Source organism: Lissotriton vulgaris, unplaced genomic scaffold, assembly GCF_964263255.1.
Source record: "Lissotriton vulgaris unplaced genomic scaffold, aLisVul1.2 SCAFFOLD_1376, whole genome shotgun sequence".
NCBI lineage: Eukaryota > Metazoa > Chordata > Amphibia > Caudata > Salamandridae > Lissotriton > Lissotriton vulgaris.
The window spans coordinates 60,712-349,069 of record NW_028254681.1 but is presented as its reverse complement, the minus strand read 5'-3'; the positions used below and the strand labels follow the sequence as shown (position 1 = coordinate 349,069).

At 48.0% G+C, this 288,358-nt stretch overlaps 3 protein-coding genes and 1 pseudogene across 6 annotated transcripts in view; 3 read left to right on the top strand and 1 right to left on the bottom strand.

The window, feature by feature from the left end:
• Positions 1–63,968: 63,968 nt before the first annotated feature.
• On the bottom strand, positions 63,969–96,427 carry LOC147659464 (peroxisomal membrane protein 11C-like). The gene is made up of 5 exons (XM_086951733.1): positions 96,177–96,427; positions 80,047–80,235; positions 76,988–77,166; positions 73,961–74,017; positions 63,969–68,475 (listed from the first exon to the last, which is right to left on the bottom strand). The coding sequence occupies exons 1-5, from the start codon at positions 96,231–96,233 to the stop codon at positions 68,250–68,252; spliced, it is 708 nt and encodes a 235-aa protein (XP_086807859.1). The 5' UTR covers positions 96,234–96,427; the 3' UTR covers positions 63,969–68,249.
• A 57,775-nt stretch (positions 96,428–154,202) lies between these two features.
• LOC147659463 (arrestin domain-containing protein 2-like) lies at positions 154,203–253,702 on the top strand. Of its 2 annotated transcripts, none has more exons than XM_086951735.1 (8): positions 154,203–154,589; positions 247,129–247,195; positions 247,823–247,970; positions 248,478–248,580; positions 249,120–249,376; positions 249,913–250,075; positions 250,642–250,793; positions 251,934–253,702. In XM_086951735.1, exons 1-8 carry the CDS (start codon positions 154,331–154,333, stop codon positions 251,982–251,984), a joined length of 1,200 nt encoding a protein of 399 aa, XP_086807861.1. In that variant the 5' UTR covers positions 154,203–154,330; the 3' UTR covers positions 251,985–253,702. The 2 variants fall into 2 exon arrangements, with proteins under 2 accessions (XP_086807861.1, XP_086807860.1); XM_086951734.1 differs by lacking the exon at positions 154,203–154,589 and adding an exon at positions 237,277–237,716.
• Positions 253,703–269,048: 15,346 nt separating this feature from the next.
• LOC147659462 (arrestin domain-containing protein 2-like) lies at positions 269,049–277,708 on the top strand. 2 transcript variants are annotated; one of them, XM_086951738.1, is made up of 8 exons: positions 269,049–269,696; positions 271,172–271,238; positions 272,570–272,717; positions 273,120–273,222; positions 273,639–273,895; positions 274,602–274,764; positions 275,391–275,542; positions 276,269–277,708. In XM_086951738.1, the coding sequence occupies exons 1-8, from the start codon at positions 269,258–269,260 to the stop codon at positions 276,317–276,319; spliced, it is 1,380 nt and encodes a 459-aa protein (XP_086807864.1). In that variant the 5' UTR covers positions 269,049–269,257; the 3' UTR covers positions 276,320–277,708. The 2 variants fall into 2 exon arrangements, with proteins under 2 accessions (XP_086807864.1, XP_086807863.1); XM_086951737.1 differs by lacking the exon at positions 269,049–269,696 and adding an exon at positions 270,308–270,748.
• A 7,435-nt stretch (positions 277,709–285,143) lies between these two features.
• LOC147659461 (arrestin domain-containing protein 2-like) overlaps positions 285,144–288,358 on the top strand; it is a 57,196-nt pseudogene continuing 53,981 nt past the window's right edge. Inside the window, exon 1 of the transcript XR_015307239.1 lies at positions 285,144–285,496. The product of XR_015307239.1 is annotated as an arrestin domain-containing protein 2-like (transcript). The remainder of the gene's footprint in view (positions 285,497–288,358) is intronic.

The following is a 288,358-nucleotide window of genomic DNA, read 5'->3' as shown; positions in this document are numbered from 1 at the left end:
ATGAATAAAAACAGGCACTATTCGCAAAATATCAATATTGTTAAATAGACAGATTTTAAATATTTTAAATTTTGAAAAAACTACAATCCCCTTCCTGAAGCTGTCAGCCAAGCCCCAGTTTGGATTCCCGATCAAAACATCTAGCCCCAGGTGGTCTGACTGACTCCATTTGAACATGGGTTAGTGTTTGAGAAACAAGCATTGGCAAAGTCAATAGGCCTCACTGATACAAGAGCTATTAAAGCAGAGCCAGTAACTTATGATGTTATGAGATTATCAGCCTCAATCTTCCCTCTTTCAGAAAAAAACAGTCTCTGTCATTCGAAAGAAAATAGAAATATTAACTTTCTATAAATAGATGAATGAACTACAGCAGTGAATGATTGCTGTATTAATATGTGAAGTCTCTTATTTAGACATCTATTAACTAGGAAGTCATCTTCATTCGACTTTCGTTTTACTTGGGTGGATGCTTGGAGCAAGCCATTCAGTTCCGGATGGCGCTGTGGCCAATGGCCATCAGGAATTACTTCTGGGTCGCAAGTCGGAGGCAAAAATTGATGTTTATTGTCGCTCGGTATAATAATAATAAAGAAATTTGTAAAGTGCCTGGTTACTCCATTCGGGTGTCTCTGCGCTCGGATTTCACAAACCATAGTAGCCCAGCGAGCAACAGAAGCCTGGTTGGGATTGTCTAAACAGCCAGGACTTGAGGTTTTTGGAAAGATTATTTCAGAGCGTTCCTGTCTCAAATCAACAGGGAGGGAGTGCCACAGTTTGGCGGCCAAGAAACTGAACGAGCGGACTCCTGTGCGCGCTCTTTCCACCTTAGGTACCACAGTGAGCGCCCTTCGATAGGGCTTGATCAAAGGGTTAGGAGAGTTGGGGCCTTTCAAATTGAAGGTTTTGTGGAAAAGCATAAAGCTTTAACGCCTTAACTGCGGCGGCAATTCCACTGCGGTGCAGGCGTTCCATTGAGTGGGCGGGCCGCGTTGGCCAACGGACGTGCGCAGCACTACGGAGGTAGTGCTCACGGCGGCCATTGGCCGATGGGCGCATCGAAGGGGTTAAAGGATACTCTTTTTCTGATTGGGAGCCAGTGACGATTGGCAAGGGCCGGGCTCAAAGAAGAGAATCTAGCGATGTTCAGCAGTACCGTGCTGCCGCATACTGCACTCTTAGGAGCATCCTTAAACGGCCTCGAGTGCCCCAATGGATAGCACATTACGGTAATCCAGTTTAGAGACCAATAGGGCCTGCATTACCGTTTTCCTGGCAGCTTCAAGGAAAAGGAAAAAACCCAAGATCTTACGTAGTATTTTTAGGATGTCAAAGCGGTCGGCCCTATCAGGGTTAAAATATAATGCTTCGAAGTTGTAGATCATGGTAATAGGGCATCGCAGCCTAGTAACCGACCAAGATACAAGCCCTAACTGTCTCAAGGTTTTGGAAGAGAATCTTATTTTCCTTCCAAGTCTAAGTATCCGGGTCTGGTGGCTTACTGGACTAATGCATCCACTGTAGGGGCCTGTCTTCGACCTCATGGTCACAGGTTCAAATCCCAGAGGGTCCACTCAGCCTTTCATCCTTCTGAGGTCGATAGAATGAGTACCTTTGAGTTGGCTAACAATAAACATCTGTTATTCAGCGCCAAGATTCCCTTCTGGGTGAATGTGCGCTTTACAAATACACGTTATGTTACTTTTGAGTTGCAGGATATCGTGTGTTCAGTACAATGGTGTCGAAATCTTGATAATCTCACATCGAGTGTCCACGGACTCCTGGTGTGATCTGGAAATGTCAGTCTGGCGGGCTTTACTTGACTTAACACGTCACCAGACTGCCAGGGTTCTCTTTAGACATGTGTGACTGGACGACTATGGTCAGAGCGACCATTCGACCCTCTATGAGGTCACCATTGGCCGCGCGGCGTGCTCCGTTCCACAACGATATACTGTCACGAGTCTGATGTGCTCTATGATGTCAGCGGAAATCCCACGTGCGGCATAACGTCACCTTAAGTCGCCCATAAGATGGGGGGGGGGGTGGGGGGGAGATCGTTTTTCCACAAATGCCCCCGCTTACATTTATGTGGCAGAAGCGCTTTCTGCAAAACTGACATTTCTGGCCGCCTACCATATTTGGGCAGGACATGAGGATTTTTTATTTTTAACCGAAACACATTTGTGTAGGCCAAAGGGCTATAGAGCAAGAAATACGTACATAATGTGATCTTATAAGACAGGTAGAAACTATTCAGCATTCAAATGTAAACATGCTCTGAGCAGCCTTAGAACGGTGTTGCCCCACAACTTATCATCATGTGCGCGGCATCACTAGCAACACTTTTTCTTATTTATTTTTATATCCCTTATCCACTTATTTACCTACAAAGCACAAACGTAAGACTTCTCCGGGTTCCTTTCAAGTAATGCGTAACAGAGACATAAGCTCCCCACAGGATCTGTAAATCTTATAGGGGCCAGACCGCCCTTCCCAGACTCACAGCTTTGGATACGAGTAGGGACTGCACAAAGTAGCAAAGTGTGTACTCTGCAATTTTTGTTACAAAATAGTGAAAGCTTTGCAAACTTTGAGGAGGATGCAAGAAAAATAAATCCTAGAAATGTAGTTTTCGCAGAAGGGAATCCCAGCAAAAAGATACTTTTTTTGAACAAATTCTCTCCCCAAATAGTTTGGTGACGAATCTTCAGAAAACATTTTATTTTTTGCAAGCAAAATGTTGTGCATTTTACAAGATCGTGCTAAACTTTGTTGTGTGAGATTTGTAAACTTTGCAGAAATCTGCAGTTTTGAAATGTAAACCCCAGCTCTAGCTATTTGACGTCAGCGAGGGTGGGTACAGGGAGGTAAGAAAGGGAGGGGGGGGAGGCGCTCAGCCCCTCTGGCTGGGGAGGCTGAAATGCAACAATAAACCTTTACTGCTACAAAACATGGCTTCTGTCCCTGATGGATGACCCGCTGACCTTGAACCTTCGAGACGGGGGGCCTGGGGCAGTACCACCTCCTGTACAGGTGTGGGACAAAGCTCCTTACCCCAGGCCGTGTCCCCCACCCCGCCCCATTAATCTTCTACGAGTGGGGGCTGCCCTGGCCTGCATTACTCATTCATCTAGGGATCTACAGGTGTTTCACGCCTCGGGTGGGCGGGGCCTACAGTGCACGGCTGACCTGCTCTGCATTTCACTGTTCATCAGTATCCAGGGGTCGCTGCCGGGTTACTGTGCGCGTGAGTGACCCTGCAGGCCGTTGAGGTCTGAGGCGCCGATGCCAAAACCCACTCAGCTGCATAATGAGTGATCCAAGTGTAGTAACTAACTGACATATCTAAAGGTAGCTTAAGTGAGCCAGCTGGAGCGCTGCACACCCCCTGCTCCTGGGAGTGAATGCACCACAGTTCCTTACTCAAGGCCGCCTGGACTATTCACGTTACACATGTGCACAGTACTTGTGAGAAAGGCGTGAAGACCCGTGCACCCTTCGCAAAGGATGCACTGTTTCAATTGTGACACAATATTCTGCAAAAAGAGATTTTAAGAAACAAAATCCCAGCGCATTTTTAGGTTTTGCCTCATCGAGAGCTGCGCACTGCGCAGCTTTTCGGCGTAGGCGAAATCTAATGTTAGAAACAGTGTGGCTTGGAATCCGCCCCTCTGTTCCATTGGCTAGCTCCATAAATGGAGGCTAGCCATTGGAACAGAGATCTGTCCGTCATGGCCGGACCAGATTCGTGGGCGTTCCCGCGATTTCTTCCCTCTCCACCCCTCTGTGCGCGTCATCTCGGCAGTGGGCGGTTGTTTATTTTTTTTTCTTCAAGCTTTGTTTTCGGCATTTTTCTAAGTGTCGTTTTCAGGGGTGGGTTGCGCGATGTCCCGCTCTCCGTTCCCGCCCCCCTCCCACTGTCCGTGTGCCTGTTCCTGCCCGCCCTCCCGCTGTCCGTGTCCCCGTTCCCCTCCCGCTGTCCGATCCCGCCCCCCCCTCCCGCTGTCCGATGTGCCCGTAGGTGCTTGTTCTTCCACGTGAGCACTGTTGGTGATGTTTATGTGAGGTGTAGAATGTGTGTTAGAAAGACACTACGAGATCACATGATGACAGACGTGGTGCAAGAGAAGTCGCAGATTACAATCGGAATGAACAGCAAACAGCCTCGGTATGCACACAATATCTGCTGTTTTGATCGTCAGGTTGGCGCTGACATCATGAATCTAGAGGCAATGCCGTGTCTTTCCTCACCCCGGCGCATATTGTATGTAGCCAGAAGGGGAGAACACCACCAATGCGACCAGGGAAACTCCGGCTCTCACAGGAGTTACCGAAAGAAGTACAGCCGTTGCGAAAGCACCCCACGTACTGAGGGATTCCCGGCGCACCGTGCAGGCCTGGAATGCAGTCAGTCCAGCTTTCCGACATGAGAGAGGCGGTCCGTCGTGTCTTAAGAAATGAGTGTTGGGGTGTGGAGGGAGTTGGAGGTTTGTTTCCTGTGTTGCCACTCAGCAATGGCAGCGATTCCACAGTTGCGGGGTGGGGGTCCAAACGGGAACAAAGGCAAATGCGCGCTGGGACACCGACCCCATATGGGTCCCCTCGTCCCGCCCCCCCTCCCGCTGTCCGTGTGCCCGCCCCCCCCCCTCCCGCTGTCCGTGTCACACTGTACAACACCACTAGGGAAGCATGTCTCCTCCACACTGCCAAGAGGCCTGCGAATGGATGTGCGTCCGTGTGAACTGGCCTCCTGCAGGCAGACAGTCAGGGTGCAGATGACTCCTGGACGGACACTCTTGTCACGTAAGATCGTGCACCAAGAAGACATTCTGTTTCACAGCATGGTGCACTCTGGATGGAAAGATAGCTCAGCAGCCTGTGTGCCTGCTGCAGAGAGCTGTGCGGACCCTCATAGTGTCACGGTAAAGTACCAGCGGCAGACTCACCACTACAAATCCCAAAGGACAGTTTTGTGACCAGGATTAGCCCCTCCCAGAGTCACAAGTATGGAATCATTTCAGTTTATGAGGACACTGTGATCAAATGATTGCAAATTACAGAAAGCCTCGATGATCCGCAGGTGTTGACTCAGCAATGTGTGACGTAGAGCAGTGCCCTCCTGACCACAGGGTATTTAAACTCCTTGTAGCAGTGGAAGCCGGAAGAAGTGTTAGCTTCACGCCCGTTAACCCTCCCGCTGTCCGCCCCCCTCCCGCTGTCTGTGAGCCCGTTCATCCGCCCCCTCCCGCTGTCCGTGAGCCCGTTCATACGCCCCCCTCCCGCTGTCCGTGAGCCCGTTCATCCGCCCCCTCCCGCTGTCCATGAGCCCGTTCATCCGCCCCCCCCTCCCGCTGTCCGTGAGCCCGTTCATCCGCCCCCCCCTCCCGCTGTCCGTGAGCCCGTTCATCCGCCCCCCTCCCGCTGTCCGTGAGCCCGTTCATCCGCCCCCCCCTCCCGCTGTCCGTGAGCCCGTTCATCCGGCCCCCCACTCCCGCTGTCCGTGTGCCCGCCCCTCCCTCCCGCTGTCCGTGTCACACATGTACAACACCACTAGGGAAGCATGTCTCCTCCACACTGCCAAGAGGTCTGCGAATGGATGTGCGTCCGTGTGAACTAGCCTCCTGCAGGCAGACAGTCAGGGTCCAGATGACTCCTGGACGGACACTCTTGTCACGTAAGATCGTGCAAAAGAAGACATTCTGTTTCATAGCGTGGTGCACTCTGGACGGAAAGATAGCTCAGCAGCCTGCGTGCCTGCTGCAGAGAGCTCTGCGGACCCTCATAGTGTCACGGTAAAGTACCAGCGGCAGACTCACCACTACAAATCCCAAAGGACAGTTTTGTGACCAGGATTAGCCCCTCCCAGAGTCACAAGTATGAATCATTTCAGTTTATGAGGACACTGTGATCAAATGATTGCAAATTACAGAAAGCCTCGATGATCCGCAGGTGTTGACTCAGCAATGTGTGACGTAGAGCAGTGCCCTCCTGACCCCAGGGTATTTAAACTCCTTGTAGCAGTGGAAGCCGGAAGAAGTGTTAGCTTCACAGATAAAAAACAATGGCACACATTTCCAGCGAAGTTAAGATGATTCGTTTTTTGATTCAGGGACATGAGAAAAGTGTTTCCCTTTCTTCCTTGAAAGGTGAGAGGGTGCAGGAAAGTCAGCATATAAATAGAGTATTACAGCGCCTAACTTCCGTATCCGACAGCTCACATGTAGCCCGGGAGGGGAAATAACTTCAAAAGGCCTTTGTTGAAAGGAGTCGTAATTAAGGATGCAGTTTTACAAAATTGCATGCGTAGCGGCCGCGGCGTGTAGCGCCCTCCCAAGGGAGTATCAGCATGTGTATATTTATAGAGGAGCTATGGGGGTTCATAAAAGCAGAATCTGAGGGACATGAAGCGAGCTCCTGTATCCGCCGCGAGGCAGTGGCTCCGGAACCTGAGGGGGCCCTCTGCAAAGTACCTAGAGGGGCCGGCCCCCGGGGACCCAGTCAGCCCGTCAACAGTGCTGGAGGGTGGGCCCTGGACTCCCCCGCCCCTCTTACAGGAGCTAATGTGAGACCATTGTCACGAGGAAGTCACCAAGGCATTGGCACGTGCATTTTACCCAGCGGGCAGCCCAGAACGCCACACCCAATGGTTCCTGCTAGATCGAATCTGTACTTATTAGAGTTTAGACGCTCGGCGCTGACATCAGCTGTGCAATGGCTCCCCTCTTATTTAGCAACGGCAGAGGTGCGGTATGAAGCGCTATATAACAAGTTAAATTATTACGCAATATCACAATGGAGCTTAGAAAGGGCATTGCAAAAACAATTTCAATATCTATGAAAACTAGTTTGACAGGACACCCTCCTAAGATTAGAAACCTGTCCCGGGGCTCAACTCTGTGCTCGTCCCATCTGTCCGGGCACTCACCTCATTACTTCTAACCATCACTGCCCCCCAAGACTCTTATCGTACCTTGTTGTTTATGCCATCAGCGCTATCAAGTAAATTCCCTAACCTATCAAAAGGGAATCGGTCATGGTGGCCATTTGGGGCTGGGAAACTGGCTAATTTCTGTGGAGGAAACAAACGAGAAACCGATCCCTGGCCTCACCTCACACGCCCGTGGCCCTTTCTTGTGCAACCCTCCTACAGTGATCTCATATGCAGTAAACTCATCTCACCCGACCAACCTAAAAGTGCTGTACATACACTTACCATCTTAGGCGGGGACTCTGGGAACGCTATACTGGCTACTGTCCCATTTACATAATCGGCCTCGCTCAGAGCTGCCTTACAATTAGCAGCCAGACCATGTGTCAAAAATACAACTCTATTGTTCTAGACCTTCACAGATGCACTATACAAATGCTGCAATAAATAAAAGAATATGCAATCTGATGTTCAGAGGTAGATGAATGTGGGAGGTCATCACATCCAACGCTATCAGAGACTGTGATGTTTGGCTCAGATGGAGGTTTTTGTGTAATGAGGACATCCTCTCCAGACTAAGCAATATTCTAGTTTCTTTGCGTCTACAATAACTCCTAAAAGTATTTTTATGTCTTTCTATTCAGTGAGAAACCCGGATGATGCAATGAAGAAAAATGTATAACTTGTAGTCCTATTTCTTCTTCCTGGTTGTTTTCTTTACGTTCATAGATACTGAAAAATCGTTGTTTACGTGTGGGATGCTTCCTATTTCATCTTGACATCCTAAGCTTAAAGGAGGTTGGTCCTTGCCTCTGTTGCCTGCTTGTGACCCGGTTTTGTGTGTGCCTCTGTTTCCTGCTTGTGACCCGGTTTTGTGTGTGTGTGTGGGTGCAAATGCAATAGGTGTCGCATTTGCGAGAGATTAGGCTATTGGCTTTGTAAATGACAATGCCATTTATTTATGTTGTCAAAGCCAACACATAAATAAAAATGTTGTCATTTACAATGCCAATAGCTCTAACTTTTCCAAAGGCGAAACCGTTGCATTGTAAATGCTTGTTATAGGGAGAGGTCTCTGGCGCCCACAAGAAAATTATTCTGTAAATGGAATCTCGACATTTAAAAGAACGTGTTACCCCTGCGTGGTGCAACATTTTTAGGCTCCGCGTCACAAGTGGAAAATGACATGCCTGCTACTCCTTCTCATGAGTGAGCACCGCCCCCCCACCCACCTTCATCACACTTAACCCCTTCTCTGCGGTAGCTATTCCGCCGCAGTGCTAAGGGGGGGGGGGTCGCGCGGCGGTCCCATGCTTCTGACGGAACCGCTCCGTCACGGCTAGCGGGTGAGCTGTGCTTGTGACGGAACAGTTCCGTCACGAACCCGCCCGCCCATTAATTCGTCAGCGCAGGCGCGGAATTCGCGCCGCGCAGCCGCGGCGAGCGGGCCGTGACGGAACCGTTCCGTCACAAGCACAGCTCACCCGTGGCTTGTGACAGAGCGGGTCCGTCACAAGCATGCAACGGGTTAAAGAACTGGCTAGCTCACTACACCATTCATTCAGACAACAATAACCAAACATCAAGCAAAAAGCTTCCTAGAACAGTCTAGTGGCTTCCTGGCGCTACAAATAACATTGTTTATGATTATCCAGACCACGGAAAGTGGTTTTATGAACCAACCGTGGCATGACTGAAGTAGGGGTAAGACCAAGGAGCCAACAGCAAGGCCGTCTGTGTCCGGCCGCGACAGGGACCCTGGATCTCCGACCACCCACCACTACGATTCAGCGGCCCTCCTCGCACTCAAACCAGGAAGGTGCACCACCTGGCAGCAGTCCACGCCGAGCACCACCCGCGGACAGTTCTCCTGCCGCCACTCCTTCACTAGGCATGGGTGATAAATCCCACTCCGCTCGCGGAATTTGGGTAATTTTGCATTTGGCAAAAATTCTGTGATCCGCAGCCTCGCAGAATTTTTTGCTTGTTTGTGGTCGCAAAATGCGTGTTCGCAAGATATTTCTCCCCGAGCACGCAAACAGTGTTTGCAAGCAGGATAAAAAGCATCACGAACGGGCGGAACAAGCAATTCCGCGGGTCTACGGAACTTTTGAGTGCTCGCTGAGATTTTTTACCATTTCTCAGAGCTTTGCGTAGTGCGACTAGGCAAATTCCACCCACCCCTAACCTTCACCACCGTCCGCACCGCCACAGCATGCAGCACTCTAACGCAGGACGCCAGCACCAACGAACGCCAGAAACACGAAGCCCTGAAGTGCATCCTCCTTAACGTGCGCTCTCTGCACAGACATGCCGAAGAGATCTGGGACCTTCTCGACACCCTCTCACCAGACGTCGCCTTCTTCACAGAAACCTAGACCAACTCCATCTCCACCCCTGACATCGCCGCCAACATCCTGGAGGGATACAAGATCCAGAGGAAGGATCTCCCCAACAGCCTAAGAGGAGGACTCACCATCGCACACAAGAGATCCCGCCGACTCACCACCTCCCACACGAGCAACATACCGCCCACCACCGAACACCTCCATTTCCAGATCCAGACCGGCCCCAGAATGACCCCGAGAGGCACCCTGGCCTGCAGATAGTTCTGAAAGGAAGAGGGATGGGGGAGATTTCTAGAACAGAGGGGGGGGGGGGGGGGGCGTTGAGGTCACTGAGGAGTGGGTGGTGGAGGGCAGCGAGAGTGTCCGGGTAGAGAAGGGTAGTAAAGAAATGAGAGAGGATGGAGAGAATGTTTGGTAACTTAGTGAGAGATCAGCTTTAGGGACAACTTAGGGAGAGCACAGAAGAGGGTTAAGAAGGGAGGAAAGTGGCTGGAGAGACCCAGAAAACAGGAGGGTTAAGATTCAGAGCGCCCCCTGAGTGATGGTAGTAAGAATGTGGGTGGTGAAAGAGATGAAAAGGCAGGCTAGTGAGTCAGTGAGAGTGAAGTGGAGAGAAAAGGAAAACTTAGGAGCTCGAGAAAGAGGCATTGATAGTGACAGAGAAAGTGGCAGAAAAGGGACGTACGAAGAGACAATGAAAGAGATCGACAAAGGAGAGGTAAAGATTCATTAATTGAAAGGAAAAGCGGAGAAAAAGCCACTTAGCTTGTGAAAAAGTGTGCTAAAGAGAGTAGCGAGGGAGAGGTATGCGTTGGCACAAACAGAATTTCTACCAGAACCCAGTACTTGGCACTGAACTAAGGGCCGTGGGGACACTATCAGACCCGGCTAGTGTAGGGAGTGAGAGGGTGCAGGGTTTATGGGGGCCAAGGGAGTAAATTTGCGTGCCCGGGGATTTCAGGCAGTTCCACAGGGTGGGGGCTCCAGAGGAGAATCCCCAGCGAGCTGCAAGACTGAAGGCAAGAGTGAGTGGAGGCCTGGAATCAATCAATCAGGCGTTTGTTAGGTGCGACTACTCACCCGTGAGCATCTCAATGAGCTGGGGTTAGCAGGCTCCAGTCCATCAAGGGGTGGAGTCTGTCGAAGAGCCAGGTTTTGAGGTTTCTTGTGAAGATGGGGAGCGATGTTGTCTGTCTGAGGTGGAGCGGAAGGGCGTTCCAGGCTCGGGCCGCGAGGAAGGTGAAGGAGCGGCCTCCCGATCTGTTCTTTCTGGTAAGGGGGACCTCGGCCTCCCGATCTGTTCTTTCTGGTAAGGGGGACCTCGGCGTAGGAGAGCTGGGCAGATCGTAGGGTCCTCTTGGGTGCATGGAATTTGAGTCGGCTGTTCAGGTATGCTGGTCAGTTGCCGTGGAGGGCCTTGTGAGCCAGTGGAGTGTGCGCAGGTGCTGGAAGTGAGGACCAAGGGGATTCTGTCTGTACCAGTGGAGATTTGAGTGGGGACGTGCAAGGCCATGGTTTGGGAAGGCTGGTCATTGGCCAGTGCATGGTCGGTCACTCAGTCACCTGTACCAGGAGTATGTGCAAAGCCCGCCTTCTACCTGTGAGCCTTGGACTTGGTGATTAAAGGACTGGGCAGAGTAGGTCCCCGCACGGATGACCAGGGTTGTTGTAGCGGAGGAGTACAGAGCACTTCGGTCCAACGAGCCGATATCCAAGACACTAAACCCGCTGAGCACGAGCGCAGCAACCAGAGCTTTTGCTGAAGGAAAATCTATGTTTTTGGGGATCCTGGTACAGGGGGAGAACGCACAAGTTTTAGCTGAGAGTGATACATACAGATTCAGCGGGTCGGGTAGTGAGGTTGAAGCAGAGAAGGCCGTTGAGGATAATGCTGGTTCATCCCGGGAGAGAACAGATCCATCCATTGCCGGGTTGTAAGATCCCTGCAATTGAGTTACAGAGTGAAGGCCGGGACAACATTCATATTTTGGGGTTCCCTGCTTATACTTGATAGATGATGTCATCAAGAGAGGAAAGTGAATCGGGTGTGCCGTGGTACTAGGCAGGGGTGCTCACTTTCACCTCTGTTGTTTGCATTGGCGATAGAGCCCTTTGCGGCGGAAGCCAGGACGGGACATTATTACAAGGGCCTAGTCTACAGGGGAAGCCCACAGTTTATCTCGCTGTACGCGGATGACCTCCTGTTATTTCTAGAAGACGCAGGTGATGCGCTGGAGGGCGCAGAGAGACTTCTTGCGCTCTTTGGGAGGCTGTCTGGTCTAAAAGTCAACTGGTCTAAATCCTGTTTATTTCCACTGCGACAGGGAGAGATGCGACCTACCACCTGCCCAATTGGGAGCCTAGTTGCCTGAAATACTTGGGGGTGCATGTGTAGCACAAGGCTGCGGATATGCTAGAGGGCAATGTGGACCGCTGTATCCGGGCACTGAAGGGCTGCATATCCTTTTGGACCACCCTCCCGCTTTCGGTAACGGGGCGAATTTCATTAGTGGAAATGATAGCTTTGCCACGCCTTCTTTACTACTTTCGCACACTGCCTGTGTGGATACCCGGTTCTGTCTTTCAACAGCTGAGGTCAATACTAATATCGTTTCTCTGGGGCACAGGTAGGCGTAGAATAGCGTTAGCTACGCTGCTCCGACTGAAGGATGAGTGAGGCCTAGCGGTCCCGGACTTTGAGCTCTATTATCTGGCGGCTCAATTGCAGATTTTCACGCAGGAAGTGGCAAGGGTGTACCGAGGTCCGGAGCACGAGAGGGACGGGGGCACCCCCCGCCATGTTCTGGCGTACATCACCTTACAGCGGAGGCTCGCCCTCAGAGATTTGTCTCTAGAAGAGCAGACGTTCAGGCTCTGCTGGAATCGATCGCAACGACGAGCGGGGGTGCGGCGAATATACGCACCTGAGATACCACGGGGATGGTGACGGCGCTCCCCCACGGCGGCGATTGGTCGCGATTACAGATGTGGGAGGACGCGGGGCTGCAAATGCTAAGTGACCTATACAAAGATGGGGCGTTAATCCCATACCAAACCCTGCAAGAACGATTTGACCTTCCAAGGGGGGACTCTTTGATGCACGCTGCTGTGACCAGAGCTATGCAGGCGCACTGGGGGGAAGGGATTCTGGAGCCCGCTACATCCATGGCTTGCCAATATACTATGATGGCAGCTGGTACTTATAAAGCGGTAACGTGCCTTTACTCTGGAATGCTGCGTGAAACTTTGCAACCCTTAACGGCACTGAAAGCTAAATGGGAATTAGATCTCCAGATAGAGATCCCTGACACCACTTGGGCGCAATTAGTGAGACGAGCAAGGAAGAGCATGAGGAACGCTCGCTTCCAATTGATACACTTTTATATCCTCCATAGAGCCTACCTCACACCAGGGAAAATCGGGAAGTATTTTGGAGTGGAGAACGCGGCATGCCCCAGATGTACTACGGCAGGGGCGGACCTGGGCCATATGCTATGGGACTGCCCTCACCTACGGGACTACTGGCGGGAGATTGGCGAGACATTAAACGAAGTAACGGACAAGGATTTACAATACAACAAGGCTATCAGCGTATTGCATTGGTTTCCGCACACACCCAAGAATAGGATCATAAGTACATTTATAGATATGGGTCTGATCCTGGCCAAAAGAGAAATAACAAGGAATTGGAAATCGAAGAAGGGTCCTACGCACCGGCGGTGGGTTAATGAGTTTCTCAAATGGGCGGCGAGCGAAAGCACACTCAGATATCAGTTGGCTCGCCGCAAGTCCAAAGACAGGGCATTGGAGGCGGCAGCGGCGTGGGAGACGTTGGTGCAGGCCTTGCGAGACAGCACGTTAGAGGAGGAGGAGGGACCTTCCGACTTAAGTGATGAAGCTCCCATAAACACACCAGGTACACTTTCCCTATAGTTAATCAGTCACTCCTGATAGTACTCACACACACACACACTAACAGCGAGCTCAGGCGTAGGAGGGGGCACTCGTGGGTGGGCAGGGGAGGGGGTTAGGGAGTTAAGAAGTTGGGAGGGAGGTGGGGTTCGGGGTGGAAGTTAAAAAAGTAAAAGCAGACTGCAGAAATCCTTGCATGAAGAATACTAATGTTTAAAGGTTGCTGAGAATGGTGATCCATCGCTTGACGCCGCCCGACCTCCGGGTTGTGGGTTTACAGGCCGTGTAAGGAGTTCATTTGAACAAGAAATACGCACTAGCTTTGGCAGTGCAGGGTCTTTATAAAAGTATGCTGTATATCTTGGTTCTGCAATGAAAACGGTTTAAAAAAAAAAAAATCAAGAGAGGAAAGTGAAATGGTCCCACTGCCCTGGAAAGGGCTGGCAAGTGTGGTGAAACATTTAACTAGCTTTTGGTCCTGGGGCGCCTCTCCTCGGAAGCTCACAAGTCAAGCCAAGGAAACATCTTCTCTGACCTCTTCGAAGAATTAGTGACTTTTGGTGTGTCCGCAGGGATCTCTACCTTCTAACCGCTTTTGACTTTCTCCCAGAGATGAACAAGCTTCTCAATTCTCGCTTTCTGCAGCTTACTCACAGTAGATACGGAAACCTGAAGGGGTGGTGCCTTTTTGAGCAGAATATCTGCTCTCCTGCATGCGAGCTGCCAAAACACTTGGGTGTGGACACTGGTTCCTAACTAGACTTTATATTAACCCTGGGCAGAGTTTGCGGAGTTGCGCTACGCAAAACTACGTGAAGTGAAAAAAAACCTCCGCCGTGCTACATGGAGCTCCGCAAGCGGCAGAGTGCGATAGAAATATGCCATTCGTGGTGATTTTTTTGTGCCCGATGCTTGTCCGCACTGTGCAATCATCGCGAATGGCACCATGCACAGCACAAGCGGGCGCTGCTTTCCTTTCCGACTCTCGAGTAGATTTTTACTTGAGCTGCAGCTTTCTCAACACGAACGAGCAGTTTCTCAACGTGAGCGGTCGCGAGCATGCGCGACCACTCATCATGAGAAACCTGACCCCACCCCCGTATTGAGAAATCTCGCAGGGAGGTTTATTTTCCACGCTTGCCAACTTGATGTTGACGATCACAAATGAGGAAAAATCTCGCCGGGAGGTGGCTATTCCTCGCTCCAGCTCGCCAACGTGACGTCGACAAACGCGAGCGTAGTGGAGCGGAGTTTTATCGGAACTCCACGAGCTCTGCGTAACACGGAGTGTGGAAAACTAAGCAGACTCCGTGAACGGAGCAGAGTTCACTGCCCAGGCTTACTTTTATTAAGTCAGGGGACGGCATCGGACACGCCGAATTTATGGCAGTCGTGCCGGTCCCCTGCAGAGGCACCAGGGAGGCAGGAGTGCGCCGTGCACATGAGTGACGCGGAGTCTCGCCTCCTTTCCTTATTGGCAGTTCAGCACGCGACTCGGAGGTGATTATAAAAAGGCTGGGGGAGCAGCAAGGACGTCCTCTTTTCTCGCCTTCCCCACAGCCGACTGCAAGTTGGGACGTGGACCTCACGAAGAGGTCGCTTCGACAATTTCAGGGATTTGATGGTAGACCTGCTGGACCGGGAAGGGACTCACCCTAGAGTTTTTATTCTGCATGTGGGGGGAGGGGGGAGAAGGACCTAGTACACCTGTGTAGAAGGGGTTTGGTGGAAACATTGATCACTGAAGTTGGTTGGCTGGCAAAACAATGCCCTGGGTCTATCCAAGTATGGCCACATATGATCCCAAGATTTCAGTGGAGGGGGGGAGTGTGTGCAGGCCTTGAACCACTCGGTGAAAAGAATCAATAACAAAATGGATAGACTGTTCAGATCTCCAAAATTGCAGATGACAACGCACAGGTGCATCAGGGGGTGCCGTTCTTCCTACAAGACCTCGGCCACTTGTCCAAGCTGGGTAATGAGCTATTCATGGAGAACCTTCTTGCCTGGTTAGTAGGGTCACGGAACAGGACATGACCTTCGGTGGGGCAGAGGGAGGAGGCCTGTGGCGGTAAGGTCATGATTGGTGAACTTAAATTTAAAGTCCTTAGTGGGCGGCATCATTGTAAAATGGTGACACCCGAGGGGGAGGGACAGGTGGTCTCTCATAGAACTCCAGGGGCAGTTACAGCCGGTAGGCTGGAAGGGTGCGGGGGAAGGGAGTTATGCTATCCGGTAGGCTGGTTTGCCACCCCGCACTCGCACAATGGCGCAAGTAAGCTGTTCATAACAGCATGGGCCCCTTTTGGAGATAATCTTCTGGGCGTAGGGGGTGCATGGGCGGGAGGTATCCTCCTGGTGAACGGGCCCCTTTGCGCATGGGCAATCCGGTAGGAGTGCGGGCATAGCTTGATCAGAATACGGGGCAAGTCATTGACCTTGCCGTAGGCTCAAACAGGGATACACAGAAAGATAATGTTATTTGTTGTTGAATATTTAGCTTAGGATAGGAATGACCTGAGTTCTTCAGAGGCGGTCGCTCCCCACGCTGCTCCCTGATCCTACCTGCGGTATCGTAGCGCTACATTGCTGTACGCTGCTGAAGTATTTGTGCCTGCCTAAACTACCATAGTAGCGCTATACTGCCTGACCGCCTATCTATTTGTGCCTGCCTGTAGAGTTTTTGTGGCGCTGGAGTATTAGATATTTATTTAGAGTGTTATTTAATTTATTGCGCATTGTGTATTGCTCGCTTGCCTGATAGCGCTTTTGGTGCCTGATTGTGCCAGTACTGCATTAGTTCACGTTTGCGGAGGCTGTGCCCCAAACTCGCCCTGCTTCGCTTTTTGGATTGCTGCCATTTTGTTGTTGTTGTTGTTGTGCCTCCCAGCCCGGCTCCCGCCTCCCAGCTGCTCCTCCCTCCGCCCCACCCCCCTACACTATCCACTTATGACAGATGCTTTTGCGCGCAGCGGTCGCGCCCCATGCGCGCCGAAGGTGCGCCAAAGGTAAGCCCGTCTACGCCCGTCCGCGCCTGGACCGCGCCCAGCGCCAGACCCCCTGGCCCCCGCAAAACCTATTCCACCCGCATTACATACGACGCCTCAACCCTCTCAGCCCTTAACCCCGGCCGCACACCACAATGCTACCAAGCTGCCCCAGGACACACCCATGGACCTTTCGCCTGCCACTCCTGCAAGTTCGACTGCATCAGGACCCACACCAAATCCACAAACTCCAAACACAGCTCCGACTCTAACCACCTGAAGTGCATCCTGCTGAACACCCGCTCGGTCCGCAGACACGCCACTGAACTCTGGGACCTACTCGACACTGCATCGCCGGACGTCGCCTTCCTTACAGAAACTTGGATGAACGCCTTATCAGCGTCCGACATCGCCACAGCCATCCCGGACGCCTACAAGATCATCCGAAAAGACCGCACCAACCAAACAGGAGGAGGTATCGCCATCGTCCATAAGAACACCATTCGCATCACGACCAGCTCCGACGATAACCTCGCTACCGCCGAACACCTTCACTTCCAGATCCACACCGACCCCAGGACCACACTTAGAGGCACCCTCATCTACAGACCACCAGGAACCCGCACACAATTCAGCAAAGACATCACTGACTTCATCAGCCCACATGCCCTCACCTCCGAGAACTACATTCTACTGGGAGATCTCAACTTCCACCTGGAAAAGAAAAACGACAGCAACCCTTCTGGACAACCTGGCCAATCTCGGACTCAAACAACTTGTTGACACCCCCGCCCACTTTGCCGGACACACGCTCAACCCTATCTTCACCTCCAGCAAACACATCTCCTTCGATCACACCACAGCTCTCCATTGGACGGACCACAGCTGCGTTCACTTCAGCTACAAAAAGACCACGACCCACAACCCCCTTGAAGAAATTGGAACAAAATCCCCACCGACCAACTCTTCACATTGCTTCACCAAAACCCTCCTGCCATATCATCGGACCCAAACCAAGCTGCCACCAAACTCACACAATGGATCACCCACAGCGCTGACGAATTAGCACCCTTGAAAAAACATCAAATCAAGCAAGGTAGCAAAAAGCCCCCCTGGTTCAACGATGACCTTAAGAAATCCAAGAAGTTATGTTGTACTCTCGAGAAAGCCTGGAGAAAAAACCCAACCACTGACAACCTGGCCACCTTCAAGAACGCCACCCGCAAACACCACCAATTGATCCGATCCACCAAGAAATCAGCATTCAAGGATCGACTCGACAACAACGCCCACAACAGCAAGGAACTATTCAACATCGTCAAAGAATTTACCAACCCCACCGCCGGCACCAACGACATCACTCCCTCCCAAGACCTCTGCGACTCTCTATCCTCATTCTTCCACAACAAAATCGCCGACATACATAACAGCTTTGAAAACGAGTCCGAAGACCAGTCCACTCCACCCACCCCCGAACGAAAACCGCACTCTAACAACCTTTGCGCCTGGAACCCAATCACCATTGAAGACACCATCCGCCTGATGAACTCCATCCACTCAGGTTCACCAACCGACCCATGTTCCCACCACATTTTCAACAAAGCAGACTCCATCATCGCACCCCATCTCCGCGATGTCATCAACTGTTCCTTCAACTCCGCTACCTTCCCAGAAAGCTGGAAACATGCCTAACTCAGCGCCCTTCTGAAGAAACCCACAGCAGACCCCACCGAACTTAAGAACTACCGCCCCATCTCGCTGCTCCCATTCCCAGCCAAAGTCATTGAGAAAGCCGTCAATAGTCAGCTCGCCGCCTTCCTCGAATCCAACAAATCCCTCGACCCCTCACAGTCCGGCTACCGAGCCAAACACAGCACCGAAACCGCCCTCATCGCAGCTACAGATGACATTCGAACTCTACTGGACGACGGAGAAACAGCTGCCCTCATCTTACTTGACCTCTCCGCAGCCTTCGACACAGTCTGTCATAGCACCCTCATACAACGCCTCAGCAACATCGGAATACAAGGGAAAGCATTGGACTGGATCATCTCGCTCCTCACTGGAAGAACCCAAAGAGTCCGCCTCCCACCTTTAGATCAGAGGCCACTGAAGTCATCTGCGGCGTACCACAAGGATCATCACTCAGTCCCACCCTCTTCAACGTATACATGAGCCCCCTCGCATCCATCGTGCGCCAACACAACCTTAACATCATCTCATACGCAGACGACACCCAGCTGAACCTCTCCCTCACCAAAGACCCAAACACTGCCAAAACCAACTTACACGAAGGAATGAAAGAAGTAGCCAATTGGATGAAGAACAGCCGTTTAAAACTAAACTCGGACAAAACGGAAGTACTCATCTTAGGGTCATCCCCCTCTGCCTGGGACGACTCATGGTGGCCACCGGCCCTGGGAACCGCTCCCATACCTACGGATCACGCACGTAACCTGGGCTTCATCCTGGACTCCTCCCTCTCGATGACCAGACAAGCCAACGCCATCTCATCATCATGCTTCAACATACTTCGCATGCTCAAAAAAATCTTCCGTTGGATCCCCACCGAAACAAGAAAGACGGTCACCCACGCACTGGTCACCAGCCGACTGGATTACGGAAACACCCTCTACACCGGAACCACAGCCAAACTACAGAAAAAACTCCAACGCATCCAAAACGCCTCAGCCAGACTCATCCTAGACATCCCCCGACAAGCTCACATTTCCGGTCACCTGAAAGACCTCCACTGGATCCCCGTCAACAAGAGAATAACATTCCGTCTCCTCACCCACACACACAAAGCCCTCTACGACCTAGGACCCGAATGCCTCAACACGCGACTGTCCTTCTACACCCCCTCCCGCCATCTACGATCGTCCAATCAAGCCCTCGCCGCTATTCCGCGCATCCATAAATCCACCATGGGGGGAAGATCCTTCTCCTACTTAGCGGCCAAAACCTGGAGTTCTCTCCCCACCCACCTCCGCCTTATACAGAACCACCTCTCCTTCAGAAAGCAACTAAAAACCTGGATATTCGATAAGTAAAGCACCCCCCTCCCCCAAGCGCCTTGAGACCCTCTGGGTGAGTAGTGCGCTATACAAATTTTGAACTTGAACTCTATCTATTAGAAACATGTTCAGGTTAGGCAACAAGACATACTGTACCGATCAATGTAACGGACTGGACTCTCTGTGTATTGTGTATATAATGTAGATATAGTAATGCTTGCGTATCGATTTATAATAAATACGGCCGGGGTATTCAGCCCCCTAATCCAAATTTTCGTTTTAATGGAGTTGTTTACCTTGGGGGAAGTTGGGCGGTGAGCAACTTGGGCATCGGGGAAGGGGGCCATCACCCAAGGGTGGGAGTCAAGGGAAGAGGGGGGGCTCGGCTGTACCTAGCCATAATATCAACAGCTTTAGACTTCCTGATGTCCTATAGTGCATAATGTTGAAATAGAAGGCACAACTTCTGATCTCAGCTTTCACACTGAAATTGTGTGATCCTGATGATGTTATTAATTTCAGAATTGGCTACGGTTTGATGAAATTAACCTTTCCACTAGCACTGTTGTTTGAAAGGACTGAAGCACATTCTACAAGACCCTTTTTGGCGCAAAACAAATCCTGTATTTCTGTGTCACCGGGTGGGTGATGGGTCCCAAGACAGCTGCAATGAATACATTATCCAGGAAGCAATATATGCAGCAAAGAGCACAATTACCAGAACTGGTGACTTCAGGGGTCTGCTTTTCAGGGCTTCAGAAGGCCGCAAATTCAACCCGAGGTTTGAGCGGTGGGACTTTCATTTAGAGTGAGGGGATCCCGTGGGATGAAGGACCCAGCAGGAAACACCCAAAGTGGCCGAAACGTGTCAGGAAATACCTGGAAACCATCCAGGTAACAATTCAAAACCAGGTCAACACGAATGTTCTTCCGCCACGATTCCTGGAAGAGAAAGAACTCTTAATGTTCCAAAAGGATTCGGTTTTATCTGAACCCCTCCCTGTAGGCGCCCGGACCGTTCTCGAGAACCTTGTTTTCTCACAAATCGCTCTACAGCTGTCACAAGGAAACCTATTTGGTGCCCTATGACATGAATAAAATGAATAAATTATGCAAATAGCAAGATCCCAGAGACAGTTGGTGGTGACAGGCCATTGATCAGGTCCTGTGACCACCATAACCAAGGAACATTCCATCAAATCGAGGCCGCGGTAGTCTATCGACACACCTGTCTGCCATGAGACAGATCACTGCGTATCACCAGGATAGGAATAAAGAGAATGGGGGAAGGGTTCACATAGAGGGCAAAAATTCTTCTTGGAGGAAGCAGAAACCTCTCCTGTACATACACATCCATGTTGAAAGCACATACATGGGCCCCTGATCTGTTGTCCTGGATGAAGCTCAAATGTTATGTTGGGTTGGTCTGCCCTCGTGTAGCACACACCTGTCGCTAGTGTGGCATCATGGCGCTTTGACTGGACGTAGAAGTTATGGAGGACCGGAATGTGTGTGGTTGAAGAGATGTGTGGGTATTGCATGTCCAAGATGGGGAAAGTGGTGTAGGGAGTGTGAGGCTTGGTTGTGTCATGACAAACGTGACACTGCTGGTAGGCATGCAAATGTTTATTGAGATGGCAGAGGAACAGAGCACCCTTCATACATGTCACATTCTAAGTACCTGATCATATAGCGTGCATTGTACCACTAGCACAGCTTCTCAGCACTATACCTATACTGAGAACATACAATGATTATAAGCTGATTCTATCTGCCTACTTTCCGTCTTGTCCCGTGCTCTCCATGCCACTGGAGTCAAGCTATCCTGGCTGATGAGGGCTGAATGCGCGAAACCGATCCTAGGATGCTTGTTTCCAGTCCAGGGAGGGCCTGGCCTGGCAGTTCGGGTTGGACTGTTCCCTTTAGGTCGAGACTGATTTGCATATGGCTAGGTCCAAACTGGAATGACATGGTGAGCAGAAAAACGATGGATTTTGGCCCAGATCTTTGTACTGGGGTGAATGTATGACATTGTTCTGCATTCTGTCCATCAATTATTCTTTTTGCATTTGTCACCCCCAGTGGGGCGAGTATGCCCTGATGTGGGACTCATGCTCTCCGTGTCACTGGAGTCAAGCTATCCCGGCTGATGAGGGCTGAAAGCCTGAAACCGGTCCTAGGATGCTTGTTTCCAGTCCAGGGAGGACCTGGCTTGGCAGTTCGGGCTGGACTGTTCCCATTGGGCGCAGGGTCAAGACTGATTTGCATATGGCTGGGTCCAAACTGGAATGGCACGGTGAGCAGAAAAACAATGGATTTTGTCTCAGATCTCTGTACTGGGGTGATTGTATCACATTGTTCTGCATTCTAGCCATCAATTGTTCTTTTTTACTTTGGTTCTCGTAGCATGTGCCAGACTTTCATTTATCTGAATATTGTCTTCGCTCTCACACTGTGATGGCATGTCGATTTGTAGAGCGGAGCTAATCAGCCGTGAGAGTATCTGGGCGCTTGAGCGGGTGAGTGGGTCAATCAATCAATCAATCATACCACTTGTATAGCGCGCTACTCACCCGGGAGGGTCTCAAGGCGCTTGGGGGAGGGTGTCCGCTACTGCTCGAACAGCTAGGTCTTGAGTTGTCTCCTGAAGGCGAGGTGGTCCTGGGTCAGCCGAAGGTGGATGGGGAGGGAGTTCCATGTCTTGGCCGCCAAGTAGGAGAAGGATCTGCCTCCGGCGGTGGCTCTTCGGATGCGTGGTACGGCGGCGAGGGCGAGGCTAGTAGACCGTAGCTGGCGGGTGGGCGTGTAGAAGGTCAGGCGGTCGTTGAGGTACTTCGGGCCCAGGTCGTGGAGAGACTTGTGTGCATGGGTGAGGAGCCTGAACGTGATCCTCTTGTCAACGGGGAGCCAGTGCAGGTCCCTCAGGTGGCCAGAGATGTGGCTGCGTCGGGTCTGTGGTCCCCATGGAAATACTAGAAGAGCCAGGCCTTCAGCTTCTTGCAGAACTCAAGACGGAGGAAGATGCTCTGATGTGTTGCGGGAGATCGTTCCATGTTTTGGGTGCGATGTAGGAGAACGAGCAACCTCCTGTTCCGTTTCTGCGAACGAGAGGGCGTGTGCGAGCGAGAGTGCGTGAGGCAGAGCGTAGGTGTCTGGTCGGCTGGTGAAATTCTAAGACATCCTTTTTCTCGCTGCCACAGTAAGTTTAAAATCAAACAGAAATGGCGTTTACGCCGTGTTTTAAATCACGGATGCTGCGTAAATTGCTCTTGGTCCCTTGTTTTCTGCTCACTGACACCCCTCCAGGTTTCTGCACAGGTGAAATAACGCGCACAGGGAGCTACCGCGCGGTATCACCGCCTGCAAATACCAATACCGCAGGCTACTCAGAGTTACATAGAGGCAAACTCATCATTGCAAGTCAAAAAAATCCAGGACGGCGAGGTAACTTCTGCTGGGCAGTTTTTGGGCCAGATTTTGCCCACCAGAGGCTGTAATAGGAAGTGTAACTTTGCTTGCCCCAGATAGCTCAGTGGGTCTGTAAAAGTGCGAGGAAGATCTGAGGACCACAGACCAAGGGAGTCGATTGGATTCCCCTGTTTAATCAAAGTTTTAGGATTAAAGACAATATGTATTTCACCGATTATTGTGCTTTTTAGGCATAAAGAGGCCACTTGAGTCCATGAGTTTGAGGAAAAATAATGAACTCCCGTCAGCATCGAAGGGTTAACGAGGACATGACCCACCCGGGGCTAAAGTTCTATTAAAATGCTAATGTAATTCTCTTCCCAGATAAATGCTTCCCAAAAGGATGATTTTCAGGAGAATGAAATGTTCATCTGCGCCTGGACTGTCTGGGCGAGTGGGATCTGAAGTGAGGGGTCATATTTATGGGGCACCTACTGACCTCAAATTCACGTGACCCCAGGTGTGGCCTGGTCTGTGTGGCGGGAGTATCAAGTCTTGAATATCGACTGGACTGAATGCCATTACAATATGGAGGGAGAATATATCGAAAGGTAGGTTTCGTGGGCTGCGGGTTCCAAGGCTCAGACCCTCCCTGTGTAACTGAGGCCTTTCCCACTTTAGGCGGATTCGGTCCTGGCAGCAGCTCGAGCCGCTAGGCCACACCCTTTCCTTGTAATGTGTGTGCGTAGTCTCTCACAACAGCAAGCACAAGGGTCCGTTTCTTAACAGAAACACCCCTAATACTGTATCTAGAGGTGCACCTGCTGCAAAACAGAGAGCACAATAGGAGTTAGTAATTGTGTTGCAGCGCCATCTTGTGGTGGCTTACAGTAGTGCACGGAGCTGGAGAGTGGGGTGGTATTATATTTCCAAAATAAATGTGGCTGTGAATTATGGCGCTTCCATTGTGAGCTCGAGGTGTCCCGGACCCGGTACTCATTTACCTGCAGAGCTGGGGACAGAAGTAAGAGTGGAGGATCCCGGGACGACAGGGGTCAGGCTGCCAAGGGCGCAGGCAGCTCCACGGGTAAAGCTTCAGATTCGGAGCCGCTCCGTCTCCGCTTTCCATCCTTCCAGGGCCCTTACACTGCGTGCCATTAAAATTGGCACAAGTAACATCTGTTATGTGTTGTGCATAGAAACGACAACAGAGCTACATAAGGTAACACGCTTTTGTATTAGAGACAGAAGAAGGACAATCAATGCAATGAAGGACGTGGCTATCTTTGTACCCCACAGTAATAAAGGGAGGGGGTCGACTTCTGCACGAGACCGTCTGCCACTAAACTCACCCCGGGACTTACTCCAAATGGTACACAGCCGCTCTATTCCTTCTGTCTCCCCCACACCACTTCCGGCCCAACAGCTCTGCGACAACCTAGCCACTCTCTTCAGAAGTAAAGTTGAGGGGGTCTCCACCTAATTCTCACCAACGGGACCGACTATCCAACCAGGCCCGGCTCCAGGAATATTTATTTGGGTGGGCCAAAGGTACATTTGGGTGGGCCACTGCTGCCCCGATTTATCGCTTATATATCTAGCCAGGCCTGCTTCTGGGCCCTCCTTTCTCTCCGTAGTCTTACAAGGCACAGTAAAACGCACTCTTTTCAAAGTCTCTTTCTAAATGTTATCGCTCTCAAAAGTGCTTTTCTTCCATGTAATGTCCCTTTGATGGGAAGAGGAGGTTTCTAAGGTGGGAGTATCAGGCAAGTGACACTACTCCGGTCCCTCTGTGCGAGCCTTCAGGAATAACCCCTCTCCAATACTACCTCCACCTGACCCCTGGCTCTGCAGCAAGCTCCCTTACAGGCCTGATTATCCCCTTTTCTACCTCCCCTCTCCATAACACCTTCTCTCACAGCTGACCCTGTTCCCCAGCCCCATATCAGCCACCATACAGTTCCACTTTCATTATTTCCAGTAAAAAACAATAGTAAAATCACCTTCAACATTGAATATAGCAGTAAATGTAATTCGCATGCGTGTTAAAGCATGCTCCACAGCTGTTCTAATCGGCCAGCTTTAGTGCCGGTGCAAAAGTCTTTTTGACCTCTTTTTTTTACCTCTTTCTCTGTAGATACCCCAACTACCACCCTCCAACAGTGCCCTTTATCTCTCCGTAGCCACTCCCCCGCATGGTCTCCGCCTCCGACTCCCCAACTACCACCCTCCACCAGTGCCCCTCATCTCTCCGTAGCCCCCAACCCCGTGACCTCCTCCTCGGATTCCCTCACTGCCACCCTCTACCAGCGCCCCTCATCTCTCCGTAGCCCCCAACCCCGTGACCTCCTCCTCGGATTCCCTCACTGCCACCCTCTACCAGCGCCCCTCATCTCTCCGTAGCCCCCAACCCCGTGACCCCCTCCTCGGATTCCCTCACTGCCACACTCTACCAGCGCCCCTCATCTCTCCGTAGCCCCCAACCCCGTGACCTCCTCCTCGGATTCCCTCACTGCCACCCTCTAACAGCGCCCCTCATCTCTCCGTAGCCCCCAACCCCGTGACCTCCTCCTCGGATTTCCTCACTGCCACCCTCTACCAGCGCCCCTCAACTCGCCATTGCCCCCAACCCCGTGACCTCCTCCTCGGATTCCCTCACTGCCACCCTCTACCAGCGCCCCTCATCTCTCCGTAGCCCCCAACCCCGTGACCCCCTCCTCGGATTCCCTCACTGCCACACTCTACCAGCGCCCCTCATCTCTCCGTAGCCCCCAACCCCGTGACCTCCTCCTCGGATTCCCTCACTGCCACCCTCTAACAGCGCCCCTCATCTCTCCGTAGCCCCCACACCCCATGACCTCCTCCTCGGATTCCCTCACTGCCACCCTCTACCAGCGCCCCTCATCTCTCCGTAGCCCCCAACCCCGTGACCTCCTCCTCGGATTCCCTCACTGCCACCCTCTACCAGCGCCCCTCATCTCTCCGTAGCCCCCAACCCCGTGACCTCCTCCTCGGATTCCCTCACTGCCACCCTCTACCAGCGCCCCTCATCTCTCCGTAGCCCCCAACCCCGTGACCTCTTCCTCGGATTCCCTCACTGCCACCCTCTACCAGCGCCCCTCATCTCTCCGTAGCCCCCAACCCCGTGACCTCCTCCTCGGATTCCCTCACTGCCACCCTCTACCAGCGCCCCTCATCTCTCCGTAGCCCCCAACCCCGTGAACTCCTCCTCGGATTCCCTCACTGCCACCCTCTACCAGCGCCCCTCATCTCTCCGTAGCCCCCAACCCCGTGACCTCCTCCTCGGATTCCCTCACTGCCACCCTCTACCAGCGCCCCTCATCTCTCCGTAGCCCCCAACCCCGTGACCTCCTCCTCGGATTCCCTCACTGCCACCCTCTACCAGCGCCCCTCATCTCTCCGTAGCCCCCAACCCCGTGACCTCCTCCTCGGATTCCCTCACTGCCACCCTCTACCAGCGCCCCTCATCTCTCCGTAGCCCCCAACCCCGTGACCTCCTCCTCGGATTCCCTCACTGCCACCCTCTACCAGCGCCCCTCATCTCTCTGTAGCCCCCAACCCCGTGACCTCCTCCTCGGATTCCCTCACTGCCACCCTCTACCAGCGCCCCTCATCTCTCCGTAGCCCCCAACCCCGTGACCTCCTCCTCGGATTCCCTCACTGCCACCCTCTACCAGCGCCCCTCATCTCTCCGTAGCCCCCAACCCCGTGACCTCCTCCTCGGATTCCCTCACTGCCACCCTCTACCAGCGCCCCTCATCTCTCCGTAGCCCCCAACCCCGTGACCTCCTCCTCGGATTCCCTCACTGCCACCCTCTACCAGCGCCCCTCATCTCTCCGTAGCCCCCAACCCCGTGACCTCCTCCTCGGATTCCCTCACTGCCACCCTCTACCAGCGCCCCTCATCTCTCCGTAGCCCCCAACCCCGTGACCTCCTCCTCGGATTCCCTCACTGCCACACTCTACCAGCGCCCCTCATCTCTCCGTAGCCCCCAACCCCGTGACCTCCTCCTCGGATTCCCTCACTGCCACCCTCTAACAGCGCCTCTCATCTCTCCGTAGCCCCCAACCCCGTGACCTCCTCCTCGGATTCCCTCACTGCCACACTCTACCAGCGCCCCTCATCTCTCCGTAGCCCCCAACCCCGTGACCTCCTCCTCGGATTCCCTCACTGCCACACTCTACCAGCGCCCCTCCTCTCTCCGTAGCCCCCAACCCCGTGACCTCCTCCTCGGATTCCCTCACTGCCACCCTCTACCAGCGCCCCTCATCTCTCCGTAGCCCCCAACCCCGTGACCTCCTCCTCGGATTCCCTCACTGCCACCCTCTACCAGCGCCCCTCATCTCTCCGTAGCCCCCAACCCCGTGACCTCCTCCTCGGATTCCCTCACTGCCACCCTCTACCAGCGCCCCTCATCTCTCCGTAGCCCCCAACCCCGTGACCTCCTCCTCGGATTCCCTCACTGCCACCCTCTACCAGCGCCCCTCATCTCTCCGTAGCCCCCAACCCCGTGACCTCCTCCTCGGATTCCCTCACTGCCACCCTCTACCAGCGCCCCTCATCTCTCCGTAGCCCCCAACCCCGTGACCTCCTCCTCGGATTCCCTCACTGCCACACTCTACCAGCGCCCCTCATCTCTCCGTAGCCCCCAACCCCGTGACCTCCTCCTCGGATTCCCTCACTGCCACCCTCTACCAGCGCCCCTCATCTCTCCGTAGCCCCCAACCCCGTGACCTCCTCCTCGGATTCCCTCACTGCCACCCTCTACCAGCGCCCCTCATCTCTCCGTAGCCCCCAACTCTGTGACCTCCTCCTCGGATTCCCTCACTGCCACCCTCTACCAGCGCCCCTCATCTCTCCGTAGCCCCCAACCCCGTGACCTCCTCCTCGGATTCCCTCACTGCCACCCTCTACCAGCGGCCCTCATCTCTCCGTAGCCCCCAACCCCGTGACCTCCTCCTCGGATTCCCTCACTGCCACCCTCTACCAGCGCCCCTCATCTCTCCGTAGCCCCCAACCCCGTGACCCCCTCCTCGGATTCCCTCACTGCCACCCTCTACCAGCGCCCCTCATCTCTCCGTAGCCCCCAACCCCGTGACCCCCTCCTCGGATTCCCTCACTGCCACCCTCTACCAGCGCCCCTCATCTCTCCGTAGCCCCCAACCCCGTGACCTCCTCCTCGGATTCCCTCACTGCCACCCTCTACCAGCGCCCCTCATCTCTCCGTAGCCCCCAACCCCGTGACCCCCTCCTCGGATTCCCTCACTGCCACCCTCTACCAGCGCCCCTCATCTCTCCGTAGCCCCCAACCCCGTGACCTCCTCCTCGGATTCCCTCACTGCCACCCTCTACCAGCGCCCCTCAACTCTCCGTTGCCCCCAACCCCGTGACCTCCTCCTCGGATTCCCTCACTGCCACCCTCTAACAGCGCCCCTCATCTCTCCGTAGCCCCCAACCCCGTGACCTCCTCCTCGGATTCCCTCACTGCCACCCTCTACCAGCGCCCCTCATCTCTCCGTAGCCCCCAACCCCGTGACCTCCTCCTCGGATTCCCTCACTGCCACCCTCTACCAGCGCCCCTCATCTCTCCGTAGCCCCCAACCCCGTGACCTCCTCCTCGGATTCCCTCACTGCCACCCTCTACCAGCGCCCCTCATCTCTCCGTAGCCCCCAACCCCGTGACCTCCTCCTCGGATTCCCTCACTGCCACACTCTACCAGCGCCCCTCAACTCGCCATTGCCCCCAACCCCGTGACCTCCTCCTCGGATTCCCTCACTGCCACCCTCTACCAGCGCCCCTCATCTCTCCGTAGCCCCCAACCCCGTGACCTCCTCCTCGGATTCCCTCACTGCCACCCTCTACCAGCGCCCCTCATCTCTCCGTAGCCCCCAACCCCGTGACCTCCTCCTCGGATTCCCTCACTGCCACCCTCTACCAGCGCCCCTCATCTCTCCGTAGCCCCCAACCCCGTGACCACCTCCTCGGATTCCCTCACTGCCACCCTCTACCAGCGCCCCTCATCTCTCCGTAGCCCCCAACCCCGTGACCTCCTCCTCGGATTCCCTCACTGCCACCCTCTACCAGCGCCCCTCATCTCTCCGTAGCCCCCAACCCTGTGACCTCCTCCTCGGATTCCCTCACTGCCACCCTCTACCAGCGCCCCTCATCTCTCCGTAGCCCCCAACCCTGTGACCTCCTCCTCGGATTCCCTCACTGCCACCCTCTACCAGCGCCCCTCATCTCTCCGTAGCCCCCAACCCCGTGACCCCCTACTCGGATTCACTCACTGCCACCCTCTACCAGCGCCCCTCATCTCTCCGTAGCCCCCAACCCCGTGACCTCCTCCTCGGATTCCCTCACTGCCACCCTCTACCAGCGCCCCTCATCTCTCCGTAGCCCCCAACCCCGTGACCTCCTCCTCGGATTCCCTCACTGCCACACTCTACCAGCGCCCCTCATCTCTCCGTAGCCCCCAACCCCGTGACCTCCTCCTCGGATTCCCTCACTGCCACCCTCTACCAGCGCCCCTCATCTCTCCGTAGCCCCCAACCCCGTGACCTCCTCCTCGGATTCCCTCACTGCCACCCTCTACCAGCGCCCCTCATCTCTCCGTAGCCCCCAACCCTGTGACCTCCTCCTCGGATTCCCTCACTGCCACCCTCTACCAGCGCCCCTCATCTCTCCGTAGCCCCCAACTCTGTGACCTCCTCCTCGGATTCCCTCACTGCCACCCTCTAACAGCGCCCCTCATCTCTCCGTAGCCCCCAACCCCGTGACCTCCTCCTCGGATTCCCTCACTGCCACCCTCTACCAGCGGCCCTCATCTCTCCGTAGCCCCCAACCCCGTGACCTCCTCCTCGGATTCCCTCACTGCCACCCTCTACCAGCGCCCCTCATCTCTCCGTAGCCCCCAACCCCGTGACCCCCTACTCGGATTCCCTCACTGCCACCCTCTACCAGCGCCCCTCATCTCTCCGTAGCCCCCAACCCCGTGACCCCCTCCTCGGATTCCCTCACTGCCACCCTCTACCAGCGCCCCTCATCTCTCCGTAGCCCCCAACCCCGTGACCCCCTCCTCGGATTCCCTCACTGCCACCCTCTACCAGCGCCCCTCATCTCTCCGTAGCCCCCAACCCCGTGACCCCCTCCTCGGATTCCCTCACTGCCACCCTCTACCAGCGCCCCTCATCTCTCCGTAGCCCCCAACCCCGTGACCCCCTCCTCGGATTCCCTCACTGCCACCCTCTACCAGCGCCCCTCATCTCTCCGTAGCCCCCAACCCCGTGACCCCCTACTCGGATTCACTCACTGCCACCCTCTACCAGCGCCCCTCATCTCTCCGTAGCCCCCAACCCCGTGACCTCCTCCTCGGATTCCCTCACTGCCACCCTCTACCAGCGCCCCTCATCTCTCCGTTGCCCCCAACCCCGTGACCCCCTCCTCGGATTCCCTCACTGCCACCCTCTACCAGCGCCCCTCATCTCTCCGTAGCCCCCAACCCCGTGACCCCCTCCTCGGATTCCCTCACTGCCACCCTCTACCAGCGCCCCTCATCTCTCCGTAGCCCCCAACCCCGTGACCTCCTCCTCGGATTCCCTCACTGCCACCCTCTACCAGCGCCCCTCATCTCTCCGTAGCCCCCAACCCCGTGACCTCCTCCTCGGATTCCCTCACTGCCACCCTCTACCAGCGCCCCTCATCTCTCCGTAGCCCCCAACCCCGTGACCTCCTCCTCGGATTCCCTCACTGCCACCCTCTACCAGCGCCCCTCATCTCTCCGTAGCCCCCAACCCCGTGACCCCCTACTCGGATTCACTCACTGCCACCCTCTACCAGCGCCCCTCATCTCTCCGTAGCCCCCAACCCCGTGACCTCCTCCTCGGATTCCCTCACTGCCACACTCTACCAGCGCCCCTCAACTCGCCGTTGCCCCCAACCCCGTGACCTCCTCCTCGGATTCCCTCACTGCCACCCTCTACCAGCGCCCCTCATCTCTCCGTAGCCCCCAACCCCGTGACCTCCTCCTCGGATTCCCTCACTGCCACCCTCTACCAGCGCCCCTCATCTCTCCGTAGCCCCCAACCCCGTGACCACCTCCTCGGATTCCCTCACTGCCACCCTCTACCAGCGCCCCTCATCTCTCCGTAGCCCCCAACCCCGTGACCTCCTCCTCGGATTCCCTCACTGCCACCCTCTACCAGCGCCCCTCATCTCTCCGTAGCCCCCAACCCCGTGACCTCCTCCTCGGATTCCCTCACTGCCACCCTCTACCAGCGCCCCTCATCTCTCCGTAGCCCCCAACCCCGTGACCCCCTACTCGGATTCACTCACTGCCACCCTCTACCAGCGCCCCTCATCTCTCCGTAGCCTCCAACCCCGTGACCTCCTCCTCGGATTCCCTCACTGCCACCCTCTACCAGCGCCCCTCAACTCGCCATTGCCCCCAACCCCGTGACCTCCTCCTCGGATTCCCTCACTGCCACCCTCTACCAGCGCCCCTCATCTCTCCGTAGCCCCCAACCCCGTGACCTCCTCCTCGGATTCCCTCACTGCCACCCTCTACCAGCGCCCCTCATCTCTCCGTAGCCCCCAACCCCGTGACCTCCTCCTCGGATTCCCTCACTGCCACCCTCTACCAGCGCCCCTCAACTCGCCATTGCCCCCAACCCCGTGACCTCCTCCTCGGATTCCCTCACTGCCACCCTCTACCAGCGCCCCTCATCTCTCCGTAGCCCCCAACCCCGTGACCTCCTCCTCGGATTCCCTCACTGCCACCCTCTACCAGCGCCCCTCATCTCTCCGTAGCCCCCAACCCCGTGACCTCCTCCTCGGATTCCCTCACTGCCACCCTCTACCAGCGCCCCTCATCTCTCCGTAGCCCCCAACCCCGTGACCACCTCCTCGGATTCCCTCACTGCCACCCTCTACCAGCGCCCCTCATCTCTCCGTAGCCCCCAACCCCGTGACCACCTCCTCGGATTCCCTCACTGCCACCCTCTACCAGCGCCCCTCATCTCTCCGTAGCCCCCAACCCCGTGACCTCCTCCTCGGATTCCCTCACTGCCACCCTCTACCAGCGCCCCTCATCTCTCCGTAGCCCCCAACCCTGTGACCTCCTCCTCGGATTCCCTCACTGCCACCCTCTACCAGCGCCCTCATCTCTCCGTAGCCCCCAACCCCGTGACCTCCTCCTCGGATTCCCTCACTGCCACCCTCTACCAGCGCCCCTCATCTCTCCGTAGCCCCCAACCCGTGACCTCCTCCTCGGATTCCCTCACTGCCACCCTCTAACAGCGCCCCTCATCTCTCCGTAGCCCCCAACCCCGTGACCCCCTACTCGGATTCCCTCACTGCCACCCTCTACCAGCGCCCCTCATCTCTCCGTAGCCCCCAACCCCGTGACCTCCTCCTCGGATTCCCTCACTGCCACCCTCTACCAGCGCCCCTCATCTCTCCGTAGCCCCCAACCCCGTGACCTCCTCCTCGGATTCCCTCACTGCCACCCTCTACCAGCGCCCCTCATCTCTCCGTAGCCCCCAACCCCGTGACCTCCTCCTCGGATTCCCTCACTGCCACCCTCTACCAGCGCCCCTCATCTCTCCGTAGCCCCCAACCCCGTGACCTCCTCCTCGGATTCCCTCACTGCCACCCTCTACCAGCGCCCCTCATCTCTCCGTAGCCCCCAACCCCGTGACCTCCTCCTCGGATTCCCTCACTGCCACCCTCTACCAGCGGCCCTCATCTCTCCGTAGCCCCCAACCCCGTGACCTCCTCCTCGGATTCCCTCACTGCCACCCTCTACCAGCGCCCCTCATCTCTCCGTAGCCCCCAACCCTGTGACCCCCTACTCGGATTCCCTCACTGCCACCCTCTACCAGCGCCCCTCATCTCTCCGTAGCCCCCAACCCCGTGACCCCCTCCTCGGATTCCCTCACTGCCACCCTCTACCAGCGCCCCTCATCTCTCCGTAGCCCCCAACCCCGTGACCCCCTACTCGGATTCACTCACTGCCACCCTCTACCAGCGCCCCTCATCTCTCCGTAGCCCCCAACCCCGTGACCTCCTCCTCGGATTCCCTCACTGCCACCCTCTACCAGCGCCCCTCATCTCTCCGTAGCCCCCAACCCCGTGACCCCCTCCTCGGATTCCCTCACTGCCACCCTCTACCAGCGCCCCTCAACTCTCCGTTGCCCCCAACCCCGTGACCCCCTCCTCGGATTCCCTCACTGCCACCCTCTACCAGCGCCCCTCATCTCTCCGTAGCCCCCAACCCCGTGACCTCCTCCTCGGATTCCCTCACTGCCACCCTCTACCAGCGCCCCTCATCTCTCCGTAGCCCCCAACCCCGTGACCTCCTCCTCGGATTCCCTCACTGCCACCCTCTACCAGCGCCCCTCATCTCTCCGTAGCCCCCAACCCCGTGACCTCCTCCTCGGATTCCCTCACTGCCACCCTCTACCAGCGCCCCTCATCTCTCCGTAGCCCCCAACCCCGTGACCTCCTCCTCGGATTCCCTCACTGCCACCCTCTACCAGCGCCCCTCATCTCTCCGTAGCCCCCAACCCCGTGACCTCCTCCTCGGATTCCCTCACTGCCACCCTCTACCAGCGCCCCTCATCTCTCCGTAGCCCCCAACCCCGTGACCCCCTACTCGGATTCACTCACTGCCACCCTCTACCAGCGCCCCTCATCTCTCCGTAGCCCCCAACCCCGTGACCTCCTCCTCGGATTTCCCTCACTGCCACCCTCTACCAGCGCCCCTCAACTCGCCATTGCCCCCAACCCCGTGACCTCCTCCTCGGATTCCCTCACTGCCACCCTCTACCAGCGCCCCTCATCTCTCCGTAGCCCCCAACCCCGTGACCTCCTCCTCGGATTCCCTCACTGCCACCCTCTACCAGCGCCCCTCATCTCTCCGTAGCCCCCAACCCCGTGACCTCCTCCTCGGATTCCCTCACTGCCACCCTCTACCAGCGCCCCTCATCTCTCCGTAGCCCCCAACCCCGTGACCACCTCCTCGGATTCCCTCACTGCCACCCTCTACCAGCGCCCCTCATCTCTCCGTAGCCCCCAACCCCGTGACCTCCTCCTCGGATTCCCTCACTGCCACCCTCTACCAGCGCCCCTCATCTCTCCGTAGCCCCCAACCCTGTGACCTCCTCCTCGGATTCCCTCACTGCCACCCTCTACCAGCGCCCCTCATCTCTCCGTAGCCCCCAACCCCGTGACCTCCTCCTCGGATTCCCTCACTGCCACCCTCTAACAGCGCCCCTCATCTCTCCGTAGCCCCCAACCCCGTGACCCCCTACTCGGATTCACTCACTGCCACCCTCTACCAGCGCCCCTCATCTCTCCGTAGCCCCCAACCCCGTGACCTCCTCCTCGGATTCCCTCACTGCCACCCTCTACCAGCGCCCCTCAACTCGCCATTGCCCCCAACCCCGTGACCTCCTCCTCGGATTCCCTCACTGCCACCCTCTACCAGCGCCCCTCATCTCTCCGTAGCCCCCAACCCCGTGACCTCCTCCTCGGATTCCCTCACTGCCACCCTCTACCAGCGCCCCTCATCTCTCCGTAGCCCCCAACCCCGTGACCTCCTCCTCGGATTCCCTCACTGCCACACTCTACCAGCGCCCCTCATCTCTCCGTAGCCCCCAACCCCGTGACCTCCTCCTCGGATTCCCTCACTGCCACACTCTACCAGCGCCCCTCATCTCTCCGTAGCCCCCAACCCCGTGACCTCCTCCTCGGATTCCCTCACTGCCACCCTCTAACAGCGCCCCTCATCTCTCCGTAGCCCCCAACCCCGTGACCTCCTCCTCGGATTCCCTCACTGCCACCCTCTAACAGCGCCCCTCATCTCTCCGTAGCCCCCAACCCCGTGACCTCCTCCTCGGATTCCCTCACTGCCACACTCTACCAGCGCCCCTCATCTCTCCGTAGCCCCCAACCCCGTGACCTCCTCCTCGGATTCCCTCACTGCCACCCTCTACCAGCGCCCCTCAACTCGCCATTGCCCCCAACCCCGTGACCTCCTCCTCGGATTCCCTCACTGCCACCCTCTACCAGCGCCCCTCAACTCGCCATTGCCCCCAACCCCGTGACCTCCTCCTCGGATTCCCTCACTGCCACCCTCTACCAGCGCCCCTCATCTCTCCGTAGCCCCCAACCCCGTGACCTCCTCCTCGGATTCCCTCACTGCCACCCTCTACCAGCGCCCCTCATCTCTCCGTAGCCCCCAACCCTGTGACCTCCTCCTCGGATTCCCTCACTGCCACCCTCTACCAGCGCCCCTCATCTCTCCGTAGCCCCCAACCCTGTGACCTCCTCCTCGGATTCCCTCACTGCCACACTCTACCAGCGCCCCTCATCTCTCCGTAGCCCCCAACCCTGTGACCTCCTCCTCGGATTCCCTCACTGCCACCCTCTACCAGCGCCCCTCATCTCTCCGTAGCCCCCAACCCCGTGACCTCCTTCTCGGATTCCCTCACTGCCACCCTCTACCAGCGCCCCTCATCTCTCCGTAGCCCCCAACCCCGTGACCTCCTTCTCGGATTCCCTCACTGCCACCCTCTACCAGCGCCCCTCATCTCTCCGTAGCCCCCAACCCCGTGACCTCCTCCTCGGATTCCCTCACTGCCACCCTCTACCAGCGCCCCTCATCTCTCCGTAGCCCCCAACCCCGTGACCTCCTCCTCGGATTCCCTCACTGCCACCCTCTACCAGCGCCCCTCATCTCTCCGTAGCCCCCAACCCTGTGACCTCCTCCTCGGATTCCCTCACTGCCACCCTCTACCAGCGCCCCTCATCTCTCCGTAGCCCCCAACCCCGTGACCTCCTCCTCGGATTCCCTCACTGCCACCCTCTACCAGCGCCCCTCATCTCTCCGTAGCCCCCAACCCCGTGACCACCTCCTCGGATTCCCTCACTGCCACCCTCTACCAGCGCCCCTCATCTCTCCGTAGCCCCCAACCCCATGACCTCCTCCTCGGATTCACTCACTGCCACTCTCTAACAGCGCCCCTCATCTCTCCGTAGCCCCCAACCCCGTGACCCCCTACTCGGATTCACTCACTGCCACCCTCTACCAGCGCCCCTCATCTCTCCGTAGCCCCCAACCCCGTGACCTCCTCCTCGGATTCCCTCACTGCCACCCTCTACCAGCGCCCCTCATCTCTCCGTAGCCCCCAACCCCGTGACCTCCTCCTCGGATTCCCTCACTGCCACCCTCTACCAGCGCCCCTCATCTCTCCGTAGCCCCCAACCCTGTGACCTCCTCCTCGGATTCCCTCACTGCCACCCTCTACCAGCGCCTCTCATCTCTCCGTAGCCCCCAACCCCGTGACCTCCTCCTCGGATTCCCTCACTGCCACCCTCTACCAGCGCCCCTCATCTCTCCGTAGCCCCCAACCCCGTGACCTCCTCCTCGGATTCCCTCACTGCCACCCTCTACCAGTGCCCCTCATCTCTCCGTAGCCCCCAACCCCGTGACCTCCTCCTCGGATTCCCTCAGTGCCACCCTCTACCAGCGCCCCTCATCTCTCCGTAGCCCCCAACCCTGTGACCTCCTCCTCGGATTCCCTCACTGCCACCCTCTACAAGCGCCCCTCATCTCTCCGTAGCCCCCAACCCCGTGACCTCCTCCTCGGATTCCCTCACTGCCACCCTCTACCAGCGCCCCTCAACTCGCCATTGCCCCCAACCCCGTGACCTCCTCCTCGGATTCCCTCACTGCCACCCTCTACCAGCGCCCCTCATCTCTCCGTAGCCCCCAACCCCGTGACCTCCTCCTCGGATTCCCTCACTGCCACCCTCTACCAGCGCCCCTCATCTCTCCGTAGCCCCCAACCCCGTGACCCCCTCCTCGGATTCCCTCACTGCCACCCTCCACTAGTGCCCCTCATCTTGCTGTTGCCCCTCTCTCATATCCATTCCTTTTGTTGTACAGCGCTACTCAGATCAGTGTGGGGTGTCACAGTACTTTACATAACCGCACACATTATACAGAGACAATAAATTCAGTCAACGGGGAATGTCACATAAGACCATGAGGATTACAAGGTGTAGAAAGCACATGTCATCCATACTGGTAGGCAATTTATTTTACAAGGGTTTGGTCTGCGGAAGCACAAACTCAAGATGTAAAGAGTACTCCAGTGGTTGGGGGTTGGCTTTACTGATAAAAAGGTACAACTGCCCAAAAAAATTATTTTTAGTAACATTAGAAAGTTGAAAGAATGTAGAAGCTCTAACCATATCACAACACAAAAAAAGCGAAGTTTGTATTCAGCTCCTTGATGACATTTCATAGGTCACTGTCCTATGTTAGGTTAGTAACTTCTGGACTGCAAGTAACACAAGGATATCTGTGACAGAGGTAGTAACCCACTGAGCTATTCCCATAAAATTCAGTTTATCTGCATTTAAAAACTACCAAAAGACAAATGGTTGCTCTGCAGCAGTATTGTAAATCGCCAGTTATCTGAACAGCTGTTATTGTCGTTGTACGTCAGTGGCAGGTTCACTGCGAGGGCCAAGTCTCATGTTTGGGTGGGCCAGGCTCATGAACCGGGCCTGTATCCAACCCCAGCTGTCACCCTCTCAGATCAAAACCATCCGGCTCCGTGCAGGTTTCCCGCCATTTCCTCCGCATGTAGGATCGAACTTATAAAAATAACCAATCCTGGAGCTTGTTCAGACCCTTGTCAGACCAGAGTGTTGCACGACATGGCCGACTTTATCTCACCCCCACTGTCCTTGCTGCTAAGCAACATTTTAAAAACCGGTTATTTCCCTACTGGATGGAAAAAGGCCTCCATTTTGACACTTCTAGAAAAGCCAACTCTTGACCCAGCGGAAGAAAAGAATTACAGCCCGAAATCGAGACTTCAATTTCCAGCGAAAGTACTAGAAAGACACCTTAACACCTCCCTCTACTCCTTTGGGCCACAATGTTATTCTGGATAATTCCTAATTTGGCTCTAGGAAACCCCAGAGCACCGAAACAGTGTTGGTTGCAGTATCAGAGGAGGTCAGGTTAATTATTGACCATGGAGATGAGGCTGTGGTGGTTCTTTTGGACCTGTCCGCAGCCTTTGACACAGTAAGCCATGAGATCCTGAAACAGCGATTGCTGGAGATCGGTGTCCGAAGCGCGGCTTTCAAGTTACCCCGCTCCTTTCCGGACGAAAGGGTGCAGTCAGAATGGGAGATTTCATTTTCAAGCCATTCTCTCTGCCTTGCAGTGTTCCACAGGGCTCTTCGTTAAGCCCCACATTACTTAATAAATATGTTGCTTGCCTAATAGGACTGTTTTTTAATTTTTTTATTTAAAGTTTTATATAGCGCGAACTAGACCCTAGACATTGTGTATCAGAGCGCTTTACATGGCACCAGTTTGGTTACAGAAGGACACATTCATTTTTTGTTAGGCACGGGGAGATTAAGTGATTTGCCCAGAATCATAGGATGTTGAGCGTCATGGCAGAGACTCGAATCCGGTTCTCCAGCTTTGAGGTCGACCGATCTAGCCGTAAGGCTATACATCCTCTCCCCAGGTTGTGATAAGGTTGTTCGGTTTTTCTACAGTGTCTTACGCGGATGACACCCAAATAATTGTCTCCATAAATAACGATACAGAAGAGGCGGCTTCTCGATTCAACAAATGCATATGTGCAATTTTCAACTGGACAAATTCCCAATGTCTTAAATTAGATTCCAAAACAAGAGATTTTTTATCTTCGATCGAGATACCTCTTTCTGGAACAATCCCTTCGCTCTCTTTCAATCGCAGTGACTAAAACGAGAAACCTTGGAATAACTTTCAACACTAATCTCTCTTTTAGGGATTAAACCAACCATTTGACTTCCTTGTGTTTCCACATTTTGAAATTTGAGGGAAATTCTCTCTTTTTTACCATTTGACCTGCAGAAGACAGCGGATACTTCTCTGGCATTATCAAAGTTAGACTACTGCAATCCCCTTTATGTTGGAGCCCAGCAGTGTGTTTTGGGAAGCCTCCAGAGACTGCAAAACGCAACTGTCGTGTTCTGAAAAAGATCAAAAAGTTTCACACTATCTCCAAAGCTAGGGAAGAACTTCATTGGCTACCCATTAAAAAGAGAGTTGTCTTTGTCTCTCAGCTTCACCAATTGTGTCTCGGGAGCGGAATTTAGCCTTTGTATGGGAACGCACATGAGAGGATCTCAGGGCGTGGTCTCGCATGCCCCTGACTATTTACGGTAGATCAGCTATTTTTAAAATGGTGGCGCTCCCTCGTATTTTATATCAATTACAGAATCACCCCTATTTGCTTTCACCACGATGGATCCAACTGGTCAATTCGGCTTTGGGTGGTTTTCTTTGGGAGGGGGGGGGGGGGGGGCAGTCCGGGTAGCCCTCCGCACGTGTTTCCTTTCCACATACACCGGGGGGCTTCCGACGTCAGATGCCCTTTCCTATTGTCAGGCGGCACACTTGCTGGTGCTTAACGAGTGGTGGTACGGAGATAGAGGAGATCCGGCATATGCGGTAGAGCGACACTTGATGGGCACTAGGTAATTACACACGCTGCTGTACTCCGCGTCATTGCGACAGTGCCTTCCCTCGGCCATGCAGGTGGTATTTCATGTCTGGCGACGGACTCTGCATAGGATGGGGTAGTGGAATGTTTTGACCCGGGAGACGCCTCTTTGGGGTAACGGGCGGTTGCCTCAGCTGGAGGCGCTGCAGGGTTTCCAGGGTCGGGACTCTATAGGAATATCGTCCCTAGGAGACGTAATGGCAGACCTGACACTTAAATCCTTTCAAGAGCTAAGAGATGAGTATGGGATGCCGTGGTCCCAATTCTTCAAGTACTTGCAGTTTAGACACGCACTGACCCCTCATCTGGTGGGTCTGGAGTCCCTTCCCGAATTTAGTCCAATAGAGGAGAAGGTGTTTATGGGTGCACTGCCAGACCGCAAGATCTCTCGCATATACCAGATGCTGGTCCATCATTGCTCCATTGATCTAAAGCGGCTCCGGACGGCATGTGGGCGATCTGGAGGAAGAGGATTGGGCAGAGGCTCTGGCAAGTCCGCGTGGGGCAGCCATATCCACACGCTTACGGCTAGTACAATTTAAATACCTATATTGTGTGTATTTTACCAGAGTGCGACTGTGGAGGGCAGGAATGATAGGCTCCCCCGAGTGTCTCCGGTGTGGGCACACTTTTACACACAGTCTGGGACTGTCTTGCGCTGCATACATTTTGGAGGGGGGTGTTCTCCTGTCTGTCGGAGGTGTTGGCTTGGGAGCTTCCGTATACACCGAGACTGGCATTGCTGCATGTACTGGAGGGTATCAGGGGCAATATATACAAACGCCATTTGTTACTGCTGGGTCTTACGCTGGCGAAGAGGGCTGTAGCCAGGGCATGGGAGGCGACTCGGGCACCGCCGCTGGCTGCGTGGCGATCTGGGGTGGACTTTTGTATGGGGCTTGAGATGCCGATTTTTGTTGCCAGGGGATGCCCCCGTAAGCATTTTAAGATCTGGAAAAGGTGGGCGGACTATCGGGGTCTGGAGCTTGACCCGCCGGCGGAGGAGGCCTCTCTTGTACCTGTCTGAATTGGAATGGAGATGGTGATTTGCAGGGTGCTGGACGGACTCAGTGTACCACATTGGTCATGTAATCCTTTAGTTGGCATATAAGCAATCGGGGGGTGGCGGGTTGTTTTTTGGTATAAAAGTCAACGGCCCTACTGTCACTGCATTGATGTGTGCAGCAGTCTCCGGCTCACGGAGCTATGCAATGTATGAGACCTGTGACAAATAAAATCTGTTTAAAAAAAAAAAGGAGTTGTCTTTAAGGTGCTCTGAATAGCGCATAAATCACCTTATCATCATGGCCGATTTCCTCAAAAACATATTTTCGTGGTGCATTCAAATAGATCTCTGGGCTCAGCCACAGCCAGGGAAACGTCTGTCCCTTTCATTCACAAAACCTCCTGGAGAGGCAGAAACCCCTCCCATGCCGCCTCCCGCCTCTGGAATCAAACGCCATAACATCTATGGAATATATCAGACTTCCTGGCTTTTAGAAAGTCACTAAAACTTGGTTGTTTACTTCACCCTCCTGTAGACTTCTTATATGCTGGCTCCTCCTTTACACAATAAGCAGTGCGCCAAGACGCCTTAGGGCAAAGTGCTTTATAAAATTAAAATCAAATCGAAATCAAATCAGAGAGTTCATTCATACATGTGTTCTATAGCCTGGGGTTCAGAGGGCACCCAGCCTGTGCCCTCCCCTGTCTCACCGAGTCTGTTTCATGCTCATCACTTTCACCTGCACTTGGAGTGTTTGTAAGCACACCCTCCAAAAAACAACACACATTTAGGAGTACAGAGGTCACTGAGGGTAACAGGGCACCTGAAGAGATTCTGCTTTTTGGGATTGAGGCATCAGAGGATATGTCTAGAAAACCATTGCATGGGCCCCATGGATTCCATGGGACACACCCACGAGTGCAGGCCCATCGCGTGACCCCAGTGCACCGCCAGCGCATGACCTCAGCGCGACGCCATCGCGTGACCCCAGCGTGATGCCAGCACATGACCCCGGCGTGATGCCAGCACATGACCCCGGCGTGATGCCAGCACATGACCCCAGCGTGATGCCAGCACATGACCCCAGCGTAACGCCATCTCATGACCCCAGCGCGCCACCAGCACATGACCCCAGCGCGACGCCAGCGCATGACCCCAGCCAGCACATGACCCCAGCGTAATGCAAGCACATGACCCCGGCGCGACGCCAGCGTGTGACCCAGGCAAACATGGACGAAAGGATGCTCGAGGGAGGCTTGGATTTCAGCCGGGGACATGTCACCACCCAGTCAAGGATCTTCATTCTTTACAGTGTCACTTGTGATGGGGGTTCTTGGACATAGCCCAGTTGCTGCCCCCTATGCTGGGGTTAATGATGAGCCCTAGGGGGGTGGGGTTGTGGTGGGCGGGGGGAGTGGCTCTAGGTTTAGGCCAGTAGGTAGCCCTGAAAGGTGACATGAATCCATCCTCAGCGGGTGCCAGACAAGACACCTCCATTCAGACCACAGTCTGGAGAAAGCCCCAATAAGAGGCCGGGCAGCGACCCCCAGGTTCTAGGACTTGTAAGAGGAATAGAGCCCATAACATTCCTCCAAACCTCGACCAGTTTCACCAGTGGCTGAAAATATATCTTAAAAAAGATGGCTCTAAGGACCGAGCCTTGAGGCACTCTGCACTCTATCGTTTTTGAGGCAGAGGTATAAGGTGGGAGGTAAGCTGCCTGGGAGCGGTCGCTAATGAAGGATTTCAACCAGAACAAGACTTGCTCTAATACCAATCTTTTCTAGTCTCTCAAGCAGCATAGCATGAGAGCCTGAATCCAATGCCGAGGAACGGTCCCAGTAGCATTACCATAAGCGGGTATGTAAATCCAGATTTTCTTTAATGTACTAAGAGACTTCAAGCAGGGCTGACTCAATGCTGTCGCCAGCATAGAAGCCCGACTGGGAGTCGTGCAGCAGGTGACTAGATTCATGAAAATGTGATATCTGCCAGTCAACATTTTTGTCGAGTAATTTTGAAACCGTGGGAAGAAGTGAGATAGGCCTAAAGTTACTCAGAACGTTAAGGTCAGCTGATGGTTTCTTGAGCAGGGGGAGCAGCAAAGCTAGCTTCCCACTGGAAGGAACCAGCACCAGTGCAGGGAGTCATGTTGGCCCCCGCTCACTCAGTCCTGGAAAGAAAAATGGAAGATGCCCTGGCCCGAATACAAACGCTGGAGAAGAGAGCTGAGGACGCCGAAAACAGGAGCAGGCGAAATAATATCCGTTTGGTCGGCCTACCGGAAAAATCGAAGGGGGAGAAATGATCGGCTACCTGGACTCTTGGCTCAAGTCAACAGTGGCCCCAGAGGGCCTGTCACCTTTCTTCACACTGGAACGAGCGCACCGGGTCCCTGCCAGACCTCCTAAACCAGGCCAACCACCTAGGCCTGTTATCGCAAGGCTGCTCCACTACAAAGATAGAGACTTGCTGCTTCAAAAAGCCCGAGTAGCGGGCCCATACCAAGTGGACAATAGTAAAGTGACCTTGTTCCCGGATTACACCTACGAAATGCAACAGTTGCGGGCCTCTTTCCTCTCTGTTAAGCGAGCCCTCAGAGACGAGAGTATACAATATTCCCTGCTCTTCCCGGCCAAACTGCGCGTTGAGCTGGACGGCAAGACTCATTTCTTCCACACACCAGAGGAGGTCTGGTCCTGGATCGAAACTTATCGATCGACGCAGGTGCGGAAATCACAGAGACTCCGCAGGGAGCGGCGGGACACCCGGACGCCGGCAGCGTCGCAAACAGTAAAAGAGCGCAGGGCGCCGCTACAAGCAGTGGTGGAGCTATCGGGAGCTATCCCGTCTTTGTCGAAACACAGCACAGACTCTGAGGGAAATCATACAGGCTCGGAGACGGACATATCAGAGAAGCAAGGCGCCAAGGGACCGAATGTGACACCAAACTCAGCGGACGAAGTCCTGGATGCCGGACACGTGAGATTTCGGAACTCTATTATTATGTTGACTACTTGAACTTGATGAGAACAGTACAAGCGGCTGCCTGTTGGTCTAGAGCCAACCCCGACAAGCCCTTAAGGCTCCTGCAGTGACTACTGCAGGCTAGACGGGAGTTAAAGTTGAATGAGGGCAGTTTGGATGGGGTCTGATGGGGTGCTGTTAGGTCCTGTTCTGGGGGGGGGAGGGGGGATAAATGTTGGGGAGACTCTTCTGGAGCAGATGTTAGAATTTAATGTTGGGAGGTTGGGAGGGGAAGGGCGGACGGGGAATTGTTGGGAGGGTCCCACCACAGAAGCAAAGATGGCGGCCGGTTTGGCCAGCTATGAGAGGGAGTGGGACAATGGTTGAAATTGATAATTTGAAATGTGTGACCTGGAACGTGAGGGGGCTCCGTACAATGGCAAGGAGGCACAGGGTTCACTCTTATTTGACTCGCAGAGGGGTCCAGATTGCGTTTCTCCAGGAAACGCACTTGACAGCCACAGAGGGCCTAGCATTGCAGCGCAGATGGCGAGGCTAAGTGTTTGGCACCGCCTACTCCGCATACGCTAGAGGGACATTGATCTGGGTTAGGGCTGGAGTGCCATTCCAGGTGACCAGACAGGTAATTGACCCGGAAGTTAGATATGTGGCAATAGCGGGCAGACTACGGGGCCGCGACATCACCTTGTGTAGCATATATGCACCCAACACGGAACAACTGGTTTTCTTGGGGAAACTGTCGGGGACACTAGCACATTTGCTGACAGGTCCGATTGTGGTTGGAGGAGATTTTAATTCAGTGACGGATGTCTAATTGGACAGATCCCATCCGCCGCTAAATGACTCCCCGGTTCACAGGTTAGCTAAGGGCAGGCTAGAATGGCAGGAACGTTGGAATCTGATAGACGCCTGGCGTATACGACACCCGGTTGATTGGGACTACTCCTACTTCTCTAGGGTACATGAGCTACATGTCCGGCTGGATGCATTGTTGTGCTCTCCACTAGTGATGCCATCAGTGATAAGAGCTCAGTATCTTGCCAGGACAATATCGGACCATAATCTACTATTGGTTACCTTAGACTGGATGTCCGAGACACCGTGTATTCCCACATGGAAATTACGCCCAGACACCTTGGACGACCCGCTCTTTCGAGCGACGCTGGATGGGGGAATTACTCAGTACTTTGCAGACAATGTTGGTACCACCAAGACCAGGGAAACAGAATGGGATGTCTTCAAGGTCGTCATTAGGGGGTTCTGTATTGGAAAGCAAGCTGGAGTACGTAAGGTCCTCCTTTGGAGACCTAGTTAAAGCGGAAAACAACCTCCGAGAATTAGAGATAGTGAGGCCTGGGCACCCTGTGCTCCAAGAGCGAGTCGGCGCAGTTCGGAAGCAGTGGCCGTCGAAGTAGAAAGACTCTGTAGCTTTGACTACAAGACCTACTCGTCGAGGGCACATGCGGAAGGGGATAAAGCGAGCACGCTAATAGCATGGCTGGCCAACCCCACAAGGCGGCACTCCCCCTTCCTGGCTTTGGAGGATGACGACGGAACTACGGTGCACACACAGGCCGAAATACTATAGAGCTTTACACGGTATTACGAGAAGCTTTACAAAAGTATGGTAGCAAATGGGGACCCAGCTCTAGATGCCTTTTTAGATGGGCTGGAACTCCCGCAAGTAGACCAGGATCAAGCAGAGGACCTAGGAAACGACATAGAGCTGTCCGAAATTCGAGGAGCTATCAAACGCATGGCTCGCAATAAAACACCGGGTCTGGATGGACTGCCGGTAGAATTTTATAGCCAATATGTCGACCTGACAGCACCAAGGCTATTGGAGGTATATAAGGAAGCCAAGGAAGAGGGCTGCCTGCCCCAATCAATGAGGGAGGCGCTGGTGATCCCATTGCTGAAGCCGGGGAGGGAGAGTAGCGACAGGGCTTCATATAGACCATTATCCATGTTAACAACGGATTATAAAATTCTCAGTAGTATATTAGTGGCTTGATTGCTGCCCTGCATGACCTCGCTGGTCCACGATGACCAATCGGGTTTCATCCCTAAGCGCAACACCACCTCGAATATTCGGAGACTCATACGCCTCATAAGCGCTGACAACTCCGTGCCATTGATCCTCTCTGTAGACATAGAGAAAGCCTTTGATAGCCTGGAGTGGGACTACTTATATAATGTATTGAAACGTTTTCGGCTGGGCGAAGAATATATAAAATGGACGAAGGTATTATATACCTCGGCGATGGCAAGGGTACGAGTGGGAAGATTGATATCGCCCCAATACCAGGTAACGCGCGGGACAAGACAGGGTTGCTCGCTGTTTCCCCTCTTGTTTGCACTCGCGATTGAACCTTTATCCAGTGAGATCAGGACGGGTAGATATTACAGAGGATTAGACGGCAGAGATGGGAGACACCTGGTGTCCCTCTAAGCGGATGACGTATTGCTATTTCTTGAAAATGCGGAAGAGGCCCTGACTGGGGCTGAAAGACTGTTGCAACGCTTTGGGGAGCTTTCAGGCCTAAAAGTCAATTGGTCCAAGACGTGTATGTTTCCTGTTCGGCAGGGAGAGTCCAGACCGGATGGACACCCGTTGATAAAATGGGACCCCACCTGCTTGAAGTACCTCGGGGTGTACATATACCACACACCGGCGGACATGCTGGAGGGTAATGTGGGTCGCTGTATACGGGCACTGAAGAGCAGTATGGCCTTCTGGGCAACCCTGACTCTATCATTGATGGGCCGGATCTCCCTATTGAAAATGGTAGCCCTGACGAGACTCTTGTACTACTTCCGCACGCTACCTGTGTGAATACCCAGCTCCATTTTCAAAGCGCTGAAATCGCAGATCTCTTCATATCTTTGAGGCACAGGGAGGTGCAGAGTCGCCCAGAATACACTCCTTAGGCCGAAGGATGAGGGGGGACTTGCAGTACCGAACTTTGAACTCTATTATCTAGCGGCACAGTTGCAGTTATTTACGCAAGAGGTGGCAAGAGTGTTCAGAGGCCCAGAACAGGAGAGAGAGGGAGGCATACAGCGGCACGTCCTAGCTTATATAACGTTACAACAGAAACTGAGCTTGCGAGACCTAACCAAAGAGGAACGGACGTTCAGACTTTGTTGGAACAGGTCCCAACGCCTGGCAGGAGTACGCCACCCATACGCGCCGGAAATTCCGATTGGAATGGTGACGGCGCTGCCGCATGGAGAGGACTGGTCACAACTGCAGGTTTGGGAAGAGGCGGGACTGCAAGTTGTAGGAGATTTGTATGAGGATGGATCGCTACTGCCTTACCAGACGCTCCAGGAAAGATTTGACCTACCAAGACGAGATTTCTTATTGCATGCCGCGATCACCAGGGCTGTGCAGGCACATTGGCAGGAAGGATTGATGGAGCCCACAACAACTATGGCCTGCCAGTATACCATGATAAAATGACTGGGTAGGAAAAATTCATATCATTAGTAACAGCAACGCAGTCAATATGTACTACGTAGCCACAGTCTTATGTACCAAAACAAATTTATTTTCTTTTTATCTGGTTTTTCAAAAATTTCAAGAACATAAAGGCAAACCAAAGACTGTCACGACAGTGAATTCATAGATACAATATCTACACATATACAAAAATACAAATATACAGTATTTACAAAATGAATAAAGCACAACGAATAGGAACAAATGGAACTGACACCCCAAGAACAGTGAAATAATTCAATATTCACAAATCGATTGCATGTTATATACAGTGAAGAAATTCGTGCAAAAAGCTGGGGCAAAACCAGTCCTTGTAAATGTGAAACCAAGGGACAGGCGGAAGCAGATGGAATGGGACGCCTGCCTGCCTGACGGAGCTGTGGTTCAATATTTATATTGGGTTGCACAACTAGGATCCCAAATGGTGGACAGTTTCTTTTCCTAGATGCACCCCTTTGAGTAACCACAGGGTGGAAGTGTCGACGCGTTTCGAACCGGGCTATTGGAGGTTCTCTTCAGGACGGGGACTGGGAACAGTGGGTCTGAAACAATGTACAGAATAGGTGTCAGGGTTGTGTATCATGGAATTGTAACAAAAAACATTAAATAATGACTCCACATAATTGAGTGGGCTTTTTACCTGCACGTGGCAAGCAGTATGCCGTGGTGTCGGTAATTCGCAAAGGAATAGTGGTTTCTGGAAAGACATATACAACAGGTGCTTAGCACAATGGTCCATTGCGGAATGTTAAAAGATCTAGGCTAGTGCATGTCACCTTAAACCATAACAGACAGAAGCTCGTACCTGTGGTTAGCCAGGAATAATTCTTGGAGATATGCTGTCCGCCGCGCGGTACAAGCTCAGGGAGAAAGGCTCACATTCTGACTGTATTGTTTTCAAAAGGCTGGAGAGGGCACATAATTGGAAACGTAAGGTTAGCCGGACTGTTTTATGTATAAGCTGGATGTGGCAATAACGGGACAGGGTGGCAGTTCCTACCTTAGTAAGTAGCTTTCTCAGATTGGAGCGTCCGATAGCTGAAGGCAATATTAAGCCGGCGGGCGGCGTCTCAATCAGCCGGGACCTGCATGAGAGCAAAACGAGTGTGTTTTTAGGAAACGTTCCCGTTAGGCGGGAGTCACAGCGGTAGCGCTAAACGCCGGTAACAGAAACCTGCGTTGTACTTACTTGTTTCCAAAGATTCAATCTCTCACAGCCAGGTACACGCACAGTCTATCAGTGTGTCCCGGGGCTCGGCCTGAGTACTTGAAAACTCCCGGGTCGCGAGGCTGGTGAGAGTGTCTGGGGGCGGGGTTGGTAGGGCATCATGGTACATGTAGTTTGGGCAATGGTTTTGACAAGGGCGTCTGTCGGACTCCGAATTTGAGTGTGGCATTAAACTTAATTGGCGCTTGAAAATCACTCAGGGCTGACGAGTTGGCCATACACCCAAGCTCAGTCCTACTCAAGCACATTTCCTCGCTTACAACGTTCGAGCTACTGTCATATGTATCACAAAATTACAAAGTGTTATACATCAACACAATCATGGCATGATAAAAATGCAATGGATCCTTCCTAATGGAAGCAGAGTGCCAAGAAAGATTAGAAAGCAACGGAAGTTTGTTAAGTGTATCAGAAGTAGAAAAAAGAAAATTATATGCAGCAGCACAGCCAAGCTCGACCGGGAAATTAAAGTGTGATTCATAGGCTGGAGATTTCAGACAGTTCATTCAAGCCTGTGTTGGACGTATCAAACTTCAAAATGAGGTACGCCTCTTTCTGCGACAGACGGAGATCGGGGTCTCCACTACCACCCCTGATGACTGCCAGGACTGTCCACCTGATGTCTTGACTGGAATGTTTCTTTTGTAGGAAGTGTGATACAAGTGGAGCTGTCATGGTTTTATTGTTGATTCTCGAGCGATGTTGGATAATGCGCTGACGGACCTCCTGCGTAGTTTTGCCAATGTACAGCATGTTGCATGGGCATTGGATGGCATAAACGGCATATTTGGTTTTACAGTTTGTATGTTCATTGTGGCGCCAGAACTTTTTCCCATCTGTGAAAAGTGACCCCTCTATTGTCAGTTCGCAGACGGAGCATGTCCCACATTTGCGGTGCCCCGTGACTGGGTTAGCTCCAAAGATGGTATTTTGAAGATCCCTTTTCGGTGGAGGTCTGGTGGATGTTATCATTTGCCCGATGCTCCTGTTCTTTTTCAGGGCAAAGAGAGGGGCGCCTATGTCAGGGAGGATTTCTTTGACCAGATGCCAACTTCTCCTGATAATTTTTTGCAATTGATTGGTGTGGGGGCCAAAGGTAGAAACACAGACCATCCTATCTGTCGCAGGTTTAGATCTTTTTTCAAGGAGGTGTTCCCTAGGCGTCCATCTCGCTCTCTTCATAGAGTGTTTCAAGAGTTTCTGGGGATAGCCGCGTTCCTGTAGTTTTGAAGTCAGGCCTTGACCATGTAGTTCAAACTGCTCGATGGTGGTGCAATAGCGTCTCACGCGGAGGTATTGGCCATAAGGGAGATTGTCCCTAGGCTTCGCGGGTGGTAGCTCTTATAATGAAGAGCATTGTTCTTGTCCGTCTTTTTTTGGTACAGAGAACAAGACAGCGCATTGTCTTTGGCTGAAATTTGAACATCCAAAAAGGGGAGAGTTTTTTCATGGTAACTCAAGCTGAATTTGATATCCGGGCTTCTGTTGTTCAGCCACACGTGGAATTCTTCCAATTGTATAGATGTCCCATTCCACACGCACCACACATCATCTATAAATCGGAGCCATTGTCCAATGCAGTCTCTATAAGGGTTGTTGTTCAGAACAAATTTCTCTTCGAACTGGCCCATGAACAGAATGGCCATTTCGGGGGCAAAGGGACAGCCCATCGCCGAGCCTTTAATTTGTAAGAACATTTCATCCTCGAAAGTGAAGAAATTTTTCTTGAGGGCCACTGTTGCCAGAGAGATTATAAATTCTGTGGGCACCCTATGTGGACGGGGTCGACCGTCCAGGTAAAGTTCCATGACATCCAATCCGTCTTGTTGAGGAATTTGTGTATATAGAGAAGACACGTCCATGGTAGCTAGTAGTTGGCTGGAGGGATCGAATGGTAAACCCTCGACCTTGTTGATGAAGTCCATGGTGTCCCTCAGGTAGGATGGCACCTGTACAACGAGGGGTTTCAAGAATACATCCACGAATTTGGAGATGGGCTCAAGAACAGAGTCGCACCCAGAAACTATTGGGCGACCAGGTGGTACTTTTGGGTCTTTATGCACCTTGGGTAGGAAGTACAGATGCGGAGTCCGGGGGTGTTGTTTTATTAGATATTGCGATTCTTTGGGTCCAAGAAAACCTGCTTCTTTGGCTGCATTCACAAGTCCCCTTATTTGATCCTGGATTTGGGCCGTTGGATCCTGACCGATCTTGCGATACCACTCGTGATTATATACGTGGTTGCGTCCCTCTGTCCTGCATAGCTCTTTCGACCAAAGGACTACCGCTCCCCCTTTGTCTGCTTGTCTGATCACTGCTTCCTTCTGAGTCTTGAGTTCTTGGATGGCTTCTCTATGTTTCTTGGAACGAAAGGACGTTGATTCTCTAACGCGTTGAGTGATGACATGACAGAGCGTTCGAAGGCTAAAATGTTTTTGGAAACGTTGTGATTAGGAGGACAAAAGGAGGATTTGTTCCTCAAGCCTGAAGCTTCTGTATTCGCTTGTTCAGTTGCATCCTTGAAGAACCATCTCAACCGGATCTTCCGAAAAAATTCCATAACTTCCAATTTTATTTTGGTGAAATCCATCGCAACCCCGGGTACAAAAGAAAGACCCATTTCCAGAACCTCTTGTTCAGCTTTAGACAGGATCTTCTCCGAGATGTTGATTATGGCAGATGATTTTACGAGTTGTAGTGCTTCTTGCGCGTGGTCATCTCCCATTGGGGCTTGAATCTTGTCCTCTTCGGCTGTTGGCCTTGGCCTAAAAAAGGCCTCTTTGGAGTATTCCTGTTCTGCTGGTTTCTATTCGATGTGCCCTCTCCAGCATCAGAGTCCTCCATCGATTCAGAAGAAGATGTTTCCGAGAAGGTGGTGAATCTTCTCTTAGACCTCCCTTGGTTGGAATTCAGGTATCTAATTGAGTCCGATCTACTGTAGAATTCATCTTTTAAGTAGGGGTACACATTGTCAATATTGAAGTTTTTTTGATCTTTTTCAAACTTTGTTGTCTTAAAGTTGATGGTGTTGTCTCTAAACGTGACCAGTTCCTTTTCAATTTTTTCCAGAAGAGCTTTAGCCTCTATTTCCGTATGATTGTCTCTGATGGCTTTGAGTTGTTCCTCGATTTCCTCCTCTTCTTTTTTAAGGATTCGCTGGGCAGTTTCTACCGTGTGTACCATTAAGTCCCTACTGCATTTAGTGCTGATAAAGCTGAACCCTTTCCGGTAAACTGGGTCATCGGTGAAGATGACAGGGCCGTCAGGCAGGCAGGCGTCCCATTCCATCTGCTTCCGCCTGTCCCTTGGTTTCACATTTACAAGGACTGGTTTTGCCCCAGCTTTTTGCACGAATTTCTTCACTGTATATAACATGCAATCGATTTGTGAATATTGAATTATTTCACTGTTCTTGGGGTGTCAGTTCCATTTGTTCCTATTCGTTGTGCTTTATTCATTTTGTAAATACTGTATATTTGTATTTTTGTATATGTGTAGATATTGTATCCATGAATTCACTGTCGTGACAGTCTTTGGTTTGCCTTTATGTTCTTGAAATTTTTGAAAAACCAGATAAAAAGAAAATAAATTTGTTTTGGTACATAAGACTGTGGCTACATAGTACATATTGACTGCGTTGCTGTTACTAATGATATGAATTTTTCCTACCCAGTCATTTTGTTCTGTTTACTTTGTTGTTGAGATCCGGGCTGGGTGGATGTAGGATCCAAAACCTTTTCTGTTTCACAGTATACCATGATGGCAGCGGGCACCTACAAAGCGGTCACGTGCCTCTACGGCCGAATGCTCCGTGAAAACCTACCACCTTTGACTGTATTGAAAAACAAATGGGAAGCAGACATAGGTAAAGAGATACCGGAGGCAGCCTGTGCGCAGATAATGCGACGAGCCCGCAAGAGCACTAGGAACGCGCGCTTCCAACTAGTACACTTTTTTATATTGCATAGGGCGTACTTAACACCGTAAATATTTTGGATTGCATGAAGCAGTATGCCCGAGATGTACTAGGGAAGCAGTAGAATTAGACCATATGCTATGGACTTGTCCAATGCTGGAAGATTATTGGAAGACGATAGGGGATGTGTTAAACGAGGTGACGGGGAGGCAGCTGCAGTTTGACATGGCTATCGGAGTCATGCACTAGTTCCCTCACACCCCCAAGCACAGGAACACTAGCAAATTCATTGACATGGGTCTTATATTAGCCAAACGCGAAATCACTTGACATTGGAAGGCAAGAGCTGGTCCCTCGTATAGACGATGGATGAGTGAATTCCTGAAATGGGCTACTTGCGAAAGCTCCCTCAGATATCAAATGGCACAGAGGCGACAGGATGATAGAGCATTAGCTGCAGCGACGGCGTGGGAGGTGTTAGTGCAGGCCCCAAGAGATCTGGAGACACAAGACGAGGAAGAGGAGCAAGATATTGAAAGGGAGCTCCAGCAACGCACCCAGGATACACTACACCCCGAAACACTTGACACTCCTGGGGGTGGGAGACCACATCAAGAACACAAAGGGCTCTAGATAGCACATCAGCGACCCTAGGATACGTTATAGGTGAACCCTCCACGACATAATATACAACACCACTAGATTAGTGAGGAACCCCTGGAGAACAATAAAGAAGTAGAGACACTGGACACCGAATGGGGGGTTCCTATTAGGCATAAATACCCGATAAGAGCTCCAAAAGATGATAGAGAGAATGGGTATTACGAGCTATACTAAGGAGTATTTAGTATGTCACGATCGTTCCTTAAGTCAACGCCGAGATGTTGGTTGTGGGGGGGGGGGGGGGAGGCCTTTATGTTGGAAGGGTTGTTCATGAAAGGAAAAGCAGGCACGAGTACCTCCTGCTAGATGGCTACGATGGACTATTACTTTACGCCCTTTAATTTATCCTGAAACACGCCGCCCGGCCTCCGGGATGTGGGATGTGGGCTAATGGGCTGTGTAAAGAACTGTCGGAAGATTGACACGTTGTGACCACTAGACATAGAACTGTGTCAACGATGTGATAACATGTGATTTATATATTACCTGCAATAAAAACATATTTTTAAAAAAAATAGTGCAGGAAGTCATTTGGCAGTCGGTTCAAGATAGGGTTCACCACGGAGGTAGTGATGCTGCTCCTTATATAGTAGGACTGTGTGTTGGAAACTGATCATACATGTTGTGGATTTTCTTGAAAACGAAAGTAGAGAGGTCCTTGTGGAAAATTAACACAAACTTGGTGAACATTATCGGCGTCATCTTGCCCCTTTTCAAGCCCATTCGTGCGCGTAAGCGGCAGCCATTTTGAACACCATGGCCTCCCTGCCCCTCGCTGATAGCCAGCGCGTCTCTCTCTCTCCCTTAACCTCGCAAGCATCCCCCCGCACACTGACAACCCCCGCTCTCTCATGCCTTGGGTCATAAACCCCACTTCAGCGCAGCTTCACCACAGAATCCCATCCTGTTCCCAGCGCGACACCTCCCCTCATTCCTTTCATGGCCTCAGATCCTTTTGATGCAAACCCCCTTTTCCTGTGTCCCCGTTTGTCTTCCTTGTTCCCAGGCCGCCACCTGGCCCTGCGGATACTGTTTATTACCCCGTACAGTAGGAAGCTTCCCCTCCCCATCAAAAGACCGTCGAACCGATCAAAGCCCCCACCCTATGAGATCCGATCAAACCCATGCATTCCGTGAATCGGCGGAATGCCCTGCTGTGCGGCAACCATCACCTGTTGTGACCGGGGTGGGGGAATCCAACTGTAAATGTATGTGGGAACGGGCCTGATGGGGAGATTCCGAGGATGTTCTTTCAACTATCGACGCGTTGCGAGAATGTGTTATGTACAATAAAGGTCATAAACCCTAGTATAAGAGGCCAGGCCTCAGAGATGTGGCTAGAGCACCTCGTGACGATACTTGCTGTCTGAATTGATGTGTTCTCCTCCGGAGAGAATAAAATCCTCGTTTCCTGCCTTCCAGTCTCCAGCGCCTGCTTCTTCATTGATTAACATTGGTGGGTCATAGAGGCGATACCGCCGGGCAACATAAAAAGGGTCTTTGGTTACTGGTTGTCTTTGGAACCCTTTTTTACAATTGGCGTCCCAAACGTGGGGCCCATCAGCGACTCGTGGATCCAGTGGGAGAGGTCCTGACGACAGAGTGAACGACTGCAACGATCGGAAGGTACCCTGTCCGATAGACCCTCGTCTGACAGCCGATCATCCGAACTTCACTGGTTCCGAACAGACCTCTCTCGAGTGATCTGCGGTCCTGACTGGGAACCATCAGGAGTGCCACGAGAAGTACGAAGAGAAGAGGACGATCGGGCGCTGGATTCGGAAGACAAGAAACTGTCCATGCGGTCCGGGTAAGGTCGTGTAAACACGACGAATTGCGAAAGTGATAGATAATTGAAAGTGATTGATAATTGTTGAGAAAATACTAGTATTACTTTTTGTTAATTTATTGGAGATTCACTGTCTACAAACGGAGAAACAACAGGCTCTCCCTTTATAAACAGCGAAGGATAGGTACACACCCGTCGGACCTATCTTTCTCCCCCACTGAACAATTGCCCCTTCCCCCCATTGATTAACTGTTATAGATTGTTTTCTGGAGATTCTCTGTCTGCAAACAGGGAAAAATAGGTCCCCTCTTTACAGATAGTGAAAGGGTAGGTGACGCGAACTTTTGCGAGCTTACTTATTCTCCCCATTGACCATATTGATTTTTTATTTTTGACCTAACATTGATTGCTCAAGATTGATTCATGAGGTATTCACTACGTGCAAACAACGTAGAATAGAAATATTCTGTCTAGTCTTTGCACGCAGTGATAAGATAGGTAGTGCTGACTATTATCCCATTGTGATCCGTCATGCCTGTCTTCTCCCCACTGGTTAGTAGCCTGTTTAGCCCGGACCGCTTATTAGAGATGAACCATCCGGCTCCGCTGGAAGGCACCCCTAATAAGGACATGTTCATGAAGCATGGATTGATCGCTATAGCCTATAGTGAGCTGTGGCATAAATATACGAAAAAGGATCGAGAAAGTCAGTGGCCACTGAGAGGATCCTTTGATCTTGACAAAATAGAAACGGTAGAAATAGCCCTTCGTAGGAATGAAACAACACCTATTATGCTCGATAGTCTCGGTATGTGGCGCAAAGAAGCCACACGACGAAGGGAAGGCGACGAATTTAGAAAAGGTGAAGGGACACGACGGACAACCCTCCAAACGTCTAGTAGGCAAAGGGAAGGGCCAGCGATGGCACAGTCCCGAGGAGTAGATATGAAAAGAGAACGGTGTAAAGGGGTGTGCCGACAAGTCAACCTCGGAACACAACGACCCGAAGGTAATCCCCCGACACTGCGCACAGGACGAATAGATTTAAAACAGAACCAATGTGCTTTCTGTAAATGCCTCGGGCACTGGAAAGCCCAATGCCCGACTTTGCAGAGCATAGGTAAGAATGGAGGGTCGACAGAAAGGACAGGCCGACAGAAAGGGAAAAGGCGCGAAATAAAAACCAATCAGACTAGTGCGGACAGGACAGATAGAATCACCCCGTTTGATTATGCTCGATGGCACAGATTTCGTCAGACCAATTTTAACGACATGTTAGAGTTTTGGGACTGATTGCTCTCTGTTGCTCCCCCACTCTGAAAACCAAACACAATTGCAGATCAGTGTAAACAACCCCCGTTAGAGAAAGGACTCAAGGAAGCCAAGCGTCTATTATATAACTTAGGATTTAATTACGGTAAAGAAAAACACACAACCAACAGTAAATAGAATAACTAGTAGAACTCTCTAAAAAGCAAACTTGACTAATAGGAAAAATACAAAACATGTTATGCTCACTCCGGAAGTCCTCGAAATGTAACAGTTCGATGGTCCCGCCCATCCGAAACACATAGCACGTGTGGGGCGGGGCCTGCCAGCAACCATGGGCCAAAAAGGAGATCGCTGGCGAGAAGGTCCTGGAGGCTCCACCAAGCAGGCAATGAAATGGTCTTCCCATACTACCCTTCCAGGGATGGCGTCCCCCGGGCCGCGAGTAGGGAGGGGGCGGCTGCAAATGACCCCCTCCCTCGTATCTCCTGGTCCGGCCATCACGAATTCCTCCATCGAACGGATGCAGGGTGGGCAGGGAGGAAGAGGCGACGCGGACGAGCCTCTTCCACCTCCACAGGTAGGAGGCTTCCCTGCCCTGGTCCGGCGCCGATGTCCTCCAGCCGGGCGACGGCTATATACCTACGCTGCACAGGACACATAATGCCCGACTGGTATATTTCCTTAGCACGGGACATACAAGACCCAACTGGTATACTTGCATAGCACAGGACACACAATGTCCGACGGGCATATTTACGGAGCACCGGACGTACAGTGGTCCCCCAAGAGTCGGAATCAGGGGTGTAGGGTGGTCATCATGTGCGCCCCTGATTCAAAGGGACGGCGTAGGATGCGCCGGGAGAGGAAGGCGGCACGGACGAGCCTCTCTCACCTCCCCAGACGAAGGCTCCACTGCTACACTCTGGCGCCCCGAACCAAAATGTCCTGCTCCAGCAGCATGATGCTCTGTCCTTCGCCATCACAAGAAGTTTCTTCCACTCCCGATGGATACGACAAAGGTGGCTGCCACAGGGTCTCAAAATGGCGTCTGGGCCCACGAAAGGCGAGTCTAGGCCGCTGGAGTAACTTTGTCCGAAATTGCAACTCGGGCACTTGCCCACCTGGGCGCAAGCCCCCACCATCGACAAACATCCCCTCGACTTTGAAGATTCTACCAAAGTCCCAAGAGCCCTCAGCCCCTTCAGGCTTCCGGTGAGGAACAGCTGCATTGATCTCAAATGAAATAACCACGGCACAGCAACAAGATGGCGGTTCTCTCGTGTCTGCATCAGCTTCCGTCTGAACCACCCAGGAACATTATGGGCTAACGAACTCGAGTAAGTTCCGGCTGAGCATCAACATGACCCGGTAAGAAAGACTCTACCCCCTCCCTCTCTTGATTGACGGTCCACACCACCAGCCCCTCTGTTAGCACAGTTTTCTTTTGAACTGCCGAAAGGGACCCTGGTCCAACCGCCAATCGTCGGGGATATTTTTTCCTCTGGTGCTACTTCCGGACTAAACCGGCCTCGCCCAAAATGGCGCCGGTATCAATGGAAACTAACGGACGCCTCGTGGTGTTCCTTAACTAATGAAACTTGATGTACTAAGATATATATACGAACCATTGTGCACTCGAGGGGAAAGGGAGGAGGGTTCACTTGGCGAACGTTTGAGAGGGGTTCCGTGAAAATGTTGATTTCAATGAACGATTTATTTTTTTTGATATTTATTGTAACTGGTACATAACGTCGCTTATGATGCACACCCACGGTTTACATCTAGGAAATGCGATTCCGATGAGCTTGACTGTGTTTCCATTTATGAACTAAAATGCCCCTGATTCCCTCGTCACGCAATGAAATGTTTTTAGTTACTTGCAAATAATAAATTAGGCCTTTTTACATGTTCTTGTGTTATAAAATAACCCCCTACTGTATGTGCTTCCATCGACGACATGTCAGGCCAAATTATGATTGTTCTCTCACATTTTACGTACTGAATGATTATACAAATAAAGGTCTCAAAAACTATGAATAGGCATCGCATACTTTTGTAAATGCGGGTATCGGTGGGAGGGTTTTTTCTGTGCGCAACTGTTCTGCTCCTTTTTTTAGGTTATCTGAAGAAATGGTTGTTCGGCCCTGGATTAATGATCGAATCAAAGGTATGATACGCTGCCTCCAAAATATGCGACTAAGCTCAGGAACTAACGTATGAAGAAGGACCTCGACTTCTGAGAATGGGTAAAATAAAAGCGGTGTGATTGACAAAATGTTATAAAGATATGGTGGTTGAAGGTACATAGGTACAGGGTGGAACGAAAAACTGATACGCCTTAAGAACATCACAGCTTTGGGAATGATTTAAGGATCCCGATGGCCGGATACATCTATAAAACCGGGTACCTCACGCTAGGCACCTCTGATTCCTTTTTAAGCGTTTCTCTACACACGATCCTTAATGCCATCCTCGAACCTCCCCATGAACCACCTATCACATTACCCGCTCCCTTGACTTTCGGAAACCAAAACCCTAAGGGATTATATCCCGAAGAGATGAGTACGAGTATGCGGTAAGTAAAGGACTTTCGTGCCCGTACATTTGATGTGTTCGAATGTTGTCCCCCACCTTCCCCTTTCCCTCCTTTTTCCCTCTGCAGGTTACATTAGAATCCCGATTAGAGTATCGTAAGGGATCTGGAACCACGTCACGCCTGATGCATGAAAACGGACTAACGCTGCAAGACGGCACGAAAAGGACGCCCTACCCAATGCACGACCTTTTTGTACCTGATCTAATGCTCTTCTGTCCCAAAACTGCATGCTCTCTACATCCTAACACAGACCCGAAACGTCTAACGTTGGGTAACGCACTGAATAGCCCAGACAATACACGGTCATTCTCCATGTCCCACGTGTACTGTTTGGCCTATTGTCTCTCTCTCTCTCTCTCTCTCTCTCTCTCTCTCTCTCTCTCTCACTCTTTCACCCCTCCACGCTTTCCCTCTTCCCAGCGACTGGCACCTAATTGACGAACCTGGTGCACCTCCTGATTGGCCCCAAATACCATAAGTATTTGCACAAATTTGTCCAAAATAAAATTGTATCGGTACCACGTTACTACCTCTCCTTTTCTGCTAAATATGGATGAAATTTAAATTGGCCAATAGGAAAGGGACAGGTAAGACGACTAAGGTTCCCTAAATTGGACCCACAGTCAGGGAACTATTTGTCAGTGGCTTCTATGATAAAATACGTCTGTGGTAATGCGACCATCCCCATTCCAAATTGTCTCTACACCCCAAACAGTAAGAAATGATCGAGACACCTCCGTCTTCCCAAAATGCCCCCAGTTTGGGGTCAGCTGCCCTGAACAAGAGCCTGAAAAACGCCCCCCTGCTCTAATTCACTGTGTCCCCAATTGTTTTCCATAAGATCCCTCCTTCCCCGAGGATAAGTTTAATAATTACCGCAAACCACCCCCCGAGTTTTTGTAGTAACCAGGTTGCGAGGATTTATATAGAAAGTTAGAAAGATGTGTGCAAAGTTGAAAATTAGATCGAAAATCGAAAGAACTTGTTGCAGTAAGCCTTGTTGAAAATAAGATGTTTTTTATGTAATGAAGACTTGTTTAGCCTATGTTCCCCCCTCAGAAGGATGCCCATCAGACTGTGGTGAATAGCACATTGCACTTTTTGTAAAATACAAGGCCCTGAAGACCAGCCTAGCCTTGCAAGACTCGTACTAGGGAAATGGGTCTCTACCAGAAGAACTGACATCTACTATAATAGACGTATGCAATAAATGAGCACCAGACCTCGTACCTATTACAAATGAACGTAATAACCATCAAAGCGCCAAAGAATTAGCCAGCAAAAGGAAGTTGTAAGGAATCCAGCAAACCCATCATCAATTGTTTATACGTTAGCCGCAAGAATCTCCAATGTAGCGAGTGCTTACCCCAGTTGCTTGGTGTTGGGAGAAAAATAGATTTATGTAATTACCTTCTTCTGCAATATCTCTAAAGACTGTCTTTTCAAAACTCATTTAAGGGTATCACTGTCGGAGGAGAAAGAGACCGGATGTGGGAGCACGCGGCCTGACTGCGGATTGTGGAACATCAGCGACGGAGGCCGAGGCGAGACCACAGCAGTAAGAAGACGCAGGACGGGGCACTGTTTCAGACAAAGCTAAGGAAAGGGCTGACCTGAAGCCCCTGCTCTATGATCAACGTGTGCCAAAAAGTCCCCGCTCTCTGAACATGGTTACGGACTCGCCTGTCACAAACTCTCCGCCCCCCTGATCTGTTCCCGACTTGGCCTTGCTCCATCCCCTCCTCCTCCGACCTACCATAAGGACTGTTCACACCCGCACCTTTCCACCCGAACTCCCAAGTTCCTCCAAATCCTACTGAGCTACCCAGAGAAGAGTACTCCCTGCGTCAGAAGGGAGGGAGCTCCGACTAAGTAGACCACGAACTATGTTAATCTTAGAACGGTGACCTAGAACTCCACCAAGGGTTGCCTCTAAAGAAAAGATGAACGAAGTATGTGGTTCTACCCGCTGCTGAACGCCTCGAAGATGATGGAAGCAACAGGAAATGCCCACCACAGAGACTCGAGAAACAAACAGATCTCACAATTCAGGAACAATCGCATTTTTTATTTGCAAATCTATGCTCTGCGTTACAAAAGAAAGTGCACCTGCTCCAAAACCGTAACGCATTGCTCCTATGGGGTCTGGCGAAACAAAACAAAATGTACCCCTGCCCGCAGACCTCCAACGACTCAATCCACATGAACATTTCTGTTGATAGGTAATCCAGGTGCTCAACAGTGCCAACAGAAGACGGCATAGACACTGAGAACTCTGATTTTTATTTTTATTATATCTCATTTCTCTCCTAATCATCATTGGACTGACTATGCACCCGCCGAATGCAAAAAGGACTTACTTATATGATAACTTACCAGCTCCTATTTCGAATGACTATAAGTACCTATGATCTGTACCCAACGCCCTCGCTACGTAATTCTAGTCTGATATTGCATTACGATGACTTTTTCTGCAACCAACTTAACGATGAACCCGCCTACTAGATGATGAGATTTTTCAATATGATGTTTATAATGTGATGTTTATGTACAGTTCTTTTGCCTAAGTCCCCTCTCCCTTACTTATGATCGCTGCATATAGGTATAGATAGGAAATAGGCCAGCAAGATGTCTTGGAAATGTTAAAGGGAGGACTGTGGAAAATTAACACAAACTTGGTGAACATTATCGGCGTCATCTTGCCCCTTTTCAAGCCCATTCGTGCGCGTAAGCGGCAGCCATTTTGAACACCATGGCCTCCCTGCCCCTCGCTGATAGCCAGCGCGTCTCTCTCTCTCCCTTAACCTCGCAAGCATCCCCCCGCACACTGACAACCCCCGCTCTCTCATGCCTTGGGTCATAAACCCCACTTCAGCGCAGCTTCACCACAGAATCCCATCCTGTTCCCAGCGCGACACCTCCCCTCATTCCTTTCATGGCCTCAGATCCTTTTGATGCAAACCCCCTTTTCCTGTGTCCCCGTTTGTCTTCCTTGTTCCCAGGCCGCCACCTGGCCCTGCGGATACTGTTTATTACCCCGTACAGTAGGAAGCTTCCCCTCCCCATCAAAAGACCCTCGAACCGATCAAAGCCCCCACCCTATGAGATCCGATCAAACCCATGCATTCCGTGAATCGGCGGAATGCCCTGCTGTGCGGCAACCATCACCTGTTGTGACCGGGGTGGGGGAATCCAACTGTAAATGTATGTGGGAACGGGCCTGATGGGGAGATTCCGAGGATGTTCTTTCAACTATCGACGCGTTGCGAGAATGTGTTATGTACAATAAAGGTCATAAACCCTAGTATAAGAGGCCAGGCCTCAGAGATGTGGCTAGAGCACCTCGTGACGATACTTGCTGTCTGAATTGATGTGTTCTCCTCCGGAGAGAATAAAATCCTCGTTTCCTGCCTTCCAGTCTCCAGCGCCTGCTTCTTCATTGATTAACATTGGTGGGTCATAGAGGCGATACCGCCGGGCAACATAAAAGGGTCTTTGGTTACTGGTTGTCTTTGGAACCCTTTTTTACAGTCCTCACATAGCTCCATTGAAGGGGAGAGGGCGTTTCTTTTTGCATTGGTCACGAGAATGGTGTTGAGAATTTTAAACAACTCTCGGGGACACGGCACTAAAGGTTTTTTGGGCAGTCCAAATAGCAGCATGGTATTTTTTTTAGAGCGCCCTTGTACATTGCTGAAGCGCCATTACCAAACTTGGTTCTCCTAAGCTTTTCTTGCTTTTTGCAAACTGATTTCTCTGCCTTGAGGGCGTCGGAGAAGCAGGGCCCAGAGGGTTTTAACCTCTTGGAGGGGTGGGATTTCAGAGGGGCAACAATATCAATGGCAGCGGACTGCTGATTATGAAAGCCCACCACATCCTGTTCTAAGCCCCCTGGCCAAAGACAGGGCGTGGATTGAAGCGACTACATATGTTGGGAGTCCGAGACTTCATGCCAAGGTCTGGACAAAGACTTAGTTATATTGCACACCTCAGGGGTCTGTGGAGACCACATTAAAAGGGAGCAAACCTTGGTCACACCAGGTTAGTTTGAGAATAGGTTTTACCAGGACAATCGCAGGATTTGCTAAAAGCAGGTAGTTGTGAGTACATTAAGTAGTTGTTCTTAGTAGAAATCTTCCATAGAACATAAACATTGCTGTGTATGTATGTTAGGAACGTCCACATGGAAGTTAATCTTGTCCAGCACCAGGTAATTGGCATGGAGGGGGGTAATTGACCTAGTGCACCAATGAGAAGCTGTAAGGAGGCGGCCGGGGCATCGGGTGGGCGGTAGATAAGAGCACCAGATACTACGAAAGTTGGACTAAGATAATGGTGAATAAAAACCCTTCAATATTGTTAAGGGTAGTCAATTCTGATGCAGAGCAAGAGTAGGTGGATCGATGCATAATGACCAACCCACCCCCGTTTTCATCGGCTCCGTCAATATGCTTAATTGAAAAATCTGGGGGAACGGCCAGTGCGATATCGGCGGCCGAGCAGTCTTTTAGACAAGTTTCGGTAAGAAACATTAAGACCCAGAGGTTCTCAGCTAACATGATAAATGTCCATGGCATGTCTGGGTAGGGAGAAACTTGACAAGGGATACGTATCTCTGTCTACGCAGGGGTTGTTTTCTGCTGGTTTTGTTTCCCTGAGCTGTTTCGCACCGAACATAAAAGTGCCGCACCACCGCCTACATACTGGGAACTTGCTGAGCGCCAATCTTCCTGACACTCTTCAAAACCATTCTCCCACTTTCAAACCATGTCTGGGTAGGGAACGACAATTTATAAGGCAAGCCGAAAAGGAAAAACCTGGTGTGGGGATAGGTACAACACCAGACTCCCCGTGTGGCAACAATCCGTAGTCTTTATCTCGGGAGGTACTGCACGTTTTAGGGACTTCGAAAGAGAAACCACATCCAGGGTATTTCATACCCACTGCAGGGTTATCATCAGTAAACTTGCATGCATGCCGCAGGAAGTAGTACATAAGACTAGTAATTCGACCATATTATGAGTACAAGGGTGCGTGTTATGGCAGGACTTACCGGCAGTATGGTAGGCGCTGAACGCGATTCGGGCGCGGACGGGCTTGCCTTTGAAATGCCCGCTGCACACATCCGCTGTGCATCCGTAGCATCAAGCCATAAATATAGTAATCGGGCCCTACAAAGACTAGAGCAAGCCGCAATAAAGTGGTGGCTCAGCATGGCTCTGAATTGAACGAGGAAGAGAAGTAAAAAATAAGGTGCAATGTCTCCAACAGCGTTTCACGAGAAGCAAAATGCACATATTTAGCAGCTGATATTACTGATATATCTGAATCACAGAAGTTCTTCTCCCAACTGTGCAAAATCAGCAAATTTCCTAAAAGAAATGGGAACGATCGGTATTTGTAAGAAAGTTATACCCCCAAATGCTATTATTGATCTCTTTCAGCAAGGTAGCCCCCCTGCTCCCCCAAGTCAAGTGCAAATTCAGATTAAAACACAACACATAACTTGAATTAAAAGCAAATTCAAAAGAGGAACTTATGGCCGAACTAACCGCGCCTAAGTCCTGTGGATAACAGGTGTTACTATTACCCAATTTAATGCTACTCTGATTACTGACATCGGAAAACTGGGCTCTCAAGTTAGTTCTGAAAGGATTCAAATATCTTATGCAGGTTACAGGAGGTATTAGAAAGGAACATTTAGCTCACTCCGCTACCTTGCCAGAATTCTAGCATATCCTAATGACGCAATGATACACAAGTCAGAAGTAAGAACCATTCAAGAGTCACTCAAAATTAAAGATTACCACCTTTTATTCAAGAATAATGAAAGCATGGTATTAAACAGAGTACAATTTGTCCAAACCTTTGCTGCACCCAACCATTGACTGCAGCCACTGACCGGTTAAACTGAGCATAGGATTGCAGTGCACAAGGCAAGACTACAGCTACCTGAGCAGTGTTTCATTATGTTTGTGTGTAGAAAAGGGGATGAAATGATACATTCTATACATGAATGAATGAATGAATGAATGGTGATTTGTAATGCGCAAGAACTTAGCCCCAAGGGGCATCAAGGCGTAGATAACAGACAAGAAAGCAGAAAAAGAATAAGGTCAGATTAATAGGCATTGGAGAAGAGCCATGTCTTTAAGAGTTTACGAAAGACCGGCAAAGAGGATTGATCAGACAGTTCAGGCGGAAGCGAATTCCAAAGTCTGGGAGCTAAGAGGGAGAAGGCTCTTCCTCCCCATCTTGCCCTGTTAAATCTAGGGACAGTAAGCAGGTTTCTGGAGGAGGAGCGAAGGGATCTGCTGGGGATATAGGGGCTAACTAAAGATTTGATCCCTTCCGGACCTGACCCAAATATCGCCATATGGGCCATGCATAGAAGTTTAAAAGAAATCCTGGCTTGGATAGGTAGCCAGTGGAGATCTTTTCTGGCCCTAGTGGCAGATGAGCGCCTAGGCAGGTTGAGAACCAGCCTAGCAGCGGCATTCTGGGCCACCTGAAGGTGTTAAATCGATTTTTTATTAATGCCCCCATAAAGCGCATTACAATAGTCAAGCCTGGAACATATCAAGGCTACCGTTGACTGTTTACGTGCCTCCAAGGACAGATAAGGGGCGATCTTTTTTAGAGTCCGAATGATGGTACAGCATGTGGCCACTGTTTTGTTGACCTGTAGGTCAAATGAAAGTGCCGGATCCATTAATACGCCCAGGTTCCTGGCAGATTGTGCCGGCTGGGGGCAATCCCCAAGGGAGTCAGGCCACCAATTTTTGTTTGTTCCACAGCCCATGACTCCCTCCAAAGACCAAGACTTCGGTCTTCTCTCCGTTCAATTTGAGATGTTACGTATCATCCATATTGCTACTGCTTCCATACATGCTCTAAATCTGGGGGCGGAGTCTTGTATAGACTGGGAGGTGGAGGAGACGATCTGGGTATCGTCGGCATAAGAAAGTACTTGATATCCAAAAGATCTTACAATTTTCGCAAGGGGGGCCACATATATATTGAACAATACAGGGCTCAAAGATGAGCCCTGTGGGACCCCACATTGTACCGCCTGAGAGGGAGACAAGAAATTGCCCAGTTTTACTCTTTGTTGTCTCTGATGCAGGAAGGAGGAAAGGAGATTCAGAGCACTGCCCTCGACACCTATCTCCCTCAGTCTGTCGACCAGGATTGAGGGGGACAGGGTGTCGAAGGCCGCCGTGAGGTCCAACAGAACCAGCAAAGCGGTTTGGCCTCTGTCTACCACTGACCTGATGTTATTAGCAACTACAGTGAGAGCCATCTCTGTACTATGGGCTGCACGGAACCCATGTTGGGAGACGTCCAAAAGTTTATTTGTCTCCAGGAATGAAGTCAGGTGACCGTTGATGTATGATTCAAGAATTTTGGCCGGGGCAGGAAGTAAGGAAATCGGCCTAAAATTTTTGAGGACTTCAAGATTCAAGGAGGCCTTTTTTAACAGGGGTTTAACCACTGCGGTTTTCCAGACTATGGGGAAGATCCCTTCAGTAATGACCATATTCATAATCTCCAGTAGCGGAGGAAGAACAACGTCTCTACAAGCTTTGAGAGTTTTTAAGGGACAGGGGTCTGAAGGGGAACTGGACTTGGCAGTATCGAGGAGACTGTTAGGTTCTTCCAATGACATCTTAGGGAAGATAGACAGACGGGAGCAGAAGCTTGCTTCCGAGACCACAGGCACAACCGGGCAATGGGGCGAGGGTAGAGTGGAAGGTTGCCCGGTGTTCAGGTCCAAGTTTAGTTTTTCTAGGGCAGTGTGTATGTCCGCTATTTTAGTATGAAAGAAATTAGCGATGTTATCACATAGCGCCGTGTCTCAACCACTGAGTTAACGGCCCTAGGTGAGGATAAGGAGTTAATGATTTTAAAAAGCTCTCTCGAAGATTTAAGTGCAACAGTGGTGTTGCTAAAGTAGCTCCTTTTTTCTTCTATTATCGCCCTTTTATATTCCTTTAAGGCCAGTTTGTGCTGGCTTTTCTCGGGAGCATAGGGATGGGCAATCCAGGATCTTTCTTTTTGCCTACATTTCTGCCGTAACAATCTCAGTCTTTCAGAGTACCAAGGGGCAGAGGGGCTCTCGTTGGCAGAGTAATGTATCTTAGGTGGTGCTAGAGTGTCCATAGCCCTGCTCAAGGCCCTGGACAGACTACAAGCAGCGACATTAGGGTCCGACCCATGTGAAGGGATAACCTCAGTCAAAAAAGGAGCTAAGGATATGTTGTTAACCTCTCTAAAATTCCTTATGGTTTCCCATGATTTGGCATTTTTAGGTATAGGGGAAGGTGTGGTTAGATGGAAGGGAACTGCCCATTGGTCTGACCAGGATAGCGGGATCGGCGGTTCAGTCCCTAACCTGTTGTCATTAGAAAAAATACCATCTAACGTATGTCCCGCAAGGTGTGTGGGACCATCTACCTGTTGGCTGAGGCCACAGGCATTCAGACCCTCCACCAATGCTATAGTGTCAGGGTCATCAGACTTTTCAAGATGAAAATTGAAGTCACCCAAGAGGGTAAACTGAGGCCTGTTAATAAAAGGCTCTAAAATCTCAAGTATATCATGAGCAAATAGGGCCCGGGGGCCCGGGGCCTATAGCAGAGAATGAAGCAAAAGAAGATGTAGGGGCAAACTGTAAAGAGAAGTATAGAGCTTCAAATTCATCCGAGGGGGAGGAGAGGGGGCCAATACGACATTTAGGTAGCAAATGTGTATACCTTCATAGACAGAGTTAATTTCAAGCATAGGACTTCTGCTGCATGGGGAAAGGGCAGGAAAATCATTTTTAAACAACAGAAAGAACAGGAAAGAAATGTGAAAGTTTTAGGAAATGAGACACACATAGACAAAATAAAACATAAATATGAATCGCTTTAGCACAGGGTGCCCTTGAGAGATACTCAACAAACCACAGGGCTTAAAGTCCAAATAAGTTGTATGTAATGAACCACTGGAGCGTAGGGAGCGGTGTTATCAGGACACCATGTTTTTAGACATGTGCTTTCAATTTATATTTCATCACCTACTATGAAAGTAGATTGGTTTAATTGAGACACACACATACTGCAACTCCCAGAATACACTCCTTGAACATGGCAACCAAATGATATTGGGTAAGTCTACACCTCCACAGTTTTTTTTGTTTTTGGCTCCACAAAGGAGACACAAAGTTTAAAAAGCTTGGACCACACACCTAAAGTGCGTGTGTGTTTTGGGGCAGACATGTTCTGACAGCATGGAGCTCCTGTTACCTTTGGCACATGGGAATTATTCATACACTCTCTGTGTCCAATTAGCATTTTCAGATCAGTAAATCCTCAGACAAGAAAGGGTAAAAATACAGCCAAAAAGAGAAAAATCCTCACACACCTGACATGGAGATCTTTCTAAGGTGTGTGGGATATACAGAACATTGTGACAAGGTAACCCATCTGACAAACTCTAAACCAGGCCCTTAGTTTGGAAATTAAACATGAAATGAAAGCTTTGACAATTTGTATGACTTAGCGTAGGTGCCCAAATCAGCGAGGAATGGAATTGGAATGGTAAATCTGCCCAGTTGGAAATGGTAAACAAGCTAGGGGTAAAGGTTTAAATTATGACCTCCTGCTGAGATTGTGAAATAGCTTTTTGAAAAAAAAAATCAAACTATTTCTAACCCAAATGTTTTAAAACTAAAAGTAAAATAGATTGACAGTAAACGATTCCAATCTAGTTTAAAAGCATTCACCCAAATCCTTCATGCAAAGATGTCAAACCTGAAATAATCTGAAGATGTTAATTCCTCAAGTTACCATGGAGATTACGTTTGGAAGATGGTCGCTTGAATGAGGGGATCAGGCAAACTTGCCTCTGAGTGCCTAATCCATTGAGATGTTAGATGAAGAAGTGTGTGGAAAAAATGGAAAATTAAAGAACTCTGTATTGGGTTATTTTCATTAATGTAGGTATAATTAGTTCACAATTTGGCAAAAACAAATCTCTGGATCATGAAAGTTGTGTTTAAACTTGGATCCAAATGGACCAATACCGTTCTGGTCAGAGGCTTCCAGAATTAGATCCCAACGTGGTCTTGTAAAGTCCAATAACAGATGAAATGGTGCCCAAAAGACCCACGAGCCATGGTGGGAAGCGTCCGGCCCACAGAAATCCCGGAGGCATCCAGTGGATAGCATTGAAGAGATCGGCCACGTTGCTGATTACAGACAAGACCTCGTTTGTCTCCACCATGTTCAACTCCTTTAGGCTCAACTGGGAGTATTCTCTACGAGAGAGAAGAAAATAAATACATTTATCAGTTTGCAGACTTTTAAAGCTCTGCTATCAGAAATTTATGCCAACGATAGCTCAACTTCTAGATGAGATCTGTGATCTACAAGAGATGGCTTCAAGTTGTGGGTTTTGGATTATTCCCTTGTTTAATATTCCTCATCTAGATTCACTTTTCATAAATGTAATGTCTTGTGGATATCTGGGAAATCTGGCATGGCTGTGATTGAAGTACTCGTTTGAGAAAATGGGATCACATTTTTGAGGCAGCAGCAAACGTTTAACATTTTTATATTGTTAGCAATTGGAACCAAACTTTTCAGAATCGTATTGTTATCGATTGCATCCATGCAGGAAGTGAGTGGTATCAATGTATTTAAAACAGAAAGTAACTGGAGTATCATTTATTCTTTAGAAATAAGTGATCGCCACGCATGCTGTCTACTGGAGCAAAAACTGAATAGAATTCCACCAATCTTGGCGTGACCATGGGATTTTACTCAAAATAGGCTGTTATTAGTTTCACATAAATCTGTCAATTAGTTTGAGATATTTTTCTGAGAACATTTTTTGGAGTGAGTTTTGCTGGGTTCAGATTTGGTGATGGTTATGACGCAAAATTATTATGACCGAGCGTGAAAAAAAGTTGAAATCTAATGTAATGTAGGAGTATTTTAGCACAAAGGCCAGTTCACTGTTCATAGCTCAGGATGGTGCTGTGGAATCAAGCAATCTGATTGACTGATCATGTCAAAACTTTTGTTAAAGATGTTACAACCCAATCAGTAACTTTTTGCACATCCTATGATGCAGGAAAATTATGTAGGTGTGTATAAAGAAACAGGGTGCGCATCCACTGATCCTCGGGTATGTGTATGGACCTTCTGAGCGCTTCCGAAGACTTTGCAGAGCGGGTTCTGGGTCGATGGAGTGGTGGGGCAGGATATAGCCAAATAGTATCCCTACCTCAGAGAGCCCCACGGATGGCAAAAAGAGGTCTGGCCTCAAGGGGCGGGGACACTGAGTGGAGGACATGGCTAAAGGCCAAGGAGTGTCACCTCGGTTCAGTGGTGTAGCATGGGCAGGGCCACAGGGGCGGTTACCCCAGGTGTAAAATTCTTAGGGGTGCAAAAGTGTGGGCACAAAGTGCGCCACGCAATACTTGCCTTGCCCCAGGCTCCGGCAACCCACGGTTCGCCACTGCCTGGGTCCATTTCACACAGCCAAAGGATTTCCAACGCAGGTTCTGGTGCCCCATAGCTATGGGTAGCAGTGTTGGCTTTTGCCAGGGGGTGTGTGACCTGCACCAAAGCCTTCTTTCCATGGCCAAATGCAATGTGCATCAGCTCAGGAGCTGTGGATTCGTTGTCGGGCGTGGCCTTTTACCATGTCCCTGGAGTGGCTGCCCATAGCAAACTGATGCGCGCAGGGGGTCCTGAGAGCACAAGGTGTGGTCCAATATCACAATAGGACTTTGGTTGGGAAACACCCAAGGCCCGATCACCTGCCACTACTGCGGCCACACTTTCACCCACCTCCGCACCCCGGCAGCAACCCCCAGTCCACTGAATGCCAGCACACACAAACCACTGAGCTGCATCCTTCTCAACTAAAGCTCCCTAAACAGACACGCCATTGAAATCTGGGACCTGCTCAACACTCCCACGCCTAACGTCGCCTTCCTCATAGAGACCTGGACCAACGGCAGCTCCGCACCTGACATCGCTACAGCCATACCCGACGGATACACGGTCCTGAGAAAAGACCGCCCCAACCACCCAGAAGGAGGACTTAGCAACGTCCACAAAAGCTCCCTCCAATTCACAACCACAGACTCGGACAACGTCTCACCCCCCATGGAACAAATACACTTCCAGATCGGCCTCAACCCCAGAACGACGCTCCGCGAAACACTCGCCTACAGACCACCTGGCCCGCACCCCTTTCACTAATGACATCGCTGACCTCATCACACCCCACGCCCTCGCCTCCACAGACTACATACTGCTCGGAGACCTGAACTTCCACCTGGACAACCAAAGTGACCCCAACACCACTGCCCGCCAACACAGGGCTGAAGCAACTCGTCTCTGCCCCCACTCACACATCAGGACACACACTCAACCCCATCTTCGCAGGAGGAAACTGCATCTTCTTCAGCCACACCATGGAACTGCTCTGGGCTGACCACCACTGCATCCATGTCTTCTTCACTGAACCAACCGCACACAAGCATGCACGCCGCCTCCCACTGAGAATCTGGAGCAAAGACTCAGAAGAACACCTCACCTCCGCACTCATCTGCACTATACCCCAAGTGCGCCAACACACTCGCACCCCCCCCCCCTCCAAAATACCACAAGACGACACAAGAAAGCTAACTGGTTCACCCAACACCTCTGCAACCTCCACTGACTCCCTGTCGAATGATTAATAACTGTCAAGCTGCTCACGTATGCATACAAGGCCCTCCACAACATCGGACCCCAATACCTCAACGACTGCATCTCCTTCATACCCCAAAAAGAAACCTATGCTCAGCTGACCTCTCCCTAACCACCGTCCCACACTTCATCAGGACCAGAGCAGGTGGAAGGTGCTTCTCCTACCTCGCAGCCAAGACCTGGAACGATCACCCCCTTCTCCTCCGACAAATGCCGACACAGCAGCACTACAGGAAGGACCTCAAGACCCGACTCTTCGAATGACCCCAACTGAGTTGCTCACACCCACCCCCCAGCGCCTCGAGACCCTAACATGAGTTGTGAGCTTTACAAAACCCTGCTTGATTGATTGATTGGTTGTGAGGAGAACTTTTAATGTGATAGCATTATGGCTCGATTGGAGATGATCGTGAAATGAGAATCAAGACTGAGGAATACATTAAAACCGGAATAAATAAATTACAAAGACAACATTTACTTAAGCAGTAGAGCGCTTGGGCTCTTTGCGGATGTTTGTTTTTTATTCATCCTGTTCCCGCATCGTAATGAACTTCACCTCTTCCTTTGCTGATTTTACCAAGGCAGAGTTCCTGCATTCTGTCTGCGTCCTGTGCATCCCTCGGAGGAGCAGGGGCCATGCCTTTGTACAATAATCACATTTAAGAATGATTGCAGTGAATCATAGCTGGGGTGAGAAGTTAATGTGTAAATATTAAGTAGACAGATAAAAGCATGAGGAGTAGGAAGGACCACAGGTGGAGGGGAGCAGTTCCACCAGGTGACGGGTGCAGGCCTTTGTGTGGTTTAAGGTTACAAACTGTCCAGGAGTGAACCAGCCTCCAAGTAACTCACTATCGACTTGAAGTCGGAGCAGGATATCCGTTGTGTGAGGAGCCCCCGCCACACCGCCTCGAACTAGTGTCAAGTTTAATGCGCTAAGTTGGCCCATTTCTGTTAACAATGAGAAAATAAACTCTCAAAGAGGGCGTTTGTGAGTTTGATTTCACAATAGTTAAAATAAAAGGGTCCAATGAGAAAGGGTTTTCTCTATACAAGTGCGGGACATTCTACAGGTTCCCTGCCTGTGTCTGTTTTGCACTGAGTGGCAGACAAGGGTAGGAAAAAACGAGAGACACAAATATAAAAAGTACAAGGCCAGGCATGCAGGGAGTTTTTCCTTGTGAACGGGGGGAATTCTCTTTTTCCCTGCCCATGTTGCCGTGCACACGGGCAGGGAACATGAGCGGTGGTTCCACCAGCTCAATAGGGTGAGATGTCTGTGTCACCGGGATCAGGAATCCCTTCAGTAGACAGACAACCCTAGTAAGCGCGATATAAATACAATTACAGCAGGCGGTGGGAGGCGACTTCGTCCTGCGGATTAGCAGTACTGAAAGGGGTGTGCACGAGGGACAGTCATTGTTCACGGACATGTATGGGGTGGAGGGGTCCCAATCCAATGGCTGCAGAAGGATACATTTAAGTATCCAATGGCTGCAGAAGGGTACATTTAAGTATCCAATGGCTGCAGAAGGGTACATTTAAGTATCCAATGGCTGCAGAAGGGTGCATTTAAGTATCCAATGGCTGCAGAAGGGTACATTTAAGTATCCAATGGCTGCAGAAGGGTACATTTAAGTATCCAATGGCTGCAGAAGGGTACATTTAAGTATCCAATGGCTGCAGAAGGGTATATTTAAGTATCCAATGGCTGCAGAAGGGTACATTTAAGTATCCAATGGCTGCAGAAGGGTACATTTAAGTATCCAATGGCTGCAAAAGGGTACATTCAAGTAAGAGTAGGCGAAGTTGGCGGAGGTTCCGCCCCATCCCAATTAATTAACCAGAAACCTCACACACCTTTGGTAAAAAAACAAGTAACTATCTTTACATGCTAAAATGCATATAGTCATCTCGCAAAAGTGATAATGAAACTAGCGAAAGCAGTGAGAGAGGTGATGAAATTGGGCTCCTCCCTAACTTAGGGAGAGAACCAAGCAGATGCCTTGAACACAAAGAGCACAGCAATCTGAACGATTCAGTGGTGGACCACCCCAAGCACAGTTATGGGCAAAAATACAATCCCAACCAAAGGCCTGCAAAGCATTATGGGACGAGATTCTAGAGTGCAGTGAATATTATAGTATCTAATATCAAAACATTCCTCAAGCCGCAGCGGCTCTCCGGCTCAACTGAGAGTTAATACTATATTATTCATTGCAGTAGCTAACTCCGCTACGTGGCGGAGTCGGAGTAGTTAACAAATCCTTGCAACCTCCACTAGTTAGCCCACGGTTACATTTAAGGAGATCCGTGGCTCTTTTGGCGGTATAGGGGTACGTGGAAGTGGGTGCATGGTCCCTATAGCTCCAAAAGGGTATGTGGAAGTGGGTGTACATGGTCCCCATAGCTCCAAAAGGGTGCATGGAAGTGGATGCACGGTCCCTATAACTCCAAAAGGGTGCATTGAAGTGGGTGCATGGTCCCTATGACTCTAAAAGGCAGATGGAAGTGGGTGAACGGTCTGTACCCAAAAGGGCACATGGAAGTGGGCACATGGACTCTATAGTTCCATAAGGGTACGTGGAGGTGGGTGCATGGTCCATATGGCTCCGAAAGGGTACGTGGAAGTGAGTGTATGGTCCCAATAGCTCCAAAAGGGTACATGGAAGTGGGTGCATGGTCCTTATGGCTCCAAAAGGGTACAAGGAAGTGGGTGCATGGTCCCTATGGCTCCAAAAGGGTACATATAAGTGGGTGCATGGTCCTTATAGCTCCAAAAGGGTACACGGAAGTGGGTGCATGGTCCCTATAGCTCCAAAAGGGTACACAGAAGTGGGTGCATGGTCCCTATGGCTTCAAAAGGGTGCATGGAAGATGGTGCATGGTCCCTATGGCTGCAAAGGGTTATTACAAGTCACCTCTCAAGAAAGACTCAACAGATCTGCATATTTTGGTTGCAGGCCCGCTGAGGCCCACTGCAGCTGCAGGGACAGAGCTGCTGGCTTTCGAGAGAGAGAAGGGAGCTCTTCTTACCTGGTCTCCTGTTTTCGCTTGCTTTTTCTCCGCAGCACGTACAACACCCACAGTGACCTGGAGGCAATACAAGAATGAAGAGCATTTATAAAGATCTGAACATTTGCAGAACCAGCGCAAGGAAGCGCCAGAAGCTGGGGTTCCGGGAGGCAAGTAGGGGTGTCTCCTGACCACAGAGCAGAGGGACTCTGGTGACTGGAGGCATCTGAAGGGCAGTAAATAAATAAGGGTACGATGAAAGTTAGTGGTTGTAACTCGGGCGAGCCCTAGAGTAGTCTCCTTTGAATCAGACTCCATCCCCGCCCCTGGTCTGGCTTGGGACGGTGAGTGCCGCCATGTCTTGGTGACACGTGTTTACAGATCCAGGCCAGAGTTTAGAGCAGCCTTGCTCCTGCTTTACATCCCAGCCGTCCCCTCCACCATCCCCCCTAACCCCATCATGAAGCACCTACAGGCAGGCCCCCTCCGCCTGCAGTTGCCCAAACTGAAACTCTTCAATCCCATGCCAACCAGTGCTTTAAATAGGCCGGTACTGTTCGGTACGGAGTACCAGCACTTTTTTATTTTGAGGAGGAGAGTACCGGCACTTCTCAAGAGAACTGCAATACCTTTAATTAGAGAGTACCGGCACTTCTCAAAAACAAGCAGGTACTCTGGTACAGAGTAGCTGCACTTTTATTTTTCCATTTCAAGCACTGATGTCACTGAAACTCAATCCTCCTCATCACCGTCCCTGCATCACGGTGAGCCCTACACCTCACACTTCATCTGCTGTGGTCTGGCCTACATCCCTAGAAATGTACCAGAGGTTCCACTGCTCTAGCAGCAGGTTTCATGCACCTTCATGAATGCACCTTGGTTGTTATCTCAGCTCCCTGCCTTATTTTGTGTTACAATCCTCTCCTAATGGGCCTCAATCCTGGCCCGCTCTGAGTCTGCCATCTATCTGCCACCACAACTCTACACACAAGCCTCAATCGTGGCCCGCCCTGAGTCTGCCATTTATCTGCCACCACAACTCTACAGACAAGCCTCAATCCTGGCCCGTCCTGAGTCTGCCATTTATCTGCCACCACAACTCTACAGACAAGCCTCAATCCTGGCCCGTCCTGAGTCTGCCATCTATCTGCCACCACAACTCTACGGACAAGCCTCAATCCTGGCCCGTCCTGAGTCTGCCATCTATCTGCCACCACAACTCTGCAGACAAGCCTCAATCCTGGCCCGTCCTGTGTCTGCCATTTATCTGCCACCACAACTCTACAGACAAGCCTCAATCTTGGCCCGCCCTGAGTCTGCCATTTATCTGCCACCACAACTCTACAGACAAGCCTCAATCTTGGCCCGCCCTGAGTCTGCCATTTATCTGCCACCACAACTCTACAGACAAGCCTCAATCCTGGCCCGTCCTGAGTCTGTCATCTATCTGCCACCACAACTCTCCCGACAAGCCTCAATCACTGCTTGTTCTGTTCCTGTCTACGGACAAGCCTCAATCCTGGCCCGCCCTGAGTCTGCCATCTATCTGCCACCACAACTCTCCCGACAAGCCTCAATCCTGGCCCGTCCTGAGTCTGCCATTTATATGCCACCACAACTCTACAGACAAGCCTCAATCTTGGCCCGCCCTGAGTCTGCCATTTATCTGCCACCACAACTCTACGGACAAGCCTCAATCTTGGCCCGCCCTGAGTCTGCCATCTATCTGCCACCACAACTCTCCCGACAAGCCTCAATCCTGGCCCGTCCTGAGTCTGCCATTTATATGCCACCACAACTCTACAGACAAGCCTCAATCTTGGCCCGCCCTGAGTCTGCCATTTTTCTGCCACCACAACTCTCCCGACAAGCCTCAATCACTGCTTGTTCTGTTCCTGTCTACGGACAAGCCTCAATCCTGGCCCGCCCTGAGTCTGCCATTTATCTGCCACCACAACTCTACGGACAAGCCTCAATCTTGGCCCGCCCTGAGTCTGCCATCTATCTACCACCACAACTCTCCCGACAAGCCTCAATCACTGCTTGTTCTGTTTCTGCCCCCCTATTACTGGTGACTTGCACTAAGACAAGCCACCTCAGTTCTTACTAAGCGCTGTTCTGAGCTATCAGGCAGTCCCTTACACTTCTACCAAGGAAGGAAGTGTGGGCCTTATAGTTCTGGGGGCCAACTTAGAGGCAGAGAGACTCACAGACAGACACTGGTTACCTCTTTCTCCTAAAAGAAAGGTACCTCAGTTCTTGCCCACTTGACATGAATATATGAAGTTACAACGCAAACAATCACATCACATGTTTTTACAACGTGGTTTTTACATCGCATCTAACATTATATTGCATGATTTTACAACACATGCCATTACAACGCATTTCTAAAAACTACCATTACAATGCATACCTTTACAACGCATAATACGTTTAGGGCAACAGTAGGGTAAGTGTTGGATAGTGAAGGGGTAAATTACTATTCCCACTCCAGTGAGTGCAACAGTAGGGTAAGGGTTGGATAGCGTAAGGGTAAAAATTACTATTCCCATCTACCCCAAAACCCATTCCCAGCCTAAAACTACAAAATCTCCATAAGCTTACCTTAGAATGCGTTGTAATAGCATACGTTGTAATGGTATGCGTTGTAATGGCATGTGTTGTACTGGCATGCGATATAAAGGCAGTTGCATTGTAAAAGCAGTGCGATGTAATGACTGCGTTGTAATGGATGTTTTCCACTTGACATATCTGGAAACCCCTCAACTATAAACTATGCAGTCTACAGGACAGCAGCTTTCTCTCTCAACTATACTTTCCCTTCTACTCTTACACACCCCTGCCTGGGGTGAGTAAGAGTAGGAACACACATTTACCTGCTCTGGGCCTACTTGCTCTCGTTGTACAACTACCTCATCTATCGTCTTTCCTCTTGCTGGACTAGACATTGTGGCTTTCCAAAAACTCACCCCTCCAGAGCCTCGGCTACCACCGTCCCCACACAAATACGCCACCCAATGATGGAATCGACTCATCAAGGCTCACCTCAGAACCCCCAGGAGCAGGGAGAGACCCCAGAACACCGTGCTGAACGTCCACCAGTTGTCAGACTTTGTGCGGATGACGTTGGCGTCTGCGGCCCAGGCCATGTGCTCGCACGGGTAGTACAGCTGATCCACCATATTGGAGAGGACAGACAGCCACCGCACCACGGAATCCCGCTCCTGTCGTGGGAGAAAAAGAGGGAAATTGAGACATCTAAAGTTACGTCTGTGCCTTCACCGTCCGAGCAGAAGAACCAACAGCAACCTACAGGTCACACTTGGAAGACATTGAGAGGCAAACACACAGCAGAGCCTTTTACTGTGAAGTGTATGTTTCAGATACAAACCGTATTGTTTACAGAGTTGGTGACATCAACTCTATACTTGTGGTTCAACTGTTTACTTATTAGAAAACTCACTTTTTGTAATGTTCGTAGCTTTGTGGAGTGGCATGGAAAACGTTTGGATTTCGGATACCCGTCCACCTTCGTCAGGTGTACTACAAGCCGGGGGGACTGGGAGATACCAGCACCGTTCCCTCGACATCGAAAGCAGCGGCAGTCTGGCTGAGATCAATCCCTTGAAAGCCTTTGAGCAGAAAATGTGTCTGGACACAAGATGAACCTTGCTCACTAGATAGGAGTAATTCCTTCCATTTAATCAGGAAAATGTGATTCCTATTGCTGGGTCTGGTGGCTCAGTTGAATAATGCGCCCATTACAGGGGCCTGTGCTCAACCTCATGGTCACAGGTTCAAATCTCGGCGGGTCCACTCAGCCTTTCATGCATCTGAGGTTGTTTAAATGAGTACCACTGAGTTGGGTAACAATAAACATCTGTTATTCAGTGCCAAGGTGCCTACGGGTGAATGTGCGCTTTACAAATACAGATGTTATGTTAAGGCAACATAAGAGTGGAAGGAAGGTGGGGGGTTAGGAGAAAGCCCCGATGCGCTCCCAATGTTCATCAATTCTTTCATTAAAGATCAACCAGGAAAGACTGAAATCCATGGATGATCTATAATAAAAAAATATAAGGGACCTCCTGTAACTAACACACGTTCCTAGGAGAGGGAAAATGCGGATAGCAGAACTGAATCGTTAGGCAACATAGTAGGTCAAACACATTTGATAACAGACCTTCAAATGAGTATCAATAAAAAGGAACAACTTAATGTACCAGAAACTTAGCAAAAATATTATTTTATCCTTTAAAAAGTGGCTAAAGACTACAACAGACAATACAAATAATGAATACCATTTCAATATCTACATTCCTTTATACAGAGATAAAATTGCTGATAAACCTCATTTGGCTCTCTGTCTAGTCTAGTAATATCAATCTGTATATACTGTATAAGTGAAAATTGGTGTTTATAAAAAACATATAACAGACATACAAGACTTGATACAATTGCTGAAACAGATTCAGAAGCCACTCAACTAATATTGAACACACATCACATTAAACAGATACAAATGTGGTACTGGTTCTTCAAAGTATCATGGATGAGCTACACATTCAAACTAAATACAGAAGCGCTCGCTCGAGATGTTTTGACCATTGGAGATGCGTGTGTGGAACACGGTTTGTTTGCCTATAGCTGTGGCAGTGAATTACGCCTCTTCCCCTATCCAGCGGTCGTTCTCTTTCTCAGCTGTATTTCCAAACCAATACCTCAATGTTTTATTGAAAGCAGGTTGTCACTTTACCATTTGTTATTGAAAGTTTTGGTAGATTTGGTGTCACGTGGTTTCAGACAGCCACCAGCTCAATGGCTGGATATGCCCGGAAGAGGACAATGGTACAAAAGTGATTCAGATTCCTGTCCCAAGTGGAGGCAGTCTTGAGTTGAGGAGTGGTGTTTGATGCCACATACATTTTTGGATGCTGAGGTTGAATAGGATATGGCCATACTCAACATGTGTCGATGGGCTGAAACCAGGGGCCACGGTGTCTGGGAGTATTGGAAATCAGGGTTGTGACCGGCCCCACGGTTTACTTCTTTAATACTCGACTAACACCAAGTTCGTCCCTATTGTTCAAAATCCCTTGAGCTTATCCATTTGAAGGTTGGTCTGCTAAATATTCAGATCTTAAAGGGGCGGGGAGGCCACTCACAAATGCTGGTCTTCCTCCTGAAAGTAAATGGACAAGGAAGCATCCCTCCCTTTGTCTTGCCTGCACGTACTGAGCATATAAATGTGGAGGCTGCGACTAAAAAGCATTATACAAATAGGTACACATGGTGCTCATGGAAGGGGGTTCTTAGTTCTTTACTTTAAGAGAAATCCCCTGATTCACACCTACTTAATTCTGAGAAGGACATTGTACTCATCTGATGGAACTTCTGAAAGGCCACTGATGAGGAAAGTAGTTGTGTAGTTCAAGAGGTATTCAGATGGGTGGAGAGGTGCCGATACTGTTTCAAGGGGTGAGGAAGGCGAACGTCGGATGGGTGGAGAGGCGCAGGTGCTGTTTCAAGGGGTGAGGAAGGCGAACGTCAGATGGGTGGAGAGGCGCAGGCGCTGTTTCAAGGGTTGAGGGAGGTAAATGTTCAACTGATGTGTTGGATGCTGCTGTGGGGATAATTGGCGGGAACCAGAGATCCGCCAGGCTTTCTTTGGTAGTACTGCCCCTCCCCTGCAGATTGCAATTTCCATTCTAGGTAAAAGGGAAGCAGTGATGTATGCAAAGGACTCTTGGCCAACATAAGTTTCACAGATGGTGCTGATCGAGCACACAGTGTTCTGGAGCACCGTGGCAGGTGGATAGTAGCCCAGAAATGGACGCCTGCAGGCAAAACCCAGACAAACCCACTCCCAAGTAGGACAATAATCCAATTATTTTAGGGTAAGTAGCTGTTGTTGGGTGAGTGGCGTGTATTACTGCTTTTCCACAATCCAGTGGTCGTGTATTTGAGTGGCTATTTTGAGTGACTAGAAACGGACAGGGATAAACAAAATCTAAGAGAGACACCTTAAGGTACTTCAATAAACCAATGGAATTAAAAACAATCGAATAACAGAATGATTTAAATAGGTCAATGTCACTTCTTACCATTTTTCCCAGGCCATACTGTTTGGAATAAGCGAACATCGACAGGTCATCGAAGAGACGGAGTACGACGCGGCAGTGACTCAGCTGCGAGGACACGGCCAGGAAACTGTTGCCAAACTCCAGCCTCCTGTCAGTTGTCTGCACCAGGACACCGCCAACCAGCTGACAGCCATAACAGAGTGTCCTGATCTAGGGGCACAAGGCACAGGAGGGCAGATTAACAATCAGTGCTTCCAACAGGAATCATTCCGGTCACGGGCTGACATCGAAGACCTTTGAGAGTGTAATGGTGCCATCCAAAAACCTAACTAAGTAACCTAGCCCAAGCTTCGAAAAACTATAAAAATGTTACCAGACCTGAAGGTCTAGTGACTACATTTAATACAAGACCCAAATGTAATGTACTTTATTCATAATCTGGTCTTAAATTGTGTGATCCTAGGAAAATATATTGTTTCACAGAGCCTTCGTGTTCTTTAATATCACGTATGAGAGCACCTTCAAATATGTGAGTTCAGCATGTCTGCTGTATTGAAAACTCTTTTCTTTGATTGATAAACTAAACTTTTTCCTTGAATTGGCCACAAGCTTTCCCACTGACATACAGTTTTACTGATAAAACTACATAGCCTACATAGCCTACAAAAGATTATGTGTTGAATCTGGGTTTCATCAAATGTCTATCATTTGCGCATCACCAAGTAAAGTGTTCCGATTGGTTAGATTATATTTAAATCTTCGTTTCCATCACGATTCAGATTTAAAAAACAAATGTGCTTTCCTAACTTCTGGTATATTTTGAAATATTTGCACTGTTCTTTTACAAGCTGCTTAAATGTTGTGTGTTAGGAAAACATACTCCCTGTACTCCAGCATAACTGTCGGACAGTTTATTTTACAAATCTTCTAACTTTGCAGTCAGAGAAAGAAAAGCAAACACCAGTCTCCGGGTTAAAATAAACATTAGTTTGTATGAAGACATAAGGTGACATTTGACCTCTGCATTTGAAGGAAGAAGCAAATGTGACAAAAGATAAAAAATAGATTTAAAGGCGTATTTATTGTTCCTTCACATTCTGAATTAACAGAACACCCGTTCTTTGTCAGCTTGAGCTCCCCCATCAGAAAAAGGACAGGACACAAACAGAGCTCGCCATGATAAAATGGTTGACCATAGCGAATGGGTGAGTAGATGTTTCGAGGCCTCTACAGACACCTCTAGCACCACAGGGCTATAAGTGAACTTTGGTGTACCCCAAGCACCCATGGCCTCCATCTTGAACTTCAGTCTAAACATGGAACATCTTGGGAGTCGTTGTTGACATTGAAGGAGTCAAGTTCAGGCACATGGAGAGGATACCCAACTCTATCTGAAAGTCTCCTCTCAAAAGGCCACTGAGAGTCGAAAGCCGACACGTATCCAAGTTTGTATGTTGAGTGCTAACCACACAGTCTAAATGAATGTTCATCATGAACAATAACAACAAAATAAACAGACCCCGGATCGTCGTTCCGAAATGAATACGAGCGTGTTCATAAAATGCCACAAATGCAACAATTCTACAAACCACAATCAACAGCAAATTCAGACTATCCAACATTAGCATCCTATCAGCAAAGACTAAAAGAGCACCTTGATGAAGCCAACTTAAGAACCATCGATGGAACACTGGTCTATTCTGAGCTAGATGGTGGTACCATGATACTCACAGATCCCGGGTGCTCAAGTGATCCCAATGAAGATCGTTCTGCATGTTGCCTTGGCACTCAAAGGACAAAAGAAGTGCAACTATTGATGGACCTGCCTACTGGCTACCCCGGGAAGTCCGGATCCCATTTACGAACTCCTACATCAAATACATAGAAAGTCTAACCAACAAACCAACATCCATGCATCAAAGTCTCAGGCCCTCAGAAGGTCAATGCAGCACACTAATCCATGGTCCACAAAACTCTAAGCTGAGCAAAACTGAAAATAAAGGCTTGGTAGATTTTGAGCAAGGCACCCAGGATATGATGCACTGTCAAGCCAGGCACTGGGCCCAGACCATTGCTGCCACCGTTCAGAAAGAAGCAACACCTCCATTCCAGCAAGCAGCCCTCCACTCAGAATTGATAAGGAACTGACCACTGCCTACTGACCACTGGATGCAGCTGCCCCACCTTCCCAGCTTGTGTTTGGTCATGACTTGTTCTCTCCCTTACTACTACATACTATGCTTACTTGCTTCCCTGTAAGTTTTCGCTACAGATTCCTACTAAAGGCTTCGACTTGGCTCACAGATCTCTGCATTACCCAGCAGCGCCATCCTATACCTTTAAGAGGAGATGTAGGTTTCCCTGTAGGACTTTCGGGTTTACTCATGCAGTCCTGAAGAAGAAACCACACAAACAAAGAGTAGGAATATGCAACATGAGTTATGCAAAGTCTGAACATGGAAAGGAAGAGCGGGAATAGGTTGAGTAATTGCTTTATGCTCCTCCTGTCTGTACATCTAATTTTCAGTCCTTGGACAACTCACAGAGCATTAAACTGAACAGAAAAGCAAGTGCTGGAATTACACCACCGGTATAAATGTTATTTAAAAAGTATAAAATGACATAAAATTAGGCGCATGAGTCTGCACGGCGCACCATGCGTCCACTGGTTTCTTTAGTGAGATGTGCAGACAGCTCCAAGTACTGTGGGAAAACAGCAGGTTTCACCAGGCAGTGGATGTTTGATGGACTGGTTAGGACATCTTTAGTGCCTGGTAAGAAGTGCCTGGAGCCAGTGCGTGATTGACCTGGTGGGTGTCAGCATATCTGAAATCTGCCAGTGCCTGGCTGTTTAAAAGAGCGAGTAAGTGTTGGCATGCATGGGCACTTCTTAGGAGACCGAGGACCCTAGGAGACTCCCCAGGATAGACAGAGGGGCAGCCCCTGGGTTTCATAGGTGGGCAGAGACAGCTTGAGCTGCTCACGGGTTGCTTGCTTATAGGGATCTTGAAAGAGCAAAGAAGCATATAACTTGACGGTTAGCATAGAGGTAATGCTGATAGCCATCAGTGATGAATTTCCATGGTATTTACCTTTTATGTCACTTCCCTAAAACCCATTCACATTCATTTCTCAGTGTAAATATACACCCCCTTTTTATGTCGAGCCTAGAGCCAGCGCGCATGTGCTGCTCTGAGGAGACTTATTGTAAAGGAGCAGGGAATGGAAGCCCAGCACACTCTCCACCCATATTTGCCACTGGCTTGTGTCATTTTCCGTCCTAAATGATGACTTCTATTTCGTCAGTAGGCATGTTAGTCCATCCTTAGTACCACCTCCTCTTTCTTTGTCACCTCCCAGGGCGACTGGCCCCTTTACTCCGGTTGTTACACGGTACGTCTTATTTAGATTGTGAGCACTATTTTCTTTAATGAGGTTCTCCTACTGCAGGAATAACATGCTTTGGTGTCTTCTTTACTCCCCCTCTCCTTTCCGTCCTCCCGTTGTGACTTCTCTTCTGACCGCCCACCCTCCTGTTGTCCGTGCCTTCTCCCCCCATCCCCCCGTTGTCCGTGCCGTCTCGCCCCCACTGCTCTCCCTCCTGTTGTCCGTGCCATCTCCTCATCCGCACTCCCTCCCATTGTCCGTGATGCCTATAATTTTTTCTTTTGCAATGATGGGCATGGGTCGAAGCCAAACAGGTTGATGAGCCTAGATTGCAGTTAGACTGTACTTCGAACTAGCCCTGGAAGGTCTCTGATGAGACTGTAGATGAGCTCTTCTTCAGTCCAGGGAGACATCCTATTCCAACACAGGTGTTGGCAGATCAGCCTGGTTATTCAATAGTTCTCCAAACATTGTCAAAGTTTTTCTCAGCATTAATTTTGCTGCTTGGGAACAACAGTAAAACTACTTACATCAACTTAAATCTTAAAACTACACTTTTGTAACTCAGCCATGTGGGCGCCGATGGAGGGAAACACCAACAAACTGCACGGATGGATCTAAATATTATCTTACCTCAGCTGAGGGTCAGGGTTCTTGGCCTTAGGAACCTACTGCATGCTTTTTGCGCCTCTGTCTCCAGGACCCCAGACTTACCAAGCCGCACTGGGATACCAAAACATACTAAGGGCTTGCTTCTCTGGACCTTAACAATAGAAGTGAAGATGGAACAGCTTCCCGGATAACTTTATTGCTTCTATCTAAAAAGTCATCATGTCACAGATTGTTGCTTAGGGGCAAGATTACAGCATTCCCTAGCAGTCCAGGACTAGTAATTCCTAGGAAATTGGGGGGATAGGTATAGGAATACTTTTTTCAAGTATATTTGTAAAAACAAATTCTATATCCCTATTCACAGGTTAGTAGACTGGAGTGCATCATACGGGCCTGATTTCAGCAGTGCGGCGTGTGCAGATCTGAAAGGTGTGTTTATTTACAGAGACCCAAGAGGACAGAGTACAACGGGAGGCCTCGGTCCACAGTGCAAGCCACCAATGAAGGGACACATTTGAGGTTCATGTCAGGACAGGCCCAATTTTTACAGCTAACCAATAAGACAACAGCAGCTACTGTCTTGCATTCCCAGAAATACACACTGAATGACACATCACAACTTCGAAAATGGGCTGCTTCCCACTTGCAGAAGTGCCAATGTAGTTACAAAGTAGGGCTGAGGAACTTGTCCTTCCAGGAACACAGAGATATGGGTGGCAATAATTCCAAGTATGAATACACCGCACTGGCGACAGACGCCAGCAGGCGATGCACTTACGGCTGATCTGTGGGCAGCATGGAACACTCAGGTACACAACATCCCTCCCCAGAAGACCACAAAACCAATGTGCTTTAACTTATCTGATCTGGACAGGGTTCTGCCTCCTCCGGATACTCCTCTACGAGTGAGGTTCTGCACAACTTACCATAATCACCAATCTCTGACTGCCCTTGGACCATAACAAGTATTCTAGGCAATATGCTTCACTTAAGGCAGCATTATGTTATACTAGCCAAAACATTTCGATTTAAACACCATATACAGATGATATGCAGCTCAATGTCCATCTCACCGAGAGAACATCAGCAATCCAACATCACTGACTGTCTCTGTGCCAATATGGCTGTGAGAGCCTGAACTTCGCTCTAATTTTAGACAAGCCATATTACAAACTATGAGCTGGGACCCCTAAGCCATTGAAATAGTGAAGGCCGCTGCACTCCCTTGTAATGATAGTCTAGAAGAATTGTAATCAGTTTTCAAATCTTATAGGTACTACAGGTGTTCACCTCCTGGGTCCCGAGGTGCTAGCAATAGAATAATAAAGAAAATCTTACTACGAGTAAGAATGACCTGTAGTACTCTTGAGCATGAAAAAATGCTAAATGTTTGTTCACAAATGTATTCCAAATAAAAGGATGGATTTACTCCAGGATATTTGTCATAGTTTCAACTGTTTATTCGTTGAACATCATATTTACTTCATATGATTGAATAGTCACGACGTAATTTTCCAAAGTCAATCATACATAAACAACATGTATAAGATCCACATGGTTTTAGAATCCCCAATGCATTTCGCACATCAGTGCGCTTCCTCAGGGGGTCTGTGAAATAAAGAAAAATGAAACTACTAAGTATTCAAAAAGTATGTGGAGCGCGGAAGTACAAGGTAATGAATAATGTTACTGAAAAAGTAATTACCACAAAAATAAACGTAAATTGCACCCCCATGCAAGTGTGGTAAGATATGTAGATCAAATGAAATATAGAAAAGATGAGAGCATCCACAGTATACATATTAGTAGAAAAGGGCAAGCCTTAAAGGGTGCCAAACTTAGAAGAATGAAAAGTGCTCGAAAATGCCAAAGCCACATCCCATGTAAATACGCACAGTGATAAACTGAATGGGACAAGAACACGCAAGTGTTAGAGAACCAAGAAATCCCAACATTGTGCCTGAAGAATAAAATCACTGCTACGATGTTCGAAAAAAAATCTTACCGCGTATGCAAGGAAATGGCAGAACACCGTGTGTGGGCGAAAGCCAGGTTCCAATGACAGGAAGAACCCGGAAGACGCCACGCATGCGCGCGTGAGTGTTAAAAAGCTAGTGAGAGTAGACATAAAAGACGGGCGTGCTAGCGCCTAACGTAAATAAAACATAGATAAAGGACAGTATTCTAGATAAACAAAAATAGGTAAAAGCGAAGCAGCCAGAAATAATCGGAGCCTGTAGATAATAATAAGTGTAAAAGAGGAAAATGAAGAAAGTAAGTTAAAGTAAGACACGAAGTGTATGCTTGTATATAAATGTGGCTACCAGTAAAAACACGGGGGGTACACTTGGAAAATAAAGCCAACATACAAAGGTATAGCTCAGCATACAAGAGTCTGAGAACACATATTAAATTGAAGACAACCATATCACAGCTTAATAGAAAGACCGATCTGTACTACATAACGAGTAATATCAAACAGCACATTAATGCATCATAAATGGCAACTAAATTCTAAACGTTCATTGAGTCCTTTCGGTTGGACCGCCCGAAGGCGGTAAATCCAATACAGCTCACGTTGTAGTAAGTTTTTATTGTTGTCTTGATGTGGTAGTTTGTCAATAGTTTCCAAAATTAGAAATCTTATTTGGCTTGGATTGTGTGACTGTTGGATGAAGTGTGAAGCAATACATGATTTAAGGTTTCTGGTGCGAATGTTACTCCGATGTTCATTTAACCTAGTTTTGATTTTACGTTCAGTTTTGCCCACGTATGGGAGGCCACAAGGGCATTTGATCATGTATATCACATTTTGTGTATCGCATGTGCGTTCACACGAAGGTTGATGGTGGTACCCTGGGTAGGGTGAGTCATAGTAGATCCAAGAATTATACTGTTGCAGTGACTGCAGTTGTGGCATGGAATAGTTCCTTTGTAGATAATGTCACGGGTAATTGATGGTTGTTTGATCAGTTGTTGTATTGTTTTAGTGCGTTTGTATGCAAAAATAGGTAGTTGGTCAAAAATTTGATTGAAATCTGTTTCTGATTGTAGGAGTGGCCAGTGTTTGCGAATTACCTCTTTGATTTGACAAGAGTGAGTAGAATATTTAGATGTAAACACAAGTCGGGTGTCCTGTTGTTGAACCTTAGGTTTAGGTTTGAGTAGTTCTTCTCGAATCTTGAGATTGACCCTGTGTTCAGCACAAACTGTGGTGTTTTTAGGATATCCACGCTGGTGGAATATTTCCACTATTTTAGAACTGTTGGTTCTGAATGCTTCCTCTGTGGAAGCAATCCGTTTGGCTCTCAATAGCTGAGAGTATGGTAGGTGCCGCTTGAGACTTGGTTGGTGGAAACTTTATAGTGTAAGTAGTTATTGCAATCCGTGGCTTTGGTGTAAACAGAGGTTCTGAATTTGGTGTCATGTAGTTGAACAAGTACATCCAGAAATGGAATTTCAGTCTTGTTGAGGGTATGAGTGAATTGAATCCGTTCATTAACAGTGTTGAGGTGATTAATTGCAGCAAAAAGTTGAGTCTCCGTACCTAGCCAAACAAGGAAAATATCATCAATATATCTGTAGTACGCACATATAAAAGGTTGCCAGAGTGCGTTGTGGAGTATGTGTTGGAGTTCAAATGTATACATGAACAGATTGGCATATGCCGGAGCAGCACAGTTGCCCATTGCTACTCCAGACAGTTGTAAGTAGTACTGATGATCGGGAGTCTTGAAGTAACTGTGTTGTAGAATGAATTGCATGAGTTCTATTATAAACACCTGAAGTTCCAATGGTTTGTCAGTTTGTACTAGAGCTGTCTCTAGTGCTTCCAATCCCAGATTGTGCGGGATGGAGGTGTAAAAGGCGTTTACATCAATTGTACATAAAATGATGGGTTGGTCACTAGGAATCACAATTTGTTCTAATTTATTAAGGAAATCCGTAGTATCCTGAATGTATGTGGTCATACCTTTGACACTTGATTGTAGGTGTTTGTCAATGTAAGCTCCAGTGGGAGCGTGTATAGAATTGGTGGTACTTACAATTGGTCTGAAAGGCGGTTGTCTCAAATTCTTGTGAATTTTTGGTACTAGGTAGATGTATGGTACCTGAGGATAATCCTTGATAAGGTATCTTTTGTCTCTGTCAGAAATGGTGTTGGAAGATACAGCTTTGTTGACGATCTTAAGTAGTATCTCTTTGAAAGCGAAGGTGGGATCAGAATTCAACAACATATATAAATCGGTATTGTGTAAATGTTCTTTGAGGCCTTCAAAGTAAAACGTAGACTCCATAACAACAATGGCACCACCCTTGTCAGCTTTACATATGGTCAATATCTGATTGTTAGCAAGTTGTTGTATAGCTTGTCTTTCAGGGATCGTGAGATTACTCCGATGACTCTTTTGAGTGTCAAACATTACGTGTAAGTCTTGTTGTACTGCTTTTTCAAAAACATCCAGAACCTTGTGGCTGGTAGGGGCCATAAAATTACTGGGAGGACGTAAACCCATGAGGGTGTCTTTATCTTGAGTATTGGAAGGTACACAAATGTTCTCGAAGAAATGTCTTAACCGTAGTGTTCTCATTAATTTGTAAAATGAGATGGAAATTTCAAGTTCATTGGTTTGATACGTAAGGACAAAGTTTAACCCTTTTTGTAGGACTTGTTGTTGAGTGTGGTTGAGTGGACTTTGAGAGATATTAACCACTAGATTCTGTGGCTTCTGGTCGATTTCGCTGGTGGAAGTAGGTTGTCTCTGATGTTTGAACCTCCTCGATCGTCGATTGGTTCGGGGCCTACATCTAAAAAAGGATCCGCAGTAGTAGTGCTAGTTGAATCTGTGGCATTTTTAGAGGTGGTTGGTTGTTCAGTTCTTGTACTCTCAGTTGAGGGTTGTTGTCTAGGTTTACCTCGTGGGGGCATCCTGCGTGTGGAATCATCAGAAGATGATGTCTCTCCGTCTGTAGATCGGTTCGTGGGATTACGGTTTTGTCTAATTACTTTTTCAGTAACATTATTCATTACCTTGTACTTCCGCGCTCCACATACTTTTTGAATACTTAGTAGTTTCATTTTTCTTTATTTCACAGACCCCCTGAGGAAGCGCACTGATGTGCGAAATGCATTGGGGATTCTAAAACCATGTGGATCTTATACATGTTGTTTATGTATGATTGACTTTGGAAAATTACGTCGTGACTATTCAATCATATGAAGTAAATATGATGTTCAACGAATAAACAGTTGAAACTATGACAAATATCCTGGAGTAAATCCATCCTTTTATTTGGAATACATTTGTGAACAAATATTTAGCATTTTTTCATGCTCAAGAGTACTACAGGTCATTCTTACTCATAGCAAGATTTTCTTTATTATTCTATTGCTAGCACCTCGGGACCCAGGAGGTGAACACCTGTAGTACCTATAAGATTTGAAAACTGATTACAATTCTTCTAGACTATCATTACAAGGGAGTGCAGCGGCCTTCACTATTTCATTATTTCCCTACTGGCTCAATCCGCGACTGCACCCAAAACCATGTCGTATGCAGACATAGCTGGCTTAACCAGCAATAAAGCTGATACTTTTGAATTCAACACCAATGATACCGATAGGATCTACTCATTGATTCAGGAGCCGGAATACATTGCATCAAGTACAGGGTCAATTCAAGCCAATGTGCGTCAACTACTATTCACAGCCAAACGAGAGATCAACCAAAGGCTTCATGCCTCAACACTCATCAGATATCACCGCGTCCAACGCATCCCCAGAGGTCTGCGAATACCTCTTAAGTCAACATTGTGTAAAAACAATCCGCGTTTCACGGTAAAGTGGTTTGGCATACTTAATAAATGCTCACTAGACCTGATACTTCTGATTGTTGAAGAACTTTCTAAACTATTAGAGGAACTCGAAAACGAGGTCAAGAAACTCAAACAGGAACTCAGACAAAAAATTACAACAGAGGAGTTCTCTACCATCTTAGAGGACATCAACAGCAAACTTGATACATATATTAAAGAAATTAATGAAAGAAAACTGCGCAAGTTCAAACGTGATACGGTTGATTATAAACTGGGGGAGGTATACAATTGGGCCGAGATCTATGCGGCCAGGAGACAAAACCGTAATCCCACCAACCGATCTACAGACGGAAAGACATCATCTTCTGATGATTCCACACGCAGGATGCCCCCACGAGGTAAACCTAGACAACAACCCTCAACTGAGAGTACAAGAACTGAACAACCAACCACCTCTAAAAATGCCACAGATTCAACTACCACTACTACTGCGGATCCTTTTTTAGATGTAGGCCCCGAACCAATCGACGATCGAGGAGGTTCAAACATCAGAGACAACCTACTTCCACCAACGAAATCGACCAGAAGCCACAGAATCTAGTGGTTAATATCTCTCAAAGTCCACTCAACCACACTCAACAACAAGTCCTACAAAAAGGGTTAAACTTTGTCCTTACGTATCAAACCAATGAACTTGAAATTTCCATCTCATTTTACAAATTCATGAGAACACTACGGTTAAGACATTTCTTCGAGAACATTTGTGTACCTTCCAATACTCAAGATAAAGACACCCTCATGGGTTTACGTCCTCCCAGTAATTTTATGGCCCCTACCAGCCACAAGGTTCTGGATGTTTTTGAAAAAGCAGTACAACAAGACTTACACATAATGTTTGACACTCAAAAGAGTCATCGGAGTAATCTCACGATCCCTGAAAGACAAGCTATCCAACAACTTGCTAACAATCAGACATTGACCATATGTAAAGCTGACAAGGGTGGTGCCATTGTTGTTATGGAGTCTACGTTTTACTTTGAAGGCCTCAAAGAACATTTACACAATACCGATTTATATATGTTGTTGAATTCTGATCCCACCTTCGCTTTCAAAGAGATACTACTTAAGATCGTCAACAAAGCTGTATCTTCCAACACCATTTCTGACAGAGACAAAAGATACCTTATCAAGGATTATCCTCAGGTACCATACATCTACCTAGTACCAAAAATTCACAAGAATTTGAGACAACCGCCTTTCAGACCAATTGTAAGTACCACCAATTCTATACACGCTCCCACTGGAGCTTACATTGACAAACACCTACAATCAAGTGTCAAAGGTATGACCACATACATTCAGGATACTACGGATTTCCCCTAATAAATTAGAACAAATTGTGATTCCTAGTGACCAACCCATCATTTTATCTACAATTGATCTAAACGCCTTGTACACCTCCATCCCGCACAATCTGGGATTGGAAGCACTAGAGACAGCTCTAGTACAAACTGACAAACCATTGGAACTTCAGGTGTTTATAATAGAACTCATGCAATTCATTCTACAACACAGTTACTTCAAGACTCCCGATCATCAGTACTACTAACAACGGTCTGGAGTAGCAATGGGCAACTGTGCTGCTCCGGCATATGCCAATCTGTTCATGTATACATTTGAACTCCAACACATACTCCACAACGCACTCTGGCAACCTTTTATATGTGCGTACTACAGATATATTGATGATATTTTCCTTGTTTGGCAAGGTACGGAGACTCAACTTTTTGCTGCAATTAATCACCTCAACACTGTTAATGAACGGATTCAATTCACTCATACCCTCAACAAGACTGAAATTCCATTTCTGGATGTACTTGTTCAACTACATGACACCAAATTCAGAACCTCTGTTTACACCAAAGCCACGGATCGCAATAACTACTTACACCATAAAAGTTTCCACCAACCAAGTCTCAAGCGGCACCTACCATACTCTCAGCTATTGAGAGCCAAACGGATTGCTTCCACAGAGGAAGCATTCAGAACCAACAGTTCTAAAATAGTGGAAAAATTCCACCAGCGTGGATATCCTAAAAACACCACAGTTTGTGCTGAACACAGGGTCAATCTCAAGATTCGAGAAGAACTACTCAAACCTAAACCTAAGGTTCAACAACAGGACACCCGACTTGTGTTTACATCTAAATATTCTACTCACTCTTGTCAAATCAAAGAGGTAATTCGCAAACACTGGCCACTCCTACAATCAGAAACAGATTTCAATCAAATTTTTGACCAACTACATATTTTTGCATACAAACTCACTAAAACAATACAACAACTGATCAAACAACCATCAATTACCAGTGACATTATCTACAAAGGAACTATTCCATGCCACAACTGCAGTCACTGCAACAGTATAATTCCTGGATCTACTATGACTCACCCTACCCAGGGTACCACCATCAACCTTCGTGTGAACGCGACATGCGATACACAAAATGTGATATACATGATCAAATGCCCTTGTGGCCTCCCATACGTGGGCAAAACTGAACGTAAAATCAAAACTAGGTTAAATGAACATCGGAGTAACATTCGCACCAGAAACCTTAAATCATGTATTGCTTCACACTTCATCCAACAGTCACACAATCCAAGCCAAATAAGATTTCTAATTTTGGAAACTATTGACAAACTACCACATCAAGACAACAATAAAAACTTACTACAACGTGAGCTGTATTGGATTTACCGCCTTCGGGCGGTCCAACCGAAAAGACTCAACGAACGTTTAGAATTTAGTTGCCATTTATGATGCATTAATGTGCTGTTTGATATTACTCGTTATGTAGTACAGATCGGTCTTTCTATTAAGCTGTGATATGGTTGTCTTCAATTTAATATGTGTTCTCAGACTCTTGTATGCTGAGCTATACCTTTGTATGTTGCCTTTATTTTCCAAGTGTACCCCCTGTGTTTTTACTGGTAGCCACATTTATATACAAGCCTACACTTCGTGTCTTACTTTAACTTACTTTCTTCGTTTTCCTCTTTTACACTTATTATTATCTACAGGCTCCGATTATTTCTGGCTGCTTCGCTTTTACCTATTTTTGTTTATCTAGAATACTGTCCTTTATCTATGTTTTATTTACGTTAGGCGCTAGCACGCCCGTCTTTTATGTCTACTCTCACTAGCTTTTTAACACTCACGCGCGCATGCGTGGCGTCTTCCGGGTTCCTCCTGTCATTGGAACCTGGCTTTCGCCCACACACGGTGTTCTGCCATTTCCTTGCATACGCGGTAAGATTTTTTTCGAACATCGTAGCGGTGATTTTATTCTTCAGGCACAATGTTGGGATTTCTTGGTTCTCTAACACTTGCGTGTTCTTGTCCCATTCAGTTTATCACTGTGCGTATTTACATGGGATGTGGCTTTGGCATTTTCGAGCACTTTTCATTCTTCTAAGTTTGGCACCCTTTAAGGCTTGCCCTTTTCTACTAATATGTATACTGTGGATGCTCTCATCTTTTCTATATTTCATTTGATCTACATATCTTACCACACTTGCATGGGGGTGCAATTTACGTTTATTTTTGTGGTAATTACTTTTTCAGTAACATTATTCATTACCTTGTACTTCCGCGCTCCACATACTTTTTGAATACTTAGTAGTTCCATTTTTCTTTATTTCGCAGACCCCCTGAGGAAGCGCACTGATGTGCGAAATGCATTGGGGATTCTAAAACCATGTGGATCTTATACATGTTGTTTATGTATGATTGACTTTGGAAAATTACGTTGTGACTATTCAATCATATGAAGTAAATATGATGTTCAACGAATAAACAGTTGAAACTATGACAAATATCCTGGAGTAAATCCATCCTTTTATTTGGAATACATTTGTGAACAAACATTTAGCATTTTTTCATGCTCAAGAGTACTACAGGTCATTCTTACTCGTAGTAAGATTTTCTTTATTACCCCTAAGCCATTGCCATACCATGTCACTCCCACAAAAAGACCCCCAATGCCATTTTGACAACTAAATGACCTGTCCAAATACATTACGAAAAAACACACATGCGCAAATACAATTTGCGCTGGAAGTACTCTGCCGTTCCCAACACATCACTCGGCCGTGCTGCTGATCACGCCTCCAACAAACGTAAAACCAAGCTGCCATTCAAGTCCATGACATCCGAAAGATGTCACTACTGCTAGATCAAGTCCACATTAGGTTAAAAGATGCGTGTTTTTAAATAAATACTTTCACGAGAGACCTTCTAGTTATGTGTAGTGGAGGGCATAAATTGCATAATTTGCTGCAGCATAATGACCAGAAAATTATGTGAAACCCAGAGTAATTATGCGAGAAGAGTAATTTCGCATTTATTGCTTTTTTCTTAGCGCAAAAATGCCCCCTTGAGTCAAAAATGGCCGAGGAGATGCATTTGGCGCTAAAAAATAGCGCTAAATGCATCAGAACATGAGTAGCAGCCAATTTCTCCCAACGTAACCCTGGCGCTTAGTGCTATTTTCTTAACACAAGATGCACTGTTGTGCCCAAAATGGTTGCGAGGAAGCATTTTGTGCAAAGACACTAGGGTTATATGCAAACAACATGAACAGCAGCACGGCTGCTCACACTCGCTACATTTGTTGTTTATGTACTTCTTATCCCCCAAAAAATTTTCTTGACTAAGCGAGAGAGCATAGTTGCGTAACTATTGGAAATTCCGTGTCAAAGAGTAACGTAGAATCACCAAGACTATTCCAATTACTACAGCATAATTAAAATTACTCCAGGCCCTACTTCAATGTGGAAAGGTGCCACCACAAAACTCTACCCATTTATGCATTGAAGGAGTCTCTCCGAAAAGGCTTGAAAAACCCCACTTATACTGCACCCACATTAAATTCCCAGATGCATCAAGTTGGCATGCTCATGGGAGGACATGTTGTGTGGTGGATGAATTGTTCTACTAATACCTGGTTCTAATCTCGGCTTTGACACTTGACAATAAATGTGTGATAAGGGACATATCACTTTACCTGCCTGTATCTCAAAGCATAGCAGGATACAGTGCTAGTAACAATGTGTATATACCAACTGCTCATAGGGTTCTCTAACACTACAGAGACTCCCAACAGTAATATCACTACTACAACATATGATGGACATATTTCATGACTGTGGATAATCAGATTACTTACCGATTCCTGTTGCAAGAATTATCACTTCTCTGAACAGTATGTCTTTCTTTAAAAAGCACTTAATACATGCAAATGTAATAACCGTACATCAGTAAGAGGTTCTCACACCTCAAGTATAAATTAATATGCTTTATGCAGTGCTTTATATTCAATATTATCCTGTTCCTGTATGTTTTCAGGTTTATCGGGTAAGGGAACTGAGAGGACAATTTTGTCCAGACGTACATAAAGAGAACTTGAAGGGAAAGCAAATGTGGGCAGGGTCTGTACTTTGTGTTCACCAACACAAAGTTATCTGATAGGTCACAAAGCCCGGGATCCATTTGATATTGGGTCCTGACAGTCTATGCCACATGTCTAGTCACAAATCTCCTCTAGCATTGCCTTTTTCCCATCCCATCTGATCTCTGTGTTGCTTGGATCTAGAATCATGCGATTTGAAATACTAAAAGAAATAAGTGAAAAAATAAATACGTGATGTAAACCCGAGCACGGGTCCCCTGGGGTTACACATTCAGATGTATTACAAAAGAAACCTCAGTGCGTTAATGAACCAGTGGACGCAAGTACCCCTTGTAGGTCAAAGGTGAAAACACTAAAGCGCCTTCTTTCTTCCACAGTGGAAATGAAAAAGTTGATGTTAATCTTCCCTGAACTCAGCTCAGCATATTTCCTGCAGATTGTGAACCTCGAGCACATAAAACCACCATTAAACCTTTCAGAAACAAAACATAGAATTTAAAATAAGAAAATTCGATTTGGGTGAATGCCTAATAATTCTCTGGTTATTAAGAGCACCCAAAATGAGTACTTCAAAATTGCATTTTCAGCCTCGGTAAAACAAACATGTGACTTTTTTTTCCAACTGTGGGATTTACACACAATTAAAGAAACTAATTTTTCAGTTAAAAGGGTAAGTAAAATACAATTTATTCCGAATCACCAAATTTGCTTGTACAGCCCCAAGAGATACAGTGGAGCAGGTCTGCCACAAAGTACAATGACAATAAAGAAATTATATGGGAAAGGAGGACATGTCCTAAATACTACATGATTGACAGACACACACTCCTTACATGCAGGCAGGGGGCTGTCTGAACTCACCAGCCTGTCTCTACCCCTGTAGGACTCCAGCAGCTCCACCAGGTACTCTGTCCCCATGGCAGGTGCTCTGCGCCAGCCCCAGACAGGAGCCTCCCCCCAGGCACCAGCAGTGATGGGGTGACAGAGGCGCAGCCTGGACTGAGCACTTCAGACTGTGCACCTTTGCACCAGTGACAGCACCGAGGGGAGGAGGAGGGCACAGCCGGGCAGGGGACGGGATTATGGCGGCCATCTTGGAATGGTGAAGTAGTCAGTGAAAAATAGGCGCTAATAAAGGAACAGAATAAAACATTTCTCATTTACCTATCGTTTTAAAAAAATATGCCCAATTTATTTCCGAAAATCATTGAAGGTATATTCTCTGAAAATAGCGCGGGTACTCATAAAACACATATTGAGTGCATTGTAAAATAATGCATTTTTCGAAAACAAATAACAAACGGAAATAAAATATTACATTATTTCAGGAAAATGTGATGGTATTTTCCAATTTGAAATTGCCAGATTCCATAAATAGTAAACATGGTTCCTTCAAAATGGCGGCTATTTTCATAACTGGGGAGAGATGGGTCAAGATTATCATTATGATGCGTTTGTTAGTTGAATGAGATCACAATGGATCTGTTTTGGGTCCTCGTTTGGCGGCCATTTTGAAAAGGGCATTTTACAGTAAACAGTTATGATTTTCTCACGTGAGATAAAGCATCACATCTTTCCTTTTATTATCGATTATGTAACCTCATTTTTAAACCTGTTCGACGCCATCTAAATCATTCTACCAAGTAGTTCTTTTAAGGGAGGTGCTCACGTTTTTAATCAACTTTTGTTGGCTTTTTTAAAATATAGTCCTAATTTCCTTTTTTAAAGTTACATTATCTAAATGCATTTTTATGGGGTCTCAAAAACTGTCCCGGAGTAAAATAGACATGTCAAGTGCAACATCTTGTTGTTAGTCATAAAAATGTTTGTAAAGCACATATTTAAGTACGGTAAGTGGTTTCAGTGACCAAAAAGCCAAATTGTTATATAGGCGGAGACAATAAAAATTAAGCGCCTATAGTTTTGGAAGTCGATCCCCTTTTTGGTAGTTTAAGTACGTTATCACCTAAATGTTTGGGAGTAATTTTGTAAGTCAACAAGAAGGTGAGGTGGCAGGTGTATTCTGCAGATTTACATTTTGAAATTTTGTAAGAAAAATGGAAGGCGGGGCTGTCAACGGCGTTTATAAACTCTGTTTTGGCACTGACAGACTAGAGCGTGGAACTTTGAGAGATAGAAGAAGAGAAAACATATTTGCCAATACAAGGATAGTTCAAACTTCCAATCTGTAAGTCATAATTTAAATGCTACACAACCTATGGAGATCTTCTTGTGTCATGTTTTTGGACATATTTCATTTATTCCTGCACAATAAAAACGTTCTTAACGAGTTTATTTTAAAAATAGTTGGTAGCATATCTACTATTTCACTCTGTTCCATAGTTTATGGCATATTCTGGCTTTGTAAAGTTCTGTGAATACTATAAGGCCTCATGTTGTTAATTGCTGAGCTGCACAAGAAGGGCAAATACGTCACTACTAATAATTTAGGTGGAAAGTTGCAGATTTTTCAAAACCAATATTCTTGCCCTTATAGCTTTTTGCAGTTCCTCAAACATTGTAATCCTTCATCCTACCTGAAGGCCAAAAGAACACAGTTTAAGAACTGTTTATGTCTTACCTGGACATCCGAAATGCTATACTAGCGGCTTTCCCAATTCAGCAATTACCGATCCCATAGAGATATATCCCACATGCAGCCACCCATCTTGTGAAAGAAGCCAGGAACACACATGATATCTACCTCATCATAAGAGAACTAAACTTGCTAATACCATGTGTCCAAATTAACTTCAAGACAAAGTGTACCACTAATAAGTCTAAATGTTGGATTACCCCTATACTCATGATAAGAGGACAGAAACAATGCACCAGAAACAAATCTTGTCTGATCTCAGAAATACCAAATGTCAGAGAAGTCAAAATGCTAAACCAGGCCTTTCAATGACTGGTCCCACGATTTTAAAGCAGTCTACCCACAGAGGTAAAACTCAGTGTCAACCTGCTCTCATTTAGGAACACTAAGACTAATCTCTTCAGAACCTATACCTAGGACTATTCATCTACGATGTACCTCTGACGGTAACTTGCACTCTGTTGTTAACACTATTGCTTATCATTTGATTTTATTACATTTACTGTTACTTTTGAAGCACTCTGATGCCCTTGTGTCTATGTCCACACTATATAATTCTGTTTAATACATCAATACATAATTTAGCTGAAAAATTAAATTTCCCTTGTTTGTTTGTCTAAAGCTCCCCCTTTTCTGTTCCCAAATGTTGGCATGTATGGATGCAGAAGCCAAGAGTAGACTTCCATCACCAGATAAAGGGGAGTGTCTTAAGCCTTTAGGAAAAGCAAGGAGGTATGTCACCATGCCAGCGATTATGCTCCCAATAATGTTACTCTGCATCAAACGTTTTCCAGACACAAAATGCAAACTGACTGGTCTTCAGCTATTTCCCATGTCTACATCGCTCCTACCTTGTGAAAGCTGTAGTGCATTCCCTCTGATCTGGGAAAGCCAGTCCAGTGTCATTGATTTAAAGGAGTTGGAATGGAGGACTATTCTGGCAAGGCAAGACAGTAATATTTTTAAATTAAACTTAGGAGAGGAAGGATGATGTCTTCAAGACCTATAGCTTTATTGTCCCCAACGAATATCGTTGTTAATTAGGAAACGTGCCTGAAAAATTGGATACATTGGATTTTGTTCGTTGGAAATAATAGATTGCTCTGCTTTTTCAGCTAAACATAGTAAACAGTGGAAAACAACACATACACTTTGAGCCAATCTACGTCACTTGCCCCAGTTGCTTTGAAGATGCAATACAGTTTTTGAGTGAAGCGGGGTCCCTGGTCATTAGAGAGGTTCAGTATGAAAAATGCTGCAGGCTTACTCTACTCTGTAGCCTCTTCCTGTCTTTATTGTACATTCGTTCCTCTACTCTGTGGCCTCTTCCTGTCTTTATCGTATATTCTTTAACTTCTTTTTGTTATTATGTGCTGATCTGTACAGCACCAGTGTCAGATACGGTGACTCTGTATATAGGGTGCCCAGGCGTCATGGATTGACAGTCCCAGGTTTTCACCAGCTGTCACAGCAGATTTTGGCAAATTTTGGCTCATGTCCCAGCTTTTAGAGGCAGTCGACTGAAACCAGTGAGAAGCACTTATTGGGTGTTCTAAAGTTAATTCACAGGTATGCTGTTTGGTTTTAGAAATTACATTGTATCTATTTTCTTAGTCCTTCTTCTGTGTTCCTATTTATTAAGAGTTGTCATTGTGCGCAGCATCGTTGATGTAAAATTGCAGTCCTTCTTCTATTTCTGCAAAATAGCCCGGTTTTTGGTTCTCAAGATCTGGTCACCCTGTCTGTATCGTGTAATCTTTTTAAAACTTAGAATTTAATCATTTCTTGTATATTCAAATTTGAGCCTTCTTAATGTTCTGTGTCATATAAGCAGAAACATTTTTATTCAGATAACAAAGGCCAGTTTTCTGAGGCAGCAACAAGGATTGTCGAAGAAGAAACTGTGCACCAGGCAGCCGTTGTTCTGCTCCTCAGCCATCGGTTATTGAGTTGGCCAGACAATTCTAGACTGTGATCTTTTTTCACCCCCTGTTGTTTATCATATGCTTTGCTGTGCCGCCACGAGATTGTTGGACAATTTTGACTTTGAATCTGTCCTTTAGATTATTCTGTTTTGTATGCTTTTTACCTGGTGATGCATAATCTGTAAAGCGCTCTGATACCCTCGGTGGTCAAGTTGGCGCTATATAAAACTTTCAAAATAAATAAATACATAATCATCAATTCTGGCATCACTTATCTCCAGGATCTCAGGTAGCCTCTTGTAAAGTCTGAGTGCCCCATTCAGACCTGCATATAACTTTTCATCCTACTAACGGGCAACTATTTGGTAAAATGGAAGAGGAAAGTTTTGGATGTCCAGCACTAAGATCGCGGTCAGTAAGACGGACGGGCATCCAGGTTTAGTAGAGACAACCTGTTGTACTACACTTCAATGATATGGGGTTCTGTCACAATGAAAATTTCACCACACACCATTTCTCCTCTGCTTAGGGTATATCTGAAAACCCTACTCCTGAAGCCACGCCTGGTAGCAGCGCCATCTCCAGGTTTTCGAGTTCATCTGAAGAGGGACTCCTGAACCATGTGTATGTAGCAGCTTTAGACCCTTCAACTGGTGCAGTTCCCCAATAACTTACACACACATATCCTATCGCTGCTTGGTCTGCAGCGTGCATATGTCTGCTATCTCACTTGCAATAAATTGCGATCGTACCATAGCCCATGGTAACCTGCCTCTGCCCGCTTGCTTCTAATGCATTGTACCCCCTTCCTATTGCACAGTGTTCCATTCCTGGGGTGCAATAGATGCATGTATACAAGGCACATATATTAGTCACTACCCAAGACATTGAGACAACTCACCCCCTCTAAATTTACTGACAAACATCTGATAAAACAGGAGTCGTCACCTTTGTCCTCCCATTTATAATCTCTTTTTTTGCTTCTAGACCCATCTGTGCCAGTAAATCCCTTTTATCTTGTCACTCTGTTCCTTTGTTGCTAGCTGATGCAAGTGAATCCTCCAAATGATCTCATTTCTTATCTTTTTCAGCGGTGGCCTGCATGTACGCTTGCTTACAGTTTCAGAAGTATCTCCTGGACACTGTGACCCCTTTGCAACAGTATCAATAATTTGTTTTGCAGAGGTTTTTATTTGCTTTTTCCTGTTTACACCCTCTGACCAATGATCGTGTGCCATGCCTATTTCGAAACTCACAGCTTTCTTGTTTTAAGCGCAACATTTCTTGTCCGGTGTAATCATTTTTTTTAGACTTGTTTTGCTTCTCAGTGCTCCTGGAAACAATTTAGCTGTGTGCAAGAGTGCCTTAAGACCGGGTCTCGAAAACTTGCAAACCCGTAGAGGTCTGGTGATTTTTCAGGCCCTTAAGGGAGTGGCACTGGCACAAATTAAGCACTGTGTGCATGGTTTCTTCACCTCTTCCTGAACAGCCAGAGGCCATTTTAGGTGACTAAATGCTGTATGTATTAATGGGTTTGGACCTCTCTGAAGTAACTTTTCTTGAACATTTTTCTGGCCACACAACTGTGGCCACTAGCCCTGTTGATTGCCTGGTTATGACCAAGACAAGCATATTCATCGAAACACTAGATCTGATTCACAAAGGACCTTCACGTTCATGGCGGTGGCCCCGCAGTGCAGGGGAGTCTCCACACTCGGGACGGAATCTCCGCAATGAGAATTCTCATTGCCGAGATTCAGTCCCGATTGAGGAGACTCGCCTACGACTGCGGGTCCTCCACGGCGAGTGTGGAGGCCCTTTGTGAATCAGGGCAAGTGTGTACAAAACCGGTGCAGAAGGCACAGCCAGGATGATGTTTCCACAACTGGGTTTTGCAAAGCCTGCATCCCCGTTATATCAAGTTGTTTTTCCTGCCTATGAATGAACAGTGGTTCCCCCTTGACTAAGGGCCCTAATAAAGGACTACTACTAGTGCCCCGGGAGGTCCAGCCCATTCAAAGAATGCTCCCTCGGCAATAAACATCTGGACAAACGACATGTAATGTTTCCAGGGGTGACTGGCCAATTGGCTCTGCCCAACACCGTTTATGTGCATGAGAATAGCCCTGCCAAGGACCACGCATCAGGCGTTAGACTAACGCATTTTAGTGTGTTGGTCTGCATCACCGGACTAAAATGCATTAATCACACATTTTAGCACCTTGGCAACACCTGTGTGCTGTGAGGGAGAAGCTGGCAGTGACCATGACTGTCGGAGCTGAATTCAAAGTAGTGTAGTGAAGGCTGTGCAGACGGTGCCGTGTGCGAGTCACTGGGGGAATCGAAGGAGGGGCTCTCCGCTTGCTTCATGGCTTCAATGTAAGCATTACACGCTCTCCATTTACGCAGCTCTGATGCTGCGCATGTTCGAGCGTGAGAAGCATTGTACTGCGCATGTCTGCCTTTAGGGAGTGAAAGATTGTGCATAAGCAAATTGTTTGTTGCTGTGTAGATTTTGTTTCTGCTGAAGGCGCCCGCGAGAGCTGCTGTGCGACGCTGCTGACTATTGCCGTGGCCAAATCCGCTAACAGTACAGAAGCCTCCAGCACCGTCAATGAGACCACCTGGGGCAACAGAGAACCGGTAGAATACTGTAGTTTCTGTTTACATTTTCTTCCCTTGAGTTTCTGTATTATTAACTAATCACATTTTTCAATAATCAACCACCAGCCAATACATATACTTTGCTTGACGCGTCATGTTTAACCATTTGCTTATATAAGAACTTCCATCCATTTCGCGTTTTCTCTGCATATGGTTCTTGGAGAACTGACTCTCGTACAACCTGCGCCCCTCCCCCTGCGGGAAGTGAGTCTAATCCAGTGTCGTCCCAGCTCTGTTGGAGTAGGCGCCGGAGGAGACTACCGAACAACGGCCTCTCGGCCCCTGAGTTGGTGGGGTGAGTGAAAGGCCTGTACATGTCCCCCAAGTTTGGGAGGTGTCTACAAGCCCTGCCCTATCATAGGGGGTGCCTGGTGAGAGCAAAGGTCCCAGGGTCGGACTGGGACAGAAAATAGGCCCGGGCACCAAAAGAAAATGGGGCCAGGCCGCATTAGTAAATCAGATAGCTAAACAAGCATTTACAATGCAATGGTTTTGCCTTTCTTAAAGTTAGAGCTATTGGCATTGCTCTTGACATTTTTATTAATGTTTTTTTTAACATAAATAAATGTCATTGTCATTTACAATGCCACTAGCTTTATCTCCGCAAATGACACACACAGAGCCCCCCCACACACACACCCACACAGAGCCCCCCACACACACAGCCACACAGAGCTCCCCACACACACAGCCACACAGAGCCCCCCACACACACAGCCACACAAAGCCCCCCACACACAGCCACACAAAGCTTCCTACACACACAGCCACACAAAGCTTCCCACACACACAGCCACACAGAGCCCTCCACACACACCCACACAGCACAAGCAGGCAACAGGGGCACACGGAGGCACAAGCAGGCAACAGGGGCACACGGAGGCACAAGCAGGCAACAGGGGCACACAGAGGCACAAGCAGGCAACAGGGGCACACAGAGGCACAAGCAGAGTCCATTAAAAAACTGCTTTTATTTTGAATGTGGTACTAGGCCTTATGGGTGTGCACTAATTTCGCTTCCAGCACTGACATTCATTACCTCTTTCACCAGTTGTTACTGAGTCTATACGCCAAAATATTGTTGATTCTGTCTTATTAGCTCAAACCTGGAAATTCTCTATGCTGTCTTCCTAATTCTTTACCAATGGGTATTTACATTTTGTCTTCGCCTATTGCTTATTAACCACTGAAAATACAGACAACCCAATTACACAGAGACAACCACACTACACAGATGCACCCACCCCTGCACAGTACCACACAGCACTCCCTACAGAGGCACACCACAGTGCAGACACACTAATGGCGAAACTCTATCATGCACAGACGTTCGCATGTACAGACACACAGATCCCCTTTAGACAGAAGTACATACTCCCAGTAGGCTGACACACACACACACTCACCTTGAAGACAAAGATACCCAGATTTCAAAGCACACACATACCCTGCTGCACATGTATACACGCACCCCTGAAGTATACTTTCAAATGTCAATACTGGGCATTTATACACATACCCTGCTAGAAAGCCAAGGCAGGATGTAGTAGCCAAAGACAGACGTTTTCACATTCTCAAATACAGTGCGACACTGGAGTGGTCCACATTGCTCTCCAGAGGTTTTAGCTGGTTAAAAAGCCTTTATGGGGGACCGTGGCAATGCCAGCAGCCGAGACAGCCACATAATACGAAGGACTGAGTTCAGCACCTTCCCTATAAGCGCAGCATGGGAGGAATGCAGAGGTGAAGGTAAAGAGGGTGGACAAAAAACGTCAAAGTCCTGGAAGGGGTGAGCCTCAATTCAGGCAGGCACCGGAAATGTAAAAATGTGATAAGCTGTTTTTGCTGCTGCAGAATCGCTGAACACGTTCTCTTTACTGAGGCGTGTGCTGAACTGCCACGGGACAGAAGAAAGCGAGTGGAGGGGCAAGGGGGGGAAGGCTGACTTAGGGCTACATTCATTTTTTGGGGCTAAAACTTGTTTTTTTATACAACCTCTCAGAGCAATGTGGGGTTGAGGCCTCGATGTTGGAGGGTGAAAGAGATGTGTGTGAGGGGGTGGGGGTGGAAGGTACCCTTTTCTCCCAAGGCTGATAACAGAGTGGGAATCAGCTTTGTAAAGAGACATTTTGTAGAAGATTTGCGGCTGCTCCAAGGCATCTATCTGCAGACACACCTTTATCTGCAGGGCATTCAGCAGGGAGGCAGCCCCCTGCCCAGACCATTGTCGCCCCAGCCCCCTATCTAGGGCTTGGGGAGGGGTGGCACCCTGACACCTCGCTGCTCCCGGAGAAATCAATAACACAAGGCCACCTCACCGTCGAGGAGCAAACACAGCGACTAAAACAAACGCCAGCATCTTGTACCCGGAGAAAGGTCAGGGGTCAACCCGAAGATAAAACTACACTCGGAAAACAAAACACACCAGCGAGGACAAAACCCGCGCTTTTATATGGGCCAAAAGAGGGGCAAACTCGCTTCACTGACACACACGATCTTTGTTTTTAATCGCACTTTAATTAAATCCAACAGTGTTCATACATCTAAATACAAAGCTGAGGCAGCAACACGCTATGCAGGGGCGGGCCTTAACCCGGTTTATAGTAGAAAATGCCTAGTGTTAACTTCATAAAATATAATTTCACGTCATTGAAGGCAGGACATTTATTTGTATAGAAGTCTGGAATCCACTGTAGGGCATTTCAGGGATGGGGCGGATATATACACAGTAAGTCAGGGCAGGCGTAAGAAACAAAAAAAAAAAACATTCACCTGGACAGCTTCCCGCAGATCTCTTGCTTCCCGCTCTCCACTCCTCTTCCCGATGACGCGGCGGAGGCTCGGCCGACTGGGCCAATCCCAGCGCGGCCCTGGCTGGAGGCGGATGGCTGCTTCCTTCTGGGGAACTCGGCTTCGGGGGCCGCGGCGGGGAAACAAAGGGACACTGCCGGGTGGGCACCGGCTTTAGAGGTCAGCAAAAGCGCTCCACGCGCTCTAAGCGAGGCTCCTTCTCACGGCCCCAAGCAGGAAGGCGGTGCCGGCAATGCCGGACCAGATTCGGGGGCGTTCCCGGCTTTTGGCTGACGTAGCGTGACGTAGCCAAAAGCCAAAAATTCTCGGGAACGCCCCCGAATCTGGTCCGGCATTGACGGACAGGCCCGTCTTCCAATGGCTAGCCTCCATTTATGGAGCTAGCCAATGGAAGACGGGGGCCGTTCCTGTCTCCCCTACTATACTCATTAGGTTTTCGCCTGCGCGAAAAAGCTGCGCAGAGCGCAGCTTTCGCCAGGCAAAACCTAAAAAGGGAGTATATGAGTGTATTTTTCTATGTAGCCATTTTTGTTCTAATAGTGTTATTTTCTTATAATGGTGGCAAGAAAATTTAGACCGTAACTTTTGCATTTGGGTAAACTTAAAACGGATTCAGAAGTTCAAATAAGGGGTTAAAATATTTTTTTTTAAAACCTTTATTGGTTTTTCCAACCCCAACAATAACAAACAACATTATACATGGTCCACATGAATTATTTTGTTTATTGATCACAATACAGTTGCAAGACCTTCTTCAAAGTGCCAATCATGCAATGCAGTACGTAACCGTAGTGCCATAGTCAACATCTGACAGAATCCCTTGGAACTGTTGTACCTGCTACTAATCCTGCTCCATGCTTCTCCCATCAGACACATCACCCTCAGTACCATGAATGTCAGATACACTACCTGTGCCCCCAAAATGCATTTACAAAGCGCCCCCCAAGTCTACAGGTCTGCCTGCAAATTAATCAGGGGTTAATCTTTAAGATGTAAATATGGATATATTTTGGAGCGTATATCTTTTTATGAAAGTTCATCTGTGTGATGGGAAATGGGACTGTGGATAGTTTTGGCTGAGGGCCCGATTTAGTATCTTCCATGATGTTTACCACTAAATTCATCATGGAAACGGCCACATTAATATGATAGTTTTAAAGAGCAGGAACGCTGATTTAGGGTAGTGAAAATGGCATTATGTATACCTTGTCCCCTTCTGTCCCTCCCAAAGTAATATCACAGGTTTTCCCTCCCGTCAGTCCTCAAAACAATTTTTTTGCTGCGATGGGCAAAGGGAAAAGGGGTACAATACAATAAGTAAGCAGGGCTCTCAATGCCCGGTTTATTTAGCCAAGATTGCCAAATGGCAGGTCCTCAGTCATGCCCATGGTAAAAGCATGGAGGCGTGTCTGGACTGCGTACTTTGGAGCAGGGTTATTTATCCACATCTGTCAACTTTCATAATTTCTTCATTTCACATCATTTTAAGTTACAAAATAACACCAACAAATAGGAGTAGAATGACTTTGATCCTTTTTACGAAAATAAAAGACTGACTTCTTAATAGATCTAAAGAAAGGTTGGACCGGCTTGAAATTATAGCCAGTCTACCTCATTTAGTAGAGTGCTGCAGTCAGACAGGGTGGGTGAAAATAGAGGCTCAACTGGCGACAGCACTAAAATGCATTTCATGCTACTGCTGGGCAGGTGAGGTGAAGTTTGTAAAAGACGCAAGATCAGCGGAGGACATATCCCACTGAAATTATACAAAAGTACACCCAACCTTGGAATAGATATCTTGGTGGGGTTACAAGCACAAAAGCTTTTTTTAATTTTCAGTATCCTTTTTTGCACCAGGGAGCCAATTCTTAAATCCTTTTGTGCTCGTTGTATAAGTTACTTGTATAAAACATTGTCTGTACTTAGAAATTGTAGAGCTTTATTGCTACAATAGGTCATGGTGGTGTTAAATGCAAGTGTGCAGAATGCCCTCAAAGTATTAATGTTGTAAAGAGGAATGATGACTCCACAAGCAGGTAGGTGAAGCAGAAGGTTTAATGCAGCACAGGTATAGGTAGGTCAGCCCCTCGTCCAACCAGAGCTCCAACTGCCAACAGGGCGAAGCAGAACTCCAGAACTAAGAACACAGAGAGAGATCTAGAGTGCTAGCCCAAGGAAGAAGCAAAGCACTGTACAACAATTAACAATGGGTATATACACTTTTTCAGTGCACTTGCAGCACATAGGCCCTCATCACGATGTCGGATGGACAGCCACCGACAGACCATCGGTGGCAATCCGCCCGATATCTAGGGCAGCAGTTCGACCGCCGGATTACGATACCGGTGGTAGGAGCACAGAGGGCGAGAGGAAAGAGAGCTGCCTCCGACAGGCTCAAGGAGCCGGCTGGGTGGCGGTCGGACAGTAATTCCTACAATGAAGGCGGTGCCTGTGCAGGCACTGCCATAGGGATTAAATGGGGCCTCCACTATGTAGCCAACGGGACACATGTGATGCCCCTCAAACATCCCTTTTACTACTGCTGCTTGTGCTGGGCCGCAGGACAAGCCGCAATACTAAAAGGCATGGTTCCAACCACCTTCACAGTGGTCTCATCATAATATGGCAGGTGGAACCGCCAACTACATGACGGGCAGTCTCCATCCCGCAGCGATGGGGGTTGGACACTCAGTGTACTACTAAAATTATGCCTGAATGTGGAGGTAGTATAAGAAAGGCGCCCATAGTGCCCCACTCTTTAAGTGGGTGTTAGTAGGACTTTCTTAACACTGAAAAATGTTTTCCTTGTGTTGAAATAGAAAATAAATATTTAGCAAATGTGTCTTTTCCCAAACCATACAGCTGCAGAATTTCTGCACTTCCGACTGTTCACAGGAGCAGGGTTACGGGAAACAGGCGCATGGTAAATAACAAAGGGCAAAGATTTATCTAGTAAAAGTTTTATGAATCGGGGCAACATAGTAAATAGTCATTTGTGTGGGTGTGCGTGCTCACATTAGAGATTTGAGACTTACATCAGCATCAGGCCTCAGGTGACTCTTAAAATGGTTCACACCAGGAAAGATCTGTCATTATAAAAGCTGCTTGTGCAGAGCAGTAATGTCCTGGTGCCCATCTTCCAAAGGAGGCGATTGGTGGACCACCCTTCGAGGCCTCTATTAGGGCGTGATTGGATTTTTCAGGACTTTTCGCCTCTTTTCGCCGCTATGCATTAGTCATTGTGCCTGCTTCGGACGGCGCCAGGGACAGGCCAGCGCAGGAAAAGTGTCGCCAGGCCCCTCTACCCCCCCATCTTTATGAGAAGTGAATGATGATAGCAGCCAATATCAAGGCAGGCCTCGCCCGAAGACTCCTGCACAGTAACCAGCAGAGAGGGTCTGCTCAGTGTCCGGCACCCCTTTAAAGTCAGCCCTCCTTGATTACTCCCCATGCAGGGCTCCGAGCAGCTTGTAAATGTTTTACCACTGCTTTTCAGAGCGTGGGGGGCCTAGTGTCAGCCTTGTGCTTGCTTTGCGCACATCTGTTTTCCAACCTCATTACTCCTCTGTTATGATGATCATAAAAAGCAGAAAAGAAAAACGTGTTTATTTCCATTTCGCGACTTTTCTTTTGTACGCTCCGAAAAAAGAAATAAATTACTTAATCAAATTGTTTTTTAACTTGGACGTGAGATGCCTTTGATTGCCGGGCAGTTTTCGCACCTTGCTGCTGGTGGCTGGCGCTGGCGTTCCTCCTGGCCGGGGGCGCTGCCAGGGAGGGGGGCGGTGTCTTTCCGTACTCGTGCTTTTAATCTGTAACTTTTAAGGCTGAATGCGGGCATAATATTGAAACGTAAGGGACGCTTTGTGGTCTTTATGCTCCTTCGCACACAGAAGCCGGACATCTTTCAATCTTTAGTGGGGTTCCACCTGTTTATTTACAGGATAAACACTGTTGACCACCTTCTTTGACGGAAGACGTCTCCGCCTAGACCTAGATAGGGCACACGCCAGCAGCCAGGGTTCAGGCATCTGATTTTGAGTTTGGGCTCTAAAAAGTTAAAAACCGGCCCTCGAATTCCTCACTAAGTCGAATTTTCAGTAAATAGCAAACAAACCCTCTCATATCCTCTACATACATATTTATGTATCTCATGAATAGTAACCGTCCGTGGAAATCCGAAATGCCTCTGTTATGATGATCATAAAAAGCAGAAAAGAAAAACGTGTTTATTTCCATTCCGCGACTTTTCTTTTGTACGCTCCGAAAAAAGAAATAAATTACTGAATCAAATTGTTTTTTAACTTGGACGTGAGATGCCTTTGATTGCTGGGCAGTTTTCGCACGTTGCTGCTGGTGGCTGGCGCTGGCGTTCCTCCTGGCCGGGGGCGCTGCCAGGGAGGGGGGAGGGGGGCGGTGTCTTTCCGAACTTGTGCTTTTAATCTGTAACTTTTAAGGCTGAATGCGGGCATAATATTGAAACATAAGGGACGCTTTGTGGTCTTTATGCTCCTTCGCACACAGAAGCCGGACATCTTTCAATCTTTAGTGGGGTTCCACCTGTTTATTTACAGGATAAACACTGTTGACCACCTTCTTTGATGGAAGACGTCTCCGCCTAGACCTAGATAGGGCACACGCCAGCAGCCAGGGTTCAGGCATCTGATTTTGAGTTTGGGCTCTAAAAAGTTAAAAACCGGCCCTCGAATTCCTCACTAAGTCGAATTTTCAGTAAATAGCAAACGAACCCTCCCATATCCTCTACATACATATTTATGTATCTCATGAATAGTAACCGTCCGTGGAAATCCCAAATGCCTACCTGGATTCGTTGCTTGGGGGTCGTCAACACTTGCACATCATGTGGAGGATGGGACACGCGATGAAATTCAATCTTAGTATTTCTGGGGGCAAGTCGTAGCAATCCAGTAATGTCACTCAAAAACGTCTTTACCCTCCATTCTGCCTGTAAAATGTTGCCATAGCTTTACTAAAGCAAATCTCAACAGCACCAACATTATTTAAACGCTAATTCCACCAGCGGTCGTTTAGGAAGTGGGATCTGTGTTTCGATGGCAAACATAGCATCTTTTCAAATCCTTGTTTTTTTTGCGGGGGATGCAGTCAGGGCTCAAGTTCTAACCCGAAGGCAATCAGGAAGGGGCACAGTGGAAGGCGGGTGCCTCAATCCCGGACCAGATTCGGGGGCGTTCCCGAGAAGAGGCTTTCGGCTGACGTAGCCAAAAGCCAAAAATTCTCGGGAACGCCCCCGAATCTGGTCCGAGATTGACGGACGGAGCCCTCTCCCAATGGCTAGCCTCCATTTATGGAGCTAGCCAATGGGAGGAGGGGGCGTATTCCCGACCCCACACACACACACATCAAAAGGTTTTTTGGCGCATGCGTACTTCGTACGCATCGCCAGTCAAAACCTAAAAAGTGGTCCATGTTTCAAAATTGGGTCAGTTTTGAGCTTGTAAAGAGACGCTGTGTAGAGCCAGGCATGGAAGATTGCATCGATGTGAGTTTGTTGGAGGTAACAAATCACATGAAGTGTCAAGGTGTGACCTGTCTGCACACACCAGCATTTACAACGAGCCCAGGACCGCCACTGGTGTGCTACACATGCCTCCATGAGCGAAACAAGACAAGTGTCTATTCACCCGGGCTACTGCCAGCCTGCTAACACATGTTCACATTATTAAACAGGGTGAATATATTACATAACCCTCATGTCACATGAGGGTGGAATTAGGTCATAGTAGTGAACACAACCAAGGGAGAATGGGCAGAATGGGTAGGGTGAGAGGAAAGCAGATATATTCAAGCCGAGAGGTAAGTGGGCAGACTCTGGAATATGGGCAGACCGAAGGTGGATAGGCTCTCTGGAGCACTGGCTGTCTGGTTGAAAGCGGGCAGGCTGAGAAGAAAGTGGTAACAAACAGATTCATAGGGTCAGGCTTCGGTTAAATTGAGCAGACTGAGAGAAAGTGCAGAGACCTAAAAGGGGAGAACAGGCTGATTGAGAAAGAGGGTAGGGTGAGGCTGCAGGTTACAGTTGATAACATCAAGGGACAGTGGGCAGACTCGGGGCAATGCCTAGGTTGATAGGAAAGCAGACATATTCAAACAGGAAGGCAGAGAGGTAAGTGGGCAGATCGTGGAATATATTATATAGGCAGACTGAAACAGCAGAGACTAAGCAATTCAACAAAGTGGCTAATGCTGCTCTGGGGGCTGTACCTGATGGTTTGGAATGGCGCCCCTTCTGGCTGAGGATATATATTTCTATCTTTAAACCAGATTTCAGCAGCACATCTGTACTGCACCTTATCAAGAGAAAGCCTGCCATGCTTAAAAATATAAGAGCACGCACTGTATTTACTTCTTGTCATACACTGAGTTCCTTAAGAGTACCAAAGTGTTTTAGTGGGGTAATAAAGCAACTAGTAAATACTAATAACCAGCGTTTAACTTGTGAAAGTGCAGGGTCCCGAAGAGTTCCTTTGGAGCCTAGCTTTGGATTCTCCTGCAAACTCTTTCTTCCACTACTGTGCACTTTCTCTCACTTTATTTCCATCATGCAGGCATTTCTCATCAATGTTTTCTCCCATTATCACTGTTATCCTAGTTTTCGCTTCCTCCGTTTTCCCTCTTCCTCTTGGTCTGGTTCAAAGAGATATGATTGAAAATGACCGGTTACTCACCGGTAATATTCATTACTCCGAGTCGTAGCCCTCCCCGTCCCAGTCCTGGTTCCCATCCCTCCCTCCCTGTTCGGCTTCTTGTGCTTGGTAGTACAGGATGTGGATGGGCGGGTCACATGCTTATATGCCTTAGGGTGTGGGTGTGGCCTGGAGGGAAGGGATGGGTTTTTAGTTGCTTGGGAGTTTCTGGTGGGAGGAGCTATGCTCATTAGTAAGGACTGGGACGGGGAGGGCTGACGAGGAGGTAATGAGTGATTCACGCCTTTTCTATTAATTGACTCGGTTCCTCTTGAAAACGATAGGTGTTAAAACGATGGTGTGCAAGACGGCTTGCGTGGGTAGTGGGCTAACACATGAATTAGAGTTCCGTGAGCTGTGTATGCTTCCGGTTCAGAGGTCTGAGTCTCATTGAGTTTGGTAAAAGCATGTATGATCCATGCCTGAAGGCAGCTCAGATTGTACGTGCTTCTTAATGGCGGGGTAAATATTTGCAAAAGTAAGTTTCTCCGGTCATTAGTGCTGCTCTCCCTGAATCCACAGCGCCAAGACGCCTCCGGGCATTCGTTGCGCTCTACAAATTTATAAATCAAATCAAATTAAGTGCATAGAAATATTTTTTAGTTGGGGGCGCCCTCAGTTATTGGATTCGGATTCTGGCTCTGGTTCACGGGCGTGGCCCTGTTCCGACCACGGGTTACGTCAATGTGCTGGCCCTCTGTAAGTAAACTTACAGCGCCTGAGCTGAGCTCTGCATTGTAGTTGCTGTCTGCAGTCTGAGAAAAGTTGGGTTCAGCGTCAGTGAGGCTGGAAAGGCTCCCCGCAGGGGCCTCTCTCACACCCTAGTTCCTTTCCATTTCTGGTGCTTTGCAGCAGTTTTAATATCTTCATACAGTTTCGCGTTGGTCAACATGGGTGTAATTTCTGATATTTATATGTTTACCTCGTCTTCATTGCTTGATTTTGCTCGCGAGAAAGTGTCACAATTAGTTGTTGAATGTCACTCATAATTACACTGAAATTATGAAAATGTCACACATAAGCAACCTGAAACCTTGGCAGCTACGTGAGACTCAACAATGACTTGGGGTGCTAACATTTTCTGGGGGTCTGTGTGAAGTTAGCAGGGATGAAAACGCCTGTCGTCCATTCAAGCATCCACTGTAGTTTCTCGGACAGAGTTAGGTTTGCAGGTTACGCTCTGTTTTGGTCTCTCTGTTTTTTTTATTTATGTTTTTCCATGATGTGGGTGAATTTCTGGATGATGCTAATCCCCTCAAGCGAGGAGCTTTGTTTTTGAAGTAGTTGTTCCTCTTTACAAATGGTTTCAATCAATCAATCCACCTTCCTAAAAATAGCAGTGGCATGCTCAAACACTCCAACAGCAACACAATACAGATGTCCTTCAACTCTCTCCAATCACAAAAGAGAGAAGGAAGGCACCCATCACGAGGTAGTACATAATGTACTCCGTCACACAGTGAAACCCTGTCTGCCTTATAAAAGGGCATTATATCCAATGGCACTTGTAATACGCCGGATAGGATATCCGTCACATTACTGATGGAGAACCCGTCCAAGAAACTCGACTTTAAGCCCAGAGACTGTTACATGAATGAAACTATCTGCAAGAAAAAGTGGATAAAAATGATTAATATTAGAACATAAATTGTACAAGTGTTATGATGTATATTAATAATAAAATGAGGCCATTCCTAACTTCTTGTCCTATATAAAAACTAAAAACATAAAAACATAAAATGAAATGTTACATCCGGTTATCGGTTTGAATAATGACTTTTCTATCAGTAATTTTCCAGAATGCACATGATAGACGTGTGTATTGATCAATATATGTACAGCTATATTAGGCCTTCTACGGGTATCTGTATGTGACCTGCAGGACATAAGTGGGTCTCGCAGCGGGGGCCCTCTCATCCTCTCATCCTCTGATAGTGTCAAAAAGTGAATCCCTGCTGACACTAATAATAACCCTTGATGCTTGCAGTGCTACTGAACTTCAAACTCTACTGCAGCAAGCGCTACATGAAACACAAGTTAGCAATTTCTACTTGCATCAAAAAGGTGTCAATGGAAGTTAAGGCCACAATGTGTGCAAGCTACAACAGCAAACACACATGCAAAGTCAACATCTGGCTTGGCTGTAATGCCTACAGTACACACAAGGTGGCGCCATTAATAAATGCATACAAAATGGTGAACAGGAAAGTGACTGTGTCCACTTTATCTGTGAAATAACATGGTCTCTAGCTGCGATAAGTGGTCTCCAGCGGGCTACGTAAGTATGGCTCTCACTAGCTCTAGAAATTGACTCTAAAAAGTTTCAGAAGGACAGGTCAATCAAAAGGATTCTGAGATGGTCTTTTAAGTTTCCTTATTGAGTGCCTGGGAGAAGGGCGTCTCTTCCCAAGAGCCACCCTGAGCAGAGTTCTGCAGGTGAAAGGTGTCAAGTGTCTCCTCAAGAGGGTCCCAGGTAGAAGAAAGGACAGACACTTAGAAAAAGACTTTGATGGCACTTCTGTAGATGCTGCGGATGAAGAATATTACTAAAGTGATTAGCAAGGCCCACTGACATCAGAGTAGAAATAAGGAGCCAAGCAAGAATATTCAGACGTAGACTCCATTAGAAGCCCAACTTGTAGAAGCAAAAATCAGGGACAAAAATAGTTGCAAGAGGATGAAGAAAAACATGAAAACTAAGTGAATGGATGTGGTTTGATGCACTCATCACTTGGATATTTTTCCTTCTATGTGAAACAAACAGCAGAAGGTGTTACTTCACCTTGGATTGGGAACCTTGGATTGCATCCTATGAACAGACCACCATCTTGGAAAGGGAAGAAGTTTGTAGGGCACACCATCACCCCTTACTCGAAACTCATGGTGTTTGTTTGGGACACGAAGAAGAAGCTCAAGTTTGACATGTGTTGCCCAGTGCTGAGTTTGGGGTCTGCCACGGCCACATAGTTTGTAGAACCTCCTTCCTGGTGCCCACACGTGCAGACACACACACAATCTAGGCAATGAGGACGCTTAAATACACGCTGAGCGCCCCCTGCCACCGAAGTGCACTATTTTCTGCGTAGATGACCAGAGAGGACAAAAAGTGGACTGGACACTTGCCTCCATGTTGCATGCTGTGGTGGGTGGAAGCAAACTAGGACTGACAATTTACCGATAAATACATGAAAACTGGTGATCAGAGGTCACAATGCGTATGTATACAACTATTTTTTTTTCCGCGGAAACCATAGTCTCGTGAGACATCAAAAGCTGACTCAAAGGCCACACCTCGTCGCAGTGTGAAGGAGAACAGAGCATCTATTCTGATATGGGTGCTGGCCTGGCTGCCCGCTGTAAGAGTAAATAAATGACTAAATCTGGAAAGGACTTCAAAGAATTCTGTCCTCATGCCTGTGTTTGATCTTTTTCTGCGCTGTCTCCATCCCTGGAGACATGTACTGGATGTACTCTCATTTTCATGGCTTTGTTTGTTGTGGCAATGCCTTTCTCTGGCTGTGTACTGGCCCAGGAAAGTTTTGACAGGCCTTTGATTCAATGTTATTTTATTTATGTATTAAAGCAGGGGTCTCCAACCTCCTCTTGAATAAGCGCTGTTTATGTTCAATGAAACTCATCGGCAGCTTTGAATACTACTAGTGATGTAATAGTGGCCACATTAAAACAGAATTACACCAGTGGCCACTATATCAGATATTACTATGCCTCTACATGATAATACACAACAGCCAACGACTCGTATAAAAGAGACTTGCTCGGACACAATCCTCTCATATAAACCCGTAACAAAGTATTAATGTATTTTGATACTAATATGCACCACATTTCATATATTTCTAGATAGAGGAAGCTTACATATGTGTTTTACTAACAACCCGAGTGTGACTTAAAATGGCTGCTAACGCGGGAAACTGTATTGCGCATGCCTCAACTGCATCTACGCAGAATTACGTCTTTAGGCTTGGAGGAAAATTTCTGCTTCTGCACAATAGCATCTAAAATGGCCGCTTGGAAACTCATGTGCTAAGCATCTGCTTTGCTGAAACTAAGATAAGTTGTATACTAAATGCTAATGCATGAAGAGTCTTTATAAGTAAATGGGATTAGAGTAGAGATAGTTGGTATAAAGTGATATCATTTTATTTTGAAATTAATTTAATTTCTTTTGACCTCTCTATTAGTTCGTATTTGGGCCTCTGAACAATGCTAAAGTCCGCCGCACACGTGGTTCCTCCCACATGCGCATAGATGGCAAGTCTAAAACAGTGATGACAAGTCTTGAAACTCGTCCAAGGACGTTCTCAGTACATGTCCTGGGAACCAGCTGAAGATCCTGAAGATTCAATGAACAACTGTGAAATGTATACATTGTTGTTAAAGTTTGCAAATATGGGACGGAAATAAAGCTTGGGAGAGCAAATTAATGGGCGGGAACTTAAAACAATGAACTAAAGAAAAATTATTAAACTTAGCATGGTGTGATGATCATCCCCTTAGCTTGTCCAATCAGAAGTAGGGATTTATAAAGTTGAAACATTTAGGGGTGCTACATGCCATTAGGAAAGTATAATTGAGGTAGTTTAGTTAGAGCAGTGTCGCAGCCAGGCAACGCTGAGAGACCGGGATGCTGTCCGAATGCTGATCGAATACCTGAAGAAGCAGACTTAAAATTTTAAAGCTAAATAATTAGTAGAAGATCACGGAAGACCCGAGGAGGTGATCGAATTAGAAGAAGATCGCGGACGAATCGAGAAGGTAATAGAATTAGAAGAAGATTGTGGAAGAATCGAGGAGGAAGTTAGTGTCAGAGAGGGGTGAGACGCAGGCGTTGAATCCAGAAGAGGTCATCTATCCTGTCTTGAACCTGTCCTGAAGTCCTTGTCACCTGAACTTTCTAAGGGACCTTTTAACTGTTGCTGTGAAATCTCATTTAGTAGAATACTAAATTTGAATATAATGATCTTACTTCCTCAGATATGATGGAGTTATCACTGTAGTTTGTTTTGCTCATGATATAATTAGATAAACATTTTAAACTTTCCTGAGTCTGTGGTTATTTTTTTTTTTAAAACAGATTTTATTGGTTGCATGGTGGACAAATGTCAAGTAATGCTCTGACAGCCAGAGACAGTCACTAGAAGCAAATTATCAGGTACAGTGACATGCAAGCATTTTCATAGGCAATCAAACAGTTAAAACAAACAAAGAAATGCAAAGGTTGCCAAGCCCCCCCCCCCTTCCCCCCTTGCGCGCACCTCTGCCTACTCTGCCCGTGCTGTGCTTGGAACATGGTACCCTTGCCACATGTGCCACATTGTCCGTCCTTAACATAGGCTGTCAGGCTGTTAAGTGAGCTGTACAACATCTTCCTCTGGAGGTGGTTCCAAGTCCAGGCCCCGATAGTCCGCCCACCGCTTCCATATTCTGGAGTGCTTGAGCGGGCAACCCCTTGCTACAAAGATTGGCTGTTCCAGGCCCATACAGAAGTCCATCCCATTCTGCCAAGCTATGAGTGACGGGGCTCGGGCGCCTTCCAAGATCTCGCAATGTCCCTTTTGGCCAGGGTTAGTCCCAATAGAAGTAAATGACGCTTATACCGGTTGCCCCCCACTCCAGCCAGCACGTGAAGAAGGGCCAACTTTGGATCTTTCTGAAGCTCCCAGGCCAGGGCCTCATTCAAACAACGGACTACTCTATCCCAGAACCGCCCTAGAACCCCGCAATCCCATACTGTATGCAGCAGTGTACCCACTTCTGATCCGCACCTAAGGCAATTTGGAGATGCTATCAATCCCGCCCTCCACAGGCGCTGTCTAGTGTAGTACGTACGATGAAGGTACCTGAATTGTATTTGTCGCAAGCGCGTGGAAATGGCCGCTCCCCTGGGTCCCTCCAGTGCCTCCACCCAATCCTCCACGCCCAACATCCCGCTCCCACTTGATCCTGAGTTGTGCAAGATCTGTGGAGCTGTGGCGCACTAAGGTCTGGTAGATGCGGGATATCTTTTTGTCTGGTAGTTCTCCCATAAAGACCTTGGCCTCGTTGGGACTGAATTCCGGTATATCTTCCACTCCCTGAAGATACGGGATCAGAGCATGCCGGAATTGGAGGTATTTATAAAATTAGGTACGTGGCATCTCGAATTCCTCCCGCAGAGTGTCAAATGACTTGAGCACACCCCCAGTCATGACATCACCTAGTGTCGAGATGCCTATCACGTCCCAACTCCGGAAACCCACTAGAGCCGCAAGCTGAGGCAATCTACCATTCTGCCACAATGGGGTTTCTAGCGTTAGGACATTCCACCAGCCCACCCTACGCAGGGCCTGCCGCCAAACCTGAAAGACCACCTGCGTAACGGATGGTAGGGATCTCCGAAGAGATGCAGAGTATAGCAGCGTGTGTAAGGAGGCAGAGCCCATCAGGGCTCGCTCCACCGCATATGCGGGGTAACCCCTGTCCGCATACCACCAGTCGTTCAGTACCAGGAGGTGGGATGCTTGGTCCCCGGTAGCTTGTTTCCTTCCCAGTATAAGAATTGGCTTGGTAGTTTGGTCTGCCCTGTTCCCATGATGCACTGGGCCAGGGTCAGACTAATTTGCATATAGCCAAGTTCTGAGCTGGGATGGTGCAGTGAGCTAAAAAACGGTGATGGATAAAGCCCTGATCTTTGGACTGGGTAAGAGTGGTCTGCTTAATTCAGACACTCTGCTCATCACCACCCCCTTTTCTGAATCATATTTGTCCACCATAAGCGTGGAAGGGTATACTCAGATGTGAGTCCCTAGCTCATTGCACCATCAGGATTCAAGCAAGCCGGGCCGAAGATGGCTGAAATGCCAGAAACCGGTCCCCGGTAGCTTGTTTCCTTCCCAGTATAAGAATTGGCTTGGTAGTTTGGTCTGCCCTGTTCCCATGATGCACTGGGCTAGGGTCAGACTAATTTGCATATAGCCAAGTTCTGAGCTGGGATGGTGCAGTGAGCTAAAAAACGGTGATGGATCAAGCCCTGATCTTTGGACTGGGTAAGAGTGGTCTGCTTAATTCAGACACTCTCTTCATCATCACCCCCTTTTCTGAATCATTTTTGTCCACCATAAGCGTGGAAGGGTATACTCAGATGTGAGTCCCTAGCTCATTGCACCATCAGGATTCAAGCAAGCCGGGCCGAAGACGGCTGAAATGCCAGAAACCGGTCCCCGGTAGCTTGTTTCCTTCCCAGTATAAGAATTGGCTTGGTAGTTTGGTCTGCCCTGTTCCCATGATGCACTGGGCCAGGGTCAGACTAATTTGCATATAGCCAAGTTCTGAGCTGGGATGGTGCAGTGAGCTAAAAAACAGTGATGGATTAAGCCCTGATCTTTGGACTGGGTAAGAGTGGTCTGCTTAATTCAGACACTCTGTTCATCACCACCCCCTTTTCTGAATCATGCTTGATAATATGACAGGACGTCCGATGTGGCCAGCCCTCCTGTATAAGTGGAGCGAAAGCAAGTCCGCAAAGCAACCCGAGCTGCGCGCCCCTCCCACAGGAAGCCACTCAATGTCGCGTTTAGGCGCTGAAACCAATCTTGTGGGACCAACGCCGGATGATTCTGCAATTGATATATTAAGCGCGGGAGCGCCACCATCTTAAAGATAATATACTAAATGGGGAAGTTGTGTCCAAATGGGCGCTGGGTAGGACAACGTAATCACATGTATCAAATAAGAGGAACCCAGTCGCTATTTCTTTCTACTGCTTTATTTTATTTGAAGCAGATTCCACCCAACTTTTTTTATTTTCGTGGGTGTTTTGAATTATTTATTCATAACCACATTTGCAAGTTGCTTCACTTGGATAGACCAATGTATTAGTCCGAGAGTTTTCTTTGTCAAACATCAGAAGTTGATGTTTTGTATACAAATTTTTACAAAAAACATTCAAACAAACGATTTAAACAACAACACTATACATTACTATACATGTTTACATATATTTACATATGATGTGCAACAAGCTTTTGTTGAACCCTACTAACAATTTTTGCTACCAGGCCGTGACTGTATAACTTGCATATAATTAAGGACTGGTTGCGCCAGGGCATGCCACTTTTCATGCACCTTTCTGTGTAAATTCACAGTGTTCGACTAATGGCCCTTGGTGCATTGATTGTTCGAGAACGAATCAAGTACTAAACAAGCCGACGCGTTTCCAAGCCTGTGTGTTGCTCGCCAGACTTTTCTTCAGGGCTTTTGTTAGTTGGGTACCTAAAAGATTGAGGGGAGATCTTATTTACAATGGGACCTTGCATTTGCATCAGTTTTGTACTAAAAACCGATAAAGGTAATGAACCTATGTCATACCATCAATTACTATTTAACTAAAATAGGTCCATTGACTAAAGAGAGGGATTTAGGATATAGTGATAGATTAGAGAAATAATAAGTAAATTATCTATTATTAAGCCCTTATAAAATAGACCCCCAGCGGTGTTGGCCTAAATGAGTGAGTGAGTTTATGGGCCCAGATGAATATATAGTGATAGATTTTCGCAGGTTGGTAACCCGCTGGATAAGCCACAGCTGCAATGCCCATGCCACCAAAGTAATGCCCATGCCACCAAAGTAATGCCCATGCCACCAAAGTAATGCCATTTGTAAAAATATATCCAATGCCACATGATGTATCACTCAAATTACAGCTTTAAATACATTTTGGAAATTCAGTAATTTTTCTCCAAATGTCTGCTTTCAATTTCTGAAAATAAACACATTTGTGTCTCAAATATGCACTCACAATTTATGGAATACATATATTAATCCACCCAAGCAAAAGCTTCTAATTTAGTAGACAGGACTGCACACAGGGAGGCTACTTACAGGTAGTAGGAGAGCTCACCGCAGCTCACGAGCTACTCGTTGGAGAAGCCTGTATTAAAGCATCTCCACCCAGTGCAAACTTCAGAGCGCTGTACACACACAGAAGAAATCTACAAAATGTACACAATTTTGTTCCAAAAATCAAAAACATCGAAAAGCAGCAGCTTTGAAGGAGGTTGGGCTGAACCACAACACTGGCTTTAATAATCTCATTTACCTGCAGTTGCCAAGGAGAAGTAAAAAGGTATCAGAGCAGAATTAAAAAAATATACCTGGATATAAATAGTCCAGGCAGTTGTTGGAGATGGTGTCTGATCGAATATATTTGTTGAAATTCTGAAGCTGGTGGGGATCGGGTATGCAGGGCATTAAACAGCAAGTATGTGTTTGTAGTAGAAGGCGTATTTGCAGGACGGATATAGAAATATATCTTAGAGGATCAGCTTAGAGGAGATGGACATTACAAATTTACAGAGTACAAGATAGTATAGGGTAAGAAAATTGTTTTTATGGGATGGGAAAACATCTGGAGACTAAATCCTCTGGTACCAGAGCACAAGGAGATGGGAACTGCACTGAAATAGTTTGCAGGGATATTGGGATTAAGAAGATAAACACAAATGTTTCCAGAAGGGTAAATTCTTTAAGAAGGATTTAAAAATGAAGAGGGAGAGTATTTCAGGCTTTGGGAACATTACCAGAGAAGGCTCTGCAAAGCGTGGTCTTGAAAATGGGATTGGAGAGAGATATTCTGACATTACACCAGAGGTTAAAAGTACCTCCTGATACATCTGCTGAGAGAGATGTCTGCACATTTATTGGTTTAGACCTTTGTACAAGAGATATTTAGGCCTCATCAATCAATCATAGCATTTGTAAAGCACGCTACTCACCCGGGAGGGTCTCAAGGCGCTGGGGGAGAGGGGTGTGTTACTGCTCGAACAGCCAGGTCTTGAGTTGCTTCCTGAAGGAGAGGTGGTCCTGGGTCAGCCGTAGGTGGATGGGGAGGGAGTTCCAAGTCTTGGCTGCCAGGTAGGAGAAGGAGAAGGCAAAGCTTGCCTCAATCTGGAAATAACTGAGGTTGGCAAGAGCTGTGGTGACATTTTCATGATTTTTAGTGGTGGTAAAAAATGGGGAGAAGCACGGAGATCAGCTCTTACTGGGGCGAGTCGATTGTAGGGAGGCTGCCGAGGAGCAAAGTGCCGGTGTTAAGGCAGGAGATAACTTTAATCCCCACAGCTAGCTTTACATCCAGAATGGAGATAATGTATTTTCAGTTCTTGAGTTTTGCCGATGGAACCTGGGTGGCTTCTCCTTCGCTTTGTAGTCCCGCTTGACGTTTAGGTTTTAATCGAGAAAGAAAGCCATAGATTCAGTAGAGAGTGTTGGAGTAATGTTAGTAAACTTTAGTTTTCAAGCCAGAAAGTTATGTAGCTCATTAGATTTCAGGGTTACCAGGGGAAGAAATTGAGTCTTTAAAGCATTGCATTTTAGGGGAGTCTGTTGTATCAGTGTGTGTATGTTATACAAGGAATATGTAATCTTTGCGATCAATCCATATGAATTCGATTTATATCGCTAGATAGACTTGGGTGTTGTTGCTGTTGTGATGAAAGATAAGCCCAGGACCTTTAACGAGCTCATGCAAATGGTTCAATTTATCGTTTAAAGAGTGTGAATTCTGGAATGAAGTTTGACAGACATTGTACAAGATTTAGATCAGATCGGAGATGAAGTTGACAATTCCGACTTGTTGGATTTGTTTCGAGAGTTAAGAAGAAAAACATTTAATAACATTTCTCTTCATCTCCCTACTGGTTTATAGAATTTTTTGTTTGACGTAGACATCTTTGAGGCAGTCGAGAATGGCATCCTATCGGCGGAGTCTCCGATTTATCTGAAGAGTCATTGGTTCGAGAGTTGATCGTTTCAAAAACGTCATGACGTATAGAGCCTCAGACTAGGTCTCCGAACAGCATGATTGGCCACTGTCTATCTCTAATCCTATTTATATTAATGGAGTGTGGAAGAAGAGATTGGTTATGTCGGACAAGACACCGGAGGTTGCAAAGACCAATGGTAATGCTGAGGACTAATCCTGTATCAAAGGTTAAAGCACCACACTGCAAAGCATATAAACAAAAAAAATGTATGTTGCTGATGGCCTGCAAAGAATCACAGTGAATACAGCCCAAATATATTTGGCCAATGGAGCGGTAGTGATGTGCTTGCATTGCCCTCATTTGTGTGACACAGCAAACCTTCTGGAGGAATTGACCTCTTTTACAATATGCCTTTGAATTCTATCAGCTGATGTAGCCGGTCTATCCAACAAATGTAAACTCTATGGCTGCTTTGACCTTTGTGACTTAGGCAGTGTTCTATGGGAGGAGGAACCTGTTTCCCTACTCCTGGATGAACAAGCACTGGTGGGTACATGCAAGCACCTTTGGGGGAAGCCCCTACCTCATTACATCCACCTCGATCCCTCAACTCCCGCCACCTTGCGCTTGGAGGGAGCCTGATATTGGATTAAGCACTTTATATGCAACAAAAATAACATAACGTAACATAACCTAATGTAACACAACACAGTGTAACATAACTTTGCAAAGCATAATATAGCATAGCGTAACATAACATAGCATAGCGTAACATAATGTAGGATAGCGTAACATAATGTAGGATAGCGTAACATAATGTAGGATAGCGTAACATAATGTAGGATAGCGTAACATAATGTAGGATAGCGTAACATAACAGGATAGCGGAACATAATATAGCATAGCATGACATAATATAGCATAGCATAGTGTAACATAATGTAGCATAGCGTAACAAAGGATAGCGTAACATAATATAGCATTACATAATATAGCATAGCGTAACATCACTTAGAACAGCGTAACATAACATAGCATAACATAACATAGCATAACATAATGTAGCATAGCGTAACATAACAGGATAGCGGAACATAATATAGCATAGCGTAACATAACTTAGAACAGCGTAACATAACATAGCATGAAGAATTCAGGCTCACCATAAAAACTACAGACTTTTGACAATGTAAATGAAATCTAATTAAAATGCACACATTCCAATTAATGATGGTTTTAAAAATATGAAGACAGCAGTGCTCACTCCTTTTCACATTTCTCCCGATGGGGCGACAGAAAGGAGGCCAGAAGATTTCCCAAGACCATGTTTATTGTTTTCTCTGATGCTTGCTCGGTGTCACAAGTCCCTGAGCGCAGTGCCAGAAACACTACTGTGAAAAGAACAAGCACACAAGCCAGAGGGGGCAGATGTGAACAGGCCTCGCTTCCCTGCTTTAATGGTTCGGATCAAAGGTTTCATGTAACGCTCTCATCTAAGGTGGCGAGGTGGCTTGGCCAAACCAACTCTCATCAAAGACGCTCAACAATCATGGACATGGAATGCCCTGTTTGGTCCAGGCCATTGTGGGGGTGCATCCCTTCACGTGAAGTTTGTGAGGGGTAAGAATTCACGAAGAGCAGCAGTGTGTGTGTCGTAGAGGAGTATAGGAATCGTTTTGTACTACAACACACTGTGTTGATGAAGAAGGGGTGAGGAACCTTTCATCTCTCCTTGATGTATTTTTCATAACACCGAAATTGTTTGAAGCAGAAGTTGAAATTTTCTGCAGCTCAATGACATGTGTGAGCCACGTGAGTGTCATGTGATGAGTGCTTGAACCACCTCGGTTATGGGTAGGGGCGCTTGAAATTGTCATAGCTTTTCTTCTGCAATTTTCTGAGGTTTCTATATTGTATTATTTGGCAAACTTCTTTATCTTTGCTAAGGTTAAAGGAAATAAAGAGTGAAAGAAAACCTACCCAGAGTCCAGGTACACGAAACAAACCCGTTTCACCCATACATGTATTTTGTAGCCAAAGAATTCTCTTTAAAATGTGCCTTCTCTCAGAAAAATTCACCCATAAAAAAACGTTCCTTGCACAGAAATCTTCTCCAACATGTACCGTTGTGTGGTTCGTCCATCGTTTAAAACTCCCCAAAGTTGAAGGTTTGCCCACCTTGTCCACTGTTGATCGGTTGTAATTATGTGCTCAATTACTAGAAATTTCTAGAATACAGAGAACATTGGCTGATCAATTGGAGGCAGTCCATGCGTGATGGCAGCCCCTGAAGAACATTGTTCCAGGCCTGGAAATGAAATAGTCAGGGTGCGGGCCAGTACACTTTCAGGGCTATGATAGAGCCGGAAGGGCTGATCTGACAGGTCAGTCTACGGACCGTGTGTTGGCTACTTGTGGCCCTGCTTCATGGCCTTGTTTCTACATCACCCCTCTTTTTTCCACACCCTACACGTCCTGCCTCTTTATCTCATGAATACCGAGGCTGCCAGTTCTTTTTTTTTTTTGTTAAATCATTTTTATTGAAGATAAAGAACACAGGAATACAGATATAATATTTCGTTAAGAAAAAGAAGTATATCGTTACACATTAATACCATCTATAAAACAGTTAAGATATAAAATATAGAATCAGTATACTGCATAACATTTGTATTAATAGTCCTAAAAAAGAAACCAATAAAAAACCACTTAATAGAAAAAGTACTGAACTACGTACTAGCATATTAATAACCTGTGAAAAATATGAGAGGGCATATTATACTAGAAAGAAAAAAAAATAAAAAGAAGAAGGAAAGGAAAAAAGAGAGGTTGAAAAGGAAAAGACCAAAGAGAAAAATAAGGAGAAAGAGAGAAAGAAAAAGATATACGTTATGTAGAAGGAGAGTTCAAAGACAGATAAGTAGTGAACAGTAGCCATAATAGATCAGTTTTGATTTGTACATGAATTAATTATTAGACACCAATGCAATTATATGTTCATCACTTATCAGATTCCACCAAAGCAAAAAGGATAATTTAGAGTTATCTTTCCAACATGTTAAAATAACCTTAAAAGCTACAGCAAGGAATAAAGGCTGCCTGGTCTTTATTCCACCTCATGCCTCTTTCTTCCCCCTACACTTCCTGTCTCTTTATCTCAGGAATACCGAGGCTGCCTGGTCTTGATTCCACCTCATGCCTCTTTCTTCCACCCTCCTAGGCTGCCTGTCTCTTTATCTCATGAACACCGAGGCTGCCTGGTCTTTATTCCACCTCATGCCTCTTTCTTCCACCCCTACACTTCCTGCCTCTTTATCTCATGAATACCGAGGCTGCCTGGTCTTGATTCCACCTCATGCCTCTTCCTTCCACCCCCTACACTTCCTGTCTCTTTATCTCATGAACACCGAGGCTCCCTGGTCTTGATTCCACCTCATGCCTCTTTCTTCCACCACCTACACTTCCTGTCTCTTTATCTCATGAACACCGAGGCTGCCTGGTCTTGATTCCACCTCATGCCTCTTTCTTCCACCCCTACACTTCCTGTCTCTTTATCTCATGAACACAGAGGCTGCCTGGTCTTGATTCCGCCTCATGCCTCTTTCTTCCACCCTCCTAGGCTGCCTGTCTCTTTATCTCATGAACACCGAGGCTGCCTGGTCTTTATTCCACCTCATGCCTCTTTCTTCCACCCCTACACTTCCTGCCTCTTTATCTCATGAATACCGAGGCTGCCTGGTCTTTATTTCACCTCATGCCTCTTCCTTCCACCCCCTACACTTCCTGTCTCTTTATCTCATGAACACCGAGGCTCCCTGGTCTTGATTCCACCTCATGCCTCTTTCTTCCACCACCTACACTTCCTGTCTCTTTATCTCATGAACACCGAGGCTGCCTGGTCTTGATTCCACCTCATGCCTCTTTCTTCCACCCCTACACTTCCTGTCTCTTTATCTCATGAACACAGAGGCTGCCTGGTCTTGATTCCGCCTCATGCCTCTTTCTTCCACCCCTACACTTCCTGCCTCTTTATCTCATGAATACCGAGGCTGCCTGGTCTTGATTCCACCTCATGCCTCTTCCTTCCACCCCCTACACTTCCTGTCTCTTTATCTCATGAACACCGAGGCTCCCTGGTCTTGATTCCACCTCATGCCTCTTTCTTCCACCACCTACACTTCCTGTCTCTTTATCTCATGAACACCGAGGCTGCCTGGTCTTGATTCCACCTCATGCCTCTTTCTTCCACCCCTACACTTCCTGTCTCTTTATCTCATGAACACCGAGGCTCCCTGGTCTTGATTCCACCTCACGCCTCTTTCTTCCACCCCTACACTTCCTGCCTCTTTATCTCATGAATACCGAGGCTGCCTGGTCTTGATTCCACCTCATGCCTCTTTCTTCCACCCCTACACTTCCTGTCTCTTTATCTCATGAACACCGAGGCTGCCTGGTCTTGATTCCACCTCATGCCTCTTTCTTCCACCACCTACACTTCCTGCCTCTTTATCTCATGAATACCGAGGCTGCCTGGTCTTGATTCCACCTCATGCCTCTTTCTTCCTCCCCCTACACTTCCTGCCTCTTTATCTCATGAACACAGAGGCTGCCTGGTCTTGATTCCGCCTCATGCCTCTTTCTTCCACCCCTACACTTCCTGCCTCTTTATCTCATGAATACCGAGGCTGCCTGGTCTTGATTCCACCTCATGCCTCTTCCTTCCACCCCCTACACTTCCTGTCTCTTTATCTCATGAATACCGAGGCTGCCTGGTCTTGATTCCACCTCATACCTCTTTCTTCCACCCCTTACACTTCTTGTCTCTTTATCTCATGAACACCGAGGCTGCCTGGTCTTGATTCCACCTCATGCCTCTTTCTTCCACCCCTACACTTCCTGCCTTTTTATCTCATGAATACCGAGGCTGCCTGGTCTTGATTCCACCTCATGCCTCTTTCTTCCTCCCCCTACACTTCCTGCCTCTTTATCTCATGAACACAGAGGCTGCCTGGTCTTGATTCCGCCTCATGCCTCTTTCTTCCACCCCTACACTTCCTGCCTCTTTATCTCATGAATACCGAGGCTGCCTGGTCTTGATTCCACCTCATGCCTCTTCCTTCCACCCCCTACACTTCCTGTCTCTTTATCTCATGAATACCGAGGCTGCCTGGTCTTGATTCCACCTCATGCCTCTTCCTTCCACCCCCTACACTTCCTGCCTCTTTATCTCATGAATACCGAGGCTGCCTGGTCTTGATTCCACCTCATGCCTCTTCCTTCCACCCCCTACACTTCCTGTCTCTTTATCTCATGAATACCGAGGCTGCCTGGTCTTGATTCCACCTCATACCTCTTTCTTCCACCCCTTACACTTCTTGTCTCTTTATCTCATGAATACCGAGGCTGCCTGGTCTTGATTCCACCTCACGCCTCTTTCTTCCACCCCTACACTTCTTGTCTTTATCTCACTCGCAGATTGTTTTTCATTCCAGCGTTCATCCCTTTTACACTCTATCACTAGCTTTCTCGCCCCTCCTTAATTTTCCTTTATTCTTTTGCTTTGAGTCAGTTTGATGATGAAAAATTAATCCTGATGCTCAAAAAATGAGTTCCGGGGCTCACCACCTGCACAAATTAAGCAGGTGGAGTCTCTCCGAGTCACTCTACATGTGACAAAAATGTGACTTTAAAATCATTGATCAAGGCTTTATTTTCCTATACTCTCAGCCTCGGTGGAAATGTGAAATTGTGTGATTTCTGCAGGATGTGCTGAAACCGCAGAAGATTTGACAATGGAATTTCCTCCACTACAGGGAAGGCATGGTAGAGGAAATCCAACATCTGGATTGTCAGACAGATTTTGCACTTCCTCCAGGAATTATGTCAGGAGTTCATTTTGGGGTACGGAATCAATGGCCAGGAAGGTGGTCTGGGAATTCAACGGTTTATTGACGTGGTCATCCGCTCACAGATCTTTCATTGGCCTAACTGGAAAAATGTATCCCATAATTGTATTGTATTGCAACATTTACATAGCGCTTTCTGCCCCTATGTAGGGCGCTGAAGCGCTTGCCCACACAGAGGACATTTGTTTCAAAGGGTGCTGCCTTTGTTTTGGTCCTATGTGGGAAGCGTTTCAATGTCGCGTGGGAGGACCACCGAGGCGTGGGAGGACCACCGAGGCGCGGTTATCGTGTTATGAGATGCAGCGCTTAGATGGTTGAATGCATCAGCTTTCCAATCCCACAATCCTCTTCCACAGATACTAGAAGCTCAAAGGGAGATTGGCATTCATTACATTAAACAAACACAATTTTGCAAAGTAATATTTAGAAGATGTGATCAATATTTTCAGATGATAGTAGAGAATAATAATGCATGCGGAGAGGTGAAGACAGGAAGTGATGCACAACAATGCAATGCGTACTTCCGGGAATAGATCTTAAGTTGGCTTTACTCATTCGCCATTGCTTGGAACAGAGACTAATCTGCAATGTCATACGTTTCTGTAGGTTGTGCTTCCGCAGATCCAGGCCTGCAGTGAGCCGGGGGCGAGCACGTGGCCCCAGGCCTGCTCTGGGACAGGTTCGGGGGGGGGGTGACAGAAGAGGGGCGTGCTCTGTGCTTATCGCTCGCCTCCAGCGCCTGCTGTGGTCGGAGTGGCCGGCCGCGGTGCATTGTGGGCCGACAGCATCTGATAAGGGAGCGCGGCTGTGGTGTGAGCTGGGGGTGCAGGACACCTGCTTCCCAGAGGTTAAAGGTCGCGGTGCTTCCTGTGAAGATGACCAGTGCAGCACGTACTACATTGAGTAACATACCCTGCTTTATGGATTCAGGAGCGGAGGTGCGTATCCGGGGGTGATTGGCTGGGCGTGAGTGTCCGTTTGTAGGAGCAATATTTGGTACACAGAGTGTGAGTCCGTGGTTGTGAACTTGTGCGCTTCTATACGTGTGCATCTGTTGTCCTTGTGTTTGCACTTTCGTCTGACCCTTTGTGTGTCTGTGCTTGTACATGAGTGTGCATGATGTGCTTCTGTGTGTTTTGGGTGTCAATGTTTGTGTGTTTGGTTGATGTACCTCTGTGTGTTAGTGGTTTCTTGTGTAGAGTGTCTATCTACGCTTGTGTATGTATGTGCATCTGGGTGTTTGTGTTATCTGAGTGTATGTGATTGTGTGTTTGTGTGACATACTTCTCTTCGTGTGTACATGTGTTTGTGCCTTTGCTTGAGTTTATGTGCTTGCGTTTTATTTACACTTATATCTGAATTTGTGTGTATGTATGATATTGGTCTGTGTATGTGGTTTGCGCAGGCGTATGTGTGTGTGTGAGAGAGCTGTGCTTCTGTCTGTGTGTGTGTGCCTGAGTGTATGAGTGGTGTATGAGTGTCTTTTGTATGCTTGTGTGTTTGTGGGATGTACTTCTGTGTGCATGTGTGTGTGTAATGGTATCCAACCCAAGGGGTCGTTGATAGGTTGCCCCTCACTCATTGCGAGTGAGTCTCACACCTTTGATTTGCAGGGTCACTGTTGGCCATCGTTACTGGTCCTCGTTGGTTTTCACGTATTCTGTCTACCGAGCCTCACTCATTTCAAGTTCGACAATAACTTTAGTTCAAAAGGCCTCATATCTCACTCCCTCGCTGCTCCTAGTAGAAAACATACACGTGGTTTTCATGTTTTATTTTTTTTATTTACCATTCCAATCTGGACATCAACCACCTTGGAACAGTAAACAAAAACAAAAAAAACAATTGCACCCTCATCACGACACCTACAGGCTTGGTGTCTGTGGGGCTGCCATAGCGTCATGTCACACACATGTGTATATATAATGATGGATACATGTGTAGATATCACCATGCTTTTTTGCCGATGCTGCTCTCCCCCAGAGACAGCGCTAGGGTTTTGGGGGTTCTTTGGGGAGTGATATTTCACCCCCACTCCCTTGGCACCAGGGGTACGTGTGCAGCGTGTCTGCTGCCTGCACATGGTGGCGCCCTAGGCAGCCGCAGGGTGCACTCGCACAAAAGCGGACTCATGTTCCTTCGCCCCTAAAAACATATTTAGCGGTTCTGTGACATCGATAATTAGTCCGAGAGATCCCCCAAATTCAGGAGGATCGCACATTTCCATCACCGTGGCAAGACACAGCAGAGGTAACCCTTGTCCCACGGCGATGAACAGGGGAGGCCGCCAGGGCTCAGGGAGACCCGGCTGCCTGTGGCTCCCAGGAGGCACCGCAGTAAGGGCCCCTGAGCCCTGGTGGCACCATGCCGAGGCGGGTCCCTTGCCAGCCTGAGGCAGACCCCAGGGGCCCATGGATGTCAATTAGGTGTCTCCAGGGGTTGCAGCTGCGACCCCTGCCACCTTGCTTGCGACCCCTGGCTGTTTGTCAGCATTGGCAAACTGAGGGGCCTTGGGTTTGTTTCTGGGCCCGCCTGAGGTGATTGGCTGGCATTTTATGAATCACATCAGGGAGTTGAAGGGTGTGCACAGAGCAGGCTAGATGCCACACCTCTCCTCTGCTCTCTGTTGAATGTGGCTGTTTTCAGACCCGCCTTCTTCGGTTCAGACCAGCAGTGCGGCCCCTGAAGGGGACTGATAAAAACTCTTGTTCTCAGGGCAGAAAACACTTACTGTGCTGCGTAAAACGCCTGAGACTTCATGGAATCCACAGGACACCACACTGGGGGGACCCTCATCTTACAACAATCCCCACCACCAGGCTTACTCATCCTAGGGAAAGGTTCAAATGCACCCCCAAGCAGACCCTACATCTCCTTAACCCATAATCAGAGTCACTGGAATTATGCAGTAGGGGAGAACCAAATTATGCGGCAGGGTTTACCACATTATGCAGCAAGAAAAGGCAAATTATGCGACACAATGCGGCACATTTTCTAATAGTCTCGCCTGATTATTTTGACATTTTTATACATGTTAACACTTTCTGGGAACAGCTCTCACTTCATCACTTCCAGTCAGACACCCAAATGCAGCACTAAACAACAGAAAGATGACCAGTCCACCTCTGCAAAGGGCCTTCCACTGCACAGCCACAGGCGATGCTGCGTTTTCAGCAGCTTTTCATCCGTTGAGTTAGAAACAATTTTTTTCTTGAAATTTGCAGTTTATGCAGCAGAGGATGGATTATGTGGCCGGAAGTTGGATATACACCGGGTGAGATGAGGCTTTGAAAAGGTATCCAGGCTGCCTTATCTCTGGGGTAGTTATAGACAAAGGGGGGGCTTTAGATTAGACCAGGTAATATAGCCATCTTCACCAGGTATGCGATACATATATATATTACATCAAGTATCTCCAAGGGAGACAATTCCGTATGCACTCATAATTACCAAGTCAAGTCAACTTGATGATTTTTAAAGATGTGATTTATTCAGCCTTCTTCAGCATACCAATAACCCTCTACGCGTTTCAATCTGTACAAAGATCTTGTTCACGAGGTCAATGGTTATATATATATATATATATATATATATATATATATATATATATATATATATATATATATATATATATATATATATATATATATATCACACAGGATACATCAGATTTACAATACACACCTGGGGGACATGGGTTCGGAATAGTGATCTAGGCCGCTTTACTAGATTAGCTGTAGACAAGGCGGGATTACGTTTGGGTAAGTAAGAAACCCGTCGGAAACCAGGTATGGATTAGACATTACACAGAATGCAATCGAATTGCAATATCCATCCGACAATTATGTTTGGAGAAGATATACACCTGTTGGGATTCGATTTAGAGTAACTATACATCAGGTGGGACTAGGTTTGAAGTAGCAACACACCTGTGCGGACTAGGTTTGGAGAATTGATATTCCAGTTTGATCCGGGTATGAGATACTTTATAACACAGGATAGATCTCTTGTATTACTATTCCAAACCAAATCCCTCTGGTGTATTCCTAATCCAACCATAATCTCAACAGATGTAAACCTCCTCTGAACCAAACCCAGCTGCCCTATAGATACTCCAACCTTAATCTCAGCTGGTGCACATCCAAACTCTATGGAAGCCAAGATGACGACTAGTCCACACTGGTGGTATGCTTTGCTAGTATATGCTATGACTCATTTATGACCCTGGTTTTCACCACAAAGCACTGTTTTCCCTCTCCAAATGCCCTCAATAAAAAAACAGATTACCCCGAGTTCTTTTCTTAAATTTGTTATTCCAGTCCCACTCAGTTTATTTCTGATTACAGTATCTGTAAATTAGACTGATAATTAAGCTGAGTCACCCCCACAACTATTTATTGATGGTCTTTGCACAACTCTGATGTGGACTTGTGTAAACCACAATTTTATCAAGAGTGAAACTGATAATCATGTAAATACTTCAGAAGGCGAGATATTGAAGAATAACAAACAGCACGTAGTACTTCTTGACTCAAGGCTGGTCCATGGATACTTGGATTTCCATGTGAATAAAAGGTGTGCACCTTTTTTTCACCGCCCAGCCGCAATGTTTATACAAGATACTCGTCCTCCGGCTCTGCGGTCGAACGTGGAAACTGAATGTAGGCACAGATAAGGTAGTTAGCCCTTTAGTTTGCCTATGCCTCTGCTACTGTTGACCAATATGGATAATTGATGATTTGATATGCACATTTGTGTGGCGCTTTCCCACCATGTGTACAGTCCTGTGGCCTTTTTGGAATCTGGGTGCTTCACGGAATTATGGATTTGTCACTGACAGTAGTAAAAGTTGACTGTTTAACTATTGACCAGCACTTATATCGACCACACGACAGGCACTACGAGCAATGTGTAGCCGCGATAAATTGATGTGGAGTTAAGAATAGTAAATCTACACTTCCTCTTGAATCTTCACCTGGGCAATATGTTGGCAAGCAATACAATGCATTAATACACTATATCATTGCACTGACACTGTATTGAATGATTAGAGATAAAAGTCAGGTGGCATCGCCGATGGCATGAGTTGGGACAGGTGGGCGGCTGCCACATCTTACCTGGGCAGCTGGTTGTACCCGGTCCACCTCTTGGTTGAACTGCTGTGTTTTTTCCGGCCTTTGTTGACCATTTACTTTTCTGGTGTCTATGATTTTTTTATTTAATTCCGTTCGTAGATTTCTTTTGTTTGTTGTTAATGATTTTTCACACTTGTGCAATCAAAATTTGCCATAATTATGGAATCGCATTTGGCGGACCTGCAAGGGGTGCATTAATATCGGTTACCTAAACCCTCCACTAGGTTTGCATGGAACTCGGTGAATTCCCCTCCGCGGAATCATGTAGAGTTGCATTAAAACCTTGCAAGGTTCAGTGGAGTTCCGACAATGGGTAGAACATGTATGTTACGCTGCTCGCGGTCCGAACAACACACAGAAAATGAAGAAAAGTACTTTAAACCCAGGCCCCCAGCCCTCCCAAAAATGTGCAAACTTTTTCCCTTAGAAAAAAATATAAATGATACTGCAAAATAGGCCCATACTGCAACTCCAGACCAACCACTAACACATTTAAAAATGAAAGAAAAAACTATAAAGGTGAAAAAAAATACTGGTGCATGCACTCGAACAAACAAAAATCTTATCCACAAGTTCTTTAACTTACTTGATCTTGCACAAAAAAAAAAATCCAATGGTATATTGGTCCCTTTTTAGGTTGAAACTACCTTTGCTGACATAACTTTACCTTAACAAGCCAAACATGTTGCTAGCTACCCTACCCCACTTCACCACAGGAGCTGACAAATGGGGCGGGCTTACCCCACAATCCTCCTGTAATGCTGCCGGCCGTTGGCAGGCCATGGAGGCCTATGGTGTCACCCTGTGGGTCTCGACGAGTGACTACTTTGACCAATCATCATCTGTTTGCATGTGCTCGTGGGTGACTGAGGCCTTAGAGTTTGGGTTGAATGCCTTCTGTTCAGTCGATTGATGGGGCGGCGGGGATACTGCTTGGCTATACCCTCGGAATGGAAGTGCAGGTATAGAGAAGTGGGTGCGGGAGGTAACGCCTGGATCCCTTCTCGTAAACGCCATTACACTCTTTCGCCTAGAACTTTCACCCCATCGTCTTTCCCTGGGAGTCCCCCTCAATCAGTTTACCCAGTCATAATTAAAAGCAGGAGTTTCGGTCAAGCTGGCTTTCGTATGGCCTTCAGCAGGGCACAGGCCAGGAGTAAGGCCCACAGCGAGGGATAAAAAGCAGAAGTAGACCAGCGTTCGATTGTGGCAAGCGATAAGGCTGGTGCAGACGGCGGCATCTGAACTGTTCCAGCATTCAGAAGTTCTTTTTTCATTGTTCAGTACAAAGGTGTGGCAATGCCCGGGTTACTCACTAGTATACTTCATTAATATGACTCCCTCTTCCTTGTTTCATACTCACACTGTGAGACGGGGTCCACACCTGCAGGAACTGACCACCTCTAGCAAACCCAACACATGTGTGTGGCTTCCAACTCCATTGCAGGCAAAGCCAATTGGTAAAGCGCTGGTCACAAGCCTTCTCTTCGTCAATGCTTGTTTTGTTTTGTCGTTGTTTTTGCAAAACTTTAATATTGGGAAAGCTGCTGGACACTCACCAATCTTTAAAAAAAAACATTGGCTAAAAGCAATAATTTTTTTTTGCAAATGAGTCCTGTGAACTATTTCATGATGATTCACACCTGTGACCAGAGGTTACATGTGTATCTCAGCAGCAGGTGCATTCACCTTCTGAGGCAGCTTGTTGCTGTTTCACCCCGAGACTTACTGGATATACTTGTCTAGGATGGCCATGGGGAGGCATTTGGGGTAGGAAATTGTGGGTGAGCAGGCCATACTCTCCCTTAATACACCATGAAAAGGAGAAAGCGGGGCCTAAATCTATCTGTGGGCACCAGTTTGGGAAATGCTTGGCCCTTCCCGCATATAAATACCTCTGATTTACATAATAGTAACTTTTTATGTGTCAAGCCTATTGATTGTGGGTTGGCATGCACATCTCGTGTCTCAAAAATGAAAATACCAAATACCACTATGTGAAAGAACTTCAAATTAGGACTCGTTCAAAGGTGTTTGCTACTTGCACTTAACCTGTGGAAGAGGAAGTGGGGGGGGGCACCCTGTAGCCAAACATTCATCAAGGGGAGGCCACAGCCACGGTTTGCTGCCTCCCTCGTCCCGCCATTTGCATTTTTTTTAAATAAGGTCCTGAAGAAATGCGAAGACCCACTAGGGTCTTCTTAGTAGGTGGCTGAAACATGTAAAGCAAAACTGATAGAAGGGTTCTTTCATCCCCAAGTCCATCATTGTTAATTCGTTTTTAATCCAGTTGAAGTAACCAAGAATAAAATGAATATATTGTGTTGCTGAAGCCTGTTTTAACTTTACTTTTCTTTCCCCTGGCAGTGAGGGGATTTTGTTCTTCAATTAAAAATGTACTTGAAACCCTTGTTTCCACAATATTGGCTGTAACCCACTGAAACCTGCACGAGTTGAGGTGGGGCAAGGCCCGATGATGAAGCATGGCACTTTTAAGTGGGCGAGGGTCTACCAATTCAAAGTGGAATAAATGTCCCAAATTGGTATGTAAAAATATATTTAGCCCTTCTTTCTTGTTGTATTTTTGAAAGGGAGGATGGAAAATAGGCCAGTGGGACCTCTCTCCCCTCTTCTGCTGTGTATTGTCCCACAAACACCATTGGGTGCTAGGAGGGGTAGGGGCTGGACCACTGCAGGAGAGGGGCAACACCTTTGCACTGGCCCGGGGTGACCTGGAACCTTGAGCAGGAGTGGCGGGGGGTTGGGGGGGCACAGTTTATACGAAGCAGAGTCGCGAGTTCTCACAGTCCTTCCAGGTTACTCAGGTCCACATGCGACTTAGCAGCTCTTCTCTGGGGTATTTTGTTTGCATTCTGGGACTTGTAGTCTTGTTGATCTCACAATAATAACAGGACTACAGGTCCCAGAATGCCACAAAAAACAAGTACTGGAGGAGGTAATTAAGCTTAAGATCTACTGTTTGCGCATTCAGAGACGAGCACGCACTCCGCCGTGCTGCCTCCATCCCCTGAGCCCTGATAAGGCTGCACTCGCTCCACCAGGGCCGCCGCCTTATCTGCCCCGCACAGTCCCTGCTTTCCACTCGGTGTCGTGACATCACACACGTCAGCACGCTTGGCGCGGCACCACGCAATGTGCGCACCATCACTGTTTGGGCTCCCCTGAAGAACATTCAGTTTTCTCTCCGTGACTTCAATGGGGCCAAATTGCAAACATGCCAACAGACCCGATTCAGGCGGGGGGCTCACGATTTTTTAAAGACAAAAATGGCTTTATTTTGGCTGTCTCCTGCCTGGAATTGCATCTGCTTCAATATAAGTCAATGGGAAGTGCATTCTCCTGATTATATTTTTTTTAACTCCCATGCTCAAGCTTTCCATTAGCGTCGCCACAGGATGGCACCGCCAACCCTCCGCCCTGGGAGCTCACGCCCATTTTACATTATAAGAATGGAGGGGCGACGTCCCACAGAGAAACTGCAGAAACTGCCACCTGGCTGATGATGGCTCTGTCTCACCCTGGAAGGGCCCTTCAGAAAGGAATCCTTCACTGTGAGGAAAGCTTCGGGTAGGGTACCAAGTCTTGTCTGGGCGTACAGACGTATCTCTTACTGTTGCCAATAGATGGATATAATATGCGTCTTGGGAGGTCGCCCCACCCTCCGCTGAGAAAATCATGGCAACCCACTGACATTACCTACTCAAGGGCAGGCAGTTAAAGGGCTGAAGAGACCCCCCCCCCCCACTCATCGGTCACTCCAACACTTGCCAATAGGTTCAGAAGAGGCTACTAAAGTGTAATGAGAACACTCAGTAATCTAAAGTGTAATGAGAACACTCACTAATGTAAAGCGTAATAAGAACACTCTCTAATCTAAAGTGTATTAAGAACACTCACTAATCTGAAGCGTAATGAGAACATTCACTAATGTAAAGCGTAATGAGAACATTCATTAATTTAAAGAGTAATAAGAACACTCACTAATCTGAAGCGTAATGAGAACACTCACTAATCTAAAGCGTAATAAGAACACTCACTAATCTAAAGCGTAATAAGAACACTCACTAATCTGAAGCGTAATGAGAACATTCACTAATGTAAAGCGTAATGAGAACATTCATTAATTTAAAGAGTAATAAGAACACTCACTAATCTGAAGCGTAATGAGAACACTCACTAATCTAAAGCGTAATAAGAACACTCACTAATCTAAAGCGTAATAAGAACACTCACTAATCTGAAGCGTAATGAGAACATTCACTAATGTAAAGCGTAATGAGAACATTCATTAATTTAAAGAGTAATAAGAACACTCACTAATCTGAAGCGTAATGAGAACATTCACTAATGTAAAGCGTAATGAGAACATTATTATTTGTTAGGTTTGTAAAGCGCGACAGCTACCCAAAAAGGGTTTACCGGCGCTAAAGAAGAAGATACAGATGAGAAGGTGATAAAACTCAAATACAAGGCCAGATCAGGAATTATTGGTTAAACAGCCAGGTCTTTATGGCTCTGCGGAACTGTACATAGCTTGTTTCTGTACGTAGATTAAGAGGGAGGGAGTTCCACAACTTTGGACCCAAAAGCGCAAAGGATCTACCACCCATCCTGGCTAAACGAACCCTAGGCATGCTGAAAAGGCCCTGCGATGAGGATCTCAAACAGCGGGCAGGAAGGTAGGTATGTACCAGAGATTGAAGAAATCTAGGGGCAGAGCCGAATTTGATTTTGTGCATAAAACTCAGGGTCTTGAACTTGACTCTGTTTTCAACTCTGAGCCAGTGCAATGCCTTAAGATGACCTGACATGCGCTCTTTCCTATTGCACTTGCACAATAGTCTAGCAGCGGCATTTTGCACAAGCTGAAGACGTCTCAAAACAGCCTGTGAGGACCCTAGATAAATGACATTTCCGTAGTCAAGCCGCGAGGTGATGAGGGCATTGACTACAGACTTTTGCGTATCCTCGGGCAGCATCCAGATGATTTTTCTGAGCCACCTCAAGATGGTAAAACACGTGGCTGTTAACTTTTAACTTGAGGCAGCATAGTCAGACCTTTATCAAGGATAATGCCCAAATTACGCACTTGGTCCGACGGAATGGGAAGAGATCCCATTTCAGGAGGCCAATGTCTTGTGTTCCAAAGATCCGGGTTAGGGCCCAGGATTAAAACCTCTGTTTTGTCACCATTGAGCTTCAACAGGTTTTCCCTCATCCAAGTTGCGATTTTGCTTAGACCCGCCTGCAGCGGGGATCCAGAATCACATTCTACGTTTGAAAGTGAGAAAATAATTTGCGAATCATCCGCATAAGTAAACATAGTCAAGCCTTCAGATTCAGCAATCTGCGCAAGTGGGGAAACATACAAATTAAAAAGCAAAGGGCTAAGCACCGAGCCCTGGGGAACTCCGTAAGGGGATCTATGGATATTAGAGGACCCGGTGTTCGAGGTAATTTGAAAAGTTCACTAATTCACTAATCTAAAGCGCAATAAGAACACTCACTAATTTAAAGCGTAATGAGAACACTCACTAATCTAAAGCGTAATGAGAACTTCATTAATCTAAAGCGTAATAAGAATACTCACTAATCTAATGCGTAATGAGAACATTCATTCATCTAAAGCATAATAAGAACACTCACTAATCTAAAGCGTAATGAGAACATTCACTAATCTAAAGCGTAATAAGAACACTCACTAATTTAAAGCGTAATGAGAACATTCATTATTTTAAAGCGTTATAAGAACACTCACTAATCTAAAGCGTAATGAGAACATTCACTAATCTAAAGCATAATGAGAACATTCACTATTCTAAAGCGTAATGAGAATATTCACTAATCTAAAGGGTAATGAGAACACTCACTAATCTAAAGTATAATGAGAACATTCACTAATCTAAATCGTAATAAGAACACTCACTAATCTAAAGCGTGATGAGAATATTCACTAATCTAAAGCATAATGAGAACATTCACCATTCTACAGCGTAATGAGAATACTCACTAAACTAAAGCGTAATAAGAACACTCACTAATTTAAAGCGTAATGAGAACATTCATTATTTTAAAGCGTAATAAGAACACTCACTAATCTAAAGCGTAATGAGAATATTAACTAATCTAAAGCATAATGAGAACATTCACTATTCTAAAGCGTACTGAGAATATTCACTAATCTAAAGGGTAATGAGAACACTCACTAATCTAAAGTATAATGAGAACATTCACTAATCTAAATCGTAATAAGAACACTCACTAATCTAAAGCGTGATGAGAATATTCACTAATCTAAAGCATAATGAGAACATTCACCATTCTACAGCGTAATGAGAATACTCACTAAACTAAAGCGTAATGAGAACACTCACTAATCTAAAGCGTAATGAGAACACTCACTAATCTAAAGCGTAATGAGAACACACACTAATCTGAAGCGTAATGCGAACACTCACTAATCTAAAGGGTAATAAGAACACTCACTAATGTAAAGCATAATGAGAACATTCACTAATCTAAAGTGTAGAGTATTGACTAATCTAAAGTGTAATGAGAACATTCACTAATCTTGAGCATAATGAAAACACTCACTAATCTAATGCGTAATGAGAATACTCACTAATCTAAAGCGTAATGAGAACCCTGAAGTTGACACATCAGTAAACTACAATTGTCACAAATTACAACCATCATTTCTGAGTTTATCTCACACACTTCTTCCTCCATTTCACCGCCGGGTGCTGTGTCCAATGTAAAGAAAAATGTATGTATCCTGTCACTCACACACAACACTCTAGCACTTCTTACACAATATACTGCAAATACAACTCTCTTCCAACCCAAAATGGCACCAATGTGCACCATGCAATCTACCCCGAGAATGTGCCTCAGTGCCCCACCGTGGGGTTTAAACCAATGTACGAATGAGTCAAGGTGCTATAACACAATCTGTGAGGTGAAGTGGGGCTCTCAGTTACTCAAGTGGTAGATCTGAACTCATAGTGCACAGGTATATAAGCTGGTATGTCAATGAAATGTTGGGGCGGAGAGAGTATGATTTTATTAAGGTTTTATAAAGTGCTGTGCACCACCTTTCACTTACTTCAGAGCTCTTAAAAGAGTGTTTAATTAATATTACAGAAGGGCAGGGAGTTGAGTCCTGACAGACGGTCAGTGCTACAATATCACTTAGTCTAGGATGCTAGTATCAGAGAGTAAACATCACCATTAGTGTCAAAGAGTGCGCGTTTCTTTATGTTATGTTATGTTATGTTATGGAGCTTTTATATAGCGTGCAGCTACTCACAGGGAGTGTCCCGACGCTTTCCACCCTCAACTCATAATGAAATAACACAACACAGCTAAAAACAGGCAACAAAAACGGAACAAAAGCAACAGTGAGCAGTAAAAAAACACACTAAGAGTTAAAAAGCCAGGTCTTCAGGCCCCTCCTAAACTGGAGTAAATTAACAGTACTCCGCAGAGAAAATGGAAGCTGATTCCAAAGCTGGGGGGCTCTGCAGCCAAAAGACCGCCCCCCCGCACGAGCCTTCCTCACCCGTGGAACCACAGCTCTGCAAAGAGCTTCCGAACGGAGAGAGCGCGCCGGACGATAGAAAGTCAGTCTCCTCTGCAGGTATCCCGCTCCTGAACCATGCAGAGCCTTGTGCATCAGGGTCAGGGATTTGAACTGGATCCTCTTCCTGATGGGGAGCCAATGGAGCGACTGGAGCAACCCAGACGCTCGAGCTCGTCTCCCTAGACCAAAAATCGCCCGGGCAGCAGAGTTCTGCACCACTTGAAGGCGCTGGAGCAGATAGTCGGGAAGGCCAAGAAACAGAGCATTGGCATAATCTAGCCTCGACCCGACTAGAGCCTGCACTGTAGTCCTCCTATGCTCCTCAGATAACAGAGGCAGAAATTTGCGGAGCATTTTCAATAGTCCATAGCAGGTGCCGGCCAGGCCAAGGATGTGAGTGCGCAGCGACAGCTGATTGTCGAGCTTGACGCCCAAGTTTTTGGCCACCACTGAGGACTGTACAGGAGGACTCATGTCGGACGTCCACCAATGCTGCCATTCCGGATCGGCAACGCAACCAAAAAAAAGAATCTCAGACTTTCCCGAGTTGGCCCTCAGACCAAAAAATAGCTTAGTGTAGCAATAATATTGTAAAATCATAAAGTGCAAACATCTCCATTGCAGTATCACCTAGAATGTGTTTCTTTAAGAATATCACAGTGTAAACTTTACTGTTACAGTATCACAGTGTAGCATTATTTTTGTAGTGTAAACATCACCATTACAATATTGAGTGCCCGTTTCTTTACCAACAGCATCCTGTAAACTTCCAATGTTACATTATCGCATAGTGTACCATTCTAGTTGTAGTATCATAGTGCAAATATCACTGGTACAGTTTCACCTAGTGCACTTTTTTTTAAGAATATCGCAGTGTAAACTTCACTGTTACAGTATCACATTGTGTAGCATGATTGTTGTTGTATCATGAAGTGTACACATCACCATTAGCTACTTCTAGTGCTTTGGGGAACACCATGCCATCAAAGCCCCCTATGAATCTTTCCTTATTTCTCAATCTTGTCCCCTCTCTCTCTCTGTCCCACTTTCCATCAGCACTGTCCATCACCCACAGTGCTTTGAGGCAACTCCTGAGTGGGGAAAGCGCTATTCAAGTCACCAACATAATGCACACAATGTGAAAGGAACACATGTATCACAGTCACACACCACACAATGTGCTTGTCAGTATGATGATTTACACACCATCCCTTTTGCACCACCACGTAAAATGTGTGTTAAAGTTGAACAATCACACAACGCCAGGTCCACCTCGTTTCAGAAACTCCATCCCTTCAGACCTCACCCTGCACATTTTGCCCGCCACAATATCTCCTGTCGTTTTCTCCCCGCTTGCTGTGGGGGTGGAGCCTGGAGTGTTTATTTACGCACGCACACCTGGCGTGAGTTTCCATGGTGAGCCCTGATTGTTTATTGGACACCGGCGCACTGGGCACATTACTGGATGTGTACGCAGGTACATGTGGCGCACAAACACCATCTGTCGCAGGTAGGGCGCGGGGAGTGGCTTCCGGTAGGAGCCCTCTGCTGGGGCACCAGCTCCCTTCCAGGAACTGTCCCCAGCTGTGAAGGGAACTGGGTCACCGTGGGCGCCCATCCTTCATTTATCCAACTAACAGGGCATAGCAGCTATTTTTATTAATTCAATTGATTGATGGGGTTGTGTAACAAAGCAATAGGAAGCCTCAGAAAGACGGCGCGCACCTGGAATATCGACCGCAGAATATCAATGGGACGCGATATCAAGGACAAATACTGAAAAACAATATCAACAGGTAAATCCAGACTTTCTAGACCTAACTCTGCACATAAGTAACTACACAGTATATATATATCTTCAGGGTACGTATATAAGGAGTGAGGAATAACATCTTCTGAGTGCGTAGATGTAGAGTTAGGAATAATAACAACTTCAGGGTATGTAGATGTGGAGTTAGGAATAATAGTAATCTTCAGGGTACATGGATGTGGAGTTAGGAATAATAAGATCTTCAGGGTTAGAAGATGTGGAGCTAGGAATAATAACATCTTTGCGGTACGTAGATGTGGAGTTAAGAATAAAAACATCTTCAGGGTACGTAGATGTGGAGTTAGGAATAATAAGATCTTCAGGGTTTGTAGATGTGGAGCTAGGAATAATGACATCTTTGTGGTACATAGATATGGAGTTAGGGATAATAGGATCTTCAGGGTACGCAGATGTGAAGTTAGGGATAATAGCATTTTCAGGGTACGTAGATGTGGAGCTAGGAATAACAACATCTTCGCGGTACGTAGATATTGAGTTAGGAATAATAAGATCTTCAGGGTTAGAAGATGTGGAGCTAGGAATATTAACATCTTTGCGGTACGTAGATGTGGAGTTAAGAATAAAAACATATTCAGGGTACGTAGATGTGGAGTTACGGATAATAAGATCTTCAGGGTACGCAGATGTGGAGTTAGGAATAACAACATCTTCAGGGTACGTACATGTGGAGTTACAGATAATAACATCTTCAGGGTACGCAGATGTGGAGTTATGAATAATAGCATCTTCAGGGTACGTAGATTGAAGTTAGGAATAATAAAATCTTCAGGGTACGTTGATTGAAGTTAAAATCTTCAGGGTACGTTGATTGAAGTTAAAATCTTCAGGGTACATTGATTGAAGTTAAAATCTTCCGGGTACGTAGATTGAAGTTAGGAATAACAAAATCTTCAGGGTACATAGATGAGAAGTTAGGAAATAAGATCTTCAGGGTACGTAGATGTGGAGCAAGGAATAACAACATCTTTTCGGTACGTAGATGTGGAGTTAGGAATAATACATTCTTCAGGGTACGTAGATGTGGTGGTGGGAATAGTAAAGCTGTACTTCCCTATATGCAATTACCCTTCAATATTTCGTCACACGATGTCTGTCCTCAATATTCTTGTACCTCGATATCTTTGGGGTCAAAATTCACTAGTGCCCTCAAGAAAGGCAGTTTTAACGTCAGCATGTGAGTGGCGGTAAATGAATACACGCCACTCACGACCATTTCGGGGCATATATTCACGACTGAGGCCTGAAGTGAAAATGGGGATTCACAATGACATTCAACCATGCGGAGGTGGCTTTTTGATATGATGGTTGAATGCAAGTAAGCTGTGACGTCAGAGGCAGGGCACAGGTGGGGGTGGACACTGGTGCACGGAGTCCCCCCTCCATTTTTAGAGAGGTGACTCTGTTCCCCTTACTCGAGGCTGAAGAAGGCTGACGGGTGTCACCCTGAGCCCCAGCCCTGCAGCTGCTTTTATATTTGGGAACGGTGTCTGTTCTCTCCCCCCCCCCACCCCCCCACCCCTCCACCCCTCCCCTTCCCGCCGGCAGCACCCCCTTTATGTGTGAGATGGGCCCAGTGGAGGTTATGTCAGAGTCTGCTCTCTGAGAAGTAACAAAGAACTTCACACTGTCAAGCCTTCCACCTCCCAACTATCTGCAGATGTGTAGCGCTTTGAAGCCGGCAAAGAGCGCCAGTGAAAACAAACATCGCTCGCAGCAGGTTTGCTGTTCAAAGAAATACACCCAGGCGTCGGGTTTACTCTGTAAACAGAGCTTAAGGTTGTAATGGCAACTTCATGTCTCTTTCCGAGCTCCATCACCCTCTGATGTAGAGAACCTACACGTGGTTTACAAAAATATTTAAACAAGAGGCTTTCCTCTACCAGACAGATAAAAGCTGTCACACCAATAAATACAATGCATGCCGACACGGAGTAATATTCCCATAGCCATCACAGGAACACACACACCCACACACAACCAGGAGAATGTACACAAAACCAAAGACAAATGGACACATTTGTGAAGGCACACGTGTGTACAGGCTATTTCACCAAGGGCACACATAGAAGAAACACATATAGACATCTCAAAGGTTTACGTGCACATGTATGGGTACACATTAAATTCAGAGTGTGCCGCGGCTAAAAAGATGATGGATCACTTAATGGATGCATAGCTGCATGTGAACAGATGGAGGCTATATGGGTGAATAAACAGGAGTGTTTGTAACCAGGGGTGGATGGGCATGTGTAGAGGGTGAGAAGCATGAATGAATGTTTGAGGCAATGAATGGACTTGTGTAAGTACGATTCTTGATGTAAGAGTGTACGATGGATAGATCTGTGGTGCATGAACAGGATAGATGAATAGATCAATATTCCTTGAAATAATCCACACACAGTGTTCTTTGGCTCGCCACGCCCATAGACAAGCATCAATACGAGCAGGTTCTGTTAAAATGACACAGATACAAATATTAAGAAGCCCAAAGCTCGAAGTGAGCACTGCTGCACAGCTGTGAGAAGCCCCCTTATGTATGTTTCCATCTCTTCTGATTGAACTAAAGACTCCCGTACATGAACAGGAACACAGGAGAAACATACTTCAGCACGCTCCACTACAATATTTGCAAATTGAAAAATTCCACCGTACAGCTGAAATCTTCACATTTGACAACGCACTTTAGAGCACATGAAAATCTATCAACGCGGATGAGCTGAATTGGGATTAGAAATTTCTCAGCGCAAAATGACATTGTGCATGTCTGTGTTCAACTTAAATAAGCTCCATACTTTGACAATTAGTATTAACGACCTCAGTTGACGATATTAATATGTGCTTCTCAATTCTAATTGTGTTTTTCATCCATCAAGAAATGCATGCATTAGAGCTTGCAAGACAACCACCTGCCAACATGACTTTGTTCCCTTTAAACAAAATGGCCCCTTGGGAAGTTCAGTCTATGCAGAAGGACACTCCCAAACAGGCAGTAACATTTGGTGAGAGATGTACAATCCACTGGGCTGAGCCAAGACGCGATTGTTGAAGTCTCAAGCCATTGTTTGAAAGAGACCGGTAGAAGAAAGCCAAAGGCTGAAAGGGTCCAAAGTTCACTATATATAATTGTTTGGAATAGATCTGTTTGGCAGCTGTACGATCAAAACCCAGACCTAAGCACACTAACAAGTGTAGAAGCTTAGAATGCATGTAGATGGTATTAGTAAGAAAACAACTAAATGGCATTTCTTCGTGCGAGGCACTGTTCTAAACAATTAAACAGAGCTGGCCTGGACCCAACACAGCTGTTGTGACAATGGGACTCCTAATATAATGCACTAGTGGCATGAGCAAATATCATAAGTGAATGGGGCTACAGTGAAAATTCATCTTTGCACGAAACCATTTCATTCAAATTCCAAAGAACATCCAAACTTTGTGTGAACGATTGATAATGCCATAAGCTGAACTTAAACATAAGGTCCTTAGGGGAAAGTAAATGCTATTTAAAGTTTAGCTGCTAAATAAAAAAAATGATAATTTTTATTCATGAGAGGTTATGCAGCATTGTTTCTGAATGAGTTGCGGATTACCACATAGCTCCATTTTATTGAGGCGCTATATTTCCAGTCCTAGGTTTCCATCTGACAAACCACCACAAGTGTTCTGGAAGTTGAAGTCCGGGGCATTTAATAGTACTTTACTGACAGCACACCTGATGCCAAAGATTTTGCGGCTAAAAAGACCATAGTTGGAAATGTGCTCTGCCAAGACGAATCTGGGTAGCATCCTCATAAGGGGCAAACATTTTAAGGACTATGGCGACATGCAGTAACAATAAAGAACCGGAGCATAAGAAGTCCTCTTTATTGAATTTTAGGGCCTTTCATGAGAACGTCTTTCCCACGCAAGGACTGCCATGAATATTGACCAAACTGGATGACCTGCGTCCTGTCTTACTGTAAAGTATTTGCAATGTACACTGGATGTGGTGTGTGTCTGAATTGTGTGTGTGGTGCCATTGACAGACAGACATTTGCACCTCATTGTATATCTAACAAAAAAATATATACCTCACTACATTTCCGTATTGCTCTAAAATTCTAGTTTTTGGCGAGTGTTACCAATAAATGGGTTTAAGTCAATTATTTCCTTTAATTGATTGCTTATATTAGTAAAATGTATTTTATTGTTTTTAATCATTTAATTAGTAGAAATTATTTACAACAGAGTGCGCACTTCCGCAGCCCCCAATGTGCATGCATTTATGTAGCAAAGTTTTGAAGCAGTTAACGTATGTGTGCCTATCAGACATAACAAACACAACGTGAAAATTATTTATGCTGCATGGAAATATGACAGAAAGATGCTACCTGGAGAAATGATATCTGCCTTACCAATGAGCATACGTTTATATAAATGTGAGTCCCTGTATTGTATTCACATCTTTTCGGATTAGAACCACGTACCATTTCTTTACGTTCTGAAGCTGAAACATGTGTTGCTATTAAAATGCAATTCACATATCTTAGTATCATTAACAATTGTGTTAAATACTTGCTTTTGTACATCTGAGCAAGTGTGAAATCGATTCAACAAAAATGACAAACATACATATTTTAATTTTGAAATCTCTTTGGCATCAGAGCTTCATCTCAACAATACCGATATCGCATACAAGAGCATTACTTCTTTGACTAGGTGACACTGTTAACTGTCATTGAAGGGAACAGCTATTTACACAAATTGGCAATGGCATCTGTGATGCAACAATGCGAACATTTAGACAATCAGGGGTATTACACACATAGAAAACACGAAATTTAGAAACAGGAAATCAAGGAAAATGCGACAGTCCTCGGAGAAAACTAAAACATGAAAAAATGCACATGAAAAGAAGATCTTGAAATGTTTACCATAGCAGAACTCGACAGGCTCACGGATGGCAGATGGCAAATTGGTGTGAAATGACAAAGACAAAATTGAAAAAAGGAAAAGAGAATAAGCGAGATGCAAGAGATAGAAGAAAGACTATGTTTGGTAAATGTCCACAGAAGACATCCGTACAACACATCTACAAAGACCATCATCATGACATGCAATTGGAAGTAGGCTGTCAAGTACCTTGAAAAGCTTGATTCCATTCTAACTAAACAAGACGGAGGGAAGGCAGAGAAGGGGAGGGGGAGGAGAAATGCGACACGGTGTAGAGCCGGTTAAATGCAAACAGCAAAAAAAACAAGACGGAGGGAAGGCAGAGAAGGGGAGGGGAGAGGAGAAATGCGACACGGTGTGAAGCAGCAGGGGATGAGAGTGTGATAGAGACAGGGGAGGAGAAGCCGCAGAGCGCACGCTGGGCGAACCCCTTTGATGTGCTGTGCGGCCGTCAATGCGGGTGCTTGTTTGGTCACGTGATTCACATGAACTTAATGAAAACCGCAGCGCAAGAAGCCCTTGGTTTGACGAGGATTTCGAGCACTTGAATTCTCGCTCTGCTCAATGCGCTTACGCGCATTGATAGGTCGCGAGACCTAAAAACCAAAAATTTTCTTTTTATATTTCTGCAAGACTGACTATGCATGACTGCTGTTTTTGTAAAATAGTCTTGTTAAATTTAAGTGGGGTATAAGGGTTCAACATTACTTTCTGTGACGTGATTGTCAATTAAATATGGTGGTTAGTGCCCACACTATTATCCCCAGGACTTGCACCCCAATCACAGGGGTGTAAATGAATGGGGTCGGAGTGACACTGACAGGGGCTGCACTCAAGGCCTGGATCTAGCCGAAGAGGCCATATTTACAGCCCTGAATCTGGATTATAGGCTGTCCCTGGAGACTTCAAATGAGCTGTGATCAGTGAAAGAAAGGGCGAAAGGTGGGTTGGGACAGCTCACTTAGTAATTACAAACACTGCTTGATTTGTAAAAAAAAACACACACACACACAAATAAAAAAACATAAGTGTCAGGGGCCTTTTCAGGAGGCCACTGCAGCTTGCACCGCCCATTGCACCAGCCAGCGCAGCCAATGCAACTACTAACATAACTACTAACTAACCATCCACTCCTACAAGTGTGACAATTCAGCCTATTCCAGGTCCCCCCAAAGCTAGAAGAATGGCTTGGGTGGCAGGGATTACTAAGTTTTAATATATATTGATTTATTAGGCAACTGTTGTTGTGCTCATTTGAAATTAGACAAACAGCGCCTCCATGTGGTGGACTGTCACAAGTGCAGGTGTTGACGAGTAAGTGCCGCTGGGAACACCGGAAATCACCTGCTCAAATTAAGCCTGCTCTTGGAAGGGAATTGGAGATGCCTTTGGTCACAAGATGCGTCAGCACAGCTAGGCCCGCTCCTTGCTCCTCCACGTTGTGCAGGCGTGGGGAACTCCTGCCCACAAGTTGACCAGGAGATAAAGAAATATGAAAACATCACACGATCTATAAAAAATGGCAACAGTTTCCAAACAAGAAGTCTGTGATGATTTTCAGAGGAACAAAGGGAGCAAGGCACAGCGTCTCGCTGCTCTGTTGGCAACATTCTGGCTTCAAGAGAAACACAGGTCCGGACACTGGGTCCTGGCAAGTGCGACTTAGCCTTTCATCCTTCTCAGATTGCTAAGTAGAATGCCAATAATTTCGATTACAGTAACCCTATTTGGAGCGCTTAGAAACTGCAGAATTGCAGTGATAATCACTACCCAAACATGGTAAGACTGGAGTCGAAAAAACGCCCTGGCACCAAATTAAAAGTGGCCTCTGTTAGCGAATCAGATAGATACTAAAGTGCCCAATATTTGCAAATCGAGGCATTTTTACACTTATAAAGAAAAGTTCTATATATAGCTCTTTTGCAAGGTATGGAAGCCTGCATGGATTTGCGCCCCCTGCTGGCAATGTTTGTGGCAGTATCAGTGAAATCAACAGTAAAAGCTGGCCCTGCAGACCATAAAACAGGGGCATAAACCAGCGGGCGAAGCGCTTTACAAATGCATGGGAACTGTGATGCTGCACGCCCTGGAGTGGGGTTACTGGGTTTGGGGGCGTGGTCAGAGCCACGACAAAACAAAAAAAATTCTCTAACTTTTTTAGGTTTTTCACCTTCATTTAACTATATGTAAAATAATACAGAGCTTGAATTAAAATGAAATGCAAGTTATGCCAATCAGTCTGAAATATACTATTGGACATTATGAAGCCTCTATTAGTTAATGCACTGCCCCAGAGAGTCACCGAATTGAATCCCGGTTGGTGTAGTTGAGATTAGTGACTTGTGAATGTTTAGTGCTACGAGGTGCTAGTTTATGACAGAGAGCACTGTGAACATGTAAGTCATTATGTTAAACTTGTATTACACACAGTGTAGGGTAGGCAGCTACCAAAGGCGTTCATATAGATTTTAGTAATACCCAGGTTGTATGTGGGGGTAAACATTTTTTATAAATGTCTTTTAAAGGCACCCACTTCACAGCTTAGCTGGTCGTTCCCTTACAATACCGCGCAGAAAGAATACATCTGTGTCATCAGGAAACCCTTTCTTTTTTAGAACGGTCTTTTAAATTCACACTCTTCACAGCGCACCTTACAATACCACTCAAAAAGAATAGATCCGTGCCACCAGAGAGCTTCAAGGAATTCCGTCAATTAAAGCCAGCCGGGCTTCTAAGAACGCATTCCATTTGCAAATTAACCAGTTGCGCACATTTGCATTTCTTTCAGGCAGCAGCACCCAGGCAGGAAGGCTTGTTTAGCTGTCTGCCCCGCCCTCTGTTTCACAGCGCAGGAGACTCCCTGCCTTCCAGTTCAGCAGAAGCATTTCAACTCTCGGAATTAACCTTCCGCGGACGGTTATCTTTTCACAAAAAGTAGGGGAACTCTTTCTAAATTTAAAAAGGTAGGGGCACTTTGTACCTCTCAGATCCCTCCCACTTCGACCACTGCCATTACACCCCAAAAACCACGGCCCGTCCACCGATCTGTCAGACCAGCCACTCTGAAACTGCCAGATTGCCCCATTGGCCAGTCCAACCCTGTACCCAACGCAATCATACACATTTCATCGACTCCAGAGAAATGAATCTTCGAACCAGCCCTGCAAGGTGTTAAACATTAAAGCTTCAAGGTGCACCAGGATTGCTCCTGAAACCCACGAAGTTAGGTCAGTAACATTCAAACAAAATCCACAGGCTACACAAACATATGCCTTACTGCTTACAAACAGATAGTTGCAGCAGGTACATAACCCTCTGAGCTACTAACTATAGGAAGTGAAAGTTGCAGAAGTGTCTCTTAAACAGCGCTGAAACCCACTGTGCTATACTTGTCGAATTCGAACGTGCGATCCACTGGTTACATGCACTGCTGCGCAGCAGGCACATTAACACTCTAGGCCAGTGGCTCCCAAACTTTTGACTCCTGAGGACTTCCATTGAGTTACCAATGGAAGCCGGGGACCCCCAAGCAATTTGTATGAGTTAAATTTTAAACATTAAAACAGTAATTCAAAAAAAATACACACATGTGCACACAAAACAAATACTCAAAGTACTAAGGATTTTGGGGCCAGATGTACAACCATTTCATTTAGCGCCTCTCAATTGGCGACACATTGCGAGTGGCAAATTGTGACTCGCTAAATGAAATGTACAACAGTGTGTTTAACACTGTTTGGGATTCCCAATAGGGTCGCAAATTGTGAGGTTATTAATATTAATGAGCCTCTCGCAATTTGCAAGCCCATTGGGAAGTCCAGCCCTCTCATGGATGGTGGCCTGCTGGGCTTTGCAGGCCACCATGTCTTGGACTGCTTTTAAATAAAGCAGTTTTTTTTTAAATGCAGCCTCTTTACCATGCATTTAAAAAAAAAAGAAAATGAAACGTTTTGTTATCATTTTCTAAGGGCAGGCAGAGGTCCCTGGGACCACTGCCTGCCCTTAAAAAATAATTTTGCATGCATTTGCAAAGGGGAAGGGGTTCCCTGGGGACCCCTTCCCATTTGCGAATGCATTACCATCTACATATAGAGACATTGAATCATACATGTAAATCAGTGTGTATATAAAATGTTTAAAGAGTGCTTGGTCTGGAAAAGCACAATCTCAGGATTCAGGACATAACACAGTGGCTAGCCATGACTTTAACATTAAAAATGTATTTCCACCCAAATATATCTTTTTAGAAGCATCAGGATAATAAATAACTGGGGTAAAATATAAGTTACTAACTGGTACCATGCAGTTTGCAAGGAGCTCTTTGATGACAGTTTATAGGTCCCTCTGCTAGATTACGATTGCCACTTATGAAGTGCACAGTAATAAAGGAATCTCTGTGACAAAAGCAGTAACCAAGAACCTAGGCACATAAAATACTGCTTTTTAAGATGCATGTTACACGTTCTCTGCAGTTGGCACATTAACCCTCTGTGCTACATTAGTTGAATCAAAGCTGCCACTGAACAAAACTCTCCTCACTCTCCAGAAGGTACATTAATCACTGGCATTCTCGTGACACTTTTATTGTTGCTGGAAAGCTGCTAATTATACAAGAAACTTTTCTGTGCTTTTAAAACTGTTGCCTATGGACCCCCTGGGAATGTGTCACGGACCCCTGGGGGTCCGCGGACCACAGCTTGGGAAACACTGCTCTAGGCTATCTCATGATAAGGCCGGTAAGGCTGGGGTAGATCCAGGCCCTCGCCAGCCTGACACGTGCCTGACTCTGCCTTTGCTATTTCTGCCCCAGGCCCCCCGGTCTGTTAGCGGCGAGGGTCTGGCAGCAAAGGCTGCCCAGTATGAAGGGCCTGGTGGAGGCCTTTGACCAGCCTTATCTGCGTTCTAAAAGGATAAAAAGGGGATAACACAAAACACTTTAAGTTATGCCAGAGGGTGACTTCATTTAAATGCATTATTCATTCTGTGCAGACTTGTTAAAAGGACACGACGTTAAGAACTCTCTTCCCAGCCTCCCTCCTCCCTGCAGCCACTCCCGGCGCGCCCCCAGCACGGGGTGGGTGTGTGCTCTGCGCAGGCGCCCATTGGCCGCCCGCTGCTGTCAGTCACAGGCGCTCAGTGGGTTGGGCGGATAAGCAGAGACGAGCCGAGGACAGATGGCCACAGCCCGACGGCGCCGCCCAGAAGCAGCCGTCTGATCTGCTGCATCTTTCAAACCCGGCCGGGGAGGGGCTGCAGGGGGCACCCCTCGGGCTGCGGGGTCTGGGGTGCAAGCAGCCTGTTCACCGGCCGGGCTCGGCTGCTGGCAGAGGGTGCCAGCCTCGCGGGGCGTGTCTGTGCCAGTCCTCCTCTGCCAAGGAGGCCCCACGCCCAGATCGGACACGTCCCCTCCCGGAGGGAAGACGTGACACTGGGGTAAGATCCGGCCCTGCTGCGGGAGTGAGGACAGCTGCCTCGACTCACAGACGCCGCTGCATCGACTCACAGACACCGCTGCATCGACTCACAGACACCGCTGCATCGACTCACAGACACTACTGCATCGAAACACAACCACGGCTGCATCGAACTGCCAATACAGCGGCGCATAACTGCATTTGACGGCCAGATGCATTAACCAGCCATAACTGCCCGCGGCATCATCCCACGGCTGAAAGAAACCGCAGCTGCATCGACCCATCGTTAAATTTACCAACAGTTGTATCGACCAGGGTTGCGTCGTCCTGAAGTTGCATCGACCCGCAGCTGCAGATTTCCGCCGGAGGATACCACATTTTAGAACTGTCCTGGAAGTTGGAAAGTACCAGCGTTTTCATTGACACTGTTTTTTGTTTGTAGCCTAGTTTCCAAAGACAGTTTCTCCCCGTTTCTGACACTCTTAAAGTGTAGGAGGTACAGGCACCAATTTGCATCGGATGAGGCCGTTTGCCGAGGATCACACAATTCGACCATATAGATAAACTGGATTAAAGCTCCTCACCCAGGCCACACGTCACCGCAAGCACCAGCTCCACCCCAGGTGACATCTCCAGTTCGGGCCACATCCCACCCCAGGGGTCCTCTCTGCCCCACCCCCCTCTCCACCCCGGAACCCCGGGCTGACATGCAGTTCCACAAGGTGCGCAGCTTCTCGGTGGAGCTGGAGGGCAGCGCCCACGGGCTCTACCGCAGCGGGGAGGCGCTGTGCGGGCAGGTGGTGGTGGAGCTGGGCCGCGAGATGAAGGTGCGCGCCCTGGAGGTGTGTGCCCGGGGGGTGGCCACCGTGCACTGGCTGGAGAGCCGCAGCGTGGGCATGAACACGGTCTACAGCGACTACACCTCCTTCGAGAGCTACCTGCGGCGGCGGCAGCATCTCATCCGAGGTGAGTGGGGGCGACAAACTCCCCTCTGTGGCTAACCCATGTGCGACCTCTCCCTGGGGATCCAGTGCGCTCCGGGGAATAAAAGGGGCGACACTTTTATTCCTCCCTCTCATGGGCCTGAAAACTCTGCAGTTATCTATGATCTAAAACTCACCCAGGGTGAAAGCGACTGAAAGGAAGGGTTTCAGAAATCTAATGCAACTTTTTATTCTAGCAAAGAAGCGGGTAGAAATGGGATACAAAAGGCTTTTGCTAGGATAGGTTGTGGCCAACAGTCACTTTTTTTAACTTTCAAAGATATCTTTGTGGTAAAAAATAATTTTCGGTGCCTGCATGTTGGCTCTGTGGAGCTCTAGGTCGCTAAATTGTAATTGCATTTATTATAGCGCTTACTACCCCAGACGAGGCGTTGAAATGCTTTTTCGGCGAGTAGCACGCTACTCAGGAACCCAAGAAGGATTAGTGGTGAATTAGTATAGTGAAATATGAAAGTAATGTGAGTGGTGGATATTAATCAGTTATTTGGATTGAGAAGGGTAGCGGAGGGATAGCAGTGATAGGGTAGCGGAGGGATAGCAGTGATGTGCTAGCTGCTGGGGCGGTGGCGAAGGGGCTTTCTTTCCGCAGCCAGTCGAGACGTGTGCACCTCTTTTTCACAGTTAGTTTCTGCACGGACTGTACATTGCAAAAGAATGTTTTTTTATGACATCCCACAAGCCTGCATGTCCCCGTCTCCAGTCTCGGCTGCCCCATGCCATGACAAGGGTGACCTGAGGCAGGTCGTGTATTCAGCCTGCACTGCTAAGCATGCTGGGACATGTAGTCCTATAGGGGATATTAAACTATGAGCCCCTGTGCGCTGAGTGATGTTGGCTGAAGAGCCGGCACTACCAGGTCACCCTCTTGACATGCGGGCAGTTGTGTGAAACATGAGAGGGGCACGCAGCAGGCCACGTGTGCACTATTCTGTGGCTTTCTATCTTTTGAAACCCACCCACCTACTATTGCCGACAGTGGGGCTCATTTAAGGCAATATCACTGCCCCTTCACGGGTCTCCTGTGGTGAGATATGGTCATAGAGGCCTGGGCAGAGATTGCGGAGTTCGGCTACGCGTAACTGTGCCAAGTGACCAAAGAACTCCATCACGCTAAGCAGAGTCCTGCGAGTGGTGGAGTGCGTCGGCTGGTGCCCTTCACACTGATTTTTAGTGCCGGGTGTTTGTCCCCGCTGGAAAATACGAGCGAACGGCACCACAAGAGGGCGCTGCTTCTTTCCGCCGCTCAAGTAAATGATCTACTCGAGCAGCGGCTTCCTCAGTTCAAATGGAGGGATTCTCAATGCGAGCGGTAGCGGCCACCGGAACCGCTCATGTTGGAAAAATCTCGCCGGGAGGTGGTCTGGAGTAAGATTTTCCTCACTCACGCTCCCCTACTTCGCACATACGACCAAGGAAAGACTCGAGTGGATGTTTTTGGAACGCCATGTGCTTTGCAGAGCGGGAAAAACTCCTCAAACTCCACAAGCAGAGTGGAATTTCACACCCAGGCCTAGTCATGAACTGTAGTGCATTTAGGTCACATCTCACTGTTCACAAGTATCCGTAGGCTCACCACCTGCCACTAACATGAACACAATATGTCTCACACTAGTGTGATAGTGATAGTGGGAGTAGACTGGTCCGGGAAGGGTAGAGAGGTCCTCAAACAATGAGGTTGGAAGTGACACGTCCTCCTGAATTCAAGTACTCTGATCCTAATGTGTGTCCCTTCGGAAACGCTGCTCGTTCCTCCAGAGATAGAAGAGGCAGGGGGTGGGGGTTCATAAGTGTTTGAGATTCTCGAGGGAGCACGGGGAGCAGAACAGCTAGTAGGTTACGGCGGGGTTGGACCTTTGATGAATCTGTGACTACAAGGCCTCCATCCTGTGCTCCCTCGAGAATCGAAGCCATGTTTACATGGGATAATTCCTCATCTGAAACTGGTGGCAAGTATGAGGCTCGTTCCTACTTTAACACCTAGATGTGCCCTATGCAAGTTGCGTAAATGCACTCGCGTCTCTGGGGGAAGTAACTCTTTACATCCCACCCTGTTGAAAGCCCAGGACTTATTTAGGCCATTAAGGAGGCTGAAACGTGTTGGTGCCTATCCTAGGTTCATAGCACCATCGCATCCTGATACCCGATTATAGTGTTTTTAATCTTCCCTCCCACTCAATTAATAAAGGTTACTTTAGGGGTGGGTAAGGAATTTTATCTTTAACTGTACGCCCCCATACAGCCTGATGAAGAAGCATGTCACTACAAGAGTGAGTGAGGGCTATAATAAGAAAAGGGTCTCTTTCCCTTCCCACCCATAGTAACCGGTTGGTTACATATCAGATTCTCTCAGAAATCCCCCTTTCAGAGATTTACCATCAAACACTTCAGAACCCACAACCCCCCACCCCCCTGCCTGTTGTATCTCTGGAGGAACGAGCAGCGAAAATACTCACTCTAAGGAACCAGCATTTGCAGTGCAATAGGCCTCGCATTTATGCAAGTTTGAGCTATTCACATTGTAAATAACAATGTCTTTTATTTATGTTTTGGTTTTAAAATAAATAAAAGACATTGTCATTTGCAATGCTAGTAGCTTAAATTCTCGCAAATGCAAGACCTATTGCATTGCAAATGCTTGTTTATATATGTAGTGCTGCTACCTGTGTAGCATAAAACTAGCAAGAGAGCTCTGATATGTGGGGGGAGACCCGACTGGTGGCTTGGGTGGTTCCAAGGAGGCAGGTAGTGTGTGGGTCCCATCCTGTAGGATGACGTTGTCTTCGAAGAAATGTGTCACATTTCTTTCTTGGGTGCAGGACAGCAGGACCCATTATCATAATGTTGATGGGGATGATGCTCCAGATCCCAGGGGTGCAGCTGGACAAGGCAGGTGGGGTGAGATGGACTGAGGAGACTGGTAAGTGGTAAACCGAGGTGGAGAGTAAAATGGGATGTGGAGAGAGTAATAGGACGTGAGGATGGGAGGTGGGAAATGAGAAGTGGTGAATAAAGTCGAGGTGGTAGGTGAAGTTAGATGAAGAGAAGCGGGAGGCTGGAAGAAGGGTATTTGAAAGAGAGGGGGGGGGGGGGGGGGCAAACAAGCAGCCACGAAGGCGAGTCATGGGTGGTCGAGGTTCCTGCTACAAACTCAGGATATTTACAGCAGGAGGCCCCAAAAAAAGAGAGGCAATGCGCCCTCCAGAGGCAGAAAGGAGATACATGCCGAGGCGAACATTAAATATGGCATCCTGCTCCGGGCCTGTCTTCTGTCAGACAGGATAACCGACCGGAGGGAGGCTGGAAGGAGGGGGCCTGGCAGGGAGCCCTGAGAACAGGCCCCCCTCCTCCATACGGTCAGTCACCCGTACCCCGCCCATGTCGACCCTACAGCCATCGTGCCAAGAAACTCTTCAGAGTGCCCACTGACGTCAGAGGGTCATTGCCACTGTCGACACAGTGCCACCGCTCAATGCAGACGTACCACTGCAGACCGTGCCACCGCTCACTGCAGACAGTGCCACCACTGCACTGAATGTTTTTGAATACAATGAAGCACTGTGCTTATGACGATATGCACAATAACGTTTTTAGGTCTCGCCTGTCGATGCGCATGCGCATCGAGCAAGCGAGAGTATTGCGACTTATCCACTCTTTATCCACACTGCAAGGAATCGTGGCGATTCCTTGCAGTGCCCGTGACTTTTAAGGTCAATGCGCATGCGCATTGAGCTTATGCGCATGCGCATTGACCTTAAAAGCGCGTGCACGTCCGTCTTTGTTTACCCGCTCCGCCCCCTCCCCTTCCCGCCGTCTCACATTTCGCAATGCCCTCCTAACAACACACACACACCCTCTCCCCCGCTCCGCCCCCTCCCCGCCATGTCTGCCCCCTTTCCCGCCGTCTCGCATTTCTCCTCCCCCCTCCCCTCTCTTCCCTCCTTAAAAACAACTTTATGAAAACCATCGACTTGCAAAGGTTTGTTGTTTCCATAAATATTATTCAGTTGCTAGAGTTTTTTTTACTTCAGCAGTTTGAATAAAATATTTGCTTGTTATACAGAGCCAGGCTCCCCTTTTTCCACTCCCCTCCCCGGCCCCGCCCCTTCACCACATCCAGATTGGCCCCTTGCTACCACATCACACCCCTCGTGACACACCACTTCCTGGTATTCAACTTTGTCGACCGGCTCCACAGTAACCCTGCCGAAGCAACAACGGCCCCTGGATTGACTCCATGAGAGCTCCTCTACTGACTCAGGTACACAGCCCGCCGTGTTCTTTTACCCCCCCTCTCCTCGACCGTCCTCCACCAGTCCTTATCCTTAGCCTTTCCCCTCCCTTTCCTCTGCCAGGTATTCTACCACAACGCGTGGAACGCCGGACTGCGAAGCACCTGACGTCCACGGATGTGGCACCGATCGCCCGCGCTGTGCCTCCCGCTTTATTCAGGTATTTACACGCTCCCCCCAGCTCACCCGCCCGGCTTCACCAATGTTCCCTCGTCCCTCATTCCACTCCTTTATTCCCCCACTACAGATGTTGCCCATCCGACTGGAAGCACCTTAATTACTGATCTTCCGATCTACATTGTTTTTCCAGGTAACTCTGCCGCCTAAGCGCTTCATCTGGCCACTTCTCTTTCGCACTGCTCCGGTATGTCACCCCACCCGGTCCGACAACTTGGCCATTGTTTGAGCGCTTACTTCCAGATGCCGCCACACTGATACTATGCCTTACGCGAGTGAATCAGCCCCAGGATTTCGACATCCCTCCTCCTGCACTTTGACCTTACTAACCCACGGCTTTTGTACTTCCCATTCCTGGCCCCCACCTTGAAACTGTTCGTTGTCACCCTTAGTCTGACTTAATTGCACATCGCGAGTTCGGGTCCTTTGCCTCTCGCTATTCCGCCTCGGTATGTTCTTCTAGACTCACCTACCTGCCGGCTTCCTAGCCCATTACCATGACGTGATTGCAGACGTTGAGGCTACTCTCTTCATTCTGTTCTTCCCGCTTACTGCACAGCCACCGTGAGCTTCTTCGCCACTCTGTGTTTCACCCCTTCCCCCCACCTGGCCGCCCTTGCTCCCCTACCAATTGCCTACTCACCCAGATGCCCCAGACTTGACACACAACCTTATGTCCAGGCTCTTACTTCACCACCCTGGTAGTGTTCATGCCCCCTGCTCTTATGCGCACTCACCCTCACTCACCCTCACTCACCCTCACTCACCCTCACTCTCACTCACCCTCACCCTCACTCACCCTCAACCCCTCACCCTCACTCACCCTCAACCCCTCACTCACCCACCCTCACCCACCCTCACCCTCACCCCCTCACCCTCACACAGTGCAATAGGTCTCGGAGCATTTGAGTTAGAGCTTTTAGAAATGTTTATGGCTTTTTTTTTTTAATTCTTTAGCATTGGCTACAGGAAACAAAAATGCTAAAGATTTACAAAAAAACCCATAAACAATTCTAAAAGCACTAACTCTAATGCTGCGAGACCTATTGCATTTCCAATGCTTGTTTAAACTTGTAAAGCGCTCAGACGCTTGAAATGTCCCGGTCTGCGCTAGGGAAAACTACAAATAAACAATTTTTTAGACTTAGTCTCTACCTTAAAGGGCAACTCCACAAAGTTCTGTCCTCAGACCGTACCCTCTGTTTTCCCCGAGACTGTACATGTTCGCACACCCACCGCCCCCCCCCCATGTCGCAGGATCACACAAGGTCCCCCTTCACTCCTTAAAACTAATCGCATTTCTGCCTCGGGGAAAAAAAGTGAGCGATCCACATAAAAAGAAAAGAAGAAACTAAAACAAGTGCTGGCCACCCGTTTTTCACATCAATCTCTTGTCTTTATGGGGCCATGTGTTTCTAACACATGGCCCCATAAAGATAAGAAACTGCTTAGCGACAGACGCAAAGCAGGCCACCGAGTCCGGCTCGGAGGCCACAGGGCGTCCACCAAAAACTGTAATTTTCAATGGCAGGCCACCGTTTGCCATAAACGGTGACGCCAGCCAATAGATATAAGGGGCGGGGCTTAAAGCCCTTTTCTAAAACTACTCATTAACAATAAATCTCGCCGAGCGAGCTGCGCATGTGCGCAGCAACGCTAGGCAAGACCTAAAAAATTAGACTTTGGTGTTCTGCGCCCATTCTGACTTCTTTTGCCCATAGGGGACCACTGGAAAGAATGTTCTGTGTAGACACAACAATATACTATAGTGCCAATATGACCAGTAATTGGCAAACTTTGTGCAGTGCAAGACATGTGCAACGTAACAGTGTAGCACAAAATGTAGCAGGACTGGGCTCCAGGAAATAAGCGAGGAAATCCCCTTTTGGAAGAGTCAGTCCGATAATAAGTAGGACTGGACATATCATGGCAGGAATGCCAGAAGTTTTTGCGGGGCCTGGGTCTCCGGTTTCTGGCTGGGCGCATATCACACAAGCCACTTTATCTAATTAAAAGAGTACCCCTGCACAGAAATAAAAAATACAGCAGCTTGACCATTAGTCACCATCTATTGGTCCAGCCCTGATAGCCGCCGGCTCATCATTCAGAAACAGGACTGGCCTGCTTCACACTTGGGAAATACATTGTGTAGTGAGATCATTGGGTGCTGAGAAAGGGAGGGGCTTGGGGGTTATGCCCCACTCTGCCCCCTGGTGGCCGCCCTGTGTGATAGATTATGTCCCAGCCTCAACAGCTCTCATTTCCATGAAGATCAATCAATTTCTGTTTGCATCATAACTTTTAAAAATAGCATTTCATGCCAATCTAATGAAGTTTCTAAGCACTATAAATAAAAGCAGTCTGATGACTCCGGTGCCTGCCTTGGGTGGCGAGGAGGTGCTTAACACCCCGGGTACATCACTCATCACTGGATCAGCTCATAGGCCACCAGTAGCATATGGTTGCCCAGATTTTTCCTTTGCATTCTGGGACATGTAGTCCTCTTTATTCTATGATTGCACCCGTTGTTATCTTTGCCTCCTGCTCCTCACTGCACAGCACATGGCATCCTGCTCTCTGGCTACTATTGGTGGAGAGAGCAGAGTGCATAATATTGTACTTGTCATAAGAAAACGGTCTTTACAGATTATACAAGCAAAATTTGAATTTTTCACCCAGATTGGGAGGGTTTTAGGAGATTACTCGGTCATTAGGATAAACTTTTCCAGTCCATGGTCCTATTGTTAAAGCTGCCCCTAGTGCACAAAGGTGTGCGTTCCGCTTGGTTGCACCCCGGAGCACTTTGGTTTTACAGAGGGGCTGCAGACTCTTGCGTGGCCGCTGTCGTCCACAAGGGGCGCTCCGTATGCTACGGCGCCTGTGCTATGTTCCAGACACGGGTGCAATGGTAAAGAGGCTGTCAGGAGGCGCACTGAGTATGTGGATAGAAAGTGGCATAGTTGGTGCATTACTCATTGGTGCTTCTTGGGAGGGGGCTGCCAGAATCCCAGCACCCTCAAAAGCGTTCACCGCGGGTGGGTGCCATAACGCCTGGCACCCAACTGCGAGGCAACCCCGGCCCCCTATTCTTAAAATTGAGGCCAGAGTCTTCCTCCAGTGAAAGACACATCTGTCTTTTAAATCACTGCTGTTTCTGTGGCTAATGCACAGTCCTCAGTGGAGCCGTGAAGCTTCAGAGGCCACGTGGGTGCTGAGGAAAGAGCATTTGTTAGCACAATGCGCTCACTGTGCCAGACACGCCAAGTTAAAGATGCACCGTGGAGCACAAGGAGCAAGCCCCTACACTGCACCAGGTTTGCAATTCTGGCTGTAGGCTTAACTTTGACAAATCATTCTTTTCATTGTGTTTATTCCATTAATTCGAATTAATTGAGCCAGAACTACAACTCCCAGAATGCACTGATCTGCAAACTGAAATATAAAGACTGGACACAAAAAGTGATGCAACAAAGAGCATTGTGTAAATCCTAGTCCTTCTGTACTCAAACCCCACTCCCAGGGACGGCTCTATCCAAGCAGGGTGTATGGAGGGAAGTGTGCTGTCCTCTGTAGAAGTCAGTAATGTAATAATAGCCCCCGTGGTGCAGGGGTGGCGTGTGAGCACTGGGCAGGCCCGGGGGCTCCTGACTGGGTCCAGAGTGATGGGGGTGACCCCCCTCCATGCCCTTTTCCGGGGGTACCCTCAAGTTTCGTTACGCCACTGGTAGATGTCGGACCTATGTTTGCGGTCTAGTTTGCCCACTGCAAATGCTTGTTTGCAAGAGATGGCGGGATCTAAACTAGGCCTGGGTATTATGTTCCGTTCCGCTCGTGAAATTTGCGTAGTTTGGGTAATTTTGCGCAAAATTCTGCTTTCCGCGACTTCGCAACATTTTTGCTTGTTTGCGTTCTCAAAATGCGTGTTCACGAGATATTTCCCAACGAGCACAAAAAAAGCAATTGCGAACAGTAAAAAGCATCGCAAACAAGCAATTCTGCGTGTTCACAGAGATTTTTTACCGTTTCACAGAGATTTGCGTAACGCGATTACGCAAATTCTGCCCATCCCTAATTTATACAAGCGGAAGCTCACCAGGGTTGCATTACATAAAGTACAATAGTCACACAACAGGTGTGTGCTCACTTTCCGCTCTCCCGGGGCACTTGAGTTTTACAGAAGAGGCTGCAGACGCGTGTTTCGTTTTATACGGTTATTAAATGTTCAAAGGCGGAGAGGGGAGGCCCCGCCCCCACTGCTGGTTCCATATAGTACATTTTGTAAACTTTAATCTGGGCTATCCAGACCTATTGTTTCACTTCGTCTTCTTATGCGCACGAAACTTACCTCCCTATAACTTGTGTGCTCGCAGGAAATTGTGTAATTGTGTTGGCTAAGAGAGTGCGTAATGAGTCTGCTAGGTGTTTTGCACTCCTCCAAGGCCAGAATTAGTTTTAAATTGTCAGAAATAAGAATAAGGGTGTGAAAGACTTTTTAAATTATAGTGTGTCTAAAACATGGCATTCAGCTGTGGGATTTGTGTGAAAGTGAACGAACAGCACATTACTGTGATATTTACAGCAGCAGTTCGAAGGCAGAGCTGTGAGCCGGGGAAGGAAGTGTGCAGAGAACAGGACATGTCATGGGGCCTGGCCAGGAGCCAGCCCTCTGGGGGGGCACTGGGCCAGGGACACTTGTCGCCTGATGACTGTCACGCAGTAAAAAGTACAGTTAAACTGTAGGGCAAGAGACAACACCGGATGTTGATTTCACAGAATTACCCCAGGAAAAGAGAGAGAGCAAAGGCTGTGTGCCAACTCTGGCTGCAAAGAGCAGGTGATGAAAGTGCTCAACAAACAAACAGGCACACCAGTCTCAAGTGAAGTAGAGGCAACAGAAGCAAACTGGCTGGAAACTAAATATGGACATCTTGTGGCACCACACTGCTTCCTGGGGTGAGTGGGTGTTTAGCCCAGCACAGGCCAGGCCCAGCGTGCCACACATTCTGCCCCACGCCTGCCTGCCTTTCACCAGTCCTGGCCTGTGGGGACAGCCACAGACAGGCCAGGCTGTTTATGTTTGACACGTGCCTGCAGCAGGAAAGGGGCAGGCCCGGTCTTCATGCTCCATTGGCAAATGAATGCTTCAAAATAATGGAGCTGGCTGTGCACCAGGCGCGAGCAGAATGACAATTCTGTGGAGAAGTTGAGCAGAGTTCTTAAAAGTGAATTAGTTACCCCAGCCTGGACAGTTTACTGGAGAAAACGTCTTGGCTGGGAATTTCTTTGCTCAAAGTAGTTGCATGCGTTTTCATATGAAAAACTGATAGACGGGATCATTAGGAAAGTCATTTTTAGCCATAAACATATCTGTAACTCACAAAACTGGTTCCATTTACACCCGTTCGGTTTCTCTTGCAGGCCCAGAGGCTTTGCTACTCCATAAATGTAAGCCACGACTGTGCAGAAAACCCCACGCAAGATGCGGGGCGTGGGCGGGCCTCCTGGCACATTATTCCCTGCATTATTTCTAATACTAAACTCAAGTTCTAGCACTTTTCCAGAGCGTGGGCCTCGCTGCTCTTTTTACATTTTTAGGTCGAGCCTTTACCATTCCGCAGGAATGGGAAATGGGGAGAATTCAAGTCGGCTATTTTCTCGTCAAACCAAAGGCCTTTCAGCCGCGGTTTTCTTGTAGTGCCCGTGAACCACGTGATAACATGCACGCGCATTCAGGGCCAGCCAGCCCAGCACATCAAAGGGCTTCTCCTCCCCTAATTATTCATGGCCGGCCGCAGGCCGGCCGTACTTTCAGTTTCCCCAGAACGGCTAATTAGGGGAGGAGAAGCCCTTTGATGTGCTTCACACCAATGCGCCTCAGTCATTCCTCTTCGCACGCATTTGTTCACATCACATTTTAGTGCCCCCTGCCCTGAGGCACGCATCACTTGCCCGCTGCCATTAACCACGCATCACTTGCTCTTCGCCACACTGTGCCTGCTTGAACATCTCTGTGCCCACCGTTCACGATATTCATTTACTACTTTTTTTTTTTTTAGCAGTGTAGAAATACGATGTTATTTCCTGTCATACATGCACTGAAGCGAACCCACTACGAAGTTCACGTTTCAGCTGTTTTCAATCCGGGCCCTTTCGTGAGTCATACCGGATGACTACTTAATTACTTCCGCTTTACATTTTTCCAATTACTGACTTGCTGCCACTGTCTTGTTTTTTGTTTAGCAGTGTAGAAATACGATGTTATTTCCTGTCATACATGCACTGAAGCGAACCCACTACGAAGTTCACGTTTCAGCTGTTTTCAATCCGGGCCCTTTCGTGAGTCATACCGGATGACTACTTAATTACTTCCGCTTTACATTTTTCCAATTACTGACTTGCTGCCACTGTCTTGTTTCTATTTTGTCTTCTGCCATTTCCTTCATTTCATGTACATTTTTTTTCATGTTTTACTTTCCGAGGACTGTGTGCTTCTCTCGTAGGCTCTCCCGCCCCATCCGGCTTCCCTCCAACCATTTGCCACACTCCTTGCCTCTGTCTTGCCTCCCCCTCCATTCTCCTCCCCTCGCTCGCACTCCCGCCCCCCACCAGGCTCTCCCGCCCGTTTCTCTTTTTTATCTCTGTCTCTCGATAAACCTGTTTGCCAGGATCCTCCCCTGGGCATCGCACTCATGACGTATGAGGTGCAGACACGTACAATAAGGTTTATTACTAGACTGCACTAGACTACATTGTACAAAATACCACAGCAAGACTCCTAGCAAAAAAAACACATACTCCCCGCCTGCAAAAGCATGTGTCAGAAGCCACGTAATTAAAGAGCGCTCTGTTTAATGAGGAAGAAAACGAGAAAGCACTTACGGAGACATTTGTGAATATGTCAACAATGCAAAATCAGCGTGCATTGTTGATTCACACTCGATCAAAGCGATTTAAGAGAGGAGGAAGCTATCGTGTCTTAACGCTTCCCTGCCACTGCTGGATGAAACCGCAGAAGTGCAATCAGAGGGCAGCGGAGATCCTCAGACGGGAAATTACCTCGATCGCCATAGAAACAGGCAGGGAAGCCCGTGCAAAGCAACACCGCTTCTTTTTTCCAATCAATGGGCATTCGCTACCCCGGGCGATCAATTAAAAGTCATGGAGAATAATTATTTGACATTACTTATTCGTCCAGTTGTGCAGCACTGCGAGGTCGCCTGGCAGTTCCCCCCCCCCCCACATACGCACCCAGTGCCCCGTCTAAGAAAGCAGGCTCGGCCAGTCTCACTCCCACAAGCGGGGCAATTACTGCTAGCGCTATGATACTACCGCTGCGGTAAACACCGATAGCGGTAACTACCAATTACTGCGGGGGGATAAGTAATAACTTTTCGGTAATTAAGTTAATAGCGTTTTCTATCTAAAATATTCAAAAGCCCACCTATGTGCATACAGCAGGCGTTGAACACCCCAGCCAAGCGCATTTCTACCAGAGGCACCGCACTAGAACTGACACGCAAACAGAGGCAGTATGGAAAGTCGGAATCCCAGACTGACAACTGCTGTTCCATATGAAAACGTGAATATACCCAAGGAAATTACTTGCATAGGTACACGAACTGACTAAATAGTGGAAATCACTGGTCAAAACACAAGAGCAAAAAAAGAAATCAAAAGTCCTGCCTTATTCTGGAACTCTCCAAAAAGTTGTGCCACTTTATGAGCAGTCCCGTCCCCATCAGTAATGTTGCAACTACTCCCCCCACGCCCCCCCCACACCTTCACCCCAACAGCCGAAGACCCATTAGTCCTCACAACCCTTATGTACTACCCTTGCGGTTGGTTTGACCTTTTGCCGTGTCACTACCCCATGAAGACCAGAGCACAGCCAGGCATTTGGTGGCTACCTGAAATGTTTCAGCATCTTAGAGAGAGAGCACCACGGGAAAGCACCAATGCCTTGATGCACTATGCTCACTCTGTTAACCTCGAGTGACTGCATAAATGTTTTGCCATTTGTGCACCCGACACTCTGAAGCAGCTACAAGATACAGGCAGATTTTAAATTACACAAACACCTAAAAAACAGTTGTTAGCAGTCAGCCACCAAGAAAGCCTTTTAGCAGGAGGACTGAGACTTACAAAATGACGGGTGCAAGTCACACTTTTTGGGCCAGTATTTGGATTAGGATAAACATGATCAATGAACAACTCCTCTGTATAAACTTGTTCAATATGCACTGCTTAATTATCTAGGGTTCAGCAAAATGTATCAATCATCACTACATCTGGGTGGAAGAAACAAAGTCCACTTTAAACATCCTCAGACAAGATGATCCAGACATGGCACCAGATGGAATTTAATTCACTAATTCTGGCAAAGTGCTGAAATGGCTATTACCAGAGGATGATAGTTAATTAAACAAGCACTGGCGTTGCCAATAGGTCTCGCAGTAGGAAAGTTGGAGCTATTACAATTGCAAATAACAATGCCTTTTATTTTTGTTTACATTTTAAAAACATAAAGGGCTTTGTCATTTACAAAACCAATAGCTCAAACTTTCCTATTGCGAGACCTATTGGCAACGCCAGTGCTTGTTTAGTTATGCTATGTTATGCTGTTAAACATCACAGCGCCTACATGGAAGCCAGACGTAACAAGCACTAGATCTATTTGGTGGCCACCATTAGCTGCCCACCGTTATTGCAGCAGAGAACGGCCATTGCGTAAGCGGCTTATTTCCGCGGGCTTTCTGACTTGTAGAATCACACGTTTCATAAACTGCGGCCTTAAGTTTGGAAATGCCAAAACATGGCTGCCACCTCTGTTTGGACTGGGTTATGTAAACCAGGCGAGGGTTGTTTAGAGAAGGGATTATTAATTTATGACTCGGAGCGACTACTGTAAACATTTTCAACAGGAACTTCTGGGGTACAGGTTCACAAGAAAAGCTCAAGTCTAAATATTAACTGATGGAAGGGTGTAGAGACAAAGACATAAAAGAAAGACTAGACAAAGATAAACAAGCATTTGCAATGCAATAGGTCTCGCATTATGAAAGTTTGAGCTATTGGTCTTGTAAATGACAATTTTTCTATTTATGTGTTGTTTTTGAAAATGGCTAAATTAATAGCTTTGTCATTTACAATGCCAAGAGTTATAACTTTCGCAAATGTGACACCTATAGCATTTGTAATGCAACATGTTTTGTATTTACGTGACTTAGATGTATTGATATTACAAATAATAATGGCTTTAATTTTTTTAAATACTTAATGCTTAAATAAAAGTGATTGTAATTTATAATGGCAATAGCTTAAACTTTTGTAAATAATTTTTGTGAAGATTATGTTCAGTGTATTTTATTGTGACGAAAATCCAAGAACAGAAGTGAAATATTAACATTCTTTTGTGACATTTGTAATAAAGCTTGAAACATTGAGAGAACATATTTGAACCAGTTGTTGTTGAATGGTTGCACATATAGATGCTGTGATGGGACGGAGTGATGTTGTGGTGGTGACGAGTGATGCTGGGGTGGTGCTGTGGTGGTGCTGAGTGATGCTGTGGTGGTGCTGAGTGATGCTGGGGTTGCGCTGAGTGATGCTGGAGTTGCGCTGAGTGATGCTGGAGTTGCGCTGAGTGATGCTGGAGTTGCGCTGAGCGATGCTGGGGTTGGGCTGAGCGATGCTGGGGTTGGGCTGAGCGATGCTGGGGTTGCGCTGAGCGATGCTGGGGTTGCGCTGAGCGATGCTGGGGTTGCGCTGAGTGATGCTGTGGTGGTGCTGAGTGATGCTGTGGTGGTGCTGAGTGCTGTGGTGGTGCTGCGTGATAATGTGGTGGTGCTGTAGTGTAGTTCCTATATTCCCAATAGGCTCTGTGCATTGGAATAACATAAACGATAGTTTAGACGTAGTACTGAGGTCATCTAGGTCTCTATTGAATATGTTAGACTTAATTATGAATGCCAGCTAGCTCAGAGGTCACTAGAAACTTTCTCGAGTGAACAGGAAGGTATTAACTTTCCTGAATAGACAAGAAGGGATTCGTTTCTGACAACCGCATAAACATGACAACTTTGCTCCCCCAGAATAAGTAGTATATCTCCAGAGTCGCGGAAACAATAGATAGCTATTTCAGTCAGTCAATCGTGCATGCTTAGTTTCACCAGAAGTGCAGAGAAATAGAGAGACTGGTGTTTTCAATAAAAGTGGTTATTTAATGAGCAGTCTACTTTCTCATGCAAGAGAAGTGAATTGCTACAATTGCAATACTTGTCATAAAGTAAAGAGTGTTATGAAATAATACTGTAAAAGCATTTATATGGTTTCTAAGCAATAAGATACTTAAAATGGATAAAATACATACAACGATAAAATAATGACTAAATGTACTCAACTGGTGTTTCTAAGATACGCCTACTCCAGTGTACCTAACCTAAGCCTAGTACAGGGAAGGAGTAGATGAGTTATAGTTTTTGCCAAGAATTTGAATCAATAATTCTCTGTGGGTCTAATCAGCTCCGTACCTTGGTTATAGAATGAAGGAGGTCTTATATCTCTTTCTCAGGACTCGATCTCCCAGCAACCCGCAAGGGTGACCGGAAAACACTAGAGCTGGATTTCTCAGCAGGAGAAAAGACAGCGTCTCTCTCAGTGCGTCAATGGGAGGGTTGGATTCCTTCGGCACTCTCATCAGCAGGGCATTGGGCAAGTAGATAGCCGATCTACTACAACCCACTGTGTGTTGCTTAAGGTAGATGCTGATATATTTATACCTGCAAGGTGCTGAGTTTATTTATTTATTTATTTATTTATGGGTTTGTAACGCGCCGGAATCACACCCGAAGGTGTATCCCCGCGCAGTGCTGTCTGAGGGTGCAGGGAGAGGTAAGCTCTAGTACTGGAACAGAGTGGTCTTAAGACTCTTCCTGAATAGTGAGTGGCTGGTACACTGCCTAAGGGAATAGGGAAGGCTGTTCCACAGACGGGGACCCATAACAGAGAGGGCACGTCCTCCCTGTCTGGTCTTGCTGAAACGGGGAATCTGCAGTAGGAGCTGGTTACTGGAACGCAGGTTACGTGAGGGGCGATGATGAACACATTTTTCGGCTAGATAGGATGGCCCTAGATTATGCAGACTTTTGTGCACCACACAGCAGGTCTTAAATTCCACCCGTTTCCGGATGGGCAGCCAGTGGAGCAATTTAAGAAGGGGCCGGGAGGGAGTTCTGGGGGGAGCATTTGCCACCAGGCGTGCAGCGGTATTCTGTACCACTTGGAGTTTGTTTAACACTCCTTCATTGGCCGCTAGGAGAAGACCGTTACAGTAGTCCAGGCGACTCAACACGAGGGCCTGAACCAAGGTCTTCCTCGAGCTGTCGGGGAGAAGAGGGAACACCTTCCGAAGGAGGCTGATGACGTGGAAGCAGGACCCCACCGTAATGTTGACATGATGTACAAGTGTGAGGTCGTGGTCAAGGCGAACCCCCAGATTTTTCACCACCTGTTTAGGGGAGGGGGCCTCTCCCAAACTAGTGGGCCACCAGTCAGGAGTCCACAAGATCTTAGCTTCCCCGAACAACATGTCTTCAGACTTTCCCACATTACACTGGAGAAAGTTTTTGGCCATCCAGCTGGCGACCGCCGTCATGCCGCTCGAGAATGCCTGCCTTACCTCAGGGGTAAAGGTTTTAAAGGTAAACAACAACTGAGTGTCATCGGCGTATGAAATGGGTACAAACCCGTACGACCTCATAATGTTAGCCAAAGAGGCAACATAAACATTAAATAGCGTTGGGCTAAGGCAGGAGCCCTGCAGGACTCCTCTAGTGATTTTAGAAGGATTGGAACTGAAAGTGCCCATGTTCACCTGCTGGGTACGTTCTGTAAGGAAGCTGGTGAACCACGCCAAGGCAGATTTTTCTAGGCCGATCTCCTCTAGTCTTCTTAGAAGAGTGGTGTGTGATATGGTGTCGAATGCTGCGGACAAGTCCAACAGCACCAACACCACAGACAGACTTAAGGTTGGACATAAGACGTCACTAAGAACTCGCAGTTCTTTCAGGACTCCAGGAGTTCTTAGGACAAATCAATACAGAAGCAGGGGGAATTCCCGGGCTGCTGGTGGCTTGGTTTGTTTAAGAACGCGTTGTGCTTTCTAGGAGTCTATGGGAGTAGCCTTGCCGTATTTGGACTGCATTGGCTATGTCTTAATATGGGTAGGATTCTCTATGCCTATATAAGGGTATTATTTGATATAACCATGTTTGTCGAGTTGTTATAAGACACATTTCTCCATGGTTTTCACTAAGAAATAGGAGGTTGGCGATGGTAGGAGGTTGTTGGGATCATTAGGGTCTGCCTGGGCGTTTTCAAGTATGTGTGTGATTTGCCATAATTGGAGGGAATCTGGTACACACCTAGAGACATGGGATGTATTAATGATTTTAGTCCAACACGGGCTATGATGTGGTTAAAGTTATGAACTAGTTTCGCCGGGAGAGGATCTTTGGTGTGTGAGGTCGGTTTTAATTTCGCAATGATGTTAAAGACTTCAAGCTCAGTCGTGGGTTTCAAATTTGTCCAATTGGCATCGTCTTTCAGTTGGGCGTTACAAAGATTGTCCTCTTTTCCAATTGGAGTCGATAATGTAATGAAAGGCTCGGGTGGTAGGGGTGTCATTAAAAGAGATAGGCCGAGGAGGAAGGGCAGTAATTTGAGAAAAGGATTGATCAATTTTAGCAATTTTGTCTGTGAGGAAGCTGGCAATTTCATCACATCGCTCTTTAGAGGCAATTATTTCCTGTGGGGCGGATGAGGTTTGTCTTTCGACAATGCTAAAGAGTTCACTGGACCTATTCTTTGCACCATCAAGTTGGATACAGAAGAAGACAGCTTTTTCTTTGAAAACGTGCTTCTTATAAGCTAACCTAGCCGATCTAAGATGAGTTAGATGTAATAAAGTGGGGTTTTGCCCCCGAATTCTTTCAGCTAGCTTAAGTTGTTTTCTTTCGTTGTCGAGATCTGTGTTAAACCATGATCTAGATTGGGTTGCTCTTTTTTGTTTTAGTTTGAGCGGTGCAACTTGGTCGAGAACATCAGTTATCGCCGTGTTGAAGTGGATGGTGAGTCCATTTGTGTTTTGGACTGTGGAAGGCGTTGCAGTTGTACTCGAATTTTTGATTCAAGTTCAGTTGCAGGGACTTGTTTGAGGTTTCTGGTCCACAGCTTAGGTTTGTTTATGTAGACCGGGGGAGGTTTGATATTGGTCTTGATGTTGAACAGTATAAGATGGAGATCAGACCAGTCAATGGTAACAATGTCATTATGGGAGACAAGTTCATTACTTGTTATGATAGCGTCCAGAGTAGCGCCTATGATGTGGGTTGGTTTGTTGCAGAGTTGCTTTAGGTCATTCATCTTAGGCCGGACCCATCTCTTCTCCCCAACATCTCAGGCTGGACCCATCTCTTCTCACTGCCCTCTTAGTTCAGACCGATCTCTTTTCCCCTTTATCTTAGGCCGGACCCATCTCTTTTCTCATTCATCTTAGGCCGGTCCCATCTCTTGTCCCCTCCATTTTAGGTCAGACCCATCTCTTCTCCCTACCACCTTCGGCCGGAACTCCTCCGTGTTAACTCGGGGCCCGACCCATCTCTTCTCCCCGCCATTTTAGACACTACCCATATTTGCTCACCACCATCTTATGCCAATGGGGGTTATGATGTAATGAATCATTTGCAAAGTATTTTCAGTTAATTAATAAATGTGGTTGGAGCCTTTCAATTATTTGTTTTCTCTTATTTGTAATTATGCAAAAAAAGGCGGTTCAGCCATCCATAGTATGCTGCGTGTCAACGCATGGATGGATTTGTCTTGCTGTTGTTCGCTGCGCTCATAGTGTATTGTGTTTAATACCATAAAAAAATGAATGCTGTATATTTAGTTGTTAATACCTGCATTTCTTGATCAAGTTTCCCCACACAAATAATGTTGTGTGCCAAAAATCTGACATGAGTGAAAGACCCAATTGCTTTGTATGGAGTAGTGCCAACACCCAGATGGAGGCATAATGGGGCAGGAAGACCGCACCCACCCCTATGTCAAACCAACCAAAATAACATGGTTTACCTTTGCTTGAAACCTTAGGACCAAATCAAATCCAACATAAACAAAGGCCACGCAAAATATTTTAGGATATTATCAAGTGTCGCTTGTACGTTCTGTGAAATCACACATTTTAAAGTAATTTACCCTTTTCGATTGTCATTTCATTAAAACTGGTATGGGGGAGGGGGTGCTTTTTGTGCATATTTAATGCAAGGCCCAACTGGTTTTCCTTTTCACAGTGGTGTGAATGCTTAACATCCTTCTAAAACAACATTTTATTGTGCAGTTAATTTAATCGCTCATAGGTGACTCTTTCTAAATATTTCTCAGTGAAGTAGTGTGGCTCACTGGTTAGAGGCGGCAGACCCGAGAGCAGAGGACGGCCCGGGACCAGGGTTCGATTCCCGGCGCGGCAGGTTTCTGGACCACGGTCAGCGGACTCGATAATTCTCTCGCCTCGGTGCCCACTCTGATCAGCGATCACACTCGGCAACTCTGGGCATTAGCTTGCCTCATCTTCACTAACGGCCCCACCAGACCGCCGGGGATGCCTGGTCTCACCCTGGAGATACCCATTAAGGGACCATCTCTCAGGGAAGCCAGCAAGGGTTTCGCAGCGGTCGAAGCGCCTTGGGACCCTCCGGGTAAGTCGTGCGCTATATAAATGCCTATACATTTACACTCTGTGCAAGTTTTTACTCTTTGTGTTACACAGCGCTACAAATGTTCTCATTGTTTTGTGCTGCGTGACGTTTAGAGGGTCTGATCCCATGTAAAAAATAAATTATCACACGCTTTACTTTACTGTAACCCCATCAGGTCTTCTCCTTTCTCAACATGTTCAAACACTCAAGTCAATTTGTGTGCAGTGGCATAGGAAGGGGGGTGCGGGCCGCCCCGGGTGTCATCCCTGAGAGGGGTGACAGGATGGCAAAAATATGTGTTTTAAACACATATTTTTGTTATTTTGTCAAGCTGGGGGTGACAAGAAATGTTCTGCACCGGGGACCCCCTGACCTTGCTACGCCACTGTCAGTGTGCATATATCAAATAGGAGGGCAGGGAAAAGTTTTGCAAAGCTCACAATTTGCACATTTCCTGAAGCTGCATGTCTGTGAACTTATCTGGATTTTAACTGTGGGCACATTTTTACAAAAGGTTTTACAAAATGATTTATTCCAACTAAATAACAGACCAATGTAATTCTTCTGATAAAGGTAGGCTTTGAAAATTATGCCTTACAAGCACTTATAACTTTTTTCCCACATGCTAATTTATTAAGATTCATGAAATTCATCATCTTTTTAGAAATTGAATTTAAAAAACTTGACAAAACGTGTGGGCGTGAAGTTACAAAATTCGGACCTCAACTTTACCATGAGATGTTTCTAAAAGGATTCCATGAGCCATGTCCCTGAGACTTCCAAGAACTCATTGGCTCCTTCTAGTAACATTCTGGAAATGATTGTTACTATCAGAAAGAGGGCGATTGTTGATCAACGATAAACTCCCTCGAGTTTGGTGAAACTTGGCTGTTGTATGTGTTTGTTTTTAGGTGTGGTCTCCTTCTCCAAGAGAAGCCTTCACCCTCCAAGGCTCTTGGCAGCGTAGACCTGTACACACCTGTCCAAGCAAGCGCCGACAAGGTCCTCGTTTCCCACGGTCGCTATCCCATTAGATCAGACTGTCTATACACTGATCCGAGTGTTATCGCTCTCTTTCAGTCGGAAGGGCGTCTCGAACGTGGCCTGATAGCGCCACCTCATTTCTTGACTCTGTTCCTTGTGTTTCTTAGTGATTGCTTCTGTTTGGGTTGGCACATACAAAGGTCGGTTCATGTGGGTGCATGTTGAAGAATGCTGGTGTTTTTTTTTTGAGCGGGCATGGTGGAAGAAGGTTACTAAAGCTCAACGCCAAGGTATGGTGGCGCCCGAGCAGAGTAACGTTGGAATTAATTTGCGTGACCAGCTCGTAAAGTGCAGAGACTTTAACTGGATTCAGTCTCTGTCCTGCCAAATCATGTACATAGACACAAAGCTATATTAACAGAAAATGTGAACAGCCAGGTACTTGTGTCTTCCTGTATCTGGTGTACTACTGACAGCTGCTGTCTCTGGTCTACTGCTCCAACGTCCCCTCTTACTGCCATGACACTCCCCTCTCTGGGTAGAGACCTCTAGAGGTCAGACTTTGTTCTGCCACTCCTGCCTGAAACCAGTTCCATTCCCTTCATTCTCTTAATTCATGGCTTAGCCCTGATGTCTTCCAGGACCTGGGTCCAGACTGTTTCTACAATGCTTCATCCAATGTCAGAACACCTCTGAAGTGTTCACAGTATGACTGAACTTAGTTTAAAACTTGGGCATAACAGTTGGGCAAAGTTTGAAACCAGACACCTGATGTTGAGTGAAGTTCGACTCTCGGCCATGCAGTTCAGTGAGGTTTGAAATAGGGGTCCTGAAGTTGACCCTTTTTGGGCTGGATACATTGTGCCCCACCCCGGCCTCCCTTTATTTTAAACTGATGTATCTACTGGAGCAGTGACATAAGTGGTTTATTTTCCTGTATGTTTAATACAAATTGTATTTATTCGATGGTGTGCGTAGGTTCTGTGTAATTATCTGTCCACTGCCAGCTGTGCTAGCTGGTTTTGGTTGCTTCAGAACGGTGACCCACCCTTTGATCAAGGCTCTGTCTGGAAGAAAACACCATGGCCACGAGCTCAAGTGCTTCTCTGCACTCGCCACAGCAATGCGGCCCAAGAAACCGTTATGTGCACGAGCTCACGCATAGTATTAAATAGGATCGCTTAATCGCGTTTCTCCCTACTGTCCACTAGATGCCAATGCGACACAAGAAACTACTTTGTCTGTGAGCTCAACATTCAGTTCTATAGGAGCGCCTCATAATGTTTTTTTGTCCACTAGAGGGGACCGCAGCACAAGAAACCACGTTATACGAGGTCAACGCATGACATCGATTTCATAGCGTTTCCCCACTTATTCCACTAGATGGCAATGCAACACAAGAAATTTGTTCTGACCGGCAGAATTTGGCATATGTGTTTGTTGATGCACACTTATACACTTGTATGTGTGTAATCTGTGTGTGAGCTCAGGCACACAGAAGCTCCGTGTATTATGAAATATTGGGGAGTATAAATGCAGACGCAAAAAATGTTTTGGGGCACATTGTTGTAATAACACCCACAATTATTATCTGTATTTTGCATAAGACGCGCTCCTCTATTTGAGTAGTTCACTGATGCTGCTTTAAGATTTACTTGTTCATTGGCCAAACATCAAGCAACAATATATTTAATTGGGCTGAACGTGGGGTGGAGGGGGCCAGCAGGGAGTGAACATGTAGGGTGTAAACTGATCTCTGCTGCAGGTGTGCCACCCGCTGAGTTATCTTACCAGCTGTTATCATGAGGCATCACTTGCCCCCTGCCAGCCACAGGGGCAGGACTCACGTAGTCTACAGTGACCAGAGCCCCTCTGCGATGAAATGTAAACCCATCGTGAGAGGGGTTCTCCACCAGGGGGCGTTTGAGTGAAAGACCAGAACAGTACCGCTGTGGGGAAACTGTACTATTGTTAGTTACAAATAGGGATGTTATCTTAAAGAAGCCGCTGTGGAAGGCGAGGGCAGGTATGCCGAGTAACTGTAGGCCTGGCCCCATCCATGCATTGCCTGCACTCCAAAGAGCTGCCCTCTATGTTTCTCTCCCGGAGAGGCATCATTCCTGAGCAGAGCAAGCAGCAGGGCAGGGAAGTGTAGGGTGAAAATTCCTGAGGATGTGGGGTTTGCGGGATCAGTGACCGCTGTGGGTGAGGGGTACAAAGAACTCCAGGGTGACCGCTGTGGGTGAGGGGTACAAAGAACTCCAGGGTGACCGCTGTGGGTTAGGGGTACAAAGAACTCCAGGGTGACCGCTGTGGGTTAGGGTACAAGGAGCTCCAGTGTGACCGCTGTGGTTGAGGGGTACAAGAAGCACCAGTGTGACCGCTGTGGGTGAGGGATACAAGGAGCTCCAGTGTGACTGCTGTGAGTGAGGGGTACAAAGAGCTCCAGTGTGACCTCTGTGGGTGAGGGGTACAAGGAGCTCCAGTGTGACCTCGGTGGGTGAGGGGTACAAGGAGCTCCAGTGTGACCGCTGTGGGTTTGGGTAGAAGGAGATCCAGTGTGACCGCTGTGGGTTAGGGGTACAAGGAGCTCCAGTGTGACCTCTGTGGGTGAGGGGTACAAGGAGCTCCAGTGTGACCCCTGTGGGTTAGAGGTACAAGGAGCTCCAGTGTGACCGCTGTGGGTGAGGGGTACAAAGAACTCCAGGGTGACCGCTGTGGGTTAGGGCTACAAAGAGCTCCAGTGTGATCCCTGTGGGTTAGGGGTACAAAGAGCTCCAGTGTGACCGCTGTGCATTAGGGTACAAGGAGCTCCAGTGTGACCGCTGTGGGTTAGGGGTACAAGGAGCACCAGTGTGACTGCTGTGAGTGAGGGGTACAAGGAGCTCCAGTATGACCGCTGTGGGTGAGGGGTACAAGGAGCATCGTTGTGACCTCTGTGGGTGAGGGGTACAAGGAGTTCCAGTGTGACCCCTGTGTGTTAGGGGTACAAGGAGCACCAGAGTGACTGCTGTGGGTGAGGGATACAAGGAGCTCCAGTGTGATTGCTGTGGGTGAGGGGTACAAGGAGATAAAGTGTGACCGCTGTATGTGAGGGGTACAAGGAGCTCCAGTGTGACTGCTGTGGGTGAGGGGTACAATGAGCTCCAGTGTGGCTGCTGTGGGTTAGGGCTACAAGGGTACAAAGAGCTCCAGTGTGACCGCTGTGGGTTAGGGTACAAGGGGCTCCAGTGTGACCGCTGTGGGTTAGGGGTACAAGGAGCTCCAGTGTGACCTCTGTGGGTGAGGGGTACAAGGAGCTCCAGTGTGACCCCTGTAGGTAAGGGGTACAAGGAGCTCCAGTGTGACCGCTGTGGGTGAGGGGTACAAAGAACTCCAGGGTGACCGCTGTGGGTTAGGGTACAAGGAGCTCCAGTGTGACCGCTGTAGGTTAGGGGTACAAGGAGCACCAGTGTGACTGCTGTGAGTGAGGGGTACAAGGAGCTTCAGTGTGAGCGCTGTGGGTGGGGGTACAAGGAGCTCCAGTGTGACCTCTGTGGGTGAGGGGTACAAGGAGTTCCAGTGTGACCCCTGTGGGTTAGGGATACAAGGAGCACCAGAGTGACTGCTGTGAGAGAGGGGTACAAGGAGCTCCAGCCTGACCGCTGTGGGTGAGGGGTACAAGGAGCTTCAGTGTGACTTCTGTGGGTGAGGGGTACAAGGAGGTCCAGTGTGACCGCTGTGGGTGAGGGGTACAAGGAGCTCCAGTGTGACTTCTGTGGGTGAGGGGTACAAGGAGCTCCAGAGTGACTGCTGTGAGGGAGGGGTACAAGGAGCTCCAGCCTGACCGCTGTGGGTGAGGGGTACAAGGAGCTCCAGTGTAACCTCTGTGGGTGAGGGGTACAAGGAGCTCCAGTGTGACCGCTGTGGGTTAGGGCTACAAGGAGCTCCAGTGTGACCCCTGTGGGTTAGAGGTACAAGGAGAACCAGAGTGACTGCTGTGAGTGAGGGGTACAAGGAGCTCCAGTGTGACCGCTGTGGGTGAGGGGTACAATGAGCTCCAGTGTGACTGCTGTGGGTGAAGGGTACAAGGAGCTCCAGTGTGACCACTGTGGGTTAGGGCTACAAGGAGCTCCAGTGTAACCCCTGTGGGTTAGGGGTACAAAGAGCTCCAGAGTGACCACTGTGGGTTAGGGTACAAGGAGCACCAGTGTGACTGCTGTGAGTGAGGGGTACAAGGAGCTCCAGTGTGACCGCTGTGGGTGAGGGGTAAAAGGAGCTCCAGTGTGTCTTCTGTGGGTGAGGGGTACAAGGAGCTCCAGTGTGACCCCTGTGGGTTAGGGGTACTAGGAGCTCCAGTGTGACCGCTGTGGGTGAGGGGTACAAAGAACTCCAGGGTGACCCCTGTGGGTTAGGGGTACAAAGCGCTCCAGTGTGACCGCTGTAGGTTAGGGTACAAGGAGCTCCAGTGTGACCGCTGTGGGTTAGGGGTACAAGGAGCACCAGTGTGACTGCTGTGTGTGAGTAGTACAAGGAGATCCAGTGTGACCGCTGTGGGTGAGGGGTACAAGGAGCTCCAGTGTGACCTCTGTGGATGAGGGGTACAAGGAGCTCCAGTGTGACCGCTGTGTGTTAGGGGTACAAAGAACTCCAGGGTGACTGCTGTGGGTTAGGGTACAAGGAGCTCCAGTGTGACCGCTGTGGGTTAGGGCGACAAGGAGCTCCAGTGTGACCCCTGTGGGTTAGAGGTACAAGGAGAACCAGAGTGACTGCTGTGAGTGAGGGGTACAAGGAGCTCCAATGTGACCGCTGTGGGTGAGGGGTACAAAGAACTCCAGGGTGACCGCTGTGGGTTAGGGTACAAGGAGCTCCAGTGTGACCGCTGTGGGTTAGGGCTACAAGGAGCTCCAGTGTGATCCCTGTGGGTTAGAGGTACAAGGAGAACCAGAGTGACTGCTGTGAGTGAGGGGTACAAGGAGCTCCAGTGTGACCACTGTGGGTTAGGGGTACAAGGAGAACTAGTGTGACTGCTGTGAGTGAGTGGTACAAGGAGCTTTAGTGTGACCGCTGTGGGTGAGGGGTACAAGGAGCTCCAGTCTGACCTCTGTGGGTGAGGGGTACAATGAGATCCAGTGTGACCCCTGTGGGTTAGGGGAACAAGGAGCTCCAGAGTAACCGCTGTGGGTGAGGGGTACAAAGAACTCCAGGGTGACCGCTGTGGGTTAGGGTACAAGGAGCTCCAGTGTGACCGCTGTGGGTTACGGCTACAAGGAGCTCCAGTGTGATACCTGTGGGTTAGGGGTACAAAGAGCTTCAGTGTGCCCGCTGTGGGTTAGGGTACAAGGAGCTCCAGTGTGACCGCTGTGGGTTAGGGGTACAAGGAGCACCAGTGTGACTGCAGTGAGTGAGGGGTACAAGGAGCTCCAGTGTGACAGCTGTGGGTGAGGGGTACAAGGAGCATCGTTGTGACCTCTGTGGGTGAGGGGTACAAGGAGCTCCAGTGTGACCCCTGTGGGTTAGGGGTACAAGGAGCACCAGAGTGACTGCTGTGAGTGAGGGGTATAAGGAGCTCCAGTGTGAACGCTGTGGGGGAGGAATACAAGGAGCTCCAGTGTGACTGCTGTGGGTGAGGGGTACACGGAGCTCCAGTGTGACCGCTGTGGGTGAGGGGTACAAGGAGCTCCAGTGTGACTTCTGTGGGTGAGGGGTACAATGAGCTCCTGTGTGACTGCTGTGGGTTAGGGCTACAAGGGTACAAAGAGCTCCAGTGTGACCGCTGTGGGTTAAGGTACAAGGGGCTCCAGTGTGACCGCTGTGGGTTAGGGGTACAAGGAGCTCCAGTTTGACCCCTGTGGGTTAGGGGTACAAGGAGCTCCAGGGTGACCGCTGTGGGTTAGGGTACAAGGAGCTCAAGTGGGACCGCTGTGGGTTAGGGCTACAAGGAGCTCCAGTGTGACCCCCTGGGTTAGGGGTACAAAGAGCTCCAGTGTGACCGCTGTGGGTTAGGGTACAAGGCGCTCCAGTGTGACCGCTGTGGGTTAGGGGTACAAGGAGCACCAGTGTGACTGCTGTGAGTGAGGGGTACAAGGAGCTCCAGTGTGACCGCTGTGGGTGAGGGGTACAAGGAGCTCCAGTGTGACCTCTGTGGGTGAGGGGTACAAGGAGTTCCAGTGTGACCCCTGTGGGTTAGGGGTACAAGGAGCACCAGAGTGACTGCTGTGTGTGAGGGGTACAAGGAGCTCCAGCATGACCGCTGTGGGTGAGGGGTACAAGGAGCTTCAGCTTGACTGCGGTGGGTGAGGGGTACAAGGAGCTCCAGTGTGACCGCTGTGGGTTAGGGGTACAAGGAGCTCCTGTGTGACAGCTGTGGGTGAGGGGTACAAAGAACTCCAGGGTGACCGCTGTGGGTTGGGTACAAGGAGCTCAAGTGTGACCGCTGTGGGTTAGGGCTACAAGGAGCTCCAGTGTGACCCGCTGGGTTAGGGGTACAAAGAGCTCCAGTGTGACCGCTGTGGGTTAGGGTACAAGGAGCTCCAGTGTGACCGCTGTGGGTTAGGGGTACAAGGAGCACCAGTGTGACTGCTGTGAGTGAGGGGTACAAGGAGCTCCAGTGTGACCGCTGTGGGTGAGGGGTACAAGGAGCTCCAGTGTGACCTCTGTGGGTGAGGCGTACAAGGAGTTCCAGTGTGACCCCTGTGGGTTAGGGGTACAAGGAGCACCAGAGTGACTGCTGTGTGTGAGGGGTACAAGGAGCTCCAGCGTGACCGCTGTGGGTTAGGGCGACAAGGAGCTCCAGTGTGACCGCTGTGGGTGAGGGGTACAAAGAACACCAGGGTGACCCCTGTGGGTTAGGGGTACAAAGTGCTCCAGTGTGACCGCTGTAGGTTAGGGTACAAGGAGCTCCAGTGTGACCGCTGTGGGTTAGGAGTACAAGGAGCACCAGTGTGACTGATGTGTGTGAGGGGTACAAGGAGATCCAGTGTGACCGCTGTGGGTGAGGGGTACAAGGAGCTCCAGTGTGACCTCTGTGGGTGAGGGGTACAAGGAGCTCCAGTGTGACTGCTGTGTGTTAGGGGTACAAAGAACTCCAGGGTGACCGCTGTGGGTTAGGGTACAAGGAGCTCCAGTGTGACCGCTGTGGGTTAGGGCGACAAGGAGCTCCAGTGTGACCCCTGTGGCATAGAGGTACATGGAGAACCAGAGTGACTGCTGTGAGTGAGGGGTACAAGGAGCTCCAGTGTGACCGCTGTGAGTGAGGGGTACAAGGAGCTCCAGTGTGACCGCTGTGGGTGAGGGGTACAAAGAACTCCAGGGTGACCGCTGTGGGTTAGGGTACAAGGAGCTCCAGTGTGACCGCTGTGGGTTAGGGCTACAAGGAGCTCCAGTGTGATCCCTGTGGGTTAGAGGTACAAGGAGAACCAGAGTGACTGCTGTGAGTGAGGGGTACAAGGAGCTCCAGTGTGACCGCTGTGGGTGAGGGGTACAAGGAGCTCCAGTGTGACCGCTGTGGGTGAGGGGTACAAAGAACTCCAGGGTGACCCCTGTGGGTTAGGGGTACAAAGCGCTCCAGTGTGACCGCTGTAGGTTAGGGTACAAGGAGCTCCAGTGTGACCGCTGTGGGTTAGGGGTACAAAGAACTCCAGGGTGACCACTGTGGGTTAGGGTACAAGGAGCTCCAGTGTGACCGCTGTGTGTTAGGGGTACAAAGAACTCCAGGGTGACCACTGTGGGTTAGGGTACAAGGAGCTCCAGTGTGACCGCTGTGGGTTAGGGGTACAAAGAACTCCAGTGTGACCGCTGTAGGTTAGGGTACAAGGAGCTCCAGTGTGACCGCTGTGTGTTAGGGGTACAAAGAACTCCAGGGTGACCACTGTGGGTTAGGGTACAAGGAGCTCCAGTGTGACCGCTGTGGGTTAGGGCGACAAGGAGCTCCAGTGTGACCCCTGTGGGTTAGAGGTACAAGGAGAACCAGAGTGACTGCTGTGAGTGAGGGGTACAAGGAGCTCCAGTGTGACCGCTGTGGGTGAGGGGTACAAAGAACTCCAGGGTGACCGCTGTGGGTTAGGGTACAAGGAGCTCCAGTGTGACCGCTGTGGGTTAGGGCTACAAGGAGCTCCAGTGTGATCCCTGTGGGTTAGAGGTACAAGGAGAACCAGAGTGACTGCTGTGAGTGAGGGGTACAAGGAGCTCCAGTGTGACCACTGTGGGTTAGGGGTACAAGGAGAATTAGTGTGACTGCTGTGAGTGAGTGGTACAAGGAGCTTTAGTGTGACCGCTGTGGATGAGGGGTACAAGGAGCTCCAGTCTGACCTCTGTGGGTGAGGGGTACAATGAGATCCAGTGTGACCCCTGTGGGTTAGGGGAACAAGGAGCTCCAGAGTAACCGCTGTGGGTGAGGGGTACAAAGAACTCCAGGGTGACCGCTGTGGGTTAGGGTACAAGGAGCTCCAGTGTGACCGCTGTGGGTTAGGGCTACAAGGAGCTCCAGTGTGATCCCTGTGGGTTAGGGGTACAAAGAGCTTCAGTGTGCCCGCTGTGGGTTAGGGTACAAGGGGCTCCAGTGTGACCGCTGTGGATTAGGGGTACAAGGAGCACCAGTGTGACTGCAGTGAGTGAGGGGTACAAGGAGCTCCAGTGTGACAGCTGTGGGTGAGGGGTACAAGGAGCATCGTTGTGACCTCTGTGGGTGAGGGGTACAAGGAGCTCCAGTGTGACCCCTGTGGGTTAGGGGTACAAGGAGCACCAGAGTGACTGCTGTGAGTGAGGGGTATAAGGAGCTCCAGTGTGACCGCTGTGGGGGAGGGATACAAGGAGCTCCAGTGTGACTGCTGTGGGTGAGGGGTACAAGGAGCTCCAGTGTGACCGCTGTGGGTGAGGGGTACAAGGAGCTCCAGTGTGACTGCTGTGGGTGAGGGGTACAATGAGCTCCTGTGTGACTGCTGTGGGTTAGGGCTACAAGGGTACAAAGAGCTCCAGTGTGACCGCTGTGGGTTAGGGTACAAGGGGCTCCAGTGTGACCGCTGTGGGTTAGGGGTACAAGGAGCTCCAGTTTGACCCCTGTGGGTTAGGGGTACAAGGAGCTCCTGTGTGACAGCTGTGGGTGAGGGGTACAAAGAACTCCAGGGTGACCGCTGTGGGTGAGGGGTACAAGGAGCTCCAGTGTGACCTCTGTGGGTGAGGGGTACAAGGAGTTCCAGTGTGACCCCTGTGGGTTAGGGGTACAAGGAGCACCAGAGTGACTGCTGTGTGTGAGGGGTACAAGGAGCTCCAGCATGACCGCTGTGGGTGAGGGGTACAAGGAGCTTCAGCTTGACTGCTGTGGGTGAGGGGTACAAGGAGCTCCAGTGTGACCGCTGTGGGTTAGGGGTACAAGGAGCTCCTGTGTGACAGCTGTGGGTGAGGGGTACAAAGAACTCCAGGGTGACCGCTGTGGGTTGGGTACAAGGAGCTCAAGTGTGACCGCTGTGGGTTAGGGCTACAAGGAGCTCCAGTGTGACCCCCTGGGTTAGGGGCACAAAGAGCTCCAGTGTGACCGCTGTGGGTTAGGGTACAAGGAGCTCCAGTGTGACCGTTGTGGGTTAGGGGTACAAGGAGCTCCAGTGTGACCTCTGTGGGTGAGGCGTACAAGGAGTTCCAGTGTGACCCCTGTGGGTTAGGGGTACAAGGAGCACCAGAGTGACTGCTGTGTGTGAGGGGTACAAGGAGCTCCAGCGTGACCGCTGTGGGTTAGGGCGACAAGGAGCTCCAGTGTGACCCCTGTGGGTTAGAGGTACAAGGAGAACCAGAGTGACTGCTGTGAGTGAGGGTACAAGGAGCTCCAGTGTGACCGCTGTGGGTGAGGGGTACAAAGAACTCCAGGGTGACCCCTGTGGGTTAGGGGTACAAAGCGCTCCAGTCTGACCGCTGTAGGTTAGGGTACAAGGAGCTCCAGTGTGACCGCTGTGGGTTAGGAGTACAAGGAGCACCAGTGTGACTGCTGTGTGTGAGGGGTACAAGGAGATCCAGTGTGACCGCTGTGGGTGAGGGGTACAAGGAGCTCCAGTGTGACCTCTGTGGGGGAGGGGTACAAGGAGCTCCAGTGTGACCGCTGTGTGTTAGGGGTACAAAGAACTCCAGGGTGACCGCTGTGGGTTAGGGTACAAGGAGCTCCAGTGTGACCGCTGTGGGTTAGGGCGACAAGGAGCTCCAGTGTGACCCCTGTGGGTTAGAGGTACAAGGAGAACCAGAGTGACTGCTGTGAGTGAGGGTACAAGGAGCTCCAGTGTGACCGCTGTGGGTGAGGGGTACAAAGAACTCCAGGGTGACCCCTGTGGGTTAGGGGTACAAAGCGCTCCAGTCTGACCGCTGTAGGTTAGGGTACAAGGAGCTCCAGTGTGACCGCTGTGGGTTAGGAGTACAAGGAGCACCAGTGTGACTGCTGTGTGTGAGGGGTACAAGGAGATCCAGTGTGACCGCTGTGGGTGAGGGGTACAAGGAGCTCCAGTGTGACCTCTGTGGGGGAGGGGTACAAGGAGCTCCAGTGTGACCGCTGTGTGTTAGGGGTACAAAGAACTCCAGGGTGACCGCTGTGGGTTAGGGTACAAGGAGCTCCAGTGTGACCGCTGTGGGTTAGGGCTACAAGGAGCTCCAGTGTGACCCGCTGGGTTAGGGGTACAAAGAGCTCCAGTGTGACCGCTGTGGGTTAGGGTACAAGGAGCTCCAGTGTGACCGCTGTGGATTAGGGGTACAAGGAGCACCAGTGTGACTGCTGTGAGTGAGGGGTACAAGGAGCTCCAGTGTGACCGCTGTGGGTGAGGGGTACAAGGACTCCAGTGTGACCTCTGTGGGTGAGGCGTACAAGGAGTTCCAGTGTGACCCCTGTGGGTTAGGGGTACAAGGAGCACCAGAGTGACTGCTGTGTTTGAGGGGTACAAGGAGCTCCAGCGTGACCGCTGTGGGTGAGGGGTACAAGGAGCTTCAGCTTGACTGCTGTGGGTGAGGGGTACAAGGATCTCCAGTATGACCGCTGTGGGTTAGGGCTACAAGGAGCTCCAGTGTAACCTTTGTAGGTTAGGGGTACAAAGAGCTCCAGTGTGACCGCTGTGGGTTAGGGTACAAGGAGCTCCAGTGTGACCGCTGTGTGTTAGGGGTACAAGGAGCACCAGTGTGACTGCTGTGAGTGAGGGGTACAAGGAGCTCCAGTGTGACCGCTGTGGGTGAGGGGTACAAGGAGCTCCAGTGTGACCTCTGTGGGTGAGGGGTACAAGGAGCTCCAGTGTGACCCCTGTGGGTTAGGGGTACAAGGAGCATCAGAGTGACTGCTGTGAGTGAGGGGTACGAGGAGCTCCAGTGTGACTGCTGTGGGTGAGGGGTACAAGGAGCTCCAGTGTGACCACTGTGGGTGAGGGGTACAAGGAGCTCCAGTGTGACCGCTGTGGGTGAGGGGTACAAGGAGCTCCAGTGTGACTGCTGTGGGTGAGGGGTACAAGAAGCTCCAGTGTGACCACTGTGGGTGAGTGGTACAAGGAGCTCCAGTGGACTGCTGTGGGTGGGGGGTACAAGGAGCTCCAGTGTGACCGCTGTGGGTGAGGGGTACAAGGAGCTCCGGTTTGACCGCTGTGGGTGAGTGGTACAAGGAGCACCAGTGTGACTGCTGTGGGTTAGGGGTACAAGTAGCACCAGTGTGACCACTGTGGGTGAGGGGTACAAGAAGCACCAGTGTGACCGCTGTGGGTTAGAGGTTCAAGGAGCTCCAGTGTGAACTCTGTGGGTGAGGGGTACAAGGAGCTTCAGTGTGACCTCTGTGGGTGAGGGGTACAAGGAGCACCAGTGGGACCGCTGTGGGTGAGGAGTACAAGGAGCTCCAGTGTGACCGCAGTGGGTGAGGGGTACAAGGAGCTCCAGTGTGACCGCAGTGGGTGAGGGGTACAAGGAGCTCCAGTGTGACAGCTCTGGGTGAGGGGTGCAAGGAGCTTCAGGGTGACCGCTGTGGGTGAGGGGTACAAGGAGCTCCAGTGTGACCGCTGTAGGTTATGGGTAGAGAAGGTCCAGTGTGACCGCTGTGGGTTAGGGGTACAAGAAGCTCCAGTGTGACCGCTGTTGGTGAGGGGTACAAGGAGCTTCAGTGTGACCGCTGTGGGTGAGGTGTACAAGGCGCTTCAGTGTGACCGCTGTGGGTGAGGGGCACAAGGAGCTTCAGTGTGACTGCTGTGGGTGTGGGGTACAAGGAGCTTCAGTGTGACTGCTGTGGGTTAGGGGTACAAGGAGCTCCAGTGTGACTGCTGTGGGTGAGGGGTACAAGGATCTCCAGCGTGACCACTGTGGGTGAGGGGTACAAGGAGCTCCAGTGTGACTGCTGTGGGTGACGGGTACAAGGAGCTCCAGTGTGACCGCTGTAGGTGAGGGGTACAAGGAGCTCCCGTTTGACCGTTGTGGGTGAGGGGTACAAGGAGCTCCGGTTTGACCGCTGTGGGTGAGGGGTACAAAGCACACCAGTGTGACTGCTGTGGGTTAGGGGTACAAGTAGCACCAGTGTGACCGCTGTGGGTGAGGGGTACAAGAAGCACCAGTGTGACCGCTGTGGGTTAGAGGTACAAGGAGCTCCAGTGTGACCGCTGTGGGTGAGGGGGTACAAGGAGCTCCAGTGTGAACTCTGTGGGTGAGGGGTACAAGGAGCTTCAGTGTGACCTCTGTGGGTGAGGGGTACAAGGAGCTCCAGTGGGACCTCTGTGGGGGAGGAGTACAAGGAGCTCCAGTGTGACCGCAGTGGGTGAGGGGTACAAGGAGCTCCAGTGTGACAGCTCTGGGTGAGGGGTGCAAGGAGCTTCAGTGTGTCCGCTGTGGGTGAGGGTTACAAGGAGCGCCAGTGTGACCGCTGTGGGTGAGGGGTACAAGGAGCTACAGTGTGACTGCTGTGGGTGAGGGGTACAAGGAGCACCAGTGTGACTGCTGTGAGTGAGGGGTACAAGGAGCTCCAGTGTGACCGCTGTGGGTGAGGGGTACAAGGAGCTCCAGTGTGACCTCTGTGGGTGAGGGGTACAAGGAGCTCCAGTGTGACCCCTGTGGGTTAGGGGTACAAGGAGCACCAGAGTGACTGCTGTGAGTGAGGGGTACGAGGAGCTCCAGTGTGACTGCTGTGGGTGAGGGGTACAAGGAGCTCCAGTGTGACCACTGTGGGTGAGGGGTACAAGGAGCTCCAGTGTGACCGCTGTGGGTGAGGGGTACAAGGAGCTCCAGTGTGACTGCTGTGGGTGAGGGGTACAAGAAGCTCCAGTGTGACCACTGTGGGTGAGTGGTACAAGGAGCTCCAGTGTGACTGCTGTGGGTGGGGGGTACAAGGAGCTCCAGTGTGACCGCTGTGGGTGAGGGGTACAAGGAGCTCCGGTTTGACCGCTGTGGGTGAGTGGTACAAGGAGCACCAGTGTGACTGCTGTGGGTTAGGGGTACAAGTAGCACCAGTGTGACCACTGTGGGTGAGGGGTACAAGAAGCACCAGTGTGACCGCTGTGGGTTAGAGGTACAAGGAGCTCCAGTGTGAATTCTGTGGGTGAGGGGTACAAGGAGCTTCAGTGTGACCTCTGTGGGTGAGGGGTACAAGGAGCACCAGTGGGACCGCTGTGGGTGAGGAGTACAAGGAGCTCCAGTGTGACCGCAGTGGGTGAGGGGTACAAGGAGCTCCAGTGTGACAGCTCTGGGTGAGGGGTGCAAGGAGCTTCAGGGTGACCGCTGTGGGTGAGGGGTACAAGGAGCTCCAGTGTGACCGCTGTAGGTTATGGGTAGAGAAGGTCCAGTGTGACCGCTGTGGGTTAGGGGTACAAGGAGCTTCAGTGTGACCGCTGTGGGTGAGGTGTACAAGGCGCTTCAGTGTGACCGCTGTGGGTGAGTGGTACAAGGAGCTTCAGTGTGACTGCTGTGGGTGTGGGGTACAAGGAGCTTCAGTGTGACTGCTGTGGGTTAGGGGTACAAGGAGCTCCAGTGTGACTGCTGTGGGTGAGGGGTACAAGGAGCTCCAGCGTGGCCACTGTGGGTGAGGGGTACAAGGAGCTCCAGTGTGACTGCTGTGGGTGAGGGGTACAAGGAGCTCCAGTGTGACCGCTGTAGGTGAGGGGTACAAGGAGCTCCCGTTTGACCGTTGTGGGTGAGGGGTACAAGGAGCTCCGGTTTGACCGCTGTGGGTGAGGGGTACAAAGCACACCAGTGTGACTGCTGTGGGTTAGGGGTACAAGTAGCACCAGTGTGACTGCTGTGGGTGAGGGGTACAAGAAGCACCAGTGTGACCGCTGTGGGTTAGAGGTACAAGGAGCTCCAGTGTGACCGCTGTGGGTGAGGGGGTACAAGGAGCTCCAGTGTGAACTCTGTGGGTGAGGGGTACAAGGAGCTTCAGTGTGACCTCTGTGGGTGAGGGGTACAAGGAGCTCCAGTGGGACCTCTGTGGGGGAGGAGTACAAGGAGCTCCAGTGTGACCGCAGTGGGTGAGGGGTACAAGGAGCTCCAGTGTGACAGCTCTGGGTGAGGGGTGCAAGGAGCTTCAGTGTGTCCGCTGTGGGTGAGGGTTACAAGGAGCGCCAGTGTGACCGCTGTGGGTGAGGGGTACAAGGAGCTACAGTGTGACTGCTGTGGGTGAGGGGTACAAGGAGCTTCAGTGTGACTGCTGTGGGTTAGGGGTACGTACAAGGAGCTCCAGTGTGACTGCTGTGGGTGAGGAGTACAAGGAGCTCCAGTGTGACCGCAGTGGGTGAGGGGTACAAGGAGCTCCAGTGTGACAGCTCTGGGTGAGGGGTACAAGGAGCTTCAGTGTGACCGCTGTGGGTGAGGGGTACAAGGAGCTCCAGTGTGTCCGCTGCGGGTTATGGTTAGAAGGAGCTCCAGTGTGACCGCTGTGGGTTAGGGGTACAAGAAGCTCCAGTGTGACCGCTGTGGGTCAGGGGTACAAGGAGTTTCAGTGTGACCGCTGTGGGTGAGGGGTACAAAGAGCTTTAATGTGACCCCTGTGGGTGAGGTGTACAAGGAGCTTCAGTGTGACCGCTGTGGGTGAGGGGTACAAGGAGCTTCAGTGTGACCGCTGTGGGTTAGGGTACAAGAAGCTCCAGTGTGACCGCTGTGGGTGAGGGGTACAAGGAGCTTCAATGTGACCGCTGTGGGTGAGGTGTACAAGGAGCTTCAGTGGGACTGCTGTGGGTGAGGGGTACAAGGAGCTTCAGTGTGACTGCTGCAGGTGAGGGGATTAACTAGCTTCAGTGTGACTGCTGTGGGTGAGGGGTACAAGGGGCTTCAGTGTGACTGCTGTGGGTGAGGGGTACAAGGAGCTTCAGTGTGATTGCTGAGGGTGAGGGGTACAAGGAGCTTCAGTGTGACTGCTGTGGGTGAGGGGTACAAGGACCTTCAGTGTGACCGCTGTGGTGAGGGGTACAAGGAGCTTCAGTGTGACTGCTGTGGGTGAGGGGTACAAAGAGCTTCAGTGTGACCGCTGTGGGTGAGGGGTACAAGGAGCTCCAGTGTGACCGCTGTGGGTTATGGGTACAAGGAGCTCCAGTGTGACTGCTGTGGGTTACGGGTACAAAGAGCTTCAGTGTGACCGCTGTGGGTGAGGGGTACAAGGAGCTTCAGTGTGACTGCTGTGGGTGAGGGGTACAAGGAGCTTCAGTGTGACTGCTGAGGGTGAGGGGTACAAGGAGCTCCAGTGTGACCGCTGTGGGTGAGGGGTACAAGGAGCTTCAGTGTGACTGCTGTGGGTGAGGGGTACAAGGACCTTCAGTGTGACCGCTGTGGTGAGGGGTACAAGGAGCTTCAGTGTGACTGCTGTGGGTGAGGGGTACAAAGAGCTTCAGTGTGACCGCTGTGGGTGAGGGGTACAAGGAGCTCCAGTGTGACCGCTGTGGGTTATGGGTACAAGGAGCTCCAGTGTGACTGCTGTGGGTTACGGGTACAAAGAGCTTCAGTGTGACCGCTGTGGGTGAGGGGTACAAGGAGCTTCAGTGTGACTGCTGTGGGTGAGGGGTACAAAGAGCTCCAGTGTGACCGCTGTGGGTGAGTGGTACAAGGAGCTTCAGTGTGACCGCTGTGGGTGAGGGGTACAAGGAGCTTCAGTGTGACCGCTGTGGGTGAGGGGTACAAAGAGCTCCAGTGTGACCGCTGTGGGTTAGGGGTACAAGGAGCTTCAGTGTGACCGCTGTGGGTAATGGGTACAAGGAGCTTCAGTGTGACCGCTCTGGGTTAGGGGTACAAGGAGCTTCAGTGTGACTGCTGTGGGTGAGGGGTACAAGGAGCTTCAGTGTGACCGCTGTGGGTGAGGGGTACAAGGAGCTTCAGTGTGACTGCTGTGGGTGAGGGGTACAAAGAGCTTTAGTGTGACCGCTGTGGGTGAGGGGTACAAGGAGCTCCAGTGTGACCGCTGTGGGTTACGGGTACAAGGAGCTCCAGTGTGACCACTGGAGGACGGGTTGGCACGCAGCGTTAGCAGCACCCTCTTATGCCAGGGGTCTGGCGGGGTGACTGCTAGCTGTGGCTACACAATGTTTGTACCAAGATCAGACGTGTAGTCCGTGTGAACTGTCAGAAAAATAATGTGGGCGGCCCCAGTGTCGACACTAAAGCCAGTGATACTCAACGGGTCCTCGTTTGTTTGGAGGAGGGGGCGCGTGGCCCTGCTGAGAAAGTCACAAACTTAGGATGACAAACACCTCAGAAGGCGGACAAACAAGAGGAGTAAACCAGGAAAGAAAAACAGAAACCTGACTCGGAGAAAATGGTGACGCATTAACTGACTAAATGAAACAGGAATGCACCCAAGACGGGAAAAAACAAAACAAAACGAAACTATCCAACTTGGAAAGATTCCAGGGACTCAGAGAAGGATGTAAGTGGGAAACTAAGGTTGACTTGAGGAATCTGCTTTTATGGAAACAAACTCAGTGTCTAGAGGGAGGTGACGTGCCTGCTCTGTATTCTGTGTTGATAAACAACAAAATTGCCTATACCATGTATTATTTTAAACTGACACTTCTCAGGTCAAACAAAAATCCTTTAAGTTTGTACCGGTATTTTATTTATACCATTTCTTTTGAATATTAAGTATTTGTCTATTTATACCATTTGTTCATGAAAAGGAAAACAATACATTCTACACAACACTTATCAACAAATACCACAATATTTACAAAATCACATTTACATTTGACATATTGACCAAAACATATTTGACATATCTACATCCAACATACAAAAATATTTACAAAAACCAACAATCAATAGTGTCTTGAAAGTTCAAAGTGAATGAATCTATATCCAATTGAAGGACAAAGTCGAAAACGTAAGGAGCACACTGCACCAAAAGGTGACCAAAGAATAGCAGAAATTAATTCTAACTATCACAACACATTGCTGGATTCTTAAAGTCCTTATTTCATTGTACGTTACATGTAAGGGGGGTTGAACCCAAGCAGTCACGGGGACCTGGGCGTTATGTAGTATGTGTAAAGAGGGTCCCCGTAAGGAGTAGTGTTATGTGCACCATACACTCTAAACAAAAGTAAGTATTATTTTACAGACAATAATCAAAACTTCTGAGAAAAAGTATTGAAGTTTATTCGTCAATACCCATCGTGAAACACTTATCAGTACATACATAAAACATTGTTAGAGGCCCCAAAGGGGGGGAGGAGAGGAGGGTTGTGAGGGAAGAAAGGTGCTCAAAGCAAGATGAGGTCAAAAAGAATTAAAGATAAATCACAATGAACGCAATCAAAATTGATGAATACATGAATCAAAATCAATTTGATACCATTGCCTAAGAAACTTATGGCTTTCAATCTAAATGAGATACACAAGAGACCTTCAACGGTCACGCAGTCTATTTGAAATATTGAAGGGACAAGTGCCGGAGGTCTATGTTGGAAGGAGAAGCCGTCGACGTTTCGACCCCTGGCCGTAGGCTAAGTTAGGTCCTTAAACGGGGTCTTCATCAGGACAAGGAAGGGTAGGGTTGAAGGGGCAGTCTTATCTGTCAAATTAAAAGTAAAATTGATCAATTTATTATTCTGAGACTATCGACCATTTGGACAGAGTAATTAGCAACAATTAATTAACCATGGACTTAGGGCTCAATAGGCCTCTAAGTATTGGGGAACTTTTAGTTTGACCAGCCATAAGTCTGGTTCACAAACACGTGCTATAAATACACAACTACACAGAGGAGGCGCTAACGAATTAAATCTAAAAGGAAAGGGTTAAATACATATTACATATTACAAATGAGACGCCTAATGGATGCCTATTCCGACATACACACTTACTTAATTAACAGCGGGTTCTAATGGACAGTATTACATTTTTGCGTACAGGTTCCAATTGTGCAGATTGATCTATTTGGACCTAGGATGAACTTTTGATGTCGTGGGAGCGACAGATTACCTTAGTGGTATGTAAAATAGGCGTTCTGTTTTGCGCAAATCCTCAAAAACTTTCATTGCGATGATGTAGCTCTTAACATTCTGGATTAATTCTCCCTCTCCAGCTACAACTTGCGCTTTCTATACTTGACTAAGAAGCAAGCCCCCTAGGCACAGACCTACGGTTACACCAAGGCTGACTTCATTCTATTTTTAAGTAAGTGTGTATGTCGGAATAGGCATCCATTAGGCGTCTCATTTGTAATATGTATTTACCCCTTACCATCTTTTTGATTGCAGCCTAAGAACACTGCCTGCTCTTCGAAATGCCCCGTGTGGGCGTAGTATAAATTCACCAATCGGCTGATTGGTAGACAAATGAAGTGAGTTCTTTAACTCTTGTTCCTTTTAGATTTAATTCGTTAGCGCCTCCTCTGTGTAGTTGTGTATTTATAGCACGTGTTTGTGAACCAGACTTATGGCTGGTCAAACTAAAAGTTCCCCAATACTTAGAGGCCTATTGAGCCCTAAGTCCATGGTTAATTAATTGTTGCTAATTACTCTGTCCAAATGGTCGATAGTCTCAGAATAATAAATTGATCAATTTTACTTTTAATTTGACAGATAAGACTGCCCCTTCAACCCTACCCTTCCTTGTCCTGATGAAGACCCCGTTTAAGGACCTAACTTAGCCTACGGCCAGGGGTCGAAACGTCGACGGCTTCTCCTTCCAACATAGACCTCCGGCACTTGTCCCTTCAATATTTCAAATAGACTGCGTGACCGTTGAAGGTCTCTTGTGTATCTCATTTAGATTGAAAGCCATAAGTTTCTTAGGCAATGGTATCAAATTGATTTTGATTCATGTATTCATCAATTTTGATTGCGTTCATTGTGATTTATCTTTAATTCTTTTTGACCTCATCTTGCTTTGAGCACCTTTCTTCCCTCACAACCCTCCTCTCCTCCCCCCCTTTGGGGCCTCTAACAATGTTTTATGTATGTACTGATAAGTGTTTCACGATGGGTATTGACGAATAAACTTCAATACTTTTTCTCAGAAGTTTTGATTATTGTCTGTAAAATAATACTTACTTTTGTTTAGAGTGTATGGTGCACATAACACTACTCCTTACGGGGACCCTCTTTACACATACTACTTATTTCATTGTATGCTCCTTAATTGTGCCGACGCGTTTCAAATCCAAGAGAGCAGTTCCTGGATTCTCATCAGGGCTTTGTCACTTTCTGTATATGGTGTGAAAAACAATAAAGTTTTATTTATCACCTGTCCTACTTCTCGCTTATCCAATCGCACTCTGTTAAGCTTAAAGCTGGGAATTGTACCTGGAAAAGTTAGCGTAGGAGCCTTCTCGATCTTACTAACAGGCTCCTGTTGGAATATATCACTCAATACTTTTGAGGAAGGTTCACATTAGTTCATCATGTGGTCACTCTTCTAAAAAGAAAGAGTGCACATATATCTCTTTTATTGAATCCCAAAGGACCTTAAAATGTCAGTTTGGTCCTTGATAAATCACCGAATAGGCCAAAAACCGTTCTTGTTTCTTGTCGGAATCTACCAAAATGAAAAGCCAAAATTAGATGTCTAAGCTCACCATTAGTCGTAACCTATTTATAGCCAAGCCTTACGGCACATTTAACATACCTCTGCGGGTGCCTGTTCGCCGTTCGCTCTATTTATTCAGAGGAGCGTATTTAAATCTTCGTCATATTCCAAAGACCCGAGTTTATCAAGGACCAAACTGACATTTTAAGGTAGGGATTCATCCTTTGGGATTCAATAAAAGAGATATATGTGCACTCTTTCTTTTTAGAAGAGTGACCACATGATGAACTAATGTGAACCTTCCTCAAAAGTATTGAGTGATATATTCCAACAGGAGCCTGTTAGTAAGATTGAGAAGGCTCCTACGCTAACTTTTCTAGGTACAATTCCCAGCTTTAAGCTTAACAGAGTGCGATTGGATAAGCGAGAAGTAGGACAGGTGATAAATAAAACTTTATTGTTTTTCACACCATATACAGAAAGTGACAAAGCCCTGATGAGAATCCAGGAACTGCTCTCTTGGATTTGAAACGTGTCGGCACAATTAAGGAGCATACAATGAAATAAGGACTTTAAGAATCCAGCAATGTGTTGTGATAGTTAGAATTAATTTCTGCTATTCTTTGGTCACCTTTTGGTGCAGTGTGCTCCTTACGTTTTCGACTTTGTCCTTCAATTGGATATAGATTCATTCACTTTGAACTTTCAAGACACTATTGATTGTTGGTTTTTGTAAATATTTTTGTATGTTGGATGTAGATATGTCAAATATGTTTTAGTCAATATGTCAAATGTAAATGTGATTTTGTAAATATTGTGGTATTTGTTGATAAGTGTTGTGTAGAATGTATTGTTGTTTTCCTTTTCATGAACAAATGGTATAAATAGACAAATACTTAATATTCAAAAGAAATGGTATAAATAAAATACCGGTACAAACTTAAAGGATTTTTGTTTGACCTGAGAAGTGTCAGTGTAAAATAATACATGTTATAGGCAATTTTGTTGTTTATCGATATATGAAGGCCATGCCTTGTCCATGTTTCTTGGGGCCTAACTCCTTAGCTTTTCAAATTGTGTTCTTTGTTAGCAGGAACACACTCTGCTTGGAACTGCTTAACAAAGTCCCTGACTGCCTGCACACATTTTTCCAGGTGCCAAGAAAGGAGACAATGGTGCAAGAAAGGTGTACCGGCTGGTAGAGCCGCGTGTGTGTCATATACACAGTGTCCTGGTGCACTAGTAGTGAAATGATTCTTGCACAAAATCCGGTGGTGGACGTGGAGACCCACAGTGTCCTGGTGCACTAGTAGTGAAATTATTCTTGCACAAAATCCGGTGGTGGACGTGGAGACCCACAGTGTCCTGGTGCCCTAGTGGTGAAATGATTCTTGCACAACATCAGGCAGTGGACGTGGTGACCCTCAGTGTCCTGGTGCACTAGTAAATAAATGATTCTTGCACAATAGGAGGTGGACGTGGTGGGCCACAGTGTCCTGGTGCACTAGTAGTGAAATGATTCTTGCACGACATCAGGCAGTGGACGTGGTGACCCACAGTGTCCTGGTGCACTAGTAGTGAAACGATTCTTGCACAACCTCGGGCGGTAGATGTGGTGACCCACAGTGTCTTGGTGCACTAGTTGAGAAATTATTCTTGCACAATAGGGGGTGGTCGTGGTGACCCACAGTGTCCTGGTGCACTAATACACTGATAGTACATGCACCACAGCAAGGAGTGGGCATGGTGACTTAATTAGGACCCCCTAATTCCTGGTGCTCTAGTTTGTCGACAGTTCATGCACCACAGCAGGGGTGGACTTGATGACCCTTGTGTCCTCGTGCACTAATACAAAAATGGTTTGTGCACGACAGCAGGGTGGGAACAGGATGACTAGTGCCCTCTGCTACAGTACCGCAGTGCATTTCTTGCACCACCACAGGATGTAGAATAGATACCCCAGGGGTCACTGCTGCAGCAGTACCCCAGCAATTATTGCTTCAGAGTACCTAGATTAGCCAGGGTAACAATGGCGTAAACCCTAAGCGCTACAGCGCTTTCACTATTGAACAGATAAACCATATTTAACCAGAAGCTCAGCCTCTAAAAGTGTGCGAAATTTTATTTAAAAATTGATGGGCCTACATGTTTAAGCAGTCCTTATTCCAAACCACGCCCACATTTGGTATCCACCCTTTGGGCAGCTGCTATTTTTCCAGGTCTTGATCTCTGTGACAGAGCTTTTGCTCTACAAATGGTAGCGTCTAAACACAGAGAGGCGCCTCACAGTGGCCTCTTTATTTCTGAAGCTGTTCACCGATCCCTGAGGGAGCTTTTCCTTGTCTCTACATTCTATGTTTTTTCAAATAAATCTTAGAACGCATGCAGCCGATGTAATTGTCCTTTACTTTTGGGTTTAAAACAGGCTACATTTCTTTCTACCTTTACCATAGCAGGAAACGAAGGAAATGTTTTTCAACTATTGTTGAGGATGAAGCCTTACGGCTAGAACGGTCGACCTTGAAGCTGGGGAACTGAGTTTGAGTCTCGGCAAGGACGCTCAACATCCTGTGATTCTGGACAAATCATTCAATCTCTCCTTGCCTAACAAAAATGAATCTGTCCATCTGTGAAGAAACTGGTGCTCATGTAAAGCGCTCTGTTACCCGATGTCTTGGGCCTAGTTTGTGCTATATAAAACTCAACAACAAAAAATCCCACAAAGAGTGGAAGTGAGGAAGACAAGATTTGAACAAAAGCTTTTGGAATCCACAGTTGTACTTCAGTTTAACAAGAAATATAATTGCACTTGGCCACCTGGAGAAGCCTATGGGCACATAACCGAAACATGTCAATTGATGCTATCAATATAGTGAAGTTTTTCATGCTCCACAAAAACCCATTGAAGAAAAGGTGGCCATCAAAATCCAAAAGGACGCTGTAAACTCAGAATTTCTATTGTGCAGAACCAAGTATCTGAGTATCCGGATAGATTATTGATAGTTGACCTCATTTGGAACATTGAAAGCGCAATTGACTTGTAATTTTGTTTGCATTAAAGTGCAAAGCCAGTGGGTACTCAGAATTCTGATCAACCAATCCAAAGTCAAAAGCCAGACAACAAAACATGCTTTGGGGTGATGCTGGTTGAATTCAGAGCTTGGGTTTAGAGTTGAACCAACCAATAGGGTCTTGACAAATTGCTCAGACTGCCATTTCTTGGAACTGCATCTGATGGTGGCTGAATACGCAACAATATGGTTCATATTTAGAACAAGTGTGTAAATTCGCAGAAGGCACATTTATACCACTAAAGTAACCCTCTATTAATGTGACAATTGGAGGCGATGGCTACAGGTGCACCCCACTCCTGTCCCCGCTCAGGTCATCACCACGCCTGAAGGATGGGAGTGGAACAAGATGAAAACACCCAACATTTTAATTATGTTTCTTCTGTCCAGGTTGACTGATATTTTAATTAAATGGCCAGGGTTCCAATCGTTGTTCTTTTCAAAGAATGCCCGTATTGTACGTGATTTATTAATTTTACATTCCTCCTTTCTTATTCACGATTACTCAGCGTTTGACAAATGGCCAAGTTTTGTTGGACTGTCTGAGACCAAGGTCAGGATGTCCTTCAATGATACAATGTGTTCATTATAAAATACATCTCTGATTTTCAATATCTACATCTGAATTTCGTGTTATGTAAGCTGAGACACTTCATTTTGTCTGTTACAGTTTGCGGCACATTAGGATAAGCTCGTAATGTCTGAATCAAGATGGCCGCCCATGCGGAGACATTTATTGTACTGTTGGGTCCCTACAAACCAGTGTTTCCATCTCAAACAAAGTGTTGGCAATTAGAGTTGGGTGAGCCACATAATTAACAGGGAGAGCCAAGCCAAGGGTCTAGCTGGGCTCTAAGAGCCCGCCCACAAGCCGAGCCTTAAACAGTTTGACAGCTAAATCCTGCAACAAACATCCTGTGGCCATATGATAGTCTATTTACATTTTAAATAGGTATTTCTTTAACATGCAGAAGTGTTTCGTCTAAATGCTACAGATTATTTTTATACAGTGCACACCCTGAACTCAGATCTGCGAAGGCGGGCTGATGCATGATAACGGAGAAAATATTTGCCTAGGATCACACAATTTGGTTAAGTGGGGAAGCCAGGATTGGCCCCAGGTTTTCTGGTTGCACATTATGCAATCAACATACTAGTTGGCTACCTCATTCTCTCTTTTTGTAACACAAAAGGAATATGCTTGGTTTTACATTCTTGGCACGTGGTGGTAGAGCATGGGCGGCAGGCAGAAGCCACATTAAAGCTCGGCTCGTTTTAGGCTCGGGGGTCCGGGAGGAACTCAAGCTGAGCCAGAGGCAGGCCTTAGGCTCAAGCCTGGCTGACCCACTTCTATTGACCATTACAGTGATGTTGTTACTTCAAGAGAAGCCAGGAGAATATTTTAGAGATGTCAGCCAACTGAAAAGAGACAACATCTGGCCCAAATAGACCTGGGCTGCCTGCCAAAGTGGGGGATCTGCAAAACAAGGCCCCTTCGGCACAGTTGATGTCGGGAATTACTTTTATGGAGAAGCTACAATTGGCCAACTGTGTTTACAGGAAAACTCTGTTTTTTCTCCAAGACATCAAGAGACTTTGAAATTGGAAACACAAGACAAGATTAGAAGCATGACGCAGGCAGGACGAAAACAACGTGTGATGTCTGAGTCCTACACTGCTCCCCCCCCCCACCCCCCTGGCTGGCCAATTGACCAGTCGACGAGGCTTCAGGAAGGGTCAGTGAATTTTTCCCTGTATTATCTACAGGTTTATATTACCTCCTGGAGGCATTAACAGTCGCGGGGATTAACAAAGTCTTATCTAGCTGCCAGGCCTATGGGGTTGCCAGCACTATTACTCCGAGTGTATATATGTGCTAGCTACGCCAGAATCAGGGGAAGAGTTATTGCACTAAATCTAAACACTTTTATTCCCTCACAAACTAAGGCAGTCAGGGTCGCCCCTAAATACTAGATTTAGGGGTGTTACAGGGGTGGGAAGGTTGGGACCAATAGGTCTCTTCTTTGGATGGGTACACTCCCTTTTATGCCAGCCTCCAGTGGGAGGGGGCGTGAGCCTCTTCCTAATTGGCTGGGTCCCCTCATCTTCAAGATGGAGGGGACTGAGATATGTGCTTCACCTCACCTAGCCCCACCTGACAGGTGGGGTTGGCATAGGTGGGCACACCTCTCTTCCAGCTTGGATTTCCTGCCGATTTTTCCGGCTAAAGTGGGGGTCAGGACCAGTGGGAGTCACTTGCTGGGGGCAGCAGAGACAGGGACAGCTTCTAAAGGCGGCAGGCCTTTGAAGATTCCCCCTTCTTGGGCGCAGCTCATCCGGGGGAGGAGGCATGACACCTCTGCCCAGGATGGGCTTTGTTTCTTGGCCCAGAGAGCAGAGGGCCTCTACGCGGGGGCCCAGAAACCTGCCTCGTGGTGGCAAATTTTGGGCAGCCTTTCAGGAACCATACCAGGGCTGGTTGATTTTCAGGGGGCATCACTAAGATGCCCTCTGAGTGTTTTTACATTAAATCCCACACTGGCATCAGTGTGGGTTTAATGTGCTGAGAAGTTTGGTACCAAACTTCCCAGAATTCAGTAAAGCCATTATGGTGCTGTGGAGTTCGTAATGACAAACTCCCAGACCATGTACTCAATATGGCTTCACTGCTCTTACAATGTCTAAGAATGGACTTAGACACTGTAACGGTTCAGGGCTCATGCCACTGTACCCTCACCTTAGGGCTAGTGCACCCTGCTAGAGGGGTGACTTAGCTATGCACCAGGCAGGGGATTGCAGGAATGGCACACAGGGATGTATGCCATGTTGACACTTCACTTTTGTCTACACTAAAACACGAAGCCTGAAAGGGCAGTGTGTGAGTGTGTGTTAAGGTGTAGGGTCTCTAAGGGTGGCACAATATGTGCTGCAGCCCCGGGAGGCCTTCCCTGGTCACAGAACCATTGGTACCTTTTACAAGGGGCTTGCCCGCGCCAAAATGTGCCAATTGTGAATAAAAAGGTACAGTCTTGTGAAAGAAAACAGGCCCTGGGAATCTGATTGGCAGGGACCCAGGACACATCAAGTCAGGTTGCATCTAATGTCAGGCAAAAAGTGTAGGGTAACTATGCAAAAAGGGGCACTTTCCTACACTCTGTATTTATGAGATAAAGACAGGAGGAAGAAAAAGGCATGAGGTAGATTCAACACTAAGCAACCTTGGAATTTAAAAGGAAAATGTTTTTTGGACTGATGCCAGTTGTGATGGATGTAAAGTTTGAAATAAAAATGCCACCTTCCCATTGTCGCTCTATATTGCTTTGCTCTGCAAGGAGGCACTGCTGAATTTGTTTATCAAGACATTCTTTCCAGATCAAAGGCGTAGTAGAACCAGGTTGTGAAAACACTTTTCCGGTGAAGCACTACTCACTGTTTTATTTCTCTGAGCAAAAATATTAGCTTTGAACTTACGGGATTTTGTTGATCGAAAGCAAACCTACCTCAAAGATATTTCACAATTATGGACATGCTTTGCCCCTTTTAGGCGCCATCCATTAGATCTGTTAGAACTGATCCAAGAATAATGGAGTTGTTAAGGCCAACCCCATATGTAGGAAGTGGGTTTAGTCACCGTGTGCGTACATTGCTTACTGTTTAACACTGAATACCCAAATCTGATACCTCATTTTCCATGTAACTAATTTATGTGATCTTGAAAAAATCAGGTTGCCTCCCTCTGCTTTCATTCACTTACCTGTCTGGAATGGGGTCAGCTTTAAAAAGGACTAATAGACAATGTCGCTATAACAGTCCACCTACGTTAGTGATGCGTTAATGCGAAAGAGAACATTTTGTGAACTGTGAAGTAAATCGGGAGGGAGTCATTTATTTTATGTGCAAGGCCTTATGATTGTTATAGAAAAAAAAATGACCACATGAGTACAGGTGAATGAAAGTTCCATGAATGGAAATATAGCTGCACGCACCCAAATGCCTGTCTTTTAGCGGCTGGCCTGAGAGGGTGACGCAACGCTGTGTGGGCGCTTGAGTGTATTCTTAGTAGGCAGTCAAGAGGGGAGGTGTGGTGTCTCAGACACCCAAGTGTAACACAGTCTGTGTACTTCAGGCTTCTATGAACCTCTATGTGGCAAAGAAGACCCTTCAAAGGTCTGCCGTTCCCCGGGATATTGTAAGACATTCGCATGCGTAAGGACCTTTTCAAGTTCTCTGTAGTGTCATTTTCCACCACCTCTCCCCAGAAAAGAAATGTATAATTTTGTATTATTATTGTTATGCCTGGAGAGCTGTGAGAATAAATAGCTGGATTCTTTACCCAGCAGTTCACTGCTATGATGTAGCAGTGGTGGGTAACAGAGCGTGTTGCTACATCATGAAGGAACTCCTGGCTTTTCTGGCAGGCTCTCTGAGAGGGTCAGTCACACTGAAGAGCGCAGAGCTCAGCTTCTGGAGGAGAGGAAAGGAAAGGCACCAGAGCGGTGGGGTGACTGGCAGAGAAGCAGGTATATTGTAATTGCATTTATATAGCACCTACTACCCCTGACGAGGCGTCAAAGTGCTTTTTCAGCGAGTAGCACGCTACTCCGGGACCCATAGAGGATTGGTTTTGAATTAGTATAGTGAAACATGCAAGTACATTTTAAGTGGTGGATAGGTTAGTCAGTTATTTGGATTTGGAATGATAGCAGAAGGATAGAGGAGGAAAAAGGTTTGTATTTATATAGCGCTTGTTGACGCACGCTATTCAGGAAGCCTATAAAGGATTAGTGGTGAATCAATAAGGTGAAATAGGAGGTAATTTCAGTGGTGGATATTAGTCCGTTATTTGGAGTGAGAAGGATAGCGGACGGATAAAAGGGGAAGAAAGGTTTGCATTCATATAGCACTTGTTACCCCTTATGGGTGTTGAAGCGCTTTTCTGGCGAGTAGCACGCCACTCCGGAACCCATAAAGGATTAGTGTTGAAAATTAGTATAGTGAAAAAATATGAAGTAATTTGAGTAGTAGATATGTTATTCAGTAATTTGGGCAGTATTTCAGTATAGTTGAATATGGAATTTGAGAAATGAACATGTTAGTCTGTTAATTTTTGATTGAAAAGGATAGTGAGGGATAAAAGTGTGAAAGGGTTTTTTTCAGGTCTTAGCAGTAGGAGGAGGCTTTTGGATGAGTAAAAAGGAGTTTTGGAGGGAAGGAGTCAGAGGGGAGAGTTTAGAAGGGTTTGTTTTAGGGGATCGGTGTAGTAAAAAGAGGTGTCAGATGATGAAAGGAGGGGTAGAGTAGGAGAGAGTCTAGAAAGGGTTATTTTGGGGATCATAGTAGTGGTATGGGGTTTGGGATAAATGAGAGAGTGGATGTAGAGGATGTATTGATAGATGTGTAGGATGAGAGATAGGGTAGTGCATTGGAAGGAGTAGTAGGAAGAAGTTTGAGATGAGTCAGAAGGTTGGGCTACAAGATATATTGAGCGAAGTATAGGCTGAGAAATAGGCTAGTGCATTTGAAATGCTAAATTGTGAACAGGGGTGAGAGGTCATGTTGCGTGCGGCTGCACCTACGTACCAGCTGAAAGCAGGGGGTGGGTGATTTTGAAGACATACATATATAAGATACAATTATAGATGGGTAAAAGGTGAATAACAGAGACTCTTTTCACTGAGGGGGCGTTGAGTGACATCATGGACAATACTAGCCCCCCCTCGGTGTCTATGATGTCACTCAGGACCTCCTGGTGGAAAACAGACGTCATTCATTGTTCCCCATCTGCAATGTTATATGTTGTTATTACTGGTTGCAGTATGACTGTTAATTGTATTTTATCAGTAATTGTATTATTACTGTATTTATTATTCTCTTATTGCAGTTATCCCCATTCTCAGATGTACTCGTTCTATTAATCCTGTGGTAAAGTTGTTTTTGGATAAGAACCGCCATTTCGCAGGCTTGAAAACAAACAAAGGGCCCTCTTAATGTTCCCAAAGACCTCCCCACAAGGGTGAGAACCCTGGGACTACTTAGACACGATATTTAATCGTTTACTACGATTGATTATTTTTTCTCTAATCTATCATTTTAGCTGTGAGCTGGTCTAGGTGAGGTCAACTTGTCTATATTGACAAAGCAGATGTCCGTCTTCTCGCAGCAGCTGGCTGTGACCTCATGCTAGGGTCAGTCCTGTTTACTAGTGGAGAGGGGGCTGTGCGGTGTAAAAAGAACATATCGCATGCACCGCACGTTATTGGACGCTAGGTGGCGCGAGAGTGCAGCGCAGAGAAGCTCTTTCTGTTTTGAGGGCCCGCTTGTAACCTTGCTCGGTGCTTACAGGAGCACGTTTTGTGCTCTGCAAAGAAAGTCTATATAAGAACCTGGTACCCATGACCGAAAATGTTTTTATGTGGCATCTATCACTTGACGGATATTTTATTTGCCCAGTTTGGCATGGTTTATACTGGGCCTGGGAAAGTAGCCACTTCATGGATGCCAGACCCCTTGGGCACAGGTTCGAATGCCAGGGCGTTAACTCAGCCTTTCATCCTCTTAAGATTGTTAAGAATATTATCATTCATTTTGGGATCACTAAACATATTAAATACCGCTAAAAAACACCCATGTCAGTGAATGTACCTTTCTAAGTTAGACCCATTTTATATGCTATTCCACATAATTGCTTCCATATACTGAACTGCTATGTGGAAAAAATAAAATTATATGTTGGAATTGGTTTAAGGCGTATTTGACTATATTTTAATTCAGTGAAACTTTTGAACCTAAGCACACATGTTGTTGCTTCACTGCAAATACTCAGTCCAGTGTCCAAAAACTGAATGTAGTACAAACCATTAGAAAATGGTTATCTGGAATTTCCAACACAGTCCTGGACTACGGTGACTCAATTTGGCTTGTTTTTGTGTCTGTAACCCACACTTTTGCCACCAAATGCTACCATCAAGCCCTTTTAAAACTACAGTCGTGAGAGTTTACTCGGTACCTGCAGATTTTAACACTTATTATTAGCATAAAAAGGCCCAGGCGTGCAATAGTATGTTCCCTTTCGCCTCAGGAGTGTGGAGAGTTTGTGAAGTTATGAAATGGAACATAAACTTTTCAGTTTCACTGTTTCCTGTAGCAGGGAATTGAGTTACTGGCATTTGCCTCAGAACACACATGGCGGAAACTGATTTCACTTACTGTGTTTAGAAGAAGGGAAGAAAATACATGAACACACATTTTTGAATTTGAAAGAGGAAGATACGCTTTGAGAAACAGTTATTTAGTTGATTTTTTTATGACATAAGTGACAAAGGGAGCTCAAAATAAGATCGGGCTTTTGGTGATAGGGTTGTCCTTGCTTCATGGTGTCTGTGTTAAAATATCTGACAGGTAAAATGATTTATTTGAAACCTTGTACGTTATACACGTATATGGTGCAGATATAGAGAGATGCAGAGAGCACTAAATTATTTATTATCATCAACTAGTTTACCCGTCGCGCGTTGCTGCGATCTCAGAAGAAAGGAAATTTAAGGAAACTTATTATGATAACATTTAATTTACATGGTGTGATTTTTATTGAAACTTATTCATTTTAATATGGAAAACATTTTAAAGTGTTGTTTTAATTCTGTTTATTTATTCGAGTGCTTGTGGATACACGGTATTTTTTGTTTTTCCGTCTGGTGCGTACACGAATAAATCAGGTTTTCCGACACTTGAGCTGGCCACATACAGTTGTCCATGTGAGAAGCACGGATTCCCCAAATCTAGTCCACACACTTGCAGCGATTGTCCTTGTGATTTGTTGATGGTCATTGCAAAAGCGAGTCGCACCGTAAACTGTAAACGTTCAGAATTGAAAAGATTATGAAGGCCCTGGGGGGCCAGGGGCCGATATTTAACAATTAAATTTTTTTTTTTTTTTTTGCCGGAAACCTTCGCGGGAGTGTACACAACAACTTTTAAATATATATAGATAAGTGTGAGGGGGCCATGACTTCTGATTGGTAAAACCTGGAGGGGGCCATTGCCTCCTCTCCCTCTACATTGGTGATACATAGCCCAGCGTCTGCTCTAATGATCCTTCTGAAACGCTTTAGACGGCTCACAAATACTTTTTAAATGTTTACTTGTTTGCTGATAGCGGTGTATCCTTCAGTAGTCACAAAACACGAGATCACACTATTTTACCGGCCTGGACTTAGGTATACAGCTCAAGCTGGTAAAACGCACACTGCCCGGCGGGAACCCTGGGCCGCGCTGTTTGTCATTTGTAGTGGAAAGAAACAAATGTATTTAACTCAGGATGTAGGGTATTAAATCAATGCATTGAGAGACAATCCCAAAAAGTAGGCCGTGTGACCTTTGTAACCTTGCTTTCCACTGTCAATCATTGTAACATTCTTTTTCAGTGAGGCATGGAGCAGTTTTCACAGTCAGTTTTATGTGTCTGAAAATAATAACATGGAATTTGACCTTTGAACTATAGTAATAAATGTGTGTTTAGTAGCACACTTGCTCTAAAAGTTTTGACTGAGACACATTTATTTAAACTGGCCTAATGTGTGTGTGTGTGTGTGTGTGTGTGGGTATATAGAATAACCCTGGGCGTAGTGGGTGTAGTGGGGCTACGCGAAGCTTCGTGAAGTGGGCATGAAACCACGCCCACCCACACGCTTCGCGTAGCCCCACTACGCGACGCCTGCCTCCCCCCCGCCCTCTTTTACACCCCTAATTTGGATTTTTAATAGGTTAAAAAGTAAAGAAAAACACCTACCTTTTTATGCAGCGTCCCGGGGCTCCATATTCTTCTTTGCGCCGACTTCTTCCAAACCAAATGTGCATGCGCGGGCGTCCGCGCATGCGCATTTCTCGCAAGAAATGTGCATGCGTGGCCGCCCGGCGCAAAGAGCCGCCGCATAAAAGGTAAGTGCTTTTCTTTACCTTTTAACCTATTAAAAAACCAAATTAGGGGTGTAGAAGAGGGCGGGAGGGAGGCAGGCGGCGGGCAACTTCGCTCCGTTCACGGGTGTGCGTAGTGTTGCCTACTTTGCGAATCACGTAGTAGGCAACACTACGTGCACTCCGTGGGCGGAGCAAAGTGCTCTGCCCAGGATTAATATAGACAGACAGACAGACAGACAGACAGACAGACAGACAGACAGATAGATAGACAGACAGATAGACAGACAGACAGATAGATAGATAGATAGATAGATAGATAGATAGATAGATAGATAGATAGATAGATAGATAGATAGATAGATAGATAGATAGATAGATAGATAGATAGATATGGTTGCTCAGTCAATGCACCAACATGGTTATGCGAGTTGGGTCAAATGGTTGCTTCATTCGTTATTACACAGATAATACATTAATTTTGCTCTGTAGTTTGCATCTGGGCAAAATTTCTGTAATCAGGCCAAAAAAGAGTGCAGCAATATTAATTAATTTAAATAAAATGTAATAAGTCATTTAAAACAAAAATGGCAGCCTCCATTATTGAGCTGCGTTCCTCAGATGACGTAGAACGCAGCTCTCTCGGCAGCCGGAAACTCTTCATGAAAATGAACAGATTTGCGTTGTATTCCGATGGGTGTCAGAACTCCAGGATGGCTGGTAGTGGTCATGTGACGGGCTGGATGATGTCACTAATGACACCATTGGTTATTTACCACAGGAAATACAACTGTCATGCAAATTTTCTTAGCGCTTTACATGGATATTGATCAGGTTTCTAAGCGTTCCAAATGTCGGAATACAAGGGAATCGAGGCACCGTGAGATTAAGTAATTTGCTCAGGATCAGACGATGCGCCCTAGCGGAAAAGCCAGGACTATGCACGACTCTGGCCTGCTCGGTCAGAATGGAAGACTTTAGCTAAGGTACCACATTCATAAATTGTGTGTTACTTGTCCTGCAATTAATTATTTGGGGGCAGAGGGTGGGTGAGGGGTGCATAAAGTTACACGACACACCAATTCAGCCGGCCTCTAAGAGGCCTGGCGGGCTGGGGCATGTTCAGCTGCTTGTCAGTGCTCTTCTTGTGGTTCTTCCAAAAGGCCGGTGGGGCTGGGGAGAGCCCACCTCTCTTCTCAGCCCTCCTGGCCCTTCAGAGTCCTTCGCCTTCCCCTGCACCCCCTCCTCCCTGCTGGAGGGTAGCGTGCTTGTTTTGGGGCTGCGACAAATCTCAGTTCTTAAACAGCAGCGGCATGGCGAAGGAATGTTGTTTTTCTGTGAGAATTCCTGGAAGCGCCCGAGTCTTTCTAGTAACCGGGGTGGAATGTTTGAGGTGGATATCTTTAGACGTGAAGCGGGTGAGGCCAGAGCTCCCTCGCGAGAAAAACACTGCCACGGAGGAGCAGCTGCCCGATTGAGGGGGCTGCTGTAGCAGGGTGGGGTAGTAACAAGTCCGAATCTGCAGGCAGCCAGCTCCAAGTAACCCCAGTGTGAGAGGCAGAGAGGCACACACACACTCCCTAGCCTTGTTCCTCTCTCTGTCATCACCTAGACTTCTCTCTGACTTCCCTGCCACATCTGTAACCCTCTCCGTCTCCCCTCTCTCTCATTCCCCCTCTTTCTCTCCGTTTCCCACTCTCATCTGTGTATCATCTTGCGCGCGAATCGCGATTGTAGAGTTCCTCTCTGTTTCTCATTGCCATGTTCTCTCTCTCTCTCTCTCTCTCTCACAGTCACACTCCCCCTCACTTTGCCATTTCTAGTTCCTCTGTCTTTCATTGCCCTGCTGAAAACTATAAATTGCATACAGCTCTCTCACATATCTATCACACTTCTAAGCGCTGTGTCCCATAACACAATAACCGCACCTTGGTGGTCCTCATGCACAACATGGAAACACTTCCCACACAGGATCAAAACACAGACAACATCCTTCCAACCTCGCACACTACACTCATGTAAGATAGCGCTTCAGCGCCCCGAATTGTGGTAGGAAGCGCTACTTAAGTACTGCAATACAATGCAATGATCCCTCTCATGGCCGTACTCGCTGTCTCCGTGCAGCGCGTCATCTCTCTCTCTTTCATTGCCGTGTGCCGCCCCCTCTCCGGCCATGTTTCATCTCTCTCTCTCTTTCATTGCCGTGTGCCGCCCCCTCTCCGGCCATGTTCCATCTCTCTCTCTTTCATTGCCGTGTGCCGCCCCCTCTCCGGCCATGTTCCATCTCTCTCTCTTTCATTGCAGTGTCCCGCCCCCTCTCCGCGCCATGTTCCACCTCTCTCTCTTTCATTGCAGCGCTCTCTCTACCTCTCATTGGCCTCCCCACTCTCTCCTTCACCTGTCCTCCTTCTCTACCTTGCATTGTCCCCTCGTTCACTCTTCCCATACTCCTCTGATGACCCTGTCGGAAACAACCATTACATCACACTACATTTACAACACAGCCATTACAACGCAAAATCCTTTACATCGCCTGCTATTACAACGCATGTCACTACAAAGCATGCCAGTACAACACATTATAAGTAATGGGAAAAGGTAATTTTTACCCCTACACTATCCAACACTTACGCTACTGTTGCCCTAAATGTTATATGCGTTGTAATGGTATTCGTTGTAATGGAATGCGTCGTAAGTGTAGTTTCTAAAAATGCATTGTGATGGCATGCGTTGTAAAATCATGCCTGGTAATGGATGTTGCGATGTAAAAACCGTGTTGTAAAGGCATGAGTTGTAAAAGTTTGCGTTGTAACGTGTCCTATTTGTCCCTCTTTCCCTCTTGTGTCTCTCACTGCAGTGCTCTCTCACTCTTTGTCTACTTCCCTCTCTCTTTCTCTCTCCTCTCTTCCCTCTCCCTTTCTCTCTCATCTCTTCCCTCTCTCTTTCTCTCTCCTCTCTTCCCTCTCTCTTTCTCTCTCCTCTCTTCCCTCTCCCTTTCTCTCTCATCTCTTCCCTCTCTCTTTCTCTCTCCTCTCTTCCCTCTCCCTTTCTCTCTCATCTCTTCCCTCTCTCTTTCTCTCTCCTCTCTTCCCTCTCTCTTTCTCTCTCTTCTCTTCCCTCTCCCTTTCTCTCTCATCTCCTCCCTCTCTCTTTCTCTCTCCTCTCTTCCCTCTCCCTTTCTCTCTCATCTCTTCCCTCTCTCTTTCTCTCTCCTCTCTTCCCTCTCTCTTTCTCTCTCCTCTCTTCCCTCTCCCTTTCTCTCTCCTCTCTTCCCTCGCTCTTTTCCTCCCTCTTTATCTTCACTCTCCCCCCTCTTTCTCTCGTGCCCTCTCTCCTTTTTTTCCTCTACTTCTTTTCCCCCTCTTTTTCTTCTCCCTCTCTTCCACCTCTTTCCCATACCCTCTTTTTCTTCTTCCTCTCTTTCACCTTTCTCTTACCACTCTTTCCTCCTTCTTTCTCTCCACCTGTCTCTTTCTCTCTCGTCCCCCTCTCTCTCCCCTCCATTCTCTTACCCCTCTATCTCTCATCCCCCTCTTCTCTCTCTACCCTCTTTCTTTTATCCTTCTCTCTCCTTCTTTCTCTCCACCTGTCTTTCTCTCCCTCTCTTTCTTCCTCTCCTCTCTCTCTCCTCCCCTCTCTCGTTCTCTTACCTTTCTCTCTCTTTCTATCCCCTCTTTCTTTTATCCCTCTCTCCCTTTCTCTCCACCTGTATTTCTCTCGCTCTCTCTTTCTCTCCTCTCTCCCCCCTCTCTCTCTCTTCCCCTCTCTGGTTCTCTTACCCTTCTCTCTCTTTCTCTCCCCATCTCTCCCTCTCTCTTTCTCCTCCCCCGTGCTCCACCCGTACTCTTGGTGTATTCCCTCACTCCTGGAGTCTCTGTCCCTCTTGTCTTATATTGCTGTTCCCAGGGCCGGCGCTGGGCATGGGCAGCGTGGGCGACTGCCCAGGGCCTCACACTCAGCCCACCAGTATGGGGCCCCAAACCGATCTTGTGCCCTGTTGTTTCCCTGTCTCCTTGCAATTAGGGTCTATGGGGGGGTCCCCTCCCTGGGCCTCTCAGGGATGTCTGGAGGCCTTGGGGAGGGAGACTCTTCCCCTTGTCCCAATCAGGCCCGGACTGACCATAGCGGGCACCGGGCAATCCCCTGGTGCGCCGCACGGGTGGGGGGTTGGTTTTGGGCCCCTGGGGGCCATTTTTGTAACAGGGCCGTATTTGCAGCATAGCTGCAAAATTGGCCATGTACCAAAATCGCCCGAAAACCGGCCCGGCAAAGAGCTCGGCGGCACCTCCAACCCCCCTCACGGGCCGGTTGTGGTTCCCAGTCCGGCCCTGGTCCCGATTGCAAGGAGACCCATTCACAGGCACTGCGGGGGGCCCATTGTACAGGAATGAAGCTCCCCCACAGTGTTAACTCCCAGCCCACAAGCAATTCTTAAACCTATCAGGCTGGAGGTGTGAGGAATGCTCGTGGGGGGCTGAAAGTTAAAACTGTGGGGGCGCTAAAATCCTGTACAGTGGGCTCCCCCAGTGTCTCTGAATGGGGCCACTAATGTAAATCAGAGGGGCCTCGGGCGTTCCCTTTTGGCCCAGGGCCTCGAAAATCACCGCACCGGCCCTGGCTGTGCCCTCTCCTCCCCATGCCCATGTTTCCTTCTCTCTCCCTCGTTGCCTTTCGTGCTCCCCGGCTCCTTTCCTTTGCCCTTCTCACTCTCTCCCGTTTCCTGACACTGTCACGACCCCCGCCCCCTGCTGTCCCGCTCTCACTCCCCCCCCTCCTCCTTGCCTCGTGTTTCCCGCCTTTCCCTGCAGACACCAGCTCCTGGCGCAGGGCCGAGTTGTGAAACTCAACCCAGTGCTGTTTGCCTGCCCTGGGGCCAGCTCCCAGCGCATGCGCAGTGCACTTGTTTTGCACTGGAAGGAACAGTCCCTCCCTGGGCTCTGTGCAGAGAAGGCGGGGCCGCGTGCCTCACCCTCTCTCTACACAATCCAGTGCACGGCTAGTTTTCATATGCTCGGCGAGGAGGCTAGTATTTTTCAAAGTAAAAACCACGGTACACATTTAACGTTATATAATATACCCCACTGTACATTTATGGACCGCTCTATACATTTATGGACCGCTTTATGCATTTGTGGACCGCTTTATGCATTTATGGACCGTTTTATACATTTGTGGACCGCAATATATATTTATGGACCGCTTTATGCATTTATGGACCGCTTTATGCATTTATGGACCGCTTTATGCATTTATGGACCACTTTATGCATTTGTTGGCCGCTTTGTGCATTTATGGACCGCTTTACGCACTTATGGACCGCTTTATTCACTAATGGAACGCTTTATGCACTTATGGACCGCGGTATGCATTACTCACAGAGTTGTGAGCTGTGCACTGCTGTGATCTTTAATAAGTTTTGTGTCCTCGGGCATATGACAGACCTTCATTCTCGTGGTGCCTCGGCTGTTTCTTTTCACAGTTTCCCCAGTGAGGCTGACGCCGCCTCCTTTTCACAAGCGGCCTTCGATTGCACGACCGTGACCCAGCGCCCTCGTGTGCAGACAGTGGAAGAGAGAGTGAGCCCGCCTCACTTGTGCGCTGTCGGGTGAGCTGCTTCCAGCACTTTCGCTCTGCGGCCCTTGGTGACGCAGTCTGGGTTTGGTGCACGCGTGCTGGTGGCTTGCCCTTTCACCCTCGGTCTGGTAGGCTGCAGCCTGAAGGCTGGGGCAGGTGTGATGCATCATTCGAATCGAGGCTGGTGAACTGGTCATTCACGTGTTACAGAACTTAACACATTGCCCCGCCCGTGGGAGCTGCATTGCCATCAGTGTCTCATAAGTAACTCCCTCATTGCCATCAGTGTCTCAGAAGTAACTCCCTCATTGCCATCAGCGTCTCAGAAGTAACTCCCTCATTGCCATCAGTGTCTCATAAGTAACTCCCTCATTGCCATCAGCGTCTCAGAAGTAACTCCCTCATTGCCATCAGCGTCTCAGAAGTAACTCCCTCATTGCCATCCGGGTCTCAGAAGTAACTCTTGCATTGCCATCAGTGTCTCATAAGTAACTCCCTCATTGCCATCAGCGTCTCAGAAGTAACTCCCTCATTGGCATCAGTGTCTCATAAGTAACTCATTCATTGCCATCAGCGTCTCAGAAGTAACTCCCTCATTGCCATCAGTGTCTCATAAGTAACTCCCTCATTGCCATCAGCGTCTCAGAAGTAACTCCCTCATTGGCATCAGTGTCTCATAAGTAACTCCCTCATTGCCATCAGCGTCTCAGAAGTAACTCTCTCATTGCCATCAGTGTCTCATAAGTAACTCATTCATTGCCATCAGCGTCTCAGCAGTAACTCCCTCATTGCCATCAGTGTCTCATAAGTAACTCCCTCATTGCCATCAGCGTCTCAGAAGTAACTCCCTCATTGGCATCAGTGTCTCATAAGTAACTCCCTCATTGCCATCAGCGTCTCAGAAGTAACTCCCTCATTGCCGTCAGTGTCTCATAAGTAACTCCCTCATTGCCATCAGTGTCTCAGAAGTAACTCCCTCATTGGCATCAGTGTCTCATAAGTAACTCCCTCATTGCCATCAGCGTCTCAGAAGTAACTCCCTCATTGCCATCAGTGTCTCATAAGTAACTCCCTCATTGCCATCAGCGTCTCAGAAGTAACTCACTCATTGCCATCAGTGTCTCATAAGTAACTCCCTCATTGCCATCAGCGTCTCAGAAGTAACTCCCTCATTACCATCAGTGTCTCATAAGTAACTCCCTCATTGCCATCAGCGTCTCAGAAGTAACTCCCTCATTGCCATCAGCGTCTCAGAAGTAACTCCCTCATTGCCATCCGGGTCTCAAAAGTAACTCTTGCATTGCCATCAGTGTCTCATAAGTAACTCCCTCATTGCCATCAGCGTCTCAGAAGTAACTCCCTCATTGGCATCAGTGTCTCATAAGTAACTCCCTCATTGCCATCAGCGTCTCAGAAGTAACTCCCTCATTGCCATCAGCGTCTCAGAAGTAACTCCCTCACTGCCATCAGCGTCTCAGAAGTAACTCCCTCATTGCCATCAGCGTCTCAGAAGTAACTCCCTCATTGGCATCAGTGTCTCATAAGTAACTCCCTCATTGCCATCAGCGTCTCAGAAGTAACTCTCTCATTGCCATCAGTGTCTCATAAGTAACTCATTCATTGCCATCAGCGTCTCAGCAGTAACTCCCTCATTGCCATCAGTGTCTCATAAGTAACTCCCTCATTGCCATCAGCGTCTCAGAAGTAACTCCCTCATTGGCATCAGTGTCTTATAAGTAACTCCCTCATTGCCATCAGCGTCTCAGAAGTAACTCCCTGATTGCCGTCAGTGTCTCATAAGTAACTCCCTCATTGCCATCAGTGTCTCAGAAGTAACTCCCTCATTGGCATCAGTGTCTCATAAGTAACTCATTCATTGCCATCAGCGTCTCATAAGTAACTCCCTCATTGCCATCAGCGTCTCAGAAGTAACTCCCTCATTACCATCAGTGTCTCATAAGTAACTCCCTCATTGCCATCAGCGTCTCAGAAGTAACTCCCTCATTGCCATTAGCGTCTCAGAAGTAACTCCCTCATTGCCATCAGCGTCTCAGAAGTAACTCCCTCATTGCCATCAGTGTCTCAGAAGTAACTCCCTCATTGCCATCAGCGTCTCAGAAGTAACTCCCTCATTACCATCAGTGTCTCATAAGTAACTCCCTCATTGCCATCAGCGTCTCAGAAGTAACTCCCTCACTGCCATCAGCGTCTCAGAAGTAACTCCCTCATTGCCATCAGCGTCTCAGAAGTAACTCCCTCATTGCCATCAGCGTCTCAGAAGTAACTCCCTCATTGCCATCACCATCTCAGAAGTAACTCCCTCATTGCCATAACAGTCTCAGAAGTAACTCCCGCATTGCTATCAGCGTCTCAGAAGTAATTCCCTCATTGCCATAACTGTCTCAGAAGTAACTCCCTCATTGCCATAAGTGTCTCAGAACTATCTCCTGCCTTGCCATCAGCGTCTCAGAACTATCTCCTGCGCTGCCATCAGCGTCTCAGAAGTAACTTCTGCATATCCATCAGCGTCTCAGAAGTAACTCCTGCATTGCCATCATCGTAAAGCGCTTAGACGCCCCAGCACAGTAATGCGCTCTATAAATCCAGATAGCATAACATCAGTGTCTCAGAAGTAACTCCGATTACAAAGAAACAAGGGAACCCTGTGAGTCAAGAGGGAGCAAGGGTTTACAATGGATTGTAAGAGACAGAGGTCCATATCAAAGAAGTGTAGGCAATGCTACACAGAACTACATTGGGATCTGCAAAGTTATTGACCAAATGGAAAAATATATTTATTTAAATGAACAATCAAAAAAAGAAGAGATCAAATTATAAACAAAGTGCAGTGGATAATAAAGGGGGCTGGAAATCACCAGATTTCTGGACCTCAAGCATGTACAAGCGTGGTGGCTTCAACAACAATTTACATATTTACAACAGTCACAATGTAAAGAACATAATTCGAAATGAAAACAATTGGAATCAGGATGTAGTTACTAACGACGTTTCAATCCCAACTTGCGTGGGGGGACCATCAGCAGGACAGGATAAATTATGCCTGAGAGAGAGCAAAGAATCAAACACTGGCCCTGCCTGGAGGGCAGGTGGGGAGGGGCCAACTCCGGATACATTGACCACCAACCCCTTGCAGCCAAGACCGGCACAGGATACAAAATAGGCAACAGGGTACAAATACCCCTGCCTGAAGATAAAAGGCCAAGAGAAGGAGGACAAGCAATGTAGAACTGATGTCAGGGGCTGACAGCACGCTTACCACAGCATCAGAATTAACGCCAGCATTGCCATCTGTGTCTCAGAAGTAACTCCCTCATTGCCATCAGTGTCATAGAAGTAACTCCTGCATTGCCATCACTGTTGCAGAACTCCGTCATTGCCATCAGTGTCTCAAAAGTAACTCCTTCATTACCATTAGCATATAAGAAGTAACTACCTCATTGCCATCAGTGTCTCAAAAGTAACTCCTGCATTGCCATCAGTGTCTCAGAAGTAACTCCATTATGCCATCACTGTTGCAGAAGTAACTCCCTCATTGCCATCAGTGTCTCAAAAGTAACTCCTGCATTGCCATCAGTGTCTCAAAAGTAACTTGTATTGCCATCAGTGTCTCAAAAGTAACTCCCGCATTGCCATCAGTATCGCAGAACTAACTCCTGCATTGCCATCAGTGTCTCAGAAGTAACTCCATCATGCCATCAATGTTGCAGAAGTAACTCTCTCATTGCAATCAGTGTTGCAGAAGTAACTCCAGCATTGCCATCAGTGTCTCAGAACGAACTCTTGCATTTCCACCAGTGTCATAGAAGTAACTCCTGCATTGCCATCACTGTTGCAGAAGTAACTCCCTCATTGCCATCAGTGTCTCAAAAGTAACTCCTGCATTGCCATCAGTGTCTCAAAAGTAACTTGTATTGCCATCAGTGTCTCAAAAGTAACTCCCGCATTGCCATCAGTATCGCAGAACTAACTCCTGCATTGCCATCAGTGTCTCAGAAGTAACTCCATCATGCCATCAATGTTGCAGAAGTAACTCTCTCATTGCAATCAGTGTTGCAGAAGTAACTCCAGCATTGCCATCAGTGTCTCAGAACGAACTCTTGCATTTCCACCAGTGTCATAGAAGTAACTCCTGCATTGCCATTAGTGTCTCGGAAATCACTCCTGCGTTGCAATCAATGTCTCAGAGGTCACTCCTGCAATACCATCAGTGTGTCAGAGCTCACTCTTGCATTGCCCTCAGGGTCTCAGAGCTCACTCCTGCGTTGCCATCAGTGTCTCAGAACTAACACCTGCTTTGCCATCAGTATCTCAGGAGGAGTAACTCCTGCATTGCCATCAGTGTCTCAGAAATCACTCTTGCGTTGCAATCAGTGTCTCAGAGGTCACTCCTGCAATGCAATCAGTGTGTCAGAGCTCACTCTTGCATTGCCCTCAGGGTCTCAGAGCTCACTCCTGCGTTGCCATCAGTGTCCCAGAACTAACACCTGCTTTGCCATCAGTATCTCAGGAGGAGTAACTCCTGCATTGCCATCAGTGTCTCAGAAATCACTCTTGCGTTGCAATCAGTGTCTCAGAGGTCACTCCTGCATTACCATCAGTGTGTTAGGCTCACTCTTGCATTGCCATCAGGGTCTCAGAGCTCACTCCAGCGTTGCCATCAGTGCCTCAGAGTTAACTCCTGCTTTGCCATCAGTATCTCAGGAGGAGTAACTCCTGCATTGCCATAAGTGTCTCAAAATTAACTCCTGCATTGCCATCAGCATCTCAGAAGTAACTCCCTCATTGCCATCAGTATCGCAGAACTAACTCCATCATTGCAATCAGTATTGCACAAGTAACTCCAGCATTGCCATCAGTGTCTCAGAATGAACAGTGTCATAGAAGTAACTCCTGCATTGCCATCAGTGTCTCGGAAATCACTCCTGCATTGCAATCTGTGTCTCAGAGCTAACACCTGCTTTGCCATCAGTATCTCAGGAGGAGTAACTCCTGCATTGCCATCAGTGTCTCAGAAATCACTCTTGCGTTGCAATCAGTGTCTCAGAGGTCACTCCTGCAATGCCATCAGTGTGTCAGAGCTCACTCTTGCATTGCCCTCAGGGTCTCAGAGCTCATTCCTGCGTTGCCATCAGTGTCTCAGAACTAACACCTGCTTTGCCATCAGTATCTCAGGAGGAGTAACTCCTGCATTGCCATCAGTGCCTCAGAGCTCACTCCAGCGTTGCCATCAGTGCCTCAGAGTTAACTCCTGCTTTGCCATCAGTATCTCAGGAAGAGTAACTCCTGCATTGCCATAAGTATCGCAGAACTAACTCCTGCATTGCCAGCAGTGTCTCAGAACGAACTCTTGCATTTCCACCAGTGTCATAGAAGTAACTCCTGCATTGCCATCAGTGTCTCGGAAATCACTCCTGCGTTGCAATCAGTGTGTCAGAGCTCACTCTTGCATTGCCATCAGGGTCTCAGAGCTCACTCCTGCGTTGCCATCAGTGTCTCAGAGCTAACACCTACTTTGCCATCAGTATTTCAGGAGGAGTAACTCCTGCATTGCCATCAGTGCCTCAGAGCTCACTCCTGCATTGCCGTCAGTGTCTCAGAGCTAACTCCTGCTTTGCCATCACAATCTCAGGAGGATTAACTCGTGCATTGCCATAAGTGTCTCAGAGCTAACTCCTGCATTGACATCAGTGTGTCAGAGCTCACTCCTGCGTTGCCATCAGTGTCTCAGAGCTCACTCTTGCATTGCCATCAGTGTCTGAGAGCTAACTCCTGCTTTGCCATCACAATATCAGGAGGAGTAACTCCTGTATTGCCATCAGTGTCTCAGAGCTAACTTCTGCATTGCCATCACAATCTCAGGAGGAGTAACTCCTGCATTGCCATCAGTGTCTCGGTAGTCACTCCTGCATTGCCATCAGGGTCTCAGAGCTCACTCCTGCGTTGCCATCAGTGTCTCAGAGCTAACACGTGCTTTGCCATCAGTATCTCAGGAGGAGTAACTCCTGCATTGCCATCAGTGCCTCAGAGCTCACTCCTGCATTGCCGTCAGTGTCTCAGAGCTAACTCCTGCTTTGCCATCACAATCTCAGGAGGATTAACTCGTGCATTGCCATCAGTGTCTCAGAGCTCACTCCTGCTTTGCCATCACAATCTCAGGAGGATTAACTCGTGCATTGCCATCAGTGTCTCAGAGCTAACTCCTGCATTGACATCAGTGTGTCAGAGCTCACTCCTGCGTTGCCATCAGTGTCTCAGAGCTAACTCCTGCATTGCCATCAGTGTCTGAGAGCTAACTCCTGCATTGCCATCACAATCTCAGGAGGATTAACTCGTGCATTGCCATCAGTGTCTCAGAGCTCACTCCTGCTTTGCCATCACAATCTCAGGAGGATTAACTCGTGCATTGCCATCAGTGTCTCAGAGCTAACTCCTGCATTGACATCAGTGTGTCAGAGCTCACTCCTGCGTTGCCATCAGTGTCTCAGAGCTCACTCCTGCATTGCCATCAGTGTCTGAGAGCTAACTCCTGCTTTGCCATCACAATATCAGGAGGAGTAACTCCTGTATTGCCATCAGTGTCTCAGAGCTAAATTCTGCATTGCCATCACAATCTCAGGAGGAGTAACTCCTGCATTGCCGTCAGTGTCTCAGAGCTAAATTCTGCATTGCCATCACAATCTCAGGAGGAGTAACTCCTGCATTGCCGTCAGTGTCTCAGAGCTAAATTCTGCATTGCCATCACAATCTCAGGAGGAGTAACTCCTGCATTGCCATCAGTATCTCAGAGCTAACACCTGCATTGCCATCAGTGTCTCAAACTAACTCCTGCATTGCCTCAGTGATGCACCCTGGCAGTGCACTGCCGAAGCTGAATCTGTGAGTATTTCATTTATTTCCTTAGCTGTGTGTTCCAACATTGCCCCTGCAATGTACTCCCGTAGGCCCCGTATTTTCTAGTTATGTCTCCAAACAGTGTGTGTTTTGCCTCCGCTGTGGCCCCCAATAGACTGCTAAGCTCATTGCCCCAGCTGTATCTCACAGTAGGGTGCATCCTGCACTAGCTGTGTCTCCCAACAGACTGCCTATTGCTTCTGGTGTATCTCCTAATATACTGTTTATTGCTCTAGCTGTGTCTAGCTGTGTCTTCGAATATGATGTTTATTGCTCCAGCTGTGTCTTCCAGTAAGACGTTTATTGCTCCAGCTGTGTCTCCCAGTAACTACATCACTCCTTAGCTACATCACTCCTTAGCTACATCACTCCTTTTCTTTTCAATCTGTACAGCCTTGAAAAAGTTGTGGGCTACATTCCCATTTAACGACGAAACACGTGTCGACTGTGTGAGAGTTTCCAGTGAACAGGAATACATTTGAAACTGAATTACAAGAACTCATCTCTACTATATTGTGACAATTGGTGGAAACACTGGCATATATAAGCTATATTGTATTTTTACGTGTGCTAAGGAGTGTTGTAGTTTTGAGGCAGTAGCCAAATTTGGGGGGAATAGTGGTTCCCTTCACCTTGTAGCACCGTTGAATAGTTCAGTACCCACTATACTGTGACATTTTCTAAGTGGCGCCAAGCAACCTATACCAAACCACTATTGTGTCTTCCAGTAAGACGTTTATTGCGCCAGCTGTGTATTCCAGTAGGCTGTTTATTGCACCAGCTGTGTCATACAGTAGTATGTTTAATGCGCCAGCTGTGTCTTCCAGTCAGATGTTTATTGTGCCAGCTGTGTCTTCCAGTAGGATGTTTATAGCGCTAGCTGTGTCTTTCCAGTAGGATGTTTATTGTGCTAGCTGTGTCTTCCAGCCAGATGTTTATTGCGCCAGCTGTGTCTTCCAGTCGGATGTTTATTGCGCCAGCTGTGTCTTCCAGTACAATGTTTATTGCTCCAGCTGTGTATTCCAGTAGGCTGTTTATTGCACCAGCTGTGCCATACACTAGGATGTTTACTGCTCTAGCTGTGTCTTCCAGTAAGATCTTTATTGAACCAGCTGTGTCATACAGTAGTATGTTTAATGCGCCAGCTGTGTCTTCCAGTACAATGTTTATTGCTCCAGCTGTGTCTTCCAGTTGGATATTTATTGCACCAGCTGTGTCATACAGTAGTATGTTGAATGCGCCAGCTGTGTCTCCCAGTAAGATATTTATTCCGTCAGCCAGGTCTTCCAGTAGGATGTTTATTGCACTAGCTGTGTCTTTCAGTTGGATATTTATTGCGCTAGCTGTGTCTTCCAGTCGGATGTTTATTTCACCAGCTGTGTCTTCCATTAGGATGTTAATTGCTCCAGCTGTGTCATACAGTAGTATGTTGAATGCGCCAGCTGTGTCTTCCAGTAAGATATTTATTCCATCAGCCAGGTCTTCCAGTAGGATGTTTATTGCACTAGCTGTGTCTTCCAGTAGGATGTTTATTGCACCAGCTGTGTCTCCCAGTAGGATGTTTATTGCACCAGCTGTGTCTCCCGGTAGGATGTTTATTGCACCTGCTGTGTCTCCCAGTAGGATGTTTATAGTGCCTGCTGTGTCTTCCAGTCGGATATTTATTGTGCCAGCTGTGTCTCCCAGTAGGATGTTTATTGTGCTAGCTGTGTCTTCCAGTAGTATGTTTAATGCGCCAGCTGTGTCTTCCAGTACAATGTTTATTGCTCCAGCTGTGTATTCCAGTAGGATGTTTAATATGCTAGCTGTGTCCCAGTAGGAAGTTTATTGCACCAGCTGGGTTTCCAGTAGGATGTTTTTTGTGCTAGCTGTTTCTTCCAGTACAATGTTTATTACTCCAGCTGTTTATTCCCGTAGAATGTTTAATATGCCAGCTGTGTCTCACTAGGATGTTTATTGCACCAGCTGGGTTTCCAGTAGGATGTTTATTGCACCAGCCGTGTCTTCAAGTATGATGTTTATTGATCCAGCTGTGTCTTCCAGTTGGATGTTATTGAACCAGCTGTCATACAGTAGTATCTTAAATGCTCCAGCTGTGTCTTCCTGTAGGATGTTTAATGTGCCAGCTGTGTCCCATTAGGATGTTTATGGAAAGGGGCGACCACTCGGTCCCCCCGAACGTATGGCAGAGTACCTCGATCCCCCCGGGAAGCCATTTTTGGGCGGGAGGCGCGTCTCGGCTGGTATGCCCGAAGCGGCGTAGCCGGGGCGCGCTCTTTCCCGCCCTAGAGTAGGCTGGCCTAGACACTGACGCGGCTGGCCACGCCCTCGGGGCAGGCAGGGGCGGGTTTACGCCCGCCCTGAAGACGGATAAAAAGGGACGCAAGACCGGAAGACATCCTCTTGTTCCTGTGCTCTGAAGCTGCACCTCCTCGCTGCACGTGAGCTCGAGACGGAACGAAGAGCCAATTTTGAGCGTTGTAATCGTTCTTTTTGTCTTACAGTTACTCTGTCGGGGAAATGCCCAAGAAAGGCGGGAAGAGAATGACGACCGAACAGATGGTTCGGGTCCTCATGAAGGAGATGACTGAGCTGAAGAAGCGGGTAGCGGAGAGAGACGGGGAAGGGGGGCCGGAGCGTCCGTCGGCTGGAGCAGCTCCGGGAGGAAGAGCCAAGAGGCCAAGGAGGGGACCAGCTGGGGGAGACGCCCCGGTTCCCTGTATCCCGCTCGAAGCGCCAACCCCAGTACCAGTTGAGGGGGATCCGATTCCTGTGGTGGTCACCCCGGTGTCCAACGAGGATATGCCGCCCGAGCTGGCAGCACAACTTGCAGCGTGGTTGGGCGACAGTAGTGAGGGCGCCACGGCTGCCGAGGCCAAGGCGCTGATGAAGCAATTACGCGAGAAACGGGATGCAGCCAAGGCATCCGCGCCGGTTGCAGTTGTTGACAAGCCGCAAGGGACGATTGCGACCGCAGATGCAGCGTCCGGTGCAGGTAAGCGGCCATTGCCGATTGCGAGGGATGAGTCTGCACCCTCTCGTAGAGAAAGGTTGGGTCAGCATGTGCCTTTGGCAATTAAGGAGAAGATTTGGGCGGGGGAGTACGTAAACATCTTCTCGTTGCTTGTTGATCATTATGAGGTGGAGCATGTTAAGGGTCAGAAAGATCTTATGCATCCGAGTGTTTGGCGCGCAAAAATGGCCGCCTTTAAAGTGAATGAGACTATCGACAATTGGGGCAATGCATGGGGAATTTTTACCTCAATCTTGGGGGAACGTAGGCCCGAGTTGCTTTCCGAGTTGCCGACCTATCAGTCAAGAATCATGGGGTACTCGACATCGCACCAGGGTAACCATTGGTTCTGTTACGATAATCTTTTTAGAAAGGCAAAAGAGCATAATAAAAGCTTAACCTGGGATTGTTATGATTCTTTGACATGGGATAAAATGAAGGAGACAGGTATGTTGAAAATGCCATTGGTAGGAAGTAATGTTGGCGAATCCTCCCGCCATTATGGGGGGACGCCCTTTTGGTCAGGTACGAGTACCGACGATTACTCGAGACCTGCCGGCAATACAGGAAAAAGGGGGTTCTGCTTCAATTTCAACAAAGGTAAATGTACCAGGCCCCAGGGATCGTGTATATTTAAACATGAATGTAGTGGGTGCGGGTTGTCCCATCCTGAGTCCACGTGCAGAGCCAAAACGGGTGATAACGGGGGGAGAGGAGGCGCCAAACAGGTCTAACGTAGTCCGAGGGGCGCCTTTACCTACCCCGATTGATACCTTGGCGATGATTCCCTGGCTCAGTGAATACCCGGATCGTACTTCTGCTGGGGTGCTGCGGAACGGATTTTCGAATGGTTTCCGCATCCCGGTAGGGGACTTTCAGGGCGTGGAGAAGTGTAAAAATCAACTTTCCGTCCTGCAACATACGACCGTGGTTCAGGAAAAGATCCGGAAAGAGGTTACTCGAGGTCGGGTCGCCGGCCCATTTAGTGTACCCCCGGTACAGAATTTTGTTTGTTCTCCTTTAGGGGTGGTCCCCAAGAAGGACCCGGGTGAGTTTCGACTGATTCATAATTTGTCAGCTCCACGTGGTCTTTCTGTAAACGATGCAATAGACCCAGAAGTGTGTTCGGTGCGGTACGCATCCTTCGATGAGGCCGTAGCCATTTTGAATCGCCTGGGGCCCGGGGCGCTGATGGCGAAGTCAGATATCGAGTCAGCGTTCCGGTTGCTCCCGGTACACCCGGACGATCAGCATCTCCTAGGTTTTATGTTTCAGGGTTATTATTACATGGATAAGTGTATGCCGATGGGGTGCTCTATATCTTGTGCTTATTTCGAGAAATTCAGTAGTTTTCTACAATGGGTCTTCACAAAGAAGACGGGTTTCCAACATGTAATGCATTACCTTGATGATTTTCTGTTCCTTGGGGCAGCCGGGGATCTCGAATGTGACCGGGCCTTGGCCGAATTTTGTGAATTAATGAAGCAGTTTGGTGTGCCATTGGCACCAGGTAAGACGGTGGGTCCTGCAACTTGCCTCGAGTTTCTGGGGATCGAGTTAGACTCCAGAGAAGGTTGTTTTCGTTTGCCACCTGACAAAGTGTGGAAGTTCAGGGCAGCCCTGCAAGTGTGTTTAAATGGATCTAAAGTTACGCTGCATCAGTTACAGCAGTTGGTGGGACAGTTGAATTTTGCCCTGAGAGTTATACCGATGGCCCGCCCCTTTTCTCGTTCAATTGCTCAAGCTATGGTCGGCCTAAAGGAGGGCCATCATCGCACGAGACTATCGGCTGAGGTCCGCCAGGACGTGCGTATTTGGTTAGCATTTCTGGCGGACTTTAATGGTCGAGTCATCTGGAACAAACCAGCCGTATCCTCTGAAGAGCTGGGGCTATGGACAGATTCTGCAGGTAGCATAGGTTTTGGTGCCATCTTCGGCACAAAATGGTCGGCACAAAGGTGGCCGACATGGTGGCATGACAATGGTCTGACAAGTAATATTGCTTTCCTGGAACTTTTTCCCATTTTGGTGGCCCTGAGAACCTGGCCAGAAGGGTTCAAAGATCACTCTGTGATATTTTGGTCTGACAATATGACCGTGGTCGAGTGCATCAATAGTCAGGCAGCACGATGTAAACTGATTTTAAGACTGCTCAAAGAAATAGTTTTGCTGTGTATGCAACTGAATGTGCTGTTCAGAGCGAAACATGTCCCAGGGGTACTGAATCAGGCGGCTGATGCACTGTCTCGTTTTCGTATGCAGGCTTTCTCGGGTTTCCTTCCCTCAGCGGACCCAGAGCCGGCACCCTTCCCCGAAGCTCTCTGGTCTCTCGGTGCCCCGAACTTCGTCACCTCGTGGGAGAGAGTCTAGCACCACGGACGAGGAAACCATATGAAGGGGCGTTTAGGTCCTATTTAGCCTTTTTGGGGACTGCTAGAGAGAGGCTTTGGGGCCACGAGGAATCGGTAGTGAATTTTCTGATGTCCTTACGTAGGGCTGGGAAATCAGTGGCTACGGCCCAGAGGCATCGTGCTGCTATTTCCTTTGTTGCCAGGGCTCATAGTATCCAGGACCCGACAGCGTCTTTCGTTGTCCAGAAAGCGCTGCGTGGGTGGCAACGCCTTGAGGGTCGCAGACTCAGAGTAGATGAGAGGCGCCCGATAGGTTTGGATAGGTTGGCCCAGTTGTTGGCTACACTCCCTGCCACATGTTCATCTCAGTTTGAGGCGGTGTTGTTCCGAGCCGCTTTTACGCTAGCATTTCACGGGGCGATGCGAGTAAGCGAACTGGTGGCAAGGAACAAACAGGATGTGGCGGGGGGTTTGTGCCAAGAACACGTTCAGATCAGAGGAGAGGCAATGACGGTCTCCTTTGTCAGGTCCAAGACCGATCAAGACGGGATGGGTGACTGCATAATCATACCCAGGATTCCCGGGTCCTCCATGTGCCCGGTAAAGTGTTTAGAAGATTACCTAGCACGAAGGGTGGCATTATGGGGGGGGACCTTGTTGAGACACGCGGACGCCACCCCACTGACGAAGTTTCAGTTTCAGCGGGTGCTTGCGATGTCAATTGCCGCTGCGGGCTTGAACCCGGGCGAGTTTGGGACCCATTCCTTTCGGATAGGGGCTGCGATGGAAGCTACAGCCAGGGGTCTTAATGTTGAACAGGTGAAACGAGTGGGGCGTTGGTCCTCCAATTGTTATAAGAGGTATGTGCGGTTGCACATGTTGTAAAGCTGTAATGTCGTACTCACGCCTCTTGTTTTTGTTTGGTTTTCAGTTGCGCAAGCCTACGAGGCGGGGCGGACTATGCAGTCGACCCAACACCGGGCCAGCGGTCAGACATCACCGGCTGTGAAAAAGGAGGTGTGGGTCGTGGGCCACTCATACGTGAGGCGTGCCGCGGACGTATTCAAAGCAGGTGACATGATTCACGTAGCTGGGGAATACGGGTACAGGGTGTCCTTCTACGGAAGAGGCGGTCTCTGTATTGACCAGTTTCAAGCATATTTTGAGGATTTGTTAGGGCGGACGAGGTCACCGCCGTCTATAGTCATAGTGCATTTAGGGGGCAATGATTTGGTCACCACCGGTAGACGACTTCTCCTGGAGGCAATGCTTTCCACTGTAAGTTGGTTGGCGAGGAGAGTTCCGGGGTGCACAATTGCGTGGTCCCATATGATCCCACGAAAAGTGTGGCGGGGGGCTATTTCTATTCCTGCTTTGAATCAGTCTGTTAGAAAGCTTAATAACAAAGTGAGTAGGTTGTTCCGTTCCAGGACATTGCATGCTATTTCGCATGGCTGTATTAATGATGACAGTATGTATTCGGGGGATGGGGTGCATTTGTCTCGGGTGGGGAATGAGTTACTCATAGGAGACTTCTTAGCATGGTTAAAAACGTTAAAGCATGACCTTTAGGTAGGAGCTTTGTGGGGGGTCCGGATAGCCGGTCAACTATCCGGACCTGTGGCGGTAAGGTCATGATCGGTGAGCAGTAATTGGAAGATCCCTATGAGTGGGCGTCACCCAACACGGATGGGAGCGCTCGGGAGAGGTGGCCTTTGGCCCCTCAACGGGGAGGCGGTCCTGTCTAAGGAGAGGCCGCCGGAAGGAAAGGAAAGGCGGTCAAGGCCCCTTCCTGTGTAGGAGGGGTTACAGCCCCCTCCTGGGGAATTTCCCGGGGCCAGTGACGTCTGCGACGGCAGATGTGATAAGTTGTGTGGGGTTTGGGGGAGGTCTACGCTACCTTCTAGATACTCACACGAGTCCTCGAACGACCTTTAAGTGGCGTCGAGTTTATTGGGGCCCCCGTCAAGTCAAGGGAAATTGGTAGTTGCACTTGGGGTACGCCTCAGTGCTGTCGCCCCTCCCAAGTGGGGGGGGTATTTCTGGTTAGGGATCTTGACACCGGTTACGACCTTGCCGTTGGCCCTTAAACGTTAGGATGTACAATTTCATTATTTCAAGAAAATGTTTTGTAGGTTGTTAGTTCGGCTAGGAGAACCTCTGTATTAGAGAATCTGTTAAGGTTAGCCAAACATCGCAATGTGGTTATGAAATTGTACATTAATATGAAACTGTTTAACGTTTAATTTTTTGTTTTAATAAATACGGCCGGGGAGGGTCACTCCCTCCCTCTTCCAAAAACTTCAAGAACTGTTTCCGGTTTCCCTCCTTTGGGGATTGTGTTGAGAGGGGGTGGTGGGTATCTCAGCCATATGGAAAGGGGCGACCACTCGGTCCCCCCGAACGTATGGCAGAGTACCTCGATCCCCCCGGGAAGCCATTTTTGGGCGGGAGGCGCGTCTCGGCTGGTATGCCCGAAGCGGCGTAGCCGGGGCGCGCTCTTTCCCGCCCTAGAGTAGGCTGGCCTAGACACTGACGCGGCTGGCCACGCCCTCGGGGCAGGCAGGGGCGGGTTTACGCCCGCCCTGAAGACGGATAAAAAGGGACGCAAGACCGGAAGACATCCTCTTGTTCCTGTGCTCTGAAGCTGCACCTCCTCGCTGCACGTGAGCTCGAGACGGAACGAAGAGCCAATTTTGACCCACCCACCAGCCCCTGAGGACAGCCAGTTGTTTTAAAATAGATCGATAATTCTATTTTCGTTTACAGGTTGTGGTATTAGCATGTTGATATTGAGTGTGTAATAAAGTTGGTCGATTTTATGTATGTTTTGTGATTAAAGATATTCGGTTTTTAGTGTCCGTTTATAAGCATGCTTATTCTGGTCATAGTGGCCAATGTATTGTTGGTTTAGTTAGCACTGTCGTATTTATTTTGGTCGGGCGGTAAGGTCATGATCGGTGAGCAGTAATTGGAAGATCCCTATGAGTGGGCGTCACCCAACACGGATGGGAGCGCTCGGGAGAGGTGGCCTTTGGCCCCTCAACGGGGAGGCGGTCCTGTCTAAGGAGAGGCCGCCGGAAGGAAAGGAAAGGCGGTCAAGGCCCCTTCCTGTGTAGGAGGGGTTACAGCCCCCTCCTGGGGAATTTCCCGGGGCCAGTGACGTCTGCGACGGCAGATGTGGTAAGTTGTGTGGGGTTTGGGGGAGGTCTACGCTACCTTCTAGATACTCACACGAGTCCTCGAACGACCTTTAAGTGGCGTCGAGTTTATTGGGGCCCCCGTCAAGTCAAGGGAAATTGGTAGTTGCACTTGGGGTACGCCTCAGTGCTGTCGCCCCTCCCAAGTGGGGGGGGTATTTCTGGTTAGGGATCTTGACACCGGTTACGACCTTGCCGTTGGCCCTTAAACGTTAGGATGTACAATTTCATTATTTCAAGAAAATGTTTTGTAGGTTGTTAGTTCGGCTAGGAGAACCTCTGTATTAGAGAATCTGTTAAGGTTAGCCAAACATCGCAATGTGGTTATGAAATTGTACATTAATATGAAACTGTTTAACGTTTAATTTTTTGTTTTAATAAATACGGCCGGGGAGGGTCACTCCCTCCCTCTTCCAAAAACTTCAAGAACTGTTTCCGGTTTCCCTCCTTTGGGGATTGTGTTGAGAGGGGGTGGCGGGTATCTCAGCCATATTGCTCCAGCTGGGTCTTCCAGTATGATGGTTTGTGCTCCAGCTCAGTCTTCCAGCGCCTGCTGTGTCTCCCAGTGGGATGTTTATTGCGCTAGATTTGTCTTCCAGTAGGATGTTTATTGCACCAGCTGTGTCTCCCAGTATGATGTTTATTGCTCCAGCTGTGTATATTGCACCTGCTGTGTCTTCCAATAGGATGTTTATTGTGCCCAATGTGTCTTCCATTAGAATGTTTATTGCACACACTGTGTCTCCCAGTAGGATGTTTATTGTGCCAGCTGTGTCTCCTAGTAGGATTTTTATTGCACTAGCTGTGTCTTCCAGTACAATGTTTATTGCTCCAAATGTGTCTTCCCGTAGGATGTTTAATATGCCAGCTGTGTCCCAGTAGGATGTTTATTTCTCCAGCTGCATCTTTCAGTAAGATATTTATTGCTCCAGCTGTGTCTCCTAGTAGGATTTTTATTGCACTAGCTGTGTCTTCCAGTACAATGTTTATTGCTCCAGCTGTGTCTTCCCGTAGGATGTTTAATATGCCAGCTGTGTCCCAGTAGGATGTTTATTTCTCCAGCTGCATCTTTCAGTAAGATATTTATTGCGCCAGCTGTGTCTTTCAGTAGGAGATCGATTGCACCTGCTGTATCTTCCAGTATGTTTATTGCTCCAGCTGTGTCTCCCAGTAGGATGTTTATTACGCTAGCTGTGCATTCTAGTAAGATGTTTATTGCTCCAGCTGTGTCTTCCAGAAGGATGTTTATTGCTTCATTTGGTTGGAAGAGAGGCAATATATAGAAAACAAACATTTAGGCACATATGAATATGTAAACACAGGCAATTTCAGATGAATGAATTTTGGGATGTCTTTATTCTCTGTTGTGCTTCACAGGTTATAAACAGCCAACACGTGATTAGTTTGGTGTTGCAGTCACCTATGACCCAGCTGCTTCCTATCTCTTCTTTTCAGGATGTTTATTGCGCCTGCTGTGTCTCCCAGTAGGATGTTTATTGCGCCTGCTGTGTCTTTCACTAGGATGTTTTTTGCACCTGTTGTGTCTCCCAGTATGATGTTTATTGCGCCTGCTATGTCTCCCAGTAGGATGTTTATTGCGCCAGCTGTGTCTCCCAGTAGGATGTTTATTGCTCCAGCTGTGTCTCCCAGTAGGATGTGTATTGCTCCAGCTGTGTCTCCCAGTAGGATGTTTACTGCTCCAGCTGTGTCTCCCAGTCGGATGTTTATTGCACCTGCGGTGTCTTTCAGTAGGATGTTTATTGCGCCTGATGTCTCTCCCATTAGGATGTTTATTTTGCCAGCTGTGTCTCATAGTAGGATGTTTATTGCGCCAGCTGTGTTTCCCAGTAGGATTTTTATTGCACCAGCTGTGTGTCCCAGTAGAATGTTTGTCTCCCAGTAGGATGTTTATTGCGCCTGCTGTGTCTCCCAGTAGGATGTTTATTGCTCCAGCTGTGTCTCCCAATAGGATGTTTATTGCTCCAGCTGTGCCTTCCGGTAGGATGTTTATCGCGCCTGCTATGTCTCCCAGTAGGATGATTATTGCTCCAGCTGTGTCTCCCAGTAGGATGTTTATTGCACCTGCTGTGTCTCCCAGTAGAATGCTTATTGCTCCAGCTGTGTCTCCCAGTAGGATGTTTATTGCTCCAGCTGTGTCTCCCAGTAGGATGTTTATTGCTCCTGCTGGGTCTTCCAGTAGGATGTTTATTTCGCCTGCTGTGTCTCCCAGTATGATGTTTATTGCTCCAGCTGTGTCTCCCAGTAGGATGTTTATTGTGCCTGCTTTGTCTCCCAGTAGAATGTTTATTGCGCTAACTGTGTCTCCCAGTAGGATGGTTATTGCTCCTGCTGTCTCTTTCAGTAGGATGTTTATTGTGCCAGCTGTGTGACCCAGTAGAATGTTTGTCTCCCAGTAGGATGTTTATTGCACCTGCTGTGTCTCCCAGGAGGATGTTTATTGCTCCAGCTGTGTCTCCCAGTAGGGTGTTTATTGCGCCTGCTGTGTCTCCCGGTAGGATATTTATTGCGCCTGCTGTGTCTTTCATTTGGATGCTTTTTGCCCCTGCTGTGTCTCTCAGTAGGATGTTTATTGCGCCAGTTGTGTCTCCCAGTAGGATATTTATTGCACCTGCTGTGTCTCCCAGTAGGATGTTTATTGCGCCAACTGTGTCTCCCAGTAGGATATTCATTGCTCCAGCTGTGACTCCCAAAAGTATGTGTATTGTGCAAGCTGTGTCTCCTAGTAGGATGTTTATTGCTCCAGCTGTGTCTCCCAGTAGGATGTTTATTGCTCCTCCTGTGCCTCCCAATAGCATGTTTATTGTGCCTGCTGTCTCCCCCAGTAGGATGTTTATTGCTCCTGCTCTGTCTCCCAGTAGGATGTGTATTGCGCCTGTTGTGTCTTCCAGTAGGATGTTTATTGCACCTGCTGTGTATTCCAGTAAGACATTTATTGCGCTAGCTGTGTCTCCCAGTAGGATATTTATTGCGCTTTCTGTCTCCCAGTAGGATGTTTATTGCACCAGCTGTGTCTCCCATGTAGGATGTTTTTTGCGCTAGCTGTGTCTTCCAGAAGGATGTTTATTGCACCTGCTGTGTCTTCCAGTAGGATGTTTATTGCGCTTTCTGTGTCTTCTAGTTGGATGTTTATTGCTCCAGCTGTGTCTTCCAGTAAGACGTTTATTGCACTAGCTGTTACTCCCAGTAGGATATTTATTGCACTTTCAGTGTCTCCCAGTAGGATGTTTATTGCACCAGCTGTGTTTCCCATGTAGGATATTTATTGCGCTAGCTGTGTCTTCCAGTAGGATTATATTACACCTGCTGTGTCTTCCAGTAGGATGTTTATTGCACCTGCTGTGTCTCCCATGTAGGATGTTTATTGCGCTAGCATTGTGTTCCAGTATGATGCTTATTGCACCGGTATTGTCTTTCAGTAGGATGTTTATTGCACCTGCTGTGTCTTCCAGTAGGATGTTTATTGCACCTGATGTGTCTTCCAGTAGGATGTTTATTGCTCCATCTGTGTCTCCCAGTAGGATGTTTATTGCTCCTCCTGTGTCTCCCATGTAGGATGTTTTTTTGCGCTAGCTGTGTCTTCCAGAAGGATGTTTATTGCACCTGCTGTGTCTTCCAGTAGGATGTTTATTGTGCGTTCTGTGTCTTCTAGTTGGATGTTTATTGCTCCAGCTGTGTCTTCCAGTAAGACGTTTATTGCACTAGCTGTTACTCCCAGTAGGATATTTATTGCGCTTTCAATGTCTCCCAGTAGGATGTTTATTGCACCAGCTGTGTTTCCCATGTAGGATATTTATTGCGCTAGCTGTGTCTTCCAGTAGGATTATATTACACCTGCTGTGTCTTCCAGTAGGATGTTTATTGCACCTGCTGTGTCTCCCATGTAGGATGTTTATTGCGCTAGCATGGTCTTCCAGTATGATGTTTATTGCACCGGCTGTGTCTTCCAGTAGGATGTTTATTGCACCTGCTGTGTCTTCCAGTAGGATGTTTATTGCACCTGCTGTGTCTTCCAGTAGGATGTTTATTGCACCTGATGTGTCTTCCAGTAGGATGTTTATTGCTCCATCTGTGTCTCCCAGTACGATGTTTATTGCTTCAGCTGTGTCTCCCAGTAGGATGTTTATTGCTCCAGCTGTGTCTCCCTGTCGGATGTTTATTGCGCCTGCTGTGTCTTTCAGTAGGATGTTTATTGCGCTTGCTGTCTCTCCCATTAGGATGTTTATTTTGCCAGCTGTGTCTCCCAAGAGGATATTTATTGCTCCAGCTGTGTCTCCCAGTAGGATGTTTATTGCTCCAGCTGTGTCTCCCGGTAGGATGTTTGTCTCCCAGTAGGTTGTTTATTGCACCTGCTGTGTCTCTCAGTAGGATGTTTATTGCGCCAGCTGTGTGTCCCAGTAGAATGTTTGTCTCCTAGTAGGATGTTTATTGCACCTGCTGTGTTTCCCAGTAGGATGTTTATTGCTCAAGCTGTGTCTCCCAGGAGGATGTGTATTGCTCCTGATGTGCTTTCCAGTAGGATGTTTATTGAGCCTGCTGTGTCTCCCAGTAGGATATTTATTGCGCCTGCTGTGTCTTTCATTTGTATGCTTTTTGCCCCTGCTGTGTCTCTCAGTAGGATGTTTATTGCGCCAGCTGTGTCTCCCAGTAGGATGTTTATTGCACCTGCTGTGTCTCCCAGTAGGATGTTTATAGTGCCTGCTGTGTCTCCCAGTAGGATGTTTATTGCGCCAGCTGTGTCTCCCAGTAGGATGTTTATAGTGCCTGCTGTGTCTCCCAGTAGGATGTTTATTGCTCCTGCTGTGTCTCTCAGTAGGATGTTTATTGCTCCTGCTGTGTCCCCCATTATGATGTTCATTGCTCCAGCTGTGTCTCCCAGTAGGATGTTTATTGCGCCTGCTTTGTCTTCCAGTAGGATGTTTATTGCACCTGCTGTGTCTTCCAGTAGGATGTTTATTGCGCCTGCTGTGGCTCCCAGTAGGATGTTTATTGTACCTGCTGTGTCTTCCAGTAAGACATTTATTGCGCTAGCTGTGTCTTCTAGTTGGATGTGTATTGCTCCAGCTGTGTCTTCCAGTAAGACGGTTATTGCACTAGCTGTGACTCCCAGTAGGATATTTATTGCGCTTTCAGTGTCTCCCAGTAGGATGTTTATTGCACCAGCTGTGTTTCCCATGTAGGATGTTTATTGCGCTAGCTGTGTCTTCCAGTAGGATGTTTATTGCACCTGCTGTGTCTTCCAGTAGGATGTTTATTGCACCTGCTGTGTCTCCCATGTAGGATGTTTATTGCGCTAGCATTGTCTTCCAGTATGATGTTTATTGCACCTGCTGTGTCTTCCAGTAGGATGTTTATTGCACCTGCTGTGTCTTCCAGTAGGATGTTTATTGCTCGAGCTGTGTCTCCCAGTAGGATGTTTATTGCGCTAGCATTGTCTTCCAGTATGATGTTTATTGCACCTGCTGTGTCTTCCAGTAGGATGTTTATTGCACCTGCTGTCTTCCTGTAGGATGTTTATTGCACCTGCTGTGTCTTCTAGTAGGATGTTTATTCCTCCAGCTGTGTCTCGCAGTAGGATATTTATTGTACCTGCTGTGTCTTCCAGTAGGATGTTTATTGCGCTAGCTGTGTCTTCCAGTAGGATGTTTATTGCACCTGCCGTGTCTTCCAGTAGGATGTTTATTGCGCTTGCTGTGTCTTCCAGTTGGATGTTTATTGCACCTGCCATGTCTTCCAGTAGGATGTTTATTGCGCTTGCTGTGCCTTCCAGTTGGATGTTTATTGCACCTGCCGTGTCTTCCAGTAGGATGTTTATTGCGCTTGCTGTGTCTTCCAGTTGGATGTTTATTGCACCTGCCGTGTCTTCCAGTAGGATGTTTATTGCGCTTGCTGTGTCTTCCAGTTGGATGTTTATTGCACCTGCCGTGTCTTCCAGTAGGATGTTTATTGCGCTTGCTGTGTCTTCCAGTTGGATGTTTATTGCACCTGCTGTGTCGTCCACTAGGATGCTTATTGTACTTGCTGTGTCTTCCAGTTGGATGTTTATTGCACCTGCCGTGTCTTCCAGTAGGATGTTTATTGCGCTTGCTGTGTCTTCCAGTTGGATGTTTATTGCACCTGCTGTGTCGTCCACTAGGATGTTTATTGTACTTGCTGTGTCTTCCAGTAGGATGTTTATTGCACTTGTTGTGTCTTCCAGTTGGATGTTTATTGCACCTGCTGTGTCGTCCACTAGGATGTTTATTGTACTTGCTGTGTCTTCCAGTAGGATGTTTATTGCGCTAGCTGTGTCTTCCAGTAGGATGTTCATTGCACCCCCGCTGTGTCTCCCAGAAGGCCTTTGGGTGCCCTATTGGCTCTCCTAGGAGACAGCCTATGACCTTAGCTGTATCTCACTGTAGACATTTTGATATCCAAGATGGTTCCTCTTGGACCCTGTAGACTACAGAAGTCTCTCTCCATGTTTCCTGTAGCGCCCCGGCTGTGTCTCCAGCAGGGCTGCGGAAGACTCCGTGGCCTGGAGGGTTTGAGAAATCCATCCATCTGTAGAGGGCATTCTTGTTTCCGAAAGTAGAAGTTCTCCTGCTCGCCCTTTGAGTTGGGCAGTATCTATGATTGGCACTCCTCTCTTCTGCCCCCTTGAGTTGGGCAGTATCTGTGGTAGAAGCTCCCTTGCTCTACGCCTTGAGTTGGGCAGTATCTGTGGTTGGGAGCTCGCCTGCTCTGCACCTTGAGTAGGGCAGTATATATGATTGGAAGGGGAAACATTGTTTACAACGCACACATTACAACGTGTCATTACAACACATTTTTTACATCGCTAAATCCATTACAATGCATTCCCCAAAATAATGCCTCGGCAGAGTCAGAATAGTAATTGCGTTGTAATGGATTATGCGTTGTAACGCATGTGTTGTAAAGTGTCATATTCGATTGGAAGCTCACCTGCTCTAACCCCTTGAGTTGGGCAGTATCTGTGGCTGGAAGTTCCCCTGCTCTGCATCTTGAGTTGGGCAGTATGTATGATTGGAACTCCTCTGTTCTGCCCCCTTGAGTTGGGCAGTATCTGTGACAGAAGCTGCCTTGTTCTACACCTTGAGTTGGGCAGTATCTGTGGTTGGGAGCTCGCCTACTCTGCACCTTGAGTAGGGCAGTATATATAATTGGAAGGGGAAACGTTTACAACGCACGTGTTACAACGTGTCATTACAACTCATTTTTTACATTGCTAAATCCATTACAATGCATGTCATTACATCGTATAATCCATTACAACGCATTCTTTTTATTTATTTTGAAAGTTTTATATAGCGCGGACAAGATCTTCGCAGATATCAGAGCGCTTTACATAGAGGAGTACATGATGGAGCATAGTCATACAGATAAATCAATAGATCAAACAGTACAAATAGGTGGCTGCAAAGCCAATCATGTGAGTGATAAGACAACTCATACAAATAAGTAAAGGGGTCAAACATGTAATACAGATCGGTGCAGGGTGTTAATAGGGTTCGAGATAGTAGTTCAAGTGTATTTAGCCACGAGGATAGCTTTTACTTCTTTTTTAAAGAGTGTAGTGGAGGAGATCAGCCTGGTTTCGGGAGGGGGTGAGTTCCAGATCCTAGGCGCCATTCCTGAGAAGGAGCGCTTATATCTTTTTCCTTCCGGAATCTTCAAGGTTTCAGCAGGAGATGGTTTGTGCCTCTGGTGTTTCAAGCTCCGCCAGAGATTGACAGCTTCTGAGTGAGGTAGCCGGGTGAGCTCAGGTGTACCGCCTTGTGTGTCATGCAGGCGATTTTCAGATGTATTCTGGCTTCAAAAGGCAGCCAGTTCAGGGATTTCAAGTCAGGGGTGATAGGGGAGTGCTTCCCCAAAATAATGCCCTGGCAGAGTTAGAATAGTAATTGTGTTGTAATGGACTATATGTTGTAACGAAATGCGTTGTAACACGTGTGTTGTAAAGTGTCATATTCGATTGGAAGCTCACCTGTTCTGACCCCTTGAGTTGGGCAGTATCTGTGGTTGGAAGCTCCCGGCACTATGAGTTGGGCAGCATCTTTTTCCCCTGCCCTCCTCCCTTGAGTTGGGCAGTATTTTTCCCCCTGCTATGCCCCCTTGAGTTGGGCAGTATCTATGACCTGCTCTGCCCCCTTGAGTTCGGCAGTATCTATGACCCTGCTTTGCACCTTGAGTTGGGCAGTATACCTTGAGTTGGGCAGTATCTATGACCCTGCTCTGCACCTTCAGTTGGGCAGTATCTATGACCCTGCGTTGCACCTTGAGTTGGGCAGTATCTATGGCCCTGCATCTTGAGTTGGGCAGCATCTAGGACCCTGCTCTGCACCTTGAGTTGGGCAGTATCTATGATCCTGCTTTGCACCTTGAGTTGGGCAGTATCTAGGACCCTGCTCTGCACCTTGAGTTGGGCAGTATACCTTGAGTTGGGCAGTATCTAGGACCCTGCTCTGCACCTTGAGTTGGGCAGTATATAGGACCCTGCTCTGCACCTTGAGTTGGGCAGTATCTATGACCCTGTGTTGCACCTTGAGTTGGGCAGTATCTAGGACCCTACTCTGCACCTTGAGTTGGGCAGTATACCTTCAGTTGGGCAGTATCTATGACCCTGCTCTACACCTTGAGTTGGTCAGTATCTATGACCCTGCTCTGCACCTTGAGTTGGGCTGCCCCCTTGAGTTGGGCAGTATCTTTTTCCCTGCCCCCTTGAGTTGGGTAGTATCTATGACCCTGCGTTGCACCTTGAGTTGGGCAGTATCTATGACCCTGCTCTACACCTTGAGTTGGGCAGTATCTATGACCCTACTCTGCACCTTGATTTGGGCAGTATTTATGACCCTGCTCTGCACCTCGAGTTGGGAAGTATCTATGACCCTGCTCTGCACCTTGAGTTGGGCAGTATCTATGACCCTGCTCTACACCTTGAGTTGGGCAGTATCTATGACCCTGGTCTGCACCTCGAGTTGGGAAGTATCTATGACCCTGCTCTGCACCTTGATTTGGGCAGTATCTATGACCCTGCTCTACACCTTGAGTTGGGCAGTATCTATGACCCTGCTCTGCACCTCGAGTTGGGAAGTATCTATGACCCTGCTCTGCACCTTGATTTGGGCACTATCTATGACCCTGCTCTGCACCTCGAGTTGGGCAGTATCTGTGGCTGGAAGTTCCCTGCTCTGCCCCCTTTGGGTGAATTTCGGTCCCTTGCATGGGCTGCGTGTTGCAGCTGAGTTACAGAACTCCAGGTCTATGAGATCTGAAGCGTCCCTCCCGAGAGGGGATCCGGGAATACACCGGACTCGACGAACCTGGGAACCCCCCAGCCTGCGGCCCCGCCCAGACGCCGCTCATTGGTGGAAGAGCTCTGGCCAGTGCTTGGCATCCCTCCTCCGCGGGTGGCCCCGCCCCCCTGCTGTCACTGCCCCCCCTTCTCTATATAAGCTGCCCCAGCCTCTCAGCGCTGCTCCTCATAGGAAACTTTATTCGAGCGCTCAGAACTTAGTGACTTCTAGGCGCAGCCGGGCATCTCTTGGTGGCTCTACCCCCACAGGGCAGCCCTCCTTTCACCCTCTCTTATTGCCTCATTTCCACCCTCGAGCCTGATCCCGGCGCCGCCGCCGACGCAGCTATGATCTTCGACAAGGTGAAGCGGTTCCTGCTGACCCTGGACTGCCCGGAGCCGGGCTCCCCGCCCGTCTTCAGCGGCGGGGACACCGTGACGGGCCGGGTGCTGCTTGAGCTGGATGCCGAGGCCAAGGTGGAGTCCATCAAACTGCACGCCCAGGGCCTGGCCCGGGTGCACTGGACCGAGTCCCGGAGCGCCGGCTCCAGCACCACCTACACCCAGAACTACTGCGACGAGGTGGGCTACCTGGAGCTCCGGGAGGGCCTGCTGCAGACAGGTGAGCCCAGCTAGCGCCTAGAAGCCGATCTGTCTGCAGCGCTATGCTGCTCAAGTTTCACTTTGTGTTGAAGTAAACTGTGCAGTTGCAAAGTCTCTTACCCAAAGCACTTAGAGAAAGCGAAACTAGACGTGTTGCATAAAAACAACGTGCAGCTGTATTTACCCTCATTCATCTGTTCATCCAGCTGCAGGCAGGGGGTGGGAAGGGGGTATATGTGCAGGGGTCAGAAGTGCATAGACGTGTTTCACTTTGTGGTATTGTGCTGTTCATTCATCTGTTCATCCTGGTGCGACCCGGGGTTTTAACTTCTTTTATGCATGAAGCGCCTAAAGGCGATTCAGTTCGAAGCGCTATGAAGCATACGTATGTTGTCTGTTCATCCACCCGCAGACTGGGCTCTGCGTAAAGGGAAGAAGCAGCGTGCAGTCCAGTTTCTTTCAACTAATCGGTGCCTAGAAGGCGTCCAGTCCACATTGAGGCGCTTCATACGTGTCTTCAAGTATTCGTTCATTCTGCTTACACAGATGAGAAGCTGAAATCGCACTTTTCTTATCTGAAGAGGGAGGTAGCTGTCTCCGTGGGGGGTAGGGGGGCCAGGACTGTGACCTGTAGCGCCACGGTGATGACAGTGCACTGCGTCTGTGCAACGCACCTAGAAAAGCTCAACTTCGCCTCACTTCTCGTCCCATCAACTAGCTCAGTGGGTTAATGCATTCACTGCAGAGAGGCGTGTACAACTTGCTGGTCGCAGTTTTGACTTTTAAGGTTAACTCGACATTTCATCCTTTAAAAGTCGATGAAATCGGTATCCATTCTTCGAGGGCTGGTGGCAGTAGTTACAGCGCAGCGAAGCCATACAGTGTGGCCAGGTTACTGTACGAGAGCAGCATTTATTAAACTACTGGGGCGGGGTCTATTCTGCAGTGCGCTGTCCCTTTATGTTGAGTACTTTACTCACGTTTGTAAAGCGCCAACCACCCTTGTCTAGGCACTTTGAGCACATGTTCTATTCGGGCGCCCTCCCCTTCAGATCTGGGAAGCCATCACACTGCAGATAGTTCGGTTGACAGGGCGTGTTTGGTTTTCTGTGATTGCAGCGTTTGTTCCTTGTTTAGACTGGGTGGACAGCGTGGGGCCTTTCAGTTCAGTTAACGTCACCAGAACCCGTTCGTTTTAGATTCCGAGGTGTCCTTTCAATATTAATAACTCCTTCCCGGAGCAACACAGCGTTGCGCAGAACATTTTTGTTGTAGCCGAGGCTTCCAAGCGTCAGGGTTTGTACATCGAACAGCTGCTGTGCGAGGCCGGTCGAGGCCAGATTTCATAAACAGGATGTGGTGGGCGGGGCCAGGGGCAGTGGTGGGCGGGGCCAGGGGCACTGCTGGACAGCACGCTTTGCAGTTTCATATTTTTTTTATATTTACTTCTTGAAGCGCCATGAGATAAACTTGCCAGACCCCTTGCATGTTTTCTTTGGTGAAACGATTAACTGGCCACAGCCGGTTTGGGGGTACCCGTGGTCTCTGCAGGGGGCACTGAACCCCAGCCCAGCTGCCGTGTTTGGCCCTCTGAATCGGACAGCCGTGCTACAGTTGTTTCTGTTCGACTGCACACAGCTGGCTGGCAGAATCTGCTCTTTCGATGTAAACATGCATTTTCTAAAGAGGACTTTGAGACTCTGGAGGTTTTAAGGGTTCTGGATTTGGGAAGATCATGAAACTGGCTTCCCCAAGATCACACAGTTTGGTCAAGTGGCGCTTCCGAAGTCTGACCAGGTATCGCCTGGTTTCACAGCCAACATGTATCCAAAGGTCACAGCTTTCCCCTGCTTCTCTCGCGAGGCTTGTTTACCCAGACACGCGGCCTGTCCTCGCCTGCACCCCCAGACGCCCCCCGTCTTGGCGCATGCGACTGTCACATGCGAGCGGCCTCGCGTTCTTTCACACGGTCACCGGCTTCTATTTCGGGAGCGTTAAGTGCAGTGGCGGCTGGTGACATTTGAAAGTGGTAGGGCGTAAAATTATTGTCATACTGCACCGCAGCGACCTAGCGTAGGGAGACGTGAACAACCTACAGGGGGTTCTCTCCCAAGGAAAGAAGCTGTGCGCAAAATTTGATGCTCCGGCACTTGATGTCTCAGCGATGGCCCCAGGAGCAATCCGACAAAGTCACAAAGGGAGGGTAGTATGAATCCCCAAGGAACAACCGGCTCAGGAGTGAAAACATGCTGTTTCAAAAGGGCTCGGGACGACTAACAGGGAGGGAAAAATCTACATGAACCAGGCTCAGGCGGCCTGGATGGTGACCAGACTCGCCGGTACACATCGGTGACTGGCAGAGTCCAGACCGCCACAGGTAAGAAATTGGCCACGTTTGGTAAACTCCACCCCAGCTCATAACCGTGCTTTTGCAGGGGCTGGAAAACGCTATCATAATCATAACTGAGGCCCAAAAGACACCAAGGTCTTAACAAAAGTGTAAAAACAAGCCAACCCCGGACCTCAACCATCACTGCGCCTCTCCCTGCCACCCACCCCATTCGGACAATCCTCTGTTGATGTAGTGCAGCTGTGTCTGCTCTCACAAAACACACATTTAAAAAAAACACTTGCAATAAAGTTTCATGTTTGCGGTTAAAATTCATTTTCATGTACTGGTAAGCTCACAACAAAGGTGAACTTTGCAATCGTGAGTTTAGAATTGCAGCCCAGTTCAAGGAAGAGCAGACCAACGAGCGTCTTGCTGTAGAGGAGAGATAACCTACAAAGTCAGTCCAGTTTATCATTTGAATGTTCCCTGCTCTGCGTGCGCAGTTGGCGACCTCCCTGGGGGCATGGTGGTAGCATTCAAAAAACAGAAGTATGCATGCATGTTTAGAACTTTCCAGGGGCTAAGGCACACTTAAAATGAATAGGAATGCAATGGCTTCTATACAGGGCCACTGGAATTATGCAGCGAAGAAAGATCAATTTTAACAATGGGGTTGACTAAACTTTGCAAAAAGAAAATGTAAATTATGAAGCACACTGCTGCACACACTATATAAGTATTACTTCACTCTTGTGACATTGCAATGCACATTAATACTATCTGGCCAAATATCTCACCTCATTACTACCAACTTAACGTAAATACAGCCATCAGCAACTCAAATGTGACCACTTAATTTTTGCAAAAAATGCATGTCTCTGCGCACCACCACCTGTGCTATCTTTTTACTAACTTCAGTCGTTTGAGCTTCAATTATTTTTTGGAAATCTGCAAATTATGCAACAACTGGTAGATAAAATCCATAATGATGTGGAATACGGAGCTGGCACGAAATCGATTGTCTCCAGCGGCTCTCGCTATTGTGAAATTCAGAGATGTACTAATAGACTAGCGAAAGGCCAGAAGGAGTCGAGTTGAGCGAGTGAGTGCCAGATTCAGCCACAGCAGAATTGCATTTAGGCAGTAAATACGGATAGATGGCAGAGGTTTGTAAAGCATGGCAATCTGAATCTACAAAACATACATGTGGCAAAGACATTTGGAGCAAGAAACGCTGCACCTGCCATTGAGACCCAACCATTGTTGCAGTGAAACTGAAAGTTTTTTCTGTTAGAAGTCAAACATTACCTCACATAAGTCAAGCCTGCGGCTGCGGGCTAACGTTTTAGAGAGAAGATACACAGAGGTTTTTTTAGGCACACGAGGACACGCTGCTTAAGCGGCCTTAGACTTAAAAGCAACAAGAATGCACAAAACGTCAGAAAACCACAAGAAAACATGGTTTTCTGACGTTTCTCACTGCCTGCGCATGGTGACATAAAGTATAATTTCTACTCTCGCCCAGCAGCCACCACAATTCTTAACTTACAAACCGTTTGTAAATTAAGAATTGCAGTGGCTGCTGGGCGAGTGTAGAAATTATACTTTATGTCACCATGGGCAGGCCGTGAGAAACGCGCCTGAGTCAAAAATACACACCTGACAGACATAGATACGCATCCCAAGAAACGCACGTTAAATTAAATGTGGGAAGTAATAAGTGCACCGCCTGCTGAAGCTTTCGCCCCTCCAAACGTCCTCCATAACACACATTCTACGATACTTATGCACATTGTTGTAAATTGACTGCGCATCTCAGTCAGTGGCGGCTGGTGACATTTGAAAGTGGTAGGGCGTAAAATTATTGTCATACTGCACCGCAGCGACCTAGCGTAGGGAGACGTGAACAACCTACAGGGGGTTCTCTCCCAAGGAAAGAAGCTGTGCGCAAAATTTGATGCTCCGGCACTTGATGTCTCAGCGATGGCCCCAGGAGCAATCCGACAAAGTCACAAAGGGAGGGTAGTATGAATCCCCAAGGAACAACCGGCTCAGGAGTGAAAACATGCTGTTTCAAAAGGGCTCGGGACGACTAACAGGGAGGGAAAAATCTACATGAACCAGGCTCAGGCGGCCTGGATGGTGACCAGACTCGCCGGTACACATCGGTGACTGGCAGAGTCCAGACCGCCACAGGTAAGAAATTGGCCACGTTTGGTAAACTCCACCCCAGCTCATAACCGTGCTTTTGCAGGGGCTGGAAAACGCTATCATAATCATAACTGAGGCCCAAAAGACACCAAGGTCTTAACAAAAGTGTAAAAACAAGCCAACCCCGGACCTCAACCATCACTGCGCCTCTCCCTGCCACCCACCCCATTCGGACAATCCTCTGTTGATGTAGTGCAGCTGTGTCTGCTCTCACAAAACACACATTTAAAAAAAACACTTGCAATAAAGTTTCATGTTTGCGGTTAAAATTCATTTTCATGTACTGGTAAGCTCACAACAAAGGTGAACTTTGCAATCGTGAGTTTAGAATTGCAGCCCAGTTCAAGGAAGAGCAGACCAACGAGCGTCTTGCTGTAGAGGAGAGATAACCTACAAAGTCAGTCCAGTTTATCATTTGAATGTTCCCTGCTCTGCGTGCGCAGTTGGCGACCTCCCTGGGGGCATGGTGGTAGCATTCAAAAAACAGAAGTATGCATGCATGTTTAGAACTTTCCAGGGGCTAAGGCACACTTAAAATGAATAGGAATGCAATGGCTTCTATACAGGGCCACTGGAATTATGCAGCGAAGAAAGATCAATTTTAACAATGGGGTTGACTAAACTTTGCAAAAAGAAAATGTAAATTATGAAGCACACTGCTGCACACACTATATAAGTATTACTTCACTCTTGTGACATTGCAATGCACATTAATACTATCTGGCCAAATATCTCACCTCATTACTACCAACTTAACGTAAATACAGCCATCAGCAACTCAAATGTGACCACTTAATTTTTGCAAAAAATGCATGTCTCTGCGCACCACCACCTGTGCTATCTTTTTACTAACTTCAGTCGTTTGAGCTTCAATTATTTTTTGGAAATCTGCAAATTATGCAACAACTGGTAGATAAAATCCATAATGATGTGGAATACGGAGCTGGCACGAAATCGATTGTCTCCAGCGGCTCTCGCTATTGTGAAATTCAGAGATGTACTAATAGACTAGCGAAAGGCCAGAAGGAGTCGAGTTGAGCGAGTGAGTGCCAGATTCAGCCACAGCAGAATTGCATTTAGGCAGTAAATACGGATAGATGGCAGAGGTTTGTAAAGCATGGCAATCTGAATCTACAAAACATACATGTGGCAAAGACATTTGGAGCAAGAAACGCTGCACCTGCCATTGAGACCCAACCATTGTTGCAGTGAAACTGAAAGTTTTTTCTGTTAGAAGTCAAACATTACCTCACATAAGTCAAGCCTGCGGCTGCGGGCTAACGTTTTAGAGAGAAGATACACAGAGGTTTTTTTAGGCACACGAGGACACGCTGCTTAAGCGGCCTTAGACTTAAAAGCAACAAGAATGCACAAAACGTCAGAAAACCACAAGAAAACATGGTTTTCTGACGTTTCTCACTGCCTGCGCATGGTGACATAAAGTATAATTTCTACTCTCGCCCAGCAGCCACCACAATTCTTAACTTACAAACCGTTTGTAAATTAAGAATTGCAGTGGCTGCTGGGCGAGTGTAGAAATTATACTTTATGTCACCATGGGCAGGCCGTGAGAAACGCGCCTGAGTCAAAAATACACACCTGACAGACATAGATACGCATCCCAAGAAACGCACGTTAAATTAAATGTGGGAAGTAATAAGTGCACCGCCTGCTGAAGCTTTCGCCCCTCCAAACGTCCTCCATAACACACATTCTACGATACTTATGCACATTGTTGTAAATTGACTGCGCATCTCAGTGGTATTGGAATTCGTGTGGGTGACATAGAGGCTTTCAAAACCATGGTTGGTGGCACTTGAAACGGAGGAGCCAGCAAATCTTTTTCCCCTTCCTGCTTCTTTTGACCCTTACGCTGTACCCCTCCTCGTGTAATTAAAGTGATTAAAAAAGCAGACCCACATGCAGTCACGGACGGCATTACGAGCGTGGGGGGGGGTAAATAACTTAAACTTACCTTGGCTTCTTAAGTCCAGACTCCCGCCATCGCTGCATTTGAATTCCTCTGGGCTCGTCGTCATCAGGAAGGCGGCAGGCAGCCTCCCTCCCCTCCACGGCAGCCAGCGCTCTGATTGGTGCGGCCGGCAGCCCTACCTACGTCATTTCTCTCTGAATGCTGCAGCACAGCAGCATACAGAGAGACAGGGAGAGTGGGAGGGGTTACTCGAGGGCTGGGGGGAGCGGCTTGCCTACTGTGTTAATACTGTCTGTTTGGGTAGCCTCTCAGGCTGTCCAAACAGACAGTATTACCAACAGTTGGCAAGCCGCTCCCCCCTGCCCTCGAGTAACCCCTCCCACTCTCAACGAGGAACTTGACTTCTGCTTTCTTTCCGTGCGAGAAGGCAGAAACAAATGGTAGTTATTACGGTAATAACTACCATTTGTTTCTGCCTTCTCGCACGGCGAGAAAGCAGTGGGGCGGCGCCCAAACGCCCCCATAGAGCAGCCGCCACTGATCTCAGTGGTATTGGAATTCGTGTGGGTGACATAGAGGCTTTCAAAACCATGGTTGGTGGCACTTGAAACGGAGGAGCCAGCAAATCTTTTTCCCCTTCCTGCTTCTTTTGACCCTTACGCTGTACCCCTCCTCGTGTAATTAAAGTGATTAAAAAAGCAGACCCACATGCAGTCACGGACGGCATTACGAGCGTGGGGGGGGGTAAATAACTTAAACTTACCTTGGCTTCTTAAGTCCAGACTCCCGCCATCGCTGCATTTGAATTCCTCTGGGCTCGTCGTCATCAGGAAGGCGGCAGGCAGCCTCCCTCCCCTCCACGGCAGCCAGCGCTCTGATTGGTGCGGCCGGCAGCCCTACCTACGTCATTTCTCTCTGAATGCTGCAGCACAGCAGCATACAGAGAGACAGGGAGAGTGGGAGGGGTTACTCGAGGGCTGGGGGGAGCGGCTTGCCTACTGTGTTAATACTGTCTGTTTGGGTAGCCTCTCAGGCTGTCCAAACAGACAGTATTACCAACAGTTGGCAAGCCGCTCCCCCCTGCCCTCGAGTAACCCCTCCCACTCTCAACGAGGAACTTGACTTCTGCTTTCTTTCCGTGCGAGAAGGCAGAAACAAATGGTAGTTATTACGGTAATAACTACCATTTGTTTCTGCCTTCTCGCACGGCGAGAAAGCAGTGGGGCGGCGCCCAAACGCCCCCATAGAGCAGCCGCCACTGGTTAAGTGGCGCTAACACCCCTAAACATAAGACGCCCAGGCTGAGCGTAAGAAACGGGGGCAGGGAAGGGTCACGCTGGGATCGGCATTTGTGCGGCGAGGTCCTGGCCCCAGTCCATGGTGGAAGAAACACGGAGAGGGGGCAGCTGTCACGTGAGGATTCTCAAGGTTTGATGGGAGGTTGACGGGGCTGGGGCAGAGTCATGTACAGACTGGCACGAGCTCCAGTTATATATGGTGCTTAGAAACCATGCTTGTGGCACAAAGAGCTGGTCCTAGCAACCTTTGACCAAACCGCATGCTTGATGGAGAATGTGGGTTTTGCCACATTTTCCGCATGAATATTTTTAATCACTTTTGTAGAGACATTTCTTTAATTGCATGGGCAAGGGTGCCTCAAAACACGAGACTGCAAGCAGTGGGCAACTGTACTCCCCTCCAGAACGAAACAAATGGCTATGCCCTTCAGCACGTGTCTGTGCACGTAACACGCACACAGGCGCATACAGGGGTATATCCAAGACCAGCCAATATCAGGTATAAACCATAAACTGGGTCAAAGTAGCATCTGTTATTTACAGCGCTTAGAAACAGCACAATTGTGGTATATAGTGCCATACAAAACAAGGAGTTCTAATTATCTCTGAATGCATTGGTCTACTCCAAACGTACAGACCACTCTGCGAGATAACCAACCTTAACCATACCACAAACACCAGCCACCCACCAATCCCAGACCTGTAGCGTGCAAACTGGTGCATTAAAATGACAGGAAAACTATTCCTGTCTCTGTTGTTTACTGTCTCTGTTTACTCACTTTGCTTTTTTAAATATGCAAGTTACTCCGACGAAAGTAAGACTAACCCCGGATCATAAACAAGTTTCAGTGTTTTTTTATTGTGCTTTGGGATGTGGACTAGTCTTTTTAGCTATGTAAAGATTTTATCCTGTTTAATACTTATTCGAACATTGGGATGCTTGGAGCTGCATTGAAGACAGCGAAGGGCTCCGGGCCAATAATGGGTGGTATACGCCTCCTGCTCCAACATTCCCGTGTTTGCCTTTCTGTTTCTCCATTTTTATTTTAGAACATTCTAACTTCATTAGGTGGGATGTTTTAATGGCCAAATAGCCTTCCTGCCTCTGGCTACACTGGTTGTCAAGACCCTGCCCTCGTAGTAGGCCCAACTCGAGTTCAGGGCCTTTAACAACCATTATAGCCCTCGACAGTGCGCTACAACATGTCACACAATGAATGTACCTCGAGACTTGTTTCTATCAGAGTGGGCGTGGTTCATTTATTGCATCAATACGCCAAAGTTTTAAAGAAATGAGTTAGGTCTGTGTGGGGAGGTGGGAAGGGTGCCCAAGGGACTCCTAGTCTAAACTTCTTATTTCTGTTTTGCTTAAATTGATTTCTTCTGCACCTGCAACAAAACTGGCTCAGGTGCACTCCTGTCGCTTGTCAGAAAACCACATTTTTAAAAGGCACATGCCATGTCAGAAAACCGCATTTTTAAAAGCCCTGTGAGAAGCCAGACACTCGCTTTTAAAGGGCCTGTCGCATTTCCTCTTCTTCCTGTACTTGGGTGACTGACAGCTGAGCTCAGCAGAGCCGACCGTGAGACCGGAAGTGCTGCAGAAGCCTGCGCGTGCCCGCCCAGCTCTAACTGTGTTTTCTTGTTCTCCTCGCAGATAACGGGGCGCTGACGGTGCTGCCGGCCGGAAAACACGAGTTCCCCTTCAGCTTCCAGTTGCCAGAGTAAGTGTGCAATCCGTGTGCGTCATAGCGCCTGGTGAGAGAAGTCGAGGCGCATTGTGCAATGGATGTGACACAGGGCGAACACCCTCTGCTTGTATAGTGTGAAGTGCCTCGAAGAGTGAGCGCCCACAAATGTATTGTAATTGCATTTATATAGCGCTTACTACCCCTGACAAGGTGTTGAAGCGCTTTTTTAGCGGGTAGCATGCTACTCCGGGACCCATAGTGGATCAGTGTTGAATTAGTATAGTGAAACATGCAAGTACATTTAAGTGGGGGATAGGTGAGTCACTTATTTGGATTTGGAAGGATAGCCGAAGGATAGAAGAGGCAATGTCATGATTCAACAATTCATTCATTTTCAGTAAACGTGTCCGAATCAAGCGCGCAAAGGCGTAGTTGCCCGTAGACCCGCATCAGGTTCTGGATTGTGGTGTCTAAGCACTGCTTATTGTAGAATTTAAGGGAACAGAGGTTTGGAGAGAAGGCCGCGTGCCCAAGATAAAACGGTGTGTGGAAGTTGATGGCACCGAGTCAACAGTTTAGCAGATCTAATCTGTATTTGATTTGAGGTTGGCTATAGAAGCACATGATAAACCTATTTCTATCAATTTCTTGCCTGCGTAGGACCTTGGTGACGTCATTCGAAGGGAAGCACGGCAGCGTGCGGTACTGGGTGAAGGCCAAACTCCACCGGCCCTGGGCCACCGTCAAGAAGGCCAAAAAAGACTTCACCGTCATCGAACCTATTGACATCAACACGCCCGCCCTACTGGTGAGTCTGGGGGCGACCCCCTGGGTGGACCATCACTGAGGGAGGTGTAGGGAGGGGCAAATATCCTCCCATTTGTAACTAGACTTGCATAGTCGTTTCTCCTCGCTTCAATAGGGCGCAGTGTTTATTGATTTTGCTTTTAACCCCATCCATGCTGATGACGGCCTCCAGCCGTCATGCACAACGGTGCTCTTGTGCTAATGACGGCTGGGGGCCGTCATAAACCCGCCCACTCGCGATTCTGCCGCACAGGCCCAGAATCGCGGCCGCATGGAAGGGGTTAATATAACAATATTATGCTCATGAACTTGACTGTTGTAACCGATAGCTCACATCAAATTGGGTACAATCCAATTGGCAATGCGTAAAACCTAATTTTCGCATTGTTGGCTACTAAATCTGTTTCATAGGCCACTGAATATTTGCAACATTGTAAATGTAACTACTTTATTTAGTTCAATCTTTGCTAACTGGAGGGAAACTTAATGCACATGCTCTTCTCTCCAGGCCCCACAAGCGGGTACGAAGGAAAAGAACGCCCGCGCCTGGTACTGCAGCCTCGGACAGGTGTCCGTCACCACCAAGATCGACCGGAAAGGCTACACCCCAGGTAACCCGAGAGACATCACTGATTTCATTGAAGACTGCCTTGTTCTTTCTTATTAGACTAAGTGTCTCAAAACTTTTGACTCAGACCAGCCTTGTCCTTCGGGTCCGAGATTAGGTGGGCAATACCAAAATAACCTCTTAACTTATTTTATGAAATTTAATTTGTTGTCTTTCTGTTGCTTCCCTATTTTATGCTTTTCTAGTGTCAGGAAAATGTGTTAAGTGCTCTCAGTTTTGCAAACAACGAAACAGAGGTGTAATAAGGTCACACATTAACCAGGGACACACAAGTAGGTCAAGTGAGGGAAACATTTAGAATTTAAGTTTATTGGATTCACAACCAACAAGCTCTCACCAAGCCCCTAGTGCAAGCCTCCACATTCATGCTAACATCTCACTGCATGTGCCAGCTGTGCAGACTGCGCCCAGTGTCACATGACGGTCGTCAAAGCACTATAAAAGACAGCCACCAATGTTTAATAGCAAAACACAGCTGCTCTTGAAGGCCTGGAATCACCATAGCTTTTATTTCTCCTCCAGGTGAAGTAATTCCGATCTTTGCAGAAATCGATAATGCCACGTCCCGTGCTGTGGTGCCGAAGGCGGCCATTATCCAAACGCAAACCTTTATCGCACGGGGAACCATGAAGCAGAAGAAAACTGTGGTGGCCACCATGGCTGGGGACCCGGTGGGTGCTGGAAAGAGGGAGACGTGGCACGGAAGAGCACTGAAGGTCCCACCCCTTGGCCCGTCCATTACGCAGTGCCGAATCATCCGCGTCGAGTATACTTTAAAGGTGAGAGGTCGCCACTACATGGAGGATTTGGGAGAGGACCTTAATATGGGAATTCAAAGAAGGCTTAGCGTAACTGGCCTGTGAGGCTTTCGAAAGATGAACACAGCTGTGGTGCAAGGTTTTATTACATTTTTTATTTATGTTAGACCTCCAGCAAAAAATATATTTTGCCATTTGGTACTCCATTTCCTGTGACACTATGGGTGTTTTTAAGGTTGTTTGTTACAATCTGGCTCCATCTTGTGGCCATTTAAAGCAATACCATAGGCACCTTTTTCAAGAGGCCTTAATTAAGACAAATGCTACATGAATCTAATGTTGCACTCCCTTCACCAAACACAGAATTGTGCCAGGGTGTAGTAAGAGTTTATAGGAACACACCTAACATAAAACTCCGATGGTATGATAAAACCTTTGCTTGTTTCAATTGGTTGATATGAGATTTACAATTTTTTCAGATTTGATTATATTAATATGGCCTATTGAGTGTGTGGTGTCATTTTTATTCAAAGTCCTCCTTCCCTCTTGTGTCATAGATGTGCGTCGACATTCCCGGCACATCAAAGCTAATGCTGGAGCTTCCGCTGGTCATCGGGACGATCCCGTTGCATCCCTTCGGGAGCCGGACTTCCAGTGTCAGCAGCCAGTACAGCGTCAATCTAGACTGGCTGCGACTCACCATCCCGGAGCAGCCTGAGCGTAAGTATCCCATGGAATGGTCTGTAAATTTTCTGCTCTGTGAGATTTGTAGTTCCAACATGGAAGAGTGCTGTCTTCTGGGTGCAGTGGGGATCATTGAGGGTAACGAGATATCTGTAAAGCTATGAGCGCTGAGGGTAAGTGGGCAGTCTTGTGTTGTAGAACCTGGCAAGATATGGGGTGGATGATTGAGTACAAAAATTGATTCTTTCCGGAGAATATTCTGGGAGAAGCAACGCGTGACAATACAAGGCGTATCATGTGATTGAGGCCTTCCGGCTACCCCTACATTATCTTCCATGTCCATTGGTATCTCCTTTACGATAAACCAAAACCAGAAATCCTCCTTATTGTGGAGGTGAACTGGTCCATGGGAGAACTGAGTGTTACTGATGGTTGAGTGTATCCCAGGACCGGTAGTCGTCAGCAAGCCTGAGCCACTTGGTCTTTACCAGAAGGTTGCAGCAGATAGTCCGTGTAGGAAGTGCTGCTCTAGCGGGTGTCTGGTGTCCGCCCTGTGGAAGGTGAACCGCCTTGTCTAACTTATATATTTTTTTGTTTTTCAGCTCCTCCTGAATACTCCGCCATTGTGTCCGACGATGACTCCGAGCACAGGTTGTCCCCACCGCTCCCCAGTGACTTCGATGGCTTCCTGGAGGGCCCGTTCTATGCTTACATCCAAGAGTTTCGGAACCGCCCGCCGCCCCTGTACTCAGTGGTGAGTGACTCTCTCAAAATGGCTCTCATCAAGCGTAAAGGATAAATAAAATTGATCCATAAGGGCAGAAACGTGCTAAAATGAGTTTTTGAGGCCTGATTTCCCTACTTGGTCAAATTGTTTGATCCTGGGCAAATCACTTTTTATCTCATTCTCAATTCCCCAATCTTTCCAAAAATTGTATTGATGAAACCACTGTACGTGAGACTTCTAAATAGGGAGGGCATCTGGGGATATTTGCCGTGAGCTCCTCGCTCATGCTACAAAATTAATTTATATAACAGATAGTAAAAAAATCCTGGTCAGCTTATTAATGACAAGGCAGCCAACGGGACCTCGCCACTGCCTGGCAACAAATAATGTCCCCTTTCTTTCCTAGAGTTTTTTTTTTTATCGAAACCAGGGTGCGGCTTTGCAAAACCATTTTGAGCGGGCCCCATTTAAGCTTCTGACGAGCCAGTACTCCAGAGCAGAGTCGTAATAACTTACTGGACACTAAACTATTGAGCAATATATTCTCAAAGCAACATAAAACTTCTCTCTTGAAACCATTTTGCCAGCCGCAGCCCATGCAGATGAGAGCAGTCGGGCAGTGGGGGCGATTTATACAGACAACCACGAAGGAATTGCATTTTTTAAATATAATTTCCCCTCGTGGTCGTCTGCCGAGTCCCTCCCCAACCCGGCCTCCACGCTTTTACCTGCACAGGCTGCAGCTGGTGGTCCCAACTTAACCACTCTATGTGCAAACCTTAATATAGGGTATTTTAATTCAGAGTTAACCCCAAAACCTTCAACCTCCGTAGATCTGTAGCCTACACAAAGTAATCTGTGGCGATGACGCGAGCAGGCACACCCGCTAAAGACATGGATAGTGTGCCAATGGAAACAAACGGTGTTCCCAGAGTAGGAGATGTGTGCCAGTAACTGGTAGTCTGCAAGCCTCCTCTTGTAGTTTCTCGGAGTTGAAAGTCTTACAAATAACTGGGTTGGGTCTGTGCTTTGTAAGGGCTTCGGAAGGGCTGAACTTCCAACTGGACCGCCACTAAAACACATAACGGGTGGGGAAGTTCAGATCTGAATTTTGAGAAATGAATTTTGCAACAGGAGCTTTATCGAATTTCTCTGGTTACTTTTCAGGTTGACCCAAACCCGGTAGACAGCATGAGGCCCCGCTGCATGACGTGTTGAAGGAATCGACTGCAAGACGCTGTCGTGCTAGAATCGAAAACCCAACTTGGGATGAAGTCTCCGGATTTTCCACCCTGGTGGAACTGAAGACGTTTTGCTCCGGCACGGTGTCCCACTGCTATGGACAAGGTGTGAACTTAGTTGTCCAGTGTCGCGTGGGGTGTTCGCCGTCCAGCCCGGGCACTCGAAGGACTAGTGTTGGTGCCTGGTGTCCTGCGAGCCTTGCTACTCCTGGCATCGAAGCATTCACAGAGGGAGGTAACCCTGACCGCTATGCGCTGTGTACCTTTTCACGAGACCAGCTATTGACGCAAGAAGCTGTGTTGAAGTAGCGCAATTGTACAGTCTTGCACATTAACGGAGGGGTCTTAATATAACAGCGAGCGGAGTACGGAAAGCGCTTCGCAGAGAAGAGAGGAAGTTGGAAGTGTCTCTTCAACATCCATGTGTGACTTATCGAAGTCAAGAGACTATGAAAAATTCAGACACAATGTTGTGTGTCCTCAAGCCAAAAAACCCAGTTCACTGTGACCGAATGTTTAAACCTCCAATGTTGCGCCCTCAAAGGACTTGTTACAATACATTTCACTCCACTTGTCAAACACACTTTTTTCTCTCCCTGCCCTGCATTCTAGAATGTGAAAGAAAGACTGCAAGTCTGTTGTTGGTTTCTAGGGAAAATGCCACTCCTGCACTCTAGAATGTGAAAGAAAGACTGCAAGTCTGTTGTTGATTTCTAGAGAAGGGGGCCATCCCTGCACTCTGGAATAAGAAAAAAAGACCGCAAGTCTCTTGTTGGTTTCTAGGGGAAATGCCATCCCTGCACTCTAGAATGTGAAAGAAAGACTAAAAGTCTGTTGTTGGTTTCTAGGAATGGGTGATGTCCAATGAGGGAGGCCACAGCAAGTTGGAACTGCAGCATTTTTTGTGTGTTTGGTGCTAGACTAAGGCTGCATTCGCTGTATGATGTAATATCTGGCAAGAGTATAGGAATCAAGCGCACAGAGGCAAACCCCCTCTGATCACTTGTCGCAATCTAATGCTTCTGACAGCCAAGGTGTTGATGAAATGTACGTAGTGTTAAAATGGATGTAATGTACGAAATCTAGTTGGCATCAAAAGTGAATTCACGCGCCTGGTCCCTACGAATGTTTACCTAGACGATGGCGTGAGAATGATGCGATGAAATAGCTGATACCAAAGGGAAGCTAGCCATTTAATGGAATATATAAATACTTGAGGGGTGCCTTATATATGTTTGAAAGTACTGTCTGTAGGGGGCGACCTGCACGTTTGAAAAGTGGTGCTTCACAAATCTTGCACTTCTAGTGACTTTTCACATTTGTGCTTTGCTGTTTATTGTGCCTTTTAAAAAAAGAAAAAATATATAATCTGGGAGTTTCCCCACAATACCCTTCCAAATGTGCATTCCAGTATCAGAGTTGTGCCAAAAACGTAGATTTTGTTTTTCTTGGACGACCTGCAGAGTCCTGTGTTTTACGTATTTGTAATGCCAGCAGTACTCGGGCAGCATGGAGAAAGTCTGCCTACATAAGAAGGGTCAACAAGCCTTAAAGCGCTACCAAAATGAAGGAAATGGCATTGGCCAGTGTTTATTTGCATACTTTTACAATACCTTTGTTACTCTGTTGTAAAATTGTTCAAAAGTACTTTTTGTCACGCAAAAAATAAAATGATATATTTTGTTTATTTAAGAAGGCGTTGCCACCAGCAGTGGGTGGCTTTTCTTGGAAGGGTCAGGCTCCATTTCTCCAGTGGGTGCATCAGAAACACGTGATAGCAAATTTCGAGCAGCCTCGCGACAACAAGACAAATCCGTAGAGGATGTAGAATCCCTCACCATACCACTAGAACACGCGTGATGATAGATAATGTGAACCACACTGTACCTACTGCACCCCCTGTAACAGAACAGAAACTTGTTTTAACCCCTTCGATGCTGATGACGAGCTGAGCTCGTCATCAGCCACGGGGGTCCTGTGCGGATGACGAGCTGAGCTCGTCATGTAACGCGGCTTTTGGAAAAAAGCCGCGTAGCGCAAAAATCACCGCAGCAGCGATGCGGTTAACCACTTTGACCGGCAACGAAGAAATTGATTCCACTTTCACAACCCTGGATGGTTTCTTTTTTTTTAAAGACCTTTATTAAAGGCAAGTAAGGAATACACAGCTTTAACGCCTACAACCTGTGAGAGCAGGCCGGCAGCAACAATGGTTGGATGGTTTCTTGATTAAACCCCAATCATTCACATTAATTTCAGTGTTCAACACAATCCAGTTTTACGAAAAAGAATTCACACTGGTGCCGCGGCCTCAGTTCTTCAAACGCTTTTATTTATTCATGCAACAGGTGCCCAACGCGAATATATAAAATCAATCTCAATCTCTCAATCTCTCTCTCTCTCAATCTCTCTCTCTTTCTCTCTTTCTCTCTCTTTCGCTCTCTTTCTCTCCCCCCCCCCCCCTGACTGCACCTGCCAGCAAGGGGTTCTCTAAACCCCTGTGGAAGTGCAGGCGGGTGCCAACTGCGTTGTGAAAACCCGGGGCAGCTGCTCCGTATTTTAACATGAATGCGCTGCCCCCGGGCAGCGCAAGTTCGCAGCGGCACCCAGGGCAGCCCATTCACCGTAATGGGGAGCATTGGCATTGTTTGTGCCCGGCGCACTTTTTCAAAGGTGCACCGGGCGCAAACAATGCCAATACGGCCCCTGATATTAACTTAGTTTAAGCCTCTCTACCTCATAGCGACTTTATCTGTGACTCACCGGCAGTACGATGAAGAGTAGTCCTGTCTGCCCACCCCTTATCTTTCAGAAATTTGGACACATCCACGTGAGCAGACTGAGCTGTTCGAATACCTCCCTTAAGCATTAGCCCTTTCTACCAGGCCATTAAAAGATGGACTGTATAAGGCAACCTGCAAATGCTCTACCTCCAGTCTAGCCATAAATTCTTTCATTTCCTTTGACACAAAATGCGTACCATTGTCCGTTACTACGTACTGCGGGGAACCCTCACTGGGAAATATTTTTGCTAAAAAATGAACAGCGTCTTGGTCTTAGGAGATTCGACAAATAAATAGTAAATCCACATAAAAACTAATCAATTAACACAACATAGAATCTCTTCTCGGCTGGCGGGAAACTGAAGGGACTGAGAAGTCCAGAGTAAGTTTACATCGAGGGCCCATGGGCAGCGGCCCCGGAAATAGAGGTTTGCTGGCTGTTTTCCAGTGTTTATACATTGCGAAATTCTCCAATAAAAACAGAAACCAGTTTGTCCATACGAGGCCACCAAAAAAGCTGTCAGTCTTTTGCAAGTCACTGAAATCCCCAGATGACCAACATGTGCCAAACTAGCTCTACGTTCACAAACTTGAAGGAGGCACAAACAAACCCTTCCTTAACCAAATCTGCTTTTTACACGACAGCTCAGACAATATTTGACAGAAATCTGTAACTCCTCTGATAAACTTTTTCAGATGGTCAACCTACTCTCATGTAGTGAAACACTTTTTGAAAAACTCCATCCTTTGCTGTTCCTGTCACCCACTCAATCTCGGATATAACTCCATACCACACACATTTCTTATCTCTGCCACCTGTTGTGGCATCAGGCATTGGCAAAGGCAAATGTGGCAAAGAATCAGCACAAAAGCTCTTTCCCCCTTGTATGTATTTTTCAGGCATGTCATATTCTTGCAGTTTAGAACAGCCCCACCAATCGTGCCGACACTTTGCGTAAAACATTGACACTTAAGATATGCACTAAAGGTTTATGGTCCGTATAGGCATCAAAAGATGCTCCCCAAATATATGACTTACACTTTTCTACCGCCCACACACACGCCAACGTCTCACACTCAACCGTGCTGTAGTTTTTCTTTACCACCAACCCACTGACCAAAAACCGCTCCAATCCCTTTACGACTGGTATCAACCGTGATGAAGGAATTACCACTCGTAACATAAGGGCTCAATGCGGAGCGTACAACACCAATCATGGGGTTAATAAGAGGGGTATTGTAAGCAGAGAAAACCACAATCCGCGTATAAATTATTTGGTTAAAAAAAAGAAATTTGACCCCGCCCGCCAAAAAGAATTGGCCGCACTGGTAAATGAGGTAGACATGATAACATACAGAATGCATGTGATATATATTTGGGGGTGGCACCTGCGATTCAACTTTTTGTGGAGGCAGGAAATGTAAGGTTATAGTAGTGCTAAGATAACTACGCTGGTTAATGTGCCCACTGCAGAGCGCAGCCGGTAATGTGTATATCACAGAGTTGCATTTTACTTAAGAAAACACAGAGGGTTAATGTATCTACAGACATTGTAAGCTCAGTTATTTATGTATCACAAAGAAAACGTGCATGCGACCTGAAAGGCGCGAGTTTACTACCGTGCAGGTCTTTTTTTCTTAATATTTTGGTGTCCGAGGATATTGAAATGGGTTCCTTTTAAAGTTATAAATACTGATTAGTAAGTGGTACATAAGTGTGTAGTAGTGTAATTACACCCATCCTCATATACACTTGTCACTCCTATAGAACATGCCTAGAACTACATCACTCACTTTCAATTATACTAGAGTAATTTAAATCATTTTGGGAATTTTGAATTACACTTGTGACGCAACATTCCCAAACTTATGCCATTATGGCATATCGCCTAATTACATGATGTTACCAGCAGAATTTTAGAATACCGCGGTGGAAGAACCCGAGCGACCATAATGCAAGTGGCTGTCGTTTGTGGTATTTGTTTTTTTGGCACTTTTTTTGCATGAAATGCATTGTGCGCTATACTAAAAGTAAATTTCTGGAGTTGCTGATTGCCCTTTATGTGAGGCTTTTGTAGCAGCTATGACGCAAAACAAACAAGCATTTACAATGCAATGGTTTCGCCTTTGGAAAAGTTAGAGTTATTGGCATTGCTCATGACATTTCTTTTTTTTTTACTTATAAATAAATGGCATTGTTATTTACATTGCCAACAGCTCTCACAGCCCACACAGCTCTCTCAGCCCACACAGCTCTCAGCCCAACACAGCCCACACAGCTCTCAGCCCAACACAGCCCACACAGCTCTCAGCCCAACACAGCTCTCAGCTCTCTCAGCCCACACAGCTCTCAGCTCTCTCAGCCCACACAGCCCACACAGCCCTCACAGCCCACACAGCTCTCAGCCCAACACAGCTCTCAGCTCTCTCAGCCCACACAGCTCTCAGCTCTCTCAGCCCACACAGCCCACACAGCCCACACAGCCCACACAGCTCTCACAGCCCACACAGCTCTCACAGCCCACACAGCTCTCACAGCCCACACAGCTCTCACAGCCCACACAGCTCTCACAGCCCACACAGCTCTCACAGCCCACACAGCTCTCACAGCCATCCGCCCACACAGCTCTCACAGCCATCCGCCCACACAGCTGTCACAGCACAGCAGTTGCTCTCAGTGCAAGTGTGCACTGAAGCAGGTACTGTAGTAGAATTGGCCTATACCATGTACTGCACTGTGACATTTACACAGCACTTCATCCCCGGGCTGTGGAGCGCTCTGGTTTGCACGGAGATCCTAGGTGCAAAGGTTTAAGATGGCGTGGGTTCGAGCGTGACCAGTGCCTGTGATGCTGGGTGACGCGTGTGAGGTCTGGAGATGGGGACTCTGCGCAAGCGCAGATCGGCCCTCTTACGTGGCTGGTTATAATATACTACTTTGCACAAGCGCAGACATGCCCTGCCTCTTACATGGCTGCGCAGCCAAGTTTTAATGTGCTCCATTTTTTTTTGCTGTTTGCAAAGTCCTCTTATTCCTGCTGGCACAGAGTGGTGCATCTTCGGCGTTTCACCCTGTGCGAGATTTGTTGAAGGAAGGAACAGATAGGAGAGGGGCTGCTCCATGACACTGTGGTTTCCTTGACAGTGGTTGCTCACTTTTTTTTGCTGGGGGAACGAACAGACAGGCTGACATTGCAGCACGCACACAGAAAGACGGACCTTAGACACTGCAGGCACACAGACAGACAGAGACTGCAGGCACACAGATAGACGGACACTGGAGGCACACAGACAGACAGACGGACCCCGGACACTGCAGACACACAGACAGGCTGACATTGCACGCACACAGACAGACGGACACTGCAGGCACACACACAGACAGACGGACCACGGACACTGCAGGCAGGCAGGCAGCCGATCACCGCAGGCACACAGATAGACGGACATTGCAATCAGACAGATGGACACTGCAGGCGCACAGACAGCGGGACACTACAGGCACACAGACAGATGGACACTACAGGCACACAGACAGACGGACACTACAGGCACACAGACAGACGGACACTACAGGCACACAGACAGATGGACACTACAGGCACACAGACAGACGGACACTACAGGCACACAGACAGATGGACACTACAGGCACACAGACAGGCACCGTATCCTGGCCGGTTGACATTGTAAACCTAGACACAAGGGTTGTTTCTTATTCCTGCTGGCACGGAGTGGCGCATCTTCGGCGTTTCACCCGGTGCGAGATTTGTTGAAGGAAGGAACAGATAGGAGAGGGGCTGCTCCATGACACTGTAGTTGCCTTGACAGTAGGTGCTCACTTTTTTTTGCTGGGGGAACGAACAGACAGGCTGACATTGCAGCACACACACAGAAAGACGGACGTTAGACACTGCAGGCACACAGACAGACAGAGACTGCAGGCACACAGACAGACGGACCTCGGACACTGCACGCACACAGACAGACGGACACTGCAGGCACACACACAGACAGACAGACGGACCACAGACACTGCAGGCAGGCAGACAGCCGATCACCGCAGGCACACAGACAGACGGACATTGCAATCTCACGATATGATTTGCATTGAATGCCCTTAGAAATCCAAGTTACTCTATACTGCTAATGCGCACCTGCAAAGCATTTCTATTCCAAATGACAAGGCTGCCAAAAATAGTAGATATAAAAAAAGCTAACTAAGAGTTTGCGCCCAATATTGCATAAAAAGGCAAGGCTAATCTACTTTAACCTGACATAATCGACGTGATGATGACTTTTACCAGTAATACTGAAGTAACACTCAATGAAATGAATGAAGTTACAACAACTCACTATGGAAATAGGCGAGTTTAAAAAAAAAAAAAAAAGTAGATGCATGCCTCATGAGCTGCACTCGTCGACGAAAAAAATTGTTAAAGTGGAGGCAGGCAGAGCACTGTCTTTGTCACAATTTCCCTTATGGCATGATTCGAAGCTAAGCAGGCCACACCCTCACCATGGGACCTGCCTGTGGAGCTGGAGGTATGTCTTTGACAAGAGACATTAAGTCGATGGAAGGAGGGGTTGCTCGGACACTGCACGCACACAGACAGACGGACACTGCAGGCACACACACAGACAGACAGACGGACCACAGACACTGCAGGCAGGCAGACAGCCGATCACCGCAGGCACACAGACAGACGGACATTGCAATCTCACGATATGATTTGCATTGAATGCCCTTAGAAATCCAAGTTACTCTATACTGCTAATGCGCACCTGCAAAGCATTTCTATTCCAAAATGTGCCCCCAACATTGGAGTGGTAGCGCCACGCAGCCATGTCCCCCCTGCCCAGCCATCACTCACCGGGCGTCTCTCGGGGGACTCCAGCACTCTACCGCTCAGCTTCTCTGGTCATCTCTGCTCCCCTCGCAGCCCTGGGCCCTCTCTTCACTACGGGAGCCCCGGAAGAGGCCAGGAACAGTGCTGCGTCCGCCGGTCACCACAATGCAGCCGGCAGCTCTCCTCTCAGCGCGGGGCTCCCCTTCTCGCACTGGGAGCCCCTCAGGACAATGGCCACCCTTCTTACCGCATCCGCGGCGGCTTCCCCAGCAGTTCCGGTCTCCCTCTCCACACGGGAGACCGGCAACGAACCACCAGCAGGCTTCCCCCGGGCAGGGGGAAGCGGAAATGGCCGCCTCGAGGCCCCGCCCACGTCGCACCACTGCGTGCCTGGCTTCCTGCGCTGAGGGCCGCCAATGGCAGCGCGGCCCTTGGCAGGGAGGCGGGCGCAGCTCCTCTTGCTCGATCTCCGGGCCAGCGGCGGTGAAATCAACACGGAGCAATGCCGGGTGGGCACCGGCCTCCAATAATTAAATAAAAACGGGGTGGCACCCGTAAATAAAAATATAACAAGCGGGAGGGGGAGACCGGCAACGAACCACCAGCAGGCTTCCCCCGGGCAGGGGGAAGCGGAAATGGCCGCCTCGAGGCCCCGCCCACGTCGCACCACTGCGTGCCTGGCTTCCTGCGCTGAGGGCCGCCAATGGCAGCGCGGCCCTTGGCAGGGAGGCGGGCGCAGCTCCTCTTGCTCGATCTCCGGGCCAGCGGCGGTGAAATCAACACGGAGCAATGCCGGGTGGGCACCGGCCTCCAATAATTAAATAAAAACGGGGTGGCACCCGTAAATAAAAATATAACAAGCGGGAGGGGGCGGGAAAGGGGGAGGAGAGACGCTGACGACGGAAGGCGGGTGCCGGCAATGCCGGACCAGACACGGGGGCGTTCCCGGCGTCGCGTGACGTCGGCAAAAGCCAAAGAATCTCGGGAACGCCCCCGTGTCTGGTCCGGCATTGACGGACAGGCCCCTCGTCCAATGGCTAGGCTCCATTTATGGAGCTAGCCAATCGGACGGGGGGGCGTGTTCCATAGTGCTTACTATACTCATTAGATTTCTCTGGAGGAGGAGCCTAACGGCTCCGCCCCCCAGCGAAACCTAAAAAGAAGCCCTCCCTTATCCCTCGCAGTCTGCTGCTGTGCAGACCGAAGCACAGTGATGGTGCAGCGGCACCTGTACAGACGTCAGGGCGTCAGCTAATGACACTGGGACACGAGCAGGACCCTTGCCTCAAGCAGGCCTGTACCGCGGCGGCCATCTTAAGAAGAGTGGCGGGAACGCGATCTGGGCTGTTCCAACTCTATTCCAGCCTGTATCTCAACACTTTAATATTTATCCATTTTTAGGCTACTCTTTACGAAATACTGAATGCAAGTCTGAAAGGTTCCATTGTCAAAAAGATCAAAAACGTGTTTGGGAATTTCTAGCCTTTATTTGCATATTTTGCGACGGTAAAAGAAAGGACCACGCGCCGTGGTTCACCTCCGGCGAGAGTTTTCAGCCTTTTTACCTGGGAAGCATATTTTGGTACATTAAGAGTTCAGTCCATTCTTACCAGATGTGTCTACGATAAAGGACAGCAGATGGCCCTCGAGAGTTCGATTACCACAGCACCTTGTGTCTGTCAACTCTCTGCCAGTTTTTATCCCATGGTTCAGAATCCCCATGGGCCGACTCCGCATCTCATGCTTGCTGGTCGATAAAATAATTACACTCTGTTGGATATGTGGACAAAACCGATTGAGTGCCAAGGGACCTTGCAGTTGTCCTGCCAGCAGTGATACTTAAGGGTATTAGGTTTAGTTCCCCAGACCAGGGCAGTACGGAATCTTTTTTCCCTGTGTGTTTTTTTCTGTGTTCGGCGTTGTATATGAAACAATGCTGCATTTCTCATGTGTTATGAATAAGCCTTTTTTCCTGGTGACCTTGGGAGGCTGGGCAGAGCTATGTTCAAAGCCATGATGTTGAATATTGAGAGCTACCCATGTGCATTATTGGGGGAATAAGGGGGGGGGGCTGCTGTGGCTGTTTGCTAGTGGAAGATGCCCTCACTGCTGCTATGTTTCCTGCACCTGTCTCTCTATGAGCTAAACGTGCACCAAAAAAAATAAAAAAAAGTGACTCCATCAGTCGATTCCACCAAAGGGATAGAGGCGTCCGCGTGGTCCCAGTTCTTTCCCAGCGGAGAGATTGAAGGAGCAAGCTGGTGTAAGTGAGGTTTGGATTGACAGGCCAAAACGTGAGAGAGAGATTCGAGAACTCTGTATAAAAGAGTTGGAATGTCTTAAAGGGTACATTCAAGGAGGGGACTGACCCTAAAGTCATGAATGTGTCCACCATGGTCTGTGACGTAGGCTTGGTGTCACGGGCCCTCATGCAAGCAATGAAAATGGGCAGCAGGGACAATAATAAAATCAACATACAATTAGGGCACAGTGGTCCAATCACAGCTCTGGATCTTGCAGTAACTGCACCGGCTGCACTATTAACAGCTGCACCCCTGCTTGCAGATCTCAAAAGTCTCCCATTCAGCCTGTCTTTCATTCTCTTTTCTGTCATCTCCTTCCTCTCTTTCAAATTATCCTCCTTCACCCCTTCCTCCCTGACTGTTCCCCCTCTTCTGTCTCTTACTTTTTCTTATCTAGTTTTTCCCTTCTCTCCCATTTGCTCATACTTACCTTGCTTCTCTTTGTCTCTGTTTTTCTCCCATTCTGTTACATTTTCCTCCCCTCCCGTACTTTCTGTTTTTCACCTTCTCATTTTCTTTCATCTCTTTCCTCTCTTATATTCCTCTATTATCTTCTACTCTTTCTATGCTATTTCGTCTCCTACCTACTCAGAAGAGGGAACACAAAGCTAAGCTACATGCATACTCTGTGTTTGAAACATTTTGAGAATGCAGTTTCTATTAAATGAAGCTGGAGCAGGACAGAATGGGGCCCACCTCTCTCTGGTTCCAGGTGCACTGCACCGGCTGCACTGCTGGTAGCTACGCTACTGATCATGATCACTGAAAAAATCATATAAATTCTAGGGAAACCTAAGGAGATTGACATTATTGAGAAAGTGAAAGGCACGGAGTGGTTGCCACCTACAATAGTAGCATGAAAAGCCAGTGGGTATTCCAGGCTATTTATGGACCTAAGAGCAGTGAGTGTTTGATTGTTGATGATTACTCACAACCCAATAGCACAGGAATTTTATCCATGCTAAGAGGTACAAAGTATATTTTTTCATCCTTAGATTTGGCCTATGCTTACTACTAGATAAGATGGCATTCCAAATTACAAGAGTTGACAGCATTTATCATGCCATTTGAAAAGTGCAAGTTCTAAAAAAGGCTGTTTGGGTTTCTGTCGTACGCTATTTACATAATCCTGGCGAGAATATTAAAGCATTGCTGGGGTGAACATATATCAGGTTGATCTGCTGGTTTATGGAGTTAGTCGCATGTAGCATGATCAACGGTTGCGTGAGCTTTTGAAAAGCATGAAGTAAAATGGCTTTACTGTTCAAGCAGGGAATGCAGATTTAATCGTCAGGAGATAGAGTATCTCGGTCAAAGGATACCACAAAACAGGTTTGAACCAAAGGAAGAACTGGTTTGTGGTAAATCCTGTAAATAAGGCAGAGTTAGTGTTGCTCCTAGTGATGGCAAAGTATTATAACAAATCTGTTGCAAGTTTTGTAGCGAAGACCAAGAACAACAGAGGGATACTAATGAAGTGTGTAGGTTTTCAGTGGAACAGGGAGTGAGAGGATGAGTAGAATTTAATAATTCAATAAAATGCAGGGAGCTCCATGCCTGCAGAGTTTTGAACCGAGAGATGAAATGTTTAGAATAAAGAGTATATAATAGTGGTGCTAGACATGGTTACCAGGTGGCCGGAAATAGGGGTGGTGACCAGCATTGAAGCAAAAGAGGTTATAAAGTTTCTGGAGGAATTGTGCTCGCCCAAGGTAAGGTTTTCTCAACCCTATGGTAATTGGTAATGGGGTGCAGCTAGTGTTAACTGAAATGGAGGGTGTTTTTTCTATGAGGAGAAGGATAACACATAATGCACTATATTTTCCAAAAGTCAATGGAATTATCAAGAGGTTTAATAAGGTGATTAAATGAACCATTAAAACAGCAAGTGACAGTAGCAAGTGTTGTCAGGAGTTACATTACACTATTGTTGTGCACAGGTTGAATACTCACTCTACCACTGGTGAAATACCCTCTGAATTGTTCAGAAACAGGAAGGCCAACTTGGTGAGGTGTCCATCATCGATCAATGAAAAATGGAACAAAACGATTGATGAAGCGGTACAGAGGATACTGTGGCAAAAGACTGAAGAAAGTAAGAAGCTTGAGAGAAAAGCTAGATTTGATTGGAGGATAACTGTGCAATTCACCAAAGTGCAAGTAGGTTCATTGATGAGAATCAGGAACCTTAGGTTGAAAGGGAACAGCTCCAAGGCATTCTGAACCTCTTAAGGGTATCAAGATTTTTCGCAATGCCTTAAAGATGGAGGATTATAAAATATGGAATTTTTACAGGGTGGCAAAGATCTCACCTATGGAGTTTTTCGAGAACGCAAAAGTGGCGGGTGAACAAAAATTATGAGTGAGCTGAGGGGTGAAGGAAAGAAGGGTGAAGGAGTGGGTGAGTTATCAAAACTCCAGAGCTTCAGAAAGACGATGTGGTCTCACTTCCGTCAAAGGTTTGTCCCACTCTCTGGACCCGACAATCACTAAAGCTTGCAGGCTTCTGTATCCGTTGGTATAGCTTTGCTATCTGTCGCTAGATCCTTTAAGATCCCTGTATGCTGAGATACATCTCCATTGTCTAAGCTTGAACCTTTAACATCCTTCTACCCTCAGATAAATCCATGCTGACGGAAACTTGAGCCTGAGATCTCTGTAACCTGAGATATAGCTCTGTCGTCTGAAACTGGAGCCTGTGAGATCTCTGTAACCCGAGATATAGCTCTGCCGTCGGAAACTTGAGCCTGTGAGATCTCTGTAACCCGAGATATAGCTCTGCCGTCGGAAACTTGAGCCTGTGAGATCTCTGTAACCCGAGATATAGCTCTGCCGTCAGAAACTGGAGCCTGTGAGATCTCTGTAACCCGAGATATAGCTCTGCTGTCGGAAACTTGAGCCTGTGAGATCTCTGTAACCCAAGATATAGCTCTGCCGTCTGAAACTTGAGCTTGTGGGATCTCTGTAACCCGAGATATAGCTCTGCCGTCTGAAATTGGAGCCTGTGAGATCTCTGTAACCCGAGATATAGCTCTGCCGTCTGAAACTGGAGCCTGTGAGATCTCTGTAACCCGAGATATAGCTCTGCTGTCGGAAACTTGAGCCTGTGAGATCTCTGTAACCCGAGATATAGCTCTGCCGTCGGAAACTGGAGCCTGTGAGATCTCTGTAACCCGAGATATAGCTCTGCTGTCGGAAACTTGAGCCTGTGAGATCTCTCTAACCCAAGATATAGCTCTGCCGTCTGAAACTGGAGCCTGTGAGATCTCTGTAACCCGAGATATAGCTCTGCCGTCTGAAACTGGAGCCTGTGAGATCTCTGTAACCCGAGATATAGCTCTGCCGTCGGAAACTTGAGCCTGTGAGATCTCTGTAACCCGAGATATAGCTCTGCCGTCTGAAACTGGAGCCTGTGAGATCTCTGTAACCCGAGATATAGCTCTGCCGTCGGAAACTTGAGCCTGTGAGATCTCTGTAACCCGAGATATAGCTCTGCCGTCGGAAACTTGAGCCTGTGAGATCTCTGTAACCCAAGATATAGCCCTGCCGTCTGAAACTGGAGCCTGTGAGATCTCTGTAACCCGAGATATAGCTCTGCCGTCGGAAACTTGAGCCTGTGAGATCTCTGTAACCCGAGATATAGCTCTGCCGTCTGAAACTGGAGCCTGTGAGATCTCTGTAACCCGAGATATAGCTCTGCCGTCGGAAACTTGAGCCTGTGAGATCTCTGTAACCCAAGATATAGCCCTGCCGTCTGAAACTTGAGCTTGTGGGATCTCTGTAACCCGAGATATAGCTCTGCCGTCTGAAATTGGAGCCTGTGAGATCTCTGTAACCCGAGATATAGCTCTGCCGTCTGAAACTGGAGCCTGTGAGATCTCTGTAACCCGAGATATAGCTCTGCTGTCGGAAACTTGAGCCTGTGAGATCTCTGTACCCCGAGATACAGCTCTGCATCTGAAACTTGAGCCTGAGATCTCTGTACCCCGAGATATAGCTCTGCTGTCGGAAACTTGAGCCTGTGAGATCTCTGTAACCAGAGATATAGCTCTGCCGTCTGAAACTTTAGCCTGTGAGATCTCTGTAACCCGAGATACAGCTCTGCATCTGAAACTTGAGCCTGAGATCTCTGTACCCCGAGATATAGCTCTGCCGTCGGAAACTTGAGCCTGTGAGATCTCTGTAACCCAAGATATAGCTCTGCCGTCTGAAACTTGAGCCTGTGAGATCTCTGTAACCCAAGATATAGCTCTGCTGTCGGAAACTTGAGCTTGTGAGATCTCTGTAACCCGAGATATAGCTCTGCCATCTGAAACTTGAGCCTGTGAGATCTCAGTACCCCAAGATATAGCTCTGCTGCCGGAAACTTGAGCCTGTGAGATCTCTGTAACCCGAGATATAGCTCTGCTGTCGGAAACTTGAGCCTGTGAGATCTCTGTAACCCGCGATATAGCTCTGCTGTCGGAAACTTGAGCCTGTGAGATCTCTGTAACCCGAGATATAGCTCTGCTGTTGGAAACTTGAGCCTGTGAGATCTCTGTAACCCGAGATATAGCTCTGCTGTCGGAAACTTGAGCCTGTGAGATCTCTGTAACCAGAGATATAGCTCTGCCGTCTGGAACTTGAGCCTGTGAGATCTCTGTAACCCGAGATATAGCTCTGCGATCTGGAAATTGAGCCTGTGAGATCTCTGTACCCCGAGATATAGCTCTGTTGTCTGAAACTGGAGCCTGTGAGATCTCTGTAACCCGAGATCCAACTCTGCATCTGAAACTTGAGCCTGTGAGATCTCAGTACCCCGAGATATAGCTCTGCTGTCGGAAACTTGAGCCTGTGAGATCTCTGTAACCCGAGTTATAGCTCTGCTGTCGGAAACTTGAGCCTGTGAGATCTCTGTAACCCGAGATATAGCTCTGCTGTCGGAAACTTGAGCCTGTGAGATCTCTGTAACCCGAGATATAGCTCTGCTGTCGGAAACTTGAGCCTGTGAGATCTCTGTAACCCGAGATATAGCTCTGCTGTCGGAAACTTGAGCCTGTGAGATCTCTGTAACCCGAGATATAGCTCTGCCGTCTGGAACTTGAGCCTGTGAGATCTCTGTAACCCACAAAATAGCTCTGCTGTCTGAAATTTGAGCCTGTGAGATCTCTATAATCTGAGAAATAGTTCTGCTGCCAGGATCTTGAGGCTGTAAAACCTCTGTAACCTGAGATGTAGTTCTGCTGTCTGAAACTTGAGCCTGTAAAGTCTCCATATTCTGTGATATAGATCTGCTGTCTACAGCTTGAACCTGTTAAACTTCTATAACCTGAGAAATCGCTCTGCTGCCCGGATCTTAACCCTAGATATAGCTCTGCTGACTGAAACTTGAGCATGTAAGGTCTCTGTATACTGTGATATAGCTCTGCTGTCTAAGGCTTGAGCCTGTGAGATCTCTCCCAACATGAGGGATATGCTTGCTGTCTCAAGGATGAGACCATAAGGGCTCCCAAACCAGATAGAGAGCCCCAATATCATAAGCTGGAACCAGTAAATAATGTTTGATCTGAGAGACAGGCTTGACGCAAAGCGGCGTGAGAGGGCCGCACAGAGGCGCGAGAGCTCCTATGGTCCGCTGCAACGCGGCTCTGCTTAGAAGCAAAGCTCCTCGGCCTGAGCCTGTAAGATGTCTGGGTCCTGTTAGTACACTAGTGCCTGTAGGATCAGAAGTGTCATTTACGGTCAAACTTTGCTGCAGGAAGCACGGGCTTCATTGAGATCTATGCAACCTGAGAGATAGCTTTGCTGTCTAAAAGACACATTTGGATATATTTTGGGTATAAAAGCTGTATCCTGCGTTGGATTTTTTGACACCCATGACATCCCGCCAACATACCCCGAGACCTCACCATGCCCCTTCAGCCACCCCTCGAGGTAGGAACGCGTGATTGGTGCTATGCAGGCCACTGCTGCAACTTTTGTGGAGAAGTGTGGCTCAATGGTTAGAGCGGCAGACCCTGATGCAGAGGTCTAGCCCGGGACCAGGGTTCAACTCCCCACCTCGGCGGGTCTTGGGCTCAAAATTCCACGGACCTGATAATTCTCACCTCGGTGCCTATTCCAATCATGGAGTCCCACTCTGCAACTCTGGGCAATAGCTTGCTTAATCTCCACAACGGCCCCCACAACGCTAAGGGTGCCTGGCCTCCACCTTGGGGGTGCCCAGGAGTGGACGCCTCACAGGGAAAGCCAGGATGGGTTCCACAGCGGTATTCGTACAAGAGCCTTGAGACCCTTGCGGGTGAGTAGTGCGCTATACAAGTATCAATTTACATTTTTGCCAGCAACTGCCCAAATATGATGGCTCAAAATCACTGTGCAAACTACAAGACTCAAAACCATCTGATTGTATTACGAAATTACGAATTAAAATAAATACACATTGGTAGATAGAAGCGATGCCAGACCTTCTGTAGACATAGGATAACATCTAGAACACATATATTCAGCCCTACAGTCAGGGCTTTAAGTGGGCCGGGTCCTGCCGTTGCTGAGACGGGTCCCTATCGGGCTCTTCATTTCTGCCATCACCCTCAGTGGAAAAAAAAATCTTAGCTCTGCAGCCCTGCCACCCTTCACTGCCTTCGAGGTAACTTCAAAGAGACTCGTTATAATTCTTTCACAGTCTTGATATTTCAGAACTGAAGCATTTTCGATATTATATACAAGCCATAGTTGTTGCCTTTTTATCTTATGCAACTAACAACCATTGGTAACGCCAATACTCCTGGATTGTTGTAGGTGTGATGTTACTCGTTTTATTATATATCTGGATGCAATGACAGAAGCAGCAAAATACAAGTTGGGCGGCACACTATGCTAAGCACAGATTTTTAGCTTACGTGTTTGTAAGCCACGCTCTTAATTACATCAGCCACGCCCCTTTGAGACCCCCCAGTTTTTTCATCCCACGTAAAGCTCTACCTACAGTCCACAAAATCCTATGTGGGAGACGGAATCCCTATTTCTCCTCTCCAGAAGTCCGCGAGCCATGGCTTTTGCAGACAGTGCCTTGAGGGCAAATCACTTTGCACTTGAGTAGAACAGCGCCCAACCATAACACCGTGTGAAGCGTGCTACACGAGTGTGCCGATTAAACATCTGTATTTCAACTCGTCACCTGGTGATGGTTTCTGTCCTATTATCCCATCCAGTCATTTCCAGTTCTCTCCTTCCTGTCCTGAGAGAAAGAAGCGGGAACAACAGGTGCCGCCCCTTTTTGTTGCCATAGTGATTCAACGAAAGATTGCTCACCTGGAACTGTGTGTGCCAAACATGCAGGGGAAGGGCATCGCCCTGGCACTCCTCCCTCCCTCCAGTATAAATAACCCGGCCGCCACCACCTGTCTCAGAGCGCGGTCCGTCTACAGAGGGATCCTGCAACTTGCTGCTGTCCGCCCTCAAGGCTTAAACAAAGAGCTTGAGCTTCGCGCTGCGTACATGATCTTCGACAAAGTGAAGCGGTTCGTGCTGACCCTGGACTGCCCGGAGCCGGGATCCCCGCTTGTCTTCAGCGGCGGGGACACGGTGACGGGCCGGGTGCTGCTGGAGCTGGAGGCCGAGGTCAAGGTGGAGTCCATCAAACTGCACGCCCAGGGCCTGGCCCGGGTGCACTGGACCGAGTCCCGCAGCGCCAACTCGAACGCAGCCTACAGCCAGAACTACGTGGACGAGGTGGTGTACCTGAACTACCAGGAGGCGCTGCTGAGCACAGGTGAGAGGGGGCCCCGCTGGCATGGGTGTGGGCGGTGGTGGGTGGAGACATAAACAGGGCTTGGTAAAGTAGGGTCATGGGTTAATATAACTGCAGCAAGAATGAGTGAGCTTCCACCTGGTCAGAGGTTTCAATCCTTAGAGTACTGATTCAGCCAGTCATCCTTCTGAGGTTGATAACATGAGTACTATTGACTTCGGTGATAACTTAAGCTTAGAGCCGTTAGAGATGACTAATGCTGTTAAATGTGTTATATGAAAGATAATGTCACGGGGGTGGGGGGAGGGGCTATTACCATCCATTCCCAAAGGTCAAAAATGCTGGCTATATATTCCCGGTATATTATTTGGTACCTTCTCTCACTCAATCTGACAATTTCCAAAACATACCCACGGCTTAAAAGTTGTGTTTTACTTAACGGAGGACACAAGATTTGCCCAGGATCACACAGTTTAATCAGGCAACGAGTGTGATTGCAGCTGTGCGCTCCTGGGTCACAGTGGAGAACACACCCGGTAGCCTAGGGTGACGAGGCTTCCAGGACAGTCTAGATTTGTCAGGGGCTGCCCCGCCCCTGCTTTTCAGGGAGCATTGACTGAGCACGCATGGGACCCGCTTTCATGCGTTCTGAGGCAGCCGCGGGCAGCACCTCATGTCAGCAGGACTCGGGGTTTAAAAGCTGAATTGAATGTATTCGCTTAGTGCCCCCCTGTCGAAACATATTGTGCAGGGAGGGGCACCAGCGTGCTTCCTCTGCTGGGCACGCGCGGTGCAGGGATGGGCACCAGCGTGCTTCCTCTGCTGGGCACGCGCGGTCAGGGAGGGGCACCAGCGTGCTTCCTCTGCTGGGCACGCGCGGTGCAGGGAGGGGCACCAGCGTGCTTCCTCTGCTGGGCACGCGCGGTGCAGGGAGGGGCACCAGCGTGCTTCCTCTGCTGGGCACGCGCGGTGCAGGGAGGGGCACCAGCTTGTGAGCCCCAGGGGTTCACACGCACGAGTGTGCTGCACGTGGGACCGGCCTTTCGATGCAGCGTGCATCCTTCAGGACACTGGTTCGCGTCTCAGCCTCTCATCCTTCAGATTGTGATAAAAGGAGTACAAGATAATTGGCTATAAAATAAGACCTGCCATTAAAGCGCCGCGACATCCTTTAAAACCTTGTGTGCGCTACATAACTGATGAACACTGTCGTCTCTCTAGCAGAACCGCAGAAACCATTCATGTTTAATGCTTCATCGGCTTCTTAGATTTATATCTATTGCTGGCTAAAAAAAACACTTTTAAAAACAAACTTTAGCTGAAAGCAGATTTACGGTACAGACATCAAAAGCACAGGTTTAAGGGTCGCGGGGCATTTCCTTCCGGTCTTGGGTTAGAGTCTTGTGACAGCTTAGCTCAGGAAGGCATTCAGGGGGCAGGAAACACTGCAGGGGTCTGAGCACGAATCTAAAACTTCGTGTGTCTTTATTCCTCAGATAACGAAACTCTAACGATTCTGCAACCAGGAAAGCACGAATTCCCCTTCACCTTCCAGCTGCCAGAGTAAGTGGTTTTTTTTACTGTTGCGCATCTCTCTCTCTCTCTCTATCTCTCTCTCTCCATCTCTCTTTCTCTCTCTCTCTCCATCTCTCTTTCTCTCTCTCTCTCCATCTCTCTCTCTCCTTCTCTCTTTCTCTCTCTCTCTCCATCTCTCTCTTTCTCTCCCTCTCTCTCTCTCTCTCTCTCTCTCTCCATCTCTCTTCCTCTCTCTCTCTCTCTCTCTCTTTCTCTCTCTCTCTCTCTCTCTCTGGCACAAGTCCTATAAAAAGATGTGAGGGGACTGACAATATGCAAATGACCTCATGACGTCACGTGCCGAACGTGTCCCGGTGTCTGAATATTACTCTGGGACACGTTAAGCATATTTCTATGGGGCCAGCTTCTTGGCAGGGGGGACGGGGTCCACCCTGTGAAAAGAGTGGGGGACGCCGTGTACCCCCGACTCGAGCCCTGTATCTATCTATACATAATAGAGGGCCACGTGCGTCATTCAAAATAGCGGTTGCAAAGGGGCAGATTCCCTTTGCGAACAGAATTTTTGCATTTGGGATGCATCATCCAAAATGCAAAAAACTTAATTTAAGTAATCGCTAAATTTGCGATGATTTAAATTGCAATTACATTTAGGGAATGGCAAATAGCGATACCCTAAATGCAATGCATTAACCCCAAAAATGTGCAATTTCACAATTAAGAAACGCAAATTACCATCAATTCAAAGTTGATGGTAATTTGCGAGAACATGTTGCACACATTCATGCCCTTGGGGCATGTGCGTTTGCAACATGTGGTAACATGCCAATTTCAGGGGTGCATCAGCATTTGCGAGTATACTTATTTGGTACTCACAAATTGTGCATGCAATTCCCATTCATTTCGATGGGCCCGGAATGAATGGAAAGCAATTCCTTAATTGCGAGTCACAATTAAGGAATGTGTAGGAATCGCGATTTTTATTGTGGTTCCTACATGCATAAGCAATTGCGATTCCTAAATTGCGATTTCTTAAAAATCGCAATCTAGGAATCGCAATTACAAAGTTTGATGCATGTGATCTATAGTGTATACTCAGGTCCATTGGCATATTCTTTGGGGCTGGGTGGATCTTTAAGTCAATGATAACTGGCCCTATCCCTTCCCCCACCCGACTAACGTCCACTTGCCTTATATACACAACATTAATATAGTCTCTTAATCTGGTCTGGCTACAAGATATTTCGCGGGCTTCTATGGGTGTCTACATTTGCAATAACAAAATCACTGACCGCTTTATAGGTGAATGATTTGGATGAAACCAATCTGATAATCATCCTTTTTTCTCTTTACCCCCCCAGAAACGTGGTGACGTCATTCCACGGAAAGCACGGCAGCGTGAGCTACTGGGTGAAAGCCAAGCTGCACCGGCCCTGGGCCACCGTCAGGAAGGCCAAGGTGGACCTGACCGTCATCCAACCCATTGACGTCAACACGCCCGCACTGCTGGTGAGTCTGGGGGCGACCCTTGGAGGTGGGATGACTAATCGCGATTTAATTATTTTTAAAGCGGGGAAAAAACCAAAAAAACAGTAAAACACACCTAAACTGAGTTTTGCAGTTTTAGTTTTCAAAATGGTGACCTCTGCCTGCCAGCTTTATTGTAGCCTTGGGAATTCCTTGTACATTAATGATGAAACTGCCAGGGGCGTAGCGGAGTGCTGTGTGGGCATCCTTGCCCATGCCACACTTTCTCCAAAATGCTAATTTCTGTCCTCTTATGCAAGACTAACATCTCAGTAGCTAAAACCCTCACCCTCACTATATAAAGAACAGAGACTCAGTCAGCACATTAACGAGGCCATAGTGATGCATAATGTGATGTTAATGCCCTCTCCTCTCTCTCTCTAGGCCCCACAGGCAGCCACCAAGGAGAAGAGCGCCCACGCCTGGCACTGCCACCTGGGACAGGTTTCCGTAAATGCCAAGACCGACCGAAAAGGCTACACCCCAGGTAACCACCAACAGCGACTTACCGTACCTAATCTGACGCAATTGCATAGCGAGTAAGAAAAGGCTCTGTTGCTGTAACCAATCCCTTGTGGGTATAAATTATTTCCCCACACTTGAAGCTCCTTATTTTACAACATGAAAACAACAGGGAGTAGCCAAGATGAGGCAACATTTAATGTCCCAGTAACTGCTGAGTGCAACATATTATGTCAGTTTTCCAGTATTAGATAATGAACTGCTTTGTTGCAAATAAGAATGCATGTCCGGCCAATCGGCCAATAGAATTCCTAGATTCAGTGGGCGCGTACCTTTGCTTTCGCTGTCGCATTTTACTACATGTGTCAGAATGACTTACTAAAGACAAAGCTTTATCTGCAGCTTTAGTGACCAAATGTTTTTTTTTAATTTCTGCCCCAGGTGAAGTTATCCCAATCTTCGCTGAAATCGACAACAACACCTCCAAGCCCGTGGTGCCCAAGGCGGCCATTATCCAGACGCAGACCTTTGTCGCCCGGGGGACGACGAAGCAGAAGAAGACCATTGTGGCCACCATAGTGGGGGATGCTGTAGCCCCCAGAAAGAGGGAAACGTGGCACGGGAGAGCCCTGAAGGTCCCGTCCCTCTGCCCGTCCATCACGCAGTGCCGGATCATCCGCGTGGAATATGCACTGAAGGTAAGACCAGGGCTAGCTTTTAGGCCTAGGAGAGCGCAGAGGTAGACACAAAGTGAACCCATAGAAAGCTGGGCCGCCCCAGGCAGGGATTCAGATAATGAGATATTTATATTCACATTCAAATTTCTGTTTCAAGTAACTTCAAATTTAATCTAGAAAGAGGGTAAACAAATACAAGAATGGCATCTATTGCTCTGGTATCGATTGTCATGGCTGGGGTTGTCCCTGCCTGACTTTAAGCCAGAGTTCCCTTTTACTTCCGTTTTCTGCATTGGCCTTTAGCCTTTGCACGCCTCACCCCGGAGGAAGGGATTAGAGATGGCCTTCTACACCTTGGTATCGGCTCTCTCGTTTTACACAACCCCACACCACTCGCGTCCACTGATGTTGTAGTGCGTGTTTCCTTGTTGAATCTACATTAGTACTCCATCCGGGGTGATTATGAGCCTTACCTGGCGGCGCTGACTGTGCACCGAATAGACTACACTCCGTCACCTGAAATTTGCAGGTGTGTTCATGAATCACCTTTGGGGCTGGAACCTTGGCAAGGAAATGGCAGACCCAGCAAAAAAAGTTTTGAAATGTACTGCTAACTTAGCTAAGTGTTCTCCTAAACCAGTTTTAAGTGGTGAAATGATTATGTTTATGGCAAATGGCTGTTGTGCAATTTTTAAGGGTGTTTCCCTTCTTATTTTTTTTTACAAAGGTTTGTGTTGAAATTCCAAGTTCATCAACCCTGCTCCTGGAGCTACCGCTTGTGATTGCAACAATCCCGCTGCGTGCCGTTGGGAGTCCAACATCCGACACGAGCAGCCAGTACACCGTCAACCTGGATTGGCTGCGCGGGACCACCCCGGAGCTACCTGAACGTAAGTCTCTTACCAATGGTGGAATAGGAATTGTTTTGTCTGACACAAAATGGCTGCAACGTAAATGAACTGTTCAAGAGGTGTTGATGTCTGTGAGATCACCATCCACGACTTAATCAGTCTCTATGACATCATTAGCAATGTTTCGACTTTTGTCAACGCTTGATTGTTGTCTATGGCATCTTCGGCCAATATAAGATGGTTAGCTTGGACTTCATCATCAATGGTTTGATTGTTGAAATGACATCACGATGATGGCTTGAATGTTGCTGATGCCATCATCAGCCGTAACTTGGTTAAGAGCTGGTACGTAATCAGTGGTTACATTGTGGCCCTAAAATTAGCAACAATTGTTTTTATGATACCCATGTCGTGATCAACAATGGCCATATTGTGGTCCTTACATTACCGTGACATTGGTAATAATGGTCTGAGTGTCACCTATGACATCACTATCAGGGCTTGACTGATGCTCATGACATCAACAATGACTTAAATGCTGTATGTTACTTCAACAATAAGTTAGAGGCTGTGACTTTTTTAGAAATGCAGAGTTATACATGTGCCTACTCTCTGCAGAAAAATGGTGAATTCTTGTCTAACCTAGGGCCTGTATTTCTTTCCAGCTCCTCCTGAATATGCCGCAATTGTATCCGATGATGACTGCGAGTACACTATGTCTGCACCGGTACACGACCGCTTCAGTGGTCCACTGGAAGGGCCATTCTACGCTTACATCCAAGAATTCCGGAACCGCCCACCTCCGCTGTACTCCGAGGTGAGCATTGTTCTCTACAGATCCTCAATTTTCCTCACCTTGTTTGTACGGATCTCACTCCAGCACCTCCAAAATGTGTTTACGCGTATCAAATGAGATGGTTGGCTATGGATTGTGAGGGTAGGACAGGCGCACGGAACGGCAAACCATGAAGTACTTCTGTAGTGAAGAGATGAACCAGTTTAGTTTACGACAATCTAGTAAATCGGATCCTTCCTGATTGGTGGTGGCCCTTTCTTGGCCATCCGAATACGACCCTTTCTCACTGCAGAAAAGAGCCCCTCCATACAAAACCCTAAGTTACGTCAGCTTTCTTTTTTAAGGGTGTGGGGGATTCCTAGAAGTGTTAAACAAAAAGGTTTCCACACAAATATGAAACAAAAATTAATTTTCTGCTCACCCCACACATCTTGAATCCAGGACTGTTTCCTGTTGTACGTCCTGCAGTGCTCTACTGAGCGTACACTAGTTTAAAGCCATGGGAATTAAAATTGATGGAAAACTAACACACAAGTTCAAGTAGATCAACCTTGTGAAGCAGCAAGTTAATCTTAAACCAATCAAGTTTTCTTTACCGTCAGTGAATAAATAAAAAATGCAGTCATGTCATTTAAAAAAAAAATCACGTCATGCACTTAAGTTCATGTCCTTAAGCCTGCTGCATGCCCTAAAATGTGGAGGAGTAGCAGTGAACGTGCTAACCTTCTCCTTCATGTTCCTTTTCAGATTGACCCAAATCCGATTGACGGGGTGAGTTCCCGCGGCTCGACTGGCTGAAGACAAGGACGCAAGATGCAGTCGAACTAGAACGAAAAATCCCTCTTGACGGAGAAGGCTTCAGAGTCTGTCCTGGTGTTGACAAGGGTGCCTGGTTCAGGCATGGCGTCGTCCTCGAGACAGAACGCAACTGCAGACCCGCAGGCCAGGCGCCATCTTGCAGGCCCTGGTGTGTACAAGGACCAGAGTGACATCATGGAGCAAGGAGGAGCGTGGCTTATGGAGCGGGTGGACTCCGGTTCCTACCCACAAGTGAATGGTTTATAAGCGTGTTGGTCCATAAGGATCGACGCAAGAAGCTGTTGTTGCTGGAAAACTGTAGATGATGTAAGAAAGTATAATTGATGCAAAAAGCTGCTAATGATGGAAACAAAACTAAAGCTAAGATAACAAAGTGGAATTGATGTGAAAACAGTTAATGTAAGAAGCAGTCGTTGATCTAAGGAGATATTGGCGTAAGAAGGTGCATTGGATGTAAGAAGCGGGCGTTGGTGTAAAAATGTGGCTATCGAAGAACCGCTGTAATTGGAATAGTAGGTGAAAAGTCCTTTGTACAAGGAGCAGAAGGGAGAAAAATACCTTGAGAAGAACTTTGTTGAATCTCCAATCAGAACAGAGGTGCCATTTTGAAGTAGAATTTGCCAAAAGTCCAAATTCCCAGATGAGACCCGCCTTGGTATGTGAACACATGAAGATAAGATAACATCCTTCAAGGGAGCAGCCCTTCACGAGTGATGCTTAAAGGGCGTCGAACTGCTGAGTTAAATCGTGAGACCTTCTTGTGCTTCAAGGCGTATATTGAATTACTGGGTTAATGAACACATTTTTGTAAGATATGCTCTGTATCAACCAGCATTTTTTAATATGTTTTTTTCATTCCTTTTTTAAGTCGTGTGACAGAAAAAAAGGCCATATGCTTCATAGCTATAAAAAAGAAATGAACTTCGTAATGTTAGGTGATACATTGCTGTGAATGGACGCAACATAGCACAACTAGTGAGTGAATATGTTGCAGAAATGAATGCTGAAGCTGCAATGAACAGGGGAAAAGCTGGTTCAGCCTTTTGGGTTTTAAAGGACGATGAAACGAGCTTGTTATGCAATGCCTTAGTGCCTAGGCTCTCTTTGGAGGTATAATGTGCTATTGAAATGTATAGCGCCTCGAAACCTTCAGATCTAAAACAAGGCAGGATTAACAAGCCAAAGTGTTATTTTGTGCATATAGAGAAACGAGAGAATAATCGGTTGTAATATGGTCCTCCCCTTCTTGTCAGGCCTCTTGTGTTGCTGTTCCTTCTGTAATGTTGCTCTAAGCTCAAAGTGCCTCAAACCTTTCATGTTACGAGATGTTTATTCTGTGACCTTGAAAATAAATGTTTTATCATTCCACATTTTCTGTTGTCTCATTTAAAATATAAAATTAAAAACAGATCAGGAACTGAAGGGTGTTCCAATGCGCTCACCTCCCCAACACCACTTCGACTCACTCGCACAACATGGCGTCCACTATTACCCTTGCTCTCTCTCTCTGATCTTTATACGTTGGAATAAAACAATTCTAATGCTTATCTTAAGCTAACTTTCAGCCTCAGTCTATAGCTGCTAGCGCTTGCTTGGGTGCGAGGCGCTGTATAACTGGTACAACCGAGGACACTGAAAGCGCTTTCCCTGCACACGTCACAGGTAGGGTGACCAACCGTCCGTAAATTTCACGGACAGTCCATAATTTCGGCCGTCTGTCAGTTGTCCGTGAAGGATCCTTTAACGGACGCCATTTGTCCGTAATTTTAACTGGGCACAGCTTCCACCCACCTCCTGTCTTAACTCCGAGGCTGTTCCAAAGCTCAGATACCCATCAGCATTGGAGAGGCACAGCGGGATGGCAACCCTCACACCTCCAGCCCTTGATGAGCTGTTAAGAGGTGCTCGAAGGTGACAGAGGGAGGGGCTGTGGCTTCAGGAGCAGGGGCTCCTATTCAGATGCAAACAGCCCTGAATGCGTCTCTGCAATTTAGAGGGGCCGCCGCCTCACACATTCCCTTTCTGCCAGGGCCCCAAACATCCTGGAACCGGCCCTGATTGCAGCACTGGTTCTCTTCACAGAGCGGGTCTTCAAACATGCAGCCTGTAATGTAATAAAGTAAAGAAATGGCACAATCGCACCCACACTGATTAACAAAGTATAGAGAACAATCAGTTAAATCAGTTCTCTTGGAGTATCTCCTTTAGGTACTGTACATCACAGTGGGGGCTGGCAAAACTAACATTTTGGAAACAGAGCTTGTCTTCTCGTTGTCTTGTCCAGGAGGGGGTGAGGAGCCCTACCCCACCCAGGAAGAGACCAAGATGATACTAGAATACTGCATGCCCACCCCTGCGCCCACCCTGGTGGATCCTGTTCCCACTCCTGTGATCGCTCCTGCCCCCCCAGTGATGGCTCCTGTGCCCCCCATGTGATGGCTCCTATTCCCCCCCCCCCTCTCCTGTGGTGGCTCCTGTCCCCTCCTGTGGTGGATCCTGTCTCTGCCCTGGGTGGCTTCTGTCCCAGTCCTGGAATGGCTCATGCAGCGCAGGTGAAGTTCTTGAGGGGCCTCTTCTCAGAAAGGCTCAGCTCAAAATTAATATGAAAAGGTGGGATGGGTGAAAAAAAAGTGAAGGGATGGGTGGATAGCTGGATGAATTAGTGAAAGGGTGAGTGGATGAATGAAAGATTGAATTGAAAGATAATGAGAGAGGATGGATGGATTGATGGAGTGGAAGGATGGAAGAGAAAAGGTAAATAGCTGGATGTATGGGTGGAAGGGTAGCTGGATGGGTAAAAGGGTGGATGGATGAGTGAAAGCGTGGATGATGAGTGAGTTGATGGATGAGTGAAATGATAGATGATTGATGAACTGATAGGTGCAAGGGTGAATGAATGGACAGATGAGTGAAAGGGTGGATGCAAGGACGGGTGAGTGAAAGGGAGGGTAGATGGACAAAAGGATGAATAGATGAGTGAAGGAGTGAAAGGATAAATGGATGAGAGAAAGGATGGATGCGTGATAGGGTTAATGGATGGATTCATGAGTGGATGAGTAGATGGGTGGGTGGATGGATGGAAGGAAGGATTCCTAAGTGAAAGGGTCGATGGAGAGAGAAAGAGAGGATGGATGGATGACTGAAAGGATGGATGGTTGGAAGGATGAGTGACTGGGTGAATGGATAGTAAGTGAAAGGATGGCTGGATGGGTGAAAGGGTAAATGGCTGGATGGATGAGTGAATGGATGGATGGATGGGTAGAAGAGAAGATGGATGAGAGTACAGATGGATAGGGTGAAAGGGTGGATGGATGGATGATGGATGAGTGAAAAGATGAATGAAGGGATGGATGAGTGAAATGATAGATGGACGGATACATGATGAATAGGTTTGCAAATGGTTGAATATGTTTGGATATGGCTGGGCTTACTTATATACTATTGCGCGACATCTGATGTGTCTTTAAAACTTATCCAATTGTCCTGAAGTTTTGTCCTGAATTTTGACCTACTGTCCTGAATTTGTGTCCTGAATTTTGACCCTTTGTCCTGAATTTTTACAGTCACCGTCCTGAATTTGCACCCACAACAGTTGGTCACCCTAGTCACAGGCCTCTAAATGCTACTCACTGACCCACCAGCGCGTGGCAGGAAGCCGGACACTGAAGCGAGGCAGAGCAAAGGACATTCATTGTAGGGGCACTCTCTTTTGAGACGACGGCTCTTTAATTGGTAAAAGTGTTTACCTCTGATCTCCTTGATCTGCGGGTCTTCGTGTGTGTGAGAAGGGGGTTGTGTCTTTTTATCTTATTTCTTATTTCTGGAAGGAATATCTAAGAAACGAAACTCTTCCACGCCCAGAGATTCATATCGAAATCCACCTCTGTCCTCCTGTAACTAAGATGTCTGTAGGGCTTCTGAACAGGATCTAACACTGGGTGGGGCCCTTTATTAGTAAGGCTGAAAGTTCGGACCAGAAGATCCCCTTTGTTTACTTTGCCTGTCTGGGATTTACCCCTGTTTCTATCCTAAGTTTAGACTTTGGGGCAGGGGTGTTCCAGACTAGACGACCTGAGAAGACCATGGTGCAGCCACCTCTCTCCCCCTGAGGCCTACGTCAGACCCGCTGGACCAGTGGATGAAATGTTCATTGGAAGAGATGCGACAGCCCCCAGCATCCATCCAGGCCCCGACAGACTGCCATGGTGTCTCCATGAGGGTTTCACCTGGGGTGCCAAGGCGTGCATCCTGTGCCCCCCCACCCTCACTGACCCAAGGCTCTGGTGACTGCACTCCATGCCCCTGGGCATACATGGTGCCAACCTGTCCAGCAGAGAGGGGGGACAGTGGCCTGAAAGTGTCTATAAGTCTGTGTCCATGTCTTTTGCCCTTCAATCTACAGGTTTTTGAGTTAAAAGTGTGGGTGCCACAGCGTCAAGTCTTCCTGTATCCGGGTCACCATGCCATGTCCTGGTGTTCTCGTGTGCAAACTTTCCAGGTCACCAGCGGAAGCCCCACTGTACAGGGTCCTAGTGTCCGGCACTGGCGTTCCAGGGCCATGGTGCCACTGTCAAAGGGTATGGACCCGTTCCCTTAGGGGGGTACCCCGAGGTTTGTCTCCATGCCCAGGATCACAGGGCTTGTGTCCGAGCAGCCATGACTCCCAGAGTTCGTGCCCTGCGGCGCCCAGGTCCAGTGCCTACTACCCAAGGTCAGGGTTCGTTGTATCCCTGGCACTGTGCCAGCGGCGCCCTAGCCTTGCCAGGATTGGTCCCTGCTTTCCAAGGCCCAGTCCCCCTTCTTTTTGCCCCAAAGTCTTTGTCCCTGGGCCGCCCCCTGTGACCTCGTCGAGGGTCACTTTCCAATGTTTTGTCTCGTGCTCCATTCCTGCCTCTTAGGCCCCTGCTTGGTTTCCATCCCTCTGTGAATGCTCCTCTTTTCAGTGCACAGCCCAAGTGTTCCCTTCAAGGTTCCTGGTTTGGGTCACCCCTTCTCACTGGCATTGGTCAGTGCCCCTATAACCCTCTCCTAGGCCTCTATTCATGTAAGCATTTCCGGGTCATCCATTCAGGGCCTGAACAGTGCTTAATTTGTATAAAAACACACACAAACAAAAAGGCCACTGCAGCTTGCACCGTTTAACGTCCACATTAATAAACAGGTGTTATCGTGCCCATCTCTGTATTAGGTAATAGCGGCACCTTGTGGCAGAATGTCACAAGTGACAGTATCAGGGCTCGAGTCGGGGTACCACGCGGGTGGACGGCATCCCCCCACTTATTTTACCGGGGGGATACCGCCCCCCCTGCCAAACAGCTGGCCTTCACTCTTTGACCTCTCTGGGACGAGGAGCTCGTCACCTTCCGTGACGTCACTTCCTGCTGTGACGTCACTTCCGGTGACAGCGTCCCCCCACTTCTTTTTTTAGGACTTTTGCCCTGGGCAGTATTGACAATAAGTGCCGGTGCCACGCACTGGAAATCACTGGCTCAAATTAAGCACTGGTTTAGCTTGTACCTATTTCGCCGATTATGGGTTCCTGTATTTGCTTTGTCACCTGTACTGTTACTCCTACATCAATACATGAAAATGCTCAGGATGCTAGTGTCTCTGTCTTCTTGGCCTTCAATCAAACAGTCATCTATATAGCGCAGAACTATCACCCCCAGGGGTATCCGGGCACTGAGGTTGCCGTGTCTGCATCGGAAAGCCAGGTCTTGCGTTGCTTTCTCAAATCTGTCAGGGAGGGTGCTGTTAGGAGGTGGGCGTCGTTCCAGGTCTTGACGGCGATGTGGGAAAAGGAGTGGCCGCCGCTCCTGCTGCGATGAATACGGGGGAGTGTGCGAGGGCGAGTGAGACGAAGCGCAGGTCTCTCAGGGGTAGATGGAAGTTCAGTCGGTGGTTGATGTAGGAAGGTCTTTGGTCGTGAAGAGCTTTGTAGGTGTGTGTGTGACCATCTTGAACGGGCACCTTTTCTGGATTTGGAGCCAGTGAAGGTTTCGGAGGGGATGAGAGATGTGGGTCCATTCGGGAAGGTCCAGGATGAGTCTGGCAGTAGCGTACTGTATGGTCTGGAGTCTTCTGAGGAGCTGGGTGGGGATTCCGACATAGAGAGCGTTGCCGTAGTCGAGACGGCTGGTTACGAAGGCCTGTGTGACAGGCTTTCTGGGATCCATTTAAAGATTCGGAGGAGTATGCGAATGGTGTGGAAGCAGGAAGAGGTGACTGTGTGTTTTCTCTCGGTTCATGGTCAGTTGGCTGTCGAGGATGATGCCGAGGTTGTGTGCTTGCTTGGTCGGTGTGGGTGTAGGTCCTAGTTCTTCTGACCACCAGCTGTGGTCCCATACATCGGTGTTCTTCCTGAAGATTAGTTCTTACGTTTTGTTGGAGTTTGAGGTATCTGTCAGTTAGTTCTGGCATTGGAGGGGTCCTTGGTGGGTAATAAAATGAGCCAGGTGTTGTCAGCACAGGAGATAATGTTGAGTCAGCGGGCTCCGATGGTGTCTGGGAGGGGGGGACATGTAGATGTTGAACAGGGTGGGACTGAGGGATGAACCTTGGTGTACGCCACATATGATGTCCTTGGGGCGGAGGTGACGGGTGGTAGCCAGATGTTCTGAGTACGTCCTGAGTGTTGATGGATGCCAATGAGGGTGTGGGGGAAGACTGTGTCGAATGCTGCGGGGAGGTCGAGGAGGATCAGGGCCACCGTTTCTTCTCGGTCGGAGAGGATTCGGATGTCGTCTGTGGCGGCGAATAATACAGTTTCAGTGCTGTGGTTGGCCGTGAATCCAGATTGTTATGCATTGAGTGGGTGGTTTCGTTCAAGGTAGTCGGTGAGCTTTTGGTTGATGGCTTTCTCGAGAACTTTGGTTGGGTTTGGGAGATCGTTCAGTAGATTTGAGGTCTCCGGGGTCGGCAGAGATCTTTTTTCGGAAGGGTCTGACCTCTGCATGTTTCCATCTGTCTGGGAAGGTTGCTGTGGAGATGGAGGTGATGAGGATGTTGTCGAGTTCAGTGCCAATTGGGTTGGCTCTGAGGTTGAAGAGGTGGTGGGCCAGGGGGTGTGGATGAGTGTCCCGAAGTGGATGGAGGACATGATGGTGGTGGTGGTCTGGATGTCGAGTTGCACCCGTGTTGTTATGGCTGGGCTGATGTTTGCCTTTTGGATGAGGTTGTTGGGGCAGATTGTGGTGGGTTGGGGGATCGAAGTTGGCAATCTTGCTCTGCACGTAGTTAGACAGGGTGCCGCAGAGTTGTTAGGTGGGATGGAAAATGTTTTCTGTGGGGACCAGGTTGGAGAATTCTTTGATGATTTTAAAGAGTTCCTAACTGTGTTTTGCTGGGTCGGAGAGGGAGGTTCTTTTGACCTCCTTAATGTGCCGGTGATAGTCGCTGAGGGCTATTTTGTGCTCTGTCGGCTGGGTCCTGCGCCCTTGCTTTATGCTTGGTGGTCCAAAGCTCTGGGCTGCCTTGAGGTTTTGGTAGGTTACCACTAGCTCAGGAATTCTCATTTTCCCTACATCTAGGCCTGGGTATGCTTTTCCCCACAAACTGGCTTTATTTTCTCATAGGTGCTAGTTAGTGCTTGAAAGAGAGGTGCAATGATACTGTGAGTTACCCCTTTCTTTCCCTTGGGACTCTAAAATCAGGTGGATGTTGGGGAACCTAAAAGGAGGACGTAAGTCCCGATTATAACTTGAGCAACCATGTGCAGAAATGTGGCAATCTAAAAGCAGTGAAGGCGCTACTAGTGACATTTTCAGAAGTTCACAAGCGCTGCTCTTTGTAACTTTGCATATTCCTAGTCAGTGACCTCAGCGCCATCACTCTCAAGTGGGATTGCATATTTCTCAGTGTAGCTGCGCGGTGCATCCATGACAGTGTACCTGATAGTATGTTGCTGTGTCTTTATCTCGTGTGTGTACCTGTGACCACATAACCCCCCAGTGTGCTAGGGAGACAGTGTCCTAGTGCTGTCTCCCAGTGTTTGTGACGGTTGTTACTCTACAAATGTGACTGCCCCTATGTTCCTCTCCCTAAGCACATACTTACTAGTCAATTTCCTAATTCATTGTTCCTGTGAACGTGTTCCCCATTTCATCGACCAGATTAGGTTTTGCCGTGTCTAGGTCTGTGAGCCTGTGTAATGTTTCAGTGCTAATGTCTCTGTACTATGTTCCTGTGATGGTGCATCCGTCAAACTGCCCCCAGTTATACGTTCTATGTTCACGCGCCTGTGGTCAGAATAGAAGTTCTAAATGCTGAGCTACCAAAATATTGTAGCACATATAGTGGCCATAAAAATATCAACAAGTATATATTCATAAATGTATTATTCTTAACTTCACATTTACATACCTTGAATATATTTCCATCTATATGCGCACTTTTTCCCACTGGCCTTTGTAAGGTGGCCACACCTGTGGGCCAATGTGCGGCTCCACTAAAATTCACTTCTAGTGACACCACTGATTGCTGACCCCCCGTGCACCGCACCTGCTGTACTAACGATAACAGTGCCCATAGTGAGTGTGTTTAGTTAATTTAAAAAAAAAATGTAAGACTAGGCCTCGCTAACCCCTCCCACCCCAGACATGTATTGTTAGTCTCAAGGCCCTCTTGGCGCCAACCCATCAGAAGAAGTCTAGCACCCTCCCAAGGAACCAGAGCAGCAGAGGGGTTCCTCATTGGCTCTCCTAACAGCCCTCTTTCATCATTCCACCTCCCTCCAGTGACTCACTCCCCCTCCATTACTTCCTCCTGCAGGCCGCCACACCCTGGAGAGTAAATACAAGGCAAAGTTCACTTCTCGTCCCAGCTCAGCCGCGGTTCACAAACCTCTCTGGAAGCTCGTCTTCTGTCCTAAACTCGTTAGGTCCTGGAGGCAGAGATGATTTTCTGCAAGGTGCGGAGGTTCCGTCTGGTCTTGGACAACCCAGGAACGGAGTCCCCGCCCGTCTTCACCGGCGGGGACACCGTGACTGGCCGGGGTGCGCCTGAAGCTGGTGGCCGAGGCCATGGTCAGGTCCATCAGGGTGAAGGTGACTGGTCGGGTCCGGGTCATGCTGAGCGAAGATATAGGCTATAACACCACCCGCACCGAAACTTCCCTGAGGCAACACCATATCTACCAAGAGACGCTACTCCAACCAGGTGAGAGGAGGCCACGCCCCCTAGCGTGGTTCATGGCACAACTGGAGGACAGCTGTATTGTATTGTAATTGTATTTATATAGCTCTTACTACCCCTGGCGAGGTGTCAAAAGCGCTTTTCGGCGAGTAGCACGCTTCAGTTGCTAACGACTGCAATTGAACCAGTCAGATTTTTGGTGAAAGCAAGTGTCATGTCCCCCTGCCCCTGTCTACCTGTCCCCGGTTGCATCAGCCATAATTGTGTCCCTGTTGGAATATAGACAACCTCACCCCCAAGTTATTACCGACATTATGTCTATTCCTGGGCTTCTGTTCAGGGCAAAATGCATTCTGGGTGTTGTAGTCTTGTTTGGCTTCTGTGGAACCAATTAATAGGGGTGTGCGGAACTCGCGTAATTACCTCAAGATTACGTGTAATTAAGCAAAAAGAATCCAACATTTAGCACCATTTCCTTAGAGCAAAATGCACCCTGGTGTCCGAACTCGGCCAGAGGATGCATTTTGCACTTAGAAACTAGCGCTAAACATCACCGAAATGACTCTGGCACAATTAAAATGACTAGTATACACACAAGAGGGGTGGAGAAGACAGAAAAAACAAACGAATCAAAAGTGTACAAGCAATGGCACACTTGTGTGTGATGAAACACTGCCCTCACTCACACACACTGTGTGTGACATGCTTCATCATCGGGTCTGCTACAACGCCCGGGCGGAGCCACGCTCCGGGCGGAGCATAGGGAGGGGGAACAAAAACGTACAAGAACAAAGTGCAACACAAGACTGAAAGTGACAATAACGTTCACAGACAAACATAACAAATCAAGACTGAGTGCAGGGATAGACAAAAAATTGCAGTAGGGAATAGTAGAGTTAAAACTGGCTCCTGGGTACCCCCTAGCGCCCCTCCTTTACAGCAGTAAAGGAGGGGCGCCAGGGGGTCCTAATACCCCACCCTAGCACTACCACCTATTTATTTTTTAATCCTGACCTTGGAACCTACTAATAAAGTTTAATTTGGTATCCAGGAGCCAGTTTTGACTGTTGTCACTTTCAGTCTTGTGTTGCACTTTGTTCTTGTACTTTTTTGTTCCCCCTCCCTATGCTCCGCCCGGAGCGTGGCTACGCCCGGGCGTTGTAGCAGACCCGATGATGAAGCATGTCACACACAGTGTGTGTGAGTGAGGGCAGTGTTTCATCACACACAAGTGTGCCATTGCTTGTACACCTTTGATTCGTTTGTTTTTTCTGTCTTCTCCACCCCTCTTGTGTGTATACTAGATTGACTCCGGGGGTTCGGGGGGGTGGAGCTACATAAAGACCCTCTCCCCTTCTGTGTGTGAGAATATACTTAAAATGACTCCCAGGCCTACTAATTAGACCAACACACCTAAAATCATTGATGGTAGGTGAAGACTTCAGCAATGGAAGCAGCGCCCCTAGCGACCTGTCATCAGGTGGTCACCCTATCACTGTGCTTCTCTCGCCCCAACTCCTTGTACTTGCTTCCAGAGTGGACAGTTTTCCATTATCACTTTAACCCGTTAACCGCGCCCGTTTTTTCGCGGCAGTGCGGCCGTTTTAAAGAACAGGCGGGGCTGCGTCGGCCGTTGAACATGCGCAGCACAAGCCAGGTAGTGCTCCGAACGTTCAACGGCCGACAGCAGCACTTAACGGGTTAAGGACATTGCGTACAAGAAGTTAAATTCAGAATCCCTGGGTACACACTCACTATCCTTTCACACCACTATAGGTTCACATTCAACCTTTTTCAGGGAATACTGGTACAGTACATTAAGTAAACATTAATTTCAACAACAAAATTGGAACGTTCACAGTCTAATTTTAATCAGAAACATATACATAAAAAAGGTTTAGCGCTTTACAACACAGTTTTAAAATTTTTCAAAGAAAGTTTTCTTTGAAAAAGAGTAAAATACAACAATTAATTATAACGTTTCATAGCACGTATTTGTCCAAATCAAATTAAAAACGAGGAGAGATACATAAATAACATATCGTCAAATCAAGAGTTACACATGGAAACAGATATCAGAAAACTTAAAAAGAAACGAAGAAAGAAACCCCTTGTATTATCAGTGGCCTCTTGTTATCTTTGCCACTATTGGTGAATGGATCCAGAGGCCTATAATTTTTTGTACACATGTAAACAACAGTAACAATAGTGCATGTATATCGGTTGTTCACTGGGCCTAGTTGGATTCTCTGTGTTAGAAATTGCGTACAAGACCCTTTCCACACATGGAGTCATCAGAAGACATTTACTTGGGGCTGTTGTTTTTTTTGTCTATACTAAACTTTTCTAAATCGGGCACCAAGTCTCCTTAAATATTTAGATCGGAACAGGTACTGGGCTTACCGAGTGTAAGCATTTTGATATTAAAATATGAAGGTAAGGCGAGAGAAGACCACTTTGGGGCCTGCCCTGGTAGTGCAACCGTGGCTCTCATTTCCTATATTAAGCCCGAATAGGGTAGAGAGACCTTGGAAGGATAGGATTTTCCCAAGATCAAACAATGGGATTAAGAGAGCCAAGATTACAATTAGGGCTCTCGGTTTTATGGTATTTATTGTTTTGACATTTCCGTCTGTATTTATCCATATTTATTTTTTGTCAACTTTATCTGTATTTATCCATATTTAATATGGGTTTGGTAAAGAAAGAAAAAATAACTTCAAACTGGTATATTTCCACGTTTATTTAACCAATTATTATGCAGCCATGCTTGAATGGCTGCCAGGTTTCAGTGACATGAACACCGGCAGAAGATAAATCAATGCACTTAAGTGAAAATATGCACATTTCGGTATCAGCCGTGTGCATGTCTACTGCTGTTTAAGG

Bases quoted from the DNA above. Each gene is read 5' to 3' on its own strand.
- LOC147659464 (XM_086951733.1), bottom strand. From the start codon at position 96,233: ATGGGGACAGAGTACCTGGTGGAGCTGCTGGAGTCCTACAGGGGTAGA. The intron at 74,018-76,987 runs GTGAGCCTTGAT...TATTGCCTCCAG, and splicing joins CTGCTCCTGGGGGTTCTGAG to GTCACTGTGGGTGTTGTACG. The intron at 68,476-73,960 runs GTAAGAAGAGCT...TCTCTCTCGTAG, and splicing joins AAGCGAAAACAGGAGACCAG to AGAATACTCCCAGTTGAGCC.
- LOC147659463 (XM_086951734.1), top strand. From the start codon at position 237,443: ATGATCTTCGACAAGGTGAAGCGGTTCCTGCTGACCCTGGACTGCCCG. The intron at 237,717-247,128 runs GTGAGCCCAGCT...TTCTCCTCGCAG, and splicing joins GGAGGGCCTGCTGCAGACAG to ATAACGGGGCGCTGACGGTG. The intron at 249,377-249,912 runs GTGAGAGGTCGC...CTTGTGTCATAG, and splicing joins GCGTCGAGTATACTTTAAAG to ATGTGCGTCGACATTCCCGG.
- LOC147659462 (XM_086951738.1), top strand. From the start codon at position 269,258: ATGCAGGGGAAGGGCATCGCCCTGGCACTCCTCCCTCCCTCCAGTATA. The intron at 273,223-273,638 runs GTAACCACCAAC...TTTCTGCCCCAG, and splicing joins CCGAAAAGGCTACACCCCAG to GTGAAGTTATCCCAATCTTC. The intron at 273,896-274,601 runs GTAAGACCAGGG...TTTTTTACAAAG, and splicing joins GCGTGGAATATGCACTGAAG to GTTTGTGTTGAAATTCCAAG.